The following is a 288358-nucleotide window of genomic DNA, read 5'->3' as shown; positions in this document are numbered from 1 at the left end:
GGCGGTCGCCCGGCGCAGGAGAGCCGAGCGGCGGCAGGAGCGCCCGCGGCGGATGAGCGAACGGCGGAGGTGCCGTCGGTGGAGTCGCGGGCTGAGGCGGCACAAGCCGTGAAGCATCCAATTCTGCCGGAAAAGAACCAGCGGCAGAAAACCGACGGCGGCACAAACGGATCTAGTTCCGGTGTCGCTTGACAGTGCCGAAGGGACCAGAAACTAAAAATAAGACGCGACCGAGCTGGTGAAGAATGCGCCCGTGCTCCCAGCGCTGCCTGCCACAGAAAATACGATACAACACCGAAGCGTGCAGCGCCGAGCCAGAACGAGGCGAAGCAGAGGGAGCTCGCAGCGGAGGGTGCAATAGCTGCAGGAGCGCAGCCGTGTAGCAATTCCACTGGGGAAAGGAAACCACACAGCTGGGAGCGATAGGGAGCAAGAAAAGTCCATAGCGCGCGCTCGCGAGAGTGCGTGGCCTGCCACTTGCTCATCAGCAACTTAAATGTACACACAAAGCGTTCGGCCTCACCGTTCGACTGGGGGTGGAATGCAGCTGAGGTCAGATGGTGAATTCTGTCAGGAGCACAGAACGCTTTAAACTCGGAGCACACAAATTGGGGGCCATTGTCGGAGACAATAACTTCAGGAAGGCCCTCAATGCAAAAAAATAGACGTCAAAGTCCGAATAGTACTGGCAGATGTAGTAGAAGATATAGGCACAACAAAAGGGAAGTTGCTGTACGCATCAATAACTATCAACCAGTGGGCATTCCAGAAAGGACCCTCAAAATCAATACGAATGCGGTGCCGAGGCGCAGTAGGAGTCAGCCACGCAAAGAAGCACTGGTGGGGAGGAGATTGATGCTCTGCGCGAGAGCGACAGTTAGCAAGCAAATTCTCAATTTGTTTATCAATACCAACCCAAGTGCAGTGGCGACGCGCTAATTGCTTTGTCCGCACTATACCCCATTGACCGGCATGCAGTAATCGGAGGATTTCCGTCTCCAACGAACGAGGTACAACCACACGAGACTGATCATTGCCAGTTCGTAACAAAATAACACCGTGGTGTATAGACAAGTTGTGACGTTGCGCAAAGTAACGTCGAGCAAGTGGATCACGAATCGGCGTAGCAGATGGAGGCCATTGAGTACGAATATACTGCAAAAGAATCTGCAAAGAATCATCAGCGATTGTCGTGGAAGCAATGCGACGAAAATCCACCGGAAAACCATCAGCTAAATCCTTATCCTGCGAATCAATAAACATGCATGACAAGTCACAAGAATCAAACTCGTCATCAGGACCGATAGGGAGGCGATACGAAGCCTCAGCATTCCCATGCTGGGTCATAGGGCGAAACAAAATTTCGTAATTGTATTTGGCCAAAAACAAAGACATAAGTTGCAACTTTTGTGCAGTACGGGCTGCCACCGGCTTTGCCGGGTGAAACAACGATGTCAAAGGCTTATAGTCGGTGACCAAATAGAACTTGCGACCGTACAAAAAATCATGAAACTTTGTCACTCCATATACAATAGTTAAAGCTTCTTTCTCGATTTGAGAATAGTTTTGCTGGGCAGAATTGAGCAACTTAGACGCAAAAAGGATCGGGCGATCGACAGAATTAATGCGGTGCGAGAGAACCGCTCCGATGCCGTGAGAAGATGCATCAAAAGCCAAAACAACTGGTTTGGAAGGATCGAAAGGAATCAAACAGCGATCACTCAACAAAGCAGATTTGAGATTGTGGAAAGCAGCTTCACATTCCGAAGACCAAACAAAAGGAATGTTCTTACGCCTAAGGCGATGCAAAGCCGCTGCAATCTGCGCTGCATTTGGGGTAAACCGAACACAATATGTAATTTTGCCCAACACAGACTGAAGTTCTTTCAAGTTCCTGGGTGCTGGCAAGTCTCTAATCACACTGAGATCTGACGGTGAGGGGTGGATACCCTGCCCGTTAATCATACGTCCTAAGTACTGAATCTCAGTTTGAAAAACTTGGCACTTGTCTCTGTTATACTTTAGTCCTGCCTGCAAAAGTGCAGTAAATAAGGCATGCAAATTCTTCAATTGTTCGTCAGGGGTGCGGCCTGATACGACAATATCGTCCAGATAATTGGAACAACCAGGGACAGTGGCACACAACTGCTGCAAGTAAGACTGAAAAATAGCAGGATCCGAAGCACAACCGAACAGAAGGCGGCGAAACTTGAACAATCCAAGGTGGGTGTTGATCGCAAAATAGCGCTGCGACTGTTCGTCGAGCGGAATTTTAAAGTATGCGTCCCGGAAGTCAATCGTGGAAAAGAATTTTTCCGCTCGAAGCTTATCAAAAATGTCTTCAGGACGCGGTAAGGGAAACGTAGCTACCACTGTCTGGGGATTTACTGTAGACTTTTTAGTCAGCACAAATACGGAGACAACCGTTTGGTTTCTTCACACACACTACAGGCAAAGCCCAGTGCGAAGCAGAAACAGTTTCAATGACACCACTGTCTTGCAAATGCTTAAGTTCAGCAGCTACGGTGTAGTGCAGTGCGTGCGGTACCGGGCGTGCGTGCCGGAAAATAGGCATGGCATTGTCTTTAACTACAACATGCGCTGCAAAGTCCGTGGCACAACCTAGGCCATCAGAAAAGAGTTCAGCAAAATCATCGCATAGTGCAGCAACACTGTCTGCGTGGTCGCTAGCGTTGATGCAAAGTACATTGTCTTGAATTGCGAGGCCAAGAAGTTCAAATGCGTCCATGTGAAAAATTTTCGTAGCATCACTAGAGCGGAGCACACGGAAAGACACTGTACGTGTCGTTGCACCATACGTGGCTTGCAAACTACACACGCCGAGCACTGAGATTTCCTGTCCAGTAAATGCAGTCAACGTGGAATGCAAACGACGAAGCGGGGGCGAACCAAGCAAGTCATACGTTGATCTGTTCAGTAAAGAAACAGACGCACCAGTGTCCAGCTGCATCAGACCAAAACGTCCACAAATGTTCAAAGCCACAATAAGTTTCCTCGCATTGTGCTGAATGCGAGAGGAAGTGTCTGGCGAATCTTGTTTATTCACATGACGAGCTGTAGAAGCACGTGAAGCAGAAGACTTTCAATAAATGGCATTAACGTCCATAGGCTGATGCGAATCATGATCACGGCGGTTTCCATTGTGGTGACACCCACGCGCATCACGCGAACGGGAAACAGGCTGTAAATTAGAGTTTCTCTTGCTACACACAGCTTGTATATGTCGTTTCTTATTACAAAAAGAACACTGTGCTTGATGGGATGGCCAACTGTCCCGTGGGTGGGCACGAAAACAGGTCGGACAAGATTTCAGTTTCTTAGTGGGTGCCTGGTTGGAAACTTGTTTACTTGCGCGCGAGTGGCGAGGTGCGGCGCTCTGTGGCGGGTCTGGGCAAGTGTTGTGCCGCGCTAACAGTACACACAACTGCGGTCACGTCAAACGCCGAAGTAGCCATATCTAATGTATCTTATCTGTCTAGCAAGTCCACTACTTCCTGCAAAGACGGGATTTAAAATCATAATATTTGCGGTGGTCTGCCACATTCTGTGCAATAGCATCTCTAATCATGATATCCACATTTGAGCGTCCACAGGAGCAATTAAAGTCACAATCAGATGTTAGTCCCTGAAGGTCCGCTAACCACGATTTATTTGACTGAGTAGGACCACGCCGGAGACGAAAGAATTTGTAGCGTGTAGCTATCACATTTATACTGTCACGGAAGTGGGAGTTCAACGCAGCAATCACTTTGTCGTAAGTGTTAGTCTCTGAGTGGGTGGTGGGAAACAATTTTACGAGCACACGGTATAACACAACACCCACGTTGGCTAAGAAAAAGGCAAGCCGCTCTGTGCCTGGTATGTTGTACGCCGCAAATTGTGCCTCGAGCTGAGCAATGTATTCTGGCCAGCGTTGAAGATCAGGATTGAAGGCACGAAATGGTGGCGCCGGAGGCGTCGTTGGCGGTGGTACAGGCTGAGGCGTCGGAGGCGCCGTAGTAGCTGCAGTTTGTAGTGTGACCAGTCCAGCAAGCAGCTGCGTCATTTGCATTTCCTGAGCCTGAAAACGTACAATGTAGCCTGTTCCTGTGGTGAAGCCATCGTGGACACAAAATAAAGTCTTACAGCGAAGGGTGGAAGCTCTCATACACTGATTCACACAGGGAAATTGACAAAGCTAAAGCAGTACCAAGCAAAAAAAAAAAAAAAAAAAAAAAAAAAAAAAAAAAAAAAGGGAGAGGAAAAAATATTTTTATCCCCTGATCGTTGCCGTTCTTTTGTATCCCACCTGGAAGGCGGAGCGTGGGTCTGCTCCGGAGATCTGTGAAGAGGGCCGAATGAAGGAAGCGATTAGGAGCAGGTGAGGTAAAGCACTTCGATACTGCCTTAAACCTTAAAGTTAAAGGGGTTTACTACAGTCCAAAACAAAGTACACAGCTGAATACGTAACTTGGTACAGATGAGCACCTAGGTGCGACGTCTTAGACCTGTCGTTACTGATACAAAGTCTATATAGCAAGCTAAGCTGAAGCAATATTTTCCGGCAGTCTGCACTTGGTGAAATGGGAAAGTCGAGCCGCCCTCGTAGAGCTGCACAACGGCGGCTAGAGGGCGCTGTGGTCAGCGAAAATCTTCCGCTCTCGTAGTGCCAACATAAGAACGGGCACCTACGCTGTGGCATCTTAGCTATCGATACGACACGGTGTGCGGATGGAACGGTCCAGATGCGAGGGGCGCCGTCAGTCATGTTGCTGCAGATATGGGCGGACACGGACGTGGGCTATTCATCGGCTGCCTGAAGACCTCGGCCGAGCGGCAGACAGTCACACCAGGTAACGCAGCCGGTAAAGCACAGTGGTGTTTAAACGGCCGCTAATGACTTGTCTCCACTGTTGTACTACACGGTGGAGACGAGATAAACCAATTGCACACGTAACGCAGTCAGTTAAGCCTACAGCGGAATTGCTAAGAGCTGTATGGAACTGTGAACTATATTTGCTTTTCTTCTGTGGTCCTCCGCCAGACAGAGGCATAATCCTTAGCAGTCAGTCAACTGGCATTGACTTCTGAGGAATCTGAGTCACACACAACGACTCAACTTCCATGTATAGTGTCACCAAACAACCTACCTGTCCACAATTACTGTATCCTTATTGTATTTACAATAGTTATATCAAGAGAAAGAAGCGACATGAAGAACAGAAGAATAGGAACACAGACATTGTAAAAGAAGAAACACGAAGAACTGAAGACTAAATACAGTTACACTTCTCTTAGCCAACACAGAAGAATTCTAGGTGACCTATACGATCATACCTGACTGTACCTCCCTCATACTGTGTGCAAATTCGACGAAAACTTGGCTGTTTCAAATCACACACCCACTTACCTGGCTGTATAATCCGAGGATCCTTCCACATCATCAATTCTGCGAGAGACTGGTAACCTGACGGGATCAAATATCGGCTGAGGGTCCAAAGACTGACTTGTAAAGGCAACATGTCCCATCTCAAATAATCTTCGCGTCCTAAACTACACAAAAAAAACTGTAGCTTCCATCCTCGTACACAAATGAAGACGAAGGTGTGTTGTGAAATCCGAATCAGTGTGTGACTCTTGATAAAAAAGGTGCATAATGTAGTGAACACTGAACAGTTACACCCACAAACTAACAGTTTCCGATATCTATCATTGTGTAAACATTTTGTACTTATTTTTCAGGGTAGTCTTAAGAAAATATTTGTGTATGTATTTATGTAAAATATTGTTTGACATTGTCTTCCTTAATGACGGGATGTCCTTCACGGTTTTATATATCTTTATATTTCCAGAATTTTATTTGTGTATTTATTTAAGTAAAATTATTTTTTGTCATTTTCTTTGTTAATGATGCTATGGGTTTTAAATGTTTTTATGTATTACATTTCATACACTGTGAAAAAACACATTACTTAAAATTGGTGGTCAATCCGAACTCTTATTGCAAGTATTAATTGACACAGTAAATATAAATGCAGTTTGTCAAAGAACGCTTTAGAACATAAGATTTTTGAAATGTTTAAAGAGTATACATGTTAGGGAAACACTAGACTTGGTAAATCAGTTTGTGAAATGATGTTTATTTTAAAATGTAAGCCAAGAGCATAAATATGACCAAGTGAAATTACATAGGATGTTTCGCAGAACTTTATATAATTGTATAATGTCCAATAGATACTCTTGAATTATGGGCGCAACTGCTTGTTTTGCATATTAATGGATAAATGAAGAACATGTAACTTGTTGGACGGCCACTTTCAAATGATTAGGAAACTTTACTTTAATATTTCTTGCCTCAACATATGTCTTATGGATGGATGAATGACAGACAGCGTGGGCCTTAAGTATACAGAAAGATGGGAACCGCCATTCTTGAAAGAGAATAAAAACTTTGTAATGTTAGTTAAATTTCTTTTGATACTGCATATTCCAATTGTTATGTATCGGAACAATGTTCGAAACATAAGGCGTAGACAGATTATAATAAACATGTAATAAGTAAATTTATGGCACTAAACCCATGAATGAATGCGGAATGACTGCAGAAGAACATATCATGATTCAAGTGTTCCTCTGATCTAGTATTCTTATTAGTTCGCTTGTACAGACAATTGATGGTTATATGATTATGTACTGGATGAGATAATACTATAAGAATTACCGCATCCTAGTACAAAATAGTTCGTTAGGTGGGGGTATTGTAAGGTGGCTATAATTTCGCACCTTACAAGCACTCATCCACATACTTTTCCGTGAACTACAACCACAATTAGATATCAGTTGATAGGTTGCACATCGTATATATGAATATTTAAAGGAGACTGACATTGTCAGGTGCACCTTGTAAATAATTGTTAACGCTTATTGCATGAAAGGTGGCGGAGTGTCTTTATTATAAAACCGGCATAACGCATGAGTGCCTATACTAGTAGATGTTGGAACGCCAGTGGAGATGACATGACAGGCAGAACTCAAGCTCTGGGTGGGAGGCCTGCACAGGTGCTGGTCCTGATTAAACACAGGAAGTATGTAGACGGACGTCGTGACACCTGAGCGCTGGGGTGCAATAGAGTCGCAACCAGCCAGTATTGTAGCCGGATGGGAAGGATTATGCTTCGAAAACTACGAAAATCTTGGACGCAGCTGAGAGGAACGAGGAAGCGTCATCTCGGAAACCATGCAGGCTGTGTTAAAGCGTACCATTGTACGAGTATAGGTATTTGTTCGCAAACTTTCCACGCTGGACAAGAAAAGATTAAAATATGGTTGGTCGGCGTTCGGAAGAATCTGCAGAGAGGGAGAAAATTCCGTGGTTTCGGGAATATGATTCGTTTTCGGAATTACGAGGGTGGGGAGCCGAGTCTTGCTGGGAGGCCAGCGGTGGGGAGACGAGATCTTCCGTTGTGAGCGCCCGTGTGTGACAGTCGCTCGATATCAGCTTTGTTAGTACAGGCGGACTTGATGTCTTTGCTCTCAGGAGAGTTTATAGTTAGAACAGTTCGGCACCGTACTGTTGCGAACCTATAGAGTTCTGGACTTCACCTCCGGGTTGGAAGTCGTCATTGAGTACACAGCAGTCAGTATTTGAGAGCAGTTCCTCTGCCTATACTTACGTTGAGACGTTATCTGATCTCCGTCGTTGTGGCTGCGAGTTCGCGTTTCCCGTCTGTAGAACACAGAGAGGAGAAGACAGTATTAGAGTATATTAGTCAGAGGACCGCCTTCCGCCGCCCTGGTGTGTAAAAGAGTTTATTTGTGGCTGGAGTTCTTCCATCGTCGCAGACGACTACGAGAACCATCACTTCGACGCACCGGACACAGTACATATGGTGATATCGCAAATTGCTTCGGCTTATTAGGGCTATAAAAGCTAAACAGCTGTGATCACGTTAGTTTATTCCCACTGAGGTTCCACACCACCGTAGATCATATTTGAAAGTAGTGTCTTCTAGTGTTTGGTATGTAGATGATGTCAGTCATTTCGCGTTATTGATATTAGACCACATAGTCATAATAAGGGGCAGAGTTGGGCAATTGATTAGTAATTTTACTTAGGAAATGTAAATTTTGTAATCTAAAGGTATTTTTTTTTAAATCTACAATAAATATATAAGCAGGAACAACGTTTATCATCTAGTAGGTTTAGTTGCCTTCATTATTCATTTATGTTTAGACTGTAATTTATAGAATTAAGAGACCCTAAGATCTGCTTCAGGGGGTAGTCAAGCAAGACCAAATCTTCATTTAGCGTTTATTATTTTCCGTTGCGCACATTCATTTTACACCCGCCTGGAGTAGCATCTTGGAATAGAAAGCTTGATTGATGAATCCAGAATTGACGAACACGAACACGAACATGTAAAACGGACAAGCTTGAGGCGACAAGAGGTGATCCTCAGCCCCTAGCACCCTCGTACGGACGATAGCAGCGGCCGCGCTGGCTGGCGCTGTCCCTGTGCCCGTGGTGGCCACTCGGTGTCGCAGTTGCAGCGATGACCGACACAGGCTCTGCGTCGTTGGACTTGCTGACGGGGCGGCTCCTGCTGGTTTACATCCAGTTTCCACGTGCTGAGCGCTGCGAGTGGCAGCGTCGAAATATCTGAAGCGGGCTCGACGGCCTGTGTGGCGTAGTAGATAGGTCGGTCGCTCGTGCGAAGGGACATCCCTCACGCGGGAGCACCGGTTGCGGAAGTCGTGTCTGCTGAGCTGGCAGGGCTTTGGTCAGTAACTGCAGCTCGGTTTCTGTTGCTCAGCTGCGTTCCCGGATGTCGTATTTTGAATCGTTGCATTTCCTCTCTCCTTAGATTGATCCGGTCCTCCGGATTGCTGTTTTGTTCGTCTGACTGTAACAGAGACGCTTTCGCATCTATCAGTATTTCATCACTGCTTGACAAGACTTTGGTGTGCCCTCCTTTTCGTTTCATTTTACACTGCGTACAATACCTCAGTCCTACGATGCTTAAGCACTGAATTTCTGCGCCCATCTTCTCTTTTTTACGCTCCTTTCTCTTTCACAGTTTATTATCGTTCACTGTGGTCGAGTCGCTTCTTCACTGGTACCAGCATGACTACTGTGCAGCGCGCGGGATTAGCCGAGCGGTCTCGGGCGCTGTAGTCGTGGACTGTGCGGCTGGTCCCGGCGGAGGTTCGAGTCCTCCATCGGACATGGGTGTGTGTGTTTGTCCTTAGGATAGTTTAGGTTAAGTAGTGCGTAAGCTTAGGGACTGATGACCTTAGCAGTTAAGTCCCTTAAAATTTCACGCACATACTACTGTGCACCCACAGTTTGAAGGAAGATAAGGACCGGATTTGGGCAACTTTACCTTTGAGATGGCAGTACGCAATGCTTACTGTATTCAAAATTACACAAACGGCTGATGTGCTAGTCCCTACGGTTACAAGTCGGTTGCGTATTTCTCAGAAGTTTTCTTATGTGATCGAGTAGATGTTCCATCGCTATACGACTATTTTGTGCTGCTCTCATCTGGTTCAGTTAGCCAGGAGAGTTCTACATCTACATCTACATTTATACCCCGCAAGCCACCCAACGGTGTGTGGCGGAGGGCACTTTACGTGCCACTGTCATTACCTCCCTTTCCTGTTCCAGTCGCGTATGGTTTGCGGGAAGAACGACTGTCTGAAAGCCTCCGTGCGCGCTCTAATCTCTCTAATTTTACATTCGTGATCTCCTCGGGAGGTATAAGTAGGGGGAAGCAATATATTCGATACCTCATCCAGAAACGCCCTCTCGAAACCTGGCGAGCAAGCTACACCGCGATGCAGAGCGCCTCTCTTGCAGAGTCTGCCACTTGAGTTTATTAAACATCTCCGTAACGCTATCACGGTTACCAAATAACCCTGTGACGAAACGCGCCGCTCTTCTTCGGATCTTCTCTACCTCCTCCGTCAACCCGGTCTGGTACGGATCCCACACTGATGAGCAATAGTCAAGTATAGGTCGAACGAGTGTTTTGTAAGCCACCTCCTTTGTTGATGGACTACATTTTCTAAGCACTCTCCCAATGAATCTCAACCTGGTACCCGCCTTACCAACAATTAATTTTATATGATCATTCCTCTTCAAATCGTTCCGCACGCATACTCCCAGATATTTTACAGAAGTAACTGCTACCAGTGTTTGTTCCGCTATCATATAATCATACAATAAAGGATCCTTCTTTCTATGTATTCGCAATACATTACATTTGTCTATGTTAAGGGACAGTTGCCACTCCCTGCACCAAGTCTCTATCCGCTGCAGATCTTCCTGCATTTCGCTACAATTTTCTAATGCTGCAACTTCTCTGTATACTACAGCATCATCCGCGAAAAGGCGCGTGGAACTTCCGACACTATCTACTAGGTCATTTATATATATTGTGAAAAGCAATGGGCCCATAACACTCCCCTGTGGCACGCCAGAGGTTACTTTAACGTCTGTAGACGTCTCTCCATTGATAACAACATGCTGTGTTCTGTTTGCTAAAAACTCTTCAATCCAGCCACACAGCTGGTCTGATATTCCGTAGGCTCTTACTTTGTTTATCAGGCGACAGTGCGGAACTGTATCGAACGCCTTCCGGAAGTCAAGAAAAATAGCATCTACCTGGGAGCCTGTATCTAATATTTTCTGGGTCTCATGAACAAATAAAGCGAGTTGGGTCTCACACGATCGCTGTTTCCGGAATCCATGTTGATTCCTACATAGTAGATTCTGGGTTTCCAAAAACGACATGATACTCGAGCAAAAAACATGTTCTAAAATTCTACAACAGATCGATGCCAGAGATATAGGTCTATAGTTTTGCGCATCTGCTCGACGACCCTTCTTGAAGACTGGGACTACCTGTGCTTTTTTCCAATCATTTGGAACCCTCCGTTCCTCTAGAGACTTGCGGTACACGGCTGTTAGAAGGGGGACAAGTTCTTTCGCGTACTCTGTGTAGAATCGAATTGGTATCCAGTCAGGTCCAGTGGAGTTTCCTCTGTTGAGTGATTCCAGTTGCTTTTCTATTCCTTGGACACTTATTCGATGTCAGCCATTTTTTCGTTTGTGCGAGGATTTAGAGAAGGAACTGCAGTGCGGTCTTCCTCTGTGAAACAGCTTTGGAAAAAGGTGTTTAGTATTTCAGCTTTACGCGTGTCATCCTCTGTTTCAATGCCATCATCATCCCGGAGTGTCTGGATATGCTGTTTCGAGCCACTTACTGATTTAACGTAAGACCAGAACTTCCTAGGATTTTCTGTCAAGTCGGTACATAGAATTTTACTTTCGAATTCACTGAACGCTTCACGCATAGCCCTCCTTACGCTAACTTTGACATCGTTTCGCTTCTGTTTGTCTGAGAGGTTTTGGCTGCGTTTAAACTTGGAGTGAAGCTCTCTTTGTTTTCGCAGTAGTTTCCTAACTTTGTTGTTGTACCCCGGTGGGTTTTTTCCGTCCCTCACAGTTTTACTCGGCACGTACCTGTCTAAAATGCATTTTACGATTGCCTTGAACTTTTTCCATAAACACTCAACATTGTCAGTGTCGGAACAGAAATTTTCGTTTTGATCTGTTAGGTAGTCTGAAATCTGCCTTCTATTACTCTTGCTAAACAGATAAACCTTCCTCCCTTTTTTTGTATTCCTATTTACTTCCATATTCAGGAATGCTGCAACGGCCTTATGATCACTGATTCCCTGTTCTGCACATACAGAGTCGAAAAGTTCGGGTCTGTTTGTTATCAGTAGGTCCAAGATGTTATCTCCACGAGTCGGTTTTCTGTTTCATTGCTCGAGGTAATTTTCGGATAGTGCACTCAGTATAATGTCACTCGATGCTCTGTCCCTACCACCCGTCCTAAACATCTGAGTGTCCCAGTCTATATCTGGTAAATTGAAATCTCCACCTAAGAGTATAACATGCTGAGAAAATTTATGTGAAATGTATTCCAAATTTTCTCTCAGTTGTTCTGCCACTAATGCTGCTGAGTCGGGAGGTCGGTAAAAGGAGCCAATTATGAACCTAGCTCGGTTGTTGAGTGTAACCTCCACCCATAATAATTCACACGAACTATCCACTTCTACTTCACTACAGGATAAACTACTACTAACAGCGACAAACACGCCACCACCGGTTGCATGCAATCTATCCTTTCTAAACACCGTCTGTACCTTTGTAAAAATTTCGGCAGAATTTATCTCTGGCTTCAGCCAGCTTTCTGTACCTATAACGATTTCAGCTTCGGCGCTTTCTATCAGCGCTTGAAGTTCCGGTACTTTACCAACGCAGCTTCGACAGTTGACAATTACAATACCGATTGCTGCTTGGTCCCCGCATGTCCTGACTTTGCCCCGCACCCGTTGAGGCTGTTGCCCTTTCTGTACTTGCCCAAGGCCATCTAACCTAAAAAACTGCCCAGCCCACGCCACACAACCCCTGCTACCCGTGTAGCCGCTTGTTGCGTGTAGTGGACTCCTGACCTATCCAGCGGAACCCTAAACCCCACCACCCTATGGCGCAAGTCGAGGAATCTGCAGCCCACATGGTCGCAGAACCGTCTCAGCCTCTGATTCAAACCCTGCACTCGGCTCTGTACCAAAGGTCCGCAGTCAGTCCTGTCGACGATGCTGCAGATGGTGAGCTCTGCTTTCATCCCGCTAGCGAGACTGGCAGTCTTCACCAAATCAGATAGCCGCCGGAAGCCAGAGAGGATTTCCTCCGATCCATAGCGACACACATCATTGGTGCTGACATGAGCGACCACCTGCAGATGGGTGCACCCTGTACCCTTCATGGCATCCGGAAGGACCCTTTCCACATCTGGAATGACTCCCCCCGGTATGCACACAGAGTGCACATTGGTTTTCTTCCCCTCTCTTGCTGTCATTTCCCTAAGGGGCCCCATTACGCGCCTGACGTTGGAGCTCCCAACTACCAGTAAGCCCACCCTCTGCAACCGCCCGGATCTTGCAGACTGAGGGACAACCTCTGGAACAGGACAAGGAGCCATGTCAGGCTGAAGATCAGTATCAGCCTGAGACAGAGCCTGAAACCGGTTCGTCAGACAAACTGGAGAGGCCTTCCGTTCAGCCTTCCGGAATGTCTTTCGCCCCCTGCCACACCTTGAGACGACCTCCCACTCTACCACAGGTGAGGGATCAGCCTCAATGCGGGCAGTATCCCGGGCAGCCACAGTCGTAGTCCGATCGGGGGATGCGTGGGACGAGCTGGCCGTCCCCGACAAACCCCCATCTGGACCCCCACAGTGATGCCCATTGGCAACAGCCTCAAGCTGTGTGACCGAAGCCAACACTGCCTGAAGCTGGGAGCGAAGGGATGCCAACTCAGCCTGCATCCGAACACAGCAGTTGCAGTCCCTATCCATGCTAAAAACTGTTGTGCAGAGAACGTCTGAACTAATCTACAGAGAGCGCAAACAAATCGACAAGATTTACACGGTTATTAAAATACAAGATTGCCTAGTAAATGCAGTAATGCTGCTACTTGCGCACTGCTGACACACTGCTCGGCGGCGGAAGGAGACTACGCGATTTTACACTATTCAGGTACTAAAACGCGATGCTACAACTCTCAAATACTACAATACGCCCGAAATTTATGAATTAAACAATGCAAGTACCAAAAACACGCAAAGAAGTTAAGAATTAAACTATGTAACAAATGAGTGAGCTAGGAGTATACGACTTGCTGCTGCAGCTACTTATCCAACGGCGGCAGGGAGCACACTGACTGTGACCAACCGACACTGGCCGTTCGAAACAAAAACAGAAGACAAACGACTTCGCGAATTTACACTATTCAGGTACTAAAACGCGATGCTACAACTCTCAAATACTATAATACGCCCGAAATTTATGAATTAAACAATGCAAGTACCAAAAACACGCAAAGAAATTAAGAATTAAACTATGTAACAAATGAGTGAGCTAGGAGTATGCGACTTGCTGCTGCAGCTGCTTATCCAACGGCGGCAGGGAGCACACTGTTCCGTCTAATGTGGGTTTAAGACACGAAGATTTCCTTGGGCAGCATTTCGTAATGCAGGTCTGGTGGGTAAATTACCGAGTGGATGTTGTTTAGAGTTGTGGTTCCGGTAACGATGGAAGGTAACAGGAAAGTGGGATCTGAAATGTATAGCGTACCATTAATTAGCAGTCCTTGACCTTGTAGCTCTATGCGCTGGACGCTGCCGAAATTACCTCGCTCATAGCGGCTATCAGTGACTACTGTCGGTTTTTAGTACTAAGTACAGACAGTATGACACTATTTTTGGAAAAATTCAATTTCACCTATAATGACCTGCCTGGGGCAGTTAGTTGCAGGCTTCCCGGAGCGAAACAGAGTCTATTCGCATGACTCAGGTGCAGTGTGTAATCGCTTTGTGCGGCAAAAGGTGACTTGCCAGGTTCGGCACTGCCGTGACACCGCGGTGGAGAGTAGCACTTCCTCAAATCCTTCATCATCTTAAATGACTTAATTAACGACATCCGTTATAAAGGATCCCCAACCTTAAAGTTACATGCCAAAGTCTGTCACATATATACTCACTCAATCTCACTTACTAATAACTTACGATCCATCTGTGTATCTACAAAACAACTGATATAAATTAGACATGCTACTGTTCTATTAATAGTTCTATGACCTACTCCCTATACGCAAATGTTCCCCGTGAACCTTTCTCATATAAATAACACAACATAAATATAACCATGACACATTACTGATAAGTAATTACAAAAATTCAACTCGTGCGACCACTTTATGGCCTTAACGTGTATGGAGGTTTTGGAACTAGGATTGTCGATATTTTTCAAAAAACCGGGATCAGATATATCGATATTTAAGGGATCGTCATAAAAGGCTCTCGATACATCGAAAATGAACCGACATATCGACAAACAAAATATCGACGCTCTGGACCGTAAACATATCGGCAGCACATTGTAAATGTATTGCTGGTTTTAGAGCTGTTTAGAGGTGTTATTATTAGATATCCTGTACATCATCAAGCCAGCAGCCTGCCCATCCGCATTAGAGCAAGAACTGAAAGGAAACCGAAGCACATTCACGCTTGGCAATAACCACTTTGCTAACAATGGTAACTGCATGTAAGTGGCCCAACGAAAAGTGTTCGTTGGTCCGGCGTTCGGTTTTCTCACATATCGGATTTGTCCAGAACACTTCATTCGACTTTCCTGTTTTTTCATAACTGCCGATGCCAGCGATCTAGGAGCTGTAGTGTCAAAATTTCATGGTGAAGTTGAACGCTGCAGTTTCTGTTGGTAGCACCAGACGCCGATTTCGTCAGCACTTCCCCCCTCACGTCTCCGCCCACCGCAAAAACCAATCTTGTCATTTGGATTTTTGTTCACCATTTTCAACAACTGTTTTTGAAGAATGCAGATGTAAAGAGTTGGGTTAATTTGGAGGAGGAAACTAAACAGCAAGGTCATCGGTCTCATCGGATTAGGGAAGGATGGGGGAAGGAAGTCGGCTGTGCCCTTTCAAAGGAACCATACCGGCATTTGCCTCAAGCGATTTAGGGAAATCATGGAAAACCTAGACCAGGATGGCCGGACGCGGGATTGAACCGTCATCCCTCGAATGCGAGTCCAGTGTACTAACCACTGCGCCACCTCATTCGGTGGATGTAAAAAAATAGCTCACCAGTGGCATTAAAAATAGTCTTCTAACGCAACTGGTGCGCTATTTATTCCCATCGGGAATCTTGTTATTCTATTCTCACCGTCACTCCCGGTGCAATCGGTCTTCTTCCTTCTGCCACACATACTTGCCTCACACAGTCAAAGAGGAAGATTGGACGTTATGAAAGCTCCAAAAGTAGTAAGACACCTTCACACTGTGAAACTAATAATATAAGATAAAAATATCAGCACTCGATATCGCTATTTCAATATCGATATATCGGTATATAAAGGAAAGAAATGTCGCTTATATAAATCGAGATATTTGGGAAAAATATCGACAGCTCAGTTGGAACAATCTGAGGTACACTCTGCGTCCCTGGCTTGTTTCTGCCTTTCTTTCTTCTGCTTTCTTTATCCAGTTCCCTCCCCTGAAGGAAGGAGCTACCGACAATTGCAGCAGTGCTTCCAGTTCACCTTGAAATTGTCAGATTATACTCATATGGATAACTTTGGTCTGGGTGGGGAGTTTTATTTTAACATTAATTGGGGATATCGGGTCGACTACCTGACACAGCCCATGGTACTGCAAAATGAACTTCTTTGTTTTACTCTTTGGAATGTGAAGGTTAGATAGCATAACTCACTGCCCGACGTGATACTTGAGTAATCCCACTCCTTTATTGTGAGTTTTTCCTGTGTTTCTGGAGCCTTTGTATTCATTTTTTCACCTGACGCCATAACCCTTTTAAACTTTCAATAAAGTGCCGAACAGAGGATACATCCTACCCTGGAGAAATTTGACATAAATCAAAAAGTGAGCAGATTTACACATTGTAAGAGGGCATTTCAATTATCGTGGTTACTATTAACACAAAAGCTTAGCATTTTCCTCAATGTCCTAGGCACTCTCTCTGTTGCATCATTCGATTGCGAGTGGAAGGCCCTAGTTCGTAACTTGTTAATGTGCAATAGTCGACATAGCTGCTTAAACAATTCTGACATAAAACTCATGCGTTACTCTGTTATTGTCGCTTCTGGTCCGCCGAATTTCAATAGCCAATAGTTAACGGAAGCGTGAGCCACTGTGTCAGCCTGTTGGTTTGGAATGGCGATCACGGCGAAGTGACACGAAAAATGATCAGTCATGGTTAGTATATTTCTTTTTTCCCCGCTTGTGTTCGTGCAAAAGGGCCAAGAACGTTGAGGCCAATAAATTGAAAAGGTTTATCTGCCTCAGGCAATCTTTGCAGTGCTAATGATTCAGCTAAGCTCTTTGAGCTCAAAGGATGCAGTTCTTTACGCAACACTCAACATACTGTTTCCTCTGTGGCCACCTGTAATTTTCCACAATGCCGCTATCCATGGCTCGTCGTCTGCTGTGCACAGGAAAGATAGAATCATTGGCTTGCTTGAACTCTTTGTCCTGTAAACATGCTAGCACAACGACATGGCGGCCTCATCACGTTTGCTTGTAAAGCACTCCAACATCACAGCTGAACTACGTATGTTTTGTGTGGCACTGACTATCAGGATCGGCAGCCTGCGTTCTATGCCGCTCTTCTGTACTTGTTCAGACGGCTTCTACGGCATGTACTTTGCTGCTTAATCCCTCAGCATTACCGTGAGAGTTCCCTGGATGATGCATTACCTCAAAATCGAATTCGCTAAGCCCTAAGGCCTAGCAGGTTAGCCTACTGGTCGAATCCTTTAATCCTAGAATCAATTTTAGTGGCGTGTGATCTGTTATGTCCTTAAAACGCCTCCCATACTGATGGCAGTGAAAATACGTGGTACTAAAAATCAGCGCCAGCATTTCTTTTCCATAGCTGAACAGTGTTTTGCTGCTTTATTCAACTGAATGAAAGCACAGGCTACGGGGTGTTCCTCCCCATCCAACTCTTACCCCAGGACACGCCATAGAACATTGTTGCTCGAATCACAGGACGAGATAAACTATTTTGATAGTCTGGAAAAATGAGAACAGGAGTCGTGATTAGTAATTGCTTTAACCGTTGAAATGCTTCTTGATAATGAGGAGCCCAGTTAAATTTTACACCGCTTTGCACCAAATGTGTAAGGGGTTTTCCAATCTCTGGAAATTTTCAAATGTGTTTTCTATAGAAATCCGCAGTCTCAGGATATGATTGTACCTGTTTTATCGTGTTAGGCATTGGAAAATCTACTGCTTGCATAAGCCGACGGTCAGTACATACCCCATCTTGGCCAATAATGTTGCCTAGCTAGCGGACCTCCTACAAAACAAAGTGACACTTTTTTAAGCTGGGGGCAAACGTGCTGCACGCAACAGTTCAAATACTTCCCGCAGACTCACCGTGTGGCCCTGGATGCCTTGGAATGCACTACTACGTCATCTAGATATGCTAGGCATTGCTTTGGTTTCAGGTCTTACTAGGTATTGCTTTGGTTTCAGGCCCTGTAGAACTCTGTCGAATAAGCGTTGGAAAATCGCTTGCGTGTTTTTCAGATCGAAAGGCATCCGACAATTTGGAAGTGTAGAAATAGGACCAAAAATGCTGTCTTAGGCCGATCCTCTGGTACTACTTCTAATTGATGATAGCTGCTGTGTAAATCAAAGGTAAATGAAGTAACGCCATTGCCCCATAGTATCCAATGTCTCTGTGATATTAGACATGGGGTGTGTATCGGTGACAGTTCGCTGATTCAGAAACCCGCAAGTGCAGCAGAACATATAAGCGTTTATCCCATCTAAGGACTTCTTGGGCACGATTACTATTGGGGCTAGTAAAGTCTTCTATGATTCCATCCTGAAGCTGTTAGTCTATGAACTCCTCCACTAAAGGCATCAAATAGAGCGGGACATAGTATGGTTTCTTGTATACTGGCAGCTCGTTCTCTTTTGGAATTCTATGTTGCACCAGAGGTGTATTTGGTAGGTGTCCAGGCGGGTTAAACAATCTTCTTCTAATAGCTTCTCCACATCTGCTCACTCACATCCTTTCAGATGCGACACTTTTCCCCTCAGTGGAATTAAATCGACAGACTGTCCCAGCTTTCGATATTCTGCATTAAAATCCCTTTCTAATTCGTTCTCTAAAACCGCTAAGTTATCTATTAGAGTCCCTCATATCTAAGTTAGCTATCAGAGTTCCTCACCTCATCTGAAACAAAATTATCTATACTGACAGGCACTACTCGGCTACCAGCTAACTCTTGCGTATATTATGTCATACTACGTTGTACAAAACATTGTGCCTGATCCAGCACGCCGTTCTCTAACAGGGGCGCTAACACACACACACACACACACACACACACACACGCACGCACACAAAGACAGAGTATTAACTGGCAGATCAGCTCCTATGTTCATCCAGACCAACCCCCCTGTACCTTTCTACCTTTCAGTATCGTATCCCGCGAGTCAAGTCTAAGAAACAATGTACGAAGTTTAACTGGCGTACCGGACATCTCGGCGGGTCTTTTCGGACATTTCGGCTCGATATGGAACAATGTCCCATCCAGTTGCATCTTGCGCTGCTGCAGATCGTGATATTTACTCGGGAACTCCAGACACAGAATAACGTCGTAGCTAACACCCACGAAAGGCAGAACTTACACACATATTCGGAAGTCTCTCCTCCCTATTCAGAAACCCAACAACTTGGAACCTAGACAATTCACATTTTTATCATTCACATCACTTAACCTACAGGGTGGTGGGTTCCGATTCAGTGCACTCAATGTAGTCTTAGACATAAAAACTGACCGCCGGCCGGCCGCCACAGAGACTAAGTCAGAGTCGTTCACTTAAGATGGCCAATAAAACCGACCGCCCCTGACAACGCTAAGTCCGGCCATCTGCACGATCTGGCAACACTGCTAGATGCATAAGTGCCATGAGAAAGTGTTGTCTGCTTCCAAGATGTCGTGTTGGGTGAGCCTGTGGTCTAGTGAGCCGGCACGGTAGCTCAGCGTGTTTGGTCAGAGGATTGGCAGCCATTTGTAATAAAAAAACTGAGTTAATCGATCAACAACGAACTTGAACGGATGTCTTTCGACGTCCGCCCTGAGCAGCTGCAACGAACATAAGCGAACAAAAATGAGATTTTTAAAAAAAAGTGGTAATCGTCACGAATTCCAAACTTATTGTCGCGTGTTCACGTCCAACTGTATCCCTTTTTAATTTTTTTTTTTTCTCTCCGCATTTCGGCCCTCGTCTAAAGTTATGAGTCTGATTGAACATCGAAGATAATTTCGCTTCACATTCTGCCCACCAGCAATAACAAGTACTTCCAGAAACAATTCCTCACGACAGCTCGTGGATGCGTCGCGATCAGAACAACTTACACTCGAGCGTTTCCTCGCCTGAAATCCGTCGCCGCCAGGGTGAACGCGGCGCGACGCTGTCAGTGTGTGTATCAACTGTCATTTTCGAATTTGAAGTTCTGGTTATCATCTTGCAGTTAAGCGTTGTATTTTACATATTTGAAAATCATGAACTACGCTTAAACGTTGAAAAATTGAGTCGCAAATGGAAAAAGGTGTAACATCTGCAACGCAATATTTACTTTTGGTATAACAGAGGGGTGAATGCAGAGGAGGCAGCTAGAAAGATTTGAACTGTGTGTGGAGCTAGTGCTTTCGGGAAAAATACGCCAAAAAAAGATATTCTTGCTTCAACAAAGATCGTTCTGGTATGAATGATTTTCCACATTAAAGAAGTCTCGACTACTGATATACACTCCTGGAAATTGAAATAAGAACACCGTGAATTCATTGTCCCAGGAAGGGGAAACTTTATTGACACATTCCTGGGGTCAGATACATCACATGATCACACTGACAGAACCACAGGCACATAGACACAGGCAACAGAGCATGCACAATGTCGGCACTAGTACAGTGTATATCCACCTTTCGCAGCAATGCAGGCTGCTATTCTCCCATGGAGACGATCGTAGAGATGCTGGATGTAGTCCTGTGGAACGGCTTGCCATGCCATTTCCACCTGCCGCCTCAGTTGGACCAGCGTTCGTGCTGGACGTGCAGACCGCGTGAGACGACGCTTCATCCAGTCCCAAACATGCTCAATGGGGGACAGATCCGGAGATCTTGCTGGCCAGGGTAGTTGACTTACACCTTCTAGAGCACGTTGGGTGGCACGGGATACATGCGGACGTGCATTGTCCTGTTGGAACAGCAAGTTCCCTTGCCGGTCTAGGAATGGTAGAACGATGGGTTCGATGACGGTTTGGATGTACCGTGCACTATTCAGTGTCCCCTCGACGATCACCAGTGGTGTACGGCCAGTGTAGGAGATCGCTCCCCACACCATGATGCCGGGTGTTGGCCCTGTGTGCCTCGGTCGTATGCAGTCCTGATTGTGGCGCTCACCTGCACGGCGCCAAACACGCATACGACCATCATTGGCACCAAGGCAGAAGCGACTCTCATCGCTGAAGACGACACGTCTCCATTCGTCCCTCCATTCACGCCTGTCGCGACACCACTGGAGGCGGGCTGCACGATGTTGGGGCGTGAGCGGAAGACGGCCTAACGGTGTGCGGGACCGTAGCCCAGCTTCATGGAGACGGTTGCGAATGGTCCTCGCCGATACCCCAGGAGCAACAGTGTCCCTAATTTGCTGGGAAGTGGCGGTGCGGTCCCCTACGGCACTGCGTAGGATCCTACGGTCTTGGCGTGCATCCGTGCGTCGCTGCGGTCCGGTCCCAGGTCGACGGGCACGTGCACCTTCCGCCGACCACTGGCGACAACATCGATGTACTGTGGAGACCTCACGCCCCACGTGTTGAGCAATTCGGCGGTACGTCCACCCGGCCTCCCGCATGCCCACTATACGCCCTCGCTCAAAGTCCGTCAACTGCACATACGGTTCACGTCCACGCTGTCGCGGCATGCTACCAGTGTTAAAGACTGCGTTGGAGCTCCGTAGGCCACGGCAAACTGGCTGACACTGACGGCGGCGGTGCACAAATGCTGCGCAGCTAGCGCCATTCGACGGCCAACACCGCGGTTCCTGGTGTGTCCGCTGTGCCGTGCGTGTGATCATTGCTTGTACAGCCCTCTCGCAGTGTCCGGAGCAAGTATGGTGGGTCTGACACACCGGTGCCAATGTGTTCTTTTTTCCATTTCCAGGAGTGTATGTGATGGATTACCATTTAACCGTCATGCGACATTTGCATTTAACAGGCAAAGTTCAGAAGTCTGGTGTAGGAGTACTGCATGCTCTAATTCGAAACAACAAAAATCAACGGAGTGGCTATTATTTAACGTCTTCAGGTCGCTCATTGACCATTCCTGTGCAGTACTGTTACTGTTGACGAGTTATGATGCCTTTATCGTTTACTTCCTAAGAAGAAATGAAAGTCTGAGCCCCATCAAAAGACGTAAACTCGAGCAAAGAGTTGTGTGAACATAATATTTTACATTTGATAGTTCCAAAAATGTGTTTTGGGCTACGAATTCTGTCCCAAGGAAGTGTGCATCACAGCTGGAATTTGTTGCCAACAACTGAGACACCTTTCGGTCGCAGTGTAAGAAAATCGCCGACAAAACTACATCACGTGTGCTACTGCATGGTAAGGCACTCTGTTGACTTGAGAAACAATACTATCCAGGAGATTTATAGGAAAGTTATCTCTCAGGCACTTGTATTAAAAGTCCTCTCTCACGCACTTGTCCCTCTCATCACGTACTCGTAAAATTTTACCTTTCCCGCTCTTGATTGATCAACGGTCAAGGCAATTCATTTCTAGACGAAAATGCCCTTCAAACTACACTGGTTGAATGACATCGTTAGAACCAGCAGGTTTCTACAGGTGTAGAATTTATAAGCTACTTTAGCATTGTCGGATTGTTTTAGATATCGTGAAATAAAATCCTGCTGCTGATTAATTCCTCTTTGATGATTACTATTGCGTTCAGTAAACTAATGGAAAACGCAATTGATATATTCACTGTACTAATACAAATTAAATTCAGGTTACTACAGAGACATCAACATCGGCAGTCTATCTTAGTAAAGCATTAAGTATCTGTAAGATGATTGAGCCTATTTTAACACGATTTAGTAGGTTAGTACCGACTTTTGACTTCGAAAATGTCAGTATTTACTTCATGTCCTGTATCATTCGTGTGTATTATGAAAATGTGGCAGTTCATAGATAAAATTATGTATTTACAACAACAACAAATATGTCGGAAGAAAACAAAAGTGGCATTATGAATTTTGCAGTACCATTAGGATTTCGCTCTGACACTAAGGGGTACTAAAAGTAGCAAGACGAATTTTGTTCGAGCGTTTCTTACTATTCCCTTATTGAGTTTGTCTCTGTCTGTTTGTAGCTCTGCAAAAAAATTAAATCTTTTGTTTTCAGTAGGTCTCGAAAGGCAAACAAAGGCAGTGGACAGCTGAGAGGCAAGCACGTTACCTAGGAGCCAGCGAATAGGTGCGGTGTACTTGATTTACTTATTTCCACAGTAGGCGCTATGGCCGATAAATCGCAACGTAAGAGACAATAGTAGTTATATTTCCCGTGTGCAACGACTTTCGTTGACTCAAAAGGATTACCCGATATCCTTATGTCACATGTGAAGAGAAAATCACTCACATTATTCAACTGAAATGACACGATAATATCAAGTGAATTTAGCAGGATAGTTTTGTGCCATCAAGGAAGTAACTCATCGATCTCACAGTTGCCAAACATATTCTGCGCTGTTGCCAAGTTTCAGCTATACTTCCAGGAATGATACCAGGTGATGTGTTCTGTCAGTGACCTCGGAAGTGACTATAGCTGCGTCTCAAAGTTGCGGGTGGCAAGGGCTGCAATATCCTCATTATATGTCAATGAGTCTTATTCGCATTTCTGTAACTAGTTATAGGGGCTAGAGTGTAATTACTTGTAATACACGACGCACTGAGTGCAAACTAAATGTCATAAATTAATAATTGCTACAATTATTGGTGTTTTACGGTCTTAATCGGATCGAAAGCTTGAAAGCGTATTTGCCAGACGCGATTCACAATTTTGGAGCTTCTCCAGTGGTTGAGTTGGTAACGTATCTTTGCTGTACAATATTGTTATTGAGATCACTGTCATTGGCACATCCGCCAGAAGACAGGCATGGCCTGGCTTCTTGTTGTCATCTTTGCTGACAGATATTCTGCCTTTGCTCGAAACATGAAGACTTAAGGTGAATTCGAGTATTCCATAGGGCGAAAATCTAATGTTTCTATTCTTCCAGCTCTAACATTCAAAAAACCGTTATAATAAGCGGCATAAAAGCGCCTGTGAACCAACAATTAATAATGCATTCATAATTAGTGGAATCTGACAAATTCCATCTGTCAACTGATAATGGTGAAAAACTACTTTTTTCATCTTCACAGCACCGCAGTATGAACTCAATGGTCTCGTAGGATTCCTATACTTAATTTCGTTGTAATCGTTTTCAATGACAGCAGGGGAGGAGCAAAACCATCTGTCTTGAAACATACTTTTCCAGCGGGATTTGAATCTTTGGCTACAGTTGCAGAAGCACGTTCAGTAAGGTATCAAGAATGTGAGCAATGACTCATTGCTGTAGTATAGGCTGGGGCAGAAAGAAGCAGGGTTCCGATAAAGTAGACGATGAGGGACACTGTCGCTGTCACTTATTACACAGGAATTGTTCAGAAAATTACAACTATATCTAGTGAAATGAGTAGGTTGATGCAGCTCCAGTGTGGCACCATCACCGAGTTGCCAAACATTTTCCGAATAGCACTTAAGATAAAAATGTGTGTGTGTGTGTTTGAAGGAATAGGCACGACACATATATCCATAGACAGGGTGTTTCAGGAGGAATGGCTCTGAGCACTATGAGACTTAACTTCTAAGGTCATCAGTCCCCTAGAACTTAGAACTACTTAAACCTAACTAAGCTAAGGACATCACACACATCCATGCCCGAGGCAGGATTCGAACCTGCAACCGTAGCGGTCGTGCGGTTCCAGACTGTAGCGCCTAGAACCGCTCGGCCACCCCGGCCGGCTCAGGAGGAATAGTAGATATTTTAGCAGGTGGAAGTACAGACGAATTGCATTAAAAAATTCCATATAAATGCGTCCACTTTTTATTGAGTACAGAGATACAGCTGTTAGTACTTAAACCTAACAAACTCAAAGCAAAGGCAAATGAGGACGTTCAAAGCTGATTTTCAAAAATTCCCCCACCAACTTCAATGCACATTTGACTTCTCTTGATAACACCATGTGTAGCTCTTCTGAGGTCGTCTCTGCATTTTTTTATGAGGGCTGCACTATTCATAATCCGAACGATCAAATCGGCTCTTAGGTTTTCTTTTTGTTTGTAGACTTCGCCTTTAACCATCTCATTTCTGTGAGACTATCATAGTCTTTGACTTACTTGTAACCGTTTTGGCGCGAATGCGCACAGAGCAGTCTTTGTTTCACTTTGCGGAAGTTGTTATTTCGCTTTATAAAAGAACAGTCAAGTCTTCTGTTTGGTTAAAGTGGAAATTAAATAAATGAAGATTGATACAAAACTGTTTTCTTGATGATGTGACAATTAAGAAGAAGTATATGTGAATTTACAAAAAGTTTAATAAAAATGTGGATCGTGAACACCAAGTCAAAAATTATTTCTACCATACCATTGTTCTGATCTGGGATTGTTTGATCATTAAGAACTTCCTGAAAAACGCATTTGTTTGGTCTTCAAATATTGCTAAAATACAGATCTGGACCTTCTAGCAGTCAAAGTGAAATCGCCCTAGAATCAACAAGATGAGCCATAACAACTTCGACGAAATCTACGCGGGAATCCATTCAAGATAAGTGCCAAAATTAATGACTTTTTTACAGTGACTTCATTATTTCCATTCTGACAATACCATCCACAGTCAATAACTTTGTTGTTGCCCAATAAAGCGAACATATGCTGCGTGAGCAACATTATTAATCTGATTTCTAACCTACTTTGCAAGTGGTTGTATTGTTAGAATATGCATCACGAAACCTCTGTTCCTCTCGTTAGATCCTGGGGCTAGGAACGCTCCTGTTAATGTAGCACATATAGATGCCAGCCTAGATTACATCAGAAAGTACTATGTCGATTGGAGCTATATAAGACTTCCACCAGCACAAACCAACACTAAAACCGTCTATGGTTATATTACCAGACATCGTCTTCAAAACCCAATTCAGGTAAATTAACCTACTAAAAACTGGATGGACGTCTGGAAAAATATCAACAACAAAATACTACCAACTAGAGTCAGTGCCGCATGGGACGACGTTGTAAACGAAACCATACCCACAGCGGAACGATTCTACATCTACATGGTTACTCTGCAATTCACGCTTAAGTGCCTGGCAGAGGGTTTTTCCTGCCAATAGAGCGCAGTCTTTGTTTCTTCTTCCCCACGATATTATCTATGTGGTCTTTCCAATTTAAATTGCTCGTAATTGTAATTCCTAGGTATTTAGTCGAATTGACAGCCCTTAAATTTGTGCGATTTATCGTATACCCAAAATTTATCGGATTTCTTTTAGTACCCATGTGGATGACCTGGTACTTTTCTTTGTTTAATGCTAATTGCCACTTTTCGCACCATACAGAAATTCTCTTTAAACCATTATGTAATTGGAATTGATCCTCTGATGATTTTACTAGACGGTAAATTACAGCGTCATCTGCAAACAATCTAAAGGGGCTGCTCAGATTATCACCTAGATCATTTATATAAATCATGAACAGCAGAGGGCCTATGACACTACCTTGCGGAACGCCAGATATCACTTCTGTTCTACTCGATGATTTGCCGTCTATCACTGCGAACTGTGACCTCTCTGAGAGGTCAAATTGAGACCATCTCCATACTGCGACAAATGTCGGCTTGTAGAAACTGTGGCGCACATGTTCTTATGTGAAAATAGAATCAGAATTTGAAACTGGACTAGGAAGAAATTAGCACTTATCAACAGAACCGCAGAAAGTCATATACCGATAACTGAAGCTTCACAACCCGACTGGAAATGTTACCCGTCCGCAAAGAATAACAGTTATTCGTGGCTTCTGGGACAGTTTGTGTTTTACGTGTTAACAAACAAAACTTCGAACTTAGAAGAGTACACGCTTTCTATTGCAGAAGAACATTTTAAGTTGAAGAAGAATAACAAATATAAGGAATGGTTTCAAAATTTTTTATCTGTTGCTTTATGTGGGCTACAAGGAGGCGGACAGTTTTATTGGTTAGAAGCAGAATACTATTCTTTCATTTTTTATTCCTGGACTCTTCTTTTATGTTGGTTTAAAAATCAGAACTGTTGTAATTTGGCAAAACCCCTCCGACTCCGAAATTTCTTTCATTTGTTGAAAAATATGTGACTTCATTACAGATCTCATACACATCCAGTGCATAATAACTTAAATTGTTAATATTTTTCTGAATGAATGTTTGTTATGTATTTTTCCGTCACCCTTTTGCCTGTTATGAGTTGTGTTCTACAAGGAACGCACGCCATTGGAAGCGGCAACCTGTAATTTATTTTACCTTAATTATTACTTCAATTTTGTTCTACAATTTAAGGCATATATGGGAACAAATATGGAATACATGGGAATAATGCAACTACTCAGTGACAGGTATGGGGGAGACATTGTGGCCCCTCGGATCTTCGACCCCTGCCCTCTTTGCCTCCGCCTGCATAGTGCTGAAAGTCTTCTCAAACTTAAAACAAATAGTGCAGTGGTCATCACGTCTGCCTAGTAAGCAGGAGGGCCAGGTTTGAAGTCTGGTCGGTCATAAATTTTCATCTGCCATCGTTGCTGTATTTCAACGCGCTGTGACAGTGTGGACGTTGGTCCTCCGATATTTAAGATGCAATTGTTTTTTGAGGCAATAGAGCTTATTTGCGAACATTTGTCTTGCCTTCAATGTAACGGGACTTCAACGGCATCCAACCCTTAGTCATTGCTTTGTGACGGCGCAAACCCATGTCATATATATGCCAATCAGATTGTAGCGCATATTTAGTCAAATAACGAATGGTGAGTATAGAAGTATTTACGAACAGTAGAAGCAGGATTGCAGCGAACTGATCACTTAACCAAGTGCAACATAGAGTACCTGTGTAATGAGTCATTCCAGCTGCTGAGCTGCGGGTAACATTTGTTCAGCAATTCACTGCAGAATTAATGTAAGACCCGCACGATGATCTTGGTTCAAATGGATCTGAGCACTATGAGACTTAACTTCTGAGCTCATCAGTCCCCTAGAACTTAGAACTACTTAAACCTAACTAAGCTAAGGACATCATACACATCCATGCCCAAGGCAGGATTCGAGCCTGCGACCGTAGCAGGTCGCGCGGTTCCAGACTGCAGCGCCTAGAACCGCTCGGCCACCTCGGCCGGCCACGATGATATCTGTAATCATACTGTATCATTGGCAGCTCGCGAATGGAGTACTGTGTTCGTTAAATCGGATTACTTAAGCTGATGCCAAATAAAGAGAAGCGACGACGCCACCACACTAGCTTTACTTAAGTAGGTAGTCAGCGCTAAATTATGTGCGCCACCATTAACGTTACTGTAGACAGTTTGTCAGCGTAACACCACCACATCCACTGACAACCTGTACCATTATCAATACACGCCGGCCGAAGTGGCCGTGCGGTTAAAGGCGCTGCAGTCTGGAACCGCAAGACCGCTACGTTCGCAGGTTCGAATCCTGCCTCGGGCATGGATGTTTGTGATGTCCTTAGGTTAGTTAGGTTTAACTAGTTCTAAGTTCTAGGGGACTAATGACCTCAGCAGTTGAGTCCCATAGTGCTCAGAGCCATTTGAACCATTTTTTATCAATACACAGTTGTAACTCGCAACGATAACAAGTTGCTGATGTTTGTCAAGAATAGTAGAAAGCGCCTCATGAATGTGAAGTTCCATTTGCATTACGCCTAGGACGGAGAGAATCCTAAATAACAGTAATAGGTTACCCATCGAAGGGAAGAGTCCACGTATTGTCTCAAGTTCTTGCAGTTTGATATTAATGCAGTTCCCGAAGGTTTCACACTAACGGGTTCTTTTGGCTGGCGGAATACTCATATGGGAATTATCAAAGTGTAATTCCTAGAACGCTCAACTACCTTAATAGCACCTCATTCTGGATTGAATACGACTCGGAAAGCGACGTTAATTTGACGTTTCCGTCATCTTCTGACGTCTTACTGTATGATGTCTGAAGTGCACTCACAGTTGTGTTGCCTGCCGCATGGATTCTGTTACGTGTTGTGGCAGCTGGCAGTCACTGCTGAATACAGACACGTGCAAATATCCTCACTGCTCTAGGGGAACTCGTCTTTGTTGCATTTTTTCCATACCGTAATTAGCATAATAACACAAGGCTTATTTTGCTGAAGAACTTGATGCCCGCAAGTCCTTAAATAAGAATCTTCTACCGGTAGTAATGCAAGAAAGGAAACAGACTGTTGGACAAAAGAATGGACAGCTCCCTGCATTTGGCGTTTCCGATAGCGCCTACAATAAGAATCTGGTGTCATATTATGCTTCAGAACCCTAAACTGTTTATTTTTTACATCATACTAAAACAAAAGCTATGATATGAGAAGAAGAAATGATTTATATGCTTCTCAGGAACTTTAGTTTTTAGTGTTTATTTTCTCACTTCATACTAAAACAAGGGCGTTGATATGAGAAGAGGAAATGAAATATACGCTCCCAAGACATAATATTTCCTTGTGTGCTGAAGAAACTGCAAAAAGGTGGGAGTTTAAGGAAATGGGACCTGGATAAACTGACTAAACCAGAGGTTGTACAGAGTTTCAGGGAGAGCATAAGGGAACGATTGACAGGAATGAGGGAAATAAATACAGTAGAAGAAGAATGGGTAGCTCTGAGGGATGAAGTATATAAGGCAGCAGAGCATCAAGTAGGTAAAAAGATGAGGGCTAGTAGAAATCCTTGGGTAACAGAAGAAATATTGAATTTAATTGATGAAAGGAGAAAATATAAAAATGTAGTAAATGAAGCAGGCAAAAAGGAATACAAACGTCTCAAAAATGAGATCGACAGGAAGTGTAAAATGGCTAAGCAGGGATGGCTACAGGACAAATGTAAGGATGTAGAGGCTTATCTCACTAGGGTTAAGATAGATATTGCCTACAGGAAAATTAAAGAGGCATTTGGAGATAAGAGAGCCACTTGTATGAATATCAAGAGCTCAGATGGAAACCCAGTTCTAAGCAAAGAAGGGAAAGCAGAAAGGTGGAAGGAGTATATAGAGAGTCTATACAAGGGCGATGGACTTGAGGACAATATTATGGAAAGGGAAGAGGATGTAGATGAAGATGAAATAGGAGATACGGTACTGCGTGAAGAGTTTGACAGAGCACTGAAAGACCTAAGTCGAAACAAGGCCCCAGGAGTAGACAACATTCCGTTAGAACTACTGACGGCCTTGAGACAGCCAGTCCTGACAAAACTCTACCATCTGGTGAGCAAGATGTATGAGACAGGCGAAGTACTCTTAGACTTCAAGAAGAATATAATAATTCCAATCCCAAAGAAAGCAGGTGTTGACAGATGTGAAAATTACCGAACTATCAGTTTAATCAGTCCAGCTGCAAAATACTAACACGAATTCTTTACAGACGAATGGAAAAACTGGTAGAAGCCGACCTCGGCGAAGATCAGTTTGGATTCCGCAGAAATGTTGGAACACGTGAGGCAATACTGACCCTACGACTTATCTTAGAAAATAGATTACGGAAAGGCAAACCTACATTTCTGGCATTTGTAGACTTAGAGAAAGCTTTCGACAATGTTGACTGGAATACTCTCTTTCAAATTCTAAAGGTGGCAGGGGTAAAAAACAGGGAGTGAAAAGCTATTTACAATTTGTACAGAAACCAGATGGCAGTTATAAGAGTCGAGGGGCTTGAAAGGGAAGCAGCGGTCGGGAAGGGAGTGAGACAGGGTTGTAGCCTCTCCCCGATGTTATTCAATCTGTATATTGAGCGAGTAGTAAAGGAAACAAAAGAAAAATACGGAGTAGGTATTAAAGTCCATGGAGAAGAAATAAAAACGTTGAGGTTCGCCGATGACATTGTAATTCTGTCAGAGACAGCAAAGGACTTGGAAGAGCTGTTGAACGCCATGGACAATGTCTTGAAAGGAGGATATAAGATGAACATCAACAAAAGCAAAACGAGGATAATGGAATGTAGTCGAATTAAGTCGGGTGATGCTGAGGGAATTAGATAAGGAAATGAGACACTTAAAGTAGTAAAGGAGTTTTGCTATTTGGGGAGCAAAATAACTGATGATGGTCGAAGTAGAGAGGATATAAAATGTAGACTGGCAATGGCAAGGAAAGCGTTTCTTAAGAAGAGAAATTTGTTAACATCGGGTATAGATTTAAGTGTCAGGAAGTCGTTTCTGAAAGTATTTGTATGGAGTGTAGCCATGTATGGAAGTGAAACATGGACGATAAATAGTTTGGACAAGAAGAGAATAGAAGCTTTCGAAATATGGTGGTATAGAAGAATGCTGAAAATTAGATGGGTAGACCACATAACTAATGTGGAGGTATTGAATAGAATTGGGGAGAAGAGGAGTTTGTGGCACAACTTGACAAGAAGAAGGGACCGGTTGGTAGGACATGTTCTGAGGCATCAAGAAGGGATCACAAATTTAGTACTGGAGGCCAGCGTGGAGGGTAAAAGTCGTAGAGGGAGACCAAGAGATGAATACACTAAGCAGATTCAGAAGGATGTAGGTTGCAGTAAGTACTGGGAGATGAAGAAGCTTTCACAGGATAGAGTAGCATGGAGAGCTGCATCAAACTAGTCTCAGGACTGAAGACAACAACAGCTACTAATGCGTGCGTTAAAGATCTGCAGTTAATTTTTGTATGTTGGATAAATTTTGATATCACCTCACATTCCATTGTGAGAAGGTTCCTATTTTCTTGGGATTCAAATAGAGTGGACAACTCATCACTGGTTAATATTCTGATGACTTATGACATGATATCCGTTCCAATTCCTCCATTACACCTATGAGTAGAGTCCCACGTTTGTTACTATAAGAACATGCAGGCAGTGAAGTCCTCTCACTGCAGTCAGAGCCAGGGTGATTTCTTTCTGTTTATGGCGAAGAGTCTGCTGCAGTGTCCACGCTCAGCCAACATAAACAAATCGCGGCGGCATTGGGCACTGCTAATCGCTGCACTTGTCGCGAGCCGCGACAACTAGAGCGAACTAAAAAAAAATGGTTCAAATGGCTCTGAGCACTATGGGACTTAACATCTGAGGTCATCAGTACGCTAGAACTTAGAACTACTTAAACCTAACTAACCTAAGGACATCACACACATCCATGCCCGAGGCAGGATTCGAACCTTTGACCGTAGCGGTCGCGAGGTTCCAGACTGAAGCGCCTAGAACCGCTCGACCACACCGGCCGGCTACAAGAGCGCACTGTCTCTCGCAACTATATTATGGAGTTAATACATCTTACTTACTTAACGTAATATGCAGGACATGGGTTGGGTAAAAATTTAGTTTGTAACTTCCCATCGCATTAAAATACTTTACAGTTATATTTGATGCAATATTTATTGTTGGTTATCTCTCTAATGTTAATAGTATTGATTCAGATTGTGCGTGAACGCGGAAAAACACACACACACACACACACACACACGCACGCACGCACGCACGCACGCACACACAAACAGTCATTGAATCCAGTGAGGGTGACGACTGCTGTGTGTTGAACAACACATGCACCAATCAATTCCTCAGTTGGCGTCGAGTGCATGAGATTTCTCAATTACCTTGCATTGCAAGAATTGCAAGGAGAAGTCTGAAAAAAATGGACTTGTATGCTAAAGAGCTGCAACAAAGCAAAGCTTGACCGATTATCAGATAACTGTCCACATGGGTTTTGTGGACGAGTATACTTTTAGCAACCAACCCACCCACCATCATTACGTAAGATTTCTCGAAGGCGTAGGGGCATTGATTTCATTAAGTCGTCCATAGTGTAGCGTGATGGTTTACTGCCCACCATACGTTTTCTATACCGTATTTGTCCAAAGGTCGCTTGCGTTTGTAGGCCCACATGGCAATGACCTTGTTACCTCTGCCCACATATTCCATATCTGGTTGATGTTCGGTGACCGTGGAACAAACGGCAAAAGCTTTGTCCTCTCTTGGCCCTGAAACCAATCTTGCACTGCTCTGCTCTGATGGATGGGGCTCTGCTCCTGTAAATAAACTGTTATCTCGTTACTTCATATATTGATATTTAAATAATGTATTTGTAATAAGCACATTGTATTAGTATTTTCCATAGAGTTTAAGAATTCAGGCTCTGTCGTAGATAAGTTCAAATGGTTCAAATGGCTCTGAGCACTATGGGACTTAACATCTATGGTCATCAGTCCCCTAGAACTTAGAACTACTTAAACCTAACTAACCTAAGGACAGCACACAACACCCAGTCATCACGAGGCAGAGAAAATCCCTGACCCCGCCGGGAATCGAACCCGGGCGTGGGAAGCGAGAACGCTACCGCACGACCACGAGCTGCGGACTCGTAGATAAGTGATCTAGATTCAACAGTTCGATTAAGAATGTGGTTTACCGAGTCTATCATATGATGAGAGTCGTAGTCGGATATCCAAGTTAAGACTGACTGGCTGAATCCGATTAGAACGATCTTGTATCGAAATGAAATTACAGAAATAGGATAATTTGAACGTCTGTATTGCAACAATGCTGCGCACATAAATTCCTTCGATGCTGTAGCAGGTAGCAACCGTCTAAGAAAAAGTGAGGAATATGTCTACTAGCAGCAATGTAACGAAATTATAGCCCATATTTATGTGATGGAAATGTTGAATCGAACAATATAAATCTATTTAAGTGGTGGGAAGATACACCACACCGGATTTGCTGATCGTAATAATAATAATAATCCCGTGTGGCGGATAGAGGAAAGCCTCCCGTATATGGATGGTACCGAGGAAATCAAATACTTGGGGTGAACCAAATACTAACACAGTCCTGAACGGCTACTCAACCCGTTGAACCCAAAATCCAGACACGTCTGAATGAAAATCACCGGTAATCTGGTGACCGTCTGTTAGCTCAAAGAGCTTGGCTGAAAATACACTCCTGGAAATGGAAAAAAGAACACATTGACACCGGTGTGTCAGACCCACCATACTTGCTCCGGACACTGCGAGAGGGCTGTACAAGCAATGATCACACGCACGGCACAGCGGACACACCAGGAACCGCGGTGTTGGCCGTCGAATGGCGCTAGCTGCGCAGCATTTGTGCACCGCCGCCGTCAGTGTCAGCCAGTTTGCCGTGGCATACGGAGCTCCATCGCAGTCTTTAACACTGGTAGCATGCCGCGACAGCGTGGACGTGAACCGTATGTGCAGTTGACGGACTTTGAGCGAGGGCGTATAGTGGGCATGCGGGAGGCCGGGTGGACGTACCGCCGAATTGCTCAACACGTGGGGCGTGAGGTCTCCACAGTACATCAATGTTGTCGCCAGTGGTCGGCGGAAGGTGCACGTGCCCGTCGACCTGGGACCGGACCGCAGCGACGCACGGATGCACGCCAAGACCGTAGGATCCTACGCAGTGCCGTAGGGGACCGCACCGCCACTTCCCAGCAAATTAGGGACACTGTTGCTCCTGGGGTATCGGCGAGGACCATTCGCAACCGTCTCCATGAAGCTGGGCTACGGTCCCGCACACCGTTAGGCCGTCTTCCGCTCACGCCCCAACATCGTGCAGCCCGCCTCCAGTGGTGTCGCGACAGGCGTGAATGGAGGGACGAATGGAGACGTGTCGTCTTCAGCGATGAGAGTCGCTTCTGCCTTGGTGCCAATGATGGTCGTATGCGTGTTTAGCGCCGTGCAGGTGAGCGCCACAATCAGGACTGCATACGACCGAGGCACACAGGGCCAACACCCGGCATCATGGTGTGGGGAGCGATCTCCTACACTGGCCGTACACCACTGGTGATCGTTGAGGGGACACTGAATAGTGCACGGTACATCCAAACCGTCATCGAACCCATCGTTCTACCATTCCTAGACCGGCAAGGGAACTTGCTGTTCCAACAGGACAATGCACGTTCGCATGTATCCCGTGCCACCCAACGTGCTCTAGAAGGTGTAAGTCAACTACCCTGGCCAGCAAGATCTCCGGATCTGTCCCCCATTGAGCATGTTTGGGACTGGATGAAGCGTCGTCTCACGCGGTCTGCACGTCCAGCACGAACGCTGGTCCAACTGAGGCGGCAGGTGGAAATGGCATGGCAAGCCGTTCCACAGGACTACATCCAGCATCTCTACGATCGTCTCCATGGGAGAATAGCAGCCTGCATTGCTGCGAAAGGTGGATATACACTGTACTAGTGCCGACATTGTGCATGCTCTGTTGCCTGTGTCTATGTGCCTGTGGTTCTGTCAGTGTGATCATGTGATGTATCTGACCCCAGGAATGTGTCAATAAAGTTTCCCCTTCCTGGGACAATGAATTCACGGTGTTCTTATTTCAATTTCCAGGAGTGTATTTGCTTCCAAAGGCTTCAACACCCTCTGGTCCTGTCCAGTCCCGGTATCACCCAGGCCAAACCAATGAAACACAAGCAAACACGAAGTGTGGAAGCTAAGTCAACTTTACCCCAGGTGGAACACAACCCGCACGTCGACAGGCGGCAGCTGGATTTTCGGAATCTGGGAGTCCAGGCTAGCATGGCAGAGAATATCGGAGATCTCTGGTAAATTTCCCTACAAGCAGAAAACATGCATTTGAAAACTAAACATCGATACATTGATACAAACACGAAAACTAAATAATCTCACATAAGAAATCGACCGACAAAAAATTCTCATTCTTGCTCTTCAAGAACCACGACTTACTGAGAATGAAACCTTGCATTACGAAAACTATCATCTTCAAGAGCAAAACACAACGAAAGGTGGCGAAACGCGCAACAATCTTCGGCATAGCATTTCTCGAACACAGATGTATCATCAACTCAGCAAAGAAATCACACCCATCAACAATAGACTTATGACTATGCACATTCAGAGCCCCAATAAAAAATATACACTCATCAGTGCACATGCCCCCACTAACATCGAAAATAAGAAAAACACCGAAAATATCGGAAAGTTCTGGAACACACTCGAAAAAACCATGAGCAAAATTCATCAAGATGACGTGAAAATACCAATGGGAGACTTCAACTCTCTATTTGGGACAGAAAAACATATAGATAAAACATTGGCACAAATTCAGCACACCGAAACGCTTACCAACAATTCAACCTCAAAATGATGTCTACCCACTTTAGGAGAAATCCAGTTCCCAGGTAACATGCTTGGCTACCAGGTGCAAGCTGCTTTCGTTCGCCTTTAGAGACTCGCTGAAACCCAGATTTTCAATTCTTTTGTAGCAGAGCTTCAAGCAGGCAGATACATACTCAATAAGGGAATCGTAAGACAACGCACGAGCGAAAAGCGTCTTACTACTTTTAGTGGCCCTTAGTGTCAGAGCGAAAACTTTACGGTACTGCAAAATTCATAATGCCACTTTTGTTTTCTTCCGGCATATTTTTTGTTGTTGTAAATACATAATTTTATCTATGAACTGCCACATTTTCATAATACACACGAATGATACAGGACATGAAGTAAATACTGACATTTTCGAAGTCAAAAGTCGGTACTAACCTACTAAATCGTGTTAAAATAGGCTCAATCATCTTACAGATACTTAATGCTTTACTAAGATAGACTGCCGATGTTGATGTCTCTGTAGTAACCTGAATTTAATTTGTATTAGTACAGTGAATATATCAATTGCGTTTTCCATTAGTTTACTGAACGCAATAGTAATCATCAAAGAGGAATTAATCAGCAGCAGGATTTTATTTCACGATATCTAAAACAATCCGACAAAGCTAAAGTAGTTTATAAATTCTACACCTGTGGAAACCTACTGGTTCTAACGACCTCACTAAACCAGTGTAGTTTGAAGAGCATTTTCGTCTAGAAATGAATTGTCTTGACCGTTGATCGATCACGAGCGGGTAAGGTAAAATTTTGCGAGTATATAATGAGAGGGACAAGTGCTTGAGAGAGGACTTTCAATACAAGTGCCTGAGAGATAACTTTCCTATCAATCTCCTTGATAGTATTGTTTCTCAAGTCAACAGAGTGCCTTATCATGCAGCAGCACATGTGATGTAGTTTTGTCGGTCGATTTTCTTACACTACGACCGAAAGGTGTCTCAGTTGTTGGTAACAAATTCCAGCTGTGATTCCCACTCCCTTGGGACAGAATTCGTAGCCCAAAAAAAAAATTTTTTTGGAGCTATCACATGTAAAATATTATGTTCACACAACTCTTTGCTCGAGTTTACGTCTTTTGGTGGGGCTCAACCTTTCATTTCTTCTTAGGAAGTAAGCGATAAAGGCATCATAACTCGTCACCAGTAACAGCACTGCGTAGGAATGGTCAATGAGCGACCTGATGACGTTAAATAATAGTCACTCCGTTGATTTTTGTTGTTTCGAATTAGAGCATGCAGTACTCCTACACCAGACTTCCGAACTTTGCCTGTTAAATGCAAATGTCGCATGATGGTTAAATGGTAATCCATCACATATATCAGTAGTCGAGACTTCTTTAATGTGGAAAATCATTCATACCAGAACCATCTTTGTTGAAACAAGAATATCTTTTTCTGGCGTATTTTTCCCAAAAGCACTCGCTCCACACACAGTTCAAATCTTTCTAGCTGCCTCCTCTGCATTCACCCCTCTGTTATACCAAAAGTAAATATTGTGTTGCAGATGTTACACCTTTTTCCACTTGCGACTCAATTTTACAACGTTTAAGCGTAGTTCATGATTTTCAAGTATGCAAAATCTAATGCTTAACTGCAAGCTGATAACTATAACTTCAAATTTGAAAATGACAATTGATACATAGACTGACAGCGTCGCGCCGCGTTCACCTGGGCGGCGCCGGATTTCAGGCGAGGATACGCTCGAGTGTAAGCTGTTCTGATCGCGACGCATCCACGAGCTGTCGTGAGGAATTGTTTCTGGAAGTACTTGTTATTGCTGGTGGGTAGAATGTGAAGCGAATTATATTCGATGTTCAATCAGACTCATAACTTTAGACGAGGGTCAAATCGTGGTAAAAAAAAATAAGTTTGGAATTCGCGACGATTACCACTTTTTTTTAAAAAACTTAGAACTACTTAAACCTAAGTAACCTATTTTTTTACATTCAAATGGCAGTGTATTCATTCAAAAAACGAAAATATTATCTTTTTTTCCAAAACATTTATTGAATGTAATCAATTAAAATAAAACAAAAGAAGTAATTTCGACAAATACAAAAGGGTGAAATCAGAAAAACATATAGGAAGGAATTTGAACGTACCCACACATTCCTTCTTCCGTCAGTTCTACATCGTGGAACATTTAAATCCATAAAAGTATCTACAAAAATAAAAAAAAGGGGGGGCATGGCAACTCATCCAACGCCTTGTCGATGAAAGACAAGAAACAACATATTAGAAAAAAATTCAGGATAACGGGGCATCCTGAGCCACGTACAATGTGCGGTGGCCATATATTGGGAAAAGGCACACGGATCTGCGTCATATCCACTCACCACGTAGTGGGCATAATGGTATTGTTCTTCGATCGAGGAAAGAAGGTTGAATCGGGACGCACGAGAATCTCCCCCGAAATAGCCTCCTCCGACGTCCTGAGGAGAAAAGCCAGTTCGCGGCGAAGCCATCTCCAATGGTCATGACCGCAGGACATCAACCGATGAGACAATGTATCAGTTTCATGGCAACGATTGCAGCGATCCGTTACACTGAGGCCAATACGAAGAAGTCGCACATTGGTAGGTACAATATCGTGAACAACTTGGTACCACAAGGACGCTACTTCCACCGGGAAAATCGGGAGGCTGATGTTAGACCAAACAATATTCCAGTTCGTTTCTGGCGACAAGGCTTCAAATGTTCAAATGTGCGTGAAATCTTATGGGACTTGACTGCTATGGTCATCAGTCCCTAAGCTTACATACTACTTAACCTAAATTATCCTAAGGACAAACACACACACCTATGCCCGAGGGAGGACTCGAACCTCCGCCGGGACCAGCCGCACAGTCCATGATTGCAGCGCCTAAGACCGCTCGGCTAATCCCGCGCGGCGACAGGGCTTCCACAGAGGGAATACTATAAGGAACTGGCCAGCAGCTTAACAGCATTTTTAGGGAGAGATTCGCTTGGGAAAGGATATTTACTCCTAAATAACTGACCTCAAGAAAAAATTCCTTAACGTGCCGTACCAATATCTACTGGAGGTGTGAAACTAGCCCGTCGGATATAGTCATAAAGGCGAGCTGTAAGTGACTGAGGAGCGCGTTGACACGTTAAAACGGTGCGACGGATGAATAAGGCAGAAGCCTTAACCCGAATGTCAGGGAGGCCCAAACCTCCCTGCAAACGGGGCCGCGCCATGACCCCATAACGCACGCGAAATACAAAGTCGCGCCAGATAAACCTGCCAGTTAAACTTTGCAACTTGCGGGACATCATCGCAGGAAGTGGAAAGATTTGTGCAATTAAATAAGCCTTACTTAACAAATACATTTCCATGGCCCGAACCTTATGAAGAAGTGAGAGAGAGCGACGCTCGTGTTCAGTTATTGCACCCTGAATCTTATCTGTGACAGACTTTCAGTTTATCGTAGCCATCTTCAACGGACAACTGTCAATTATAACACCCAACGATCGATATCGAGTGACCTTCGAAGCCCATGGAATTTTAACAGCGTCAGATCCTTGCAAACTGAGTAAACGACATTTCTGGTCATTAACCCACGCTCCCGTAAGACGACAAAAGGCATCCAAAACTTCCTTCAGCAGTGGTATATCATCATGGGTACGCAGAAGGACCATAACGTGATCAGCTTATGCACGAACGGTAAACCTTTCTCCCAGCAGCGACCAGCCACTCAAACGAGCAGCTATAGTTCGCAATAATGGTTCCAGGAACAGCACATGGAGCGACATTGATAATGGACTCCCTTGAAGGACCCCCTGACACACCGCGATGGGGGAAGTAAGACGGCCATTTAAGTCAATCGACGCCAGAATACCAGTGATTGGAGAGCAGCATCGTTAAAAACCAACAGTCATCAATACTCGCATAAGGAATCCATGATTGACGCGGTCGAACGCTTGGTGAAAATCGATGAAAAGCAAAGCGCTTGGCACGGGAATGGTGGAAGCAATCGAAATTAAATCTCGACATTCAGCAACGGGAGTCAGGAGAGTACGACCCGGAAGACAACTTTGATGGCTCGCGATGATGGTTGTCAACAATACCGATAGTCGGCTATTGACCGCTCGCGCCACTATTTTATAATAATAGTTGAAGAGGGATATGGGGTGGACCTGATCCACAAGCAAACGTCCCGGCTTTCTGGGGACCAGGACTATTTTAGCAACCTTAAAGGCTCTGAGCACTATGGGACTTAACATCTATGGTCATCAGTCCCTTAGAACTTAGAACTACTTAAACCTAACTAACCTAAGGACATCACACAACACCCAGTCATCACGAGGCAGAGAACAACCTTCAAGCTGGGCGGGAGAAGGCCTCCGTGGAACACTTCATTCACCATGGAAGTTATCGTATCTCCTATTAGGGGCCAAAATCGAATATAAAATTCTTTGGGAAGGCCATTGGGGCCAGGTGATTTGTGGGAGGGAGAACGAGCCACAATATCAAGTATATAATCGCGATAGAATACAGAGAAAAACTCTTCCTGGAGAGATGGTGTAACAACACGATCAAGGAGGGAGGTGAAATTAACAGACGGTGGACCGTCTGAATCCACTTCAGCATAAAATGGCTCTGAGCACTATGGGACTTAACAGCTATGGGCATCAGTCACTTCAGCATAAAACTCGGAATAGTACTGGTAAAGTTCACGCATGATATCAGATTGGGAGGACCACTCACGCCCATCTAGAGAACGAATGGTAGAAAGAAACGTCCTTTGAGATCGCTTGTGAAGCCGGAGAAGATGATAGAGAGAGGTCAACTCATCCTGTACGATTGAACGAGGCTGGGAACGCAGTCGGACACCATCCATATGCCTACGTTTGAGTTGGAGAAGTTTTGCCTTCACACGGTGGACGTCGACGACCCTCAAGGGGGCATACCGAGCATTATCGTAAAGATCGCGAAGGATTGCGTAATAAAATTCCCTAGGGCGCCTTATTTCAGCCGCTTTTTCAGCGCTAAAATGCTTGAGTGTGTTTCGAATCCGGGGTTTAGCAAAGGTAACCCACCATTTTAGAAGTGAGGAATACACGCGTCTGGGACTGCGTTGCCGGCCGACATACGTCTGCGATGATGCCTTCCAGAGAGGGGACCGTGAGATGTAGACTGTTTAGCTTCCATAAAGGGCGCGAAAGATGGACCCGCTGCGGGACGTGGTTAAAAGTCATGGAAACAGCACAGTGATCAGTCAAACTGGCAGGAATTACATCAATCGATAGAAGCTGACTACATATGGGGGAAGATAAAAAAAACCCGGTCCAATCGGCTACTTGAAGTAGCCGTAAAAAACGTAAACCGCAACAATGTAGGATACCTGCAAACCCAAGTATGCTGGAGATGCAAGGACGTCACCATATCATTAAGTTCACGACGAAATGTATAACTGAGGGTCTGATCTACACGGCGTAAGACGCAGTTAAAATCGCCCCCTAAGAAAACCTTGCGCGGGTTCCGTCGGAGTAAATAAACTTCTTCCTTATAAAATCGCGCGCGATCGGATGAACGACCGGATCCAGACGGAGCGTAAAGAAAAATTAAGGTGAGGTCATACAAACTGCAGCCTATACCGCGACCATCATCTAGCGTTTCGAAGTCCGTCAGCGTGATTCCATCTCGATAAAGCAAAGCCATACCGGTAGAATTTTCAGACGCGACATTGAAAAACATAGAATATCCAGGAAGACAAAACTCATCAAATAATACCTCTTGTAAACACACGATATCAGCTTGGGAATCGTAAATAAACAGGCGTAACGCAGCAAGCCGTAATTGGGAACGTATCCTATTAACACTGAGGGTTAGAAATGTATACGCCTGCATCCGTTAACACATGTAAGGTCAATAAAACAACATTAAGGAGAAAGCACTATCACATCCGTCTCTTCCCAACGTCCGGAGGCGGGGAAAAGAAGGTATAATGCTAGTCCTCCCCACCTGACGACGAGGAATCCTCGTTTTTCTTTTTACGCGTCGCGGCACGTAGAGGTTGAAAACGCTGTTTCACACCACTCTGTGAAAACATACACTCTTGATGTGGAGGGGTTGAGGGTACGTCGAGCTCCGATTTGATAGAGGAGCCATCGCCACCGCACTTATCGGAAATCGGGGAGCACAACTCAGAACTACCAACAGCAACATCAGGTACATAAGAGACAGGTAATGCAGTGCCGGTGTCGGGTGGCATCTTCTGAACATCAGGAAGAGAACCCCTAAAATCCTGTTGCTCGACCGTCTCAGCGTGGAGGAGGGGCGGTATTGCACTAGAACACTGAAAAAGACTGGCCAGCAGGCGACGTCTCTGCGGGAACAACGGAACCCCCGGGAACCGTCACGTCGACTGGTGAAGTGGGGGACGCAGATTGAACGCACATTTCAACATCAACAGAAGCAGCTACATCCTCTCCGGTAATACTGGAATCACAATTAACATCAGTAAACAACTCATTACCGCCAGAAGGTGCACCCTCTGTCAACGCCGTGTCAGAAGAACGAGACTGGAGTTGGGCGTTCTCGAAATCTGTACCGTCTTCAGTCCGCCGGTGTTTGACGTGTGCTGCAGGAGCCGTAGTCCCCTCGTGGACAGAGGCCGCACTGGGACGCGTCGGTAACGGTGGAAATTCGAGAGGAGTAGGGGATAATGTTGCCCCTACATCGCTTAAAGCTGGAGACTGACTGACAGCTAACTGCGAAGTTACTGTGTCTGCTAACGTTAAAGGAAGACTTTTTTATAAGACGACGTCAGAACAGTAGTACGGCGAGGGCAAACAGATCTGAGATGACCGCTTTCGTTACAGAGAAAACAAGTTCCTTCTTGCCCCGTATACGTAACATGGATTCGGTAACCACAAACAGTTAAGTGGGAAGGAATATTCTTTTTAACGCACATGTCCACAGTCCGGATACCATTATAACACTGGAAGCGACGTTGTGCTGACCAGCGTTCCCATCGGACATGCCGTATGACTCCAAACGGAAGCAACGCTGTTTTAAGAATTGAATCGTCCACTTCAGGAGGAAGGTTATAAATTCTAACCGGAGTATACTCGAGTGCCGCATTTTCAAGGAGGACTTGACTAAAGGAACCATCGCGATGTGTAAACAACACTTTAGAACCAACCCGGGAGAGAAGTTCAAATGGCTCTGAGCACTATAGGACTCAACTGCTGAGGTCATAAGTCCCCTAGAACTTAGAACTACTTAAACCTAACTAACCTAAGGACAACACACACATCCATGCCCGAGGCAGGATTCGAACCTGCGACCGTAGCGGTCGCGCGGTTCCAGACTGTAGCGCCAGAACCGCTCGGCCACCAGCGGCCGGCGGGAGAGAAGTCTTTCTACTTGAACGGGATCATAAAACGTCACAAAGAATGCATACAAATCGGAATCAAAGTAAGCAGTATCTACCCGATCAGGTGTAACACGGATAACATCAGCCAAACAATCGTGAATTTCTAAGCAGCCAGGTTGGACACGACGTGTACTCTTGTCAAAACTGAAACGAACAGTAGCTCGACGAGGAACAGATTTGGGAGACTCGACAGACACCATGGCGCGGACAGAAAACACCGCCGCCAAGAGGAAAACGACAACAAATTCCGCTACGCAACTACGATGTGACTCCGGCCGTTACACCAACAAGACCGAGTAGCTTCGACACAAGCGGCACTGTGGCACAGGCGTAAGTTAACGACGACCTGCTCGGTCGACGCGCAAGGCAACACTGCAGCGCGAGGAAACGCTCGAGTATAAGCTGTTCTGATAGTGACGCATCCTCGAGTTGTCCTGCGCAATTGTTTCTGGAAGTACTTGTTATTGCTGGTGGGTAGAATGTGAAGCGAATTATCTTCGATGTTCAATCAGACTCATAACTTTAGACGAGGTCCAAAACGTGGTTAAAAAAATAAAAATAAAAATTTTAAAAAATGCAGTTGGACGTGAACCAGCGACTTTAAGCTTGGAATTTGCGACGGTTACCACTAGACCACGAGCTCACCCAACACAACGATACCTTGGAAGTAGACAACACTTCCTCCTGCCACTTCCGCAGCTATCAGTGTTGCCAGATCGTACAGATGGCCGGACTTAGCGTTGTCAGGGGCGGTCGGTTTTATTGAGCACATTAAGTTATATGGTTCATATGGCTCTGAGCACTATGGGACTTAACATCTATGGTCATCAGTCCCCTATAACTTAGAACTACTTAAACCTAACTAACCTAAGGACAGCACACAACACCCAGTCATCATGAGGCAGAGAAAATCCCTGACCCCGCCGGGAATCGAACCCGGGAACCCGGGCGCGGGAAGCGAGAACGCTACCGCACGACCACGAGCTGCGGACTGACCACATTAAGTGAACGACTCTGACTTAGTCTCTGTGGTGGCCGGCTGGCGGTCAGTTTTTATGTCTAAGACTGTACCTGGCTAGCCATGCATACCTGTGATCCTGTATCCAATTTCAGTCAAAGCTACCGTGGGTGCCACTGCTCTGTTAAGGGTTCTTGGACACTCTATGAGCACTTCCTGACACATTTCGGATGACAGGATCAGCAAAAACGCATTAAGTGCCTGTTGTTCTGCATCCTGCAAAATGACTTTATTGGCACGATCATCATTCGTTAACTCATACATACTGATATTGATTTGCCTGATACAGTCCTCAAAGCCCGCTACTGATTCTCCCTATTTTTGAGCTTCACCGCTAAGTAGTTCACGATAGTATTGCAACGTATTCTTCTTCCTATAAAGATCCATTAATTCTGCCTGAAAGTCGACGAAGGCCTTAACATTATGCAATTTATCATTGCACATCACGTAAGTTCTGGCGTACTCTACCAACTTAAGACGAGCTAAACTTAACAGTTGTTCACGACTCCAGTTCCCTAATTTTGCGGCTGCAAGCAAACTATCTGTGAATACAAACATTTTCCCCTGATTTACCAAGAAATGGTGCCTCCGATGAGGCCATACCAGCATCGAGGGTAGGTGAAGACGCGCCCAAAGATGACCCCTTCTTTCACCCTTCATACAATTCACTTCTCTAGACAAAATTTCATTGTCAGCTTTAACCTTAGCTAAATAATTTAGTAGATTCTGGATTGTCTAAATGGTTGCTGTTTTCTCAGGACAGCCATTTGGCTCAAAACTACTATCAGAAGCGTATAGTATGCCCAAAATTGAAAGGAAAGGACAGACACAACGAGACAGGCCCAAAATAAAGCACTTGTTGCCGGCATTTACTTGAAAACGCTCGAAGAACGCCATAGCTGTTGCACCTCCTTCTCTTCAGGGCTCCTTTGGACGATCATTTCCAGCTACAGCAAGTACCCTGACACCAATATTGTAACAGTGACGAAGAAGCAGGTGAATTGCTTTATTGAACAGTATTGATGAACACGAACAGACATGGTGCAGCACGTCTCAAACAGGCAGACTGCAGGCAACAGGGGACGATCCTCTGACCCCAGCACGCTGGTACGGGCATACTGACGCACTCATTTCCTTTGCAGTGGCGGCCCAGCTACCGTAGCATGCTGGCGGGTGGCAATTGACGGCTGTGAGGTGACGGTGCGGCAGCAAGGCGACGTCCCTGAACGTGGGGTTGACACTCAGGCAGCGGTTGTTGGTTCGTGGCCTGGTGGAGGCAGCCTCATAGATGCAGCGACAACCGACATGATGACTTTCAATCCTGTTTCCATGTGCTGACAGTTGTAGAAGAACACCCATATCGGGGCCACGTCGAAACATGGAGTGAGATCGATGGCCTGGTGTGGCGTAATAGGAAGGTAGGTCGCTCATGTGACAGGAGTCCACACGACATCCCTCAAGTGGAATTGGCGGTTGCAGAAGATATGTCTGCTGATACGACAGGGTAATGGCCAATAACTGCAACCTGGTTTTGGTTGCTAGGCTGTGGTCTCAGCTGTCGTAATTTGAGCTGTTACAGAACTATTCTAGTTCTTCATTGGTTGAAATCCAGGTAGGTGTGTAGGAACAAACGATTTGAAGGTTAACATTAGCATTCAACTCAAGGATCATGTAGGTCACTCTGTCTGATATTGCCATGGTCTTAGTGACAAAGTGTCCCCCCTGTTGTGATTTAGCAGAGCTATGCTGCCAATACGTGATATGTCCACGTTATTCTGTAATAGGGGGTGTCAAGACTTGAGGACAGTACTAACTTCACTTTTAGCCTCGTCTTACTTATTCAGAGTATGTCTCATTTGAAGTTCTGCAATAAATCTTCCAAACAATCGAGGTTCCTTCCTTTGTGTTTGTTTTGTAAGTTTATCTGATTAGTCGATTGATTCTTCAAGCTTTCCCGGCGGATGTGTTATAAATAGTCTTCACGGGTTTTCCGCCGGATCACGTTGTGCAAATTCCACAATATTTCCTCGGAGCAACTGTCCGACATCTTCGAGTGGTTCAACCTTGCTGGTGGCTGGGTACGACTGACGGTATCCGCACGTCGACGCCCCGTTTCAACAACACGCGCGCGAAGAATGCGAAGGCGCTGAAATCGCGCATGCGCAAAGATCTGCAGATAGACTGCCATATTCAAACTCCCTCTGCCGAAAATCGCAGAGCGGCTCTCCTGGGCGTGCGCTGTACGCTGCCTTTGCCAACAGTGCGGCCAGACGTTAATCACCAACGGCCGTACTAGACCAATGCTACGACGGATCTGTTATCGAAGAATCTTGATTTTCGCGTCGTGATTTAATAGCAGCGAATGCAGGGTTCCAGGCTATGCTCAGTTGAAACCCCGCTGCATCCGTGTTGATGAGATTATCGGCTGTACGAAAATGTATTGCTTCCTTAATGACGCAATCCCAGAAAGATGATTCCGGGGATAAAACTTCCGTCTTTTCATAAATCATGCGATGTCCTGTATTCAGACACTGCTCCACAATAGCCGACTTTTCCGGTTGACGAAGGCGTGTACGGCGCTGATGTTCATCGCTGCGTTCTTGTGGTGTGCGGCGTGTGGCGTGTCTGGCCTATATACGCTACCCCACACTGACAGGAATCTTGTACACACCACATTTCTTCAGGCCAAGGTCATCTTTAACCGAAAGCAACAAGTTTCTCAGTTTTGCAGATGGTTGAAAACACACTTAATTCCATATCTTCCGAAGACTCTTCCTATTCTTGATGACATGGCACCAAAATGAGGTAAAAAGTCGAAGTGGTGGGTGTCTTCGTTATCTTCATTCTGCTCCATAGATTGAACTCGCCTGGGCATTGCGTATCTGTCTCTCAGAATAACCATTTTGTCGGAACACTGTCTTCAAATGTTGTATTTCACTCGACGGGCTATCAGGATCAGATACCACATGTGCTCTTTGAACTAACGTACGTAATGCACTACCGCACTGTGCAGGATGGTGGCAGCTTGTGGCCTGCAGATATAGATCTGTATGCGTTGGCTTGCGGTAGACACTGTGTCCCAAGGTCCCATCTGCTTTCCTTCGTACCAAAACATCAAGAAAAGGTAAAGTACCATCTTTTTCCACTTCCATTGTGAAGTTTATATTCGGATGGAGCGAATTCAGATGCTGAAGACACGTAGATAGAGTATGAGGTCCATGTGGCCACACCACAAATGTATTACCCACATACCGCAGAAAACAAGAGGGTTTGAGAGTGGCTGGCTGTAGTGCTTTTTCTTCAAATCCTCCATAAAATAATTGGCCACCACATGAGACAGATGGCTTCCTATGGCGACACCGTCCACTTGTTCAAAATATTGGTCATGAAATAAGAAGTATGTTGAAGTAAGCACGTCCTCCTCAAACTTGTTGCTAATGAGTTCCAAAGAGTCCTGAAAGGGCACCTTTGTAAATAAAGACACAACATCGAAACTTACTAGAGATCCGACTATTGCAATCTAAGAGTTTTCAGGCGATCTATGAAATCTTCAGAGTTTAGAATGTGAGGGTCGCACTTGCCTACGAGAGGTCCCAATAGTGAAGTCAGATATTTGGCAACAAAATAAGTAGGTGCTCCTACGTTACTTACAGTGGGACGGAGAGGCACCCCATTCTTATGGATCTTGGGTAGGCCATAGAGTCCTGGAGGAACTGCAGCCTTTTGACGCAAACCCTTAGCGACTTGCTCTGGAATCGAGCTCTTCCTGATTAGTTCCACACTCTTTCTCTGGATCCTACCTGTTGGATCACTTTTTAATTTACTATATGCAATATCATCGAGCACTTTGTATATCTTGCTGTTACATTCTGTGCGTGAGCGAAGCATAGTAGCATTTTCTTTGCCAGCAGGTAAGATGACGATGCCTTGGTCTTCTCTCATTTCTCGTAGAGCATTTCTTTCAGCTGAGGCGATGTTAAAGTTGGACCTCTTACATGAAGTTTGAGTCAAGATGCGGCATGTGTCACGCCTAATCTCTTCGTCAGCATCCTTAGGAAGTTTCGAAACAGCCTGCTCTTTCCACTAATCACATCTCGGATGGGAATGGTCCCTTCTGTAGGTGCAAAATTCAGACCCTTCTCTAGCACCGAAACTGCAGAGTTGTCCAAAGTCTTCTCCGTGAGATTAAACACGGTACGTGTTCTTGGCAAGTCTTCTTGCGTTCGAGCTTCGAGTCGATCGTATTCAGTCATCTGATGAACCTTAGCTTGTCGCTCAGTCCAATCAGCCAGTGGCGCTGTCTACCCAGTTCCAGGAGACTTTCTCCACACCTTTCTGAGCCCGATTTTTTTGGTCATGGCTATGATTTCTGCGCACGGAAACTTTTTTGATGTGGAACTTTGTTATTCACAGCTTACGAAGTCTCTCTGTGGATGTTCATGTTTCGTAATCAATGCTGTGTTATCCATTCATTTGTGTTCCTGTGCAATGGGGATAGTGCCAATGACAGCGTTCTTAAGAAAAATATTTTTAAAGTCTATAGTGGTCAAAATTCGTGTAGCCTATTCACAACGTTTACAGTATAACCACTGCAACGCTCCAAAAATGTGACTCCTGTGTGGCGAACGAGCTTTTTAATTTTCAGTGTGCTTAAGACAGAAAAACACAAATAATTGTTACTGGTACTGATTTATGATGTTCATTTTGCAGTGCACCTGAATATTATTCCCAACGCTCTAGTTCCTGAATCCAGTTACAGAAACTTAAACACTGGAGACAAGCTGTAGTCACTTCCTGGCCCACTCAAGGAACTCATCGGCTGGTATTCTTTCAGCTAGTAGTATAACAGAATCTTGGCAGCAACCGAGAATATGTTTGGCAAATCTGTCACTGAAAAGTTATGACTTCCTGGTTAGCACATAATTATCTCACTCCATTCAACTGGTTTTTCGCGATATTCACATTGAATAATCGCAATGGTTTTTACTTACGGTGAGAGATAGGTTGTCAGTTTATGATTTTGAAGCCAGGAAAGCCGATCCATGCAATATTTGCAACTACTCTCGTCTCTGACAGTATGATTTATCTGTTGCAATCACCCTTGGGTCACAGCTCCTCGCTAGTTCTGATAATGTGGTCACCTGTAAAATGAAAGCTGCGCGCCAATTCACCTTCGCTACGGTGGAACACATCTCTTCTAGTGAATAGGTACTCACAGCTCTCAAAGTATGCATCTCAGAGACCATGTTTACTGGAAGTTTTGTTTTAAAGGATCTTTCCTGTTACATCATAGAATATTTACCATTCCTACTGGGACACCATGTATATCCTTTTACTTTACTTAAAATAGTCTGACAATGCTCAGGTAGTTTACTAATTCCATGCCTGTAGAAATCTACTGGTTCTTATTGAAAGATGCCGTCACACCAAAACATCGAACTGATTTTCGCCCTGAAAGGAATTTTCTTCACATTGGTTTGATAAGGAGCAGGAGAGTTAAAATTTGAGGGCATAAGATCAGAAGAAATGTGTGAGGGATGACTTTCTACAAGAACTCCTGCATAATTTTGTTTGTGGCATCAGCAGAGTGCATGATCGTGTAGTTTCAACACATGATGCAGATTTGTTGGTCGTTTTTCTTACACTGCGACCGAAGGTTGTCTCAGTTGTTGATAACTAAAGGTTCGTGGACACACCCATGAGGAGAAGTTCGTAGAGCACAAACTCTTTTAGAACCAACAGATGAAAAATATTACGATGGCACTGCCCTTTGCTCGAGTGTATGTCTATTGTTAGTGCTCAACCGTTAATTTATTCTTGAGAAGTTAACATAAATGCATCATAACTTGTCACCAGTAGCGATATTGCATAGGTTGCTCAATGAGCAAAATGATGACGTTCAGGCAAATACGAAGTAGTATTCATCTGTATAGTTTTCATTGCTTTGAATTAGAGCATTCATTACTCCTAAAACGGAGTTCTGAACCTTGCACAACAATTAAATGATCACAGTTCATCACATATGTCAATTATGGAGACTTCTTGAACTTTGAAAGTCATTTATGCCAGAACAATCTTTCTCGGAACAAGAAAATCCTTATCTGATGCGTCTCGCACGAGAGCACTCGCCCCCCACACACAATACAAACGATTCAATCAGCCATCGCTGCCTTCACCTCTCTGTTAAACCCAAAAGCGAGCAAGAGTTGACTTTACAACAGTTAAAACATGTTCATAAGTTTCAGGTATGCAACATGCAATATGTTACTGCAAGATAAACACTAGAGCTGCAAACAAGAAATTGAGAGTTGACAACTATACTGATAGCAGCACGTGGCCGGACGGCGCTTTTACGTGACACAGCGGCTGGCTTGTAGCTGGTGGAAAATTGAGCGTAAGCTTTTCTTATCTTGACGCAGCCACGAGCTGTTTTGCATAATCGCTTCTGGAAGTTTTTGTTATTACTGGTGTGTTAGAAAGTGAAGCGAATTATTTTTGAGCTTCCGTCAGACTGATAACTTCAACAGAAATGTGGTTTAAAAAAAAAACAGGTGAACGTGTGAGCTCGAACTCGTGACTTCTTGTCTACATTTCGCGACGTTTATCACTAGATCACGACCTCATACACTCCTGGAAATGGAAAAAAGAACACATTGACACCGGTGTGTCAGACCCACCATACTTGCTCCGGACACTGCGAGAGGGCTGTACAAGCAATGAGCACACGCACGGCACAGCGGACACACCAGGAACCGCGGTGTTGGCCGTCGAATGGCACTAGCTGCGCAGCATTTGTGCACCGCCGCCGTCAGTGTCAGCCAGTTTGCCGTGGCCTACGGAGCTCCATCGCAGTCTTTAACACTGGTAGCATGCCGCGACAGCGTGGACGTGAACCGTATGTGCAGTTGACGGACTTTGGGCGAGGGCGTATAGTGGGCATGCGGGAGGCCGGGTGGACGTACCGCCGAATTGCTCAACACGTGGGGCGTGAGGTCTCCACAGTACATCGATGTTGTCGCCAGTGGTCGGCGGAAGGTGCACGTGCCCGTCGACCTGGGACCGGACCGCAGCGACGCACGGATGCACGCCAAGACCGTAGGATCCTACGCAGTGCCGTAGGGGACCGCACCGCCACTTCCCAGCAAATTAGGGACACTGTTGCTCCTGGGGTATCGGCGAGGACCATTCGCAACCGTCTCCATGCAGCTGGGCTACGGTCCCGCACACCGTTAGGCCGTCTTCCGCTCACGCCCCAACATCGTGCAGCCCGCCTCCAGTGGTGTCGCGACAGGCGTGAATGGAGGGACGAATGGAGACGTGTCGTCTTCAGCGATGAGAGTCGCTTCTGCCTTGGTGCCAATGATGGTCGTATGCGTGTTTGGCGCCGTGCAGGTGAGCGCCACAATCAGGACTGCATACGACCGAGGCACACAGGGCCAACACCCGGCATCATGGTGTGGGGAGCGATCTCCTACACTGGCCGTACACCACTGGTGATCGTCGAGGGGACACTGAATAGTGCACGGTACATCCAAACCGTCATCGAACCCATCGTTCTACCATTCCTAGACCGGCAAGGGAACTTGCTGTTCCAACAGGACAATGCACGTCCGCATGTATCCCGTGCCACCCAACGTGCTCTAGAAGGTGTAAGTCAACTACCCTGGCCAGCAAGATCTCCGGATCTCTCCCCCAATGAGCATGTTTGGGACTGGATGAAGCGTCGTCTCACGCGGTCTGCACGTCCAGCACGAACGCTGGTCCAACTGAGGCGCCAGGTGGAAATGGCATGGCAAGCCGTTCCACAGAACTACATCCAGCATCTCTACGATCGTCTCCATGGGAGAATAGCAGCCTGCATTGCTGCGAAAGGTGGATATACACTGTACTAGTGCCGACATTGTGCATGCTCTGTTGCCTGTGTCTATGTGCCTGTGGTTCTGTCAGTGTGATCATGTGATGTATCTGACCCCAGGAATGTGTCAATAAAGTTTCCCCTTCCTGGGACAATGAATTCACGGTGTTCTTATTTCAATTTCCAGGAGTGTACATCACTGTAACAGCTTGAGGAGGAGACCACTTCCTTCAGACACTTCCACATCCTACGGTGTTGCCAAATCGCCCATATTGGCCAGACTTAGAATTCTGAGGGGCAACCGATTTTATTGGGCGCCTAATGTGAACGGTTCGGAGTTAGTCCCTGCAGCGACTGGTGGCCATATTTTGTGTCTAAGATTACACATCACATTCAATGTAGGCTAGATGAAGATATTGTCATTAGGATGTGAGATCTTATGCTGTGTTGTCATTCTGTATAGTGTTCAGATCACTACATTGAAGTGATGAAAAATAAATGCAGGAATGCTATTAATGCAAATAAAAAATATGTAAGTAAAATTAAATGTTGTTCCAGACTCCCAGGTAGCCTGACATGTTTTCCTTCTTGGCTAACGAACTTAAGACTAAAAATAGTCTTTCTGTCCCTTCCAATGGTTGCTTTAGAATCATGATAACCATAAAATTCCTTTGTACGTAAACTTTTACTTGCTTCAGTAATGCAGTTTTTACTAATGCATCTGTTTTCTCAATTGCTTTATTTCTTCAACTCTACAGGCTGAACACTTTTTATTTCACCCTTTTAAGTGAATATTCACGATACCTTGTCAGGTCAAAAAATCAGTATAGAATTAAAAAGCAAGAACTGGGTTTAAAGTCCGGTTGACAGAGTCATTTGAATTTGAAAACAAGTTCAGACTGAGGCAAGGAAATCAGCTCTATCATTTTAAAAGCAAACATCTTGACATTACCCTTAAGCAGTTTACGGTAACCACAGAAAATCTAGATCTGTGTGACTGTACGGGGATTCAAACTACAGTCTCAGATTGTGGGAGTAGTATTTTAACCACTGAGCCACCTCACTTCGTGGAAGTCATGCTGTTCAGACTATGTGAGTTAATGAGATTTGACAAGCGGGCAGATTTGTTGCTTATTGCGTGCGGCCCTTCTTTGTACATGTTCAGTATTCCCAGTTAGTCATATCTGGTGTATTACCGCATCCTCTGCAAAATGGCTTAGGTGTACACTAGAGATGGGCAAACTCGTTCATCCTTGGGAACTAGTTCACTGGTGATCGCTCTTTCTTGGGAACCGTTCATTTTTACTCGTTCACCGTTCATTTGTGCTTGGTATACGGTTCTTGTGAAAAATTGAAAGTTAGTAGCATAGATGACTTAAGGGCGCCAAGAGGGGGCACTTGCCTCCGCCCTGGAGTACAGGGTTTTTATCCATAACAGAATTCTCACACGCACTTTTAAGTGTCGTGATTCCGCAAAACCTCTCGTTTAGCCAACTGTAGCGTTATGTGACTGATCGCAGTGAAATAATATAAGGTTGTGCACGAAAAACCGGCCCCGAGTACAGACTGCTCGTCAATTACACGGGATTTGTTGACCGCTACGAGCAGAATAGATAAACATGTAATAATTAGGCAGTGAAGAAATAACAAATAAGCTAATGCAAACAACAACTTCGAAACCATAGATGACGACTGGTAGGCGCCAAAGAGCAGTCTAGAACTTGGGGCCGATTTTTCGTGCGCCAACCTATACCACTGAAATAATATTGTAGAAGTTATCATATTCTCTTTACAAAATATGACACCAGACACACTATTATGGAACGCGGACTTCATTCGGTTGTAAGTCGGTCTGCCTTCCATAACAATGAACATACTCTTTTACCTTGCATCAAAAAAAGACGGAAAATAGCCACTCGTGTGTGCCGTGCCGACTTCCTTTGCATGTGTAATAAAAAGTCTTGCCTTCTTACAAGTATTTCTTCTGCTGTTTATCGAAATAGTGAAATAAGCTGATACGCCGTTTTGTTATCTGAAAAGATGTGTGTCTTACATACCACGTAATCTCAATGTAATTTACGTAATTATAAAATACATTTTAATTACCGGTCATGGGCGCTGAATAGAATACGAAAAGAACTAGAAGCTCAGAGTTCAAAAAAGGTTTGAAACTGATCTAGAATGGGCGTGCGCCGCAGCGAACGAAACGAACAACTCGATACTGAACTAACTACGAGCAGTCGGCAGTGGAACTGCGACCAGTGGCCACGCGAAGGACGACGAGTCCGGCCGAGCGAGACCGAGACCGAGACAGAGGGGAACGGGAACGAGACCGGCCGACGTGCCGTTGCGGGAACGAGACGTACGGTTTCCAGTTTCCAGGAACTATAAGTAGAAAGCCGCGACTAAGACCGAGACAGAGACGGGAACGGGACGGAGGCTGGAACGAGACCGACCGTTTCCCGTTCCCAGGAACTATAAGTAGAAAGCCGCAACCGAAATGAACTATGGAAGATCGTTCCTTTGAATTCGTTCCTCGTTCGTTCATTTCATCTTGATGAACCGTTCCTTTGGACCCGTTAGTTCGAACGACCCATCTCTAGTGTACACTCAAGCCAATGAGATAGTTGAAAGGCTAACAAATGGGATTCATTAGGTTCCCCAGAGGAGCCATTATACACTGAGGTGACAAAATTCATAGGATAGCAATATGCACATATACAGATAGTGGTAATAACACGTTCACACGGAATAAAAAGGCAGAGCTATCATTTGTTCTCTGGTGATTCATGTGAAAAGTTTCTAACATGATTATGGCCATACGACTGGAACTAACAGACCTCAGACACAAAACAGAAGTTGGAGCTAGGTGCATGGAACATTCCATTTTGGAATCTTGGGAATTCAGTATTCCGAGATCCACAAAATTTCAGGCATTACCTCTCACCACAGACAACACAGTGGCTAATGGCCTTCACTTAACGACTGAGAGCAGTGGCGTTTGTGTAGAGTTGTCAAAGGTAGCAGACAAGCAACACTGCAAGAAATAACAGCAGAAGTCAATGTGGAATGTTTAATTGACATATGCAGTAGGAGAGTGCAGCAAATTTTGACGTTCATGCAGCAGACGACCAATACGAGTGCCTTTGCTAACAGCAGAGTGTCGCTTACAGCACCACTCTTGGGCTTGTGACCCTATTAGTTGGACCTTAGACGACTAGAAAATCATGGATTGGTCAGATGACTCCTGACTATTGGTAAGAGCTGATGGTAGGGTTCGAGTGTGGTGCATTTCCCAAAAAGCCATGGACCCAAGTTGTTAATAAGGCACTGTGCAAGCTGGTGGTGGCTCCAAAATGGTTGGGCCAATTGAACCCATCATTGGATGGAAATTGGTATAGTTGGAGACCATTTGCAGCCATTCATGAACTTCATGTTCCCAAATGAAGATGGAATTTTTGTGGATTACAATGCACCATGCCACAGGGCCACAGTTGTTTAAATTGGTTTGAAGAACATTCTGGACAAATGGAGCAAATGATTTGGCCACTCAAATGCTGAGATGAATCCCACTGACACGTATGGGACATAATCGAGAGGTCAGTTAGTGCACAAAATCCTACACCAGCAAGTATGGATGGCTATAGAGGCAGTATTTGTGCAAGGATCTTCCAGGTACTTGACGAGTCTATTTCAGGCAAAAAGATGTCCGACATGGTATTAGGAGCTATTCCACGACTTTTGTCACCTGAGTGTATTATATGGCTTTTTATTACCCTCAAAATTTGGGTGATTAAAGCAAAAATTCTCCAGTTTCTGAAAGGGCCAACATTCTTTTTTCATGCAGTGGTCTTTAAACATGATATCACTTTTTACAACTCCTCATAAATTATTTTATTTACTTTTTGTAATAACAGACTGGCGGCTGTGACTAATCACCAGTTTGGGAACACCACAGTTATCAAACATTAACCCAGTCATGATTTCCTTAACTGCATCCCATGCTTGCCATTCAGCACTGTCCAGGAAGCAAAAGTAGCTAACAGAAACATACATGCACAGCAGGCATTTAGAAAAATTTGGTGGGGTGAACATAAGCTTACTACAAACATAGAAATGGCATCTTCAGGTACATAGTAGCTTCACCAACACTACTACTGCTAAATGAACAACTTTGTGTTTCATCTATCAAACAGTTCAGCAACTTTATCCAGCTGGGACATTGGTCACTAATTGTTTACATGCAAACTATTTGTAATACTTCTCTTTTCCAAGACACTTAGAATTTCATATAGTAGTCGTCATAAACTTCCAAACCAATGGTAGTCTGTCTTCTTCAGTGAACTCTCACAAGCCTTCATTCAGGCTCATGGTTGTTGCTTAAATTCAGTAGCAAGTTTCATTAATGGTCATTAATTTGAGTAGAAAGTCCTGCAAATTGAGCATAAACAGTGCCAGATTCTCCCTTTAAATAATTTTCTGAATTTCTTTTTGGTCAAAAGTCACGAATTGCAGTAACCAGCGCTTTTTGCAATTATCTCCACATGGCATTTTCAGTGATACTGCATGTGGTAATCTAAATTGTCCCATGGAAGTGGACTTTAAATTCTAAGATCACATTTAATGTCAAACATTGTAATGAAGTCTTAATTACCAGTGCATATGCTATAAGGAACATAACCCAGTTCTGTTTCAAATCAAAATCAATAACAAAAGAATTTATCTCTCTTGATTGTCACACATCACAGCAAACATTGGCAGGCTGGTCTCACTGAAAATGCATATTGCAATCCTGCTGCGTCACTGCTATTCCCTTTGTTTGAAGTATCTTACAACTGATAAGCCACCTTAGCTTCACTTTAAAATGCACCACTTTTACACACAAAGCAAATGTCAGTAAACATTGACTGTGAATACCATTTTGGAATTCAATTGTAAATGTGAACTTTGTTTATTATATTGAGATCTCGTTCATTCCAGCTGCATCACTCTACTTACATACACCTTAAAATTGTGGTTAGGAAGTCTTGTCTTGCACAGAGGGTGCCACCTCAACATATGTCATCTCTATGATATAACTAGCCGATCAGATGCCATCCTCCAGACACAGCAGTGGGAGGAAGAGGCACTTATCAAGAGCTTAGGATTTTATATGAATTTGATGCAGCAAGCTGCCATAAAACTTTTTATCCAATTTATAATTATAGACTATATTCGAAACTTAGCACTACATTACACCCATCCCACACCAAAGCTCTCATTTAATTGGCCCTTAACACCTTTTGCTTTATAAACATATCAGAACAAGTTACTCAACATTAAACAAGTCATTTCATTTATCAAAGAAATAAGTGGGACATTAGTGGGGTGGGGTTTTCCAGCACAATTCTCTGAAGAAGTAGGTGATGCTAAATACATAGCAGCATTTCTTGTGGAAGCAGTCAAATGGACAAGAAGACAACAATCCTCCAATGATAAAATTATTAACTCCATTTACAACACTGCCTCGTCTTTGTTATTAGATATTCAAACAAACCCAATAAGAACCATTTGAAATTAATTTCAGATTTCATCCCAACAAAAACCAAATGCAACTGCTTCATCTACCTCTCATTAGAACTACTATATTACAAGTTACTGTTGCTAGAGAACTTACCACAGTGCTATGAAGCATTAAGTATCGTTTACTACAACTCTGTCCCCATTCATTATTAAACCAAACATGAATGAATAATTTCCTTCCCACATTCATCATGCTTCAATGAAAATAAAGGACATACTATAAGCAATGCTAAACTTTTATGACCAAAATTACAGTTGGTAGTGGATCCTCTAGAATGAGTACCTAAAGGTAAGGATCTACCTTATTGTCACAACTTTCACTTTATAACAACTTAAAATAACAGTAACTGTACAAAGTGAGAGCCTCACTGTATGCATTACAATGTAATCTGTTGACCAAAAAGAGGCCTGCATCCTACTGCTTGCATACATTATTTATGATAGGGAGTGCAATTGCTTCTCTGCCAGTACCACACGGTATACCTAACAAGCACCTTTCACAGGCAGATTGCTCTGTTATTATTGATAAAATTATATTCCACATGACTCAACACTGTCTCAGCTCTTATTGTACAACAAATTCTTCGTTGAAAACATTGGCCAGCTTTCTGTGTCTTGAATGACTCATTTCCTCAAAGTTAATATCCATAGAAATTTCTTAGAATTAGCATGAAACCTTTAGCAAAATTTATTATTTATCTGTCTACTTATTCAACATTCTGGGTGCTACATCCTGTAGCACCATACATGAAATGCATTCAGTGAAAGCTCCAGTAACTTGTACTTCAATAACTAGTCATGAACAGTGATAAACTCTACTGTGGACAGAACACAGGTGATCGTGTATCCTGTTTCAACGCAGTGTCACCAACAATGTTTCACAGAAATGTCTTAATGACACAAAAATTTTTAAACATGTGCCTCATGTACACAGCTCATTCAAACCTATGACCTAAAATATACATCTTCAATCATTGGTTCCTTATCTCAAAACACTACATTTTGAGTCTTCTACCATGTGGGTAACTTTGAAGCTACAGGTTTTGGATGCCATGTTCACATTAAACTTTTTCCATGAAACATTTGTTATGTATGAAAATCTTTTGAAGAACACTCGTCAGTAATATTTAGCAGACAGCAACACACTTAATCAGTAATCTAAGTATGTATAAAAACCTTCTCAACCTGTAAATTGTCATGTATTTGACAATACCCACAGTAAGATCAAGAACAAATAAAACTGTCTTCTAAGCTATTGTTAACACTGACAAAATGGCAAAAATAACATTTAGAAGAATTTTTTCTTACATTTGAACATGAAGTGCACATCCAGAACAATGATATTATCCAGAATGTAACTCACATGTGTACCAGTACCTGTTTCATATGCATAACAGATGGGTCACATTCATAGTAGTCAAATGAACAAACCCTATATGTTCTGCAAATTATAACTGGAAAGGAACCCCCTTATAGACTGCTATAGGTATGACACACAAATTGGGGATTCAAAATACCACTACAATAAAACAAGAGTGCAGAGAAACTGTTTATTAAACTCAAATGTCTTATACTGTCTTTACATAATTAAAAATGTTGAAATTTTTTTAACAATGTTAATCAGTATCAAAAAATATGAGATCTTCATTTCAGATGACAGATGTATTTTGGAGCAAAAGCTAGCACAGGATCTGTAAAACTTCACCATTAACATAGCACCTCACAGAGTCACTGAAAGGCTTTGACTACATCTGACACAACAAAAGGTACATTAGAAAATTTATTCAAGCTAGTTCTACTACCAAAAAATATCTATTGCTTCTTACTAACAGTTATGTGCTGTACAGATACTGAAGCTCACTGATATATGAAATGATCAATTAATAATTACACTCAGAACAAGAATGTTGCAGAATTTTATTCATTACATCTATACGAGTCAACAAAATAATTACAGTTGCTGCATACATATCTAAGTTGATTTTGTGCTTTGTATTTTTCTATGAAATAAATGTAAAATTACAGAACATATAACAACCTGTAAAATGTTGGTAAGAACGTATTTCATAGGTTTTCCACAATGCTAAACTAAATTATCTGCAAAAGCAGTACCAGCCAGAGGGAGTGACTAATATATGTTGATTAAAGCATATACTTACACAATTAAGTCTCTCCAAACATAATCACATAAAAATAGGACCAAAGTATCTTCTCAGATTTATATTCTGTCAGGCCTTTTCATCAGCTCAACAATAATGGAAAGTAAAGCTACATATCTACATACTACAGTAAAATTGCATAAGTGTGAATGAAATTACATAAACATACAGCTCACGTATGTTTAATACATAACTAGGTTCCAAATTTAATCCATATTTGTGTATAAATATGCACACACTTCCACATGCACCAGAAATACAACACAAGTTCCAAGAACAAAAGCCATACTAATTATAACAAACATGACCTATACTATCACCAAAGAAAATATTCATTTACCACACAAACATTTCTGGTTGTCATGTTCCATCAACAAAATAGCCAAATATTTCACTGATGGTATTATAGTAACACATTGTCAACACATACAAACACTTAACAATATGATAAAACAGAAGGTAAAACAAAGTTGAAACTATATTAAAAAGCAGGCATACAAATACTCACAGTAACTCAGTCATTTGGGTATGATTAACATTCATTTCAAATGGAAACAATGCACTGACTTCAACACCCTCTCCCTCAAGCATCAATCCTGATTATATATGTGATAATGTCAAATCTTACATCCACAATAATTCTTTAGAAGTTTTACCCATCAATTTATCGTATTCATTTCCTTTCATGGACAATATTAAAAGTTTCAGAGTCCATTTGGGACTTTCATCAATCATATGCACTATAGAGAATAAAGTAAATGATATATGGAATACTGATGACAACAAATGAGTCTAGTTTGAAAGACTTTTCTGTATTTGCCAAATAGTTTTTGTTTGTGTTTCAAAAACAACAAATGAAATGTAAAAAAAAATACTAATAATTTACCAGTTCCTATACTGGAAGCAAAATATCAAGTGACAGATTGCCACCAGTGACAGCGATATTCCAACTCTTACAGCTCCATTTGGGAATACTCACAAATATCTTACTTCAATGGTTGCCAAATAACTTATAATGATTATGGTTTCATTCATGATGATCTGGCAGCGGTTCTACACATATTTTAGTATAGTGGAAAAAATTTCTCAGCATAAGCAACATTAGGCCAACCTCTTCCTGAATTTCTGCACAATCTGATGATCATTTAAAACTTTTCAATTCCAATATACCTAGGTCACTTACTGAAGTTCCATTCATCAGCATCAGCTCTTTTTGTTTGTTTCCTACAGCTGCCTGTAGACAATTAATCTGAAACGTTCATACAAAGTTCAACATGACAAGATTGCTGATTACCCTCCTTACAAAGTGAAACTTTAATAATTTCCCCACTATATCCTTTGCAAACTAGCCTCCTTTTCCAACTTCTGATGAAATCAAATACATCAATAACCTCCTTGCTGTCTGTTTCCAGATAAATATGCTTTTATTACCTAGTGTATGCCATACAATGCTGTTCCTCCTTTCAATTAACATGATTTCACAAATAAACCTTTTCTCCTACATTACATCTGAATCTGCAGTTGACTGCATGCTATACTGAAACTTCCCAACATATTTAACACTGTGTGGTGGACTAAGATTAACCTAGTGCACACATGACAAAAAAAGGGAGAAGGGGGAGAGGGCAAGGGTTAATGTTTGGATCTTTGACTGGAACATAATTTTCAACTCTCAGGAAGTTTCCTCCCTTTGTTTTATTCCAGAAACAACCTTTCCTACTACCACATATCAATCTATACTTCTCCTATGATTACGTTCCAGTATTTTCTCATTTCTAGTTGTCAAGGAAACTTAAGATTTAGTGTGAAAAAATGTTGTGACACAGGAATACATAATCAGGAATTCTTTATTCATTCTGCATTCATTCTTCAATTAAGGAAGATCTTACATCTTGGGTCCTATTTTTTAATTCCCCCCCCCCCCCCCCCACAGTTCATTATTTTCTAACTAAACTGAATATCTGTTTACTGCCTTAGTTGTATAGCTCTGAAACCAATCAGGAATCAACATTCAGCAGCTATAAAATTTAGCAGATGGGAATAAACAAAACAAGGATACACTATCCTTTATGAGACCTTCAAAATTTTCCAGTTCTGTACAAATCCAACAAAAAACAAATGGAAACACTCAAGTTATGTATTAAACTAACTAACTTACGAGATTAAACTAAGTGATGCTGCAAATTATGTAGAGCACTATGTTCTGAAGGAAAAACATAACTACAGACTGAGGAATGTAAGATTAGTGGTATGTTTCATGACTTTTGAAGCATGCCGAGAAGCCAATACTTTAACCACTGGCATGAATGATGCAGTTTCCAGCACATTAATCACTTAGTTCATTGCATTCTAACAACTGCCGCTCCATTACTGAATTAAGTACAGGTGTTTACTATTCACTTGTTAAAAACAATACTTTATCTGATGTACGTACAGAATAAAATCAGCTGAACTAATTTTAGTTTTCCAAACACCTTTATTTTGTTACAATATGCTGGAACATAATGTGGTTTTATCAGTCAATCCATCTTTTTTTTAAATCAAAGTAGTATGTGTAATATTACTGTTATGTTTCTGGAAGCCATATCTTTGCCTTGAAGACTTTTCATGTGACATTATAATGCATTTCAATTTTGTGTTACTCAAGATTCACAAAAATATTAATTTTTTTAAGAGCATCATTGTGTACCTATGCTGCAAAAGAATACTTTTAATACTGGAACGAAGTGTGTGCCATCCTGTGGGCTACAGCTTCACGAACGAGATGTTTGGCAAACACACAGTGCTGATTCTGCACCAGTGAACTATGTACAAGATGAAATAACAATATGTCTGTTACATTACACCATACTCTCAACATTACTCTAGACATCCGTCTGAACCGTCTTACATGTTCTAACTGCTGTTCCACGAGGCTGACAACACACAACAGCTAAGATAAGGTAATGACTATTTCATGGCAGTGAAAAGAATCTTTACCTATCATGAAAACTTTCAACTTAACAAGACGGGTGGTCACACAAAATAAAAAATATTAAAATGTGACAAGATGTCTCACATTGAAGGAATGATAACCAACAAACTCCCACTCCATTGGTTCAGCTTTAATTGGGGGGCTGGGGGGAGAGCATGATTATATGACAGCAAAAAATAGGACAGTTTTTCTATAGAAACATTTTAATAATATTGGAAAGAATTCTTTTAATGTTGGTTAATTAGAAAACAATGCATACAATATGTTCTCATAACAAAATTATCAGTACAAGGTATCTGCACACTGTTTTAACAAATGTAGCCACCACAAGTTTAGGATTTAGAGGAGAGGCCACTACTGACACAGAAGCATTCATTACAGTTTCCACTATTAATTTTCTGCATTGGATACCCAGTCAGTCAATGAAGCTTGCATAAATGGATTTTTGTAAAACTCAAATATTCTCTGTAATAGATTATTTACCTTGTCCATATGAGATATGCCACTCCTTATAATTTGAGATTCCACATTACATTCCATTCCATGTCTAATTGCTGGCAGAACCACAGTTCCAATTATATATGGATGAATATTAACATATCAGTTAAGCCACACCTAGTTTCTGCTTCCGCACAATAATTACATGTGTAACTCCCCTTATCCAGAAACACAGCCCAACAAAATGGACAAAGAAGTAATCAGCCAAGCTCAATTTTCAATTTGTTGTTCAATATTCCCTTAACTGGAGACTTAAATTACTTCTTGAGAAGGAAGAACACACATACCAAATGTTCCTAAAGGAAACAAAAAACAAAAATAATATTTTCTAATCAGCTCTAAGACGAAATTTACACTCCATGATTTTACAATTCAATTCTTAAAAAGGCATCTATATCACTCTACACAAAATGTGTGTATATATATATATATACACACACGCACACACACACACACTTATTAAATTACAGAATATTATCAAGTTTGTTGCACAATATTCCAATTTCCCAAGTATTTCTTGGAAAATACTAATTAGTTATAATCAGCCTTTAACACAGATTAATAAACTTTAATCACAATAAAATATACATGAACAAATTTATGGCCAAATCAGGCACTGAGGAGGAGGGTGTACAACGACTAGTAGCAACATTCTGTGTGTCAGTCACCTTGCTCCAATTTTTACCAAGTGGCACTAGCGTATTCCTGACTTCGAGTGAGCAATGAGCCACTGCAGAGTTATATCAATGTTGTCTTTCTCCTTACAAGATATTGAGTAACAGCAAATTTCACGGTCTTGGATCGCCGACAAGTTCCTTTAAAACAGAGAAGTTACAAATAAATGACAAAATATAGCAAAAAAATTGTGGCTATCAAACTACTACATCTCCCATTCACTCAAGTGGAGCCCCAAACATTTCTTCACTTGGTAAAAGTATTATTATTCAAATTATGGTAACACTGCAAAGCTGTACTTTGGTAATGGAACAAAGGGATATTTCAATTGAGACACTACTGTACAGCTAATTGGCTTGATGGTCTTTGATCATCCTTTACAGATAATTTGCATGCGAAATTGCTCCATTCTTAACCATAACTTATTACATGTCACATACCATGCATCATTTGTACCGAATCCTAGAATAACCAAGGTTTATTCCATTGGAACAGTTGTGGATAGCAACTGTAGTACATTTCAAAAAGGAAAAGGAATTCGGCAATCAGTTGCAAATCCAAACTGCACTTTTAATAGCAGCATTAAAATTATTGGGATTAATGTAAGTGATGAGAACAGGTTTTCTGGACAAGAAATTAAAGAGTTTATCAGTATGTTGTTGCTAATCCTGAAGTATAACTGTTTTAAATTTAATGATTAAAACATACCTCCAAAATGACGGACTTAGCATGGGAAGCTACATTTCTGGTGTGCTGGCCAATATTTTTATCAGTTATATTGAAAATAAGTTTTTCACGGAAAATCCCAGTTTAACAAAAAAGATAGTATATTACTTCAGATATGTTGACAATAAGCTATTGTTAGCCAAAGGTAACAATAATGTTGTTAATACCGGCCGGAGTGGCCGTGCAGTTCTAGGCGCTACAGTCTGGAACCGCGTGACCGCTACGGTCACAGGTTCAAATCCTGCCTCAGGCATGGATGTGTGTGATGTCCTTAGGTTAGTTAGGTTTAAGTAGTTCTACGTTCTAGGGGACTGATGACCACAGCAGTTAAGTCCCATAGTGCTCACAGCCATTTGAACCAATGTTGTTAATGAAATCGTCACCGAGTTCAATGATTTACATGATAAAATCAAGTTTACATGTGAAGTTGAAACCAATGTTTCCATAAATTTTTTAGATTTGAATATCTGGAGTGAAAATAGGAAACATAGTTCTGGGATCTTCAGGAAAAATACTTTTTTTCAATTTTGCTATTAATTGCCTATTCAAGGTCCCACTTTCACATGCTGAGCAAGAAATAAGAGTTAAATACCAGTAAATACATAGCCAAAGTGAATGAATATCCTCCACATTATGTAAATAAAATTTATAGAAAAATTGCAACAAAAAACCAAAAAGATGTAAGATCTGGTACTAGCAATAGACCATAAGACAGATACAGTAAATACATTTGTTTAATGTATTACAGAAAAATTAGTACAAGAGTAGCATCAGTATTTAGGAAACATAAAATAGTGGCTACAGTCTCAACTACAAATAACTTTGGGCATATTTTAATGAACAGTGTTGCTACAAAATGTATTTATCATGAATCAGGTGTGCAAAAAAATAAAATGTTTAGACTATGTTGCACATTATATTGGGCACGATGTAGTTGGGTGGAGAAGGGACCAAACTACACGGTCATCAGTCCCTCCAACCTTGGATTAACTAAAGCTGATAAAATCCCATATTAGAAGAGGGAACTAAAATGTCCATAAAATGATAAACTAATGACATGAAAGGAAGGAAAAGGGCAGAAGAAGAGGTGAGGGAAAGAAAGTGACTAATGACAGGGGTGTGAAGGAAGAAGCGCAGGAGACAAGAGAGAGACGCCCAAGACATAACAGACCCCATAAGGAAAGGAGTGGGAAGAGAGAGGGCAAAGGTGAACCACCACACCCAGTTGAAGCCAATCCAGTTGGGGCGAATGGGGGAGCAAGAGGGCCTGCCATCCCCTCCACTCACCAATAAGGTGGACGATTCCTCCCTTAAGTAAAGCGATAAAAACCCCCATCACGAATAAAACGTAAAACGAGATCTGTTGCTGAGGTAGTGTCAACCAACACCAGGGGTAGTGAGCCTGGAAAGCTAAACGTCCATCACAGTGTGACTAAGTTGGGGCAGTCCAATAAGATGTGAGCCACAGTCAACACTGATCCACAACGACAGAGAGGGGGGGTCCTCACGGCAGAGGAGATAACTGCGAGTCAGCCAAGTATGGCTGATGCGGAGCCGGCATAGGATGACAGAGGCCTTACGAGAGGCCCGCAAGGAGGACTGCCACGGAGTTGTAGAATCCTTAATCGCCCTGAGCTTGTTCGGCAAAGAAAGTGTGCCATTCTGCATCCCAAAGGCCCAAAACCTGACAACGTAATGCCGAGCGAAGGTCTATTTCCAGAATGCCAATAGCAAGCTAGGTAGTAGCTAATTTAGCCAGTTGATCAACAAATTCATTGCCAGGAATCCCAACATGGGCTGGGGTCCAAATGAAAACCACCAAGCATTCACGTTGAGCAAGAAGAGAAAGGGAGTCCTGGATAGCGATGACCAATGGGTGGTGAGAGAAGCACTGACCGATAGCGTGCAAACCGCGCAATGAGTCACTACAGATAGTGAAGGATAGTCCTGAGCAGGAGTGGACATGGTCCAGTGCTGGCAAGATGGCTACCAATTCTGCAGTAAAAACACTAAAGCCATCTGGCAAGGAACAAAATTCCGTGTGTCGCGCATAGGTGTAAGCAAAACTGGTGCGGCCAGCAGCCATGGAGCCAACAGTATAGATCACTTCTGAACCCAGAATGGAACTGAGGAGACAGGAAAACTGGCAGTGAAGAGCCAACAGAGGGACAGAATCCTTTGAATCGATTGAGAGATCAAGACAGAGCTGCGGCCAAGAGATGCACCATGGAGGGGTATGTGCGGAGAAAACAGGCGGTAAAGGGAATTGCTGAGCTCAGGAAAGAGCGACTGAATGCGGACAGCCATGGTAAGCCCACATTGTTGCCGCCGCTGTGGCAGGGTGATCTCCGTGTCTGGATAAAGGAGACCATAATTTGAGTGCTTTGGGGTGCACGGAATGTGGAGTGTGTAAGATATCAGCTCGCGCAAAACTCGCAGTGGTGGAATCCCCACCTCTGTGACAAGGCTAAGTACAGGGCTAGTACAGAAGGCACCAGTTGCAACTCTGACCCCACAGTGGTGGATGGGGTCTAGTATCTGCAAAATCGAAGGTGACACAGAACCATAGACAGGACTTCTATAGTCTAAACGAGACAGGACCAGTGCTTGATACAATCGCAGGAGAACAGAGCGGTCTCCACCCCAACTGGTATTGCACAGACACCTAAGAACATTGAGATGGGACCAGCACATCCTCTTCAGCTGGTGAAGATGAGGGAGTCATGTCAACCAGGCATTGAAGACTAGACCCAAGAAGCGATGGGTGTCCACCACCTCGAACGGCTGGCCATCGAGGAACAGGTCTGGATGGGGATGGACTGTACGGCGACGGCAGAAATGCACGACACATGACTTGGCCGCCGAAAACTGAAAGCAATGGGGGAGAGCCCACGAGTGCACCCGGCAGATCGCCCCCTGTAGATGGCGTTCTGCAGCACCTATTATGAAGGAAGCGACGTAGAGACAAAAATCGTCAGTATACAAAGAGGGAGCCACTGTCGGTCCAACAGCTGCCACCAGACCATTAATGGCTACATCTACATGATTACTCTGCAATTCACATTTAAGTGCTTGGCAGAGGGTTCATCCAACCACAATCATACTATCTCCCTACCATTCCACTCCCGAACAGCGCGCGGGAAAAACGAGCTTTGGTTTCTCTTATTTTATTTTGATGATCATTCCTACCTATGTAGGTTGGGCTCAACAAAATATTTTCGCATTCGGAAGAGAAAGTTGGTGACTGAAATTTCGTAAATAGATCTCGCCGCAACGAAAAACGTCTCTGCTTTAATGACTTCCATCCCAACTCGCGGATCATATCTGCCACACACTCTCCCCTACTACGTGATAATACAAAACGAGCTGCCCTTTTTTGCACCCTTCCGATGTCCTCCGTCAATCCCACCTGGTAAGGATCCCACACCGCGCAGCAATATTCTAACAGAGGACGAACGAGTGTAGTGTAAGCTGTCTCTTTAGTGGACTTGTTGCATCTTCTAAGTGTCCTGCCAATGAAACGCAACCTTTGGCTCGCCTTCCCATGTGGTCTTTCCAACTGAAGTTGTTTGTAGTTTTTACACCCAGGTACTTAGTTGAATTGACAACCTTGAGAATTGTACTATTTATCGAGTAATTGAATTCCAACGGATTTCTTTTGGAACTCATGTGGGTTACCTTACATTTTTCGTTATTTAGCGTCAACTGCCACCTGCTACACCATACAGCAATCTTTTCTAAATCGCTTTGCAACTGATACTGATCTTCGGATGACCTTACTAGACGGTAAATTACAGCATCATCTGCGAACAACCTAAGAGAACTGCTCAGATTGTCACCCAGGTCTATTTATATAGATCAGGAACAGCAGAGGTCCCAGGACGCTTCCCTGGGGAACACCTGATATCACTTCAGTTTTACTTGATGATTTGCCATCTATTACTACGAACTGTGACCTTCCCGACAGGAAATCACGAATCCAGTCGCACAACTGAGATGATACCCCATAGGCCCGCAGCTTGATTAGAAGTCGCTTGTGAGGAACGGTGTCAAAAGCTTTCCGAAAATCTAGAAATACGGAATCAACTATAGATCCCCTGTCGATAGCGGCCATTACTTCATGTGAATAAAGAGCTAGCTGCGTTGCACAAGAACAATGTTTTCTGAAATGATGCCGATTACATATCAATAGATCGTTCCCTTCGAGGTGATTCATAATGTTTGAATACAGTATATGCTCCAAAACCCTACTGCAAACCGACGTCCATGATATAGACCTGCAGTTCGATGGATTACTCCTACTACCCTTCTTAAACACTGGTGCGACCTGCGCAGTTTTCCAATCTGTAGGTACAGATCTATCGGTGAGCGAGCGGTTGTGTATGACTGATAAGTAGGGAGCTATTGTATCAGCGTAATCTGAAAGGAACCTAATTGGTATACAATCTGGACCTGAAGACTTGCCCGTATCAAGCGATTTCAGTTGCTTCGCAACCCTTAAGGTTTCTACTTCTAAGAAACTCATGCTAGCAGCTGTTCGTGTTTCGAATTCTGGAATATTCCATTCGTCTTCCCTGGTGAAGGAATTTCGGAAAACTGCGTTCAATAACTCCGCTTTAGCGGCACAGTCGTCGGTAACAGTACCATCGGCACTGCGCAGCGAAGGTATTGACTGCGTCTTGCCGCTTGTGTACTTTACATACGACCAGAATTTCTTCGGATTTTCTACCAAATTTCGAGACAAAAAGAGGGGCGCTCAGGACGGAACCCTGTGGAACCCAATTTTCTTGCCAATGGGAAGTGCTATAGGAGGAGCCAACTTGGACCCAAAAAGAGCAACAAGAAAGGAAGTTACAGATAAAAACTGGCTAAGCATCACAAAGGCCCCATTCGTGAAGGGTGGCGAGGATGTGGTAGTGCCAGGTGGTGTCACAGGCTTTATGCAGATCAAAGAAGACTGGAAGGAGGTGTTGCTTATGGGCAAAAGCCAAGCAGATAGCAGACTCCAGGTGGACCAAGTTATGCACCGTAGAGCGGCCACAGCAAAAACCACTGAGTCGATGACAAAAGGTTGCGGGATTCAAGGATCAAATACCACCACCGACTCGTGTTCAAGGAGCTTGCAGAGGGTGTTGGTGAGGCTAATTGGACAGTAGCTATCCACCTGTAGAGGTGGCTTCCCTGGCTTCAAAACAGGAACAATGCTTTCCTGCCACAGGGTAGGAAAGACTCCATCACTCCACAGACTGTTGAAGAGGGTCTGTATACGATGGTGGCCGTAAGTGTTGGAGCATTTGGTTATGTATCCAATCCGGTCCAGGAGCCGTGTCAGGACAGAGGATGAGGGCGCTGGCGAATTCCCACTCGCTGAATGGGACATTATAGGGCTCCAAGCAGTGAGAAACAAAAGACAAAGGCAGTCATTCTGAGTGCTCTTTCAGGAGAAGGAATGTGGGCGGATACTGAGTCAATGCAGAAGCTTGAGTAAATTTTCTGCTACAATGTTCGGATTGGTAAGGACAACACCATGCACAGAAATTCCTGCAACCCCAGTGGGAGGACAGTTGCCAAAAATTCACCCGAGTTTCGCCCAGACTTGTGAAGAGGGGGTGTAGTCCTATGGCAGCTACATATCGTTCCCAGCAAATGCATTTCTGAAATTTGATTTGGTAGTGGGCCCGGGTGCGGAGTCATTTAAAGACCAAAAGAAGAGCAGTAGAAGGGTGCCGCTTGAAGTGTTGAAGAGCATGGCGGCAGTCTTTTATGGCTGAAGCAATTTCCGGAGTCCACCAAGGGACCATTTTCTGATGGGGAGAACCTGAGGAAGAAGGGACTGCTGAAACAGCTGCTGAAAGGATGGCGGCAGTCAAAGTCTGTGTAGATTCACCAACACTGTCGTGTGGGAATACAGGGGGGATGGGAGCAGAGGAGAAGGCACCCCAATCAGCCTTATATATGGCCCACCGGGGAGGGTGGCGGAGCAAGAGAGACTGAAGGAAGGTCAAAACAATTGGGTAATGGTCGCTGTCACATAAGTCATCGTGGACACCCCACTGAATGGAGGGAAAAAGGTCAGGACTACAGATGGAGAGGTCAATGGTAGAGAAAGTGCCGTGTGCCACACTAAAGTGTGTGGGAGCACCTGTGTTTAGTAAACAGAGGTCAAGCAATGACAGAACTGCTTCAACTGTCCTGCCCAGGGCAGTAGTCGTATGACTACCCCAAAGAGGTTTGTGGGCATTAAAGTCCACTAGTAGCAAGAAGGGAGAAGGGAGTTGTTGAAGAAGTGTGGTTAAAGCAAGGGATGTGGGCAGCCTGTCAGGTGAGAGGTAGAGATTACAGATTGTGATTGGAGTGGCCAGATGGACCCTGACAGCAATGGCTTCCAGAGTGGTATGGAGGGGAACCCATTTACTAACAATGTCCTTGCGGACGAAGGTACAAATACCACCAGAAGCCTGCAAGGGGCCAATTCGGTTCTGACAAAGTGTGGAACCCACGAAGGGCAGATGAGTAAGAATTGACAAAATGCATCCCCTGGAGTGCAATACAAGCAGCAGACTACAAGGAAAGAAGGGGACTCAAATCTGGAAGGTGACTCAAATATCCATTACAATTCCACTGAAGGATTCTCAAGCCGGAGTCCAAATGGGAAGCTAATGGGCCGGAGTCTGTCACGCCGCTAAGTCGCCATCCGTCACCGATAAGGATTGGGTAATATCCATATAGGTGGGGTCAGACTCTGTTGGTTCATTGACTGGAGGAGGGGAAGGCCGCACCTCAGGGGGTACCAGAGGGGCCTTGCCCGTGTTCTTGTGTTTCTGCTTCTGCTTCTTCTTGGGAAGGAAGAGAAGAGCACACTTCAGTGAGGGTGGGCACAGAATTACATCAGGTAATCTTGGCGCCCACCGCCCACAGATCGCGCAGCCGATGTGGAGCAGCAGATTGCTTTTCAGGGGTGTGCTGAGAAGAAGAGTCCAGGGAGGGAGCTTCAGTACCGGTGGCAACCGAAGGAGGGGAGCACTTTTCCAGCAGGGGAGGGAGAGCAGCTCCCGAAGGGCTGTGTATGGGTACCCACAGGGAGGGGTGTGGGACAGGGAGGAGGAGGCTAAAGGTATGGGGCGAATGGGGTGGGGCTGGGAAGAGGAGGGGGAATGGACATAACTGAAGCAAAAGTAGAAGTCATAGACACAGGATGGAGCCAGTCATACTTCTGACGAGCATCAGTGTAGGTGAGCCGATCTAAGGCTTTGTACTCCTGAATGCTTCTTTCTTTCACAAACACCAGGCATGCAGGCAAGCATGGTGAATGCTGTCCATGACAATTCACACACACTGGCGGGGGAGCACAGGCACTCCCCTCATGGAGGGGGTGCCCACAGTCACCGCAGAGGGGATCAGTGGTGCAGCAGGAAAATGTGTCCAAACCATAAGCATTTAAAGCACCTGATCGGTGGTGGAATATAAGGTTTTACATCACACCGATACACCATTACCTTGACCACCTCTGGGAGGTCGCCTGTAGCGGTGCGATTGTTTGGAGGGCCTCGCTGCACATGCAGGATAAAACGAACCCCTCGACGCTTGAGGTTAGCACAGAGCTCCTCATCAGTTTGGAGAAGAAGATCCCAGTGGAAAATAATGCCCTGTACCGAGTTCGAAGAGTGATGGGGCAAGATGGAAACTGGGACGTCACCGAGACGGTCAAAAGCATTCAGGGCATTAGATTGGGCAGCAGAAGATGTCTTTATGAGCAAAGCACCGAACCGCAATTTACTCATCGATTGCACTTCGTCATACTTATCTTCAATCGCCTCCATGAAAAACAAAGGCCTGGTCATGACAAAACTTCCATCATCCATCCTGGTACAAACCAGGTACCAATGGAAAGGTTTCAAACCAAGCCGGCGAGCTTGACCTTCCTCCCAGGGGGTGGCCAGGGAGGGGAAGGCCGAAGGATCAGAAGGAGTGTCACGTCTGCTACCACTCTTAGATACGGCCACAGAATGGCCAGGATGGTGAAGCTTTTGTCACTTCAGGTGCAAGGCGTCCACCCTAGTACCATCCACTCCAACCAGGGGCTCGCCCCATGGGCGCCACCCAGCCACAGCAAGGGCCGTCACACTGCGACCATTGCCGGGAGTTCTGGTTCCCCAAAGTGATGAGCATCGACTCCTGGGCATACAAGGTACTAGCAGTGTGATCCCTGTGGTTTCAGGGGGCTCAGCCAAGTAGATACTTAACAAGCCACACCACACAGATTGGCTACCGTGCTGGTGACCTAGCAGGAGGGGGCCAGGGCGCAAAGGGAAAGGGGAGGGGGAGAGGAACCTGCACCATGGAAGCTAGGTAGAGTGTTCATCCCCAAATGGCTCACACTGAATGGGAAATTTGGGAAATGGAGGTCAAACCCCAAAGGGACTAAAAACTCCGAATACGAGATGGAAACAACAAACCAAACAATAGCACAGACCAAAAACAAAGCCAGGAGGATAGCCAGGTCAACGTAAAGAAGTCCACTAAGAGGGGAAAAAGAGGGGGCGGGGACAAAGGAGCAAGGATAGGGACGGAGAGGAACAGGGATGGTAATGCAGCCTGGAAAGGAAAGGAGGCTGCAACGGCTCGGGGCCCCATGCACACCACACATGTACCCACAAAAGGACTGTGGGCCCCCTGGGGGGTTTTGGGATGAGGGAGAACACTAAACTCAGTTTGGTGAACATGTGGCATTGGATAGACGAGATATAGTTGAAAAATATAACTGTCCACATAACAGAGTGGACTTAGTGTTCTGTTCTTAAGGTCATACATGGCATTGCTCCACCGAGCTGAAAAAGGCAGATTTGTGGACCTCCTGGAGGAAATAGAGAATTTCTTCAGTCTGCAGTCTTCTCGTATCAACTACTCAATGCTGTGGTGATGAGAAACAGCCTTTTTTGCAAGCCTTTCAATTGCCATCTACTTGGTGGCAGACGATGTCACTACCCAGTAGGATGTAATATGCCTAACAGTTCCCTTTATATGACAACACCTGGCAATTCACCATGTGAGAAAAAAATTTGTTATTACTTGTGGGTGTTGTTCGTCTTCTAACTTTTGCTATTATCTTGCTTGTTAGTGTTCTTTAGCAGCAACTGCACCAAATACATTTGAATTGAGCTATTAGTTGAAATCTTTTTTCTCTACAGCTAAAGCACTGCAATTCAAACGATGTTTTAGTGAGTTAATTTTCCACTAACTCAATGCTCCAGCTTTTTAACACTTAATAATCTTTATGATAACACTGTTTATATTGATAGTGGTCATTTGGTTTTTGTTTTTTTAATTTTAATATCCAAGTAATACAAAAAAATTTACTGGTAACTGTGTCAGGGTTATAGAGGGCGTTACTCTACCCATATGACAAGCTGTGGCTGCTTGCACTGATCTGTGAACCATAGCCTCAGTTTGGCCATGTAAATCAAAGTCTTACAGCAACGTATTGTCACAAGCCTGATGAGTCTCTACGACTTGGTTTAAACAGTATGTTGCCTAATTTTGTTATTACAATTGTACAATGTGAATTTAATTTACATCTTTTAATTACTGATTCTTGTATATTTTCTTGTATCACTTAAGACTGCTACCCAATAGCTAAAATCTAGATCTGCAATATAAATACAGATTGTATTTGTGACTGATTGCTGAATTCCTTTTTATTTTTTGTAATCCTAGATTACACTCAGAGTTGGAATATAACGAAATACCTGGAACAAAATTATCTTCTCCACACAAACCAGCCTGGACTGTGAGAACACCAACCATACAAGACAGCTCACACTCTTGGCAAAAGAGCAATGGCCTAAAGATAATAGTAATCACGTCCATTATGTGTTTCCAGATATCTGGAAAGCTATCAATTTGGCATGAAAGCAAATGTATACTAAAGAAAATTGACTGGATGTGACTGGACTGGAAAATTTGTTGACTGGTAAAATGTAACTTGTTACCTTGGATTTTATGTCTCTAAGTGACACTGACATGACTTTAGATGTTAACACAGTACATATTAATACATTTTATATTGACCTCAAAAACCCTAGACTGGTTTCAACATATTTTAAAAATAATAGCCACATCACAATGACTACTTAAAATGTGACCAAGAAATTATATGAACTATGTAAAATGAGGTTTATCAATTCTAAAGACACATTGTTTTAGTATACATGATAAACGAAAAAAATGCTGCAATTGGGATCAGCATATGATTCCTCATAGCAATTCAAGACAAAAGTGCATCTAGCAAAACCTAGCACCACCAATAGGTTTAACAGAAACCAGATTTTAAATAATGAGGCTATGGCAACACTAACTGCATGCTGTGTGATCAAGAACAAGTAACATGAACTCCGCACTGTGCTCCACCTGTACCATTTGCTCAGTGAGACAAGGGAATGCCGTTTGGAAAAGATATGCAGATCTGCCAATGTTCGAGTCTTGTTCATGCCAATGCACACAACTGTACCCATTTTACACCTCCACAATATGGGATCTAGTGTGTTTCTTTCTGTTACTGTTACTTTTATTTAAACAATAAGACATAACATGAACTTTTTACAGACATAAATGACCACTTTGTTCCATACATGACAAATAAAGCCAACAAAAAATACTAGTGGCTACAGTATCATCTGTGTTCATGAGGTACAAAAAACACAATTAGGCAACACTAGATTACACTTTATACTGCACACACAATAATTCCTTTCTGTACATTTACTACCCAAGCGTATCTTCACAGAGCCAGTATAAACACGTACGAGGAACAGTCACTGTAGAGAGGACATTCAATGCGACCACCTTGCATTTGCTAAAATTTCCCCGTTACTGGATCACACTTTCTGACCATAAAAAATACACCTGCAGCCACCACTGCCAAAGCTGCGTGCACATAAGCTATCAGGTCATGTACATCCATGGATGGAGCACTATAAATTTGTTCCTTCAAGTTTCCCCCAAATAAAAATCTAGTGGTTTAAGGTCCAGGGAATGTCAAGGCTAGAACACTGGACCTCCACAATCAATCCATGTCCCTGGAAACACTTCATTTAAATAGTTATTTGCATTCCTTTCAAAGTGTGAAGGGGCACCATCATGTTGAAACCATAACTGTCACTGAATACCATGTGGAACATTTTCCAGGCATCAGGCAAAGTATTGCAAAGAAATGTACAATAGAGCCCATAAGCATTCCTCCCACATTTACAGCCCACAGATTTATGCCAAAGTGTGCCACATTCACGGGTAACACGTGGGTCGTGTTCTGAGTAATAATGGCTGTTGTGGAGGTTGAAAATGCCTTCACGAGTGAAGCTACATTCATTAGTTGGTATCACATGATTTATTGACTGTTCGCTACCTTCCACTTGGTGCAGAAGCCATTCACAAAACTGTATTCATCAAATGCAGTCTTCTGGCTGCTGGTGTTGAGTTAATGTGTAATGATACGCAAATACTTCTTCATTGTACAACAAACACTTCAATAACCATTGGCTCTGAGCACTATGGGACTTAACATCTATGGTCATCAGTCCCCTAGAACTTAGAACTACTTAAACCTAACTTAACCTAAGGACATCACACAACACCCAGTCATCACGAGGCAGAGAAAATCCCTGACCCCGCCGGGAATCGAACCTGGGAACCTGGGAGCGGGAAGCGAGAACGCTACTGCACGACCACGAGCTGTGGACTCAATAACCATTCTTTGAGACATCTGGAACTGCACTGCTATATCACAGGTACTTCGCCGAGATGATTGGTGAAGGTTATCAAGAATTACATCCTCTGATGAGTACGCCTAGTCCTCTGGTGACTTATGTCCATTACTTTTGGGCAAAGATAACCGTTTCCTGAGGGTGTTGCTCAGGGTGATGAAAAACATTCTTTTCATGAAGGGAACCTGATGAGGATTCAAACCATAGCTCCATGGTGGATGTGAGTTTGCTGTCACAGCAGTCTCTACTCAGTAAGCTACAATGACTGGTACAGTAGTTCGGGATGATACACCTTCCTCTGTACATTTCAATGTGCTTCACAATGTGACAGTGTTGCCAGCTCTCTTTTCATACCTGTCTTTTCAAAATGCACCCGATCCAATTTTGTAAGATAAACTTTTGTCTTAATCTGGATGAGGAAACATACACTGACCTCCAAGTGCCGCATTTTTTCCTTTGTCCTTACGATTCTGCAGAGATCTGGGGTGCAAATTTCTCGCTCGACCTCTGCTATTGAGTGGGGAAATGTAGGGTCCCCCCAAATAGGTCAGGTGTGCACTACACACAGGAAGCGGCTGCAAGGGTAGCAGAGTACATGTGGAGTGCACATATGGGTTTTTTAGGTTAGAGAATTCCCTCCATAGGCCCAACAAGACAGCTCCTGAGACGCGACAAGGTAGTAGTAGGCAAAACACAATAGGGAATAACAATTTTAATGTGGTAATAGTAAACTGCAGGAGCATCTATAGAAAGGTCCCAGAACTACTCTCATTAACAAACGGTCACAATGCTCATAGTACTAGGGACAGAAAGTTGGCTGAAACCAGGTGTAAACAGTAATGAAATTCTAAACTCAGATTGGAATGTATACCGCAGAGACAGGCTGGACAGTGAAGGGGGAGGCATGTTTATAGCGATAAAAAGTACAATAGTATCGAAGGAAATTGACGGAGATCCAAAATGTGAAATAATTTGGGTGAAGGTCACGGTTAAAGCAGGCTCAAACATGGTAATTTGATGTCTCTAATGGGCCCCCTGGCTCAGCAGCTGTTGTGGCAGAGCACCTGAAGGAAAATTTGGAAAATATTTCGAGTAAACTTCCCAACCATATTATAGTTCTGTGTGCAGATTTTAATTTGCCGGATATAGACTGGGAGACTCAAATGTTTATAACGGGTGGCAGGGACAAAGAATCCAGTGAAATTTTTTTAAGTGCATTATCTGAAAACTACCTTGAGCAGTTAAACAGAGAATCGACTCGTAGCGATAACATATTAGACCTTCTGGTGACAAACAGGCCCGAACTATTTGAAACAGTTAATGCAGAACAGGGAATCAGCGATCATAAACCTGTTCCTGCATCGATGATTTCAGCTGTAAATAGAAATATTAAAAAAGGTAGGAAGATTTTTCTGTTAAGCAAAAGTGACAAAAAGCAGATTTCTTGATGGCTTGAAAGCAGAGTACTTGATGGCTCAACACAAAAGTTTTGTCTCAAGTACAGATAGTGTTGAGGATCAGTGGACAAAGTTCAAAACCATCGTACAACATGCATTAGATGAGTATGTGCCAAACAAGATCGTAAGAGATGGAAAAGAGCCACCGTGGTACAACAACAGAGTTAGAAAACTGCTACGGAAGCAAAGGGAACTTCACAGCAAACAAACATAGCCACAGCCTTGCAGACAAACAAATATTACACAAAGCGAAATGTAGGGTGAAGAGGGCTATGCGAGAGGCATTCAACGAATTCGAAAGTAAAGTTCTATGTAGCCTACTGACTTGGCAGAAAATCCTACGAAATTTTGGTCTTATGTCAAAGCGGTAGGTGGATCAAAACAAAATGTCCAGACACACTGTGACCAAAATGGTACTGAAACAGAGGATGACAGATTAAAGGCCGAAATACTAAATGTCTTTTTCCAAAGTGGTTTCACAGAGGAAGACAGCACTGTAGTTCCTTCTCTAGATTGTCGCACAGATGACAAAATGGTAGATATCTAAATAGATGACAGAGGGATAAAGAAACAATTAAAATCGCTCAAAAGAGGAAAGGCCGCTGGACCTGTTGGATACCAGTTCGATTTTACACAGAGTACGCAAAGGAACTTGCCCCCTTCTTGCAGCGGTGTACCGTAGGTCTCTAGAAGAGCGTAGCGTTCCAAGGATTAGAAAAGGGCACAGGTAATCCCTGTTTTCAAGAAGGGACATCAAACAGATGTGCAGAACTATAGACCTATACCTCCAACATCGATCAGTTGTAGAATTTTGGAACACGTATTATGTTCGACTATAATGACTTTTCTGGAGACTAGAAATCTACTCTGTAGGAATGAGCATGGGTTTTGAAAAAGACTATCGTGTGAAACCCAGCTCGCACTATTCGTCCACGAGACTCAGAGGGCCATAGACACGGGTTCCCAGGAAGATGCCGTGTTTCTTGACTTCCGCAAGGCGTTCGATACAGTTCCCCACAGTCGTTTAATGAACAAAGTAAGAGCATATGGACTATCAGACCAATTGTGTGATTGGATTGAAGAGTTCCTAGATAACAGAATGCAGCATGTCATTCTCAATGGAGATAAGTCTTCCGAAGTGAGAGTGATTTCAGGTGCGCCACAGGGGAGTGTCGTAGGACCGTTGCTATTCACAATATGCATAAATGACCTTGTGGATAACATCGGAAGTTCACTGAGGCTTTTTGCGAATGATGCTGTGGTATATCGAGAGGTTGTAACAATGGAAGGTTGTACTGAAGTGCAGGAGGATCTGCAACGAATTGATGCATGGTGCAGGAAATGGCAATTGAATCTCAATGTAGACAAGTGTAATGTGCTGCGAATACACAGAAAGAAAGATACTTTATCATTTAGCTACAATATAGCAGGTCAGCAACTAGAAGCAGTTAATTCCATAAATTATCTGGGAGTACGCATTAGGTGTGATTTAAAATGGAATGATCATATAAAGTTGATCGTCGGTTAAGTGGATGCCAGACTGAGATTCATTGGAAGAATCCTAAGGAAATGCAATCGGAAAACAAAGGAAGTAGGTTACAGTACACTTGTTCGCCCACTGCTTGAATGTTTCTCACCAGTGTGGGATCCGTACCATATAGGGTTGATAGAAGACAGAAGATCCAATGGAGAGCACTGCGCTTCGTTACAGGATCATTTAGTCATCGCGAAAGCATTACGGAGGTGATAGATAAACTCCAGTGGAAGACTCTGCAGGAGAGACACTCAGTAGCTCGGTATGGGTTTTGTTGAAGTTTCAAGAACATACCTTCACCGAGGAGTCAAGCAGTATATTGCTCCTTCCTACATACATCTCGCGAAGAGACCATGAGGACAAAATCAGAGAGATTAGAGCCCGCACAGAGGCATACCGAGAATCTTTCTTTCCACGAACAATACGAGACTGGAATAGAAGGGAGAACCAATAGAGGTACTCAAAGTACCCTCTGCCACACACCGTCAGGTGGCTTGCGGAGTATGAATGTAGATGTAGGTATTGTAAATAGCATGCACACAAGTTATTTTACTAGGACCTATGTAAAGTTTTTTGCTCAGGGGGGCCAAAAAAACAGAACACACAGTTCTTTTAAAATAATTTCCCACATTGTGTAATGTTTCCCTACATTTGGGCATATAAAGAACATCATAAATGGTACAATTACAAGATCTCCTGGTAAACATTTTCCTTCTGGCTGTTACTGACCCTGGTATACTCATCACAGAGTCGACTGCAACATTTCAGCAAAATGTGTTTGCCACGAAGTGTGCGCCTGGTCCATGACATGGAGATGAAACGGGTTCTTCTGCTACAATAAAATTTCTTAACTGAGAGAAGGTACAATTTTGTTTCTGTTGTCTCCTGATGAACCAGGAATGCATTAGTGGTGCCCATCACAAACAATTGAAAGCACATTTCTTTCTCCAACTGGACTATGATTTGTTGTAAAGATGATTAGCAATCATTTGATCTGATTTATCAATCTGTACTTCACTGTCATTAAAGTTCACAATCACAAAGCTGCACATTCCACAAACAGAACTGTCAGACAGAGGGAAGCAAATTATTGTTTGTGGGGATTTCAATGTAGATTTTCTGAAAGAGTCTGATAGAAAGCTGGACCTTGAAATATTACTTGTTTTTTCCATTTGACGCCAGTTACTGATTTTCCTACTCTGGTTGTGCAGGAAAGCAGCACAACAACAGATAATGTTTTTATAGCCCCAGATAGATTTATTCAAATAATATTTTTCCTGTTAGGAATGGTCTGTCTGATCATGATGCACAGCTAGTTGCAGCGTATGACATAGCTCCATACATAATGCAAAACAGTCTTTCAAAATAGGGCATTCGATTAATGATTTAATAGTTGCAAATTTTAGAAAAAGCTTGCACAGAGTGGGATCAGGTGACGCTAATTTGAAATTTAATCTCTTTCATGATGCCTTTGTGAGTATATTTGAAAACAGTTTCCCTAAGAAAATGGTGAAACATAATTGTAAAAAAACCATCAAATAATATAAAAACTAGTGCACTGTATTAAGAAAAGTTATTAACAAGTCCAGATGTATGAGCACTATGTCTGAGATTAACATCTCTGCTAATAAAATTGAAACAATTTGGAATATGGTTAAAAGGGAAACAGGGCAACTGAGAGAACACAAAGACTGTATTTCTATCAAACTCAATGAAAAGTTTATTAACAAAAAGTTAGAAGTAGAAAATATTTTTAATAATTATTTTTTAAATGTTGCAGAGAAAATGCAAGGCTGCATACGGAAGACGCAATACTTATTTAATTTGATAAAACTGAAATTCGAAGCGACATCTCCTACTGAAAGTAGGAAAAATAGTAAATTCACTCAAATGTAAAGGCTCAAATTGAATTTATGTTATTTCCAACAGCGTACTAAAAGCTTGTTCCCAATAGATAAATAGGATTCTCAGCCACACATGTAGCTCACTGAAACTGGTCATTTTTCTGGACAGACTGAAATATGTTGTTATTAAACCATTGCATAAAAAGAATGATAGGTCTGATGCTGACAACTACCGCCCAATCTCACTTCTGACAGCTTTATCCAAAATTCTTGAAAAGTAATGCATTCAAGAGTAGCTTCACATACTTGTAAAAATGAAGTACTAACAAAATGCCAATTTGGTTTTCAGTAAGGCTTTTCAACAGAAAATGTTATACATGCCTTCACTGATAAAAATATTGAATGTTCTGAATAACTGAAAATCACCCATTGGGATATTCTGTGATCTCTCAAAGGCTTTCAACTGTGTGAATTGTGAAATTCTTCTACATAAGCTTAAGTATTGTGGTATGAGTGGGACAGTGCACAAATTGTTTAATTCACATTTAACTGGAAGGATGCAGAAGGTTGAAACTGACAGTACAAATAGTCTGTAAAAAATCAAGCGTGTCCTCTAAATGGGTAAGTAACAAGAATGGTGGCGCATAAGGTTCCGCCTTGGGTCCCTTGCCACTCTATATTCATAGAGATGCAAAGCTAGTTCTTTTTGCTGATGATACAAGTATAATAATCACACCTAACAAACAAGAATTATCTAAGGAAATTGTAAATAGTGTCTTTCAGAAAACTATTAAGCAGTTACTTTCAATAAATTTCGAGAAAACACAGTATATACAAGTCTATACAGTAAATGGCATAACATCAAGGATACATATAGACTTTGAACAGAAGTCTGTTGCTAAGGCAGAATATTCAAAATCTCTGGATGTGTGCACTGATGAGAAATTGAATTGGAGGAAACACAGTTATGATCTGCTGAAACGATTAGGTTCAACTACTTATGCTATTAGGGTCATTGCAAATTTTGGTGATAAATATATCAGTTAATTTGCCTACTATGCTCATTTTCATTCACTGCTGTCATATGGCATCATATTTAGGGGCAATTCATCAGTATTACAAAAAGTATTCATTGCACAAAAGTGTGTAATCTGAGTAACAGCTGGAGCCAACCTAAAATCGCCTTGCAGACATTTATTTAAGGAACTCGGGGTATTCGCAGTACCTTTGCAATATGTATATTCACTTATGAAATTTGTTATTAATAACCCATTTCAGTTCAAAAACAACAGCAAAGTGCATAGCTATAACACTAAAAGGAAGGATGTTCTTCACTCTTCTGGGTTGAATCTGACATTGGCACAGAAAGGGGGTGAAAATGCTGCCACAAAAATTGGTCATTTGCCAAATAGGATTAAAAGTCTGACTGATACCCAATCAGCATTTAAAAACAAGTTAAAAGAATTTCTGAATGACAACCCCCTCCTACACAACAGATGAATTTTTACATATGAAGTAGTAACTAAAAACGAAAGAAACAAAAAGAAAATTATATTGCATAAAGGAAAGTTATCTTCCACATCATTACAAAATGTCATTCTCATGATCTATGGGACAAGTATTAATGTAGTGTAATGTAATACAAGTGATGATATGAACAAAAGATCATTCAGAATCCAAAAACAAGGTGGTATCTCTTTGCAAATGACACTTCCTTATACAATCTAGCAAATTCCCAACAGAGTTTCGAAAGCACAAAGCCAAGACAGAACACAAGACAGACCCAGGTGTTGCCTGTTGCAATGAGTGCACAGCAGTTATTCGCAGGCACTATCCACAATGTGTTGGTGACTTAGTGAATAGTACTATTTACAATCTCTTACATCTTGCAGAGGACTGTTTACCCATTAAGGAAACTGGAAGATCAGGGTGTAAAGTTCTGTTGATTTTGAGATCATCAGAATTGGAGCTGATTCTCCAACTGAATTAGGAGGAGGGGAAGTGGCACCCTCTCCTGTTCGAGCGAAACATTGCAATAAAAATTTTAGAAGTATCAAATCAGATGTAGGCAATATATTAATCTTGTGCCAAAAACTCAAAGATTTCTTGTTCTTGAGAAATGTAAAGTTGTGCAGGTCATAGACTGCCAACCAGCATATTAACTGCCTACATGATTAGTGAGATATAATGGAAGTCTGGCAACTCTCACAAATACGTATGTAGATATGAAATGTAACAATCACATAGCTTTAGTTGTATTTAAAGTGAATTGTGTTCTTTGATACACTAATAATATACTGTAACATTAGTTTGCTTATGAAGCTGGGAACATCATGCCTATGCTGGGAATATCATGCACATACTGTGAAGTGCGAAGTGAACCATTTCAGCCTTGTTTGTATCACGGGAATTCTCATACTCCATGTGAATGAAATGTGAAGAAACACTAATAAGTGTTACATAAAACATTTTCTGCCATACTTTTCTAAGTGACAAAGATAGTAAATATAACAAAGGGAAAAAGAATTCTAAGCAACATGAGGTACATGCACCAGACACTGTTAGACAAGTAAGGTAAACTGCATCAAAGACCTATAATTTAGAATGGCTCATTTGAGATGTCCTGCACAATTATTGTGATAGACCAAGATAAAACTGACAGCTGGACACATGTTAATATACCATTAAAACCTCCTGGCAATCTTGAAAACAGAAATTTTACAATGAAAAACTATAAACTGAAGACTTCCAGGTACTCCATACTGCCCTTTTACACCTCCCACAAGCCAATGATTTGTGTTTGCTACAGAACATGCAGTAATTGCCAAATGGAATATGGAAAGTATCAAATAAGATTGGTAGCTACACTAAAGCAAGTTACAGGCAAATACCATTAAAGTCATCTTAAAAGATGAGTGTCTCCTGATGAGTAGCAACTGTTAGTAAAGAAGGAGACCATTTGCTATAAGAACAGCATCTACATCACAGTATCTTATTTTTGCGTGCAATATTCAGCCTTCACAGTGTCACATCAAATAGAATCTAAGTGAAAATCGTATCAGAAGGTCTAATTGAGGCTTAAAATATACCTAAAACTGCCGGTTGTTAGAACTTACTACATTCAACATTAAGACAATGAACAGGCGAAGAAAAATGTCAATGATGTAAGCATAATTCTGGGATTTTTCTGTTATTCCCATTCTTGCAGGGCACATATAGGACTGAACAGAAAACTTATTTGTATGTTTCATTTATGTGACTAATTTCATCATTTTGGGATTGTTTTTGTTTAACTTTTTGGTGCCGCAAATAGATTCCCTGCACAAAATCTAGTAAAATCACATATATTTAGAGTTACCTGTGTACTCTAAATGCCCCAATAACAATGTGGTATGGCATGTATAAGTAACTGACTATAAAATCAGTTCCCACATAACCTCTAGAACCACATAAATAGCAGTGACTAAGATGAATGATATGACCCTAGATTTGCTACCAGTTTTTAACATCTAGCATTACGAAAAAAAATTTTAGCAATGAAGCAAAGTTTCTTGATATGTTTCAAATGAAACAGTATTTTAATAAATTCTTCTTTCTGTATCATAGAGATCCACATCATTTTCATGATGACTGTGCACTTCAAAGTGAAGCTAGTCTAGCAATGGCTGTCATGTACTGCAGAAGGGAACACACATTTTATGAAACAATATTCAATATATCCTCATCTGAAACCATGCCACTTTTCCATCAGCTTTTGTACACATTTACCACAACTCACTGACAGAATATGAAAAGAGGTTCTTCAGAGATGAGAATGTTATTCTTGGAAAGGTAGAGCAAGACTCCCACTGTGTGTATATTTTTTAATTTGACATTACTGTCAACGAGGAAACGTTAAATATTCAAAGCTCCTCTTTATATTCATAGAATCTGTAGTTCTCGTGCAATAAACCATTTACAATATTCCTAGTAGTTACGTGAACCTGGTAGCAGACATGATGAATTCAATAAAAATCACATCACTTTCATTTACAAAAAGCCAATAATGGTCCAACATTACAGAGTTTGTAGATTAACATGCAAAAATGAATCTCATTCTAATATAATCCAGTTTTCTATTTCATGTTTGAACCTCCATAATTAAACAGTTAACAACATTTACCACAATATTTACACCAAACCACATACCCCTTTGACATACTTTAGCACTGTTTGCTCATATTATTCTGGAAACTTTACTTTCATACTACAATGCAGTAATAAAGCTGACATTTATTTAATTTTTGTCCAGTTGTGGCACATCAATGACAAAGATAATATCGTCTTTGCCTGTGCTTCACAGACACCTAACTTGATTTGATGTCAGAGCAACTGCAGAGGGAGGCAGGGAGAATAAAATACATCAACAATTGCTTCATACCAATGAAAGTCTGTCTCCAATGGAGTGCAAAACACGTAATAAATATTCGAGTTTTCAGTGAGCTTTCACAGTCTGCAAAAATGTAATAATAATAGTAGTAGTAGTAGTAGTAGTAGTAGTTGGAGACAGGGTTCACCGGATTAAGTGGTTCAAAAAGGAACCCTGTTACACCAGTATAAGACGACTTAATATCAGTACATACTACCATTTATGACACATACTTCTGTTTCTGACACAAAATTTAATATTTTCCTATCACACATTTGTCAGAGCAAGCAGCAACTGTAGGTGCTGACGCATCATTTGGTTCAAACACCCCCTTTTTTTAGTGTTTTGTTTAATGGTGTGACTGGTTCCATTAGCAAGGTCCACTTTTCCTCTAAAATTTAGACAAAATGCAACCTATGTTTTTTCCGTTTTGTTTGAAGGTGCAAAAACAACTAAGGCCATACGCACCCATGCAACTCAATTCATTACACTGAAGCTTTCCAGGTAATATTTTATTTGCACAACTGAAAGTCTTACAAAGCCCATACACCTGGGCTGGACAGAAATTCTGCCCATGTGCACAGCTGCTGCACATGTGCACCTTCCTAGTCAGAGTGTGCACATTTACCAAACGTGTAAACAGGGAAACTGAACTGTCATTTAGTGTACTTCCGTAAGCACTGATGTTGCCACTTCACTTTACCCACTAGCTAGGATACACTATACCTGGGGAAACCTACTGCTCCTTTCACAGTGTTCAATACAATTATGGGAAGGTATCGTGTTATTCTATCACTCTGTTAAAATGGCACAGAGTTAAAACAAAACATACAAACAAATGGTGTCTAAATATGCTGGATTGGTTTTATGCCCATGTTAGTTATCTAAATACCCTTAATGGCAAGTGTATCAAACATGTCTCTCAATAATTAAAGGATAATTTTTGAGCATGTAAGTGTATCTTTAACAACTGGTTTAATACCAAATTTATCAGATAACAATGTTTGTCTATGTAACATGGAGCAGGACCAGGCATGGTAAGAAAATAACAATTTTAAATTAGAAAAAGAAAGAAATCCGAAATTTGTTACCATTGGTGATGAGACCACACAAAAGTGCGGCACACTGATAAATGCAAGCACTTGTGAATATTTTCATCGTTAATACTCTATCAAAACCTAGATTTATTCATTTTCATTATGGAGAAAAATCTTTCACACACTCTCACAGCTTCATGTTGCAGTCGTGGAAATTCTTGCTGTGGAAAGTTTTCGTAGAAATCTTTGCCCTTCGTACTGCAAAGAACTTGTCCTCCAGCCATGTACTGCACTGCAAGTCAGTAAGATCTATTTGAAGATGATTCGAGGCATCTTCAACTGATGCTAAAAATGGCTGAGCAAAGCAATGAATGATAGACACACTGGTAACATCTACAAATTGTGCTCGAAATTGCTGCTAAGTTTTTACATTTACTGACATGTATCTTTGAAATCTAGCACTTTCATAGACCAAACCAAGAGTAAGGAAATTTGCAGCGTTTTCAGACAATACTTGGCTCTCCCATAGAGCAAGCTTCCTTTCAAAACATTTACTATTTCCAACTTGTCAAAAAATAAATCATTTTCATGTTGCAAACTGATGTGCAGGCTATTCATCTTAGATGTAATAGCCAGGGGGAAACACGAAGTCCGATAGCCAGCCAGGGTCTTCTAATTCATCTTTTCAGCATTTTACCTCGATTGAGCCTGTGTACTTCGGTATAGTAAGGTATGTCACTTTGCTCCTCTCCTAATTCCTCCAAGAACTGCTGAAACTGGCGATGCACAAGCCCATATGTTTTCAGTATGCCCAACAATTTGCAGGATGTTTTCTAACATTGCTAATCTCGCACAAAGTGTCTCAATGTAGAATGCAGTGAATTCCATACAATGTCTCTTATATGCATTCTAGCTTTTTGCACATCAGTGCCATGAGTCCTCTTTGGTGGCCTCACATTAACGGTGTTCCATTCGATGTCACTGAGAATAACCAAATCCGACCCATATCAACACCATCACCAGCTTGCTAGACAGCTTGGAGGAAGTCTACGTCTGTCATGATCCTTTCAAAGGCACTAATTCTTACTGACATCTCATATGTATAACACTAACTGAGCTGTATCTGTATAATCTGTTGCTTCATCCCCTGCAACAGAGGAAGCAGCAAAGTCTTTAGCCTTATTAACTGCCTGTGTACATTGCTGACCATAACTCTTATACATTGTGTCATTTCTTTGGAAAGGCCAATTTCTTGAAACCTGCTGACATTAATGGGACACAGAAATTCTGCAGCATTGGTAAGACAATCTTTTACAGACTCCCCTTTGGAAAAATTTTCCCAGATCTTGCTATCCTTGATGCAGTTTTGAAACTTGCTCGCAGTACAGATGCACTGCAATTGTTGGTCTGGAAAATTGAAAACAGTATGTTGTAATACAAGAAACTAAGAGTTCAAGAGGTATCAGTTGTTATGACACGTTAAAAACCTGTTTATGTGCCTCATCCATTTTCTTAAGTGCACTTTATTTGGCTTGCTGTTCTTCGCAGTTTAGTACACTAAACTCGTCTTTATGGAGTGAGCTGTTTTGTTTTTCAATCGTGAACTTGGGCTGCTCACCCATTATTCAGCAGCAGAGCAAATACTGTGAGTTTTCACCTACTGCTGTACAGAAGACTTGCAGTTCCCAGTCGTTTCAGTGACTGAGAACACAGATTCCCATTCTTTGCTTTTCTTGCAATACTCGTCATTTCTCAGCACATCTTGCTTAAGGCTACAGTCGCCAGAGGGAAGCAAGACTGGACGTGCTTTGGTCCTCCTGGTACCACATAAACAAGGATAGGAAACTGTCACTGCTCATTTGGTATATTTGGTATACGTGTCTAGTCACAGATGTCACTATTCTGCTTTGTCAACTGGCTGAGGTGTGAGCACCTCTGTCACACTTCTGCACTTTTACATAGTGTGCAGCATTTGGCTGGCCCTGCCATACACAATACTGTTAGATCGTTTTTTTATTTACCTTTCAAAGCTTCATCACACATTAATGAACAGATAAGTGTCCCAAAAGCTGTAAATGACAGTGATTATATCTGTTGAGATGCTACAGACCAAAGTAACAATTATGTACACATTTCACGAGTTATTAAGTTAGTGAGAGGAGGTTTTAGAGTTTAACATCTTTGTGGCGCTGTAATATCAAGATCTGGAGCACGAGGCCAGTTACAACAGATTGTGAAGGGACTGAGATGTGGTTGCCTTAAAAGAACAATGCAGACAAGGATGTGCACATCACTTCTAAAGAGTGAGTTTCAACTCCTAACTAACCCACTACTTGCTAAATATTATTCTTAGGCCGGGTACGAACAGTGTGGACGATGCTCTAGGTAGAAAGTGACTAAGTGTAGGAAGGCTGGTGATAAGATGATTGGAGGAAGTACAAAGACAGATGGCAATAAAAAAGGGTTCTGTAAATTTGGGAATAATTCATACATGCACCTCGACTAACCAACCATGAAGAATGTCTCCAGTTTCCATCAGTACCACCTAAGAAAGCACCATGGATGATTAAAATACTACAAATTTATTTAGGAGCAGCAACATAAAATTATGTCCTGCTTTCTTGATACAGATTGACCTTTCCTTCCAACAATCATTTCACCTGAACGACAGGATGATTTGTTCAAATCTTGAATGAAACTTGAAAACAATCAAATACGTATTTAACCAACTCTAAACCTTGACCTTACATTGCAACCTCCCCTTCCCCCCATAGGCCCCAACAGCACAACTAAACCATCTAACAAAACTTTTAGTTCCTTTCATCCTTAAGTGACAAATTCATGAGGTCCTTCCCACAACCCTCACAGAGTATTACACTGTCCAAACAAATCTCACAACATCCTAGATAGTAACTTTATCACTAACTCCAAATCCTACACAGCATGAATTTTACCCATGAGAATGAGTCTGATTCAAGAACTGTTTTACAAGATCCATCTTCCTCCTCACACATTAGTCCTGATTCAATCATGTCACATCACAACATAGGAGCTAATAGTGAATGCATTTAAACAGTTCATGAACTTTACTGCAGCCACTCCAGTATTGCTGAATATTAAAGAATTATACACTTGTGAATATGCCTCCACTACCACCCTGCAGTCAGTTTGCTAGGTCTGCCACCCAGTGGCTGTATACGTACATGCTGCAGAGCCCACCTACAAACCTTATCCCCACAGCTCTGTATTTGAATACTTTCTTTGAACACTATCTCCTTCAAACTGCACTCATGAGAACCAGTGCAGTCCCTGGTTCCATAATCCTTTTTGACCTCTCAATGCTTTCTGCCTTAGACCCTCTATTTTACACTTTCCTTAACTGTAATTTCTCACTTTATTCTCATTCTTCAATTTTACTTTACCCCATTAATTTTATTTTCCGGATTTTTTAACCTGCCACTACTTATCCCATACTCCTACTGCTTTGTATTTGACCTTACATTTACCAACATTTTCAGATTTATTGGGTCTTTTCACATAATCACAGTATTATATTCCATAGAGAACTATTCACTATCAGAATCAATAAACTTAGATACGAGAACTTGTCTACACTCAATAACAGCAGCAAATACTTTACAACTAACCTACAGATAAATGAAAATTTAAAAATCTATTAACTGTAAAAAAGTTTCTGGGGTTTGACTGAACAGCTATGTACACAAGAAATCCACACAGAATACGCAAAGATAAAGTTTGGCTCAAATGGCTCTGAGCACTATGAGATTTATAAAATACGAAATTTTAACTAGCTGTAATATTTTGCAATCTATACAAATCGTATATGTGCACAATGTCCAAAGCTAAAAACCTTAAAAAAATAAGCAGTATAATGAGATAAAAATGTAGGCTTATTCCAACTGATATCACAAACCATTACTACTTTCTTCTAGTCTGTAATGCAGCAAATTCTAGCTGAAAGTCACTAATCTTGTACACAAGGGTTATTAAACATTTACATTTGATTATGCGTGGTATATTACACTACTACGAAATTAAATATGGTTGTCAAGGTTTTGACATTGTTCACCTAACTTAAGTTCTGAACACGTATCTATGCAGCTCTCCACTGAAAGCAAAGTCAAATGTCTCACCCGAGAACTAATATCAATGACCAAGCAACCATAGAAGATCCTTTCTTGTGTAATGGCAGAATTGTACAGCCATAGCGGACAGTGGGAGAGCCGCCGCGCTGTGCGCTTATCACGCGGAATGCTGACGGAAAATGCAATCTGAGTCGCGCACCGTGGCGTGTACACAGCGACCGGCTACGAAGAGCAGTCTGAGACCGGCCAGTTGCGAACATGTATCACTCTCGACACAGTGAAGGCGGGTTACCAGACGCGCATAATGCAGTGTCACATTTCCATTTATTAATAAATGGTAAAACTAAGTTTTCCGTGTTCCACATTCCGCACTACCCGGAACTACTGCCCACGCATCCCATCCTAACAGCAAATGGATGCAATAACATTTTACTCGGCCGTCCAAAAGACCCCATTGGAAAAGTGGTGCCAGGAGTGGGATTATTTTCGGAAAACATACAGTCCTGAAAAGTGCAGCGATGTGTTAACTTTAAACTTCCTGGCAGATTAAAACTGTGTGCCCGACCGAGACTCGAACTCGGGACCTTTGCCTTTCGCGGGCAAGTGCTCTACCATCTGAGCTACCGAAGCACGACTCACGCCCGGTACTCACAGCTTTACTTCTGCCAGTACCTCGTCTCCTACCTTCCAAACTTTACAGAAGCTCTCCTGCGAACCATGCAGAACTGGCACTCCTGAAAGATGTGTAAACTTAACATCGGAGCATCTTTACGACAACACAGCAAGCAGCAGCAGCCGCCGCCGCCAAGGACATCGTCCGACAACACGGGGACATCCAGTGCTGGAATTCAGGTTAGTCTACTCAGATTGGCTTAAAACTGAAGGTAGGATTTTAAATTTTTCTGTATTGAGTGACTGGTATAGACTGCATTCAAAATGGTAGACGCAAAACGCGAGTAACACGGTCGATCTCCAAACCGTTATAGAACTATGAAGAGAGATTCAACAATTAAAAGCAGATAAAAGCGAGGATAGAATCCCGGTTGATTTGTCACATGACTGCACTTCTGTTCCAATAAAGAATTTTTCACTGTTGCCATCTGTACCAGTGTTCAGTGGAAAACCTGAGGAAGATGTGAAAGTATTTTTTCGGAAACTCGAAGACGCAGCTCTGTTTGGTTCGAGGACTGATTCAGATAAGCTAGCAGTTGCTAAATTGAAAATCCAAGGAGCCGCACAAGATTTCATTAGCGTGGAGCCTAATTCCGTGAAAACAGAAGTTTACAATGATTTTAAAACAGTAGTGGTTCAGAGGTTCAAACGCAAAAGTGCAATCAGATTCTACCGTGAGCAACTTCATAGTATGCACATGCAGCGTGACGGATCTATCGCGCAATTCGCTGATAGAATCAAAAACATAAATGCTCAGACTTACGAGCTTGTAGAGGACGAAAATGAGAACTGGTTCCAGCTTTTCGAAGCCGATCAGAGAGCACTTGACACATTCATCCATGAGCCGTATGGGGAAGAAGTAAACAAAGCAGTCAAACTCGCACGCTGTAAAACATTTCAAGAAGCAGTAGAGGCAGCTGTTGGTTTTGTCGAAGCATTGAGACGCCCAAATGACATGCGAGAAGAAGAACGTCACGTGTTCAACCCAAATGTGGAATGTTACCGATGCAATAGGCCCGGTCACGAGGGCAAGGACTGTAAGGAGAACAAGACCTGTCACAACTGTGGGATACAGGGTCACTTAGCGAGGAACTGCCACAACAAAAAGAAACCAAATGTGAGCAGCAGACAACTCGGCAGATCTCTAAAAGAGTGCGGGGATGTACGTGCCACCACAGCGTCCTCCCCTTGCCCGAGGCAGTGATTCCTGTTAGTGTAGCTGAAAATCAATTCAATAATGACTTTGTGATAGGTGCTGTTTATTGTGAAAAAAATATTAAATTATTGATCAACACGGGAGCACAGACCTCACTGATGTGATGTTCTATAGACGAAAGGGACAAGCTGAGACCACCAATGTTTAATGTAGCTATGGAGAAGTTGATGTAGAATTGTGCCTAGGCCAGGACAAATACACAGCAACGGTGCAATTGGTTTCTAACAATGAAACGCGCTACGATGGTGTACTTGGATTTGATTTCTTATCTGCTAACGGGGCAGAGATATTTGTCACAGCAGGAAGGATCGGACTAGGTCATAACAATTACAACCTGGAAAATCATTCTTCATGTCGCACTCAAAGGAGCCGACATTCTGACTTCGATGGACCGATCACCCTGACCGACACATCAGTTGGAACCCTCCGAGTCGAAGTACAAATTACTCAGCCACAGCAAGTTTCTCACGGAACAGGAAAGACAATCCATGTTGAAGTAAAGTCGCCACTGATCATAAAAGGAGCGCTGTTGTTGACCGAACAGTTGGAAAATTGTGAATTATTGGACACAATGCATTGTTATGTTGCCCGAAGTATAGGCATAGCTACAATGGTGAGGCCGAACGTAGCGAGAGTCCCAATATCAATAACTAATATGAGCAATACAGATGTCGTTTTGCCACGAGGAACGAAGGTTGCTGAAGTGTCGAGCATAAGTAAAGATGATGTAATACCGATTCCAAACGAATCAGCAAATGTAGCAGTCATGGAAACAGATTCTTGTAGTGATACTCAAACATTGAAACAAGGAGCTGAAAATGAAATCGAATTAAAGAACAAAATTTGGAAGAAGACTGAACATTTGTCAGCTGATGATTAGAAGATTTTAGCACCTGTTCTGTTAAGAGTATTCAGATCTTTTCAGAGAATGTTCAAATTTACCTGTTACTCATTTAGTTCAGCATCACATACACACTGGAAACGCAGCACCAGTCACGCAGAAGCCTTACCGAATTCCATTCAGTCAAAGAGAATTGGTAGAAGACGTGGTCAAGGAACAACTAGAGGTCATCACCAGTGGTCCCAGTAAAGAAGAAATCTGTTTCAGGTGAACCACAGTTCCGATTTTGCGTTGATTACCAAGCTTTAAATGCCGTCACCACACCAGACATTTACGCGTTACCAAACTTGGTAGAAACCCTGGACTATTTGGGCAGATGTCGCATATTCTCAGTCTGTGATCTAATTAGCAGATATCACCAATTAATAGTGCATCCAGATGATCAAGCAAAAACTTTATTTGTAACTGCAACAGGAGTTTACAAATACCCCCGTATGCCCTTTGGACTACGTAACGCCTCAGCTACCTTCCAACGCCTAATGGATTCTGTTTTACGCGGGCTCACCCCAACACAAGCTCTTTTATACCTTGACGATGTGATAATTTTTGGTGAAAACATGAGGCAACACACTAAGAGACTTCAAGCAGTATTTGAGCGTATCAGAAGCGCGAACTTGTCTTTATCAATAGATAAATGTCACTTCGCACAAAGTGAAGTACCTTGGACATGTTATAACCAGTGAAGGTGTCCGCCCTGATCCAAAATTAGTCGAGGCTGTCAAAACTTTTCCTGCACCACAAACAGTCAAAGAACTACAATCATTTTTGGGTTTATCGAATTTCTATTGTCGCTTCATAGCCCACTATGCAGATATCACAAGGCCAATGACACAGTTACTTAAAAAAGGAGCCACATTCAACTGGTCAACAGAATGCAAAAATGCAATGGAAAAACTGAAAACTGCTCTAACCACAGCTCCAGTTTTGGCATATCCGGATTTCAGTAAGCCCTTCATCCTCTCCACAGATGCTTCAAATTTTGCAGTTGGTGCTATTTTGTCCCAAAAATTTGATGGTCAAGAACGTCCAGTATCATTTGCTTTCCGGCAATTAAATAAGACTGAATGTAACTACACTACCACTGAAAAGGAACTTTGTGGTCTGGTCTTTGGTATCTCTTAACAGGAAGAGAATTCACTGTAATCACAGACCATGCCGCACTTAAATGGCTGTTGAGCTTAAAGGATCCCAGTTCTAGAGTAACAAGATGAGCATTAGAACTGAGCGCTTACCAATTCACAGTTATTCATCGTCCTGGGAAACAACATGTGAATGCTGATGCGATGAGTCGTAAGGTCCGTGTTTGTGTCACCATAAGCCGTGAGGAGGAATTAAAAGCAGCCCAAGAAGAAAATTCACAATGCAAAATATGGAAGAATGATCAACGGTTCATTGAAATAGAGGGATTGCTGTACGATGTTACTAACAAAGGGAATCGCCTAGTTATTCCAGCAAGCTTGAGAGAGCAAATCCCAACTGAACAACATGATTCCTTACTATCAGGACACTGCGGTAAAAAGGCAATGAATATCAAAGTAGCTGAAAAGTATTGGTGGCCAAGTCCTTACGACTTTGAGTTTGTCTCACAATGTGATTCCTGCAACAGACAGAATAATTCAGGAAGAACTAAGGCACCATTACAAGAACTGCCAGAGACTAGTGAAACTTTTGAAAGAATTGGGTTACACGTCATCGGTCCCCTGTCGAAGACTAAGGATGGAAACAAGTACATATTGACGATATTAGATCATTTCTCCAGATATCTTATGATAGTACCAGTACCTGAGCAAAGTGCTGAAACCATAGCTAAAGTTTTTGTGAAGGAATGGATTCTAAAGTTTGGATCTCCATTAAGCATTATCAGTGACCAAGGGACGAATTTTATGAGTGATTTACAAACATGTAAGCTGATGCAAATAACACAGTTGAGAACCACACCAGCACACCCTGAAGGCAATGGTCACATCGAGAGAGTACACAGAACCATCATTAAAATGCTTAGCCACTATGTAAGCAGCAAACACGATAATTGGGACGTCTGTCTTCCATGTGTTGTAAATGCCTACAACACTAAAATGCACTTATCAACGGGCCTCAGTCCCTATGAAATTGTATATGGATGGGAGATGCGTTCACCCTTGGACTTTGCACGATCGACAGCTGGAATCAGCAATGAACACCTAAGGGAGTTAGCTCGCAAACTGAGAGACATATGGAGGGGAGTGAAACAGCGGAATCATCAGTCCTTCCTTCAGCAAGCCAAGCAACATGATTGCCAAGCACTTGCACCACAGTATTGAGTGGGAGACTTTGTCTACCTGAGCAATGTAGTGCTAAAGAAGTCAGAGGTCAAAAAGTTTAAGAAGTTTTGGAGGGGACCATACTCGATATTAGAGGTGGTGTCACCTGTTACCCTAAAGCTCCAAGTGCCTTTTCGTTCGGTTCTCGTCCATGTCAACCATGTAAAGCCCTACCTGGGTAGATTCCCTGTAGCAACGCAGGACGACGACGAGGACCGACCGAGGGGCAGACCAGCTGCTCCAAAATGCAGGAGCCAAGCACAGCGAGTTCACAGTCCAGACTTCGAGCCCGAGGCGTCGCCGCCGCCAACCCACCAAGGCACACTGACAACCTCTAAGTGTGTGTAGTGTGAGTGAATGCAAGGTGTGTTGCGTTTAGCCGAGTGCATATGTGAATGTGCTGTGCAACATAAAATCACAGCTATTGCTTAAGGTGCTCAAGTGTATATAACATCTGTTCCACAGGTCGCCGAAGACGCATATTTCTTCATATTCATTGTTTAATTCTAGTGTGTAGAACTCATTAACCATGTGAACTGTAATTCCATTCTTTGTTATGTTAGTGTGTTCCATTAATGCTGTAGACGTAGTATAACAGAATGCAGGTGTGTTGTTTGAACCACAATCAGACATGGCAGTCTCAACGCACAGTGCTACAATTGTGCTTAAATATAATTTGTCTGAGATTCACCAACAATTTGATTCTGTTAAAAAACAAATTGATTTGATCCGTTCAATTAAGAATAATGATACAGTCTTGGAAACTGGAACCTCTTGGTATAACAACTGGATTACTGTAAAAATGCAAGTAGAATCCACTTTCGCTAGCTATGAACAAGAGATTAAATGTTTCTTAAAACTCTTGCCATATAAAAGCTTGATTAGGCGCATACGTGCCTGGTTTGATTTTGGAGGTAAAGTTCTTCGTACTGTATTTGGTACCTTAACTAGCCAAGATCTATTGGACATAAAGGATAAAATACTAGCTCTAGAGCAGCAGTCTAACACAAATTCAATTAACCTTTCTAATGAAATAATTGTGTCAAGAAATATGCAAAAGACCGTTACTAACCACAAATTGTTTATTGAACAAATTGTGAAAGTTCATTACACATTTTAACACAATTCGTGGTGAAATGAATGCAACCATCCGTGAATTATATGCAATTCTTCAAGCTGTGAGTGCACATTTAGATTTAAACACCCTACTGTTAAGAATTACTGACAGGTTATCAAACGCTAAATTTGACGCTCTCAATTTAAGAATAGCCTTAGACAGTAGTTCAAATGATTGCTTGAATAGCGTTTTATTGCATCCAGACCAATTTTTACAAATGTTGCTGTTGATCGAAGGTAAGCTAGATGCAAAAAATGGTTCAAATGGCTCTGAGCACTATGGGACTTAACATCTTCCTACCTAACCTAAGAACATCACACACATCCATGCCCGAGGCAGGATTCGAACCTGCGACCGTAGCGGTCTTGCGGTTCCAGACTGAAGTGCCTAGAACCGCTCGGCCATCAGTGGCTGGTGGCTAGATGCGTCATCTACCATGATTTACCCTGTCAATTACTACAATTTATATGTTTATTACACATTAACTACCACATATTCTTTAATGATTGAAGATCAATTAACTGTAATTGTTTCTATACTGATTGCCAGATCCAAGCATAATTTTGAAATGTATAAAATTCATACTTACCCTGTGAAATGGAACGAAGTAGATATTCACACAATGTATCAGCTAAAGGATTATTTATTGATCAGTAAAGATAGAAGATATTTTGTATCCCTGAACGAACATGATGTTCGTAAGTGTAAATGTAATCATAAGCTAATTTGCCCAGAGACGGCAGTATTCTTAGATACTAGAGTGTACAGTTGTGAGAAAGATTTGTTTATGAACAATCCGCCTCACGGTGATTGCCCTAGGATTTTAATGCATCTTCATCAACCATTCCTTAAAAAATATTCTGAAGGTATAATATATTCGTTTAACTCTACTCTCGAAATCACATTTACCTGTAAAATGTTCGACACACCTGAACTACCTTTCACATCCAAATTAACTAGTAGTTGATCAATTCTGAATGTTACGCACTGTGATTTATCATGTGATCTGTTTGAAATGCGATCTGTATTACCAACCACCTTTCATGCAGATGCAAAATCCCCTTTAACAAGGATGTTACCTGTTAATTACAATGAATCATACTTACTGACCATTGCAAATAATTCTCTGCCCAGCTTACCCAAGGATGACAATTTAATTGTGTATATCCATGAAAGTGTAATAAATAGTAATAATGAGTTAAATTTCTTAGAAGTAGCAACTAAAATTAAGTCTATTGAATCTTCCAATAATGCTAATCCATATTTGATTGTCAGTGTTGTGTTCTTAGTGCTTTTATTGATGTCTCTTGTATGGACAGCCACTGTAATGTGTGAAATTGTCGTCCTGAAAAACCGCTCGTCAGTGCCCATCGTCACTGTGTCTGCAAACAAAATAAATGTTCAAGTGTCCCCCCCAACGCTGCCATTGGCGAGATAAATGCACGACACCCAGGAGGTCGTCTCGAGCAACCTTCGGTAGCTCGTTTTCATAAGGGAGGGTGATTGTAACGACAGAATTGTATGGCCGTAGCGGACAGCAGGAGAGCCGCCGAGCTGTGCACTTATCATGCGGAATGCTGACGGGAAATGCAATCAGAGTCGCGCACCGTGGTGTGTACACAGACACCGGCAACGAAGAGCAGTCTGAGACCAGCCAGTTGCGAACATGTATCGCTCCCGACACAGTGAAGACGGGTTACCAGATGCGCGTAATGCATTGTTGCACTGTCTTTATTAATAAACGGTAAAACTAAGTTTAGCGTGTTCCACATTCTGCACTACCCGGAGCTACCGCCCACGATTCCCATCCTAACAGTAAATGGACACAACAACATTTTACTCGGCCATCCAAAAGACCCCGTTAGACTTGTCATAAACCCCACAAGTAATTCCATATGAAGAATATTCCATTTGAAAAATCAAATTTGAGGATAATTATTCCTGCTCTTGTATCCCACAGCCATGAAGAAAGTTACTCCGTTAAACGTAACTCGTTACACCGAAATGTTTAATGTCACCAACAGGGTGATCGTTTTAGAGGTGATTTCAGAGCATCTTCTACTTATGAGGACTATGAAATAGATATACATTTTGAAAATCTGGATTGATACAGAGCACGAATGAGAGAGAGAGAGAAAGAGAAAGAGAGAGAGAGAGAGAGAGAGAGAGAGAGAGAGAGAGAGAGGGGGGGGGGGGGGTAGGTTTTGTCATTAGCCTGTCGAGGTCTGGATACATAATTAATGGCCACAATGTCTGTGTTTATACAAGATGGAAGGAAGGAAGATTAGGGTTTAACATCCTGTCGACACTGAGGTCATTAGATATAGATAACATGCTTGGAATGTTTCCTGGATGGGGAAAGAAATTGGCCTTGCCCTTTTGTTGGAACCACATCCTTGCATTTACCTGGAGCAATTTAGGGAAATCGTGGGAACCTAACTCATGCTGGCAGACACAAATTTGAACTGTCGCCCTCCTGAATTAAAGACATTGTAATGTGAAGATACAGAGACAGTGTAAACACAGACACTGCAATCATCAATGATTTATAAGGATTAATTTTCTGCTGAAACAAATGGCAGATTATGATTTTGGCTTCCTTATTCTGCAGTCTGTTTCAGTCATGTCCTCAATAAGCAAGTTAATATGTGTGTGAAGACGCAATGAAAAAACATCACGCATTGCTGTTTAGTGAGAACTACATATTTCCAACTAATCATTGTTCATCTGTGAATGTATGAAATGTTTTACACTTACTGTAATTTGGCACTCTACTGTTTTATTGATTGTATGTTAGAACTGGCCACTGGCCATTACACAAAACTGGATCCCTGTCTTTAATCAGAAGTGCACACCCAATGACACAATCTCTCAGGCTGACTCAAAGCAGATAACGTAACTGTTAAGAGCACTGTCTGAAAAGGGCATAGATCCAAGTTCAAATCTAAGCCCAGCACAAAGTTTTTCTTTGTCACACACAATCACCACATTATAGATTTTGATTTGAATGAAAGAATCGATTTCCTTTAATCCTTTTTTTTTTTCTCCCAGGAAGCATCTCAACCATATTTACCAAGCCAACTATGTACACCCTTTTCTACATTTTTGTCAACTATCTGATCCTTAATCATATTTTCCTTTTGTGGGCTATGTAACATCTATGCTGAACACACTAGGCTCCCTTCAGATGCAGCCCGAATTTAGTGAAAAGGAAGTCCAGCAGCTATTCATCTTGCAGTTGAATCTCTTTTTGCCCAGGTTCACTTCCAAATGTATAATTATGGAAATATGATTCCACCTTGAGCAAACAGAAACACTTCATTTTTAAACAAGTCTTTTAAGTTCAGAGCTGTTTAAAATTACTGTTGTTGCAGTTGCATGCAGCTCATTGAATCCAGTCAGAAGGTGATTATCACCAAGTTCTACTGACTCACTGCCACTGACAGTAATACATACTCAGCACAAGCAGTCTCTATAAACTTATATGCCATCAACTCTCTAGAGAATGCATGTAGAAGTGTTTCACAAGCAGTTTTGTGAGGATTATCATCTACAAACATTGAGTTTTTTAACCACTCGACTGCATACTTTTAGAATTTAAATCTTTCCACTTCCCACAACTCTATGGTGCTGGGAGGAGCATGCTTCCTGTGCTTCCCAAATAAACTTTTTGAAAAGGGCAAGGGAGAAGTGCATGGATTATATGTACCACAGAGCCATGCTAACTTACTTATGTCACAAAGAAGACTTCCACCATATACTCCTAATTCTCCTTAAAAGTTCATCCCAATTCATTCTGATACACCATCCTTCTATTAAGACCCATGATATTTCCATTATCAGAACAGCATCACTTAACAACCACTGAAGCAAAGTGCTCTCAAACATTTTGAGAGAAGACAAAAGGCAAGCTAAGAAAACAGAAGTAGTAGACAACATTATAAAGCAGGTTTGTTTTCCATTTAGTTCAATTCTAAAAATAAAGGAAAAAAGGGAACATTAAATTATGGCAGCAAGCAAAGTAAGACAGCTTTAAAATGCAAAGTTGTTCATCTGTACACACCACACATTCAATCTATAGGACATAGCTACAAGCTTTAAGTGCAGCCTACAGTCACTATCTTCACAATTGGCAACATTATAACTTTTAGGAACAGTAAGTACTCAAACGAACAGCTATGGGTTCATTCCCAGTTAACATATACATCATATAAGAACAGATTACCTACTACATAAAGTTGAATACACACAATTTTAGGAGTAATACTTACATTCTTTCAATAAGTCCGTTCTCATCTAGGGCGTTAGGAAGATCACGTTTGTTTCCTAAAACCAAAACTGGTATACCAGCAAGTTGCGGCTTATCCAGCAAACTATGAAGTTCATTTCGAGATGCATCAATTTTTTCTTGATCTGCTGCATCTACCATATATCTGTAATGGTTGAAATAATTTAGTATATTAGATTCCAAAGTGTAAGGAGTGAGACAAGATCACCAAAGACAGCAGCCTATAGCACTAAATATATAATAGCAAGTAGAAGAAGAGTAGTTGGTAGCACATGCTAGAACGAAAAGTAGCTTCACAGAAACTGAAATTTGAAAAACCGTTATAGCCTCCAATGTATATAATAGTGTACAATATACTGCAAGGCAATGAGCAACTGAAGTGTTTTTAATGACACCAGGAAAATCGAACACTGACAGACAAACTGCTTGTGATAATCTTCGGACTGATTTGGAAAATAATAGATGGAAAACTTAAGTCTGATACAAAAAGCAATTTTACTGCCAGGACCATCACCACGCAATTTTACATATATACTTATCTCTTAACACTGTGAGAGTAAGATTAACTGCTGCCATTTAACTGATGTTCTGTAGATAATAAAGCATTACAAATTTAAGTTTAGTTATTTTATTTACATGTCAAGTTCTGTAGGACCAAATTGAGGATCAAATCTCCAAGGTGATAGAATGTGTCAGTACATGAAATCACAAAATAAAAGTAACAGATAAAAATAAATGTTCATGAACCTGAAAAAAGTCAGTTCATAAGTTTAAGTAAACACTATCAGCAATACAATAAGAATCAGCTTAATTTTCCAAGGAACTCCTCAACAGAATAGAAGGAGTGACCCATAAGGAAACTCTTCAGTTTCGATTTGAAAGCTCGTGGATTACTGCTAAGATCTTTGAATTCGAGTGGCAGCTTATTGAAAATGGATGCAGCTGTATACTGCACACCTTCTTGCACAAGAGTTAAGGAAGTCCAAACCAAATGCAGGTTTGATTTCTGCAGAGTATTAACCGAGTGAAAGCTGCTTATTCTTGGGAATAAACTAATATTGGTAACGCCCAGACTCGTGAACAGAGGTCGACAAGAGGTTCGTGAACTCACACCACTTATTGCCCAAACCGCCCGTTTCCGAGCCAAAAATATCCTTGTAGAATGGGAAGAGTTACTCTCAAATATAATACCATACGACATAAGCGAATGAAAATAAGCAAATTAGACTAATTTTCGTGTCGAAGTATCACTCACTTTTGATACCATTCGAATAGTAGAAATGGCAGTATTAAGTTTTTGAACAAGATCCTGAACGTGGGCTTTCCACGACAGCTTACTATCTATATGGACACCTAGAAATTTGAACTATTCAGTTTCACTAATCATATGACCATTCTGTGAAATTAAATGTAAAATTAAAATGTCAGGTTTTGTTGAATTGTGTGTTAGGAACTGTAAAAACTGAGTCTTACTGTGATTTAATGTTAGTTTATTTTCTAAAAGCCATGAACTGAGGCCATGTGCTGCACTATTTGAAATCAAGTCAATGTTTCACACAACATCCTTTACTACCAAGCTAGTGTCATCAGCAAACAGAAATATTTTAGAGTTACCCGTAATACTAGAGAGCATATTATTTATATAAATAAAGAACAGGAGCGGCCCCAACACTGATCCCTGGGGGTACCCCCGACAGTACCCCACTCAGATCCCACATGACAGCCGTTATTAACATTGTGGATAATGACCTGTTGCTAAATTAAGAGGTGAACCAGTTGTGAGCTACTCCCCGTATTCCGTAATTGTCCAACTTCTGGAGCAATATTTTGTGATCAACACAATCAAATGCCTTAGTTAAATCAAAAAATACGCCAAGTGTTTGAAACTTTTTGTTTAGCCCATCCAGTACCTCACAGAGAAAAGAGAATATTGCTTTTTCAGTTGTTAGACAACTTCTAAAGCCGAACTGTACATTTGATAGCAAATCTTACGATATAAAATGATCAATTATCCTTACATACACAGCCTTTTAAATAACTTTTGCAAACACTGATGGCATAGAAATAGGTCTAAAATTATCTACATTATCCCTTTCTCCGTTTTTATAAAGTGGCTTTACTACTGAGTATTTTAATCACTCAGGAAACCGACCATCCCTAAAGGAAAAAATTACAAATATGGCTAAATACAGTGCTAACATGTGCAGCATGCTAGGCACTCCATCATAACCATGAGATTCCTTACTCTTTAGTGATTTAATTATTGACTCACTCTCCCTCTTGTCTGTATCACAAAGGAGTATTTCAGACATCAATCTTGGAAAGGCGTTTGCCAAGAAAGTTATATGATTCTGTGTAGAAACTAAATTTTTATTTAATTCACCAGCAATGCCCAGAAAATGATTGTTAAATACTGTTCATATATCTGGTTTACCAATAACAGAAATATTTTTACCATGAATTGACTTTATATCGTCGACCTAGTGCTGCTGACTAGACACTTCTTTCACAACTGACCATATGGTTTTAATTTTATCCTGTGAATTAGCTATTCTATTTGCATGAAACTTACTAATTGCTTTTCTTATAACATTTTTAAGCACCTCACAATACTGTTTGTAATGGGCTACTGTAGCTTGATTGTTATTGCTTCTAACATTTTGATATAATTATTGCTTTTTGTACTTGATATCCTTATCCCACTAGTCAGCCACCCGGGCTGTCCATTATTGCTAGAACCCCGTTTAGAATGTTCTTTCCTACATAGTTTGTAATTAAATATGACATTGGTTTGAGTACAAAAGCCTTTTAGTGTTAAAATTTGTGCATCATGGTCTGAAAGGCCATTGACACTTTTACTAACAGAATGCCCATCTAGTAATGAAGAATGAATAAAAATATTGTCTTTGACTGTGCTACTGTTCCCCTGCACCCTAGTTGGAAAAACACAGTCTGCATCAGATCATATGAATTTAGGAGATCTACCAACATCATTTTTCTTGCACAATCATATACAAAATTAATATTAAAGTCACCACATATAACTAATTTTTGGTGCTTCCTATAAAGTGAACAAAGAACCATCTCTAGCTAGAGCAAAAATGCTCTGAAGTCTGAGTTAGGGGGATCTATAAACAACAACAATTAGAAGTTTAGTTTTGTTAAATTCAACTAACCCTGCACAACTTTCAAATATCTGTTCAGTGCAGTGTCGTGATATGTCTATGGACTCAAATGGAATCCCTTTTTTTTTTTTTTGTTAACTTACAGAATGACTCCCCAACCCCACAAGGAACTCCTTGAGAAACAGCCAGCTAATTTGTAGCCTGGTAAATAAAGCCTATGAATTATCAAATTATTTAAGTGATGCTCTGATATACCAATAATTTCAGAGTCAACATCTATTAGCAGTTCACTAACTTATATTTTGATGAAATATGCTAATTCCTTCTCTACTTGGAAACTTTACATCCTCTGAAAGTGAGCCCTTAGTTAGAGGGACTTCCTTTAAGCATGTATACCTATCAGCTAACTTCAATCTAAAAACGGTGTAGCTCTAACACCAACTACTACAGGAATTTTTCCATGAGTGACACCACCACCACCACCACCACCACCACCACCACCACCAATAAGCTTAGCAAGCCTCCCCTTCCCATACCTATTGAGGTGCAGGCCATGCCTAGTGAAACCCAATCTACAGATAGACCCAACTGGCACCACTAAGATGTGATCCATGCCCTCTGCCATCAGTGCCCTCCCCAGCCCCACATTAACACGCCTAACAGCTGCATTAAGGTGAGGCCGATCATGACAAACAGTTGCACAAAATGCACATCAGTGCCATCAGTTTGAGTAGCTATCTTAACCAAGTCACCACCAACATATTCCCCATCCCTATCGAGACTATTCCCTGCTCCACCCACTATCACTAACTGATCCTCCTCCGTAAAATTCTTACATAACTCCCCTATGCTTCCAGTCACCTGAGCCAACCCTGCACTATGCTTCACAATGCTGGTGACCTGGCACTCACCAACACTTTCCACAACTGCTGGCCCACACCTCAACCATAAGAACTACCTAGCAGCAGAACCTTCTTTCTGCTAGACTTTGCAACTAACCTAGGCCTCCCAATAGCTGAGGACTGCTGCAAGTTCCCTCCATGTACAGTATACTATGTATCATAAATAGTGATGAAAGTTTTAGCATATTACTTTGAATTTATAATTCTCAAGGCACCTACAGCGAGGCCTTTCAGCTGAAAAGAAGTAAAATGACAGAGCAATAAATAGCCTCCGCCTAGGGAAGTATTCCTCTGCACACTGTTAGCTACCTTATGATATGTGGCAAAGAGTACTTTGGGTACCATTATCATTTGCCTCACTTTTCCGTTCCATTTGCCGATGGTGAACGGGAAGAATGGCTGATAGCAAACCTCTGTATGTGTTCAAATTTATCCAACTTTATCATTATGGTTACTTCACCAGATTTAGCTGGGAGACCTAAATGTCGCTAGGCTTGTTAATAGGCACACACATGGAATTTTAACTCCAAACCCCATGGATACACACCTTTCTAGCAGTGTTATTGGAGCTGGATAAGCATGCTACCTCCTTAATGCTCTAGCACTTCCTAAACATACTTGTTGTGAAATATGGTGCTATTCTCCAACTCATCTGCTCAGTCTGTGTGGTAATAAATCCATGTCACTGAATAATATTTCAGTCAGTTGTAGGAGGATTTTGTGAACTACTTATTTTGTACGTGAATTACAAGTCCTTAAGATTCTTCCCATGAATCTTAACCCACCACTTGGTTTTTTTTTTTTTTTTTTTCCTCTTAACTACTACTACGTGGTGGTTCCATTTTAGATCACCCCAGATACGTACTTTTAGATCCAACTGCATATCATTTAGTAAACACAAAGGAAATTTTCGTGTAAATTATGAAAGAAACAAGTGGAAAAGTGGAAACGGCAGAAAAAAATATGGTCAACTGGAATAAAAACATGTACGTCCCCCTACTGGTTTGATTCCATCCTACTGACCCTAGTGATGACTATTTGTCCAGTAACTAAATGTGAATCTAAATGAATTAAGTAATTACATTAAATTCCTCATAGCTTGGCAAAGATATCTAAAGGTACAGTCCTGTCAATAACTGTGTCATTAATTCCTAATAATTAGGAAGGATATGACACTGCAGTTTTAGGCACAGGGTTATTGCTTTTAAAATATCAAAAATTTCAACAGAATAAACACTCATATTGCTCTGAACAGCTACATTTACTGACTGTTCATCTTTAAGCACTGGGTTCTGTATTTTTGATGCACTCATCACAGCAATTTTGCGACTTGCTTGACTGACACTTAGGCCCTAATATGTTGCAAGTCTTAGTATTATGGCTGTTGATTTCATGTCTCTTAGTAAATATTTCTCGATTCATTTTCACATGAACTGGACCGCAGCTCACATACTACCTGAAATCTGTCGTTCCTATTATTTTAAGAAAGTGTGTTGCAAAAATCAACTCTTCTGTTAAGTTTTCACTCTTAATCTTATTGTATCGTTCTTGCACTAAACAGTCTTTCAGCCTATTTGGGGGAAAAAAAATGAACTGTGTTTTTAGTGGTACAGGTTTGTCACTGAAGTTGGTAATAACTCAGTTTCTGAGAGATACTGTCATTTTTCTGAGAATTTCTCAGTCTCTGCAGTATACATGAACCGATTTCTGTGTCAAATATACAACAAAATTTATTTATAAACAGCATTGGGATAGAAATGATACCGAGGCTTTTGAAATAGTCGCTAACAAATATATCATAACACCACCACCACCACCACCACCACCACCACCACCACCACCACCACCACCACCACCCCCCCCCTGTATAAATTCTGATCCTATCATAAACCATGATTCACCATACTTTTAATAAATTCAGTGTTCATTCAGTATACTGAACAGAGATTTCCTGCATATGTATTGTCACAATTAATGCATTATCAATTTAGCTGTGATTAATTTATACAACACACACTTAATGTTATCCACAGAAGCTGCAGTCGACCGTGTGGATGAAGCTTCTTACTAAGTTTCATCTACAATTGCGTCCCTCTGTTTTCTCCAGTCTTTGTTGCTGAACACTGTGTGCTACATCTGTATCAGGTATATAACCAAAAACACTTGTGAGCAACAGTTTTAGTATTTGCCAATATGAGTTCACTCGAAAGGAATGAAGCAAGAATACGGGTTAGCAGCCTATTAACAATGAAGTCATTTGGTACCAAGTTCAGACATAACATGAAAAAGAATGGGAAGGAAGTTCGCTACATCCACTTGAAAGACTCAGTCTAGCATTCACATCAAACAATTTGGTGAAACTGCGGAAAACCTAAATCTGGATGACCAGATAAGAACTCTGACTCCTCGAATGTGTGTACTAACTTACCACTGCACCACATTGTTTTTTTGTTCTCTAAGCTGTTCCACTGGTAGCTCTTCCTTTAGCACCTGCAAGCCACTAGTTTACTTTTCTCCTCTCGCAACTCTCCCCCACTCTTTTCTCCAAACATTTATTTACAAACAGATGTCAAGGGTCAACCCTATATTATGGCTTTAGTTTCCTATTTCCACATGTTCACTGCTGAGTCTTATTTCTTACTGCAGTTACATAACTTCAGCCATCACACTGTTTTCACGAAGTGAGATAGGACAATGGTTAGCACACTGGACTTTCAATCAGGAGGACCAGAGTTCAAATACACATGTGGCAATCCTGATTTAGATTTTCCATGATTTTCCTACTTAGCGCAGTTCATTTTTGGAATGGCTATTTGACAATTTTTCACCAGTTGTCCGTACACATTCTGCTGCCTCTTTCAACTGACATTACTTTATTTTCAATATTTAAACAATTTTATCTCCACTTTTAGCATGGGATATACTCGGCAAGCTTTCTTATTCTACGGATTTTTTCTAATAGTGTTTGCTGATATCACTCATTTCCTTAATTCATTTTATATAAATTGCATCACAGTTATTTACTTTTCTCAGTATCTTCCAATTTTATCAATTTTCCTAATTATCTACTTGTGCAGTTAAATGATATAATATCACAAACAGTTATCTTTACTGTGCAATCCATACACTCATTTCAGACAGTGTACTGTCAAAATCCAAAATTCTGAGATGCCAGTCCTTAACCCTAGGAAGCATATACAGGGCCTCCAAGGCCCTTGTATGTCTTCATTTTTTAAAAATTCTACAATTTTTTGTTTGATTTCAAACTGCTTTCCAGTACTCTTTCCGTAACACTGACATTCCTCCTATCAAGTCTGAACGAGATACGTTTTTAAGTTTTTTGTATAATTCAATACGTTTACCCATACACTGTGAATGCATAAGCAGGGCTTCAGAAGCCCTCACAAATTTATAAATGTTCTTTAGCCTATATTGTCTTCAACATTTGTCTGGGAGCAGTTATTGATTCAACAATAACTGTAGTGGTATTTCCAGCAACAGGGGTGCCAACAGCAACAGTAGCTGTAGTGGTAATAATACAACTAAAAAACAATACACACTACTTTCACATATTGGCGATGTCTGTGTATTATTGATATTTTTGCTATCAAATGTTTTATTATTGCGTAGTATTATTATCCTGTGCTGCTCTTGTCAGCCTAATTGTTACTGTAGTTAGTTTGTTGCTGCAAGGCCCATATTGTTACGAGTATCACTCGTTTAGTGCTGCACAAGCTGCTGTTCGAGGAACGCGCCTTTTGCTATGGCTTCGCTCAGCAAAGCAAGAGAGTCAGTATGTGCAAATGCAGCTAATTTTGAAAGGGTTGTGGCTCAGTGGTTTGAAGATGATGATTCTTGCAAGTAGTGAAGAATCAGCCAATGAACCTGCAGATGTGAATATTGAGGCAGATGACAGTCCTTCCGATAATATTACTTCATCAGAGTCTGAAAATGAAGAACCACTACAAAAAGGTATAGTAGACCACACATCCATTAGTCGGAATGGAAAGATTTGGAAATTAGATCCTCCTGCAACTTTTCGTATGCCTGTTCATAATATCGTAAAGAAGGCACCTGGTCCAGCCCATGGTTTGAAAACCTGTAAACCTAAGGATGCCTGGGACTTTTTTATCTCCAAGGAAATACTAGAGGAAATCATCAACTGCACCAATATTGAAGGCAGAAGAGTGGCTGCTTTACGTGGTAAAACGTGGAAAAACGTTTCGCTTGCTGAAATGGAGGGTTTTCTTGGTCTTTTACTGCTTTCTGGTGTTGAGAAGAGTTGGCATGTCCCTATTAGAGAATTATTCTTGGATGAAAAGGCAAATCCTACATATAAGGCCACCACGTCAGTATATAGATTCGAGGATATAAGGAGAATGATTAGATTTGATGACAGGTGTACCCGTGAAGCTCTATCTGCTGATGACAAACTGGCAGCTGTTTGTTATGCATGGTAACTATTTCTTGACAAGTGTAGAAATAGAATGATTCCCAATGACTCAGTTACAGTTGATGAGCAGCTAGTCCCATTCCGTGGAAGATGCAGCTTCACCCAGTACATGCCCTCTAAACCAGCCAAGTATGGCATAAAAATATTTTGGTTATGTGAAGCTACATCTGCATATGCTTTAGATGGAATTGTATACACGGTAAGGAAGCCCCATGAACCTATTCATAAAAATCTTGGATTGAATGCGGTGAAAAATCTTGCTAAAAGCATTGAAGAATCATCAAAAAATATTACTGTTGACAACCTCTTTACTAGTGTGGAGCTGGCAGAATAGATGCTTCAGAAGCAAATTACAGTGGTGGGAACACTCAAACAAAATAAACCAAAAATTCCTAATGAGATGAAACCATCTGCCTCAAGAGCGATTCATTCCTCTTTGTTTGCATTTAGAGGTAACATTACAATGGTGAGTTATGTTCCCAAAAAGAAAAAGTCTGTAGTTCTCATTAGCACAATGCATCAAGACAGAAACATTGATGAAACTCATGCAAAAAAGAAACCAGATATAATAAAGTTCTATAACTCTACGAAGGGTGGAGTAGATCAAATGGACTAGAAAATTCGTTATTACATTTGCAAGAGACAAACAAGAAGATGGCCATTTGCATTACGGATGAATATGATAGACGTCACAGCAATGAACAGTGAAATTTTATTTTCCGCCCAACATCTGACATACCATAGTGGAAGAAGTGATAAAAGGCGTTTGTTCCTAAGAGATTTAGCAGAGGAAATGGTAAGACCACTAATAGAACTTCGTATTCTGATCCCTAATCTTCCAAAGAAAATCGTTTATACCATGCAAAGATGTGGTGTTCAAAAAGATGTCATATTGCCAGACCAACTACCTGTTTCAGGAAAAAGAAGAAGATGCAATTATTGTCCATATAATAAACACAGGAAAAGTGCTATTACATGCATCAAGTGTAAAACCAACATTTGTAAGGAACATAGTGGCGTTCTTTGTGCTTCTTGTTTGTCACATGTTGAAAAACTAAGAAAAGTGCTATTTTATGTGAACAATGAATAATAACTTTTTGTCAAAATATTGCCTATATACATAATATTGTGAATAATGAATATGTTTTAATTGAAGAAATTTGTTGTAATAAACGTTATAAAATGTAAACTGCAACTTATAAGTGAATTAATAAACTTATTTGTATATGTTGTATGTAAATGAATGTAACTAATAAATATTCACTCAGAGTTTTTTAAAAAATTAATAAAATGTTGATCAGGCCCACCAGATCCTGTTACTGTATCTTAGGAATCTTTCAATGTGACAATAAATTTGACAGAAATAAATTTAACTCCAAAGAATGATTATATGAAAAGGGGAAAATTTTAAATTAGGGCAGGGCCTTTGAGGCCCTGCATATGCATTCATGTGTGTTTTCGGCACCATGCATCTTAGGGTTAAGCAAATGACATACATGGTTTGACACTTTTTTCCTCCCTTAGTCAGTGAGAAAAAGATTTCGTCACGAGTGTGTCTTAAGTGGCTGCAAAAGGACAATGTCGACATTAATTACCAACTGTTTCAGTTGATTGGTCCAAAAAATTTTCGAAATATTTTCTCAAGAATTCCGTCAGCAGATAGAAATCTTGCCCCTTTTTATTTTAAGAGGTCAAGATAACACACCAGGATGTTCTTAAGATGTAATGATATGTTACACTACAAAACAAAATGGTATGAAAACTTACACAATGGCATTTACTCCGCGACAATATCGCTCCCACATCGATCTAAATCTGGGCTGTCCTCCTATGTCCCATACTTTTATCGTTACGTTTCCTTTTGTTATCTTCCTCATATTGAAACCTACCGTCGGTATCATATCTTCACTGAATTGACCAGACTGCAAACATATGAAAGAACCATCATCACACTAAAGCAAAAACCGGAGACATATGGGCAACATAAGGTACACAATAAAGCAAAACTTCGTAGTGCCAAACTTGCTGTTTGAAAGATCAATATAAAAAACTGCACAAAAATCACTTTCACGAAATTCACTGGTAATTAACGATTGAACAAGAGTATGCCAGTCGTCCAAAAGAAATGAATCATCATCAAAATAAAGTTTTAATATATCAATATTTATTTTCTTACCGCTATGACGTTTACGAACGTAGTTTTACCAGAGTACTGCAAGCCTACCAATGTCAGTTCCATTTCTTCTTTCCAAAACAAACTTTTAAACCAATCTAGAATACGATTTATTAAAGCCAACATGTTGTCTGCTGCTCTGAAATCTGCCCACAGCAGTTAAAATAAAGTGGTCCACTTGGAATATCAGAATATTGCCGAAGACACCAACAATTACAATATTTGACTTCACATCAACATCTGGCCGTCAAAAGTCCTATGACTATTCGTGTTACTGCAAGGTTCAAAATCCACACTGAATGCGCTGTCACCCAAAAATTATATAAACCCTTAGTGCGTAATAGGGCGATGACACTATTGTCATAGTGATGTTCCGTTACATTTGACAGCCATGTTTATTATACATAAAAAATATTTCTAATTTTTAGGTAAATAAATTTAACTCTGGTAGGTGGTGTTATTGTTTTCTGTCTTCAAAATACCTATAAACCTAGTTACATAATTCGTATACCTATTTTACTGTAGCTTTTCCAGGCGTATAAAATTTATAGAACTACGAAAATATTACTTCTGTACTTTTTCCAGTACGTTTTTCTGAACTTTATTATCGATTTTTTTAACATTCGATGTCAAAGAGTTCCACTATGATATGCAGTCGTGTGTAATATCTTTGTATTTCAAAACATTGTGTTGTTTATTTTAATGAAGGATAATGAGATTTGTGACACAATGTGATTTTTTTCACAGCGTGTAGCGTGTCAAGCATTATTTCAGCATGAAATCGCTAACACGCTTGGTAATATTGCTGCTAGCTGTTTGCATCTGTTTTGTATTCGTTGGCGTGAATCTTTTGTACCTCAAACCAAAACTGTATAATGGATTTGGAAGTCAAACTAGTGCCATGAACTTAGTGTATGTGAAGCATAAGCCGTCCACACAGTTTGAAACCAGGGGTGACATTATCTCTAGAAGCACAGAAACCAAAATTGAAGCAGATGCCAGTGTACCACATCTTTACAGAGGTTCACTTCGCAATCCTTGGAGTAGTAGGTACGTGTATTCGTTGTTATTTAAAGAAAAATTTGATTTATGGGACAGTTTGAGAGAGAGGGAGGGTTATTATTTTGTGTATTTATTATGGTAAATTATTGATTTTTGTTTCCATAGAACTCAGATTCATCTGTTTGGAAGCGTCTGGAAGACATGTAATATGGAAAAACTATTTAGACTGCGAAGAAGAGAATAACATTGTTTACTGTGGAAAATATAATGTAGCTGAAAGTGTTTTGACTCTTTTAATTATATCCTCATACTTTACTGGCTCTAAATAGATTTTAGTTGTATAGACGTGTGTTTCAGATTGACAATAACCAAATTGACAAGCGCAGGTGTTAGGGATGAGGGGAAGTGACAGGAGAGGAAAATAGAGAACATATTGAAAACAATTCTTAAACTCCCAGATACTTTTAACTTTGAGGGCTACTGGGTGCATTCTATGTATAGTAAAGAAAGTGGCTTTTTATGACTAGATGTTATGTTACGTGGAATCTCTGCACCAAAATTTAACTGACAAGTGTCCTTTTTGTATGACGTATGTTTCTTTTCTGTTCGCCTTCCACATAAACATTTTTTATTGTTATTCAGGAAGTGTAATGGGATAAATCGATCATTGTGCTGTTGAACTTAATTTACTCACACTATTGCTCTTATAATAATTTTTGGCAGTAAGATAAACACAACATTATTTAAGCTGATATTATTCTTTATTAACTACAAATGTAGCTCTATACACTTTGTTGGATAATGCATTAGAGCTGCATGCCAGACTTGAACAGCGTGTACATCTAAACCTGCATTTTGCGGGTATAGAACTACCTAGGAATATTTCATGGACCAACTCAAAATCTTCAGTAACAGATATATGGGATTGATTCTAGGTTTTTATCTCTAAATCCTACATAAGTCCACCAAAAAGAACATTAATGCCCCCTTAAAGAAGCTATGTTTAATTTGTCTTCTAAGTACATATTTTTCTAGAGCTTCATGTGCTATTCACCTGAACTCAAGACATTGTACATATTCCTTGTGTGAATTGAATTTTGAATATAACATGACTGTCTTCTTCCTCAGGCTGAACATGTAGACTTTAACACTAGACTCTATAGACATTCATTCCTTGGCATAATATTATAGAAAGTACTTTGACATCTTGTAAATGGCACATGACTGGAGTTTGTGGTTGTCATTATAATGATGGTCAATGTTACTCCCCCCCCCCCCCCCCCACACACACACACACACAAACAACGGATATTCAAAATTATTAAATACATATAACCATCACCTTTGTAACAAAGTTACTGTCATCAGTATGTTAACAGATTGCAATCATCATAATCAGCAGCACATACAATTTTACAGCCACTGCTGTATAAAGGCTTCCTCTAGACTTTACCATGCATTACATTTTTAAGATATCTGCACCCATGTTGCTCGTTTGTGTTTTCTAACTTCCCACTCTGTTGCATCATCATCATCTCAGTCTTTTCTCATCACTTGGTTATTTAGCAAAATGTTTCCTTGATCCTTCTACAATCTGTTCACTTGGCCAGAGGCTTCTCTCACCACCATTTTTTTAAGATCATAATTATGTCTTCCACCCAGGCCTATTACCTGATCCATTTGTTTGCTTTCCTGTCTCTCCTAGTAATTTTCCACATGCATTTCTCCATTGCTCACTGAGCAACCAACTTCGAATGGGCTTCACATTAAAAGTTTATTTCTCACTGCCACAAGATGCAAGAGGTAATACACACTGATTGCATACAGTTCAGAAGCTTCTTAATTCAGAAAACTCTATTTATTGATTGTGTGAACCATGACATTATGTTACAGAAATTACAATTCTGTGGTATAAATGGAATAGCATATGAGTGGTTTAAGTAATACCTACAGAAAAGGAAACAAAAAAGTTTCTTTATATGGGTCAAGTGATTTAAATAAATTTGCCACTTCATCTAACTGGGATGAAATTACATTAGGTGTTCCACAGGGTTTAATCATGTGGGTCCACTTCTGTTCTTGATGTATATGAACGATCTTTCTTCTTATCTGAAACAAGAAGCTGAACTGACACTGTTTGCTGATGATAGAAGCATCATTATTAATCCAATTAAAGAAACTCCAATTGAAAATGACACAAATAAGGTCTTAGGAAAAGTTATTAATTGGTCTTCTGCAAATGGGCTTGCTTTAAACTTTGAAAATGTACATCCAGTTTTCTGCTGCAAAAAGTACTGTTCCTTCAATAAATATAACACATCAACAGAAGTCAGTAGACAGGGTGTACATACAGATGAGAATCTTAAGTGGAAATTTTATATTTTGGATCTTCTAAAGCAACTAAGTTCAGCAACTTTTGTAATCAGAATAATTGCTAATTTTGAGGATATAGGAATTAGTAAGCTAACATACTTTGCATACTTTCACTCTCTAATGTCATACGGTATATTTTGGGGTAACTCAACACTTAGACAAAAAGTATTCACTCCTCAAAAGAAAGTGGTTAGAATAATGTGTGGGGTTCATAGTCGCACATCTTGTAGCATATTAAAAAGATTGGGAATTCTTACAACAGCCTCACAGTACTTTTACTCACTAATGAAATTTGTTCTCAACAACATGGACCAGTTTAAAAACAACTGTTACATTCATGATTATAAGACCAGAAGAAAGAAAGACTGACACTATCAGTTACTCAACCTACCTTTGGCACAGAAAGGGGTAAAATAAAAATATTTGACAAATTACCAGATGAAATAAAATGTCTGACTGACAGCAGTAATAGCTTCAAAAATAAATTGAAATCATATATTTAAAAAAATCTTGTTTCACATGTGCATTTCTTGTGCACTTGACACGTTCCACATAACAGCGGCTACCATACCGTGTGATTGATCAGTGGAACATGCAACTGATTAACTCAGCCATTTTTTACTCACTTGTTTTACAGTCCAGTCAGTTGTCATCATTATTAATTTGTCCTATTTTCTTGTCTGTATTTTGGGTAAACATTATTTTAGTTATATTCTCACTGATTTTCAGGTTCACTCCCAAACATCCTCTACTCAACTCTTCCATTAGTTTTTGAAGTTACCACATTAGATGCAAATAATACAGTGCCATCGGCAACATTTAGGTGATTCATGTGTTTTTCCCATTTAAGAAGTGAATCAGAGTAACATAATAGTAATTATTTTTTCTGATTTTATATGCAAAGTAAAATGTTTAATTTATTTAAAAATTGCAGTTTGAAATGGAAGCAAGAAAACAGAAAATTATGTCTAAAATTTATTTTATTGTTTCCCAGTAGAGTTCCTGTTTACCCAGTAAATCTTCATCAATGTCATGGTTCCATTTTTAGCCATAACCCTGTTGTAGCAAACAATGAGAGGGCAGTCAGTTGAACTAGCTTTGTAGTTAAAAAAAATTGTCTGTACATCTGATTCCCCACTCCCCTCATTTTAAAGGCTTTAATTACAGATATGTATACATTTTGACCTAATTATGTTTATAGTCTTATTTTAGTACTTTCATTTTTAGAAATTTGGGAAGTATCCTTTCCTGATTTGATTTGATTTATTCATTCAGGAATCATCTTCCAGTGATGAAGACTTTGTCATCATAATGCAGTGAAATAAAGTGTTCAAAATATATGAGTACATAGAGTATGTAGGTACATTTTTGCGAAGATAAGATCAGTGGCCGCCCATGGCCTTGCTGAAGGAACCATTACAGCATTTGTGTCAAATGATTTAGGAAGACCTGAATCTGCGTGGTTGGACAATGCAAAGTCTGCCCTCCTGAAAATTAGATCAGTGTATTGACAAATACACTGCCTCATTAAGTTGGACACTGGACTCGCATTCGGGAGGACGACGGTTCAATCCCGCGTCCGGCCGTCCAGATTTAGGTTTTCCGTGATTTCCCTAAATCACTCCAGGTAAATGCCGGGATGGTTCCTCCGAAAGGGCACGGCCGACTTCCTTCCCCGTCCTTCCCTAATCCGATGAGACCGATGACCACGCTGTCTGGGTCTCCTTCCCCAAACCAACCAACCGATCATTAAGTTGGTCTCCATTGTACAATGTCGTTTTACACACTGTTTGTCCCATACAACTTAAGAGACACATTGACGACCAACTGAAAACCTCAGCTGCCGCCAGGTGTTGTCGATATACTTCGACGCGGACAGCTGAAAATGTGTGCCCCGACCGGACCCGGGATATCCCGCTTACACGGCAGACGCTCTATCTGTCCGAGCCACCGAGGACACAGATGAATAGCGTGACTGCAGGGACTTATCCCTTGCACGCTTCCCGTGAGACTCACATTCCCAACTGTCCCGGGTTCGAGTCCTGGTCGGGGCACACATTTTCAGCTGTCCACATCGAGGTATATCGACAACACCTGTCGGCAGCTGAGGTTTTCAGTTGGTCGTCAATTATTCCAGGCAAAGCTGCACGGTCATCGACAGTAACTGTTCTTTCGAGAACAAGTTACTGTCTTCGTATATTAAGAGACACAGTTTTTCATTGCAGTAAGAACACTTGCTGGTGACTCCTGGACCGTGAACCTGCTGCTAGGTTCCTTGCACTAACTCCAGTCTGTTTGAAAAACTGACTCCAGGTTGATAAACAATGAACTATATCCCCTGCACATTTTCATATCCTACTCTCAGTCCACCTGAGAAACTGAGTTATGATGAGTGAGACGTTGAACTCAGGATAATGACAAGATATGACGATCATGCATGTCAGATCTTAAACCATGATTTTTCCGTAAAAAGCCTCTCATTGTGGTGAAGTATAGTGATGTGTAGCTGTCTCCTTTCATTATTAACTGTTGTTTAAATCCTTCCAGGTAATGTGTAAAATGCATTAGTTATGAAGTATGTTTTAGCTGTGTTTTTTTAAACAAATTTGTTTTAGTAATCCTTAATCTCCTTGGGCAGTTTATTGCACAGTTTTATTCTCTATTAGAAAATGGTGGTGTTGCATTTTTTTCCACTTGGTGAATGAAAGTTCAAACTGGCCCATTTTCCGTGATTATATGTGGAACTGTTAGTGAAATATTTAGTGATATCTTCATTGATATGTACAACAGATTAGTCAATATATTCACTTGATGCAGTAAGGATACCCAGTTTTTTAAGTAGGCCCTAGTTCTTTACACTGAGCCTAACTACAACTTCTATTTATTATTCTTACAGCCCTTCTTCACAGTTCGAAGATTGTGTCCATGTTTTGTGCCTTTGATCACCAGAAAAGAATCCTACAGCTAAGAATTGTGTTATCGTGGGAATAGCATGCACCGCAAGGCATTGGCTGTTACAAACTGATATACAACCCTAACATTATTTTTGCCAGTATTTGTGTGTTCATTCGCTGTTAGTTGACCGTGTTAATGACTTGCCACTCTGTCCTCGTGAAGATGCAGAGCTAGTTCTTTATGCTGATGATATAAGTATAGTAATCACACCCAACAAACAAGAATTAGCTGAGGACATTATAAATAATAGCTGTCAGCAAATTATTGAGTAGTTCTCTGCAAATGGACTCTCACTAAATTTTGAGAAAACACAGGATATGCAGTTCTGTACAATAAATGGCAGAACACCATTGATAAATATAGACTTCAAACAGAAGTCTGTTTGCTGAGGCAGAATATTTAAAGTTTCTGAGTGTGTGCATTGGTGAGAAATTGAATAGGAAGAAATACATTTATGAACTGCTGAAATAATTAGGTTCAGCTACATATGCTATTAGGGTTATTGCAAATATTGGTGATAAAAATATCAGTAAATTAGCCTACTATACATATTTTCATTCACTGCTGTCATATGGCATCAGTTTTGGGGTAATTCATCAATAAGAGAAAAGTATCCAGAATGAGATTTTCACTCTGCAGCAGTGTGTGCGCTGATATGAAACTTCCTGGCAGATTAAAACTTTCTTTCAGGAGTGCTAGTTCTGCAAGGTTCGCAGGAGAGCTTCTGTAAAGTTTGGAAGGTAGGAGACGAGGTACTGGCAGGAGTGAAGCTGTGAGGACGGGGCGTGAGTCGTGCTTGGGTAGCTCAGTTGGTAGAGCACTTGCCTGCAAAAGGCAAAGGTCCCGAGTTCTAGTCTCGGCCCGGCACACAGTTTTAATCTGCCAGGAAGTTTCAAGAGAAAAGTATTCATTGCACAAAAGCACGTAATCTGAATAATAGGTAGAGCCCACCTATGATCACCTTGGAGACCTTTATTTAAGGAACTCAGGATATTCACAGTACCTGTGCAATACATATATTCACCAATGAAATTTGTTATTAATGACCCATCCCAGTTAAAAAATAATAGCAAAGTGCGTAGCTGCAACACTAGAAGAAAGGATGATCTGGGTTAAATTTGACATTGGCACAGAAAGGACTGACTTACGCTGCCATAAAAAAGTTTGTTCATTTGCTAAATAGCATTAAAAGTCTGATAGGTAACCAACCAATGTTTAAAAACAATTTAAAAGAATTTCTGAGTGACAGCTCCTTCTGCTCAATGGATGAGTTTTTAGAGATGAATGTTCCACATCATTACGAAATGTCGTATTCATGATCTATGGATCAAGTATTAATGTAATGTACCTAAAAACTTTGTGTTCATTACACAGTCTATAAATTTATCATCAGTGATTACTGTGACAGAGCTGTTTGCTCTCTTTTTGCTGAAGTGCACACTGTTTTCGTTAAGTTCCATGTTAATTCATTACATATTGCCCAGTCGTAAACATGCTTGAGGCTTTGATTTGCTTTCGCTAATAGGAGTCTGGTGTTCTATCACTGACTATGATGTTGCTTTCATCAGCAGAGAGAGAGAGAGAGAGAGAGAGAGAGAGAGAGAGAGAGAGAGGTTTTTCTCCATGTCTCATGCTGTCTGGAAAATCATTGTTATGTGGTAAAAACATAATTGGATCAAACACTCTTCCCTGAGTGATGCCTGTGTTTATGTAAATATTTTCTGACAATTGTTTTACAAAATTTTTGTCATCAGCAGACATGAGAACTGTCTCTACCTTTTGCACCCTGTTTTCCATGTGAAACTGGAACTACTCACTTACTATTCCATGTACAAGTAGTGCTTCTAGCTTGTTTAGTGATATTTTATGGCCTACCAAGTCAAAAGTGTTGGTCAAGTCTCAGAATATACCCGTAACACACTCATCCTTGTCAGGAGCTTGAAGTACTTTTGTGAAGACTGTAATGTCTAACATTGTACTACTCCTACATCGGAAACCAAACTGTGCTTCATTAGAAAAGGCTGTATCTTCCATTGTAATTTGCCAGGGATTTCCTTGACACTCCTGTGCTATCTAAACAAATTCTTGACAAACAGCACAGCTATTCTCTGAATTGCTATTGTTCCACTTATTGAATCCCTTAAGAACTCTAGACTGATTTGAATTTCAAAAATATAGTCTCAAGAATTCATTCAGCAGATAGAAGTCTTTGAAATGGTCAAGGTAACACACCAGGATGTGCTGTTAATAATGTTTTCATTTCCAGTAAATTTGAGCAGTGAGTATGCCATCTTCAAACCCACACGACACACAACAGGTGTAACATTTTGGAAGCAAATGATGATCATGGTCTGAATATCTTATCTTCTCTTGATAGAAGATTATTTTATTTGTCATTGGGAGTTTTGCAGATTTTTAAGTGTCTCTGCCTTACTTTGGTTTGTCAACACTATCATCTTTACAGCTGCCAGTGTTGACATCACAGGAATGTGAAATACATTAAACATTTTTTTGTTTTGTTTGACAATATAACAAAAACTAACTGCTATGTATGCAGGCCTTAGCTCAGTGTGAATGCTATCGAGCACCGATAGTCAAAATGCACATTCTCACTTTAGTTAGTGTAAGGTGAGAGTAGAGAAAAAGTGAGAGTTCAGTGCAATTTGATTTAACACCCCCTTTGCCAACTTTCACCTCGAAGGAAGGGAAATCCCCTCCCCCTTCTCTTTATGCCAGTTGTCAGACAATTGTCCTTTTGTTTGAGGCAGAATGACAGCCACATGTCCAATCAGGGGCTATTGTCCTCCCCGTCTAGGTTACTGGGGTAGTGATGTTAGTTGTAAACAATTACAGCATTTTCATTATAAAACATTTAGAGTCGGAATGTCTGGCCTTCCCTCACTCTCTGCCATCCCACACAGAGTTGCATTTTGAGATCACAACACGGGCTGCACAGATGCCCACAAGCCCATTATTATTATTTGCTTACAGTTGGGGAAGCATCAACAGACCACAGTGTCCATGCATGAGCTGTCGCGAGATTGCGTTGCACTCGTAGTACAGCTGCCACTGGCTGAGGCTGACACCACACTGCCTAGTCTCTGTGCTCCCACCACAAGGGCCGTGGCCATACATGCTGTCGCGCGCGTGTGTGTGCGTGTGTGTGCGTGTGTGTGTGTGTGTGTGTGTGCGTGTGTGTGCGTGTGTGTGTGTGTGTGTGTGTGTGTGTGTGTGTCTGAAACAATCTTTCAGGCATGGGTGTGTGCTATCCCCGCAACAACTGTGTCTCTAAAGCACAGCACATTGTCACTTCAAGTACTTGTCAGTCCTCAGGTGACCGTATCCAGTACAAGCAATTGTTGTCGCTTCAGCTGTGTAGATGTTGTTATAAACAATAGTGAGCCTTGTCACGCCAACCACTGACAGTCGTGCACCTGTCTTCTGCCGCTGTATTGTAGACATTTAGAGTCACACCAGGCCTGCTCCTCGGCTGCTTTTATCATTGACAATAAATACAAAGAAGTTATATTCTCAAATTCCATGCATATATATATTCCCCCCCCCCCCTCCTGTGAACTATCTGTCTTATCTCCTTTAGTAATAGCTTCATTCCTTCTTACAGCTCTTCTAGCTGGGAACATTTGGGGATTTTAACTTTGTCTTGTATTTCCTGGATTACACTACTGTTAAAATGTTCCAAAACTGTGAGTGTACCATATGTTACCAACTCTCCTCCTATACATTCTTGATGAATTTTCATGTATAACTTTAATTTTACAACTTCAGCAGATCCATTAAATGTAGTTATGCTGTGAGTTTTAAACTCTGCAGACAGCTTTTCTGTTGGTAGATGCCCATTGTCAAGTCCAGCACATTTAGGTACATTGCAACCACCCTTTTTAAGCAGATCCAAATAGGAATGGATGTTTATAGATTCCTCATATGCCCTTTAATATAGTAAACATCCACCACAAATGCATCATTTTCTGTGAGTACTCCAGTGTATGGCCACTTTCCATTGCTATTTGCAGTAAATGCTGACATCTTTTATTCCCCAGTCACATCTAGATTTTCAGATATAGGCCTATCGGGTTTAAAGTGATTTCTAAGTCTTGCTTGCACATGTACAATCTCCTCCCCTACACCCTCGTTCCCCCATTCCCTGTAGCAGTTTGTAGGGACTCTTTTTCTTTTCCCCAGATGCTCTACTTTTCATTTTCTGCCTTCGGTCTTGTCCATATCAGTTTTCTTTTTCATAATAATGTTATTTGTGCAAACCATTCCTATTTCAGTAATATCTGTATTTGGCAGTATTGCGGAGAACAATGTCCTGGATTGAGAAAAATGTTTCTCCAGCTTTAATATAACACTTGGGTATAATATTTACACATATTTATTGGAGTCTATGTTAACAATTTCCACATAGTTTACAAGCAAATACACAAAACTAGAGGCAGACAGGCTTTCCTGAGTTGGGATTCTCTGGAAGGTTTACTTGTGCACCAGTCAACTTTCATGTTTTATTACTTCCCCAGTACACTAACTGTAGAACACTGTTATACACAACACATCAGTTGTTATGTAACTATCTGATAATTTACACTACATAGAGGATGTTACTACAGTCATTAGAGTAAAAATCCAATATAATTTGTAGAAAGTCTTGTATCTAATGACGAGTGTAGATGTGTTGCTTATTTTTTCACTTCATCGTACTGCATACATAGAAGATTTACTTCTCTCAGAGCCCATTTATCGTATATTCTGTCATCCCTAAGGGGATCTTTTAATACACTTTTCAACATCATACTTCTGCGGTGGTAGGGGGAGTCTATGAGACACTTGGGTGTTAGTAGGATAGGATTTCCAATAGGGTTGCAAATAGATGTTTGAAATTCTTAAAAATCGGCTATTTTGATATCCTCCTATCCTGTAGGGATCTGTACAGTGCAGCAGTACCCAGATAACTGGCAAGCATAGTAGATGTAGTCTCTTCAGTAGGTTTGCTGCCTCTTCTAAGTGTTCTGTGAATAAAGTGCACAAAACACACAGTCTTTTGACATTGCTGTTTTGGTATAGCTGATCATAGTGTGTTGAAAATGTAAATGATGGGTCATCGTATCCATCTAGCCAGTCGCTAGAGGATGTGTTGCGCTAAATAAAGTGGCAACTTTGCACTCAAAATTGTTTGCTGAGGTAGTGTGCTGTGATATCTAACTGTTTAACATTTTCTGCACATAAGGTTTGTTGAAGGGGGAGGGGGGGGAAAGAAAGATGAATTTTAAGAGAATTACACATGACAGCGACAGAAGCCATAACCACATTAGTTGATTGCAGTGCAATGCAATTGATAGTCAGCATTACACACTCATAGTTTCATTTTAATAATATGTAAGGTAGAAACTTTACAACCCTTAGCTGCAGGAGTTGTCAGATCGTTTAGTGCATGTGGCCGCTGCAAGATGAAGTGCTACCCTGCGGCGCAGTGAGTGATAGGCAGCCACCCAGTACCATGGCACTGCCAGAAATCGTGTGACCAAATTAAATAGTGCTGTGGATCAGTGCAACGCACGAGAGACAGGCCTGACATTCACAGAGGCATAATAAAAACAATGGATATGCGACTGCTCGCTGTCAGTGTGGACTCGCATTCGGGAGAGCAACGGTTCAAAGCCATGTCTGGCCATCCAGATTCAGATTTTCCGTGATTTCCCTAAAACACTTACGGCAAATGTCGAGATGGTTCCTTTGAAAGTGCACGGCCGCTTTTCCCCTGTGTCCTTCCCTAGTCCGAGCTTGTGTTCCATCTCTAATGATCTTGATTTCGACGAGACATTAAACACTAATCTCCTCCTCCATTTCACTCCCTGTTGCTCCTGCACGACCTACTTCGGGAGCAACACCCCCAGGTACGTCTGTTCCCACTTCTAAGCCGGAGAAACGTAAGTCATCTTCGGCTTCTCTCACTAGGAAGGGGTCCCTTGGGTCACTCCCTTCCCAGGTTTCTGCTAGTGGGAAAGACGACACCCGCCAGTGGCTGTAGAGCCCAAAAGCAGCTGGTCATAGGGCTTCGCACTCATCCTCAGTCCCAGAGACTGAGCCAGTGAAGTCCTCCCAGCCCGGGAAACCAAAGGAGCAGTGAGAGAAATCCAAAAAGAAAACCTATAAGACCAAGGAAATTGTGGTGGCATCCATGCCACCGTTACCTACAACCTCTGTGTCTGAGGATGGGGTGGAGATTTTGGTGTCTGCTGAGGACCTGGATCTCTCCAGACCCTCAGACAAAATGGATATAGACTGCTCAGGAAAACAGTTGGGTGCGGCAGGTGACCCTGAGGCGTAAACTGCCTCATTGAATGTTCCATGCCTTCCCAGTCTCATGATGATGTCATCCTCCAGTGGAATTGTGGCGGTTTTTTCTACTGCCTGGCTGAGCTACGGCAAATATTAAGCTTTACACCAGCTATCTGCATTGCCCTCCAGGAAACCTGGTTCCCAGCAATGCAGACCCCTGCCCTCTGCAGCTATAAGGGATGTTACAGGAACCGTAGCGACTATAATAGTGTGTCAGGTGTAGTTTGCATTCATGTCCTCAAGTCAGTCTGTAGTGAACATGTGCCCCTTCAAACCCCTCTTGAAGCTGTGGCTGTCAGAATAAGGACGACACAGGAAATAACTGTCTGCAATGTATATCTTCCTCCAGATGGTGCCATACCCCTGAATGTATTAGCTGCACTGATTGATCAACTCCCTAAACCTTTCTTACTTTTGGGAGATTTTAATTTCCAAAACCCTTTGTGGGGTGGTACCATGCTCTCTGGCCAAGGCAGAGATGTCGAAACCTTCTGTCTCAGTTCAACCTCTGCCTCGTAAATACTGGGGCCTCCACAAATTTCAGTGTGGCTCATGGTAGTTACTCGACCATTGATTTATCAATTTGTAGTCCAGGACTTCTCCCATCTATCCACTGTAGAGCACATGATGACCTGTGTGGTAATGACCACTTCCTCATCTTCCTGTCACTGCCCCGGCATCAGGCCCATGGACGTCTGCCCTGTTGGTCTTTAAACAAGGCGGACTGGGAAACTTTCACCTCTGCTGTCACTGTTGAATCTGCCCCACGCGGTAACGTCAATGCGATTGTTGAGCAGGTGACTACAAAAATTGTTTCTGCGGCAGAAAACACGATCTCTCGCTCTTCAGGGTGCCCCTGGCGTTAGGTAGTCCCTTGGTCGCCGGAAGTTGCTGAAGCAATTAAGGAGCACCGGTGTGCTCTACAGTGGCATAAGTGACACCCTTCACTGGAGCACCTCATAGCCTATAAATGGCTCCGTGCCCATGTTCGCTACCTTATCAAACAACGGAAGCAGGAGTGTTGGGAGAGATAAGTCTCAACCATTGGGTGCCATACGTCACCTTCCCAACTCGGGGCCAAGATCAAAAGGAAATCGCGGTGGCACCCACTCCACTGCTACCTACAAGCTCTGCATCTGAGGATGCGGTGGAGATTCTGGTGTCCGCTGAGGACCTAGATCTCGCCGGTCCCTCATACATGATGGGTGTTGCTCCCGTTGGTACTCAATCGGTGGCAGCAGGTGACCCAGTGGTGTAATCTGCCTCCTCAGTCCCTTCACGCCTTTCTCGGCCATGGACAATGTCATACTCCAGTGGAAATGCAGCGGTTTTTTCCACCATCTTGCTGAGCTCCGACAACTTCTCAGCCTTCACCCTTTCCTCCGCATTGCTCTTCAGGAAACTTGGTTTCCGGCGATGTGAACCCCCACCCTCCATGGCTATTGGGGTTATTATAAGAACCAGGCAACTTATGAGAGGGTATCTGGTGGCGTCTGCATTTACGTCCTTCACTCTCTTTACAGCGAGTCTGTCCCTCTACAAACACCTTTAGAGGCTGTCGCTGTTTGGTTGTGGACCCCTCAGGCTGTTACTGTCTGCAGTCTCTATCTTCCACCGGATGTTGATGTACCGCAGCGTGTCCTGGCTGCGCTGATAGCCCAATTGTCGCCACCTTTTCTATTACTGGGCGACTTCAATGCCCGTAACAATCTGTGGGGTGGATCAGTGGCAACAGGCCAAGGCAGCATCATTGAGCAAGTATTGACACAGCTAGACCTTTCTCTTTTAAATAGTGGTGCCTTCACACATTTCAGTGTGGCGCGTGGCATGTACTTGGCCATCGACCTTTCGATGTGCAGCCCTAGCCTATTACCATCTGTCCAACGGAGTGTGCATGACAACTTGGGCGGTAGTGACCACTTTTCGATCTCTCTGTCACTGTCACAGTCACAGTGTAGCTCTTCTGGGCGCTACTGCAGATGGGCTATGAATAAGGTCGACTGGGACTTGTTCACCTCCGTTGCCACTACTGAGCCTCTTTCCAATGACGCCATTGATGCGGTGGTTCACTCGGTCACCACCGGCATTGTTACTGCTGCAGAATCTGCCATTCCCTGTTCTTCTGGGTCCCCTCGGCAGAGGACTGTGCCTTGGTGGTCGCCCAAGTTCGCTGAGGCGATTGAAGATCGCAGGCGGGCACTCCAGCATCACAAGCGGCATCCCTCATTGGCACACCTCATAGCCTTTAAATGGCTCCTTGCACGAACCCGCCGCCTCATTTGCCAACGCAAACAGGAGTGCTGGGAAAGGTATGTCACCACCCTTGGCCTCCGTACCTCTCCATCGCAGGCTTGGGCCAAGATTAGATGACTCTATGGCCATCAGAGCCCTGTCAGCGTACCTGCGCTTTCACTGAATGGAGCAGTCTGTACTGACTCCGACACAATTTCAAACGGCTTAGGGAAGCATTTTGCTCAGAGTTCCACTTCTGCGAATTACCCACTGGCTTTCCGCTCCCTGAAAGAGCGATTGGAACATCGGAGCATTTCATTTCACATGCGCCACCCTGAATTGTACAATGCTCCGTTCAGTGAGTTGGAATTCCAAAGTGCCCTAGATGCTTGCCCTGATACGGCTCCCTGGCCAGATCGCATCCACTGTCAGATGCTCAAATACCTCTCAGTGGACTGCCAGAAATGCATCCTAGACCTTTTCAACCGTATCTGGGTTGTGGGTGAGTTCCCATCGCAATGGTGGGAAAGCATCGTAATCCCTGTGTTGAAACCTGCCAAGAACCCACTGGAGGTGGACAGCTACTGCCCCATTAGCCTCACCAACATTCTTCGCAAGTTGCTCAAATGCATGGTGAGCTGGAGGTTGAGTTGGCTACTTGAGTCTCAGGGCCTTCTCGCTCCGTCTCAAGGTGGGTTCCGTAAGGACTGCTGTGCTGCCGATAATGTGGTGTGCCTAGAGTTTGCCATCCGTATGGTCTTTGCCCGCCATCAGCATCTGTTTGCCATTTTTTTTACATGCGGAAGGCATACGATACGACATGGCGACATCACATCCTCTCTGTGCTTCATGGTTGGTGTCTTCAGGGTCTGCTCCTGATTTTCATACAAAATTTTCTGTCGCTTCTTTCCTTCCGCATGCAAGTTACGGCCTCCCATAGTTCCTCCCGAGTTCAGGAGAGTGGGGTACTGCAAGGATCTGTCTTAAGTGTTTGCCGAACGGCAGCTGTAGGGCGCTATCCACAAGGCGTTGTCTTGGGCTGTAGTGCATGGCTTCCAGTTTTCGGCTGCCAAGACCTGCGTTATGCATTTCTGCCGGCGACACAGTGTTCACCCTGAGCCATGGTTTTATCTTGACGGCAAACGTCTTGCTGTGGTGGAGATGCATCAGTTTTGGGATTGGTTATTGATACCCGGTTGACTTGGCTCCCTCATATTCGGCAGATTAAACAGACGTGCTGGCGGCTTCTTAACGCTCTTCGTTGCTTCAGTCACTCCAGCTGAGGTGTCGATCGGTCTACCCTTCTACAGCTGTACCAGGCATTAATTCAGTCCCATCTAGATTATGGGAGCCTGGCTTACAGTTCAGCATCACCTTCCACATTGCAGTTGCTTGACACCATCCTTCACAGCGGGATCCGACTCACCACTGGAGCTTTCCGGACAAGCCCTGTCAACAGCATACTTGTGGAGTCAGGTGTCGCTCCATTGCGGTTCTGGCGCCACCGATTACTGGCCGCTTATGCTACACACGTTTGTAGCTTGCGCCGGCATCCCAATTATCGTCTCCTGTTCCCTCAGTCGGTCGTCCATCTTCCTGAACGGCGGACCCGGTCAGGGTGTACGATCACAGTTCGCGTCAGAGCTCATCTCTCCGGGCTTGAGGTTTTTCCCTCTTCCACCTCTTTTCCGAGCCCCTCTGCATATACCCCCGTGGTGTGTGCCCCGCCCATGCCTTCGGCTCGATATGGCACAGGGCCCGAAGGACTCTGTCCCTCCTGAGGCCCTCAGCCACCGCTTCCTTTCAATCCTTGCCGCATTTTGAGGCTCTGACATTGTCTATACTGATGGTTTGATGGTTGCTGGTCATGTCGGTTATGCTCTTACTCTAGGGGATTATTGTGAAAAACACTGACTGCTGGCTGGCTGCAGTGTTCTCACTGCCAAGCTGGTCGCCATCTCTTGCGCCCTAGAGTATGTCCACTCCTGCTCAGGTGAGTCCTCCGTTATCTGTAGTGACTCCCTGAGCGGTTTACGAGCTACAGTGTTTCCCCTGCTCTCGTCTGGTGATGGCTGTCCAGGAGTCCTTCCATACTCTTGCCTGTTGCGGCCACTCTGTGGTCTTTGTGTGGACCCCGCGTCATGTAGGCATCCCGGGTAATGAATGTGTCGATACGCTGGCCAAACGGGCTGTCGGTGCACCAGCCTCAGAGATTGGTCTTTTGGAGAGTGACCTCAGGTCAGTTTTGTGGCAGAAGGTACATTGTACCTGGGGTGAAGAATGGCGCACCCTTCCTTCACCCGACAAACTTCGGGCCTTCAAGGAGGCTACCGGTGCGTGGCACTCCTCCTTGCGGGTCTCTCGCAAGGACTCTGTTGTCCTCTGCCGACTGCACATTGGCCACACGTGGACAACACACGGCTATTTCTGGCACCGCGAGGACCCACCTTTGTGTCGCTGTGGGTCAACTTTGACGGTGGTCCACATCTTGTTGGACTGCCTGCTTTTAACTCTGCTCACGCAGACGTTTGCACTGCCTGATACGCTTCCTGCACTTTTATCAGATGACGTTGCGATGGCAGATTTAGGTTTGGATTTTATTCGTGCAGGGGGTTTTTATCGTTTGATCTAAGTGTTTGTCCTTTTTTGTGTTGAGTCTGGCCTTTGACCTATGATTTTAGACTGGGGTTTTTAGTGCGTTTCTTGGTAGTTGGCTTTTTCTTTTTTGTTTCTGTGGTTGGCCAACCACTGTCACACGTGGTGTGATTTTAATTCCTTTTTTCTGTTCTCTGTCTCTCTTGTCCTATGTCGTCTCTTGTCATCTCCATTGTTTGTGCTTATTCTTTGTGGGTGTTTAAAGTTCGTGGAAAAAGGGACCGACAGCCCTAGTGGTCTGATCCCTTCGATACCACAAACCGACCGACCAGTGACCGACCTGCGCTCGTTATTACGCCGCAAGGTTTTTCAGCTGATGGAGACGGAATGGCAAAATCTCAGTACGCACAATAAACTGCGAGCCATTAAGGGGACCACGAACGTGTGGAAGTCCTCGATGAGGGCGTCTCACAGGGACTCTGTGGTTCTCTGCCAGCTCCACATTGGACACGCACGGGCAACCTACGGCTACCTCCTGTGCCTCAGTGTCGGTGCGGCGCCCAGTTGACAGTGGCCCGTATTCTTCTGCTGTGTCCTCCTTCGGCTGCCGTGCAACTTCATCTTCGGTTGTCGTACTCGTTATCGTCGATTTTCACAGACAACGCCTCATCGGCTGATTTGGTTTACGTTCCGTTTCATTCGTGAGGGTGGGTTTTATCATTCGATCTGAGTTTTAGCGCCTGTCCTTTGTCTCTCTGTGTCCTCCACCGTAGTGCTTTTAGTGTGAAGGTTTTAACGTGTTGCAGGGTGGCTGGCTTTTCGTTTTTATTTTCGTGGTCAGCCAGCCACTGTAATCTGCTTCCTTGTTTTACTCTCTTCTAACTGTTCCTTGCATCTCTCTGTTGTTCTCTTGCCCTCTTTTGTTCCTTTTAGTGTTCGTTGTCTTTCCTTCGTTCTTGTGGTCTTTCCTTTCTTTCTGTTTTGTGTCGTATGTCTCGTCTATTTTATTCTCACACTTGTGGCATTGTTTTATTAGGAACAAGGAACCGACGGCCTCGTAGTTTGATCCCTTTCCCCATATTTTAAACCGAACGACGAAATGGCACAACCTCAGCACGCACATCAAACTGCGTGCAATTAAGGAGACTACGAATTTGTGGCAGTCCTCCACGGGGGCCACTCGCAGGGACTCTGTGGTACTCTGCCGGCTCCGCATTGGCCGTGCTCGGGTGACACGGCTACCTCCTTCGCCGTGATGACCCACCTCAGTGTCGGTGCTGCGCCCGGCTGACAGTGGCCCATATCTTGGTGAGCTGACCTTCTTTGACTGCCCTGCGACGGACTCCTCAGTTACCGGACTCGTTGCCATTAATTTTAGCAGACAACGCCTCATCGGCTATTTTAGTTTTACGTTTTATACGTGACGGTGGGTTTTATCATTCTATATAAGTTTTAGTGCATGTCCTTTGTGTTCCCCACTCTAATGCTTTTAGGGTGGATGTTTTACTGTGTCGCCGAGTGGCTGGCTTTTCCTTTTTATTCTCGTGGTCGGCCAGCCACGGTCATCTGCTCTCTTGTTTTTACCCCTTCTACTTGTTTCTTGCTTCTCTCTGTGGTTTTCTTTTCCTGTTTTGCCCATAGTAGCGTTCGTTGTCCTTCTGCCCTTCTTCTGGTTCTTCCTTTCTCCTGTTACTGTGCTGTACGTCTCCTCTTCTTTTTTTTCCTTATGTAATTATTTTACTGTGAGCAAGGGACTGATGACCTCGCAGTTTGGTCCTCCCCCCCCCCCCCCCACTTTCTAAACAAACAAACTAACTAACTAACCAATCGACCAATCCTCCTCCTGCTATTGATTATACTAGTGACTCCATGGTTGACATGATCATAGTTCCTTATCCAGACACAGTATCCTGAGGACGGGCGTACTACTTGAGATGGCTATATGCATCGTGCTTTACAGCCATGGCTTTTGCCAGAGTTGCGCACACCCATATACACTCACTGGACAAACCAGCCTTCTTCTTCTTATAATAATAATAATAATAATAATAATAATAATAATAATAATAATAATAATAATAATAATAATAATAATAATAATAATGTGCAATAAGAAGAAGAAAATACAGTAATGGACTCAAACATCCCAGAGCAAACAAACAAAGAACAACACGCATCTATTAAACAATCAGAGGAAAACGAAATCTTAAGACAGCCACCAGAACAAGTACAAATAGAACACGAAGTGACACAAAATTTAGATATAGAAGAAAAATTTCAGCTGACATATATAGAATACAAAGACACAAATACAGACATAAGACTATTCTTGCATACACCGCCAAATAACCCACAAGTCAAAACAACAATAAAAACTATCAACACAATCATACACAACAAAATAAATGAAAACACAACTATGGAAAAGTTACAACTACTGGTTTATATAGGAACACTAACTACACTAAATATGCACACTAGGCAGAGATCAGAACCAACCAACACACAGAAGAAACCCACAAAACCAGCATGGCAACACAGGCTACAGATCAGAATAGAAAAACTGAGAAAAGACATCGGACAGCTAACACAATTTATAAGAAATGAAATGTCAGAAAAAAAAACGAAAAATGTTAGGTAAAATCTCACAACAAGAAGCGATCGAGCAATTAGATGAAAAGAAGCAGAAATTACAAGCATTGGCCAAACGACTTAGAAGATACAAAAAAAGTGAAAATAGAAGGAAACAAAACCAAACATTCAATACAAACCAAAAGAAATTTTACCAGACAATAGATAACACACACATTAAAATAGACAATCCACCAAACATATCAGAAATGGAACACTTCTGGAGTAACATATGGTCAAACCCGGTACAACATAACAGGCATACACGGTGGATACAAGCAGAAACAGGCACATACAAGTTGATACCAGAAATGCCTGAAGTAAACATTTTGCAACATGAAGTCACCCAAGCAATTAATTCTACTCACAATTGGAAAGCCCCTGGAAAAGATAAAATAGCAAATTTCTGGCTAAAGAAGTTCACCTCAACACATTCACATCTAACTAAATTATTTAACAGTTACATTGCAGACCCATACACATTCCCTGATACACTTACACATGGAATAACTTATCTGAAACCTAAAGATCAAGCAGACACAGCAAACCCAGCTAAATATCGCCCCATAACATGCCTACCAACAATGTACAAAATATTAACTTCAGTCATTACACAGAAATTATTGACACATACAACACAGAACAAAATTATAAATGAAGAACAAAAAGCCTGTTGCAAAGGAGCACGAGGATGTAAAGAGCAACTGATAATAGATGCAGAGGTGACATATCAAGCTAAAACTAAACAAAGGTCGCTATCCGGCCGAAGTGGCCGTGCGGTTAAAGGCGCTGCAGTCTGGAACCGCAAGGCCGCTACGGTCGCAGGTTCGAATCCTGCCTCGGGCATGGATGTTTGTGATGTCCTTAGGTTAGTTAGGTTTAACTAGTTCTAAGTTCTAGGGGACTAATGACCTCAGCAGTTGAGTCCCATAGTGCTCAGAGCCATTTGAACCATTTGAGCCAAAGGTCGCTACACTACGCATACATTGATTACCAAAAAGCTTTTGATAGTGTACCCCACTCATGGTTACTACAAATATTGGAAATATACAAAGTAGATCCTAAATTGATAAGTTCCTAAACATAGTAATGAAAAATTTGAAAACCACACTTAATATACAAATAAATTCAAATATCATCACATCACAGCCAATACAGATTAAGCGTGGAATATACCAAGGAGACTCATTAAGTCCTTTCTGGTTCTGCCTTGCTCTGAACCCACTATCCAACATGCTAAATAATACAAATTATGGATACAATATTACTGGAACATACCCACACAAAATCACACATTTGCTATACATGGATGATCTAAAACTACTGGCAGCAACAAATCAACAACTCAACCAATTACTAAAGATAACAGAAGTATTCAGCAATGATATAAATATGGCTTTTGGAACAGACAAATGTAAGAAAAATAGCATAGTCAAGGGAAAACACACTAAACAAGAAGATTACATAATGGATAACCACAGCGACTGCATAGAAGCAATGGAAAAAACAGATGCCTATAAATATCTAGGATACAGACAAAAAAATAGGAATAGATAATACAAATATTAAAGAAGAACGAAAAGAAAAATATAGACAAAGACTAACAAAAATACTGAAAACAGAATTGACAGCAAGAAACAAGACAAAAGCTATAAATACTTATGCTATACCAATATTGACCTACTCATTTGGAGTAGTGAAATGGAGTAACACAGACCTAGAAGCACTCAATACACTTACACGATCACAATGCCACAAATATAGAATACATCACATACATTCAGCAACAGAAAGATTCACATTAAGCAGAAAGGAAGGAGGAAGGGGATTTATCGACATAAAAAACCTACATTATGGACAGGTAGACAATTTAAGAAAATTCTTTCTAGAACGCACAGAAACTAGCAAAATACACATAGCAATCACTCGTATAAATACATCGGCTATACCACTGCAATTTCATAACCACTTCTACAACCCTGTAGATCACATAACATCAACAGATACGAAGAAAGTAAATTGGAAAAAGAAAACAGTACACGGCAAGCACCCGTATCATCTAACACAGCCACACATCGATCAAGACGCATCCGACACGTGGCTAAGAAAAGGAAATATATACAGTGAGATGGAAGGATTCATGATTGCAATACAGGATCAAACAATAAACACCAGATATTACAGAAAGCATATTATTAAAGATCCCAATACCACAACAGATAAATGCAGACTTTGCAAACAACAAATAGAAACAGTAGATCACATCACAAGCCGATGTACAATACTAGAAAATACAGAATACCCCAGAAGACATGACAATGTAGCAAAAATAATACATCAACAGCTTGCCTTACAACATAAACTTAGAAAACACTTTCCCACATACAAGTATGCACCACAAAATGTACTGGAGAATGATGAATACAAATTATACTGGAACAGAACCATTATAACAGATAAAACAACACCACATAACAAACCTGATATCATACTCGCCAATAAAAAGAAGATATTAACACAACTAATCGAAATATCCATACCCAATACAACAAATATACAAAAGAAAACAGGAGAAAAAATTGAAAAATACATCCAACTGGCTGAGGAAGTCAAGGACATGTGGCATCAGGATAAAGTTGACATTATACCAATTATACTATCAACTACAGGAGTCATACCTCACAATATGCACCAGTACATCAATGCAATACAGCTACATTCAAACTTATATATACAACTACAGAAATCTGTAATTATTGATACATGTTCAATTACCCGAAAGTTCCTAAATGCAATATAACATATACCGTACAGTTAAACGGAAGTGACGCTTGATCAAGGTCCGCGTCACTTTCCATTTTTAACCAGACTTAACGTCTGAGAAAGTAAAGAAATAATAATAATAAATTAATAATATCTGCAGATGACATTCCATGCTGGGCGGAGTGACGCAGGATTGTGGCTATCATGTGCAACTGTGACCCTCCTAATGTGAGCACAGAGGCTGGGCAGTGTGGCGGCAGCTTCAGCCAGCGGTGGTGGTAATATGAGGGGCGTGCAATACATAATGCAACACTTTTTTTTTTTTTTTTTTTTGAAACTTCCTGGCAGATTAAAACTGTGTGCCCGACCGAGACTCGAACTCGGGACCTTTGCCTTTCGCGGGCAAGTGCTCTACCATCTGAGCTACCGAAGCACGACTCACGCCCGGTCCTCAGAGCTTTACTTCTGCCAGTTTCAGCTGGAAAAGACGAGTAATTTGTTTCTCGGCCAATTTCGGGTGGAACAAATGTGGAATTTGTTCTGGGATATCGTGGAATATTCCTGCTTCAGCTCTTACAGCTTCAGGAAGTTCCAGTAAGTGATGACATTATACGTAGCTTTGAAAATGGCGTTTGTAATTGATATGTGTTCCAAGCAGAGAGTTGTCTTTGAATTTCTTTCGGTAGAAGACCAGAGCATAGCAGATATTCACATTAGTCTGTACACCCGAGAGGAATTAGCAAAACTTCATAGGCTCGTTCTTCCACATCCACCCTACAGCCCAGATCTCGCATATGTTTGGCCCAATGAAGGATGCACTCCACAGGACGCAGTATGTCGATGATGGGAAGATTGGTGGTGCAGCAAGATATTGGCTCCAACGTCGACCAGGAGAGTGTTGCCATGCAGGCCCTCTCAATGAAATCATCGTCTTACTTACCTTAATATCGTTTTACCACAGTTACGGAAAACTTGACTCTTCAGACTGAATAGGGATTTAAATCGCCGTCTTCCCAAATGTGTGACCAGTGTCTTACTACTGCGCCACCTTGCACATTATTTTCGTGCTCACACGGGAACGTATAACCAAAACGTTAAATGTATAATCTGAACAATGAAGCAAAACACTCTTTCATTACAATAGTGCCTAATATCTGTTCTGTTACTATACGGAACTAGGTGTTAGTAACAGTTCGAAACCTCTAACCCATACGATCATGACAATCTCTCCAACCAAGCCTCTTTGATTTGTACACCCAAGAAGACACATAGACCAGATTCTGCCACAGTCCTAGTAACAAAGTCCATGTGGATGTTCCGTGTGAATGTCTCATAGAATCATATTGGCTTAAGGCTGGGGTTCCCAAACTTTTCCTCTGGCGGAACACACTGAGGCTCCTGGTACTTTGATGAAACACCTTGTTTATTTTATTTTGAAGGTTAATAAAATTTTTAATAAGTGAAACGTTTGTTTTATTCAATGGTGACTTCAATTTCAACTCATAACGAATAACATAGAAAATCGTAATAAAATTTAAAAAAATAATTATAATCTTCAAAATGTTGAGAAAAAAAGCGCCATGCTATTAATAGTTTTTCGTAGAGCAGTTGTTCACTTCCCGTAGTGTGCCAGTGTTCCGCGGAACACAGTTTGGGAAACCGTGGCTTAAGGTAGGCACATAATCGTGAAACCGGTAGGCCACCGGCGTCGTACCAAAGCAACCAACTCGCCATTACCCAAGCAGTATGTTTAGTTTGTGCGTAACATAGCGGTTCTTCATCGTGAAACGACGTAGACATACAAAATGTCAGACACGTCTTTCTGGCCCCCCAGGGGGTCCACAACTCTTTTGTGGATACGTGCGTAGCGAGCACGGGACCCCGAGCTAATGTGGCCCTCCTTCCTTTCCGGGCTGCATACCCTCCCTTTCCGCATCCTTCCCCGTCCCCCGTCTTCACCCCCCCCTCACCCCTCCCCCTGGCTCTCTCCTTCCCTTTCTCCCCCTCAGGGAGTATGGTTTGTGCCTACGTCCGGAGACGGACGCTCGAAACTGTTACAAATTCCTTGCTTTCTACACTTGCAAGTCTTCGTCCTTCCTCTGTCCTTCTTTTCCTTCCCTCTTCTCTTTTCCCTTTTCTCCGCCGCGGCGTTTGAGACCCCTCTTCTTTCCTTTCCCTTTCTCTTTTTTTCCTCCCTGTGCGTGTCTGAAGGCCGACCCACGCACTTCCATGCGTAGCCGGTGACGGGGTATCGGGTAATTCCCCGCCCCGGGTAGACAGGTAGGACACGTATGTACCCCCTGGTAACGGCCAGGCCCAGGGAGGGGTGATTACCCGAGCTGATACCTTCCGAAAGTGCCGATTGGTCCCTCCGTCCGTTTGTCGGGAGGTGTGACCTGAGGTGTGAACAATCACCTAAGGCGGGAGTGCCCTCAGAGAGGGCCCCCACAAGGGAGGAGCGCGCCATCGGAGACGCCGGTAATCATGGGGGATTCTTCCGCAATGGTTTCCTCACCTTCCACTATGTCTGCTCACAAGCGTAAGTTCACTGAGTCTCAGCCACAGACAGTTCTTCCATCGTTGCCACAGTTCCTTGTTGTTTCTCGGTCTGACGAAGGTCACGACTTCTCCACGGTCAACCCTTTCATTATTCAGAAAGGTGTCGACGCAATTGCAGGTCCTGTAAAGTCTTGTTCCAGATTACGGAATGGCACCCTGTTGTTAGAAACAGTCAGTGCCCTCCAGGCACAAAAATTGCTGCGTACCTCACTACTACACACCTTCCCTGTCCGGGTGGAACCGCACCGTACTTTAAATTCCTCACGTGGAGTCGTTTATACACGCTCCCTCGATGGATTGTCTGACGAAGAAATTCAGCACTACCTGTCTGACCAGGGCGTAACGGCTGTTCATATGGTTATGAAAAGGGTTGACACGAACATCATTTCAACCTGCACTGTCTTCTTGACATTTGACAAAGTTCAACTCCCATCGAAAATCAAAGCAGGCTATGAGATAATTTCCGTTCGCCCTTACGTCCCAAACCCTACGTGTTGCTATCGGTGTCAGCGGTTCAATCACACCAGCCAGTCCTGTTCCAATCCGGCCAAATGTGTTACGTGTGGCAAGGATGCCCATGAGGGTGCTTGTCCACCTCCATCCCCTCGCTGCATCAACTGTATGGGTGACCACGCTGCTTCCTCTCGAGATTGTCCCGTTTTTAAGGACGAAAAGCTCATCCACGAAATTTGAGTAAAGGAAAAGGTGTCGACCTTTGCTGCTCGAAAATTATTCGCCAGTCGACGGCCCACCGTGCCTCAGACAGGAAAATACAGCACTGTCCTTGCTTCTCCTCGGCCAACAAAGGAGGCGGCCACGCAGACTTGCGACCTCACCTTTAGTGCCACGGTCGTTAGATCGGCCAGCGCAAAGATCGCCCGTTCAACCTCACCACTTTCGCCTGCCCACTCTCTGGCTCACCCTTCGTCGAGTTCTGCTAAATCTCGAGCCCAAAAGTCAGACACCAAGACTTCGAAAAAAGAGCTTACTCGTGAAGAGTTTTTACGTACCGCAACTTCCCAACCATCGGTTCCTCCTTCCTCTAAACATCATACTTCCAAGAAGGCTACAAAGAAACCCAGTTCCTCTCCCTCTCCGCCAAGGCGTGTCCCATCTACAGCACCACCTGGCGGAAATCGCCCTCGGCCGTCTTCTGTGTCGCCGAGGCGCACTGCTGGCGGCCGATCAACCGGCCGATCGCTGGTGGCAGGAGCTGCTCCTGACCAACCTATGGATCAGGGTCTTCTGCCTTCGGCTGAATGCCATTCCATGCCGTCGGTCGCAAGCTCTGAGCAGTCGTTGAGTTGACAGCGACCTTGGTCACATTACTCCATTTTCTGTTCACCCTATGTCCATTATCCACTGGAATATTCGCGGTATTCGAGCCAATCGGGATGAATTGTCGATCCTCTTACGATCCTACTCGCCAGTCATCTTCTGTCTTCAGGAAACAAAGCTGCGTCCCCATGACCGCTTTGTTCTCCCTCATTTTCAGTCCGTCCGATATGATCTCCCCTCTGTTGAAGGCACTCCAGCACATGGAGGACTCATGATTCTTCTCCATGAAACTCTTCATTATCACCCAATCCATTTCAACACTTCCTTCCAAGCTGTCGCCGTCCGTCTTTCCCTTTCCGGATACACGTTCTCTCTTTGTACTGTATACATTCCATCGTCCACACCAATGGCACGAGCTGATCTCCTTCATCTTCTTGGTCAGCTTCCACCCCCATATTTGCTGGTTGGGGACTTCAATGCCCACCACCCGCTTTGGGGATCTCCACATCCTTGTCCACGTGGCTCACTATTGCTAGACGTCTTCCACCAAGCAGATCTAGTTTGCCTCAACACTGGAGTCCCTACATTTTTGCCTGCCTCCACGACAAGTTTATCTCATTTGGACCTTGCGGTCGGTACTGTTCCGCTAGCTCGGCGCTTCGAATGGTTCGCCCTTGATGATACACACTCGAGTGACCACTTTCCGTGTGTCCTTAGACTGCAGCCTCAACTGCCCTACATGCGCCCGCGACGCTGGAAGTTTGCCCAAGCTGATTGGACACTTTTTTCGTCTCTAGCGACATTCGATGACCGTCACTTTCCCAGCGTCGACGATGAGGTCACACATATTACCGACGTTATTCTTACAGCTGCGGAACATTCAATACCACGCACCTCCGAATTGCCCCGGCGCCCCCCCCCCCCCCCCCCCCAGTTCCTTGGTGGAACGAGGCATGCCGTGATGCAATACGTGAGCGGCGACGTGCTCTCCGCGTTTTCCGCCACCATCCTACTTTGGCCAACTGTATCCGCTATAAGCAGTTCAGAGCGCGATGCCGTCGTGTCGTCCGCGATAGCAAGAAGGCAAGCTGGAAATTCTTTATTTGCTCATTTAACACCTTCACTCCCTCCTCGGAAGTTTGGAGTCGGCTTCGACGGTTCTCAGGCGCGCCTAGTTTCTCCCCGGTCTCTGGGCTCACTGTCGCGCATGACACATTAGTGGACCCCGTCGCAATTTCTAACTCGTTGGGTCGGCACTTTGCTGAGATTTCGAGCTCTTCAAATTACCCGCCAGCGTTTCTCCCGAAGAAACGTGCAGCGGAAGTGCGACCTCTTGCTTTCTCCTCTCAAAATCGCGAAAGCTACAATACTGTTTTCTCCATGCGGGAACTCCAACATGCACTCTCTTCTTCTCGCTCCTCCGCCCCAGGATCGGATGGTATCCACGTCCAAATGTTGCTGCATTTATCAACTCATAGTCTGCGTTACCTCCTTCGCCTTTATAATCGAATTTGGACCGACAGTACTTTTCCCAGACGATGGCGAGAAGCTATCGTCGTTCCTGTTCCGAAACCTGGAAAGGACAAACATCTCCCCTCTAGCTATCGCCCCATTTCTCTCACGAGTAGTGCCTGTAAGGTTTTGGAGCGTATGGTGAATTACCGTTTAGCGTGGTGGCTGGAATCCCGCAGTCTTTTAACACCTGCCCAATGCGGATTCCGAAAGCATCGTTCTGCAGTTGACCATCTTGTTGCTCTCTCCAATTTTCTCCGGAAACGCCAAACAGTAGCAATATTTTTTGATCTGGAGAGAGCATACGATACCTGTTGGAGGACAGGCATCCTCCGCACACTGTTCTCTTGGGGCTTTCGAGGTCGGCTGCCCCTTTTTCTTCGCGAATTTATGGCAGAGCGCACATTTAGGGTACGGGTGAACACTACTCTCTCCCGTACTTTCTCCCAAGAAAACGGGGTACCCCAGGGCTCCGTGCTGAGTGTTGTACTGTTTGCCATTGCCATCAATCCAATTATGGATTGTCTCCTTCCTGATGTCTCGGGCTCCCTCTTTGTGGACGATTTTGCGATCTACTACAGCTCTCAACGGACCAGCCTTCTTGAACGACGTCTTCAAGGATGTCTCGATCGCCTCCACTCTTGGAGCATCGAAACCGGCTTCCGTTTTTCTCCCAGTAAGACCGTTTGTGTTAATTTTTGGCGACGTAAGGAGTTTCTTCCGCCCTCCTTACATCTAGGTCCTGTCAACCTTCCGTTTTCAAACGTCGCTAAATTCTTGGGTCTTATGTTTGACAGAAAACTGTGCTGGTCCTCCCACGTTTCCTATCTTTCGGCTCGCTGTCTTAACACCCTCCGTGTCCTGAATGGTACCTCCCGGGGAGCGGACCGAGTGGTGGTTCTCCGCCTCTATCGCACCTTAGTGCGCTCGAAATTGGGCTATGGAAGCATAGTTTACTCCTCTGCTCGGCCGTCTATTCTTCGTCGTCTCGACTCAGTCCACCACCGTGGATTACGTTTAGTGTCTGGAGCTTTTTACACCAGCCCTGTGGAAAGCCTTTATGCTGATACTGCTGAACCTCCGCTGTCCAATCGGCGAGCAGTCCTTCTGAGTCGTTATGCTAGCCGTCTGTCTTCCATGCCTGCTAATCCAGCCCATGACTTTTTTTTTCGACGCCTCCTATGATGTAAGGTACGCAGGCCGCCCCTCCTCCCTACTACCACCGGGAGTCCGCTTCCGTCAACTGCTCCATTCTCTTTCCATCCGCTTTCCTAAAACCTTCTTGACAACATGGGGTACAGCACCGCCTTGGCTCCGTCCCCGGATCTGCCTGCTCCGTGACCTTTGTCGATTTCCCAAGGATGGTACCCCTTCACTTGTTTATCGTCGGGCATTTGCTGCTCTATGTGCACAAATGACGGACGCCACATTTATTTACACAGACGGCTCGAAAACATTGTTAGGTATAGGGAGTGCCTATATTGTTGGCGACGCCCAGAATCCCTTTCGGCTTCCCGACCAGTGTTCGGTTTATACTGCGGAGCTTTACGCTGTTCTCCAGGCTGTCCACTACATCCGCCGCCATCAGCGGATACAGTACGTTATCTGCTCAGATTCTCTCAGCTCTCTCCTCAGTCTCCAAGCTCTTTACCCTGTGCACCCTCTGGTCCACCGGATTCAGGACTGTCTGCGCTTGCTCCACCTGGGGTGCGTCTCGGTGGCGTTCCTCTGGCTCCCGGGACACGTTGGTATCTGTGGAAATGAGGCGGCCGATATTGCAGCCAAGGCTGCAGTCTCTCTTCCTCGGCCAGCTGTTCAATCGATTCCCTTCGCCGATCTACGGAGCGTTTTATGTCGACGTGTTGTTCATTTATGGCACACGCATTGGTTGACACTTACCCATAATAAATTGCGGGACGTGAAAGCTCTTCCTTGTGCTTGAACCTCTTCCTCCCGAACGCGTCGTCGGGAGGAGGTTATTTTAACTAGACTCCGGATAGGGCACTGTCTTTTTAGCCATCGACATCTTTTAAGCGGCGATCCTCCCCCACTCTGTCCTCACTGCTCTCAGCTGTGGACGGTAAGACACCTTTTAATTGAGTGTCCCTATTTTAATCCGTTACGCTCCCGTCTACAGCTATCGCCTGATATATCGTCGATTTTAGCAGATGACACGCGCTCAGCTGAACGCGTTCTCAAGTTTATTAGTGCCAGTGAAATGACGTCAGTCATCTGAAGCTTTTTTTGGGGACAACCAACCCCTTTCTGTAGTGGATTTTTAAGCCTTCCTTCTGCTTTTAGTTTCTCCAATTTTATGACTTTCGTTCCCATTGCTGCCGGTTTTCAATTTCGGTTTTTTTCCTAAGTCACGGACCGGGCGCTAATGACCATAGCAGTTTTGCGCCCTAAAACCAAAACAAAAAAAGTCTTTCTGGAATTTTGGGAGGAGGGGGCCGTAAGTCTCCATTTGGTGTAACGGGCAATGCAGTTGCTCGGTAAGGGGCCCCTCACGATTATAGGATCTTCACCTAAAATTACGTGGGAAATACATGTGAATAATACTGCAATGGTAGTTGCCGTATCCGTGCCGTAGATTAAATAAGCACAACAACAAATGTGTTGCCAGGAGCCTGAGTGCCTGCTGAAATCTTTCAGCGTACCATACAGTGATCAACCAAAAAGCATACATTATCACACTTTAATTCAGTTTTTAATACAAATGAAAGTACCGGTCCGAAAAGTGAACATAGAATTTAGAACACTGCGTTTCATAGATCGTTCTGGATGACTAGGGTACTTGATCCAAGATGCTATGAGAGGATATAATGAAATTATAACAAGAGACAAAATTAAAGAAAAAGAGCTTGAAGGAATCAAAGAACAAACCTAAATTTCATCACTGGTGATTTCATATGTCTCAGTAACTGACAACAGAGAGAATTTTAGAAGCATCCAAAGATTCTTTTAAATGTTTCTTATGCTTGGGAGATAAATCCGAAACACACACAATAATAAAAATGACAACATTCTGGAAGTAATGCCGTATTGTATTGTTCAAGCAGTGAATCATAAACACACATGTTGATGATAATAAAAATAAGATTGGCATTATGGAAGTAATGCCATTTGAGTTCTGAAGAAAGGCAGAGTGTCTGGAAAGGGTGTTTCAATAGAAATGGTTGAAACTGAAGGGAAAGCAATCTGAAAATAAACTGCAAAATTGTTTACAATATTTCTACAGGGAAAGAAAACCCCTCAGAACTGAAAGACTGTTGTAAAGAAACAAAAGATCAAAAATGTATGTGGTCAGCTCTGTAATGTACCAAATATTCACTAAAAATCTAACTTTATAAGTAAATGTAGCATAATAGATCATTTGCATTTGATGAATAAATGCATACGATTCATTAACGCCAGAAAGCTTTTCACTCAGTGTCGACAGAATCTTTTTCTTGAGAGACAAAGAATTGATCCAAGTTACGTTAATATGCAGAAGAAAATATACTGAAGAGCGAAAACATTATGATCACTGCCCACCGTGAAACTGGAAGGAATCGGAGCGATACGAACTGTAAATGGCGGTGAGGGTGGGGGGGGAGGGGGGGGGGACAGTGACGAAAGCGACTTTGACAAAAGATAGATTGTTATGGCCCAACGCCTGGGAACAGGCATCTCGGAAATTGCGAAGCTGGTAACCTGTTCGGATTCTTCCGTCGTTGAGCATCCATAGAAAAGTGTTGGTAAATCCACAAGTAAGTGACAAGGTGGTCAGAGTGTGGAGATCGGAGGCTTGCCATCGCTGTTAAGCCGGATATGCAGCAATCTGTGGCAGATTTGACGACAGGGTACAGTGCTGGTGCAGGTACAAATGTTTCGGAGCACACAGTTCAGCGCACATTGTTGAATATGGAGCTCCGCAGCAAACAACTCACGTGGTTCCCGTTACGAAGTTGATCGAACGATGTAGTCAGCTACGATTGCAGTGGGCAAGAGGTAATCGAGATTGGACCGTGGATCAATGGAAACGTGTTGCCTGGTCGGGGACATTACGTTTCCTTTTACAACAGGTCTATTTCGGTAATAAACTCCGCACAATCAAGGAGACTATTGCAGTTTGGAGCTCTTCCTTCCGCTCCTCTCGAAAGGAATCCGCTGTCTTATGCCGGCTACGCCTCGGTCGTACTAGGCTCACCCATTATTTTCTCTTGCGCAACGAACCACCTCCACAATGTGATTGTGGAGCCAGACTGACGGTATCCCATATATTGGTAAAATGTCCACTCCTTTTGGCCCTTCATACTTTCCAAATTCCTTGTCTGTAATATTTGCGCAAGATTCACGGATGGCTGATTTGGTCCTCAGTTTCCTTCGTGAAAGTGGTGTTTATTTTCAGTTATAAAGTTTTGCTTTCGTCCTGGAGCAGGGGCAGGCTTGTTGTGGTTGGGGCCTCTCTTCGTGTTTTCTGGGTCTGGGACCAATGACCACTCCCCTGTGCAAAAACCGCTCTTTTATCCCTCTGTTTTCCCGTTTTTAGATTTGACCGCACCTTTTATGCCTTTTACTGTCTGCGTTTTTAGCTTCCTGGCTTTGTAGTTTGACCCCTCTGACTGGATCCATCCACTTTTCCCGGGCGCCTCTGTCTTGTGCACGTAGCTGTTGAATTGCGGGACTGATGACCTATAACGGACATTCACCTGAGCTTCAATGGGACCTGTGGTAGTAATCGAAGGCATCTCGACAGCTGTGGATTGCGTGGACATTACTGCGGACCACGAGCATCCCTTCGTAACTGCTGGCTTCCCTGACGACCACGGCATCTTCCAGCGGGATAACTGTCTGTCTCGCAATGTCACACTCGCTCTACATTGGCTTGAGGAGCCTGATAGTGGACTCTCTCTGACGTCTTGGCCTCCAAATTAACCTGATCTGAAGCCGATGGAACATATCCGACACGCTATCGGGCTACAGCTCCTCGCCCAAAAACCACCAGCCCGTGATTACGGACATTGCGCGGCCAGTACGTAGACATGTGGTGCCTCCCACCTCAGGAATACCGAGGACTTGACAAATCTGTGCCGCACATAATCGTTGGCATATTGCGTTCTAACGGTGAACATGCTGTTAAGCAGTTCGGCATAACGTGTGCGCGTCATGCTACAGATTCGTATACTTCATCAGAGTATTGAGAAATTCAGATTTGAAAAGGAAGTCAGGCAAGGTGATCTCATATCGTCGTAAGTATTTTCAGTAGCCCTAGAGAAAATGAATATGAATTAACGGAATATAGTTGGACCACCTACGTTTTGCAGATAAACGTCAACAACGAATGGAAAAGTAAGTTTGAAAGTAGGCCCAAAATTTATTAAGACCAAAATAATGTGTAATAAACACGGGAAAAAATGTACAGATTAACAGTAACGTAGCAGAATACGTTAATGAGGTTTTTCTTTATTTAGAGAAGTTGACGACAGTGACAGGATGCACACTAAAAGAAATGGACAGAGGAGTAAATATGCCTCGGACTACATTTAGTAAATTGAGTATTCAAACCGGTACCTCAGATTTATTTCAAAAGTAAAGTTTATCGTCAGTATGTGATGCCAATTTAGACGTACAGTAGTGCGAATGGACATTCAGTGCAAAAAATCATTCAAAAACTGGAGATTGCTCAGCGAGAAAAGGAGAGAAGAATGTTGGGAATTACCTGGAGGGACAGGAAAACAAATGAATCTGGGAGGAGTCGGGGTGGAAGACGTAATTATGACAAGAATGGAAATCGAATGTAGGGCACGTGTTATCAAAGGTGGTCCTAATCCTGGGGGGCCTATACCTGGACCAGGCGTGCCAAAGTCGTCTGGTGCTACTAAAGACATTCACTATTTAATGTCGTCACTGTTAGCTGTACACTGTACATACAACATACTAGATACATTCACCTGACTCATTAGTTTATCATTGATGCTGTTCAGAATTATCCTCTTTGAGGTTTTCCTAGACATTTTTCTGTAAGGAAATCGGTAAGACATATATCAGCATGCAAAGCATCTAAACTATATCGTGCATTTATAGCTATGATCTGAAAATGAAGCTTATTGAATGTTGGTGTTACATTGTCATAAATGCGTCGATTTCATAGTAATAGACCATTCGATTCTTATTACTTGCTGGCCGCGGTGGCCGAGCGGTTCTAGGCGTTTCAGTCTGGAAGCGCGCGACCGCTCCGGTCGCAGGTTCGAATCCTGCCTCGGGCATGGATGTGTGTGATGTCCTTAGGTTAGTTAGGTTTAAGTAGTTCTAAGTTCTAGGGGACTGATGACATCAGATGTTAAGTCCCATAGTGATCAGATCCATTTGAACCATTTTTTCTTATTACTTTTCTCAGAAATAATACATTTTAAATTTTGTTTATTAATTCATTTTGTGGCGTTATAAAGTTACATTATATGATCCAGGTATCACTTAAACATATACTAAGTATTAATAGCTTTCATTGATATTGTCACATTGTTCTTCTATGGAAATAGAGAATGAACGCTGTTTCAAAGTCGCAGTAATATGAAGTCAATCTTCAGGATATTTCTACACACAACTAATTTTATGCTGTCTCTTTATTCGTCTATTTATGTGAGCTTTCTTCACATTAATCGTTTAATCAAACCACCTATAAACACACAGATTTCTCAGCTTGTAGACCAGATAAGGATGTATGCACACTATAAATACGCTGTAGAGTCTACTAGCTCCAGTAGCACTTACCACAGTAATCGGGTTATTACTGTATGTAGAGGATGCCAAAGAGAGACGCGTCGCCTTGTCGGTGCTAGTAGCTGGAGACAAGGGACAACTTTCATCGATAGAGCGTCCTGCTAGCAAGGAACGACTCGTAGAGTCCCTCTCCAGATTATTTAGAAGAAGCACAATGTTTAGCTACAGTGCCGTTCTCTGGCTTGAGGTATTCAAAAATATTACCAAGGGCCGTCTCCAAAGTGGCCAACTATTCAAGGACAACTGGGCGTAAACACAGTTGGATCGTGTGGTCACCCAGCTGTCTTCGTTCTGGGGTTAGAAATTTCAGGAGTAACCTCCAGGAAAGACACTTCCTGTGGATACCATTAACTGTGAGGATAACTATAGACTATAGCACACTTACTGGATTGTCGTGCTCTACAACTTGTACAGAAGAAGATCTAATGCTGGAAATTCCATGTGCAGGGTTTGGTCAACAGACCTGTAACTCGATTGTTCTTTCTTTCATTTGCTTTTAATGATAATTACCTTGTATTGTATTTGTTCCTGACCCGAATCAACAAAAAAAGTTACTAGACGGGATATAGACTGTTGAAGGGAAATTTGCGTGATTATGCAAATGACGTCTTAGTAATGTCTGCAGACATGAGCAACGGACGAATGCTGTGCTTACGTAGATGTAACAGCGATACACAGGGAAAGACTGTCTATAGCTAGCCACAGAACCACATACATACATATCTAGGGCAGGCGCACTCTTGCCAAAAGTTATGCCCTGAATCTTGGTGGAATCCCTATAACTCGTAGCAGTGTTTGCTGGTACCCAGTCATTCTTCCAGAAGAAGAGAGAAGCATCTTGGCACATGTAAACTCTGTTACTCAAAGAGCAGTCATAATCATTCAACAGTATTATCCTTGCCGAGCAAAGTTATTGCTACGTGTTGTATGTGCGTTCATATCACCAATCTTCCGTCAGTAGTATTGTGAGCTTCAGTTCCTTCGTATCTGGAAAAATTTGGAAGATTTATTGAACGTAATAGATAACGTTAGAATGAATTATCAGAGTGGTTGTTAGTGGAAACCAATAAGACTGTTGAGATTTTGAGGGAATTAAAAGAACGTTCTACAGGTAGAAAGTTTCGAACACACGCGGCGGGATCTGGGAAAGGTGTCTGTAAGAAGACTAGGATAGAAGCTTGAAATGATCTTCGTAAAGCAGTGCATATTAAAACGTGATGTCATGGCTTTTGGTACGTGGGAGATTGACAACTGCTAATAGACGTCTGAGGGAGCGCTTATCACAAACGTTACTATGAGAGATAGGTAAGAAAGAATTGCAAAATGTTTAAATGGCATACCGCAAGATATTACCATAATACTAGGGCTACCTACGTCTCGGTCTCTGCTAAAGCTGTACCGTGTGAGCCAAAAGCATCATAACAAGTGAAATATCAATAACTCCAACTACAGGGTGTTTGTAAATGAATATCGGGGTTTTAACGCTTTATAATATTTATTATATTTAACTTACAGTTATAAATATGTCAAATGGAAGAGCAACTCACAGTTTTACCAAGAACCTTATAAATGTTCAATGTGAGCAACATTTGTCACACTGCACACATAAAGTCCATAGCCGAGCGCTGGATAGGCCGCAAGGGGCCCAATGACAGGGCTTGCTTTGCATGGCCTCCACGTTCACCCGACCTAACGCCATGCGATTTTTTTCTTTGGGGCTTCATCAAGGATTGTGTGTACGTGCCTCCGCTATCAGCAGACCTCCCTGAATTATGAAATCTGATTGAAGCAGCTGTTGCTACAGTCACTGAAGACACACTTATCAACGTTTGGGAAGAACTCGGCTATAGACTTGATGTGTGCCGTGTGACAAAATGGAACTCACATTGAATATTTATAAGGTTCATGGTAAAACTGGTCTCTTTCAATTGACATATCATTTATAACGGTAAGTTTAATATAAACACCCTGTATTTGGAGGCAGGGGTCAATGCAAGACGCACTTATGGCATTCGATAAAGCTACAGGTGTATAACATGGCGAGCAAGGGCAATGTTTGTGTGTCCTTCATCACCATTTTCATCAATTCGCCGCAGAGGTGTCAACTAAAATGACTTGCAATACGGCCGCCGAACCCCGAAGGGAATATCCTAGCCAATAAATGCCATACGATCATTTCATTTTACCTGGGAGAACTTAGACGGTTTCGTCTGGGTACAGGTGGTGTAAAATAGCGAAAGCAGCTCAATTTATTCCCCAAGCAAGTAGTGACTGTCACTGGTTCTATCTTTTATCAATTTGTTGTGCGCCGGTATGTTACTATAGATGAAGCATGAGTCTACCGCTTCATGGCAGAAACTAAGCAGCAATAAAAGCAGTAGATAGAGGTCAGATTCACTTAAAACGGAGAAGTCGATTTCATCTACAAGAAAGGTGGTGGCCAGTGTTGTCTGGGGGCTGCAAAGGGGCTACCTCTTATTCGTTACCGTGGGAGAATAGAATTAATAGCTAGTAGTTCTTCTGTGTTGTATTGAAGGAAAAATATTAGAGGAGGAACCTAGGTCTTAAAGAAGGAAAAAAAATCACATTTGCTTAAGACAGTGAAAGGTGCTTGGCTGTGGACACCCTGCGTGCTGTTTGCCACCTTTTAAATTCCTCTGCTCCCATATTTATATTTGTTGACTGGTAACAGTTCTGAGTTTAATGAAGAGGTTTTGGCCGCTGTTGAATAGCATTCTATAAACGTCTTGCAGTTGTATTTGAGTGAAGGAATTTACTCGCTGGAGAAACGCTGTATAAAGTGCAGTGACGTTAAATGGTTGGTACATATAAAAGTGATTTTTAGCTAAAAATATTAAGAATTCCACTCCTAGACAATGAATCGTGCCCTCTTAATGTTTCTTTCCAGAATTTTCAGAATGCATGAACGCCGACACAAACAGAGAGCCCTTTACAAATATCGTGTGTGAGGCTTTTTTTTCCGCCATCGTCCATATAGGACAGACATCCATTTTCCTGAATGAGATTTTCACTCTGCAGCGGAGTGTGCGCTGATATGAAACTTCCTGGCAGATTAAAACTGTGTGCCCGACCGAGACTCGAACTCGGGACCTTTGCCTTTCGCGGGCAAGTGCTCTACCAACTGAGTACTTGCCCGCGAAAGGCAAAGGTCCCGAGTTCGAGTCTCGGTCGGGCACACAGTTTTAATCTGCCAGGAAGTTTCATCCATTTTCATGATTGAGTGGTGATACATTATTTGCAAAATTGTTCGAGCGATGAGGAATAGTGTTACGATACTACTTGGGTACGCAGTTAAGATCACACGTAAAGCATTGTCGTTGTAGTTGATTTGCCCTTATGGGTCACATCAGATAGAGGGGTTTATCATTTGCACAGGGTTTGTTTTTGCGTATTCCTCTGTGCCGTACAGATTTCTGCCTCGTGCCTGCAGAGTGAGTAAAAGGACTCCTTTTGTGAGTCGATTATCTAATCCCCGTCTCGTCTCGTTTGTGTACTTCTACTACCCAGTCCGGTCTGGCTGGTATATAACGCATACAATCCAACAAACTCTACCAGAAATATTTGAAGGCTCCTGAAGGAAACACACCTTTAAATATTCGAATAAAATTGCTAGTCGATGCGCGTCACAACCCATGTATGAGTGTGTTTGGATTCCACATAAATTGGAGTACTTTGATCCGTATCTCTTTGGCATCTACTGCCCAGAGGTCAGCGTCATTGGTTCATCAGTATAAAGTCCAAATTATAAGCAAATTATGTAGTCGGCGATAGTTGACGTGGAAGTCTCCGGTACCACGTGAGCGAATTGCGCATATGGCACTGGCTGTTTCGGCCAATCTTGATCATTGTTATGAACAGAAGGACATCAGACATAGAGTGGGTATTATACTAAATGTTGGGTGGAAAACTAGTGCTACGTGAATCAGTGATGCTCTACGTTTTTGTTACATTCCTCCATTGTTTTTAAGTTCTTTGCGAACCCAGAAAAAATTGGCAGAGAGGAATATTTTAGAGAACAACTGGCGCATTTACTTAAAAAGTGAACAGTACTGCAGGTTTTTCATCCTATCCGGCATTCAAATTATTCCTTATCCCATATTATTATCTATAAAGACGATATATAAATACAAATTTACAGTGAGCTGTATGATGACAAAGGCACTGGAGTGGAGTGCATATTGCCATCGTACCTTTCAGATTTAGGTTCTCCTTGCTTACCCTAAATCACTAGGAGTAATCATCCTTGGCATATTTCCACCTCAACAATGTCCCGACCGATTGCTTGCCCGGCTTAGCTATTTAGTCGAGTCAGCGAAGGAAAACCAGTCGAAAATTCTTGTTGTCGCAAATTTTTGTAGAGTGGTAAGGGGGAGGGCCATGAGCAAATATTAAAACTCCACACATGTGAAGTGTGGGCGGTGGGGTGGAGATGGGGGGGGGGGGGGGGTAATGGGCGTCTAAAGGTCACTTTTAATGTTTTTCTTGAAAACCCGAAAACCTCTGCCTCTACCGGAAATGTTTTCCAGTACAAAATTAAACTACGTTAAATTTCGTTCAAAAAAGTTCGTGTTTATTTTTTCTCGAGGACTAATAGTTTTCGCATTGTAGAGGATGGAAAAAATTCGAAGATAATTACAAATAGTGTTAATGATGTAAAATTAATGTCTATTGTTAAGTAAAATTGGTTAAGAACAAATATTAAATGAGTGTACTGCACCTAAGTGTAATATAGCCATATTAAGGGGTAAACTGTGCTCTGTGGGTGTAACAGGATATAGGGGAGAGGCTTGGAGGGTAGAAGTGCAGGGGAAAGTAGGTCACCGGAATGTGGTCATGCAGTTCCCTCCGTAATGTGTGTGCAAGTGATTCCCCACTCTATCTGCCCCACCGCATTACAGGAAGAAACTACAGGATGTTTCACAAAGTTACACTGACCCTCGGCAGCGCGGTTTATGTATCCCTGGCTGCGCAGTGCGTAGATATGGCGGGGTGTCCATTGTCCGCAAAGTACGGTAACGCTGCATCGGATACGGATATGAGTTACTAATTATGCTGATGAAAGAAATGCATATGGACAGAATCTATGTAAAACTCTGCACACGGCTTTACATAGCTATAGGGAAATTGTTTCTTAGTAATCCTGTACGGCAGCTGTAGCGTTCTTCCGGGAAAGGCTACCTTCACCACCACGAGCGCTGGTCGCTTTTCAGATCAGACTCCACCTCCTTAACATTTCCTGTTTAGTTCTCTTATGTGAGCAGCCAGTTACCTCACTGGGCTCGTGTTTATATGGTGGAGTTATTTTCAGTTTATTAAATGGATAGTTATTGGCAGTTGTTAAGTGAGCTCTTACGTAAAATACTCGACAGCTGGAGCTGTCAAATGTCTATCACACTGAAGAGACTGTCCCAAGTGTAACATGCTGTCAGTGTGCATTTGACGATACTTTTCACAGCATGAGGGGTATTTAATGTTTCTCCCCAGCCTGAACTCTCCCAACATCTGAAGAGACCCAGATGCTTAAAATTGTCCCTCTCTGCAACACAAGTAGGGTACATGGGAGTTATGGAACTTCAGATGTCTCAACACAAATGAAGCGGTGCATTACAGCAGACCACTCTTCTACGTTTGTTTCGCACCCACCTAGGAATGCCTCCACTCGCTCGGTGACGGAGCATGTGGGTCCCTGGTCATGTCGGAGTGAAGCTGCCGATGCTGCTGCCAAGGCAACAGTCAGACTACCTAGGCCTTTTAGCTGTATGATCTCTGTGTTGGCGCACATAAGAACACAGTGTCACCGTGGTCTGATCACTGGTCGCCTCTATATGGCAACAAACTCCGGGAAATCAAACACCTCGCAACGGCTTTGTTGACTTCCTCTCGCACCTCTCATCGTGTGTAGATACTTTCAGCTGGGCTGCGTATTGTTCGCTCTCGTTTCAGTCACCGTCATTTGTTAAGTGGAGACCCCGCATCTCTATGCGCTTACTGTACCCAACGATTAACAGTACGCCATTTTCTGACCCTAAGCCGATTTTATATCCATTTACGTATTAATGTATGTTTGCCATCTGAATTATCAGATATTTTAGCAGATACCCCGCGAGCTGTAGATCGCGTTCTACTTTTTAGTCGTCGTAGTAAAATGGGGAAGAAAATGTAATTTCCAACCGTTTGAGCTACCTCAAAGGGGAAGAGGTCGTTTGTAGCTATCCCTCTTCTCCAGTCGATTAGGCTCTCAGTATTACCAACTTCAAATTCATTCGATAATTGACCATTTTAAGTTTTGACATGGGCGCTTATGACCTCAGCTGTTTTGCGCCCTGAAGCAACAAATAACAACAACAACGACTCATCGTGGATGATATACTGTGAATGTTTGACAAGTGGTCCCGCTAAAGTAAGTCGTATGCTGTGAATGGCTGGGAGACCCCGAAGGGCGGGTTTCGCCGCCTAATTGGAAAGGTTGTCCCTATCCTCTGCATCCGTAGGCACCTTTTCTTTGCGAAGTATGAGAGCTGTGTGTGTAAGAGTGTCTGTTAAGTATAGTTGACTAATGGTATATGTGTGACTTGTAGTGTAGTAAAGTGTCGCGTTCGAGATATGAGAAGGGAGAGAGTGAAACCTGGTACCGGCACAGAGTCTACTCCATCGCGCCAGATGGGGCTTCACTTAGGTGATCTAACAGGAACTGGTGTATCCACCTTGGCATGGCCGTTGGTAGTGACTCAACTCAATGCACCCTACTCTGCAAGTAACAGCAATTCCTGAATCTAAGAGGTTTATACGTCCACCAGTAACAGAATGAAGGGTGAGAGAAGTGCAGTAACTTTCTGGTCATTCATATATTCACCCACCCAGTGGTTAGAACACTATTACACGGCTTTACAATATGCTATCAACGATAGACAGCAGCAAGGTTCTACATTCGCCAATCCAGTCACTTTCCCACCAACACTACAAAGGTCACTGCAAAATCACACTTACAAATTATACACTTCTCAGCCTGTGTTTATAGGAACGTATTTTACATGAAAGCTTACTTAACAACTGCAGATAAGTACTCATTTGGCAAACTGAATAAAGCCCACTGTATAAACACTTTCGAAGTTCCTCGCCCGAAATAGACTGCGCTGCCGGAGCTTCGTCGAAACCCTCATAAGAGGAACAGGAAAAAAGTAAAATCATATAAACACGATCTCAATGAAGAAATTTTGTTAACTTACATGAGAGAACTGGGCAGGAAATGCTGGTGAGGTATAATCTGTCTGCAAAATGAAAAGTGATCTACTCTTCTGGGGGAGGAGGGGGGAGTTCGAAGTTGCGTTTACCGAAGGAACGCTACAGCTGCCGTACGGTATGACAGTATAGAGCGGTATGCAGAGATTTAGGTAATCTGTCAATTTGCGTTTCTAGCGTTAGTATTATATTAGTAATACAGATCTGTATTTTAGGGGGGGGGGGGGGAACTGGGCACGAGCATCAAACAGGTACCTAAAATTTAAATCTCCCACTCACCGGGAAATATTAATTGGCGCACACGCAGAAGTGTGTTACGTAGTGTGGTTTGTTGTGGAGACCATTAAGAAAGGTAAGAAAAAGCGTGATATTGTGATGTTAATTAGTTGTTTCCGTAACTTGCGAGAGAGCGTTCTTACATGTTTAATTTTTGATTGACGGTTGTATTACAACGCGGTTAAAGTGGCGTTATAAAAGTACGTCCACGCCAGCGTGGTTTTGTTAACTTTGTTAACACATGCACACTTTGTCCTATTCATAAACAAAACTGCGTACACTGAAGGAAAAAAACGCAACACCAAAAAATAATTAATGTAGAGCTATGAAATTCCTGGAATACATTTGTCTAGGTAACATATTTGATTAACACTGCAAAATCACAGTTCATTGTAGGCGGGAGATAAGCCATTGCAAATGTGCAATGCTGATACGTTAATAATTAGTGTAACTGTCAGAATGTTGAATGCCAGCTGCATTCTTTGTGCTGTACAGGTGCCGGATGTCAGTTTGTGGGATGGAGTTCCGTGCCTGTTGCACTTGGTCGGTCAATAAGGTGACGGTTAATGCTGCTTGTGGATGACGCTGCAATTGTCGTCCGATGATGTCCTATAGGTGCTCGATTGAAGACAGATCTGATGGAGCAGGCCAAGGCAACATGTGGACATTCTGTAGAACAACAATGGTATGAGAGCGAGCGTCATCCTGTTGGGAAACACCCCCTGGAATGGCAGCACAACAGATTGACGTACGGACTGACAGCCACGGTGCGTGGAATAACCGCGAGAGTGCTGCTGCTGCACCCCAGACAACAACTCCAGTGTCTCTAGCACGCAGTCAGATTGGTTGAAAACCCTCGCCTGACCTCCTCCTAACCAACACGTGGCAATCACTAGCACCGAGACAAAACCAGCTTTCATCAGGAAACGCAACAGACCCCACACTGCCCTCCAAGGAGCGCTCGCTTGACACCACTGAAGTCGCAAATAGCGGAGGTTTGGGATTAGTGGAATGCATGCTACAAGGCGTCTGGTTCGGAGCTGTTCTCGAGTGACCGATTTGTCACATTTAGTTGTCACTATGGTGTCAACTGGTACTCAAATTGCTGCTGCAGATGGAGTACGATGCGCCATAGCCATACACCGAACACGATGGTCTTCCTTCTCGGTAGTGCGACGTGGCCATCCAGGGTCCGGTCTTCTTGCGACTGAACATTCTCGTGACCGCCACTGCCAGCAACTATGTACAGTGGCTACATTCCTGCCAAGTCTTTCCGTAATATCGCAGAAGGAAATCCAGCTCCTCGCTGCCCTATTACTCGCCCTCGTACAAACTCAGTGCAGTGTTGATAATGACTAACATCAACTCACCACGCCCATTCTCAAAGGTAACACGCTCACGACCGTTACAGCTTATATTTAAAGCAAACGTGATCTGCATCCTCATAGTGGCGCTACTAGCGCCACTCTTATGCGACTGGTGCGAAACTGGAACATACATCATCTTTCAGATGTAGAAACACGCCTACCAATTTTAGTTTATGTTGCACAACTCCTTGATATTGCGATTTTTTGCCGTGTGCTTTCGAACTTTCCGGGCGTGTTTGATAAACAGAACTTTTCAACTTCTGTGGGTCATATTGTGAATTAATTTATCGTCACGTTTTTTTTCCCCATTGCGAATTTACCTATAGTAGCAGAGAGTAGCAGATACAAGCATATACACTCAGTATGTTTTTCACGCGGACGACTGAATAGTTTGCTCCAGTTTGTTAAATCAAATGGCAAGTGGCTGTTAATGTGATTCCTACTTTGTCGTTAATGGACGCTGCTATATTTCGATTATCACTGACTGGCAGAAAGCGGTAGAGAAGAAACACTCTCCCCAAAAGAAATTGTAGAAGATCAAGAAGAAACACTTATCCCAGATAAACCCAAAGACGATGAAAAATACACTTTCATCATATGAAAATGTAATTGAACGCTCAGTGCTAATCCCTTTTTTCTTTTTTGTGAAAAACTGATAAAACTCAGGACTCCGTCGCAGTGAACGAGATAAAACAAAGTTCTTTTGAAACATCAGAACATCAATTTAGGGATGGTACTACAAGACGCTGTACTAGTGGGAAGAGAGTAGTTGAAGTAGTGGCAGAAATTATTGCAGCTAAATATTATTCTGCCTTTGTTAACTCGAAACGTGCTACTGCACACAATAATCGGGCAAAAAACATGTCCACGTGTTAAGCTGCGGTCACAGTGGCACCGATATTGGTGGATTCCGCCGAAGACCGACATCAGCCGGCGGTGGCCGAGCTTTCCCATCAGTGCACCACTGCGACCGCACTGTAGCCGATCTCATCGTCCGAACGCATAGACTTCGAACGACATTCGGTGACATTCAAATCTGTGTGTTTTCTTCGATCAAATCGATCGACGTATTCACACACGATGTATGGGGCTGTGAGAAACTGGTAAGTTTAATTCGAGAAAGAGAGAGTTTGTTGCATCCCGAGGACAAAAATATCATCGGGATATAGTTCGGAATGTGCTAACTGAAATCGCAGGTTTATTGGAAACAACAAGTAGGCAAAATCTTTATGGAAATTTTAGGTGTAAATCATAACCTCAAAAGATAATTTGTTCAAGTGAGAAGGATGGCGTATATTATGCTACAGTTACTGTAGTCGATATTTTTTGGGTTGTGGTAGGTGAACTTAGCTGTCTACAAATTATTACTATCGCTTGCTTGCTGGCGATTTTAAGTCAGTTGGTTGGTGATTTTGTTACATGAAGTGGTTTGCAGATGTGGTATCATGTTTCCACTTCTCAGTGCTTTAGTTGTTCTTATTGTTTACTTCACCATTGTCTTCCACACGCACGCTGAATGACAGTCATTGAAGGTTGATTGACGTATGTCTGCACAACTTCAAATAAATTCAGCAAAACAGTGTTCATAGTCTCCCTTTTCAGGGCACCTCTAATAATCTCGAATATGTAAAGCTGGAGACTCAAACGTGGGACACTTTCGGATAACGAAAGCTAATTTCGAGTACTTGTAGAGGCGTGATTCGAGCTCTGTTAAAAAATCCGACACTCCCATTAAAGGTGTAGTTCTGGCTCAAGGAAGATTAGAAATGACACTTTGATATTTGCTATATGGTGATTACATCTTCCCAATATGTAAGCCTATACCATGTTCTGAAAATTATAATTTGCAAGTTGTTGTGTCGTATGTTGGATGCTATTTACGATGTCCTTAAGACTAATTTAAAAGCGAATATTTTCAATCTTGCACAACAAATACTAGGAAATAATAAATTTATTCTGTACCGAATTTTGGAGGTATGCTTTGTGTAAGTACACTAAAAGACACCGTGATATAGTTGACTTCCTTAATAAAACCTGCCGGCCTCGTGGGCCGAGCGGTTTTAGGCGCTTCAGTCCGGAACCGCGCGACTGCTACGGTCGCAGGTTCGAATCCTGCCTCGGGCATGGATGTGTGTGATGGTCTTAGATTAGTTAGGTTTAATTAGTTCCAAGTCCTAGGGGACGGATTACCTCAGACGTTAAGTCCCATAGTACTCAGAGTTAAAAAAAAGCTACACCCAATCTGAAATACTCGTGTCACCATAAACCTTGTTACTACTATTCGCAAATCCACTGGACAAGTGTTTAAAGGGCATTGCAGTTTCCAGTACTAGAATGTAATTATCTGAATATACTGCCCGTACTGCATTAATTTTCACCATTGTTGGAATAAAATGAGCTACTGTGAAACAACAAATCTATCTTAGATTAATTAAATAGTACTTGCTTACTCACACACAAATTCTATCCGTGCATCATAAAACAGAAGCATCGTCTACTTCCACCACGTAACTTAACCATAATGTGCTCATAATATCATTGACAAAATGCTTAGCCGCTTGGTCTGAGGCGCCTTGCACGGTCCTCGCGGCTCTCCCCGTCAGAGCTTCGAGTCCTCCTTCGGGCGTGGTAAGTTAGTGTAACTTAGATTAAGTATTGTGTATGCTTAGGGACCCATGACCTCAGCAGTTTGGTCCCATAGGATCTTACCACACATTTAAATTTTAAACAAAACGTTTATACGCCGAAGTCGCACATCCTATCACTGTAGCATAAAAGTAATACTCGGAACAACGTGTTTCGGAGAGATTCGCAATGCGGTACGTCATTGAAACTACGTTTTTCGTATTAATACGTGTTTATTACAAAAATGTTAGATTCAAAGTTGGTGACCGTTTCTGACGCTAATAGGCGGTGGGAGAAGGAAAGTGGCATTCAAAGTATTCAGTAATCGCAAGATAAATCTCATTAAATGCATTTCGGCATCTTTTTAATATCAAACGCATAATTGCAACGATCGTCTCCAAGCACATAGCTGTCGTGGTATCCATCTCATCCATCGAGGTTAAAATCTGACCTACTTCGTACATAGAATAGATTCAAGCCTAACAGAGTGTGACCAAAGTTTCCGCCATTTGGCTGTACAAACTTCTATATTTTATATTACTATCATGATTTCGGCCTTAAGCCATTATAAAGTACAACAGTGCTGGGTAAAATTATACTTTAAGTGATATCATTGTCAGTACCTATTAACCTGGGTGTCCCACCGTGTAGATAAGTACTTATCTACACGTTGGGACGCCTATATCAATAGATCTTGACGATGACTTCACTTACCAAAGTCTAAATATACCCAACATTGTTGTTACTGATAATAACTTAAGGCCGAAATGATGATAGTAATATAAAATAAATTTTGTTCTGTCAAGTGGCGCAAATATCATTCAGACAGTATTACATGACTGTTAGGTTAGGATAATCTTTTCATATTTTCCGTTACAACCTTCATGACCCCGTCAAAAACCGACGGAGATTGGGCGCACCGTGACAAAGCTGTCAAACGATGTTATCGACGGCGTCATGCGACCGTTGTGAAGCCAACCATTATATTTAAAGCCTGCGGAGAAAGGTTGGGGGTCATGAGTTCCAAATACGGGCCAGTCTGTACTTGTTGTAGTGTTACTGCGCTTTGTGAAAAGTAAACGCGCCTTGGGCATGTATGCGCACCGCGTTGCTAATGATTGTTAATGCGCGCTGCGAAGGGTCGAAATAACTTTCTGTAACACCCTGTAGTTGCTTCTTGTAACGTGATGACGTAGGTAGAGTAGGGAACTACCTCACTCTTCGAGGGAAGTGCATGGCCACAATCCGGCGATCTGCCGTCCCTCGCACTTCTACCCTCCACGTCCGCCCCCTCCACCCTTCTACATCCCCAGAACACATTTTATCCCTTAACACGGCTCTACTGCACTTAGACATGTTGCACACATTTAATATTTGGTTTTAACCCACTTCATTTAACAGTAAACATCAATCTTCTGCCATTAACAGTATTATTAATAATCTGCGATTTCTCTTATCTCCCGCAACGCGGGAACTACATTGGAGAACCAAAAAAACTGGTACACCTGCCTGATATCGTGACGGGCCCTCGCGAGCAAGTAGAACTGCGGCAGCACGACGTACCGTGGACTCGACTAATGTATGAAGTAGTGCTGGAGGGAACGGACACCGTGAATCCTGCAGGGCTGTCCATAAATCTGGAAGAGTACGACGGGATGGAGATCTCATCTGAACAGCACGTTGCAATACGAAGATATGCTCACTAATGTTCATGTCTGGGGAGTTTGGCGGCCAGCGGAAGTGTTTACACTCACGAGAGTATTCCTGGAGTCACTCTGTAGCAATTCTGGACGTGTGGGGTGTCGCATTGTCCTGCTGGTATCGCCCAAGTCGGCCGGAATGAATAATGGACATGAATGGATGCAGGTGATCAGACAGGATGCTTACGTACGTGTCACTCGTCAGAACCGTATCTAGACGTATCAGGGGTCCCATATCACTCCAACTGCACACGCCCCACACCATTACAGAGTCTGCACCAACTTGAACAGTCCCCTGCTGACATGCAGGGTCCACGGATTAATGTGGTTGTCTCCATATCCGTACACGTCCATCCGCTCGATTCAATTTGAAGAGAGAGTCATCCGACGAGGCAACATGTTTTCAGTCATCAACTGTCCAGTGTCAGTGCTGACGCACCCAGGCGAGGCGTAAAGCTTTGTGTTCTGCAGTCATAAAGGGTACACGTGTGGGTCTTCGCCTCCGAAAGCCCATATGGATGATGTTTCTTTGAATGGTTCGCTCGCTGATATTGGTTGATGTCCCAGCATTGAAATCTGCAGCAATTTGCGGAAGGCTTGCACTTCCGTCACGTTGAACGATTCTCTTCACGAAGTGGCCGTGCGGTTAAAGGCGCTGCGGTCTGGAACCGCAAGACCGCTACGGTCGCAGGTTCGAATCCTGCCTCGGGCATGGATGTTTGTGATGTCCTTAGGTTAGTTAGGTTTAACTAGTTCTAAGTTCTGGGGGACTAATGACCTCAGCAGTTGAGTCCCATAGTGCTCAGAGCCATTTGAACTATTTGATTCTCTTCAGGCGTCGTTGGCTCCGTTCTTGCAGGTTCTTTCTCCGGCCACAGCGATGTCGGTGATTTGATTTTTATCCCATTCCTGATATTCACGGTACACTCGTGAAATGGTCGTATGGGAAAATCCCCAATTCATCGCTACTTCGTAGATGCTATGTCCCATCGCTCGTGCGCCGACTATAACACCACGTTGAAACTCGCTTAAATCTTGATAACCTACCATTCTAGCAGCAGTAACCGATCTAAAAACTGCGCCAGATACTTGTCTTATATAGGCGTTACCGACCTCAGCGCAGTATCCTGCCTGTTTACATATTTCCGTATTCTGTATTTGAATACGCATGCCTATAACAGTTTCTTTGACGCTTCAGTGTATCAGTCCTAGAGAAAAAATTATTATGGCATTTTTTTTAGGAAATGTAACGTAGTTGGATGTTGTACTGGGAAAGATTTTTGCTAGAAGCCGTGGTTTTAGAATTATTCAAGAAAAACTTTAAAAAGTGAATTTTAAACAGCTCTCCAATCCCAAAACTCACACCCCAAGGGTGGGGATTTTTAGTATTTGTTCATTGCCCTCTCTCACTCACTACAAAAATTTGGGGCTACATAAATTTTTTCCTCTATTCGCCCTTTTTTTTTGTCTTCGTTGACTGTGTTAATTGCTTTGACTGTCTTGATATCGAAATGTTGCTACTCTTTTTATTTTCGTATTCTTTGCTTTTGTTGTTGAAATACGGATACAAATCTGACACAAGGGCCTGATGGTTTTATTGATAAGACACTTTTCCTGAGTCGGTCTCAGGCGAGTCTTCCCAACTGCTACACTAACATGCCCTTCTCAGCGCCACTTCGCATTCCGTCATATTCTTTGACAATCATGCACTGCCCCTGAACTTGCGTGTCACAGTTCTGTATCTTCTGTTCCGACTGCGGTGATGCAATCTCCAGCATAGCTTTGCGCAGCAACGTTACGTGCTTGCACATTCCTGCACCAGAACGCTTGACGCAGGTAACTGTTGTGAGTGATCTTACAGTATTTCCCTATCTTGCTTACAAAACATAATAAGAGCAATGTAATGAAAATATCAAAAAACGTTGTGTGTCACTAGTGACGTAAAATGCCTGTTAATTTATAACTTGGGCAAATGCCCAGGATAAATGCATGGGCAAATGCCCAAAATTCAAAAATGCTCTGACATATATGCATTTTAAAGATTAATTGATAAGCAGAACGTATAAAAAATTTTGAACTCATATTTTGTATTGAAAAAGATGTTTGACAACACTGTGTTTGTAGTGGTTGGGTAACAAAGTGGAAAAAGCTGCTCGCGAGTTAGGGATGCGTTATTAGGGGAAATAAATTGGACTGTAAACATAATTATAAATTTTAATGAGGTCAATTCTTGCGCTAGTACATAATAAAAAAAGAAAACTAAAGTTTAAAATTAATTCCTTCAAATTAAGTATAGTTTACGTTATGTAGGTAGCCTGTAGGTAGTATTTTTATTTGTACTATACTGTTGCCAAAATATTAGAATAGTAAATGTTTATCCATAATTAGTTTAATTAGGGATGAGTTATGTGCCGATTGCGATTCAACGAGTCCAAGAATCGCCGATTCTCTAGGAATCGGTTAGTATCGGAATCGAACGTTTCCAGTGTTTTCGACATCGATTCTTTGTTATTAAATCTTTTTTGTGTTAGTGTTCTCATTTTAGCTTTACAGCAGTCCGTTCATACGAAATTAGATAAAGAAAGGAGAAAAAGAGTACATTTATTGTCAAGAAACACATGCCAGCTGTGTAATACATTCAGTAAAATTTGTTATCAATAATCATTTTTCAATAATATTCAGAGATTTGACACGGACTATATATTGTGTTTCAACGCGGCGTGTGCGTGTGCGTGTGCGCGTGCGCACAAGCAACTGTCAGTAACAGGCGCCTTTTCTTGGTACAGCAAGCTGGAATGCTAGTAAAAAAAAAAGTTCTCTCTTCTTTCCTTTCGTTCTTAAATATAAAGGCAATGAATGACATACATATGATTAAATATAAACATTTACTAACTGCTAATATCGGGAGTATCGCCCCATACCATATTTTTATTTGTAAATTATACATTCTTGCAGCAAAACTTGAAAAAGCACTTTTTTTATAAATGGCCCAGATTTTGGGCGTTTGAAATGCTTTGAGCAAATTACGGGGCAAATGCCCATTTATCTCGCGCTAATGGCTCTTCTGTAAAGCGCTGCTTCCTGCCAGGATCCATAGTGGTCTCATAGTAACGTTGGAAATATGAGGTGTCAAGGGGAAATCACCCGATATGGAGCGAGTCTGATATGCTTCGACCACTACTCGATGAATGAGGTGGGCAAAGACCAGTCCATTATCTCAAAGGTGGAGAAAACCTCTTTGTTCGGTGTATACAAGTAGCCGCTGTAACGAGCAAACATTCGGAGCCCATAAATGATATTATGCTAGTTCTAATGCAGGGGACGTTAGGGCAGATTCAAGGTCGAACGGTACCATCTAAGAAATTTTTGATTTAGTCTCTCCCTTTATTTCTTTCTTTTTTGTTTTCAAGACCAAGGGCTCTAAACTGCATACCTTAAGAGCTATTTGGACTTTTTCATCTTCACTACTGTAAAACTTTTCGTCTACTGAAGAAATGCTCATAACTCTCAAGGGACACATTGTAGAGCCTACGTTTACTGAACTTTTTTGCTTAGAATGATCATTCCTGTCATACGCCCGAATACTGACCATTCTTCCTGGGACACTCCATATATCCATTCTACGGCCAGACGCTTGTACTCGGTTCTCCCACTGATTGTTACGTCAGTAAAACTACAGGATGAGGAGGGAGAGGGAACGTGATGCCAGAGAAGGGGTGCCTACTGACGTGGTATATGTAGTATTTGAGGGAGGTCCAACGGTTTACTAATTTAATAAATAGTTAATAGAGTTTGAACAGAGGAGTGTTAGCTGTAACTTTTGCGAAATTGAAGATCATATCAACTGGATGAAGCTGTTTGCATATGTATTTGGACTAAAAAGTTGGAGAGGCGATCCAAAGATTTATATTCATGTGTCTTCCTGTCCTTTTTAAAACTCAGCCAAACTTGTGACCTGGGAAAGTCATCAGGACAGTTTGTGCACACTGTAGGTTGTTCACAACAGCGGTCGTCGTACGGAATTCTGACAGTTACTGCAGACGGATTGTGAAATATAATTAGATGACTGAAATGGTAACTTCCGTAAGAGTGTCCTTCAAACGTCAATAAGAACCCACCTCTGTCAAGTCAGTTTGCCTTTGTGTGTTCCATACAAAATGAACACTGCGAATTGTCGGGTTCCGAGTTCTTCATCAGACCTCTCTTAAAGACAAGTCACAAATGTTTTATTTTTTTTATGTGGTGTGATAATGACAGGGATGTCTCTTAACATGGTACAACACCTGAGTGCTTGGGAGTGCCAAAGCTTGTTTGTTATAAGTATCAGCATTAGATTTTCTTTTTCCGATTACAGATTTATGCGTACTTTGATCTTCGATTTTAATGGCATAGTGCACCACGAGTTCATACCACAAAGTGAGACTATCAATAACGAGTACTACTTAAAAGATCAACGCCGTTTGCGTGGAGCAAAACAAACAAAAAGAAGTCGATTGGATTTGTGACCAAACAATTCACAGCCTTTGTACCACGATAATGCACGGACTCGAGTGATTGGGCCAGGCAAATGCCCAGCGGGCAGGACATTTATAAATGAGCATTTGCCCAAAGTAGTTTTAAATGCCCAAAACTCTGGGCTGTTTATAAAAAGTACTTTTTGAAGTTTTTGGTGCTGGAATGAATAATTTACGAATAAAAATAATGGATGGTACAGTGCGCCCGATATTAGCAGTTAGTAAATGTTTACATTTAACAAATACTAAAAATTAAAGGAAAGAAGAGTGAAGGTTTTTTTCCCCTAGCATTCCAGCTTAACAACAGCACCTTGTCATTTACAATGTTCCTTTTTATTTTTACCATTTGTAGCGCGCGCGCGCGCGCGCGCGCGCACACACACACACACACACACACACACACACACACACACACACACACACTGATGTGTCGTGATAAGCCGGTACTAAAAAACATAATCCGTACGTCATCGCTTTGTTGTGTAACACACTTTATAATCTGTGTCAAATATTACTGAAGAATGATTATTGATAACAAAATTTTACGGAATGTATTACATAGCTGGCATGTGTTTCTTGACATTAAATGTATTCTAAATGTTAAACTGTTTTCAGTGAAAATAATGACTTTATTGTCAGACATAGTGACATTTCAGACTGACTATAGTCTTCTGTTCTGCTCCTGTCTTTATCTACTTTCTCATGACTGCACTGCTCTGAAGATAAAATGGGAACACTAACATAAAAAAAATTAATAACAAAGAATGGAAACGATCGATTCCGATACTAGTCTATTCCTAGATAATCGGTGATTCTTGGACTCGTGGATTCGGAATCGGCACGCGACTCATCCCTAATTAAAATCATTATGGATAAACTTTCCTTACTCTCATATTTTGGTAGTAGTATAGCACAAGCAAAAATACTAGCTACTGGGTACCTACTTAAACTATACTATATTTCAAGTATTACTTTTAAATTTGAGTTTTCTTTTATTTTTAACTATAAACTACCCCAAGAACTGCGACGCTCAAAACGTATAATTACGTTTACAGCCCAATGTATTGCCGCTAGTATCTCTTCCCTTACTCTCAAGCAGCTTTTTCAACTTGGTTATCCAACTGCTACAGAATCGATGTTGCAATACGCCTTTTATAGTACAAAATATCAGTTTAAATTTTTTTTATAAGTGCCGCCTATCAGTTAGTGCTTAGAACGCATAAATGCCCGAGCATTTATGAATTTTGGATATTTATCCTGGGCATTTGCCAGAACTTAAACACTGAAGAGCCGAAGAACCTGGTACACCTGCCTAATATCGTGTAGGGCCCTCGCGAGCACGCAGAAGTGCCGCTACAGGACGTGGCGTGGGCTCGACTAATGTCTGAAGTAGTGCTGTAGGGAAACTGACACCATGAATCCTGCAGGGCCGTCCACAAATCCGTGAGGGGGTGGAAATCTCTTCTGAACAGCAAGTTGCAAGGTATGCCAGATACGCTCACTAATGTTCATGTATGGGGAGTTTAGTGGCCAACGGAAGTTTTTAAACTCAGAAGAGTGTTCCTGAAGCCTCTCGTAGCAATTCCGGACGTGTGAGATGTCGCATTGTCCTGCTGGAATTGCCCAAGTACACCTCCCTGCTGACATGCAGGGTCAGTTGATTCATTAGGTGCTCTCCATACCCGTACACGTCCATCCGCTTAATACGATTTGAAAGGAGACTCGTCCAACCAGGCAACATGTTTCCAGTCAACAGTCCATTGTCGGTGTTGAAGGGCCCAGGCGAGGCGTAAAGCTTTGTGTCGTGCAGTCATCAAGAGTACACGAATGGGCCTTTGGCTCCGAAAGCCCGTATCGATGATGTTTCGTTGAATGGTCTGCTCGCTGCACTTGTTGGCTCTGTTGATTGAAATCTGCAGCAATATGCGGAAGGGTTGCACTTCTTTCACGTTGAATGAATCTCTTCAGGCGTCGTTGGCCTCATTTTTGCAAGATCTTTTTCCGACCGCAGCGATGTTGGGTATTTGATGTGTTACCGGATTCCTGATATTCAGGGTACACTCGTGAAATCCCTACTGCATCGCTGCCCCTGAAATGCTGTATCCCATTGTTCGTGCGCCGACTGTAACACCACGTTCAAACTCAATTAAATCTTGATAACCTGCCATTGTAGCAGCAGTAACCGATCTAACAACTGCGCCAGACACTTGCTGTTTTATATTGGCGTTGCCGACCGCAACGCCGTATTCTGTTTGTTTACATATCTCTGTATTTGAATAAGAATGCCTAATCCAGTTTCTTTGGCGCTTCAGTGTAAATACCCAGGCATTTTACATCACTATGTACATGTACAGACAAAATGATAACAGTTTCAGAAATATTGGATGATTTATTGAAGAGAAAGAACTTCACAAACTGAACACGTCAGTAATCCATTGGTTTGCCTCTGCCTGTATGGAAGCAGTTTTTCAGCTTGGCATTGATTGATATAGTTCGTGGATGTTCCTGAGGGCTATCATGCCAAATTCTGTCCAATTGGTGCTTCAGCTCTTCAATATCCCAAAATGGTTGGAGGGCTCTATCCACAATTTTTCAAACGTTGTGAATTGGGGAGGGATCCTGCGACCTTGCTGGCCAAGATGAGTTGGGCCAACTCAAAGACAAGCAGTGGAAACTCTCGCTGTATGCATTGGCTTATGGAAATGTAAGCCCAGGTTGGCTTGCCATCAATGACAACAAAACAGGGCGGAGAATATCGTCTATGTATTACTGTGCTGTAAGGATGCTGTGGATGACAAGCAAAGAACTACTGCTGTGAAAAGAATGGCACCCCAAACCATCACTTCTGGCTGTTGGGCTGTATGTGGGGTGACAGATTGGTATCCCATTGCGGTCTGTAGGGGGTGGTGGAAGGTGTCTGTGTACATTGTTTGCGTGTCTGTTGCATTATTTTGTGAGCAGGTCTGTAGGCTGCACTATGCATTATTTGGGCAGTTTACAAGTTGATTTTGCGTCTGCACATCAGTGTACTGCATTATTTAGGTGGAGTTTGTATGTCTGTCCTGACATTATTTGGGTAAATTAAGAGTTGTTTGCGTGTCTGGAGAGCGTTATTTAGAAGTAGTTTACTGGTCTGCAGACTGTGTGTTGTGACCCCAAGCATGTGTTTTGTATCAGTGTGATAAATATACTCCATTCCAAAATAAATAACATACACTCCTTCCTTACTCTATCCAGCAGCCCAGTACAGGCTGAGTCATTTTCATGCCGTTTTCCCCTCCAGACCACCATCTTGGACTGCATCACAGGAGTGATGACAGCACCCTCTGGTGGCAGTAGTGTGTACTAGGTCAGATGGACTACAGATCTCATGGTGGGGAGGCTGCCTGCAAAATAAAAACTTATGTCCAGCACAGGCAGAGGCCTTTTCCCGCCATTTCCCCCCACCATCTTGGATTTCATCACAAAACGGACGACAGCACTCTGTTGGTGGTACTGAGTACTAGGTCCAGACCTTATGGTGAACACAGTTTGCAGCCATCTTGGATAATGGTACATACGTCATCAGCTCACGTCATGGCTGTCATCTTTAATTACGTCACGGAACAGACGACAGCGCCCTCTGGTGGTGGTACTGTGTACTAGGTCAGTTGGAGTGCAGACCTCTTGGCAAACACACTGGATGGGGGTGCTGTCTCGAATTGTTTAAATAAAGACTGGTGCATGATTTTGACAGTTGACGATTAGCAAGCATGATTGCAGAGTCTTTTAGATGGATTATTATTCTGACAATTTACGAGATGTTTGGCTCTGTGGACATTAATATATTGCATTATTTACGAGTGGTTTGCAAGTTTGTAGGCTGTGCAATGTGTTATGACAGTTTACAATTAGCAAGTGTGTGTGCAAAGCATTATAAATGAGTTATTTAGGAGTAGTTTGCAGGTCTGTATGCTGTGCGGCGTGTGTTCTGTATCACGGTGATAATAAATTGTTCCAAAATAAATAAAGTACACTCCTTCCTCTCTCCACCAGCCCAGTGCAGGCTGAGTCCTTTTCCCAGCAATCCCTAGGAAGAGGTGGTGGCTGGGTGACTTGGGTTAGTGGAGGCAGCCCAAGTGACCTATCTTCCCACGATTTTCTTAGGTTATTAGAGGTGTGTTGCCTTGTTCTGTTGAAATTTGACCTTCCCACCATTTTCTGGGGGATGGGAAGGGGGTTAGGTTAGTGGAGGTAGCCCATTTGACCTGTATTCCCGCCAAAATCCGCCATTTTGGATGACGGCATCTCCGCCATCATGGATACATCTGGAAACAATGGAAAGTGATGTGACGACATTTTATTCCACTACTCTTCGCTGGTCATCAGGGCTCAGTTCGAAGCAGGACTCATCACCAAAGACAGTTCTACTCTATTGTCTGAGATTCGGGGCTGAATGTGCCCAACACCGCTGCAAGTGGGTTTCTTGGTGTACAAATGGGATTTGAGCAAGGGGCCCCATGAGCTCAGCCCACGTTCTGTCTGTTGCTTATTAATGGTCCTTGTGGTCATTGAAACACCAGTTACATGATGGATCGGTGGTGGTGGTGGTGGTGGTGGTGGTGGTGGTGGTGGTGGTGGTGGTGAATACATGTTTCTGAGTGCCTCTTTGACGATTGCTCGGTCCTCCCGTTCTGTCGTCTCTATGTCGACTGCTTCGTTCTTGCCGCTGTAATAGGCCGTCATTCACCGATTCCTGCCAACATCGACGAATAATGGCGTCGCTGCTACTCAGTTTCGAGCGATTCGCCGATTACGCCCACCGGCTTCTTTGCGATCAACTTTACACCCTCTTTCAAATGCTGACATCTGCGTATATTCTTCACGCGCCTGTCTGCGAGGCATAGTTACTGTTGAGCCGAGTACACGGAGTGAAATTCGCGAAGTCTATACTGTGGTATCGATGTGTCCCTTGTCTACTAGCGTTGCCAGCTGCACGGTGAAATTTGTGCTGCAGCGTCACACATTCATCCATCAGCCGCACAAAGTTTACAATTGTGCATTTTCCGTAGATACCTCTATGAATATCAACTTGTGACCAGTGTTATTACTCCATCCTAGCGCGTTGGTGGAACAGTTTGAGCTCACGAAGTCGAGCCATTGTCCTGCAGCCCTCGTGGGGGTTGAGGTTGTGTTTCGTTGTGTTTTTCTTAAGTCGGGAATACGTGATCCTCCGTGTTCAACTACGAAGTCTGTTCAAAAAATTCCAGAACTTTGTCCACAAAATTTTTCTACGCCCATCTTTTACTTATTGTACATGGTCTACTTCGAAATACTCTGCTCCACAATTGATGCACTGCATCCAACGCCGTTTCCACTTCCGGAAGAAGTCTTGGTACAACTCTTGCTGGATCGCGCGAAGCGCCGTCTGCGAATTTTCTTTAATTTCATCTGTCGTGGCAAATCTTCGTCCTTACAATGGGGATTTCAACTTTGTAAATAATAAAAAAAATCCGGTGGGGCCAGGTATGGAGAGTACGGAGGATGGGACAGCACCGTGATTTCGTTTTTTGTGCAATAGTCACGCACAAACAGGGATGAATGTGCCGGTGCGTTAGCGTGAAGCAAGAGGCTTGAATTGTCTTGCCACTTTCAGGCTATTTCCTCACATGATCGTACTTAAATATTACATTCTTCTGCGACAGTGAGTATACGATTGGCACGCACAGTTTCGTTCACGTCCCCGACATGAGCGTCGTCGGTATACGTCGAAGGGCGTCCTGGACGATTGTCATCTTTAATTTCCATCCGGCCATTTTTAAACCGTGTGAACCATTCTTAACACGGAGTACCACGTAAGCACTCACCACCGTATCACCGTAGGCTTCCTGCATCATTTGGTGTGATACTGTATTCGTTTTCTTGAGCTTCACACTAAATTTAATGCAGACGCGTTGCCCTAACTCTGCCATCTCGAAATTCGCAAACTGTGCGACGCAATGTTCTACTCAATACAACACTTAACAATAACATACAAACTTACGGCAGTTACACATTAAACACAGGCGTGTGTAGGGATGCGAACCGCATTTCGCTCCAACTCACAATTGGCGCGTTATTACGAATGTTTCGGGATATTTTGAACAGACCTCGGAAGTTGTAAGTTACGTATTGAAGTATGGAAGATTGAGAGAATTCGTAGTGAGTTCTCGGACCCGGAGTTCTGCTTGGATACTTTCGTGCTCCTTTTCTCAAGGGGGGGGGGGGGGGGGAGAGAGAGAGAGAGAGAGAGAGAGAGAGAGAGAGAGATATGCAGAGCGTGGACCCATTAACTAACAGGAGGTGGAGCTCGTTGAGAAAAGTAACGTACAGTAGAGCGTCGATTATCCGAACGTCGGTCAACCGAACGACCGCTTAACCGAACTGTGTACTCGCTCGCACCTGTTACTCTCCCACCCTACCGTCCATCATCCCCCTCACTCCCAAACCAAGCTTCCGACAGTAGTCGCCGCACTGGGACACTGCTGGCGGAACATTGCTTCTAATGGGGCCTTCACAAGGCGCTGCTGACCGGCCAAGCCGGCGCCAGCTTAGAGTTGAGGCTTGCCGCTCCGCAATACTAAAAGAGATGCCTGTTTTTATGAATAAATTTACTGTACAGTACTTCTTTTTGGCAAATAAACATGTAAAGTTAGATTATCCGAACAAACCAGTTTTCCGAACACCAATGTCCCCCAATTACTTTGGATAATCGACGCTCTACTGTATTTGGCTTGGGTTAATTCGTGTCACTAAATTTCATTTGTTTCCGTACAGATTTGTGAGGGATGGGTTTCTGTGATTGCCCCCTCCTCCCCCCTCCCCACCTGTTGACTTCCAACTGTGTTCCTATTTTGATGTTGTGGGGAATACTGGCGAGAGTTGGTAGTTGCCATTAGGGGCAGTGTCTGAACTGCTAGCGTTGAACATATTCCAGTCCAGTGGTCGGGTCTCTGAATCTTTCAGCTACAGGTCTGTTTCAGTCGTTGACTTTGGAGTTGTGAGAAGTTGAACCCTGTGTGGTGGGGTCAAAGCGAGGCTAGCAACTCTTATTTAGAGTGATTAGCAGGACAACAGAGGGTACGTCTATAAAAGCTTCCGATTAACCTTCACAATACCAAAAGTGGGAAAGGGGGGGGGGGAGGTGATACCAGCTACCCACCTTTTGAAAATATTGTAAGCTAGTCATATAATTTATATTTCAGAATTTTGAAAAATATTTGTTTTTAATGATTTGTTATATCAGATTCCGTAATCGTTTTAAAATTTTCATTAAAACTTAACCCAAAAATTTTTGTTTTAGTACACTACTGGCCATTAAAATTGCTACACCACGAAGATGACGTGCTACAGACGCGAAATTTAACCGATAGGAAGAAGATGCTGTGATATGCAAATGATTAGCTTTTCAGAGCATTCATACAAGGTTGGCGCCGGTGGTGACACCTACAAGTGCTGACATGAAGAAATTTTCCAGCCGATTTCTCATACACAAACAGCCAGAGGTGGTAGTTCTGGGTACTGATTTCTCAGGATCTATGCACCCAAATTGCGTGAAAATGTGATCACATGTCAGTTCTAGTGTAATATATTTGTCCAATGAATACCCGTTTATCATCTGCATTTCTTCTTTGTGTAGTAATTTTAATGGCCAGTAGTGTAGTTAATGTGAGTTTCCGCAACAAATGTCTTTTTCAGGTTCAGGACGCTTCATACACATCTATATATCTTTAAAAAGCACGTCGTTGAATAAAAGTCAACGACAGTTACCGAAATTGTACTTTTTAAATTTTTTTTCGCCATGAAGTACCCTTCAGCTCAGTGTACGTATTACGGAAAATGCTTCGTTATCGCTAAGTGTGTGCTAAAATATATTTTCAGGATCTCAACCCTACTTACACATATGTACCCATTTAAAAAGTACGTTGTTAATAAAAGTTTACACGAATTAACGAAATGTGCTTTTCAATTTGTTTAGCGCTGACTGCAGCCATGAATGGATTTCGCTCGACACTACAGAAGCTCCAATGCACGGACGAAACGTACGTTTCACTGCCTGTAAATCAGGATATTACACCAGTCAAAGAGGAAACCGAGAAAGAACCTTTCAGCTTAGTTGACTGAAACTACGACTCGTTTAACGCTCATACAATGGAACTTGAACGGCTATTACCGCCACCTGGCTGAACTTACGCAAATTATGTCCCACCTATCCATCGCGTGTGTTGCAATGCATTAGTCTCGGATACTGGAAGACAAACTTCCTATAGTCCAAAAATATCACGTTGTTAGTCAAACTAATGCGATGGATGCTTCAGGATGCGTTTGTACATTAGTACATTCGCTTACTTTTAGCGAGCTCGAGGTCATAGCTGCTATAATCCTTCTGCCTTGGTAATTAGTAACGATCTCAAAATCATACCTCCAACCCCTCCCCAGATAGAGGTATGTACTGTCAGCAGATAGAAGTACTACTACAAACTACTCCTCCCCATTATTCTTTTGCCCAGGGCTATGCTAGTCAGCGAGAATACAATTACTAAAGTCCACCAGTCTAGCGGGATTTTAACTTTTGCACTACGAATACAGGCTGCGTCCTGGTCTTTAATCTGTGCTACGACTTGTCCACCGCGTTCTGTGTGACAGCGACCTTCACCCAATCAATTTATTGGTACCACTTTAGAGAGGCAGTGACGCTCCGCTGCGGTGGCCTCTACTAAATGCCATTGAGGACGTACACTGCTCCAGTCACGATATCGTAAGAAAAGGGTATTGATGAGATACTGCGAGAAACAACGAATGCGATACCCTATTCTTCCGGGAGATCTCGACGCAAGCGGTACGAAGACCATCATAAATAGACGAAGTCCATTACAACGACAGTAACCTAATTTTATATAAAAGACTACGAGCAAAAACGCATTTCTAAATCAAACAATGCAGGCAGGTTTGTTAAGAACAAATAGTCGCTTCAAGGAATGCACATGTAACAGATTCCCAGATACGGGCATAACTGGGACGTTCCAGCACACATTTTCCCGAGCACGAAGACTGAAGAGCTCGACATGCCAATCCTTTTTAACATAGCCGAATTGCGACACAGGGTCAGCTTCAATCAAGATTTCACTCTGCATCGAATTTTAAGAGAACTCAGTATTACTTCTTTTAACGTTTGACAGATACAGCCCTATAATTCGCCTTTTGAATACGTAATTCAGCGGAGCACGCGGACATAGAAAACACACCTCCCACGTCTGAAATACCTTATACAGTCAAATGCTCCACCACCTTACGCACTACAGCAAACCAAGTACCATCCTGATTATGTTGGACAAGATTTGGGAAGAGGCAGAAAGTGTCATAGTACTGACATTGAAACCTTTTACGATGTAAATCCACTATTAGGAACCACCCTGCGGGTCCAGGGATTAGCATACGCCCAAGTTATTCCTGCCTGTCGTAAGAGGCGACTAAAAGGAGTCTCACGTTTCGGCCTTCATGTGATGATCCCCTGTAGAGTTTGGCCTCCATTTTTCAAAATTTTCCCAAAGAGTGAGCCAATTGGGGAAGGGCGCCTTACATGGTGTAACGTGTCCATCGTGTATTGAGATCTTCAGCCCATTTTCTCGTCGTCGCATTGCAGTTCCACCCGTTCTCCATCTCTTGGTTGTGGACACCTTTCTTGGTGCGTTTTCCACTGTGCACTATGCAGTGTCGCTTTCTGCGTCGACGATGAGCGTGGACTTCTTTGCACCTGATATCCAGCACGGTAGCCAGTCCGTTGTGGTTGGGCTGCCATGTACCCTGTTGGTTGTAGCCCCCTGACCACACAGGGATCGCTCTGCTGATGCCTGCGCCATTAACTCACCACGTATGCCAAGGGTAGATGACCATCCCCCTGGGGCATTGGGACTCCCGGCAATGGCCATCCTGCCAGGTGGCCTTTGCTGTGGCTGGGTGGCGCCCGTGGGAAGGGCCCCTGGTCAGAGTGGGTGGCATCAGGGCAGATGACACGCAATGAAGCGTAGTCCACCATCTCTTGCTGTTGGTGAAACACCAGCAGTTTCTAAACGTTCACAAGCTCAATTCAACGCACAGAAGTACGACCCCAAATCATTCCCCTCCCTGGCCACTCCATGGGAGGAACGTCAGGCTAAGGATGCCAGCGGATCTTATTCGCACCGGTACCTTGTATGTTGGAGAACTGATGGAGAATCTTTCGTGACGATGAAGCCTCAGTTTTTTGTTGAGCATTTAGAGGACAAGTTTGGAAAGGTGGAGGGATTGTCCAAAATGAGATCTGGGTCAGTCTTGATCAAAACAGCATCCTCTGCCCAGTCACGGGCATTACTCGCTTGTGACAAGCTGGGGGATGTTTCTGTAACCATCATGCCCCATAAGAGCTTAAATATGGCCCAGGGTATCATATTTCACAGGGACCTTCTTTTGCAGTCTGACCATGAGCTGCCAATTTTAAGCGGCTAGGTGTACTTTGTGTCCGGCATGTCAACCGGGGTCTGAGGGATAATCAGGTTGCCATCGGTGCCTTCGTCGTGGCCTTAGAGGGTGATACATTGCCCGAGAAGATCGAGGTGATGGTGTACTGCTGTCATGAAAAGCCCTATACCCCTCCCCTGATGCGGTGCTTTAAGTGCTGGAAGTTTGGCCATATGTATTCCCATTGTATTTCAGCGTCACATGATCAGATTGGTCACGCCCATCACATCCCAATACTCCATGTGCCCTGCCTCCCATCTGTGTCAACTTCGGAAAGCACCATTCTCCTTGCTTGCCAGACTGCAGGTTTCTCCAGAAAGATAGGAAAATCAACTGACTGACCTACACTGAGACTAAGAGAAAATTTGAACACCTGCTTCCGGTACGTATGACATTGTCTTACGCCACCCCTACAACAGTTATGGCACCAACATTTCTGCCAACCCCAGTCACCTCTCAGAGCCAGAACACTACACCTGCCCCTTTGATGGTGGGTGGCATTTCCCTACCTGTTGCTCCCGCACCACCTACTTTGGGAGCAACACCCCCCCTCCCCAATCAATGGGGACGTTCGTCCCCACTTCTAAGCTGGAGAAGCGTAAGTCTTCTTCGGCTTCTTTCACTAGAAAGGGGTCCCTTGGGTCACTCCCTTCCCTGGTTTCGCCTTGTGGGAAAAATAACACACAACAGTGGCTGAAGAACTCAAAATTAGCTGGTCTTAGGGCTTCACACTCATCCTCAGTCCCGGAGACTGAATGAGTGAAGTCTTCCCAGCCAGTTAAACCCAAGGAGCAGCGAGAGAAACCCAAAAAGAAGACCCCTAAGACCAAGGAAATTGCCTCACATTACCACTATGTACTAGCTCTGCATCTGTGGATGGGATGGAGGTTCTGGCATCCTCTGAGGATCTGCATCTCGCCAGACCCTCACACAATGGATATAGACTGCTCAGGCAGTAAGTCGGTGGCAGCAGGTGACTCTGAGACGTAAACTGCCTCCTTGAATGTTCCATGCCTTCCCAGTCGTACGATGACGTCATCCTCCAGTGAAATTGCGGCGTTTTTTCCGCCGCCTGCCTGAGCTAAGGTAACTATTAAGCTCAACGTATTGGCTGCACTGATGCATCAACTCCCTAAACCTTTCTTTCTTTTGGGAGATTTTAACGCCCATAACCCCTTGTGGGGTGGCACCGTGCGTACTGTCCGAGGCAGAGATGTCGTAACTTTACTGTCTCAGTTTGACCTCCGCCTCTCAAATACAGCGGCCGCCACACATTTCAGTGTGGCTTATGCTATTTACTGAGCCATTGATTTATCAGTTTGCAGCCCAGGACTTCTCCCATGTATCCACTGGAGAGCATATGACGACCTGTGTGGTAGTGACCATTTCCCCATCTTCCTGTTACTGCCCCGGCGTCAGGCCCATGGACGCCTGCCTCGATGGGCTTTAAACCAGGCAGTCTGGGAAACTTTCACCTGTGCTATCACCGTTGAATCTCCCCCACACGGTAACTTTGATGTGATAGTTGAGCAGATGACAACAACAATTGTTTTTGCGGCAGAAAACGCGGTCCCTCGCTCTTGAGGGTGTCCCTGGCGTAAGGCAGTCCCCTCTGCATCAGACCATCCCCTCCTCTGGTTTTAGTTTATGCATCCCAACCTGGGATGTAAAACTTTAAATGTAATTTAAATTTATGGAGCCGAACACTGAAAGTTTTTAATAAGTCTTACTATTCATACTATTTATATGTTTCAGTTTTCTATCATCAGAATAAGTACAGCTTTTCACAAATGCGCCTCTACTTTTTGAATTCCCCTCGTATACCTGTATATAGATGATTTTGTAAATAAGCTTTACCTATAATGTACTTTTAAAGATATAACAAGGGATGGCTTTTCTGATTGTGCATACGCGTGAATAGTGAGTTTCGGCATTAACATCTATAAGTAGCTGTTTATGCGTAACGCCACGGTCCAAGCTAGTAACATATATAATTCTACTAACCCCCTAAGATATCCCCCCCCCCCCCCCACTGGTAAAAGCACAAATCGCACCCTGGTACTGGTGGAGGGTGGGGTCGCTCCATTGCAGGTCAATCGTGGACATCTGCTTGCGAGTTACGCCGCACACATTCGTAGTTCTCCTGAGCATCCGAATTATCATCTCCTTTTCCCGCCCTCGGCGGTCCATTTCCCGCATCGGCGGCGCAGGTCGGGGCTAACTATTGCGGTTCGCGTGCGGTCCCTTCTCTCCGAACTGGAGTCTTTCCCTTTATCACGTCTACTTGCGGTACGTTCACTTACGTCTCCATGGTGTACGCCTCAGCCGCAGTTTCGTCTGGACGTTTTTCATGGCCCTAAGGACTCCGTTAACCCCGCCGCTCTCTGCTGTCACTTCCTCTCGATTCTTGACGTTTTCTGCGGCTCTGACGTGGTTTACAGCGACGGCTCGATGGCTGATGGGCACGTAGGCTTTGCGTCTGTTCACGGAGGAGATATTGAACAACACTCCTTGCCATATGGCTGCAGTGCTTTCACTGCAGAGCTGGCGGCCATATCTCGTGCTCTTGAACACATCCGCTCATGCTCTGGCGCGTCATTTCTCATGTGTACTGACTCATTGAGTAGCCTACAAGCTATCGACCAGTGCTACCCTCGCCATCTCTGGTACCGTCCATCCAGGAGTCCATCAATGCCCTCTAATGGTTCCGTCGTTCAGTGGTGTTTGTGTGGACCCCAGGACACGTCGGTATCCCAGGCAACGAACTTGTCGACAGGCTGGCCAAACAGGCGACGCGGAAACCGCTTCTGCAGATGGGCATCTCCGAAGCTGACCTGCGTTCTGACTTACGCCGTGGGTTTTTCCGGCTTTGGGAGACGGAATGGCATAGCAGTACGAACACCAAGCTACGTGTCATTAAGGAGACTATGAATGTGCGGAAGTCATCCATGCGGTCTTCTCGCAGGGAATCAGTTCTCTGCCGGTTCCGCATTGGCCATACATGGCTAACGCGTGGTTACCTACTCCGTCGCGAGGACCCACCTCTGGGTCGCTGTGGTTCCCAAATTACAGTCGTCCACCTGTTGCTCGACTGCCCACTTTTATCCGCTCTTCGGCGGACTTTTAACCTTCCCAGCTCCCTACCTTCGGTGTTGGGCGACGATGCCTCAGTAGCGGCTTTAGTTTTACGTTTTATCCATGTGAGTGGGTTTTATAGTTCTATAAAGGTTTTAGCGCATGTCCTTTGTCCCTCTGTGTCCTCCACCCTAGTGCTTTTAGGGTGGAAGTTTTAATGTGTTGCAGACTGGCTGGCTTTTCCTTTTTATTCTCGTGGTCGGCCAGCAACTGTAATGTGCTTTGTTTTACTCTCTTCTGTTTCTAGCGTCTCTCTGTTTTCTTGTCCTCTTCTATTCCTTTTAGTGTTCGTTGGCTTTCCTTCGTTCTTGTGGTTTTTCCTTCCCTTCCGTTTTGTGTTATATGTCTAGTTCGTTTTATTCTCACACTTGTGGCATTGTGTTATTAGGAACAAGGGACCGATGACCTCGTAGTTTGGTCCCTTCCCCCCTATTTTAAACCAACCAACCACTATTAGGGCGACTTTTACCCTTAGTTGACAGCAGTTAGCGGTCTTATTCGATTTGCGAAAGACGTATTATACACAACATATTAACACCACACCTTACTAAGTTACATGAGTAATCCCCCAACTTTTATTGCAATTTATTAGCCCCTCAGCATTCCGAATTGGTGCAACGGTTAGTTCACGGTATTCCAGAGAGTTCAGACTCCAGCACTATCCTCTTCGTAATTGCTGTAACAGGAACTGCCGCCGTTGCCGTCCAAATTTATTGTCGCCCTTGTATGCTGACACTTCCGTGTGCACTGCACTTCTACAACACTGTGCTCAGAAGAGGGTCATTTTCGTATGACACGGATATGCAGCCCATAAACGTGGCTGGTGTTTCCCGCCTACAAAATGCTGCATCATACACTTATGCAAAATCCGATCCTCCCACCCCCATCTGAATTATATCTGGATGAAAAACAATTTGAAGTGGCAGGCGACTTGAGCTTTACAGGGTTGCTATTCAACCGCAGTCTGACATGGTTATCGCACACAAAGAAGCCCGAGACAGCAGGTATACAGAAATTTAACGCCCTACACTGTAAAATTGATTTATTTATTTATCACACAATGTACGATATGCTATATAATAAAAGGCAGCAGGTCGTTACTTGAGAAGTAAATAAATAAATAAATCCTCTGTAATGGTGCAAAAGCGTGGCACCATGCTACATCACTGTCGGACCCGGCTACGCTACAAATACATGCGAAAGAAGGCCACAGCTCAGAAGTGTATATGAGGTATAAAATAGGTTAATGATGGCTGATTGGCGCCAAATTTTATCTCAATTCTGCCCAACTCCACCGTGGACGTATCACACGGTGGGAAGGTCATCACATCCCTTCTTATCCACATTTCACCCCCTTCTTTTGACGCCTCTGCGATAGAGGTCACAACTGCGACGCCTAGCTTTGAAATCACACTGTTTTCTTATGGCCGAGAAAAACATTTCAGACACACTGCCGTTCTGTACCGAAACGAAAAGGCCACAGGGTTGGCGTAAAGGACGCTAATGAAATTGCCTCTTCTCTTGCGGCGTTAATTCCCACACATCTTTCGGTGGAAAACGACAGTTCGCATTGCGATGAGCAATACGACGACGTTCCCTTCTCCAACGACATCGTGGGCTTGCAATCCCATTGAAAGTGATCGTACTCCTTTTATGTATAGCGCGACCGCATTTTCGCTCTGGTGGACAGGATTAAACCACTAAAGACCGTTCAAAATCATTCAACGTATTTGAACGTGATCCAAAGCAGCAAAGGGTGTTCATGCTTTTTCAGCCCTCCTGTGGCATGTTTACGAGATGGACTGCGACATTGACACATCCGTGAATAAAACGGCAGAGGCTCCCTCTAAGACCCCTTTTGTTGATCACGTTAAAAATGTTGCTGTACAAAACAGCCAATTATTTGTCTCCTAGGCGCCGGCATGACAGGCATCTCTTTCGACACTCCTCAGATTTCGCATGCGGCCAGCCGGCGCTAGTGCAGCGAAGAAGTGCCGAGCCGGGTGTAACTAGCAGGACACTTAAGACCCTTCTACACGATCGACTTCATTGTCTCAATTGACTACTCGAGACAAGTGCGTCTACTGCAGCGCCCCAGACGTTTTATTTCCGTGCTGAGTCTCGTCTGTTCTGAAGTGGTCATTTTCGTTTACACGTCAGTTGTGTGAGCTCTCTGCTGTGCAGTTTGGCATTTGATGAAAGCGAGATAATGAGGGACTATCCTTTTTATGGAAAACTCGAAATATAGTAATATAATGTAGGAAGAGGCAATGACAGTAGAGTTTATTAGTGACCAAAGCAGAATTCATAGTGGAAGCTCTTGTCAGAGATCGCGTCGTAAGTTTTCGGCACTCCTGAGAACTGTAAGAACAGGAAAGGTGTCGTCCAAACATTTCAGAACATATACATTTATTTACTCGAGAAAATCTATACTTGCAAACACATCAGACAATACGTAGAACGCAGTAAATTGCGCCTTTTTGCTGTAGCCTTTGTATTTTGTGTTCTTGCTAAGTGCTAAATAACAACGAAAATTATTTTTCTCCTCCAGTAATTCTTTTTCACTGTTGAAATTATTTTCGTCAAAACACGTTTATTTATTTACGTTCTTATGTATACATAGTGTAGATTTTTTTTGTCTGTTAAACGTAAATACTTTTTCGCTTTCAGTTGTTTTGTTTCTCTTGTAGGCGGACACTAGTAAGAAAAAAAATACGAGGACCTTGTGTAACTTTTCAGTGTGCCACGAAAACAGAGTAAACAAGATAATAAAGATTAAGAAGACATGAAATACATTTCTGTAATAGGTATGAGCTCGACTAGAATTGGTTATAACTGCCGACGTTAGCAGACGCCGCTGTAGTCCCTTGTCTCTGCGCATGCACAACGTGCAGCATACTCAGAAATTTAGAACTCCGCTCTCGGCACAATCCATAGATCGTTGACGTCATAGACACACTCGCGTCGAGGTTGGGTGCTGACTTAACACGCAGGCACGAAAGGCGCACGTACTAGAATAGTCGATTTTGACCACAAAGTCACTCGTGTAAAACGGGCTTCAGGCGCATTCGCCGCGAATGTGAAGCGCGAGCTGGATGTCCTTGGTCATGACGGTGACACGCTTGACGCGAATGGCGCACAGGTTGGCGACGAGGTACACTATGTGGTCAAAACTATCCGGACACCCCCAAAAACATACGTTTTTCATATTAGGTGCATTTTGCTGCCACCTACTGCGAGGTACTCCATATCAGCGACCTCGGTTGTCATTAGACATCGTGAGAGAACAGAATGGGGCGCTCCACGGAATTCACGGACGTGGTCAGGTGATTGCGTGTTACTTGTGTCATACGTCTGTACGCGAGATTTCCACACTCCTGAACATACCTAGGTCCACTGTTTCCGATGTGATAGTGAAGTGGAAACGTGAAGGGGCACGTGCAGCACAAAAGCGTACAGGCCGACCTCGTCTGTTGACTGACAGAGACCGCCGACAGTTGAAGAGGGTCGTAATGTGTAATAGGCCATCACACAGGAATTCCAAACTGCATCAGGATCCACTGCAAGTACTATGACAGTTGGGCGGTTGGTGTGAGAACTTTGATTTCATGGTCGAGCGGCTGCTCATAAGCCACACATCACGCCGGTAAATGCCAAACGACGCCTCGCTTGGTGTAAGGAACGTAAACATTGGACGATTGACCAGTGGAAAAACGTTGTGTTGAGTGACGAATCACGGTACACAATGTGGCGATCCGATGGCAGGGTGTGGGTATGGCGAATGCCCGGTGAACGTCATCTGCCAGCGTGTGTAGTGCGAACGGTAAAATTCGGAGGCTGTGGTGTTATGATGCGCTCGTGTTTTTCATGGAGGGGGCTTGCGCCCCTTGTTGTTCGTGGCACTATCGCAGCACAGGCCTACATTGATGTTTTAAGCACTTTCCTGCTTCCCACTGTTGAAAAGCAACCCGGGGATGACGATTGCATCTTTCAACACGATCGAGCACTTGTTCATAATGTACGGCCTGTGGCGGAGTGCTTACACGACAATAACATCCTTGTAATGGACTGGCCTGCACAGAGTCCTGACATGAATCCTATAGAAAACTTTTGGGATGTTTTGGAACGCCGACTTCGTGGCAGGCCTCATCGACCGACATCGGTACCTCTCCTCAGTGCAGCACTCCGCGAAGAATGGGCTGCGATTCCCCAAGAAACCTTCCAGCATCTGATTGAACGTATGCCTGCGGAAGCTGTCATCAAGGCCAAGGGTGGGCAAACACCATATTGAATTCCAGCATTACCGATGGAGGGCGCCACGAACTTACAAATCATTTTCAGCCAGGTTTCCGGGTACTTTTGATCACATAGTGTAAGTCTCGCTGGCTTCCTGCAACGCCATGGTGGCAGAGCTCTGGAAGAGCGGTTTGTTTTGCAGTCCTGGGCTGTCTATCTCGCGCACTAGGCACTGTAAGGGCATGTTGCTAAGGTTGTTTCGACTACGCTTCGGAAATTTCGGTGGGAAGCCCTTACACATCCTGCACACAGTCACGATCTCTCCTCATGCACAGACAGCATCCCCAGTACAGTCACGGGCATTGCTTGCTTGTGACAAGCACGGTGATGTTGCAGTCTCCATTACGCCTCAATATGGTTCAGGGACTTATTTTCATCGTGACCTGTTGTTGCAGTTTGACTACGAGCTCCGTGCAAATCTGGAACGCCGCGGTGTCCACTTTGTACGAGGTGTCTTCAGTGGACCTAAAGATAGTAGGGTCGCCACCGGCTCCTTCATCTTGTCTTTCGAGGGTGACACCGAGCCCGAGAAGGTCGAGGTGATGATATATCGATGTGATGTTAAGCCTTATGTCCCTCCTCCCCTGCGCTGCTTTAAGTGCTGGAGATTTGGGCACATGTCATCGAGATGTGACGCCAACCCTACCTGTCGGGATTTTGGACGTGCCTCCCACCCCGTACCATGTTCGCCGCCCCTTTTTTGTGTCAACTGCGGACAGAAACATTCACCTTGCTCGTCAGACTAAGCGGTTTATCAAAAAGAACAGAAGATTATGGAGTATAAGACCTTGGACAGGCTCACTTACACAGAGGCTAAATGCAAGTATGATCGACTTCACCCTGTGCGCATTTCATCGCCGTATACTGCAGCAGCTTCGATGTCGCCATCCCTGGCGATGAGCCCCCAAGCTCAGCCACTTTTGTGGGCCCTCCAGCCCGGCCGTCTATTCCTGCCCCCCCACCCCTGGTAGTTGGGGGAACACCCTCTTCCGTTGCTCACCTGTTTTCAACATCAGGAGTAACAACCTCTCCTTCTTTGGGGACTTCAGTCCCCACCTCTGCGCCGGAGAAGTGCCCGCCTCCTCCAGCTCCCCTCGCGCGGAAGAGATCGCTTTGTGCCCTCCCTTCCATGGTTACTGGCCCTCCAGATGTCAGCGAGTGGCTGAAAAAGCCACCACCTGAGGGCCGTAGGGCTTCCAGGTCTTCCTCGGTCCATGAGACTGGGTCGGAAAAGCCCACCCAGCCTGATAAACCGAAGGACAAACGGGACCCTTCCAAAAAGAAGAAAAAACAAAAGGAGAAGGACATATAGAGACAGAAAAGGAGTTCACCACTGCACCTGAAGATGATGTGGAGCATCTAGCGTCCACTCAGGATCTAAATGTTGCTCGACCCGCAGCTCCTAGGGAAGTTGATTAGGCTACTTCGCAATCGGTGGCGGCGAGCGCTTCTAAGGCGTGACCTATCCCCCCAGGTTCTTTCATGTCTTCACAGTCTGATACCATTATCCTTCAATGGAATTGCCGTGGTTTTTTCCACCACCTTGCTGAGTTGAAACAGCTTCTGTGCCGCTTCCCTGCCATTTGTCTGGCCCTACAGGAAACCTGGTTTCCTGTTCGGCGGATCCCCTCCCTCTGTGGCTACTGGGGTTACTATAGGAACCGCGTAGAATACGACAGGGTGTCTGGCGGTGTCTGTGTTTATGTTCTTGCCACTGTTCCTAGTGCCCCAGTGCCACTTCACACGACTCTCAAGGCTGTGGCTGTTAGACTCCGGACAGGAATGGAGCTTACCATCTGTTCCCTCTACCTTCCCCCAGATGAGGTTGTCCCTCTTGCTGACCTAGCTGCCTTGTTCGCCCAGCTCCCCCCGCCATTCCTCCTTTTGGGGGACTTTAATGCCCACCACCCTTTATGGGGTGGGACCCAGATCTCAGGCCAGGGTAGGAACGTTGAGGCTCTGTTGGCACAGCAGGACATTTGCCTCCTTGACACTGGTGCTCCCACATATTTTAGCTTGACTCATGGCACATACTCGGCCAGTGACCTCTCTCTTAGTAGCCCAGGTCTTCTTCCATACCTCAGTTTGAGTGTCCACGACGATCTCTGTGGTAACGACCACTTTCCTATCCTGGTTTCTCTTCTTCAATCCCAACCCACTGACCAGCTGCCACGATGGTCTCTTCGTGGAGCTGATTGGGCAGCCTACACCTCAGCTACTATGGCCATTGCTCTGCTTTCTGGTGACACTGATTTGGCAGTGGACGAGGTCACTATCGCCATTGTTTCTGCTGCCGAGGCAACTGTCCCCTGTTCTTAAAGTACCCTAAGGCCTAAGTCAGTCCCAGGGATTGCAGGGGCTATCCGGGACCGCCAGCGAGCCCTGCAACGACACAAGCGTCATCTTTCCCTAGAGAATCTGGTTGCTTTTAAACGGCTGCGGGCCTGGGCTCGGCGGTTAATCCGGCGGAGCAAATAGGCCTGCTGGGAACGATATGTTGCCACAATAGATTCTCGCACCTCCCCATCTCAGGTGTGGTCGCGGTTTCGGCGCATTTTTGGCTTTCGCCCTCATACGTCTGTCCCTTGCCTTTCTCTTCGGGGCACACTTTGTACTGACCCATCGCCGAACATCTGACAGAGTACTTCGCTCGCAGTTCCGTGACAGCAGGCTACAGCGCAGAATTCCGTGCCATTAAAGAGCAGGCTGAGCGTATGCAGTTGTCGTTTTGCACGCACCATTGGGAACGATACAACGCCCCGTTTAGTGAATGGGAGTTCCAAATGGACCTTACAGCTTGCCCCGATACCTCTCATACCTCTCCAGGTCTAGACCGAATTCACAGCCAGTTTCTTCGCCATCTCTCGGCGCACTGTCAGGGTGAATTACTCGCCCTGTTTAACCGCATCTGGACAGAGGGCGTTTTCCCAACTCATTGGCAGGATAGCGTTACCATCCCGGTGCTGAATCCTGGTGCAGATCCGCTGGTGGTTGATAGCCATCGCCCTATCAGCCTTGCCAAAGTTATGTCCTGGAACGGATGGTGAGTCAGCGGCTCATGTGGATCCTCGAAACTTGGGGCCTCCTGGCCCAGCAACAGGGGGGCTTCCATCAGGGCCGCTCAGCGATCGACAATTTAGTCGGCTATTAGCTCATATTCAGGAGAACGGTGTCCCCCAGGGCTTAGTTCTCAGTGTTCCCCTCTTTTTGGTGGCGATTAATGGTCTTGTGGCTGTGGTGGGCTCATCGGTCTGTTCCTCTCTATATGCTGATGACTTTTGTCTTTATTACAGTTCCCCAAGCATCAGTGTCGCTGAACGGCGGCTGCAGGGAGCTATCCGTAAGGCACATTTTTGGGCATCCAACCATGTATTTCAGTTCTCAGCCTCTAAGACCCGAGTGATGCATTTCTGTCGTCGTCAAATGGTCCACCTCCATCCAGAGCTCTACCTTGCCAATGAACTCCTTCGTATTGAGGAGACGCATAGCTTTCTTGGCATGCTGTTTGATGCTCAGCTCACTTGGACACCTCATCTTTGCGAGCTTAAACAATGGTGCTGGCGGCACCTCAACATCATTCGCTGCCTCAGCCACACCGTTTGGGGGGGCTGCACGAACAACCCTCCTACAGCTCTATAAGGCCTTGTCCAGTCCTGTCTCGACTACGGGAGTGTGGTGTACGACTCAGCAGCACCTTCAACGTTGCAGATCCTCGACCCGATTCTCCATTGTGGCGTCAGACTGGCGACAGGTGCCTTCCGCACTAGTCCGGTGACCAGCGTTCTTGTGGAAGCTGGAATCCCTCCCCTACGATCCGCCGACAACAGTTGCTTGCGTCATACATCGCCCGCGTCCATGCCTCGCCCGACCACCCAAACCGCAGGCTCCTTTTTCCATCCTCTGCACTCCCCTCCCCACGACGGCGGCCTAGGTCGGGTCTCACAATCGCCGTCCGCGTTCGTTCCCTTCTCTCGTCACTTGAGTCCTTTCCCCTTCCTCCATCCTTCCGGCCCTCTTGTTCTACCCCTCGTTGGTCCCTCCCTCGCTTGCGGCTTTGTTTGGAGTTGTCCTGTGACTCCAAGTCCTCCATTCCACCTGCCAGTCTTCGTCAACAATTCCTGGCTCTTCTTGCCTCGTTTTGCGATGCAGATGTAGTCTACACTGATGGTTCTGTGGTCGATGGACGCACTGGGTTTGCTTTCATCCACGGCGACTACGTTGAGCAACATTCCCTGCCTTGTGGGAGCAGTGTTTTCACTGCGGAGCTGGTTGCTCTTTATCGTGCACTCGCTCACCATTCCTCCTGCCCTGGGGAGTCATTTGTCATATGCAGTGACTCTCTGAGTGGATTGCAAGCACTTTACCAGTGTTTTTCTCGGGACCCTTTGGTGCGCGGTATTCAAGATGCTGTTTTTGCTCTCGCCGAGTGTGGTCGTTCAGTGACGTTTGTGTGGATCCCGGGCCACATCGGCAATCCAGGAAACGAACGTGTCGATCAGTTGGCCAAGCAGGCCACCACTTCGCCACCCCTGGAGCTCGGTCTCGTGGAAAGAGACCTCCGGTCAGCCCTACATCGCAAGGTCCGCAATGTCTGGAGCTCTGAATGGTCTGTCTTGAACAGACCAAATAAGCTCCGCATGGTAAAGTCGTCCACAGCCGTATGGAACTCATCCTTCAGGATCACGCGTAGACACTCGGTTGTTCTCTGCTGTCTCAGAATTGGTTGACCCACAGCTATCTCCTTTGTCGTGAGAACCCGCCCAAGTGTCGCTGTGATGCAGGGCTGACAGTGGTCCATCTTCTGATGGACTGCCCCCTTTTAGCCCCCTTGTGGCAGTCCTTCAATTTACCAGCTGCACTTCCTTTAATTCTAGGTGACGATGCCTCTATAGCTGACTCAGTTTTACATTTTATCCGTGCAGCTGGGTTTTATCACTCACTCTAGTGTGGGTGCTCTCGCATAATTTCTCAGGCTACACCCACTCCAGCGACTTTTAATTGTGACGTGGATACCAAAATAGTGTCTTTTATGGTAACAAATTGTGTTGGTACCTCTATCAACGCTTTCCAGCTGGAGGTTCTTCGTTTGTAGTTGAGTGGTTGACCTTTTCCCTGCTCCATCAACCACTGTAGTCTGTTTTAGTCTAGTCAACTATTTGCTCTGCTCCTTTTAAGTGTCCTCTATTTTGTGTTATTGCGGTTTTCATTTTAGCTCTGTACCCCTTGGTGTTCCCTCCCTCTGGGTTCAGAGGTTACGCTTTTACTGTATAGGCCTTTTACAAGTATATCTGTTTGGAACAGGGGACTGATGACGTCGATGTTTAGCCCCCATCAAACCCCAAAACCAACCAACCAACTAACTCTACTCATGCGATTTCCAGATTTTAGAAGCCCTGAAGACAGGCATTCGTGACCGCCGACTTGCTGCAGACAAAGAGGTCCACGCCTGGGTACAATCATGGCTCTGTAGGCAACCACAAACAATTTTCCATGACTGCAGTGACCGTCTTGTCTCGCATTAGGATAAATGTATTAACAGTTGAGGCGCCTTACCTGTTAATACTTTTAACCTACTATGAGACAAGACGGTCACTGCCATCGTGGAAAGATGTTTGCTGTTGAGTTACTTTTTTCCCCATCTTTCTCGTTTTCATTAGACTTTCCCTTATAGATACAGGGTGAGGGAGCGATGCCGTGAACTGTGCTGAGTACAGTGTGGCGTAGTGGTTAGCGTCACTGGCTGGCAAGTTGCGGTTCGCCAGTTCAAAACCGACCTCTAACAATTGTTTTATATTGATTTCTGGAAGGTTCTTGAAATATCTTACGCTTGTATATTCTGGAGTATTCCATGTTTGAATAAATACCAGCACTGTGGAATTTTGATGTTTGTGTAAATAGCTGCACTACCCTTCCAGAAGTTCAGCTCTGTTCTGGCTGTGCATTGGTATCCGCAATAAACGTACTTTCAGTGCTGAGTGTTGTGTTGCATTGACGACCCTGCTTTCGGATTTGGACTTAAGTGTGGTTACAACTTGAAATAGAAAAAGAACCCTCTCTCGCATTTCCGCAGAGCGGCCTCTTGACAGTCCGCCATCGTAGATCTTACCTCGAACAGGCCTTGCCACAGATCCTCGCTGACAATGCAGCTAAAGCAGCCCGTCTGTGGGAAAGTCAGTATTGCCATATGAAGTGATTCTACACACACTCTTTAGTTTTGGACTCGTGATATGAATACTGGGAGGGACACCACCTGCCTCATCAGGCTCCTTACCCAGCTCCACCCCTGCCGAAATATAAACGCCACATCTTACCTCCCTGTATTTGATATCCCTCTACCCGTTATTTGTCCTCTCTGCTGCACCTGTGCAGGTGACACACCTTTTACCGACACTCTGTTCACTGTTCTCCCGAAGTTATTTGATGTGATACCATCATTCTATCCTATATTACCCATAAAATTCTACTGTTGGCTAATTGCTTACGAAGATAGACTAATTCCCACTATGTTTTGTCCCTCAGAAACATCTTTCCACATCCTCATTTATTTCCAGTTTGATCCTTACGCATTGAGGCATAAAATCGCATAGGTACTCTAGCAAGTCCTATATACGGAGCGGGATTTTGCATGTACATTGCAATTGGCTTTAAAGATTGTTTAGCATAGGGAGGCGTCAGATTTACGCAGTTCTTCCTGAGCCCTCGGCTCTCTCGGTTAAAAGGCAATAAGCTGGGTCTGTATAAATTGGCGTAGTCCGGAAACAAGGCTGTGCCTCGCCTCCTACGCTTCTGTACTCGCAGAAAAGCTGCCTGTATGTATTAGCACCGTACCTGTGTCCTGCCTGTTACAGCAGAGTATTCTGCAGTTTTCCTCGTGTCAGTCTCCTCTGCCCAAAGTTCTGTAATACACAGAGACTCGTGTGAAAGATTTATACTGGAGTCTTGTGTTGTGTCATTGCCAGACACCACACTTGCTAGGTGGTAGCCTTTAAGTCGGCCGCGGTCCGTTAGTATACGTCGGACTCGCGTGTCGCCACTATCAGTGATTGCAGACCGAGCGCCGCCACACGGCAGGTCTAGAGAGACTTCCTAGAACTCGCCCCAGTTGTACAGCCGACTTTGCTAGCGATGGTTCACTGACAAAATACGCTCTCATTTGCCGAGACGATAGTTAGCATAGCCTTCAGCTACGTCATTTGCTACGACCTAGCAAGGCGCCATTATCAGTTGCTATTGATATTGTAAAGAATGTACAGACAAGAGCTACGTTCAACATTAATGGATTAAAGTTAAGTATTCCACCAAGTACCACCTTTTTTCTGAAGTCTAAATTCCTTGTCCTGTTCCAGATATCACGCCAGCCTGCGTGAGCTTAAACGCGTGCCTTTCGGCTTCCTCCAAACTCCGTGGGTTGGCTCCTGCCAATCCACATAATCTTCCATTAATGCACGGTTTGAGGTACCTTCCAATCAAGATATATGGCGCCAAGCATGGATCCAGGGTTCGATTTTTGGGGAGAGATGGAGGAGGAGGGGGGGGGGGGAGGAAATCAGAGTTTGTAACTCTCTCCCCCCTCGTTCACAAAATACACTGAGGTGACAAAAGTCATGGGATATCTCTTATTATCGTGTCGGACCTCCTTTGCCTGGCGTAGTGCAGAAACTCCACATGGCATGGACTCGGCAAGTGGTCGGAAGTCCCCAGCATAAAGATTGAGCCGCGGTGCCGCTATAGCCGTCTGTAATTGTGAAAGTGTTGCCAGTGCAGGATGTTTTGCACAAACTGACCTCTCAATATTGTCCTATAACTGGTCGATGTAATTCATGTCAGGCAATCTGGATGGACAAATCATTCACTCACGAACAGTTGTGGCCCGGTGACCTGTTTGGGAACATGAAGTCCATGAATGGCTGCAAATGGTCTCAAATAGCCGAACATAACCATTTCTAGTCAATGAAGCTTCAGTTGGAGCAGAGGACTCAGTCCATTCTGTCTGTGTAAACACAGCCCAGACCATTATGGAGCCACCACCTGCTTGTGCAGTACCTTCTTGATAACTTTGATCCTTACCTTCATGGTATCTGCACCACACTCGAAGCGTGCCATCAGCTCTTACCAACTGAAATCGCGGCACATATGGCCAGACCATGGTTTTCCAGTCGTCTAGGGTCCAACTGATATGGTCACGACCCCAGGACACATGCTGCGGGCTATGTCGTGCTGTTAGCAGAGATACTAGAATTGGTCGTCTGCAGCCATAGCCCATTAACGCCACATTTCGGTGCACTGTCCTAACGGATACACCGCACATCGATTTCTACGATTATTTCAGGCAGTGTTGCTTGTCTACCAACACTGACAACTCTACGCAAATGCCGCTGCTCTTGGACGTTAAGTGAAGGCAGTCGACCACTGCGATGTCTGTGGTGAGATGCAAGGCCTGAAATTTGGTATTCTTGGCACACTCTTGACACTGTTGGTCTCTGATTACTGAAATCCCTAACGATTTCCGAAACGGAATGTTGTATGCGTCTAGCTCCAGCTACCAATCAGTGTTCAAAGTCTGTTAATTCCTGCCGTGTGGTGTTAATCACATCGGAAACGTTTTCATATCCCGAGTGCAAATTACAGCTCCGTTATGATCTCGAAGATTCTTGCGTCGGTGGAATGTTTGTTAACTACCCTGTTCTGCTGTTCGTATTGCTGCCTATGGTATTTGTTACTTCTTGGTTTGGATGTTCGTCTCAGTGTCACTGTTTCTTCACTTCGTTAGCTGCTGTTGCACGGTCGCTACTCCCGCAGCAGGTCTGGCGAGTGTGTGGTCGGTTGCCAGTACATCTGGTTGCCCAGACCACTGACGAATTGATTTTCTGACACCAGCGTTATCGTATAGAATCGCATTGCTATTTGCCAGAAGCACTGTTTTAGCGTCAATATTCCAGAAAGTTTGGCAGTTCCCTGGTGGGGAAATCTCGTGGCTGGTGCAGTGCCATCCAGAGGGCTTTGCTCTGCACAGTTCGGAGTATCTTCAGCGACTTGTCGGCCACGTTTCCCCATACTACGGCGGTGTACTCCAACACAGGCCTAATGAGTGTTAGATACAGCATACTGCCTAAGTCAGGGGGTAGTGTTTTCTCTGGATGGAGCAGCGGGTACAGTAGGTTCATCCTGTCCAGCGCCTTCGTACACACCTCCCGGATGTGCACCTTCCACATCAGACGCCTGTCCAGTGTAATGCTGAGGTACCAACCAGTGTGTGACCATGGGATGGGGCCTCTCATGATATGCACCGACTAGATGTCTGCTGGCACCTCCTTCCATGTGAATATCATCGCCTGGCTCTTACCCGCGTTGAATTTGAGCTGCTATTTGGTGGCCCAAGCTCCGAGATCGTTGCACCCGGCGACGCAGCAGTTGCGTGTTCACGATTTTTGCGAACAGCTCGGTGTCAGCCACGTAAAGCGCCAGATAGACCCTCGGTGTCTTTTGGACGTCAGCTGTATAGAGGCAGTACAGTTGGGGGCCGAGGACAGACCCCTGTGCTACTCCCGCTTGGATGGGTTATGCTGTTGATGCACCGTCGTCAGCTCTCGTGTTGAGGGTGTGTTCCATTAGATATAATCGGAACAGGTGGACATGCGACACTGGCAACCCCTGCAAAAGCAACTTGTACAGAAGGCGAATGTGCCACACGCAGTAAAAAGCTCTGGCGACATCCGGTAGCACTGCCCCTAGCTTCCCGCGACTCTCGGTCGCCCACATCGACTGTTCCACAACCTACAGCAGCTGCTATTGTGTGGAGTGCCCTCTGCAGAACCCGAACTGCTAGTCAGGAAGCAGGCCTTCTTCCCTGACATTGCGGCGAAGCCTTATCGCGTGAAGACACCCAAAAATCCTCTATATAGACAGCGGCAGGCTGCCTGGTGTCTTTCCCTGCCTTTGGTATGGCCACCACCTCAACATGTTTCCACCCCAAGGGGTAGTTGCAGCTCTTAAACATGGAGTTGAAAAGTGCTGTCAAGATGCGCACTTTGTCAGCTGGTAGTTGTTTCAGCAGCGTGTTGTTGACATCGTCGCAGCCTCCTGCAGCCCTGGTTGGCGGGAGGTTGCCGTGCATTGCCAGCAACACCTCAAAGTCTACAGGTTGTAGTGTCCCTCTTGGTGGCTGGTATGCTGCAACGAACGCCATTTTCCCCTCTGACATGCTGATGGGCTACATCAGTCGCCTCCGTGGTCACCAGCTCCAAAGTTGTGCGGAGTGGCGTTGCAGCGATGCCTTAATGTACATTGCCATCCCACCACCCGCAGTTTCTCAGTCTGTGCAGTAGCAATGATAATTGGCAATCATCTGTGGGATTTGTTGCTCGAGGAGTTTTACCTCCTGCATCAGCGCCTGCAGTTCCTCTGCGTCAGTTGCAGCAGGCGTTTCTTCCCGGCGTGGTGTGTTTGCTCTCCTCTGGGATCGAACAGATGGGTGTGGAGTGGTAGGCCCTCGAATTGGACGCTGCCCCTGCCATCGACACTGTCGGCCAGCCGTGGCTGCCCCTGGGTGCTCCGTCAGTGGCTCGCCCCTGCATTGTGGGTAAACTCCCGGTACAATTCGCATACAGACCCTTTCACTGCGGTTTTGATTTTCTCCTGGAAGTCCTTAAAGGTGGTGGCGGCCCTTTGTTCTTCTGTTGGTCCTCCTGGGCCTCTGACATTGTCGTTGACGTTGGAGAACTGGTTCCCCATTGACACCTTGGCTAGGGCATCAAGCACAACTGTCCCGACAGTGTGTTTGTGTCTTGGCTGTGTGAAGCTGCCTTCATCTGTCAGTGGCTGTGGCGGCTGCTGCTGCTGCTGCTGCTGCTGCTGCTGCTGCTGCTGCTTCTGCATCTTGGTGCCTTTCTGTGATGCCTTCTGCATTGTGTGCACTGTGGGTGCACTGCTGGTTGTGCTGTTGGCAGTTCGCTTGATGGTTGGTGTCATCGTGCGTGTTAGCTGGGTGCTTCCATGAAGCTTGCTCCACCACAAAGGCCAGCAGACAGTCGTCATTGCGTGCAAAGCTGAAACTTCGTCCCCGGCACTGCTTGTAGTTGTGGGGCAGGAGGCAGGTGGTTCTCCTACATTCATTGCATGTGCTATGACAGTCAGGGGAAAGCTTCCCTCCACGGGATGCGCATGCACCATCTCTGCTGTGTAGCACTTTTCTTTGTGGGTCGTAACGTCATTGGTGGTGGGCAAAATTCCGGACCACTCGCTTCCACAGCCGAGGCTGCATCCACGTGATGATGATTCCAGCCAGTAGTGCACTTTTTGTCATTCTCTGAGGCTACGTGTCAGTCCATCGTAGGTCGCGGGAAGAGTGAGGCCTCCGACAGAGAAAGCCCTGTTGTGCACTGATCCACCACACTACTCGCTCCCGCAACCAGAGCTGCAGCCACATAATGACTTCTCGAGTGCAAATCAGTATTTCACTTCGTGGTGCTATTTCTCCTGCTGCTTCGTCATTGGTGGGGGGCCAGATGGGGCCACTGGTGGAGCGGGCTCTGACGAGTGGCAATTACGCCACCTCCTTTGCTTCTTCGCTATGGTCCACAGAGGAACGCATCTCGGCATCAAATGATGAGAGCTCCACCAATGCACTACTGTTTTGTGCTTCGTGTATGCAATACTTTTGCCATCTGTATATGTGTGTATCAGTATCCCATGACTTTCGTCACCTCAGTGTATAACTTATAATCATCCCCATTTGCAGTGTGCCACAGATAGTTACAATTTTAATAATAATTGCAATAAAATAGATCTGTGATTAGTATGTCGCAGTTCAGAGGTACACAGCATTTGAAAAACATTTGTTAGAATATTTGAGATGTACATATGTAGTGCACCTAATTCAATAAATATACTAGCAATAACCTCTTAACAGCTTTGACATTTTCTTTGTTTACAGAATAGCTAAATATATTCTAAAATCGAACTGTACTCACCACAGTCAATATTTTATGAAGCAGTGTGACTGTGAACACAGGTCTCTTAGACTACGCCTATGCCAGCAGATAAGTTGTTCCCTTCCACGTTCAAGAACTCAGTCTTTGTTATATTTTTGCAGTGAAGTCTGCTTTTCTGTCCAACTTGATTTCCTGAGTTTTGCTGGTTCTGCATGTGGACTCGCAAAATGTGTCGGATTTGTTAATAACGGCAGGTACAGTCATTCTGTGGATGTGCACCTTTACCTGCCTGGTACCTCACCGGCCAGGTCTTCATGCAAGCAACTGGAAAGTATCATGTGTTAATAGTAACTTTTAATTTCTCTAATCCCTTTACCTAGTTTTTGTGCTAATTTGCCCTCCAAAATTTGTTAAATTTGGAAATCAGGATCTGCGTCGGAAGGACACCGAGGTAATCCATCTCTAGGGACCCCTTACTGGATGGTGCGTAATTTAACGAACTAGTGTCGTGACAATCAATTTATTATATGGATAATTAAATGTCCTCGTGTACTGATCCTTTAAAAATGTGATTGGAGCAAGCATTTCACTTTAATTGTCAGAAAAATGGTCAACACCACTCAAATAACACACACAAAATGATAGAGAGGGATAGTATGTTCGCGATTAAATACTGTAGGTGAGAAGTTTCCTAGGTTCCGGTCCAGGTGGGGCTTCTTACAAACCAGTAGGAAATAACTTTAGAAACTGCTATAGATAAAAAGTATCAAGTACACAGATTGTTTTACGTGTACACTACTGTTTCGTGATGTAGTTCAGTATAAAATACGCCGCTGTAAAGAAACCTCGACGATCTGATGCCACACCTGATAGAGTCCAGCATCCAGCACTGACGTCAGCACAGCAGTGAGCGCTGAAAGGTAGACTGAGGGCCTACACCGACACGACTCTGGTCCACGGCAGGAGCTGCCCTAAACCCCAGCATTGCACGGGTCGGAAAGCCTACTGCACTGTGCGGTCCACCTGAGGTGACAACGCGCAGGAAGTGATCTGGGGGAGGAGGGGAAGGGGGGTGGCTGAGAATGCCACAAAACAGCGTGCGAATCAAAAACACAGATGTCGTGGTCACCGCCATCTCCAAAAAGCAGAGCTACCGATGGGGCGTGCCTATCCCGACAGCGGGCATCGAAACCGCCGCATCGGGGAGTCGTAGTCTTCCTCTCGAAACTGATAGAGCACCCTCGGCACCCGAGAGTCCACTACTGGGGTCGAGAGGTTCCTTTCCAGGTTATATAGCCACCAGCCATTGCAGAGGACGTGGCAACTATTTGCATTTTCAATATTAAATGGCATAATTTTGAAAATTGTTTTATGGCATCTAACAATGCCACACAGGACCTCTGTCTGCATCCTCATAATACCAAATCGTTCAGTTTAGCAACTAAAAGATCCGAGAGAACTAATATTTTAGGAATTGATAGACTTTTATAGTAGACTTTATATTTTCTATAAATTAAGTGATCATATGGAAACCAACAATGCTGTAATAGGGCTGAGTAATGTGTTCACAGCCGACAACTGTACTCTTTACCGTTCGTTTACACATCGGTGCCAACATTGGCCATCAGTAGTGGGGCAGCTCCCACACAGTGAAGCCGAGGAGAGGCTCTGCTCTGCAACATCATTTGTAATTACAGGATTGATTCTCCTCTTCACAAGTCGTTAGGGGTATTCAGTTACACTAAATTTGCTTAACAAACTTGTTACAGGGTCTTTATGCATAGTCAAACTCTCACTATTCGCTGTTGCATTCTACCGAGTGTGTTTTGTGTAATGTTACAGGAGTAACGAAGACAGTTCGGTCTGCTTTTGGCACTATCAGTATGATCAATGGTAATCTTTTCATTTGCATTGGTTCTCTGGTTATGGTATGGTAACATCTTGTTTGACAGATTGTTCCACTCTTTGTCTTGCAGTTGCTGGCCTAGGAGGTGATCAACAGTCTGCACTGTTGTAAACATTTTCCACTGAGTTGCTCACACTCCCTCTTAAGAGTGGCAAAGCAACTGTTTTGCCTGACCCTGTATTGGTATTGAAATGTGTACACTTCCCATCTAGCGAATGGTGACACTTTCGTGTGGTTGAGCAATGCTGGCTGACAGTAGAAAGAAAATTTTTTTACTCTCACATTCCCTTACTATTTTAGTCACATAACAGCACGAAACATCTGTCCTGTTTGGTGCATCACAAGGACTAGCCATGTTTCAGACTTGCACAAATATCAGAACTGAACACACATTGGACACCGGGTGTATGCGTGATTAAGGCTACAGCGGTAATAAGTGTTGCCAGAACTCTAAAAGTTTGGAGTTTAAGTGAGCAATCGATCCAGCCTAGCTGGTGCATACTACCGAACAAGTGGTATTACTGTATTTCTTTCATTTTATATTTTTCCTAGTATCAAAACTGAGGTTGGTAAAACATTCTTGTAAGGAGTGAACTAAACAGGAAATGACCTGTTCGCTCAGCTGGAGCCGGACCTGTGCTGGCTTTCCCAAGAAGCAAATAATGTTTCCAAAGAAGTGAAGGCTGTAACAAGAGTACCACTCAGCGACAAATACTCCACATATTTGGATTAAATTATGTTTGGCATCCACACCTGGTTTAGACATCCACCTTTTCAAAAGAAATAGATAAATCGATAAAAAAAAAATTATAAGATCTTACGAGCCACTTAGGGAAGTTTGCTCAATACCCAGCGTGGTAGCCAGGGGTTTGTCAGGTACCTTCACAGTGGTAGCCCCCTGACAACACAGGTATCACATTGGTGATGCTCGAGCTGTCACCTCCATGTGTATGCTGAGGAGTAGGTGCCTGTCTGGGCGTACCAGGACTGAAGGCACTGGCCATCTAGCCAGGTGACCTATGCTTTAGCTGAGTGCTACTCGTGGGGAGATTGCACATTAGGTCGCCCCCCCCCCCCCCCCCAGCCAGTGGCCACAAGTGCCTGGCAGTCTCATCAAGCTCTTGTTCAGTACAGATCATAATGACCCTAGGAACTTTCCTTCCTTGGCAGCTCCATTGGAGGTACACTAAAAAAAGCGACTTGCAGACATTTGCAACCCTCAGTTATTGGCTTGCACCTCAACAGTTGGAGAGTCCTTTCTCTCTTCTAGACCGTTGTTATTGTGGATAATAATGAAAACATGCTTCGCAAACTCTTTTCCCTTACTAAATTATAAAGTGGTTCCATTTTAATTAAGACAATAAATTGTACCCAGCTCTGGGCATTACACTCTTGTAAACAACTTGTTGAGATACCTGTTATTTAAAGCCCCATAAGAACCTAAACATGTTGCGGAGTTTAATTTTTCACTGGGACCTCACACTGCAGATGATGAATTATGCGAACACTGAGATAAGCAAGGAATCCACTTGGTGCATCGTGTACATTGGTGCCCACCAGACAACAAGGTTGACACAGTGATTCACCCTCAATTTTGAGGGGTATTTGCTTCCAGACATGGTCAAACTCAAGGTGAAGCTGTACTTTACATCCCCAATGCAGTACTTTAAATGCCAGTGATCTGAGTCAGTTGGTTGGTCGATTTGGGTGAGGGGACCAAACAGCGAGGTCATTGGCTTAGGAAAGGAAGTCGGCCGTGCCCTTTCGAAGGAAACACCCTGGCATTTGCCTGGAGCGATTTAGGGAAATTGCAGAAAACCTAAATCGGGATGGCCGGATGCTTGTTTGAACTGACATTGTCCTGAATGTGAGTTGTGTGCTAACCACTGTGGGATGACCACCATCCCTGAACCCCAGTGTGCTGCCCTAATTAAGGAATGCAAAATACATGAACTGAAGGTCTGTGATCATCTCTCATATACTGAAGCTCAGAAGAAAATGCAGTCATTTATATCCTGTCTCAATATTGACTTTTGCCAGTACTGTGGCAATGTCATCGACAGTGCCCTCAATGTTGGCCTGAAGTAGTCTTACAAATAAGCTTGACTGTGGAGGCAATAGACACTGCCCTTTTATTGTTCCTGCATCACTATCTTCAGGAACCACTCCCTACACCTGGGTGCAGAAGTGGCACCCTCCAGCGTGTAACAACATTTAGAGCACTGCATTGGTGATGGGTAGTAAAGCTTCACATTGCAGCACTAAACCTTGAGTTGGACATTGTCTGGAATCGAATCCCCCTCAAAAGAGAGGATGAATGCTCCAGTGTTAACCTTGTATCTTCCTTTTGGGAACCCTATTCCTTGAAATCAACAGACCAGTGGCCCATCGCGAGCCAGTGGCTGAAAAAGCCACTGATCCTGGGTCCCAGGGCTGCATGCTCCTCTTCCACTTACCCACAGCAGACAAGCCCTCACAAGATTCTCAGTTGCCAAAAGCAGTGAAAGAGAGAAGGAAGAAATTTTGAGAGATGACTACTCCACTGACCCCAGAGGTTCCAGATCCCCCTCCCCCTCATACTGTCAGACTCCAAACTAATGTTAGTTGGATGTTGCTTACACCAGAATGTCACAAATAAAATACCACACAATTAAAACATACAAAATGTTGTGCTGATGTCCCAGCATACACAAAGATTAGTGTATGCCGGGACATCAGCACCATGTGTTGTATGTTTTAATTGTGTGGTATTTTATTTGTGACGTGCTGGTGTTCTATCCAAATTTTTTTGTTAGAATTTGACACAACATCTCTGTGTAACTTTCAGTATTGTAAAAAACTTGTACATCTAATAATGTTAAAAGATCTGATGATGACAGCATAGATTTGCCAAACCTTGATAGTAATAAAAATAATTACTAACAATTATGGCAAACTTGAGTCTTCAAGAATAGTATGTCCTTCAGATTGCCATCAATGATTAGTGCAGTGTCAAACATATAAAACCCTTTACTTTGCCTTCCATCCTTTTTGTTGGGAAGAAAAAGACTGTGAAAGTTCACCAGTCTTCATACTTCGTGTGAATAACCTTCTAAATTAAATTGGAGAGTAGTAGTTAGTGGAGTGCACCTCATGGGGAGACAGGAAAAATAGTGATAAAGTTTCAGCAAGTTTATTGATGGCAAAAATATGTCTACTTCGACAGTAAAAACAAAAGACAGAAAAATACAATGTCTTGCGAGGTACTGGTACAGAAGCTTGGCATACTAGACTGTTTCTACTATGTAGTAATGTCACTAGGAGCTTTGTAGGAAACTGCATTTGCAGGGAAGTAATCCAATTTCTGAGGATGTTGTCCTGGTTAGGTCCAACACAGGCACAGAAAAGTCTATCGCGAATCAGCCTAAGTCCTCAAACGAAACAACGATGAAAGCGGAGAACAGCAGCAGTGGTCCCTGCAATGGGCATTGAGACTGTCCTGAGATAATGAGGTGAGCAGCACTGCCCGGAGGCCAGGAGAGGCTCTCATAGCCAGAAGAACTGGCTTGTGTAGTCCATGCGCTGGCCTTTGTAGGTGTCAGTTGTGGAATTCTCGTCATACTATTTTCTTGTTACGTGTTGTACAGACACAAATAGATTCCTTGGAAATGGCAGCCTCTGCCAGCACTGGTATTGTTGCCTGGTGTCCGGTTGTGACTGCGACATGGAGAGCTCGTGATGCTGAGACATACAGGGGCCGTGTAAACTGCATGTGTGCCTGAGCAGTTGGTGCTACTTTTTTCATATATCTCCAATATAACCGTTAACATACTTTTAAATTACAGTAAGCCCCTCTTCTGGGAAATTTTGTAGAGCTCTTCACTTGAGGACTTCCATGTGTGCAGTATCTTTATTTCACAATCTTTACAGAAATTTTTAATAAATTTCTACACTCATTAGTTCACTATAGATTCTATAGACTTGTCATTCCTTGACTATAGAGCAGTTGCTCAGATAACACTCCAAATAAGAAAACTCAAGAGGTAATAGTTGAAAAGTATGGATATGCACTGATCTCTGTTTCAGTATTAAAGTAAACTTGTGTTCATGTATGTATTTCATTATGACCGTATTACAGTATTCTTGTGAGCAATAAAGTCATCTTACAATTAATGTTTTTTTTACTCCTTTTCTTTCAGATTTCACGAAATTGTGTTAGCTGTTGTCGCATGTGGAGATCGTCTAGCTGAAACTCTAGTGGTGATAAAATCAGCAATACTATTCACTAAATCACCATTGAAATTCATTGTGGTTGCAGATGATCATCTTATTCCTAGTTTCAGAGAGAAAGTAAGTAAACTTAATAAATAAACTTACAAAATACAAATAAATAAGACATGAGTAGTAATATATGAAAAAAACTAGTGTTATCAGAAAGAAGAAATTTGTGACTTGTAAAAGATACACTGTGAAATAGTCACAGAAGTTGAAGCTTTTGAAGTGTAAAGATATTTCTCTGGCAACAGAGAGGTGAAGGAGAAAAGAAGGTAAAGCTAGGGGAAGTAGAAGATGGAGGCTATGCAGAACCTATACATAGAGACACACTACATAAAGTAGGAGAGTCTTATTATCAGCCATATGACATACATTGCTGAATGAAACCCTGCTCTAGACTTTTCCATACACATTCAGTTATACACATGCATTATTGTGCCTACATTTTTCTAACATCCTTTATTCACCTTCCATTAGGTAATTAATGTTCTTACTCTTTCATTAATGCCAGGACTCCAACAAAGAGTGTTCCTTGGTCCATCAATTCACCTGGATAAATGTCATGTCCCCTGCCATGCTATTTTCATTATGTAGTTTTGTCTTCTACTACATTCTGTTGCCAGATCCATTTGTTTGTTTCCCCTGTGTCTCCTAATTATTTATTATGTGCATCTTTCCATTACTTATTGAGCAATCCTTTGCTTTAGATGTCTGTCTCGCTCCATCAGTAAAAAGCAGGCAATACACATTGCTTGTAAAGTTTCTGTTGCAGACACTACAGAAGCTTCATTTTAAAGACTTGTTTTACTTCATCACACACACTCCTGGCCATAATCTTCTGGTTTTACTTTTGCTGTCCATCCAGTCATTGTCTGCAGCTGCTCTAAATATAACACAAGAGTTGGCTCTGTGGCTTCATTGTCAGCTTGTACTATTTTACTTTCCACCTGTTGATTATATATTTTATTTGTCTTAATTATAATGATTTTGTCTTAATGATAATGCATACTTGTTCCATTTAGTCTGTCCATTTGTTGTTGAAGCTTATATGTACATGAGGCAAACTGTAAAATGTCTTCATCATTGTTTGTGTTTGTGCAAGCTTTGTCCTCCAGCTCTACACCTCCACAAATCAATTAGTCATTGCTTGCTACCAATTCCGACTTCATGAACTCTCGGTGTAATTCACAAGCAAAATTCGTAGCCTTAACAGCATAAGATGTATAACTGGGCATTGCTACCAAAGTTTAAATGCTATCAACTTCATTTATCCCTCCTTCATATATGATCTAAAATGTCTCTCTTCCACTGATGCCACAGATATTGCCAGATGTAGGCTGAAATAATTGTTGTTGAATGGATTGACGGATGGGCGGAAGAATATAGCAGATTGGGTCGTGCGTTTGTGAAATAGTACACCCAGAGTGAGGAAGAGCAGTAGTGTCTGATGTTTCTGTGGGATCCATACAAGTTCAGCAAAAATGGGATGAGGGTTAAGATCAAAATTAATAACAGATAATGGTAATATAAAATAATTTCTCTCATCTAGATAGAACAGTTTTGCAGTTATTCCAGCTACACTGTAATAATGTCCAGTGAATTTTGTTGTTCAACTTCAAATCACTGCAGTTGGTGTGTTATGAACAGGATATAAATCACTAGAGTTTCCACAAAAAAGAAGCTTAGGAATAGGTACCTCATGGAAGACATAGCATCTTGCAGGGCTTTTTAGAGGATTGGGAATATGTACCAGCCTAAAATTAATCACACAGTTGTGATATGGGGCAGTATTACCCGCACTTGTGGGAATGACTTGGGAAGCTATGTTCTTGCAAATTTAATCAGTTTCCATGTGATAGATGAAGATGTTGTTAACTCACAGAAGACTTATTCTACAGGAGTTTAGAGTGCAAAGAAAAAGAGTATTCAATAAACATGCTTTTGAAATTGCTGGTATTATATCACAAAATAATGGAAAGTCCAGAGTGGGATAACAATAATACAAAAAGGATAGACTTTTACTCACCACATAGAGGAGGTATTGAGTTATAGAAGGCACAATGAAAAAGATTGCATAACATTAAGCTTTCAAGCTTTCAGACAAAAAAGCCTTTCTTGCAAAATAGAATTACACACATTCACACAAGTACAACTTGCACACACATTGCCACTGTCTTTAATGTCAGGCGCCAGTGCCCAGAGACGTGTGTGTGTGTGTGTGTGTGTGTGTGTGTGTGTGTGTGTGTGTGTGTGTGTTTTGGCAAAAAGTGGACTTCTTTCTTCAAAAGCTCAAATGTTTAGCAGTCTTCTTCATTGTGCTTGTCTGCAACTCAGGACCTTCTCTATTTTGTGAGTAGCAATCTTTCTTTTTCAAATTGTTGTTAAGACACTACTTAAATTATTCATGAGTTTTCTAATACACTTCACATGTGGATGTATTTACTCATCATGAAAATTTAGATTCTGTGGCATGGAAGTAAAAAAACGGTAAAAGCATTTTGAATATTTCCATCAGTTCCGTGGCAAAGATACTAAAGTGCAGAACCAAAATCTATCAACATAGGTAAAAAAACAGTATTCATCCCAACCAAGACAAAACTGTACTTATGAGTTAAATAGCACATTGTGTTGCAGTACTTCATTGCAGTAAAGCCTGTACTTTAATGTGACAAACACCATTACAAATAAAATGACCAGACCCCATGGTTCATCATACATAGCATCAGGGCTTAGAAATTCACACACAATTTATTATTACTTTCACCACACATTTTTGTGTAAGTGGGTAAATTTCATAAAGTTGCATCCATCTTTCGCCTCTTGGCTCAGATTACCCTAAATCACTTCGTTTTTATTAACTTTGTATTAAGTTTTTCTCTTTGATAGGTGTTCATTTTCTTGTATTCACTTTCCCTGTTTCTCTTCATTTTCTCTAACAGTGGAAAGTCCAGTTTGGAATATCAACAATAGTATGAAAAGGATAGACTGCCACACACTGTAAAGATGATCCATTGAGTTGCAGACAGGCATAATGGAAAGACTGTTGCACATGGGCTTTTGACCAAAGCCTTCTTCAGAAAGGAGAGCTCATAACACACATTCACACAAGCAAGCACACCATGTGCACACATGATCACTATTCCAATTGTTTCAGCCAGAATGCAACTGTATTGCATCAATGGACGTAGCAATCCAGAGTGGGGTGGGGAAGGGATAGCAGGATAAGAGTGGGGAGGGGGGGGGGGGGAGAGAGAAGAGTCAGTGCATCCCAGTGGAGTGCACAGGGACTAGATAGTGGCAAGAAAAGGCTACCAGGCATAGCATTGGAAGGCTGTAGGGGTGGAGGGGGGAATGGGGGGGGGGGGGCCGTGAAAAGGAGCAGAGAAGGGGATCTGCACATTTCGGGAAAGCTGGTGGTGAAGTTGATGATCCAGATGGCACGGATTGTGACGCAGCCATTGAAATCCAGCATGTCATATTCAGCTGCATGTTGTAGCACAAGATGGTCAATTCTGCTCTTGGCCACAGTTTGACAGTGGCCATTCGTCCTGCTGGACAGTTGAATGGTACTTGTACCAATACAAAAAGCTATACAATGATTGCAGCAGAGCTGGCATATGACATGGCTGCTTTCACAGGTGGCCTGGTCACTGCTGGGGTAGGATAAGCCTGTGGCAGAGCTGGAATAGAAGTGATGTGTTGGCAGATTGGACAGGTCTTGCACGTGAGTCTTTCAAAGGGATTTGATCTATGTGCCAAGGAGTTGGGATTGTGAGTGGCATAGAGATGGATTACGTTGTTGTGGAGCTTGGTTGGGCCACGCTACACCACTTTGGGAGGGATGGGAAGGATCCTGGGTAGGATGTCACTCATCTCAGGGTGTGATGAGAGATAACCAAAGCTCTGATGAAGTATGTGGTTCAGTTGTTCCAATCTGGGGTAATATTGGATGTCAAAAAGGGTGCTGCTTTGTAGCTGATTCTTGGGGGGGGGGGGGGCAGTGATGGGAGAGGAGGATAGGGGTTGTGTGAGGGTATCGCACAGGAAATCAGTTTGTGGACTAGGTCTGGGGGAACTGCCTGTCAACATACGTAGCAAGAGAGCTCTTATCAGTGCCCATACACCGTCCCCGGATTGGTGTGCTTTATGGGAAGGACTTTTTTATGTGGAAGGGATAGCAACTATCAAAATGCAGGAACTGTTAGTGGTTGGTGGGTTTAATGCGGACAGGGATGGTCACCATCCAGGAAGGTGATATGCTGAGTTGAGGAGGACCAGGCAAAGCAGATAGGAGACGAGGTGTTGAGGTTATGATTTATTTATTTAACCTGGCAAGATTAGGGCCATCAGGCCCTCTCTTACATCTAACCAGACATTCTACTTATTTTACATTCATATGTTGTAGTAGGCATGTTAAACTACATCTAGTACAGAAAGTGAAATAAACAATTACAAAGGCACACCTGGAAAAATACATACATATAAAGTTTATATTCGTAGATCATAAGTACTGTTATAATTAGACATTATTGAAGAGACAGATTTTTGATAGGAGTGCTAGCAGCAGGGAGTATGAGGGAGACTGATGGTGAAGGGAGGGTAAGAATAGAGAGACATGATGAAACTTAATTAAGGAAATATAAAAGAAAGAAGATTGCATAGCTAATAGATACAGATGAAGAGGAAGGCATCTCAGGAGCAAGATAGGAGATGCTAGCTTTGCTATTTGACAGATGAGAGGATTGGCCTTGTACATTAATTTTGTGGAGAACGTTATGAGGATGATAGTAGGAAATGCTTCAACTTGTTCTTAAAAGCAGCGGGAGATTGAATTTTGCACAAGGTGGACAGCGGCAAATGAGGAGTTTGCAAAAGTTTTTGTTTTGTGAGTGGGCACAGTTAGGATACCAAATAAGAGTGACCTCGTGTTTCGATTATGATGGCATGACAGGTTTTTAATCTCTGAAGCAAGGTACTGGGGTGCTTGCGCGACGAGGAGTCGGTGAAGTAGACATAGTGTGGTAGTCACGCAATTTGTCCGGCCGCAGCCACCCTAGCTCGGAGTATGAAGCACTAACATGATCATATCGGCGAATGTTGCAGGGGTAACGCACATAGGCATTCATGGTTAGTTCTAGCCGTCTTTTGTTTTCACTACTCATGCCTTGTTGAATTACATCACAATAGTGGAGGTTCGGTAGAACGAGTGCTTGCACGAGCTGGCGTTTCAAGTCCTGTGGAAATATATTCCGAAACTTTTTGAGAGCATAGAGACAAGCAGACGTCTTTCGTCACACTGCGACTGTATTCTCCGCCCAGTTGAGATGCTCATCCAAAGTTACACCAAAGTTCTTAACAGTTTTCTGATATGGTATTGGAGTACCGTCAAGCAGAATAGGAGGTAGCCGTTCGCGGAAATCTGAACTTCTTAATTTCTGATGGGCTATTAAGATTACTTGTGTCTTTTTTGCATTTAGTTTAAGCCCCAGGTTTTTCGCCCAAGTCACTACTGAAGACAGATCATCATTCATCTGAGCGATTGCAGTGTTTACATCTTCAGGTCTGACGCTTAGGTAGAGCTGGATGTCGTCGGCATAGAAATGATATTTACAGGAGGACAGAACCGACGAAATATCGTTGTCATATAAAGAAAACAAAAGTGGTCCCAAGACTGATCCTTGTGGTACTCCCAAGGAAACATGTTTTCAGGAAGATTTTTCATTTGCGCAGACAACATATTGCTGTCTGTCTTTTAAGTAGCTTTCAAACCATCTCATTGCACTATCTGAGAAATTAAGCTGTTGCATTTTTCTGACCAATATGTCAAAGTTAACAGTGTCAAAAGCTTTGCTGAAGTCCAGTAGCGTCAATATTGTTGCCTTTCGATTGTGGATGGCAAATTTCAGGTCATCAGTTACTTCAATTAGAGCAGCGTTTGTGCTGTGATGGTTACGGAAACCGGATTGAAATTTGTCATATAGGCTGAATTCATGCAAGTGTTCAGTGATGTGGTCATGAACAATATATTCAAGTGCTTTGGAAACAGCAGGCAGTATGCTAATTGGTCGGTAATCACTAGGCAGTTGCGGGTTTTCGATCTTAGGGAAGGGTCGAATTATGCTTCTTTTCCATGCAGTGGGGTATATTCCGTTCACAAGGGAAAAATTAAATATGTCAGTTAAGACAGGTACTAAGATATCGGCAACATTCTTAATCATGGTTATACCGATACTGTTGTTGCCTATTGCATCAGAAGAGATTCTCATTATTGCTTTTCTTGCCGTATTTGTTGTTACATGTTTTTGATGGAAGATATCATTGTTAGTTATCCTGTTTCGGGATTCTTGTGGATGGTAATTATCAGCCGTGCAGGTATTCAGAGGTGCAGAGAAGAATTCATTTAATTCGTTAGCTGACACATGAAAAGTAGTTTCCGATTTTGCCTTTCCGACCCCCAAGCTACGGAGATTTTTCCATAGAGTCGTGGGCGTCAGATTGCTGCATACAAGGGAGCGAGCGTGCCCGATTTTAGCATTGCGAATGCATTGTTTCACTCTGTTCCATAGCTTTCTATATTCTTCGAAACGCTCGGGTTTCGGATCTGCCTTGAAACGCCTGTGGGCAGCATCCCTATTAGTCATCATTTGACGTAACTCAGCTGTCAGCCATGGAGCAGGAGATTTTCTTACACGGATTGTGCGTACAGGTGCATGTTTGTCATAGAGGGCAGTGAGTTTATCACCAAGTTCGTTAATTTTGCCGTCGATTGTAGGTTCTCTGATTATTTGATGCCATGAGATTTCTGAGCAATCGGCTGTTAGAGCGTCAAGGTCAATACGTTTCATGTTCCTACAAGTTATGTAACGCGATTTGATCCTTGGGGGCTGCACAGAGTAGGCCAGGAATACTACATCGTGTGCTGAGAGGCCAGGGGCCGATGCTTGACCAACATCTCTTACTTTGTCAGTCTGTTTCGTTGCGATTACGTCTATAAGAGTATGACTGTGCGCCGTATGGTGTGTAGGTTGTAATGGAAGAATGTTCATGCTATTGCAACTATTGCAGTTTATTAGGTTTATTGCGGAGGGAGTGTCTCTTAGCAGGTCTATGTTCAAGTCACCCATTACGATGACAGGTTCGTATTGACACTGAAGTGAATGTAATTCCGACTGAAAGGAACTCATTGAGCTTATTTTTGGCGGCTTGTACACAACACCAGTCAAGAACTTCTGACTTTGTATATTTATTTCAATGAACATGAATTCAGCCTCTTTTTCTTCAGCAGGGTTTGACGTTCATAAGACTTTCGCTTTGAGATCTGTTCGTATATACGCGCCGACCCCGCCACCTCGCTTTTTTGATCTGTCTGCCCTAAGAAATGTGTACCCTGGAAGATGAATAGATGCAGAGGATATGTGTGGTTTCAACCATGTTTCAGATTGGAGGATTAAGTGGTAGTTTAGTTGGTTGAAGAGGAGGCTAAGTTCTTCGTAATGTGCAGGTAAAGACTGGATGTTGCAGTGAGCTGCTTAAAGCTCTGACGCGTTCCACTGAGCAGCCTGGAGTAGGGTGGCAGACTGGTTTGTCCCTTTGTAGGCACTACCTGCCGCGAGGGGCACTGGCCGCTGCTTCCGCCAAGTGATATAACGCAGAGGTGTCGGAGATTTTGCGCGCCCTGTTTGTGACTCCGCGAGTGCCGAAAGAAAGGCGACTGCAAGAGATTTCCTGAGGTTGCGGGAGTATAGAAAATGGATTAGTGGTATTCGGTGCAAGGAGAATATGACCAAAATAGTGACAGCTGTGTGTCACTGTGTATCCTATGTCGTAAGAGGAGAAATGTAATTAGCGTATTTGAAGCAGCTTAGGGTGGAAATAAGGGAAAGGGGGGTGATTTAAGAGGCCGATGCTGCCAGCAGAGAGAAGTAAGCTTAATAATTAATAGATTATCGTTGGAAGCTAGAATTAAATTGAAATTTACTAAAGTGATACTGGTAGTGATTATCGTAGGAAGCTACAATTAGATTGAAATTTGCTAAAGTGATACTGATAGTGATTTTTGTTATGAACAATTTAAACTGAAGAGATAGGTGATTAACAAACTAAAGGAGAGACTAATAATTGCAATAGAACTATTACAGAATGGAAGAGAATAAACTGAGAAAATGAAAAAAGTATTAGCAGTAACTAAAATTAAGTAAAGGTTAGAGCTACAGGTACAAAAAAATAGTAAAAAGTTAATACAGTTTCAAAAACAATTAGTTGAAGGTAAAAATATGGGTATAATTAAAAAGTTAATACAATTACAAGACCCTAGCTTCACTTAATACTATTCAGTTCTGTCATGTTTGTGACTGTGTTCTTTCCAACTGCTGTCTTGATCCTGAGTCCACACATTCTGAAGACCGAAATGGGATATGACACTGTTTAAAATCTTTAGCCGTTCGTGTGTCAGATCTTCCCTTATTGTAAGCCCTGTCCTTGCTAACTTCTTCTGGGTAAAGATCTCTGCCCTTTTTCGGTAAGAGACAAATTTAATTATTATTGGACGAGGTTTGGTAGCACCTGGCAGTTTTCGTCCCACCCGATGGCTCCTGTCAATGTCTGCTTTAGTCACTTCAACGCCTAATTTTTCACGCGCAAAGCAGGTTGTCTGTGTCTTCTTCCTTATTTTCTGCTACTCCAAACAGTCGTAGACTATTTCGCCTTTGGTACTGTTCTAGCCCGTCTGTTGCGGCAGATAGTTTCACTTCCTACTCTCGTGCCTTTTTCTTGTATTCAGACACAGACTTTTTTAGTGCTGTAATTTTGGCAGTATTGGCCTCAACAGTTTCACGCATTTTGGCCAATACTGCTGCCGTTACAGTATCTGATATAGTGCCTGCTATCAGATCGAGATTGTTTTTTTCGCGAAGCGCAGCGTTTACCTCAGAGCGGACCAGCTCCGCTATGACTCTTCTGTTTACCATTTTCTCGAAGCTATTGGCGGAGCACAGAAAAAAATAGCACTACTGCACAGAACACTGTTGTTTACACAATGTCCACTGGTACTAGACAACACCACCTGCGAGAACACCTTCGAATTCAACTAAATTTCACGAGCCGAACTAAACACTTGTTACACTGCAGCCGCCATGACACGCGATGGAATGTGAATAGGGTGTCTTGGCCCCGAGTCCAGAACATGAAGATATCATCAATGAACCTGAACCAGACCAGGAGTTTGTTGTTTTGGGAGGCTACAAAGCTTTCCTGTAGAGGGCCCATAATGAGGTTGGCATAGGAGGGTACCATGTGGGTTACACCAGGCTCTGCCATAGATTTGTGTGTATAACTTTCCTTGTGTTGTTGTGTGTTAGGATAAAGTTAGTTAGGTGTATGAGGAATGAGGTAGTGGGTTTGCAATCGACAGTGGCAAGTAGGGATTCTGGAGGTAAAGGGGTTGGGGATGATGGAGAGCTGCTGAAGGAAGTGGTTAGTATCTTTGATGTTGGAAGCTAGATTTTGGGCAGTTGTGTGGAGGTCTTGCTCAGTGAGGGCCACAATTTTTTTAGTGGGAGCACAATAACCAGCTACAACAGGGTGTCCAATATTGTCAGGTTTGTGGATTTTGGGGAGCGTATAGAATGGGATGCAGAGTGTCATAGGGGTGAGGAGGAAAATTGATTCAGGGGATAGCTTCTGGGAAGGACCTAAGGCTTAAAGAGAGATGGGAGGTTTATGTTGGACTTATGAGGTGGGATCACTCTACCACAGTTTATAGGAGGAGTCATCAGTCAGTTGGCAAAGACCAGGTGCTGTACAGACTCCTCTCCACCCCCTCCCCCACTCACATCTGTGCGTGTGCGCGCGGGGGGGGGGGGGGGGGGTCTTCCCGAAGAAGGCTGTGGCCAAAATCTCATGTGTAACAGTTTTTTTGTTATGTCTGTCTGCAACTCGATGTGTCATCTTGCAGTGAGCAGCACTCTACCCTTTCCACAATATTGTTGCCCTTCCTTTTCTCTCTTACTTTAGAATAGTGCAGCTGCTTTACCTACCACCCTGATTTACAGATAAAAGCAAACGCAGATTTAATTTTTATTAATGCGTGCTTTAGTGATTTTAGCGTTCATTAAGCCATCCTGTTTGTTTTACTTCTCCCTTATTTAGTTTCCTAGTCCTGTTCTAGGTTATCGCCCTTTTGCTGGCATTTTGTCTGTCTGCAATTTTGTACAATATAGCAATTTTGTTTTATTTTATTCTACTATCTTCAGTCTTTCTATTACCGAGTTAGCATGTTAGCCTTGCATTTGGAAGGGTGACAGCTCAATTCCCTATCCAGTCATCCAGATTTAGATTTTCTGTGATTTCCCTAAATGGTACCAGGCATATTCCTGGATGGTTCCTTTGAAAAGGGCATTGCCAGTTTCCTTTCCCATCCTTTTATAATCTAAGCTTGTACTCCACCTCTAATCACTGCACTGTTGACGAGACATTAAACTTTAATCTCGCTTCCTTCAGTCCTACTATTAATCTCCATTAATATCTTTGCATGTGCCTTGACCCTTACATGTTTAGTCTTGTATTGGCATCTAATACATGGTCTAAAGTGAGTATATGACCTCTTAATTCTACATAGCATTATTTCTTCCATTTTTGCTATACTCACCCCTTATCTCCTATTGGTCACCTATAATAGAAATGCAGACTTTTTCACCTCCCTCCTGTTGTGTCCCTAGTTTCAGAAGTAAGAATTTTAGTTCCCAGCATTAATAAAGTTTGCCAGTCTGCAGATCTGGAGATACGGCTACCAAATCAAAACGTTCAAGATGGCCGTGAGTGTAGAAGTGTGTAACTGTAATACGAGAAAAAGTTACAGTTATGTGCTAAAAAGGGTGTTTGCGAGAATTGTAACATCGAAATAACAAATTTAAGAGAGCGAGTTTCAGGCCTACAATTCTTAGTCAACACTTTAAGAAGTGAAATCGTCACACTCGAGAATGAAAATGGGGAACTACGGTCGAAGAACAAATCAAGTGAAGTGGCATCTGACGAAAGGTACAAATCGTCCGAGTGGAAAGAAGTGAGATACAAAGGTAGGACTTTAGCTGGAAAAATAACAACGAACTTTGCAACAGCAGTTACATTTATGGATAAAAACAAATACGGTGTTCAACAGCCCAGTGACGGTGTTAAAGAGAGTGTAAATCATCCAGACCTCGCAAAAGACAATGCGCTGAAAACGAATAATCACTCTGAGAAAAACGATGATTAATGGGGAATATCAGGTAAAAAGAACAGTGTGTTTTTCTAACAGACAGCCATGGCAGGAGTATATCTAGTATGTTTCGAGAAATAAATCGAATCATAGCAGTGACCAATGTTGTCAAACCTGGAGCAGGAACTAAACACATTTTAGACACTCGCATTCAAACAAAATCTATGCAAGAAAATGACTTTGTCGTATGCATAATGGGATCAAATGATATTGCGAAAAATGAAGCAGATGTTTGTGTAAAAGTGCTTCAGAACTTTTCTAGAAAAAAATAAGTCAAGGAATACAGTTGTTGCTACAGTGCCTCATAGGCACGATCTATAGTTCGTGTGTTAATAAAGAAATTCGAAGAACAAATATTAAAATAAAGAAACTGTGCTCTGAATACGCAAATCGTGCTGTGATCGACATAAGTAAACTGCAGTGTAGCCTTCACACCAGACATGGGTGCCACCTAAACTATGAAGGGAAAAACTTTGTGTGCGAACGTGTCAAAGAAACTAATTAGAGAAAGACTCACATGGAGTAAAACAATCTACAAAAGTAGCGGTTTGAGTAATACCTGGAATGTACCTCATTTTTTAGTATAAAAGTTAGTGAATTGGCGGGTAATAAACCTCCTGTACTTGAACTAGGTGCTAAAAGCAACATTCAAATGAGAGTGTGTTCACAGACAATAAACAATAAACATAAATCTGTTACTGTGATTCAAACAAATATTAGGAACAAAGTATTACAATTAGAACATTTTTGTAGTATTGAAAACGTTGATGTTGTTTGTGTCTCACAACATTGGCTGACAGAAGGTCAAGTACCTAGTTCTTCAAGGATATGCTGTTGGAGACATTATGTGTAGAAGTGAAAGAAAGAATAGAGGTGTTCTAATATTTGTTAAAGATACTATAATGTTTACCAAAATAGATGTTAGCTCTTACTGTGCAGAGCTAGATGGAGAATTTAGCTGTATAAGACTAAATGGAGAGAATACTATAATTGTTAGGTGATATAGATCACCAGGTGGAGATGTAAGTACATTTTTCGAAAGATTTGAGCTGCTTATGAGGAAAATACTAAAATCTCTTCCGCCCCCCCCCTCCTCCACCCTACCCCCCCCCCCTCCCCACCCCATGAACCATGGACCTTGCCGTTGATGGGGAGGCTTGCGTGCAACCACAATCGAGGGGTATCTGTTGAGAGGCCAGACAAACGCGTGGTTCCTGAAGAGGGGCAGCAGCCTTTCCAGTAGTTGCAGGGGCAACAGTCTGGATGATTGACTGATCTGGCCTTGTAACACTAACCAAACAGCCTCGCTGTGCTGGTACTGCAAACGGTTGAAAGCAAGGGGAAACTACAGCCGTTATTTTTCCCGAGGGCATGCAGCTTTACTGTATGGTTAATGATGATGGCGTCCTCTTGGGTAAAATATTCCGGAGGTAAAATAGTCCCCCATTCGGATCTCCGGGGAGGGACTACTCAAGAGGGCGTCGTTATCAGGAGAAAGAAAACTGGCGTTCTACGGATCGGAACGTTGAATGTCAGATCCCTTAATCAGGCAGGTAGGTTAGAAAATTTAAAAAGCGAAATGGATAGGTTAAAGTTAGATATAGTGGGAATTAGTGAAGTTCGGTGTCAGGAGGAACAAGACTTTTGGTCAGGCGAATACAGAGTTATAAATACAAAGTCAAGTAGGGGTAATGCAGGAGTAGGTTTAATAATGAATAAAAAAATAGGAATACGGGTAAGCTACTACCAACAGCATAGTGAACGCATTATTGTGGCAAAGATACACGAAGCTCACGCCTACTGCAGTAGTAAAAGTTTATATGCCAACTAGCTCTGCAGATGACGAAGAAATTCAAGAAATGTATGATGAAATAAAAGAAATTATTCAGATAGTGAAGGGAGCCGAAAATTTAATAGTCATGGGTGACTGGAATTCAGTAGTAGGAAAATGGAGAGAAGGAAACGTAGTAGGTGAATATGGATTGGGGCTAAGAAATGAAAGAGGAAGCCGCCTGGTAGAATTTTGCGCAGAGCACAACTTAATCATAGCTAACACTTGGTTCAAGAATCATAAAAGATGGTTGTATACATCGAAGAAGCCTGGAGATACTGACAGATTTCAGATAGATTATATAATGGTAAGACAGAGATTTAGGAACCAGGTTTTAAATTGTAAGACATTTCCAGTGGCAGATGTGGACTCTGACCACAATCTATTGGTTATGAAATGTAGATTAAAACTGAAGAAACTGCAAAAAGGTCAGAATTTAAGGAGATGGGTCCTGGATAAACCGACTAAACCAGAGGTTGTACAGAGTTTCAGGGAGAGCGTAAGGGAACAAATGGCAGGAATGGGGGAAAGAAATACAGTACAAGAAGAATGGGTAGCTTTGAGGGATGAAGTAGTGAAGGCTGCAGAGGATCAAGTAGGTAAAAAGACGAGGGCTAGTAGAAATCCTTGGGTAACAGAAGAAATATTGAATTTAATTGATGAAAGGAGAAAATATAAAAATGCAGTAAATGAAGCAGGCAAAAACTAATACAAACGTCTCAAAAATGAGATCGACAGGAAGTGAAAAATGGCTAAGCAGGGATGGCTAGAGGATAAATGTAAGGATATAGAGCCTTATCTCACTAAGGGTAAGATAGATACTGTCTACAGGAAAATTAAAGAGACCTTTGGAGAAAAGAGAACCACTTGTATGAATATTAAGAGCTCAGATGGAAACCCAGTTCTAAGCAAGGAAGGGAAAGCAGAAAGGTGGAAGGAGTATATAGAGGGTCTATACAAGGGCGATGTACTTGAGGACAATATTATGGAAAGGGAAGAGGATGTAGATGAAGATGAAATGGGAGATAAGATACTGCGTGAAGAGTTTGACAGAGCACTGAAAGACCTTAGTCGAAACAAGGCCCCGGGAGTAGACAACATTCCATTAGAACTACTGACGGCCTTGGGAGAGCCAGTCCTGACAAAACTACCATCTGGTGAGCAAGATGTATGAGACAGGCGAAATACCCTCAGACTTCAAGAAGAATATAATAATTCCAATCCCAAAGAAAGCAGGTGTTGACAGATGCGAAAATTACCAAACTATCAGTTTAATAAGTCACAGCTGCAAAATACTAACGCGAATTCTTTACAGACGAATGGAAAAACTAGTAGAAGCCGACCTAGGGGAAGATCAGTTTGGATTCCGTAGAAATATTGGAACACGTGAGGCAATACTGAACCTACGACTTATCTTGGAAGCTAGATTAAGGAAAGGCAAACCAATGTTTCTAGCATTTGTAGACTTGGAGAAAGCTTTTGACAATGTTGACTGGAATACTCTCTTTCAAATTCTGAATGTGGTAGGGGTAAAATACAGGGAGCGAAAGGCTATTTACAATTTGTGTAGAAACCAAATGGCAGTTATAAGAGTCGAGGGACACGATAGGGAAGCAGTGGTTGGGAAGGGAGTGAGACAGGGTTGTAGCCTCTGCCCGGTGTTATTCAATCTGTATATTGAGCAAGCAGTGAACGAAACAAAAGAAAAATTCGGAGTAGGTATTAAAATCCATGGAGAAGAAATAAAAACGTTGAGGTTGGCCGATGACATTGTAATTCTGTCAGAGACAGCAAAGGACTTGGAAGAGCAGTTGAACGGAGTGGATAGTGTCTTGAAAGGATGATATAAGATTAACATCAACAAAAGCAAAACGAGGATAGTGGAATGTAGTCGAATCAAGTCGGGTGATGCTGAGGGAATTAGATTAGGAAATGAGACACTTAAAGTAGTAAAGGAGTTTTGCTATTTGGTGAGCAAAATAACTGATGATGGTCGAAGTAGAGAGGATATAAAATGTAGACTGGCAATGGCAAGGAAAGCGTTTCTGAAGAAGAGAAATTTGTTAACATTGAGTATGGATTTAAGTGTCAGCAAGTCGTTTCTGAAAGTATTTGTATGGAAGTGAAACATGGACAGTAAATAGTTTAGACAAGATGAGAATAGAAGCTTTCGAAATGTGGTGTTACGGAAGAATGCTGAAGATTAGATGGGTAGATCACATAACGAATGAGGTTGTTTTGAATAGGATTGGGGAGAAGAGAAGTTTGTGGCACAACTTGACTAGAAGAAGGGATTGGTTGGTAGGACATGTTCTGAGGCATCAAGGGATCACCAATTTAGTATTGGAGGGCAGCGTGGAGGGTAAAAATCGTAGAGGGAGACAAAGAGATGAATACACTAAACAGATTCAGAAGGATGTAGGTTGCAGTAGGTACGGGGAGATGAAGAAACTTGCACAGGATAGAGTAGCATGGAGAGCTTCATCAAACCAGTCTCAGGACTGAAGGCCACAACAACAACAACAACAACAACAACAACACTAAAATCTAAAACAAAACTAATTATCTTTAGCAATTTCAACATTGAAATGGCCAACAGTGATGAACATGTTACTAGAACATTTTTTAATGTCTTATAGATCACTAAATTTACAATGTACAAATTACACACCAACACGTGATAGTGCGTGCTTAGATAATATTATAGTACATTTTTCTAGAGATATGTAGGACGTCAGACTTGCCAGTGGAGCCATAGCTGATCATGAACTGTTGATTTTAACATTCTGCTGTGATCAGTTGCCTAAATCACACACATCAGTCAGAATCAAGTCTAATGCTATGTGGATAAGAGGGCAGAAAGATGAATATATTAATTTATTTATTGACAGATTATCTGATATTAACTCGGACTTTGTATACAACACACTACCTGGGAAGGGTGCTGGTGAAATGGTGTTTAACAACTTCCTGAAAATACTTGAAAGTTATGGTACTCCTGCTCACCATTAGTCAAAAGTAGCCCTAAGCATAAACAGAAAAACAAACAGCCAAAAGGGTATATAGATGAGCTAGCTCTCACTAGGGAGGAGATGCTCAGTCTGTACAGAATACATAGAAATTCTTTTAAACAAGGACCTGAGCTAGGTAATACTTCTTATAGAGCTTATCTGAAATTAAAAAAAAAAAAACTCCAAAGACAAACTGTCATTGGCCAAAAAACATGCATGTGAACATTACATTGAAAGTGCTCCCAACAAATGTAAATCAGCATGGGACATCATCAACCAATATAATTCACAAACCCACACACAAGATGCAATGCTGGTCCCAGATGAAGTAAATAATTACTTCCTAACCTCAGTGAGTGAGCTGAAAAACAAAATCAAGCAAAATGGCTCTTGTGCACTAGATCATCTTGGTGCTGTGCCCCATAGGAGGCATACTTTCCACTGGAATGTTGTCACCCCAGAGGATATTGTAATAGCTATGGCAAAGTTCACCAACTCCAAAAGTATGGACTGTTATTGGTTCTGTAACTATGTAATGAAAAAAAAATACACTTTATCTGTCAAACTTTTTCTTTCATTTTTAATGTGTGTTTAGAATCGGGAGTTTTCCAAGATGCACTCAAAATTGCTGAAGTGATACCAGTCTTTAAAAATGGAGATAAGCATCTGCCCCAAAACTATCGACCAGTTTTTATTGTCCCAATTTTCTCTAAAGTTTTTGAATATCTAATGTACAGCCAACTAAATAACTGTTTTGAAAAGCATTAACTCCTCTCCAACAGACAGTTTGCATATCAACATGGTAAAAATACCACTACTGCTGTCACTGAAGTTGTTAACCAGTTGTTAACTGCATTCGAAAAGATCTAGTATCAGTTATACATTGTGATCTTAGCAAAGCATACCATTTAACACCCTACTTGCAAAACTGGAATTTTATGGCATACTCAAACCATCTTTAGATGTAACCTAATCATACTTAAGTAACAGGAGACAGTTTGTATTAATTAAAAATAGATGCTCCTCGCTGAAGGAAGTTCAGACTGGAGTGCCTCAGGGCTCGGTCCTACGTCCTTTTCTGTTCATCATTGCAATTAATGACTTACCTTACTGTGAAGGAGCAAATTCAATTGTGTGTTATGCAGATGACACAACACTGCTCAATACACACCATGACACAACAGAACTGCATCAGGCAACACTGGAAAAACTAGAACTAGTAATGATTGGTTTTCTTCTAATGAACTCCTATGTAATACTGATAAAACACAAGAACTAATTCTGAGTTTAACTACAGCTGTTGAAAGGAACTCAGTAAAATTGTTAGGATTCTACGTTGATTCAAAATTAAACTGGGAGGAACATATTAGCCATATCTGCAAGAGAATAGCAAGAGTGTGTTATCTCATCTGGAGACTGACAGATGTAGTCACTGATGAGTATCTAAAGGTGGTATATTTTGGCCTGTTTCAATCACACATTTCCTATGGCATATTTTTATGTGGACATTCTTGCTTTGTCAGTGAAATTCTGAGAATTCAAACAAAAGTAATCAGAATAATGAGCAAAGTTAAGCCTAAGGAACACTGCTGCCCCCTCTTTATCAAGCACATGATATTAACTGTTGTGAATCCATACATCTACACAACACTGCTTTATGTCAAAAGCAACTTAAATGAATTCGAGACCAGAGAGAACATACAGTCCCACAACACCAGAGGCAAACTGGACTTCGACATACCAAGGCACAGACCCACAAAGACTGCAAACTCTCACAAAAAAATGAATTTAAAACTCTTCAATAAACTTTCAGCATCTGCTTGGTCACTGACCAGTAATATTTTCAAACGTAAGATTTATGACTGGTTACTCACACCCATTTTATAAGATAACATAATATTTTGAAATAATCACTGACATTAGTATATAAGAATATTCCTAAAAGAAGTGGAATTAAAATCTGAAAACTTTACTGTAAAGTTATTGTTAATTGTATATTTAATGTTCAGACCTATTCCACTGTAATTGGTCGATGGTAAATAAACTGAATACTATTATTTTTTTGTTGAGCATAGCTTTTATTATCTATATTTTTGCATGAAAAGTGTTTCTTATCTTGGGATCTGCATATTTCATATTACAGTACCTTTCCTCAAGGACAGGGCTTCCACCTAGCCACCAACTGGTTACTCACCCAACGGCAAGAGATTATCACTTCTGAGTCACCAGCTTCATGGACTTGCCATTAATCTACTAACCAAAAGCCAAGGCTTATACCAGAGACTGGAAGCTGATCCAGCTATTTTTTTACAGCTCAGTCTGTGACAGGTCTCAGCCAAAGACATGATTTAGATTTAAACTTTTCCCCTGTTCAGTTTTGTGGTTGAGAACTGCCCGGTAAGGGCTCATTGTGAAGAGGATGAACACAGTCATTTATGAATTTGAGCATACAATGGTTGAATATTACAGAGTAACAGGAAACTCTGAAGGGAGAGTTAGATAGACCGAATTTTATGTAAGAGAGATTAGTGAGCTGAAATTGAAAGGGAAAAGACTTGTTTTTGAGGCAAGAATTCACTACTGAAAATAACATCAGCAAATGATGTGACTTTTGTTGACAATAATGAGTAATGCTTTGAAGGAAACAGCCGGCCGCTGTGTCCGAGCAGGTCTACGAGCTTCAGTCCAGAACCGCGCTGCTGCTACGGTCGCAGGTTCGAATCCTGCCTTGGCCCTGGATGTGTGTGATGTCCTTAGGTTGGTTAGGGAACTGATGATATCAGATGTTAAGTCCCATAGTGCGTAATGCTCAGAGCCATTTGAATATTTTTTAAAAAAAGGAAACAAAGATAACACATGACACAAATATGCCAACCTCTACAGTGAAAATTTGGTGATTCTGAAATAGATATATAAGGAAACAGAGGAATTGATAAAACATGTGAAAAGAATCGGAACCTAATAGCTGTACATGACTGGGTTGCTATAGTTGGATAGAGAAAGGAAGCTAGAATTATTGAAGAATAGGCTGGTGGAAAGAATTGGAGAGGACAAAGATTTCTGAAGTTGGGTTGTAGGTTTTAACTGGTTGCAGTGTACACCTGTTGCCAAAATATGAGGTTTATTCGAAAAGTAATGTCCGATTGATCACAAAATGGAAACCACAATGAAAATCCAATGAAGCTTTGCACAGATGTGTTGGGCATGTCTCTAGCATGCCTGTCAATAACATCATGTTGCTCTTTTCAGCTCTGAGTGCACAGTGAGCACATAAAGGTGCCTAGATAATAGTATCTTCCGCCAATAGTGTGCGCCTGCTGAGATATTTTGCCTGATTTTGTGCAACCCTACATAATGTAACTGTCATACATTTCATTTTAAGTGACAATTTTTGGCCGCACACTGCGGGGGCATGAAGGCAACAGACAACATTTTGCTGCAGCAAATGAGCTGCAGACCAGTGTACAGAATTGGCAGGAAGCACAGATGGCTGTCTTGTATGAGGAGCGTATTGGAAAGTTGGTACAACACTATAACAAATGTCTTGGTGTGGCGACTATGTAGAGAAGTAGCTGGAGGTTGTAGCTAACTGTTCTGAATAAAACATTTTTGAATTTCGCTGTGGTTTCCATTTCGCAACTGATCAGACCTTACTTGCCAAATAACCCTTGTCATTAGAAAAGAAGATATACATTGACAAGTAAGATCTCAGTTTGACGAACTTTCACATGTGTGAGATGCGTACACTGAATCTGGGCTGCCCCTCCTTTTCTTTTTAAGGTCATACCAATAGAAGAACTGAACAGTACTATAGCAGCCTCTTTCTGCCTTACATTATACCGTTTTTCAGTTACTTGCTGAGTCCACGATTCTTTCAGATGCCTCATCATTTTAGTAACAGTAAAATGTATTAAGGGCAATTATGAAACTTCTTGGCAGATTAAAATTGTGTACCGGACCAAGACGAACTCGGGACCTTCGCTTTTGACAGGCAAATGCTCTACTGACTCAGCTACCCAAGCTCAACTCATGACCCATTCTCACGGCTTTGCCTCCATAAGCACCTCATCTCCTACCCTCCAAACTCACAGAAACTCTTCTGTGGAACTTGCAAGACTAGCACTCCTGGAAGAAAGGATATTATGGAGACATGGCTTAGCCACAGCCTGGGGGAATTTTTACAGAATGAAATTTTCACTCTGCAGTGGAGTGTGTGCTGATATGAAACTTCCTGGTAGGTTAAAACTGTGTGTCAAACTGAGACTCAAACTTGGAACCTTAGCCATTGGCAGCCAAGTGCTCTGCCAACTGAGTTACCGAAGCACAAATCACAACTAGTCTCGGTCCAGCACACAGTTCTAATCTGCGAGGAAGTTTTATGTTGGTGAACTCCTCTGCGACGTGAAAATATCATTCTGAATGACAGGTTATATTCATACTTCCTTATTTTCTTTTTGAGTCTTGATATCACATTGCAAACTTTTTAAATAATACCTGTTCTGTATTGTTCCAGCTCAATGAATGGCAAAATCTGGTCAATAACTCATTTTCATATGAATTACACCATATCACATTCCCCCTGAAGGGAGATACTAGTGAGTGGAGACGTTTATTCAAACCTTGTGCAGCTCAAAGATTATTTCTGCCTGTGAGTAACTGCAGATAACTATAATACTCAATCAAATGATGTCAGTATGATACATAATGTTTCCATTTATTATTTACAGACAGTTCTGAGCCACATTGATGCTCTTTTGTATGTGGATACAGATACCTTATTTCTTGGACCATTAGAGGATGTGTGGAGACACTTTGAACTTATGAATTCATCTCAGATAGCAGCTTTAACTCCTGAACATGAAGATCCAAATACTGGCTGGTACAACAGATTTGCCAGGCATCCATATTATGGAAAACTAGGTATGTTAGTTTGGGTTGCTCATATGCCTTTGATAATTCTCTAGTGATATAATCTGTAGTTCCAGGAAACTGTTTATATGAATCTTCTGTAAACTTTGTTTACTATTAACAAGTAATTTATATCATCATGCATCTGACTGGTTCATGCAGTTCGTAGGCAAAAGTCTTGGGGATACAATACATTGAATGTCGGGTTATTCATCTCAGGGTGTATAAGTGCAGGCATTGTATATAAACACGTTTCTTGTGAAGAACGAGTCTTCGAAGTAAACAGAGTTGAAATGAAGCCTGATTGTAGGTGACTCCACGAATTAGGTTTGTCAATGGAGTTGTGTACAGTCAATTCCATTGTGCAGTTGGGTTACTCTAAAGATGAAATTTAATACTTGCACCAAGAGCGTCACACTTGTAAGCATAAAAATAACTGATTAGTAATGCTGAACTCTAAAGAATACTGTGTGAATCAATTGTTAGACATGGTTAACTAGACAATTTCCATTATTGCTCAGGTAGGGAGGTCAGTGAAGTGTTGCACAAAAAATTAGTAAGGAAATGGGAGAGTAAAATTTACTAAGTGCAAACAGCCACCATTACAAAATAATGGTGAAGTTTTGAAAGCTGTTCAATCCGAGAAGAGTTAACATTTTAACACTGTTACTTGGTCACGAAGGTAGCAACTTCGACATTCTTCAGTGAGATTGCAAATTAGCTAAGCAGAAAATCGTTAGAAAAGTGCAGAGTGGACTACCTTCAAAATGTTACCTAGCAGGGGTTTAACAAAGCAGTAAAGGCTCAGTAATAAATTTTGTTACACATACGTAGCAGATCTGAACATCGTTGACAACTCTAGAACAGCAGAAATGATTTGGTCATTATGGATGACATCGTAGAGCAGAGCCTGTCCTCAGTGACATAAATACTCCATCCCCACTAGCCTAGACCACTCAGTAAGTAGGATCAATGGCATTCATGTTCTTTGCACCCTATTTTCCGATTATGGTATGGTAACATCTTGTGTGAGAGTGTTCTAATGTTGGTCGTACGCTTGCTACCTTATGAGAGGGTCAGTAATTCATAGCCATGAATAATGAAATTCTAGCACTCAATACTGAAGTCAGCACAGCAGCCACCACTGATATCTATCTATCTATCTATCTCTCTCTCTCTCTCTCTCTCTCTCTCTCTCTCACACACACACACACACACACACACACACACACACACACACACACACCATGGTGGTCACCGCCCCTGCAGGGCTATTGACGGGGCAGCGGACAGCAAACCACCGCACAAGGGTGTTGTAGACTTCTATTGTGAGCTGGAGCAGCATCCTCGGCAATCTAGAGTCCATTGGTGGATTCAGCAGATTCCTCTCTGGATTACATAGCCATTGGCCATTGCACAAGTCGTGGCAATGATTTGTATTCTGAGTAATAAATGAAATAATCTTGAATACTGTTTCATTGCATTTAACAATGCCATGCAGGTCCTTTGTCGCATCCTGACAAAACTTGTAGGGGTTTCCAGCCTGGCAGTCGGTGACCATAACAAATTGGTTTCGGAAGTGCTTCAGCCCAGTGTTGGTAAGTGTTGTAGGGCAACACCAGCAGCAAGTCACAGAGAGTGGGTCAAGGAGAAGACATTGTCGTGTGTTCTCAAAAGAAGGAAATATATTCTTTGCTATGTCCAGGTTAAGACTTAGACCTTGAAGGTACCTTATATAGACAGAGAGAACTGGCAGATTTGTTGCAGTTAAAGGGTAATATATAGCAAGGGTATTTTGTTCCGGCACTTTGTAAAACTTAACAGGACATAGTGCGCCATTTGATACATTTGTTCCAGCAATATGTACTACATGTAGAAAATACAGTCACATGGTAGAAAATTGTTCAGATTGTCATTGGTTAATGATTAGGTGTAGGAATTAGATGTGATTATTTTGTTTTTGTATTTGTGACAATTGAGTTAATGTCAGAAGTAATACTAGTTTGATTCGTATGAAACAGAGAAAGGTAAATTGCACAAAAATGTCACAGACACAGACAGTTAGTACTAAACAGGGATCATATAGAATAAGTTTCCAAATAGTTAGAGGATAATGAACTACAGAACACACTTAATGTACAACTAAGTCAGCAGTTACAAGCTTTATTGACAGAACAGCAACTATAATCAGGTTTGATCGAAGTTAAAACTGTAGTAAATGTTCACCCCTTCATCTGGTGATCCTTCAGCCATAAATCTCATAACCCCCTTCTCTCCAGAAAAACAACAGAGGACATTACTGTGTTTTTAGATGATGTGTTAGCCACATTAAGTAGCTGGTCAGATGAAACCTGCTCGTGGATGGCCAAGTTACGTATCGTGGGTCAGGCTAAAAACCTATATCTTGTATCATGAAGTGCTTAATACGTTGCCCACATTCAGTGACTTAGCAGAGGGTTTGCATCAGATGTATAGAAAACTGAACAGTACACAGGTTTTTAGGGAGAAACTAAATAGTTTAAGACAGAAGATGAATGAAACAGTGACATTATTTTCTGACAGAATATGCAAAATTGATGCACAGACTTAAGAGTTGACACACAAGCCAGGTGCATGCAGAGTCTTGCTGAAAATACAACACTGGACATGTTTCCCAGATGGGTCTACCCAAATTTTTCACGATAAGTGTGAGTGGGAGACCCTGAGGAATTAGGCTTATATTGCTATGAATTTGCAATAAGTGGATAGTGCAGCTATGATGCATACTGAATGGAAGATATTCAGATCTGGTAAAGAACGTTATGGTTGTGGGCAGCAGGGGCATTAAGATGCAGGGTTTCCAACCACAATTCTATAATTGCCAACAGTTTGGGCATAAGGTTTGGGATTGTGAATTTAGAAAACAGGGAGAGTGCAGTGCGAAAAAGAAACAGTTAAACACCAATGGAGAATGTTCCTTCCATTGGGAAACATTCCCAGTAAATCGCAGTACTGTAGAAATATCTGCAGAGACAGATTGTCGTTTGTAATGTGGATAAATAAAAGGAAGTATAAGTTTTTAGTAGATACTGGGGCACAAACATCAGTTGTGAACCTGGATCTTATGGACAAATGGAGACTAAAAATACCGAGATATAGATTGTGCTCAATAGGGGTAAAAAAAATAGATTCAGTGAGGTCAACACAGCTTAAATTTGGTTAGGAACCACATGGTTTCAGGAGCAAATGGAAGTGTTCCCAACTGTGGGGCAGGGACTTCCTGCAATATTTGAAGTAGACTTGTTGCTTAGGCACCATGCTAGAATCAACCTTTTGCACTGAACTGTTGAACTCGACGGGGATTCATTTTTGATGGGTGCAATAGTTGCAGATGTTTCTGTGTCACAAGGTACACTATCGCTAAGGCAGTACCAACTAAACTATGTGCAAGTACATTAAAAGTTTATATGCAGACTGAAGTGACAAATAAAAATTTATACCTGGTCCTGGATTCAAACCCATGTCTCCTGCTCACTGGGCAGATATGCCAACCTCTGTGCCTGGGTGGCTTAGTGGTTAGCACATCTGCCTACTGAGCTTGAGACCTGGGTCCAAATCCTGTTGTTGCTACAAAGTTTAATTTGTCACTTCAATCTACATTTATACATCACAGGTGTATGAGACTTCAAAAGGTCTCTATCACCATATTGTTTAATTTTACATTAAAAGTTGTTTCGTATGACTAACTACCAGCAGGTACAAGAAATTAATTTGGGTTAAGATAGATGTCAATGTTCCACAACAAGCATTATGTTTAATAGGACCTTTGTTGAGTAATGACATTTTGGATGAACAGCATTGTTTGATACGAAGAAATATAGCACATGCTACTGAAATAAATCGCCAGATTATGGTGCCAGTAAGCCTGGATGATTTCGGAATGAATGCAACTGATCAGTCATGGAGTCGTCATTAGTTCAGTACAGAGGTTTGTTCAGTTCAAAATGTCCTTTACCAGCCACGCTTGTAGCACATCGCTGTATTCCATCGGGTAGTCGTGCACCACTGCATCGTAAGCAGTATAGATTACCAAAAGATCTCCAAGTGTTATTAGTTTTTATTAATGCAGTCTACTTTTGTCTCATAAAGAGCATAAATAGTGGAAAGGGAACAACCATCCATGACATTACTGTGGAATGGATTCATCCTAGTAAGAGTGTTTAGAGTAAATGGTAAAAACAGCAAGCTAGAAAAATAATATTTTCCTAGGGTAAGATGTTCTAAAGGAACAAACAGTTCAGAGTAGTCAGTATGTAAGATAGTTAACCAAGCGGATAGAAAGAGGTAAAATTCAGCCTAAATTTTATTCAAGTGGAGGGGAATGTTACACTACAAATTATTAAAGAAACAGAAGAGTAAAATTTTGTAAATGCGAACAGCTGACATTACTCAGTCACATGGAAGTATCAACAGCCGCCAGCTGGGAATCGTAAACATTTCAACACTGTTACTCAGGCAGGAAGACAGGAACCTCAACACTCTTGAACAAGACCGTGAGCAAGCCCAGAAAAAAATCATTAGAAGAGTGCAGATCGGACTGCAGTCGTAATATTATGTAAGAGACACTAGTTAGGTTGCAGCGTTGCTTTGCAGGGTTTTGACTAAGCAGTAAAGACACAGTAACAAATTAATTAAGCAAATATAGTGGAACTGAAGACCACTGACAACTTGAAAAGCAAAACCGATAAGGTCACTATGAATGACATCATAGAGTGGAGCCTCTCCTCGATGACATGAATACTCCACCCCCACTATTGAAGAGCACTCAGTCAGTAGGATTGTGTTCATATCATTCAGACTCTATTCTCTGGTTATGATATAGTAACATATTGTGTGTGTGTGTGTGTGTGTGTGTGTGTGTGTGTGTGTGTGTGTGTGTGTGTGTCCTAGTGTTGGTGTTACACTTGCCGCCTCACGAGAAGATCACCAATGTGTAGCTGAAGATAATGAAATCCAGCATCCGTTACTGAAGTCAGCACATCAGCCAGTAGGAACAGGTAACCCAGGGGTCTACCAATACAATTCCAGTCCAGCACAGAATTTGCCCTAACACTTCAGTGTCGCACGAGACTGGCAGCCTACTAAACTGGTGAGCCAGGTTCAGATTTCAGCACAACATCACAACATCCGACATTGCGGTCCACCTGATAGGACAATGTGAGCAATGATCTGAGAGGGATTTCATGCTCCCCAAAATGGCATGTGGAGAGAGAAAACACACACACACACACACACACACACACACACACACACACACACACACACACACACACACCTTTATAACATAACAAATGATGAAGCAAAGTAAGCAGCAGATACCAATAATTAAAAATTTATTGCAAAAGTATAAGAAATGCCACTTTCAATAAATAAATTTTATATCCAGCTGAGTGGGAAATTAATGTCTATCAGTAAGAGAACTGCTGAAATTGGAACTGTAGAATCGATAATAAATGACATTGTGATAGTGTAGGTAGTTTTTAAAAGTTACCTAGTGATACCCATGAGTCTTTCTATTTTAGTTTAATATGTTTTTAATAGTATCAATGTGCAAATTGAGTAGAGAATGATGCAAATAAACCCATGAAAGACAGAAAAATGCATAGAGATGTAGCCTATCATACGGTTAACCTTTCATTAATGTTCAACACAGTCATTGCTTTGCTACTTGCTTAAGAAGATGTAATCTCAAAATTAGGCTGTCATTACAACTGCTGTGTGTTAAGGTTTGTGTACTCTAATACTTACTGTGTGGCGTACAGAAACACACACATTGTGTCATTCTCTTGAAACAAACACAGATAGCTAAACAGACATTGTTTTTCAAGAAGTTATATCCATTAAATTTACAGTGAAAATTATCCGAAGAGTGTCAACTTTGTAAGGAATTTATACTGGGTGCAAAGTTGATTTAAATCTTTCTCAGTGAACTACATTTAATAGTAAAACACTGCAAATATGTTTATTTCATTTTACTAGTCTGTTGACCTACTAATATTTTATAAGAAATTTCATGTGACAAAATTACAAAAAGTGAATCACTGGGAAAATCCTGTTATTGACAAAGAAACAATAATCAGTTCCCAAAAGTATCGACATTGAAAATTAGTGACCAAAGGTGGAAAATGATACTGCAGTCATTCTGACTTGAAGTCTACTCTGTTTTAGATGTGGGTCATCTAAACCGTAAAGTCCCGTAATATAATTTCTTGGTTGTGTGGTAGTTGACGTACATTGCATCAGTGCTGAACTACAAAAATCTGTAGAATATGTGAAAAGATCTAATAATTTTTTTCCCATTATTTACCAGTCTGTCAAAATTAATATTACGCTACAGCAACAATAAAATATGTTTCATGGAATATTACTATGCAATGCACTGACTTTCTTGAATGGTGTGAAGAAAAAACTAACAAGTAAGAGAGGGTCATATAAAGAGACTTGAACTGTATGAAAAGATTGACATGTATCGCTTTGTAGTCGTCAAAGTGCACAAACATTTCAGATTGCAGTGTCGTAATACTTTCTCATCTCACTTCATTTTTTTGGAAGCACTTCTGTCACAAAAAGTACATTTACTGAAGAACATTTATCATATGTGAAACTGATACAACATAATAAGTACTTCATTCTTCAGTACTTCAGTACTTCATTGTCATGAAGTTAATCATCTTTTAGTTTCAGGGAGGTTGTGTTGATAACACTAAAAAAACTGTGAAATTTACACATTTAATCAGCAATACTGATTTGTATTCACATGTTATGGCATTGTTTTGTCATATGATCACTGTTGTAATGATAACAGAAACTTCGTTGATACTATGCTATGCAAGAGTATGTATCAATAAATTTAATCACAAGTAACTAAAAAACTTGGGAGTACTGAACATATCACTATTGTTGTCATACCTTAGTGTCAGCTTGGTATGCTGCCATTGGTATTTCTGACTATTGTCATTTTCTTTGTTAAGGACTAGCGTCAAAGACTTATCTTACAAGCCAGCACTAAATATTTCAGTTCTTAGCTGTACATAGATTCCATGTGGGTCTCCTGTCAGCCTGAAAATATTTTAAAATATTTTGTTTGTAATTATTGTTAACAAGCTCCTTCTCAGTTGCAGTATATTTTCATTATCCCGTTTGCTACAGTATTATTGATTGCTGCTCAGTGATTGCTTAGAAGGCTGAAAATTTATTACACATGTATTTTTTGTCTGCGTAGGAGTCAACTCTGGTGTTATGTTAATGAATCTTACCAGGATGCGCACTTTCCGGTGGACAGACTATGTTGTACCAATATATAAAGAATACAAACTGAAGATAACATGGGGAGATCAAGACATTATAAACATAATATTCCACTTTCACCCAGGTATGCACAACATGCTTTGGATATGATATATTATGTTTTGGAAAAAGAGAGAGAGAGAGAGAGAGAGAGAGAGAGAGAGAGAGAGAGAGAGAGAGGCAGAACTTGTTGGAGGTATTTAGCTTTTGTATTTTAAATTTGTTCACAGATATTACTAAACATGTTTAAGTGTACTATTGTCTCATGATCTAATACTCATAAAGCCTATAGCAACATGGAAGATTTAAGAATCTGGTGTTGCAGAAATAATGCTCATGGTACTTTGTTTTCTTTAGTTAAAAGAAAACTTTGATTAAAAGATAGGTTCAAGACAGTAGTAAGTTGCTCAGTGGTTTTGTTCTAGATTAAATTACATCTGATAGACAGTACTGGTGCAACCTATGGATCATAAATTTTCAATTATTACCTTAAAAAATCAAATTGCAGCTGGGAAACATGGTGGTAGTGGTGATAGTCCTCTACATATCAGCACTCAATGTAATAGATTTTTCCCATCAACAGATTATTTAGAGGGGACCACAGTTGTGGAAGACTGCATTTTGGCTGTTCATGAAACAGTTTACATAGAAAATTACCTCATAATTCTAGAAATGACTGCCTCATAATGTTTTATTCATCTGAGGAAAGTGAAAAAACTCACTCACAGGTGAGGCAAAATTCAATAGCCCAAAGAAACAGTATCTTAGTCTGTGTACTGTGCAGAATCAGTAGGCATGTCTTCATGGAGCAAAAACCATCCCCGTAGACAGCTCTCCTGTAATGTTTTTTCATGACAGCTAGCCCTCCCTCACAAAAAAAAACGCACCCTCGTCATCTTACTTGTCTGATAATGATTGGGCCATGGTCTTTCTTGGCACTGGTCAATCCAGATTTTGACTTCTCCTTTGTCTAGGAGTCATAGTGATGTATCCAGCACTGAGCTAAAAAGGTAACAGGGATTGGTCTGACACAGCTGCAACATTTCTGCTGCTGCCTCAATTTGGAGGACTTTCTTGAACCTGTGTGAGCACTGGTGGAACCCAGTTGGGGGTGACCTCTATTTTGTTCAAAATGTTGTGTGATATGTTAAAAATTGAGCCACAACTGATCTTGACTTGTTTCACAGTCACCTCAATCGTGGTATGGCAGTCTTGGAGTACCAGGGCACCCACTTCCATTAAGAATCCTGGTTCTTTGCAGAGAAATAGTGTGCCACTCCATTCATCATCATTCAGATTTACTTGACTACACTTGAAGGGCCTATAACACCCATAGTGTCATGTTGATGCATTGTTGCTGTACACTTCGACCCCCTCAGCATGAGAAAATGAATTGTTGTGTGTTGCTTCGTTTTCTCAATGGGCTGTATCATTTTGTTTTGGTTGCTCTTGTGACATGCTGTTGTACTGTGGCACAGAGATTTCAGTTTATATCAGGACTGCAGATATGTACTTGCAAGTAAAAAATTTTTGAGGTGGTAATTAAAACTTTGACTGCCCCTCATATTTGCCAAGAGCAAGTGGTCCAACAACTTTGGTGCGCACACTGAGGAAAGGATACTAGTTATCTTCATGAATGTTTTAAATCAGTCCCATGCATTTTCATCTTTGCCTCTGTCAGCCAGTTTTGTTTCACAGTAGCAGTTAAAAATTCGTTGAAGTTGGTGGGTTGCTGACACTTTCAAAAGAAAGTCTGCGTGGACAGTAAGAGATTACGACAAAGTTCTTAAATGTGTAAAATTGTGTACACTGGCTGAAGTAGCCCCATTTTTAAGTGAAGGGTAACAGTTGGCTTTAAAAGTAGGTATTCTCCTTCTTCACTAAAAAAAAAAAAGTTGTTTAAGGCTTGTCAGAATGATAAATCAAAGAAAAAGGAAGAAAAAACATGAAATGGACTAGATCAGTACAGATCAGGGAAACTCATATTTCCCGCCAAGAAATTATGGAAATCTAACTTGACTTCAGTTCTGTTGTCACACTGTTAATTTCATTATTGAATTTGTAGTGTACACATAGAATTATTGCCAGAAGTTGCATGTCCAGAGAAAAAGTAAGTATTGAGCTGGAGAAAGCAGCTGCATTTAACCTGTAGGTGTTGCAGTATGTGTTAAATACTTAACTCTGTTTTGTATATACGGCTGTCTGTAAGTAGTTTAACCACACTTCAGCAATGTTGGTTATAATGGTGTCATAAATGCCAGCTGACTAAAAAAAAAGTGTACAGAAAACATTTAATCAACCATAAAACTATGTTTACCAATCGACCTGAATCAGTTTACCACCCACCATACACTAACAGACTGCTGTTATCATTGCGGGAAACAGAATACCAGAATTGGAAAAATCTGAGATTTATGGGAACTAAATGCGTTTAAAGTGCTGTTTCTGTCAGCCCTTACAAAAACTAGCAGAGTACTATATTTTGGCTGTTTAGGAAACATTTCACCTTAAAAAAAACCTCGTAATTCTGGAAATGCCTGTCTCAGAATGTAAATGGTTTCTTCATGTGAGGAAAGTGGAGGATAGTGAGTTTCTTTAGGTAAGCCAATTTTAAAAAAATAAACTTACCATAAGGCAGCTTCAAGTTGATATGATTTCTCCATTTTCTGTTCCACTTCTAGTCTCATATCTTCATCTCATCAGTTACAGTTGATACTTACGTGACTGGAAGAATAGTCTGCTCAGACAGGTTTTAATTTCTTCCTAGAGAAAATGGTTTGTATTGATTTTAAATGTAATTGTTCTCTTTTTACACCTCCAGAACTAAGGCTGTGGAATACTGTTATACATTTTAAGTATACGGTGTGGTTTTTAGGTATCTTATTTGATAGCAAACTTACTTGGCTGCCACATCTCAATGAGTTAAAACAAGAACCCTTAAAGCTCTGGATATCATGAAGTGCTTGAATGGTAAGAACTGGGGTGCAGATAGATCCTGTTTGCTGCAGTTCTTTAAGGATTTTGTGCAATCATGTCATGATTATGGTTGTACAGTCTATGGCTGGGCATGACCAATGTATTTCAAGATGCTGGACTCTGTACACCACAAGGGCATCAGATTGCCCACAGGAGACTATAGGATGAGCCCTATACTGAGATTTTGTGCAGAGGCAGAGGAGCTGCCATTAGCTGCTTAGCAGCACTTCCTTGTTGTGAAACAGACGCTCAAGCTCCAGTCATTTTTGACTTTGTTGGCTTTCCCTGCAGCTATTAATATCTGTGAATCTTTAGAATGACTCTGTTGCAACCATCCACAAGGGACGAAACCGGTCGGTATATGGGCAAAGCAGCTTTTATTGGGTCTGGGAGTGTGTCCGCCAAACATACAGACGGAGGGTTGGTGCAAACCTCCACCCTGGTTGTTATTGAAACCTAGAATAATTTTAGGTTTGACAGAGTGCAACAAATTGTTCACTCCAGACTACGTTATTAAGAATAAATTTATTACCATTTTAAATGAGTACTAGGACTCTACCATGATATGCACTGATGGGTCCAAGGAGGGGGATGTTGTCGGTTGTTCTGTCATTTTTCTTGCCTCTGTCTTTAGGTTCCACCTGCCTAGTGCATCTACTGTCTTTGACACTGAATTCTATGTGGTTTTTAATGCTGTGGATCAGATGAAACGTGAATGTGGATTCAAATTCATCATATGCTCTGACTCCCTTAGTGTGCTGCAGACAATCCGGCCTATGTATCCAGCAGATAGAACTGTACAGAACATCCATGATGCCATTCTGCACTTTGAAAAGACAGAGGAAGGAGGTCTCATTCTGCTGGGTACTAGGACACACGGATATCTGTGGGAATGAGATGGCCGACACCACAACCAAGGAGGCATGTACCCTTCACAACATAACTGACTCCGTGCCCTGCATTGTCATTGCTGTGATGGCCTGTCATGCATCTTTGGGAGAAAGAGTTGCTGATCATGCCAGAAAATAAGTTGTGATCGATAAGAGACTGTGTGGCCATGGCGCACCTCTTTTCAGCCAGTTAAAAGTGATGCAGTCTGTTTAATTTATTTATTTCTCCATCAGTCTTCTGGCTGGTTTGATGTGGCCCACCACGACTTCCTCTCCTGTGCTAACCTCTTCATCTCAGAGTAGCACTTGCAACCTACATCCTCAATTATTTGCTGGATGTATTCCAGTCTTTGTCTTCCTCTACAGTTTTTACCTCTACAGCTCCCTCTAGTACCATGGAAGTCATTCCGTCATGTCGTACGAGATATCCTGTCATACTGTCCCTTCTCTTTATCAATGTGTTTCACATATTCCTTTCCTCTCCGATTCTGCAAGAACCTCCTCATTCCTTACCTTATCAGTCCAACTAATTTTCAACATTCGTCTGTAGCACCACATCTCAAATGCTTCGATTCTGTTCTGTTCCAGTTTTCCCACAGTCCATGTTTCACTACCATACAATGCTGTACTCCAGACATATATTCTCAGAAAATTCTTCCTCAGACTAAGGCCGATATTTGATATTGTATTGTATGGAACTGGGGACCTAGAGACGCCAGAGAGACTTATCCCCGCCATAGCCCGCAGTGGTACACAACAGGCTACAGCAGTCCACTCACCCCACTGCCGCCCCACACCGAACTCAGGGTTATTGTGTGGTTCGGCCCCCAGTGGAACACCCCCTCCCCCCCCTCTTTCCCCCGGGAACGTCTTACACCAGACGAGTGTAACCCCAATGTTTGCATGGTAGAGCATTTATGGTGTACACGTATGTGGAGAAAGTATTTGCGCCGCAATCTCCAACATAGTGTAACTGAGGTGGAATAAGGGGAACCAGCCTGCATTTGCTGAGCCATATGCAAAACCGCCTTAAAAACCATCCATAGACTTGCCAGCACACTGGACCTCATCACTAACCTGCGGGGCGGATTTGTGCCAGGAACCGGCACGCCTTCCCACCCAGAAAGCAGTGCATTAGACCGCATGGCTAACCGGGCAGGCTATATTTGATATTAGTAGACTTCTCTTGGCCTGGAATGCCCTTTTTGCCATTGCCAGTCTGCTTTTGATGTCCTCCTTGCTCTGTCCATCATTGGTTACTTTACTACCTAGGTAGCAGAATTCTTTAACTTCATCTACTTCGTGACTATGAATCCTGATGTTAAGTTTCTCGCTGTTCTCATATCTACTACTTCTCATTACCTTCGTATTTCTTCGGTTTACTCTCAGTCCATACTCTGTACTCATTACTGTTCATTCTGTTCAGTGAATCATATAATTCTTCTTCACTTTCACTCAGGATAGCAATGTCATCAGTGAATCGTATCATTGATATCCTTTCACCGTGAATTTTAATTCCACTCCTGAACCTTTCTTTTATTTCAATCACTGCTTCCTCGATGAACAGATTGAACAGTAGGGGTGAAAGGCTACATCCTTGTCTTACACCCTTTTTAATATGAGCACTTCGTACTTGGTTGTCCACTCTTATTATTTCCTCTTGGCTGTTGTACGTATTGTATATGGCCCATCTCTCCCTATAGCTTACCCTGCTTTTTTCAGAATTTCAAACATCTTGCACCATTTTACACTTTCGAATGGTTATTCCAGGTCGACAAATCCTATGAACATGTCTTGATTTTTCTTTAGTCTTCCTTCCATTATTAACCGTAATGTCAGAATTGCCTCTCTCCTGCCTTTACCTTTCCTAAAGCCAAGCTGATTGTCATCTAGCGCATCCTCAATTTTCTTTTCCATTCTTCTGTATATTATTCTTGTAAGCAACTTGGATGCTTCAGCTGTTAAGCTGATTGTGCGATAATTCTTGCACTTCTCAGCCCTTGCCGTCTTCAGAATTGTGCAGATGATGTTTTTCTGAAAGTCAGATGGTATGTCACTAGTCACACATTCTACACACCAACGTCAATAGTCGTTTTATTGCCACTTCCCCCAATGATTTTACAAATTCTGATGGAATGTTACCTATTTCTTCTGCCAGATTTGATCTTAAGTCCTCCAAAGCTCTTTTAAATTCTTATTTTCATACTGGATCCACTATCTCTTCTAAATTGACTCCTGTTTCTTCCTCTATCACATCAGACAAATCTTCCCCCTCATAGAGGCTTTCAATGTAATCTTTCCACCTATCCGCTCTCTCTCCTCACCATTTAACAGTGGAATTCCCATTGCACTCTTAATGTTATGACCCTTGCTTTTAATGTCACTGAAGGTTGTTTTGACTTTCCTGTATGCCGAGTCTGTCCTTCCGACAATCATTTCTTTTTCGATGTCTTCACATTTTTCCTGCAGCCATTTCATCTTAGCTTCCCTGCACTTCCTATTTATTTCGTACCTCAGCGACTTGTATTTCTGTATTCCTGAGTTTCCCAGAACATTTTTGTACTTCCTTCTATCATCGATCAATTGAAGTATCGCTTCTGTTACTCGTGGTTTCTTCACTGTTACCTTCTATGTACCTACATTTTCCTTCCCAACTTCTGTGATGGCCCTTTTTAGAGAAGTCCATTCCGCTGCCTACTGAGCTATTCCTTATTGCTGTGTCTATAGCCTTAGAGAACTTCAACTCTATCTCGTCATTCCTTAGTACTTCTGTATCCCACTTCTTTGCGTATTGATTCTTCCTGACTAATGTCTTAAACTTCAACCTACTCTTCATGACTACTAATATCTTCTCCTGGGTACACCTTACAATCCAGTATCCAATTTCAGAATCTCTGTCTGACCATGATGTAATCTAACTGAAATCTTCCCATATCACCCAGCCTTTTCCAAGTATACCTCCTCCTTTTGTGACTCTTGAACAGGGTATTCACTATTACTGGCTGAAATTTGTTGCAGAACTCAGTTAGTCTTTCTCCTCTTTCATTCCTTGTCCCAAGTCCATATTCTCCTGTAACCTTTTCTTCTGCTCATTCCCCTACAATTGCATTCCAGTCCCCCATGACTATTAGATTTTCATCCCCCTTTACATACTGTATTACGCTTTCAATATCCTCATACACTTTCTCTATCTCATAATCTTCAGCTTGCGATGTCAGCATGTATACCTGAACTGTCGCTGTCGGTGTTGGTTTGCTGTTGATTCTGATAAGAACAACCCTATCACTGAACTGTTCATAGAAACACTCTCTCTGCCCTATCTTCCTATTCATAACAAATCCTATTCCAATTATACCAATTTCTGCTGCTGTTGATGTTACTCTATACTCATCTGACCAGAAATCTTTGTTATCTTTCCATTTCACTTCACTGATCCCTACTATACCTAGATTGAGTCATTGCATTTCCCTTTTCATATTTTCTAGTTTCCCTACCACATTCAAGCTTCTGACATTCCACGCCCCGACTCATAACCTCCACCTTGGCAGCCCCCAATCCCCGAAGATCCGAATGGGGGACTGTTCCAGAATCTTTTGCCAATGGAGAGATCATCATGACACTTTTTCAATTGCAGGCCACATGTCCTGTGGATACACATTACGTGTCTTTAATGCAGTGGTTTCCATTGAATTTTGCATCCTCATGCCGTTGATCATAGCTGATTCTTCTGCCTTTAGGGGCAGTTTCCAACCCTAGGATAAGTGAGTGCCCCTGAATCTCTGTCCGCTCCTGCGCCCTCTTTGACAAGGCCATTGGCAGAATGAGAGTGACTTCTTATGCTGCCAATGCTGATTATTAATCAGAATTTAAGCATCAGCGGGATTCAAACCCAGGACCAAATACTTTTGATTATGAATCAAAGATGCTACCCCCTAGACCATGAGTACGAATACATCACTTTATATGACTTTGAATAGGACAGAGCTCCCTGACCCATGGCTTTCTTGAGAGACATGAAGAACTGCCTGTTTATGATGCATATGGTGTGCTGATTACAGTTTGCCACATTTTGACTGTATTTCATATAGTGACAAGACAGTTCAAGCTGGTTTATCTGGTTCACCAACAGACCTGCTTTTGATTTTAGGTGATAATGAGCTGAAGGTGGCACGTTTTACGATTTTGTTTTTTGTCTTTCCTTCTACCTAAGCTCATTGGTAGAAGCATTTAGTATGTTAGATTCTGGACTTGCCTCTTAGTGGCTGTCCAGACCAGATATCATTGTTTGTAATTGTGTACATTGACTAGCTCGCTCCAGTGTACTGTTCAGGGGAGTAGACTGTGTTCATGTAAAAAACAGTACAGGGTCTCATGTTGTATCCTCATTTATTTATTTATTTAGACATCCAGTTCTGTAGGACCAAATTGAGGAGCAAATCTCAGAGGTCATGGAATGTGTCAATACATGAAATTACAACATGAAAGTAATAATAAACAAAATAAAATGTTTAATGAACCCAAAAAAGTCAAGCCATAAGTTTAAGTAAGCACAATCAGCAATGTAACATAAGAATCAGCTTAATTTTTCAAGGAACTCTTCAACAGAATAGAAGGACTGACCCATGAGCAAACTCTTCGGTTTTGATTTGAAAGCACATGGATTACTGCTAAGGTTTTTCAATTTTTGTGGTAGCTTATTGAAAATGGATGCAGCATTATACTGCGCACCTTTCTGCACAAAAGTTACGGAAGTGCGATCCAAAAACAGATTGGATTTCTGCCGATTATTAACTGAGTGAAAGCTGCTAAGTATTGGGAATAAGCTGATGTTGTACACAAGAAACGACGTCAAAGAATATGTATATTGAGAGGCCAATATCAAAATACCCAGACTAATGAACAGGGGTTGACAAGAGGCTCACAAACTTACACCACTTATTGCCTGAACTGCCTGTTTCTGAGCCAAAAATATCCTTTTAGAATGGGAAGAGTTACCCCAAAATATAATACCATATGTCATATGTTAATGAAAATAAGCAAAGTAGTCTAATTTGCACGTCGAGCGATCACTTACTTCAGATACCGTTCAAATAGCAAAAATGGCAGCATTAAGTCTTTCAACTAGATCCTGAATGTGGCCTTCATGTGAATGCCTAGATATCTGAACTGTTCAGTTTCACTAATCATATGCCCATTCTGCAAAATTAAAAAATCGGTTTTGTTGAATTATGTGTTGGAAACAGTAAAAACTGAGTCTTACCGTGATTTAGTGTTAGTTTATTTTCTATAACCCATGAACTTGTCATGAACTGAACTGCCCTCTTTGAAACTGAGCCAATGTTGCACACAACATCCTTTACTACCAAGCTAGTGTCATCAGCAAACAGAAATATTTTAGATTTACCTGTAATACTAGAGGGCTTATCATTTATATAAATAAGGAACAGGAGTGGCCCCAACACTGATCCCTGGGGCACCACCCACTTGATCCTACCTCACTCAGACCCCACATCACAACCATTCTCAACACTATGAATAAAGACCTTTTGCTGTCTGTTGTTAAAATAAGAGCTGAACCAGTTGTGAGCTACTCCCCGAATACCGTAATGGTCCAACTTCTGGAGCAAAATTTTGTGATCAACACAATAAAACACCTTAGTTACATCAAAAAATATGGCTAGCATTTGAAACCTTTTGTTTAATCCATCCAGTACCTTACAGAGAAAAGAGAATATTGCGTTTTCAGTTGTTAGACAGCTTCTAAAGCCGAACTGTACATTTGATAGCAAATCTTACGATATAAAATGATCAATTATCCTTACATACACAGCCTTTGAAATAACTTTTGCAAACACTGATGGCATAGAAATAGGTCTAAAATTATCTACATTATCCCTTTCTCCGTTTTTATAAAGTGGCTTTACTACTGAGTACTTTAATCACTCAGGAAACCGACCATCCCTAAAGGAAAAAATTACAAATATGGCTAAATACAGTGCTAACATGTGCAGCATGCTATGCACTCCATCATAACCATGAGATTCCTTACTCTTTAGTGATTTAATTATTGACTCACTCTCCCTCTTGTCTGTATCACAAAGGAGTATTTCAGACATCAATCTTGGAAAGGCGTTTGCCAAGAAAGTTATATGATTCTGTGTAGAAACTAAATTTTTATTTAATTCACCAGCAATGCCCAGAAAATGATTGTTAAATACTGTTCATATATCTGATTTACCAATAACAAATATTTTTACCATGAATTGACTTTATATCGTCAACCTAGTGCTGCTGACCAGACACTTCTTTCACAACTGACCATATGGTTTTAATTTTATCCTGTGAATTAGCTATTCTATTTGCATGAAACTTACTAATTGCTTTTCTTATAACATTTTTAAGCACCTCACAATACTGTTTGTAATGGGCTACTGTAGCTTGATTGTTACTGCTTCTAACATTTTGATATAATTCTTGCTTTTTTGTACTGGATATCCTTATCCCACTAGTCAGCCGCCCAGTCTGCCTTTTACTGCTAGTACCCCATTTAGAACATTGTAATGGAAAGCAACTCTCAAAGAGCATGAGAAATTTGTTAAGGAAAGTGTTATATTTGTCATCTATGTTATCAGCACTCTAGACATCCCGCCACTTTTGTTCCTTAATGAGGTTTAAAAATAACTATATTGCCATTGCATTATATTTTCTTCATAGTTTGTAATTATATGTGACATTTGTGTGAGTAAAAAAGCCTTTTAGTGTTAAAATTTGTGCATCATGGTCTGAAAGGTCATCCACCCTTTTACTAACAGAATGTCCATCTAATAATGAAGACTGAATAAAAATATTGTCAGTGGCTGTGCTACTGTTCTCCTGCACCCTAGTTGGAAAAACTACAGTCTGCATCAAATCATATGAGTTTAGGAGATCTACCAACGTCCTTTTTCTTGCACTATCATATACAAAATTAATATTGAAGTCACCACATATAACTAATTTTTAGGTGCTTCCAATAAAGTGAACAAAGAACCCTCTCTAGCTTGAGCAGAAATGATCTGAAATCAGAGTTAGGGAACCTATATATAAACATTAATTAGAAGTTTAGTTTCCCTAAATTCAATTGCCCCAGCACAACATTCAAATATCAGTTCAGTGCAGTGCCATTATACATCTATGGACTCAAATGGAATACAATTTCTTTACATACATGGCCACTCCCCCATTCCACAAGGAACTCCTTGTAAAACAGCCAGCTTTTCTATATCATGGTAAAGGAAGCCTCTGAGTTGTCAAATTACTTAAGTGGTCCTCCAGTATACCAGTAATGTCAGAGTCAACATCTCTAAGCAGTTCACTAACTTTATCTCTGATATCTCTTATATTTTGATGAAATATACTAATTCCTGCCCTACTTGGATACCCAACCTCCTCTGAAGGTGATTCTGTAGTTAGAGGGACTTCCTTTAAGCAGGTATAAGTATCAGCTGTCTTCTATCTAAAAAACGTGCAACTCTAAAACCAAGTACTACAGGATTTTTTTTTCCATGAGTGATCCCACCATCTTCCCTACACTATCACCTATAAGCTTTGCCAGCCTTCCCTTCCAATACCTATTGAGGTGCAGGCCATTCGTGGTGAAAACCGATCTACTGATAGACTCAGCTGGCACCACTGCAATGGGACCCATGTGCTCAGCCATCAGTGCTTTCTTCAGCCCAGTGTTAACACACCTAATAGGTACATTAAGATGAAGCTGAAACAGTTGCACGAAATGCACATTAGTGCCACCAGTTTGAGTAGCTATCTTTACCAGGTCACCACCTACATCATATTCCCCATCCCTATCCAGACTATTCCCTGCTCCACCCATAATCACTATCTGATCTTCTTTCATAAAATTCCTACATAACTCCCCTATGCTTTCAGTCATGTGAACCAACCCTGCACTAGGCTTCATAATGCTGGTGACCTGGTACTCACTCCCCAACACTTCTGCACTGCTGGTCCACACCTCTAGCATGCGAACTACCTAGCAGCAGAACCTTCTTCTTTCTGTTAGACTTTGCAACCAACTCTGGCCTCCTTACTGCATGTTTCCTACACCTACGCAGGAGGCTCCTCTCCACTCAACTCTGACAGTTGGTAAAATCTATTGGATATATACAAGGTAAAACCGTCTGAATACCTCCTCCTCCTCCTCCTCCTCCTCCTCCTCCTCCTCGCTGCCTTCTTGCCAACTTCCAGTTCCCATTACCCAGCATCCTTCACCTTCCTCAACCTATCTAGTCATTGTTTTGTGCTCTAGCCCCATGTAGCTCACACAGTTGGCGTATGGGCGGAGATGACCACTGTGTTGATTGCCCTTCAGATGCAGCGACAGCAACAACCAGATTACAAGAAAATAAAGCACACCTTGTGATGCCGTTTTATAGGTCTGTAAGTTCTTTCTCTACCAAACTCTTAATGTCCTGTTAAACTATATAATTTTTTTGCAGCTTTCCTGTTTAACCTAAAATGCACAAATTTAGAAACTTGTCATTTAATAAAATACAATCCTAGATTTTTATTTCATCCTGTCACATTTTGACCCATTGTTTTTAGTGGCATGTTATTTTCTCTTCTCTTTCTTCATTATATTCTGAAGAGGAAAGAAACATTCCAAAAATTTAAAAAAAATTCATTTTATAGCTGGCTTTACTGACATATCATATCAAGTTCATTGTTTGATTGTTCGTATATTGTTTGTTCAAATAAGCCTTTTGGAGGTTAAGATAAATCAACTTTCTTCTTTGTATTTAATTTTCATTGCTCCCAGACTTCATTCATGCTTTGAGTGTGACATTCTTTTTTTCCTGTATTCACTTCCTTCCATGTGCATACCTCTATCTTTCCTGAAATCCTGCTCTTTGTACTGCTTCTCTAAAAGTGTGTTCTTAACTATTATGTCCGTAGTAATTCCAATGTTTTTTGTCTCTCTGTCAATTTCAGTGAACCATGTGGGTTTGGATTTGCAGCTGTTTATGAAGTTTAAGATCAGCTCGATTAGGCTGTTTCGTTCATTCATTACGTGTATCCATAAAAATACTGTCTTCCTTTCCACAATACGTCACTTAGCGTTTCCATTTTCAAACAGAGCTCTCTGTTTGATCTTAATTTGTATTCAGTATTACTGTTACTTTTGGGTCCTAGTATATTCCTTGTAATTCTTCTTCCAAAATGTTTCCAGTGTTTCAGGATCCTCAAACCTTGTTTGTTTAAGTGTTTTTGTTGCGCAAACTGTTTAAAGCCTTACCACTGTTTGATAGTGTGTTAGTTTTTGGAATGTCCTTTCCATTTTATTCACTGTGTTTTCTATTGTTATCCTTTCTTTTATATTGCTTGTATTCATTCTAGTAGATATTGAAAACAGCTTGTTTTAGATACTGTGGTGTTGTGATTTTTAAGGCTTTCGGGGGCATCATTGATATTTGTCGTGAACTGCATTTTTTTCAAATGATATTTGTTGTCCTAAATTGTCTGCTTGTTTCTGTTGTTTAGCGATTTGCTCTTTGGCAGTGTCTAATGAGTCAGTAGTTAATGTAGCATCGTTTGCAAAAGCTAGACAGTCTATGGTGATTTTATGTTGGTTTCTTTCTACTTGAATACACTTAATATTGATGGATTTTCTCCATTCTGTCAAAGTAAAGGTCACAAATCCTCTTCTTGTCTTACTGCTGATTTTATTTCAAAAGGTTTTGACAGTTCCCCCAAAAATTTTACATTGGATGCTGTGTTTGTTAAGTTCCTTTAATTATTTCTGTTGTTTCATTATCAAGTCCAAATTCCTTTATAATGTTGTTTACGGCATTTCTATCAGTTGAGTAATAGGACTTTTTTACAATCTACAAAAGTTATCACATATTTTAAGTTTCTGATTTTCCTCATTTCTACTATGTTCTTTAGATTTAGTATTTACTCTGCACGAGACCTATCTTCCTAAACCCTGCTTCATATTCTCATAGTTGTGGGATGAGTATTCCTTTAGCTTTCTTTGAAAGTGCTGTGGACAAGATATCATAGGTCACTGGCAAGAGGGAAATTCCTCTATAATTGTTTGAATGTTGAAATGTACTTTGCTGTGTCAGTGTAAAATTCAGTGCACATCCACAAAACATAGAAGGTCCCTCTTAAACAACCTGAGTCCTAACATTATTGCTAGTATTAATTTCTATGTCATCAGTTGCCTTATAGACCATCTGGCGAGAATGCCTAAACCACCTCCTGTAGCGTGGCATCTCCGTGAGTGGTCCTATGCTGTTGCTCGTGCAGCTACTCCGCGGCCAGTCCACCGAAGTCCCTTATTGCAGTCGATAATTTGATCGGATATTGCATAAAATCCCGTGTGTTTCCAAGTAAAACTAGAGAGGCACGCGAGTGGCAAAGATATTCCATTCACACAAATGACATCACAGACGTGTACTGCACGCTGCAGTGGCTAAGTCCAGTTCGAGGTCACACTCACAGAGATGCAGTCACGTGACCCACACACAGACCAGCACACTGATCAAAGTCTTAAATGGTAATTTTTTTTCCCTTCCATAGGATAGAAGGAAGGGACCAGGAATCATAGAAAAATTAATGAACATGAAGCTATCTCGGTATGGATTAAAGGAAGCTGCAGCTGTTCCAAAATAAAGTTCACGGAGATCTTACTTTTTACTACAGAAAATGAATCAGTAAAGATACTGATCCCTTCCTTCTATCCCATGAATTTTTGTTTTCTCCTTGTTTAAAAAAAATCCATTTAAGACACTGATCAGTGTGTTGGTCTGTGTGTGGGTCATGTGAGCGCATCTCCGTGAGTGTGACCTTGAACTGGTGCTAGCCACTGCAGTGCTGCCGCGCATGCGCAGTACACATCTGTGATGTCATTCAGGTAAGTGGAATATCTTTGCCACTCACATGCCTCTCTAGTTTTACTAGGAGGCACGCGGTATCCTATGCTACATCCAGACATGTTATCAGCTGCAATAAGGGACTTCCGGTGAACTGGGCATGTCTGAGATGGGGCTCTCTAGTTTCCTTTTTCAAGAAATGGATGTATTAATGGTGTTGTTCATTCTGATGCTAAGGTGTTCATTGTCGAAATTTCATTAATGATTTCTGTTAGACGTAGAATAATGTTGTCACTGGAGTGTTTCCGTAATTCAGCAACAATATTGTCTTCTCCTAATGCTTTGCTATTTTTGAATTGTTTTATGATTTCCTCCATTGCTGGTGGCTTTGAATCTGGCTGTATTTGGTTTATCTTATCAAAATTAAATTATTCTTTTGGTAGATTACAGTTGTGTAGTTCTTTGAAGTAGTCGTCGAGTATTCTGCTCTTAGTTTTATTATATACTTAGTGTTATGTTCCTCTTTAAACTATTTTTAAATGTTTTATAAAAGTTCCTTGTGTTGTTCTGTGTGAAATATGACTTCGTTAGTTAATCTTTTATGGGTTGTACACTGATCTTTTTGAAATCCTTTGAGCCAGGTTTCCTGACTTCTACAAACTTTTTCTTGTTCTTATCATTTTCATTTGCTATGATAATGACTGAAGCAGAATAAATGAATTAAAATTTGTGCTGCAGCTGGGACTCAAACCCAGGTCTTCTCGTTTGCTAGGCAGAAATGCTAACCATTACACCACCACAGTACAATGATCAACATTGCTGCACGAACTACCCAAGTTGAGTGCCCTCCTCAACACAAACTTCAGTTCGTATCGTGCAGCAGTGTTGACCATTGTACTGCGGCGGTGTAACGGTTAGCATTTCTGCCTAGCAAGCAAGATGACCTGGGTTTGCGTCCCGGCCACAGCACAAATTTTAATTCATTTCTTCTGCTTACTTAAGAGACTTACTTAAGAGACTTACTTAAGAGACTTACTTAAGAGACTTACTTAAGAGACTTACTTAAGAGACTTACTTAAGAGACTTACTTAAGAGACTTACTTAAGAGACTTACTTAAGAGACTTACTTAAGAGACAAATGTCTCAGGGAAACATTTAATTTAGAGATTTATTTTCATTTGCATTCCAGATATTCTAAGCTCATTGCCTCTTTGTAATTAACTCATCTCAGTCATCATTCCACCAGGCATGTTTCCATTTCTTTTTAGGAGCAAGTTCTGGAAATGGAGGACTATCAAGAAACTTCAAATGTATCAGGGAAATTTGAATAAAAAAATCTCATTTTTGTCTCAGTAGATGAAACGGTTTGTTTAGCGAGATGTTGTGCATCGTTGCTGGCTTGGCGCAACTGTGTACGTGTGTCGCTTCCCTACACCCTCATTCTTACTTCTTCTCCCGTTCCTGCCATTCCCCTCAGCTTGGTGTCAGTGCTGCCACCACTTTTTGGCACTAGCCTAGCAGTTGCCAATGAGAGGCAGGAAGGTGTGAGAAGTGGCTTGTTTGGATTTGATTATCGGAGATTGTTGACACAGCGGCTGGAGACAGTGGTCATCTGTGCACAAGTTATGTATGAGTGACTGTGTGAATGTGTGTGTATGCTCTTGTTTTCTGACAAAGGCCATGGCCAAAAATATAGCTGAGAGTGTGTAATTGTCTTTTTTACGTGCCTATCTGCGGCTCAGCGATTATCTTTGCAATGTTTTATAGACATTTTATATATTCTGGTACATTTTGACACTTCAAAAATAATTTATATATTAGAAAGTATTAACGATAAGAGGAAGGAAATTGTGGCAGTCACTGGCAGTTTGTACGCTATGTACTCGTATATTTCTCGAAAGAAAAATCACGCAATACCTGTAAAAAAATAATAGACGTGACACAGGGACATAACATTTTACTGGTGGTCACCTATAGTGTTGATTTACACAACTGTTCCCTGCCTTAGACACTTCTTTCAACAGGCCTACTTTTTTTCTGGCGTTATTTCTGAAATGAGTGAAGGTATTTTAAATCTGTTATGCAATTCCATGGAAATGCGTATTTTTGTCACCAAATGTGTTTTGTTTTACTGAAATAAAATAACAACAGTGGTCTTAATGAAACACACCATTTGGCTTGCTCTCTACACATGAAAACAGTTCATTACAAAAGATGTTGATGTTAGTACTGAAGATTTTTGCTCACACAAGGAAGAAATACAAAGTCCTTACATTTTTTGTCAACTTATGTCTTTACCTACCCTAGAGATCTCAAAATGTGTCAGGGGAAAATGCTAAAACTTATCTGTAAATAAGGAAAATACCAGGGAATTTCATCTGAATAATGTCTTTTTGAAGTTGACCATAACATTTAGGTATTAGTTATAAATTCTTTAGCATAGAACCACTAATATTGGGAAAAGGAACCTATATTTCGTCTCGCACAATGCACGGTTTTATATTGGGCAACTGCAGCAGATTGGTGGTTACCAAGTATATGCATGACAGTAGTCACACCCTGAAAGGCATAGGAGAGAACTTACATGTAGATAAGAAAGGAAAGGAACTTGACTTCTTGAGAAACTTGAAATAGCAATCTATCGGGTTAAAGTTGATAATGTACTTAATATACAAACTGGCAAGAATGGTAACACCTTTTCCAGTGGCTTCTGAACCTTTTCAAGATTGATGTTTGCACAGTGAATGTGAATGACTTTGCATAGATAACCATTGGTGTGGTCTCTCTCCATGTCCTTCGTAACATCTTTGGAATGTTATGGAATGGCTGATAACTCAATGCAGTCTCTCAGAGCTGTCCACATGTTTATGAACTAGTGGTGCATGGAGAGGCAGCGTATGTGACATATGCTTATCACTCTGCAGAAGGAACGTTTTGGTGGATGGGCAGGAATGTGGATAAGAGGAGCAGAGAATCTGGTGTTGCCATTTTTAAAGTAAGACAAAGACTTCATGTACATTTAATTTTATTTGTTTTTATATTTTGACCTAGTTTGTTTTTGAAGGGCTCGTCCATGTAGGATTAACTTAGACAGATAATGATGGGAGCTTGACTCAAGAAACTCATCGTTGAGGATTATGTTCTTAATATTAATGGCTGTATGCTAAAATATTTATAACAGTTATCTTAACAACTCCTACCTCCAGTCCTTAAAATGGACAATATTACACTTTAGGTATGCTGTAGACAATTTCTGTATGTCAAACTTTTTTGGTTGGTATTGGTTCTTTTTTCTAAATACTTATCTTACTTTGAATTTAATGATAGGTAGATAGTGGCCTGAATCTAAATTGGTACTCTCAGCAATTTTTACATTGAGTACCTCCATTGCACAGTGTCTATTGATAGCAACGTGATTAAATTTTTTCCCCTACAAATTTGGATTTGGTGGGTGAGTTAGTTTTGTTACTTACTTTGTTTCATGTTCAATGGATAATTTGCATGATAAATGATGTGGGATGTGTCATTTTACATTTACATCGTAAATTAATTTGTAAATGTGGCTACATGCTGAACATCTATGAATTTTTGTTTATTATTGTTATTATTATTATTAAATCTACAGATGTTAGTAATTCGTACCCACTTCCTTTTATACATTACAATGATAGAAATTCTTCTACGGAATAGGAATTGTCAAGGAGAAGCTTGTTTGGTTTTGTTTCCAAATTTTACTTTGCTGTAGTCAGACGTTTTATATCATTGGGTAAGTGGTCAAATATTTTAGTTGTGACATTGTGCACCCCTTTTTGTACTAAAGACAACATAAGTGTGAAGTAATGAATGGCATTTTTCCTTCTGGTATTGTAGTTACGTACATCATTGTCCATTGCGAACTGCAAGGGATTATTTACAACGAACTTGGTGAGGGAATAAACATACAGTGAAGCAGTAGTCAGAATGTCCAACTCCTTAAACAGATGTCTGCAAGATGATCATGGATGAACACCACATATTACTCTTATAGCATGTTGTTGAGCAACGAAGACATTCTTTCATTATTCCATATGACATTATTATTGAATGAAAGTTTGCAAAATATGTCAACTTGCTGATCTGTCTTACCCCAATGTTTTCAATGCTTCTAAGCACAAATATGGCTGAACTACATTGTTTTAGGAGTTCTAAAACATACTTTTTTCAGGTTACATCCTCATCAGCATGGACACACAAAAATTTGGAAGATTCCACTCTGTTTATTATTTCCTAATGTGTGTTACTCTTGCCACTGGTGTAGTACTTCTAGATGTGCAGAACTGAGTATGGTGCTCTTTTTAAAACTGAGAGTGAGAATGCAAAAAAACCAGTCAATGAAATTTTTAAGCACTTTGTTTGCCGTATCTTCTGTTGCTGTACATATGCTTGGATTGATTACACCAACAGTGTCATCCACAAAAAGAACTAATTCTGCTTGTTGTATGTCAGATGGAAGATAGTCTACATACACGAGGAACAATGGTAGACCAAAGGCTGAGCCTCAGGAAATTCCATATGTAATTACTCCCCAGATTACATTGCTTGAACAACTACGTAAAATGTCTTGCATTCTTTTAGTTAGGTATGATATTATCCATTGGTTGGCTTTATCATCATTTCCATAAAACCTCAGTTTATCTAGGATGATATTGTGGTTCACACAGTCAAATGGCTTAAATAGGGCACAGAAAATACCAGCTGGCGTCATCTTGTTATTTAATATTTGGGTGATACCTATGTAGTAAGTTTTCTAGGAAGTTCTTAAAAGAATGTAGATGTAAGTACTATGTTATGGGGTCTGCACAGACGTTGGTCTTTTTCCATATGTGCATGGAGTTTTCCTGCTAAGGATTTGTGCTCGTTCTTTGCCAAATTGTGCTTTAAAATCTACAAGTAGTATTACTGTGTTTTTCAATGAAATATTATCTAAGGTATGTGACACAATTTGCCAAAAAAATTTCTGTGTGGTCTTTCTGAGTTGTATTTTTATCTTTTGTTGGTGCATATGTATATAAAAATATGTGAAATTCACAACAGTATCTAAAAGATTTTTGTATATTTTACTAAAATTATTTATCCTCGTATTGTTAATTAATTATCGCTTTGCATATGTATTTTCCAGATAAACTGTACGTATACCCATGTCGGTATAATTATCGTCCAGATCACTGTATGTACATGAGTGTGTGCCATAGTGCTGATAAGGAAGGTGTTGCTGTACTGCATGGAAGTCGAGGGAGCTTTCACTCTGAGAAACAACCACCTTTCCATGCACTCTATACTGCAATGGAAGAAGTAAGTTCCAAATATTTATAACAATAAAACCAAGTATTCAGAAATATGGAGTAATAGTGAAATGACAAAAACAACAAAACAAAGTGTAAATCTGAATCAACCAAGCCGCCAATATGTAATGACAAAGGTAAATCAAATTTAAATTGGAATTTTCATGTAGGTAGGAGATCAGTAAATGCTTGTGAATAGCTGCTGTTGTACAAGGTGGAAGCGGTGATTTTCCATAACATTATGAAGAGTGCAATAAATGCCCAGATAGTGCAACATATTATTAAGTTAAATTTTGAGCTTGACAGCGGCAAAAGTAAGGTAAAGCAGAAATTAAGATGTTGCCCCACACTAAAAAATACTGCAAATTTTAACTAAAGTAATATAGTTCTTAGCTTGTAAGCAAGGACACTTTCAAAAAAGATGACATGAAACTTAACAAAGACAAATATCTTGAAAAAATAGGTGTGTGTGTGTTTGTGTTTGTGTGTTTGTTGTTTCCCGGTGAGTCTCTAAAAGAAGGTACACAAAGTAGACAGACACGCAACCAACCAAATGCTATTCTATAGCACAGTCTTGAAGATAGAAAAAAACCTGGTCATTTACCGGCCATTGCAGTAATTAACTTAGTCAGCCACATAATGTGATAGTAAATATTGCTAAGTCCAGCAATATGTACAAACTGCCAACTCTGAAGGCTGTAACAGTTTGTAGAAGTAGAGCCATTTTTCCACTCGTGCAGTCCTGTGCTGTAAGTGGTTATGGTCTAATGGTAAGTTTAAACATGAGGTCCAGCATTCAGGCCTTTCATTACATAATTTTTACACTTACTTTCATCTATACATTTTGATTCTGCGGGTGCTGGCTGCTGACTGCTGCCACCATGGGGTATCTTATATGTGATTGTCTAACATACTACAGATGCCCCAGGGTGACATTACAAAAGGCTGTCCAGTGGCCTGTGAACCACTGATTTGTGCCTCTCTTGGTGCATCCTTCTCCGAAAACTACTCCAAGGATGGCAGCCTACTTTACTTTACTACCCTGGCAGCCTGGGTGCTTCTGCAACAACTTAAATGTTCTTTCAAAATACTATGATTTATATGAGGCATGCAAATCAGAATCAAAGAGTAAATGAAGAGTAATGTTAAATTAATCAGTTACTGACAATCACTTGTACCGTTACATATCATATTACTTGGCATTGATTAAGTATTCTGATTAAATGGGTCTTTCATTATTATTTTACTTATGCTATGCGACCATTTCTGAAAAAGTGGTCCCGTAACACAACCCAGTGACCAAGTTTGTTGATAGAGACTGCATACCAGAATGGTCCATAGGTACAGGTAATTTTCCAAAAAGTAAAATGTTGCTGGGGTCTTATCCCTTAATATTTTCCATTCAACAACAGAAAACAGCACAAAATATGTACTCGGTAAGAAATGCCTAGAAGTTTGAAAATAGTCTAGCCCTACATATAACTGTTCAAAAGTTGTATATTCCTTCCATCTCCACAATTTCTTTTTTTACTCAAAGAGAAATTTGTGGGGACACACAATGCACTTGTTAAAATCATTATTGTAAATCAAAGTTCCCAAAAAATATTTTACAGAATTTCCTGAAAAGTGTTAAAATTTTAAGAATTTTTTTTCTTGTAATAATGCACACAAATTCAGTAAAATGACTATCTTATGTTGAATCAAAACATGATGTAAGGGAATAGAATTGGCACATAATTTTGTCATAAGAAAGGTTTTAGTAGCCATTGAGTATTTTTATATTCACCAGCAATGATCTGCAAAATAAGTTGTTTCTCAGTTTCTTTGCTTGTGAGAATGATCCATGATAGGTTTGATGTGTCGTGCTACACACAACTAACATTTTCTGGACATTTTTCAATTTTTGTATTGTAACCAGGATTGTCCATGTGTGTCATAGGGACTTTGTTGAGGAATTTACTGTCGATATGTTATCTGAAGAAATTTTTTCATACTAAGAGTTACAAAAATTAGGACTCATGTTTGTAAGGGAATGAAAATATCTTTCATGCTCAGTTTATCACACTGATTTTTCTTCTTCCTCTTCTTCCTCTCTGTCTGCTTGCATAAAAACTTTCATCGTATTTGCCTTAACTACTATTCAAACAAAATAAAATAAGGATAGAGTCAGTTTCAGGAATTAAGTAGAGATGGCTGAAAACATTTTTGCAGCAGTGTTACTGATTTCAAATCAAGATTCAAGATGACCAGTTATTGTGGAATTATTTCAAGGGGGCTTGAATTGCTTATAGTGACAGAAGTCAGATTTGTACATACTTTCAAGCAAGAAAAATGCATATTCCTCTTAAAACCTAACATGATTGTGGATGTGAAAACTGCCTTTGTCATCTATCTTATACGAGTTACAGCTCCTGGCATGCAAAACAATCTCCTGTTCTTTGGAATGCCCCAAGTTAACTCTAAGAATTCTCGGCAATCACCTCACTTCTCTTTCTTTCTAGAAATATGATGTCCTAGAAATTCATGAATGGTAGAGTGCACCTCATAGCTACCACTCATGTAAACATTCTTGTTGAGTTTGATCAAAGCTTTTTTTTATCTTTTTAGGAAAAACTTGGTGTCTGGACTAGAAGTTGAATTATCAATATTTCGAAACAGCTTCTCAAAACTAATCCAAAAATTTAATTCTACCCAGTCATGGTTTAAAAGCTTTCCCGGATTTGTATGGTCACCATTTTGTCAAATTGTGTTGCTTACTGTGTTTTGCATGGAACAGTGTCCAACACTGAACTTGCTCTTCCTCTCTTCATATTGCCTTTATGTCTCACCATAACCTTCTGGCACATTTTTTTCGCTAAGATTATCTATGAGGAAGCTTGTGATTGTAAAAACTTAGGCACCATAAACTATTTTATTATTTTCATAGTGATTAGATTTCAGCTTTCACTGATAGTATAAGTTACTTTTGAAACTTATTCGTGTGTGTGCAAATTTAATTTTACAATTTTCGAGTTTGTGTATACTTTATCTATATGATTAATATGAATAGTTTGAAAGGAGTACCACACATTTTAATAGACAACTGAAATGCAGGTTTCATTACTGCTGTTTGAATGAGATCAAGCTTAGTCAAGATCATGAAAAAATTAGACAGACACACTGATATTTCTGTATTTTTATTTTTCAGTATCAGCTGGGGACAGATCCTCACACAAATCTTTATTTACCCATTAAGAACTACTTGGAACTAGCGTCATCATCAAACTGTGGTAAAGTGAAACACATATTCACAAAATCTCTGCAGAGATATTTTCAGAAAATTGATTTAAGATAACAGACGATGATTATCTAGATGAAACATTTAAAACTAATTTTATGTTTTTAATCTAGAATTGTTACCTCTTTTCTGAACAGATGTTTGATTCTGTCAGTTGATGAAGTTCCTTTAGTTGCAATATTGTATTAATGTCTTTAATGTGTTTTCGTGTATAGTTTAAATTTTTATGTGATTGTAAATGTGCAAAAATTACGACAGAAAATTAACCGTTGGTGACAGAGGACTGTGGATAGTCATAACTTGTCTGACAACCATTGACCAATGATGGTGCTAGATTTTGTTGGCATGAAAATGTGAGTGTTGAAGGTGGGGGAGGGCTGTAAATGAATTCTGTTTCAAAACAAGGACACCAGATGAAAAACTAGCATAAATAATGTATAGTTGTAAGACAACTAACACCAAAACATTACATACTAATACACATGCTATACAGTACTATTGCTAGAGAGAGTTCTGAGATGCTATACTGAACCCTGTAGACTGTACTTTCAGCTCTCAAAACATGACTTCTCCATTTTCAAATCGCACATTTAGTTCCCAGCGATGCTACTAATAATGATTCGTCAGACAAGTTGCATGTTATTGCAATAATGAAAATCTCAACTTGTTACTTTTTTGCATTTATCATGACTTGAGTAGAAGATAACCCTGTAGGAGGTGCACATTTTCTCTGCTACTCCTCCTTGTGAAGTTGATTACAATTTGCAGCAGTATTTAGCAGTTTTATAAAGATTTCTAGCTAGTTATATGGTGTGTGATAGGACTTAATGATGTGCCTAATCCAAAATTTCTTAGTTCCTATAAGGTTAACGAGGGAAAAAAATGTGTTCAGAACTAATTTTGTTGTACAATTGGAATATTTCTCCAGCGTTTTGTAAAGACTAGTTAAATCTACTGTGCTTCTGAGAAGACACCAGATGATAAATTTTGTAACATGCTGCAAAATATTGTTGTAAAAAGATTAGAGTTTGTATGACTTAAAACAAACATGTGAGCAATGAATAGAACACACTGAATAGAGTATTGGATTACTTTAAATTTTAAATTGATGAGCTGTATTTTGTGGTTACAAATTCAGTTATTCTGTTGTAAAAGTGACAAGATAACGTTGAAATTTGCCATTGGCATTCATCATAATTTAATGCACAGTATCTATTTCATTAATATTGCAGTCATGGTTGTTGTCCGGGGGGAGGGGGGGGGGGGTGCAATTTTCTGCAGTTGCCTTTGTTTGTTAGGAAAGTATTTTTGCAAGAGTTGATTGATTATGTTAAAGGTACTGCAGTAACAAATGTTAGTTATAATATGCAGATGTAGCATTACTCTTTGCTCTTGTGTTTTCAGTTTCCCTCCTGGATATATGTCAAGTCTTTGTTTTTATTGGTTAATTCATGTTCATTGTATGATATGGTGCACGAGAGTGAGTCAGGTCACCCAAATTTAAGTTGTCAACACTCTCCTTAAATCATTTAAGGCCAGTGCCAAGATGAGTTCTGTTTCCATCCTTTGTAACCACAGCTTGTGATTGATCCCTAATGATCATTATCAGTGGAGCATTCTACCATAATAAGTTTTTTAACTTTGCTTCTCAAAAATTTCAGTTTCAATTAGAAACTGAGCATTTTAAAAGTACCAAACCATGTAATTGAATAAGACAAGAAAGCTGCACTACATTAAAAAAATAAGTGTATTGAATTATAATATGTTGTTTTGTGACTATAATAACTGATAGCCGTGTAGATGGAAAGTTATTGGAAATTCTACACAGTCTAGAAATAATCACTGTATTGGAACTACTATGAAAGAATTGTCAAGCCCAAAAACAGTCGCAATATACTATCTAATCAAAAATGTTTCCTCCACCTGCTCCCCACTCTAACTCACTTTCATGTGTCCTAACTAATGATAGCACTTTTTTTAAAGGCATGTCATGACTTTGTCATGTGATGCATGAAATTAGCGTTTTCTGTCTTAAATTTGCTCCACTTCCATCCTCATATTGTCATTCAGACAGTGATTATGCTTGGACATGTCTTACAGAAAAAGTAAAATAATACCATTTATGGGCTCTCAGCAATACCTTAAAAGTACAAAACGTATAATAGAGTTAGGTTTCTACATTTTCAGTCAATAAATTCCTATAATAGTAACAGACTGCCTCAATACTGAGGTACAGTATTTGGAAGCTAAGATATTCAATGGACGAAATTATTCATATTGTATTGCCCCATCAAACATACAATGAGATGAATAAACCATGCAATTTCTCAATTATTATTAAGTTATCACTCGATGTAGCAAATGTCACAGTGCCATATTATTGTCATTAATATCATCAATATTACCTTTTTCTCAACATGTTGTAGTTATGTCCACTTTCCTGTATATTAATTTCTGTGATAAAATGAACTTTTGTGTAAACATACTACAGAAAAATATTTTGGCCTTTCTGAAATGGCAATATAGATTTTAGAGAGATTTATGTCATTGAAAATAGGGTAATATGCTGAATGATGTGGCTTGGATGGTCATAGATCTTGCTCAGAGAAATAGTCCCCGGACATCAGTTGAATTATTTTGATTTGAAAATGAAATAAGGCACAGATCACCTGACATAAGTAGTAATAGGAAACATTTCCAGTACCTCAGCTAAATCTCTCTCATCCACCCCCTCCTCTCTCTCTCTCTCTCTCTCTCTCTCTCTCTCTCTCTCTCTCCCTCCCTCTCTCTCCCTCCCCCTCCCCCTCTCTCCCCCTCTCTCCCCCTCCCCCCCCTCTCTCTCTCTCTCTCTCTCTCTCTCTCTCTCTCTCTGTGTGTGTGTGTGTGTGTGTGTGTGTGTGTGTGTGTGTGTGTGTGAGAGAGAGAGAGAGAGAGAGAGAGAGAGAGAGAGAGAGAGAGAGAGAGAGAGAGAGAGAGGGGGGGGGGGGGTGGGGGGGAGGCCAAAATTGTGTCCTGAACTAACACCAAATGTGGACTCAATCTAACATTCATGATTCATTGCCTTTAAATTAAAAATTGTAGTTGTGTGGGTGGGGTTTTCCACATTTACCAGTTGGCTATGAATGGAGAGGAAATCTGAATTTCATTACAATCATGAAAAGTATTCCCATATTTGAGAACAACTGATGACTTAAGTTGTCAGTCAGAAACCTGTGCATAATTTGTACATAATCACAGAAATAAGGTCTCATTAGCTTCCAGAAATGTGAATTCCTAACCCCAAGGACTGCAGACTTACGTCAAACGTTTGTGTGTGTGGCTATCAGTGCCCATTGATGATGGCTGCTGCTGTGTGTTCTCTTTGTTAATTCCATCTCTCCATGTTCATCTGCCAACTCTACCATTGTGCAGTGTCTGAAGACGGTATTAGTAACCTAACAGGTTCTGTCTGTACATCATGTCTGTGACAGTGTGACATAATGAGCATGTTGTTATGTGAGGTCTCCAGATATTGTTTCACAATTTCTGTTCATCTTGTGTGTTTCTTCTTGCAAATCTAATGGTGTGGTGGACCTAAGACTTTGAGGCCTTTTAGATGAGCATTATAATATGAATCTTGAATCTCAAAAATACTCAATAGAAGGCCCTTATAACTGTGCACAGTTAATGTGCCAGTGATTGTAATAATTATTGCTATGAACTAACCCATTGAATTCTAATGACCCCATGTCAATTTGACATACAATCAGATGCTTAACTTGAAGTCTCAGTCGATACACAATTATAACCTGCTACAAAAGCGTCGTAACACTGCATGGTGAATAACTGAAGAGAAGATTTGTTTCAGAAAAAGTGTGTGTGTGTGTGTGTGTGTGTGTGTGTGTGTGTGTGTTTGTGTGTTTGTTTACAGAGCACCATATTTTTAAGAGAGAATTGTTAAAGAAAATATTTTGAAAAGTTTTAAACTTAGGTGCATGTAAAAACCAAAAATTGCAGGTTTTTCCCGTAGATATTAGATTTTATTGATCACCACCATGGACACCATCAAATAGTCATAGTAGTATTAGTAATAGCAATACTAGTAATAGTTTCTTTATCATTAATATAAGCACATATTAGTGCACTGCTCATAAATAATGTACCTGATGGTTAATGGAAACAAAGTGTTTGCATAGTGATCAGTATCCAGGCACTGGCTCAGTTTTGAAAAAACATACTTAAAAGTATTTATATTCACCTGAAGTAATGCGTGAAATTAGCAGAATACTGTAAAACTCAAATAACAAAATATAATTAGCAGATTAATAACAAAGTGCTGTCATATATTTTGGCAATCTTTCTCCTATGGAGAGTTTTAATTTATGGCCTGCTATAATTGCATAAAGAACTTCAGTTCAGCTAATCAGTTTAAAAGTGAATCCCTTTCTAAATTGTTCAGGTCTTCAAGCATTTTTCTGGTTGAACATTCTAGTTTTTCATGGATTTTTAAACTGTTTCTGGTAGACACAAAAATGAAAACAGAAAAAGTAAGTTTCCTTAAACTGATTTTGCCCATTCCTGCTCCTATTTTCTTCCTAATGGTCTCTAATGACATATATAAGACATTGAACTGTGTTGTAGTTTGCATTTTGCAATTCATCTGGCAGTTAAAAATAAGAGCAAACAAATATATTTGCATGCCAGCACTTTAAGATACTATAAAGGATTTGATAGTATAGTGAATACTAAACCAAGTGACAAGACATTGTGCAACATCAGTTCCCAACTTTTAAGCAGTGAAAAGTAATGAGTTAGCCTATAGTTGACTTTTTGGAAATGACTGTCAGAACCAAAATTATAGACTGTTATTAAGAGAATTACAAAACATGTGGCTTACCAAGATAACTTCATGGAATCAAAAGCATTTTTAAAATTCTCATTAAAAATTGTGAACATTCAGAATCTGAAGTTCTTGAAGTTTCACCACTGACCACTCGTAGCTGCAGTCATATGTGATAAATTCTCATCTCATCAGAGCTAGTACTATCAGAGTTCAAAATCCATTAACCAGTTCATTCACGAAGGCTTTAGTCTACAATTCTCTTACTTTATGTTGAGCAACTTTATACCTGATCTAACGCCTTGTCAGGCCTTCGTGCACCGTTTATTACACCCACTGACTCATGTGACTAGCACATAACCTACCCCATGTAAGCTCTGGCTTCATTGACTAATACAGCTTCTCTATTGGAAGGGATGAATTTTCAGTTGTATGTAACTTTTTTTTTACCTAACATTCTGAAATATTTACTACATCCTTCACCTTTGCATACTTTCTCCTTGATATACTTTTTTCCACAACTGTAGCAGAAACTGATAATGAAGAAAGCTGCCTAGATGAAGTTTTAGTAACTGTTACGAGTGGCTTCGACCAAATTTGGGCCATCCTCAAATGTAACACTAAAATACAGGACTGTTACTACCAGTGATATCATCTGATGTGTGGTGTAGCAGTAGACCTATGTTCTGGTGTTACATATGAAGATGACCCATATAACGTGATTTCAACTGTATTCTTCGCTAAGCAATAAAACGAGATCACTTATTTCTTATGTGATAAAATGCTGCCTTTCTACAGCAGACATATTGCTGTTTCCAGCAATTAAAGATGCAATGACTACCTTCTGAGGTATTATCTTCAGTTTTTATTTTAAAACACCAACTATGTTTTCAGTATTGTTAGTAATGGTAAATTTGGAAGTGTGTCATTCATAACTATTCTTAAATAAATCTTCTATTGCAGATACCTCTGTTGATCTCATCTGTATCAAATTAAACCACAGCCCAAAATATAAACTATTTAGTAAAAGAGTAGGTATTGTTCTATTTTCATGTAGGCTGTGCAAATTGGAGTCTGCTCTATTATTATAGTAGAATTTGTGTGATTTTATATTTACTTGCAATGATTGCTGCCACTGGACAAGGAATGTGTCACAGTGTGGATACAAATTTGAAGTAAAGTGATTTTGTGAAATAATAATCTGCAACAAGTTTGCAATCACTCATATAACCTGTTGGTGAGTTGATGCTTCCAGAATATGAACTAAGACAGAAATAGCAGAACACAACAGTAGCAATGGTCAATTATTTTGGATGTTTTGGCTATGTTGTAGCACTGAGCACAACCTTCAGACAATATTATTCTACTTAACTCTGTATTCAATTCAATTGTTTCAGCACAGCTGTTTTTAAAATTTTCTGGCGTGTTATTGGGATTTCAAGCCTTTCCTTTAGATAAGCATTTAGTACGGATATTGTGTGTGCATATTCATAATTACATCAAACAAATTTATGACTGTACAGACAGGTTCTTATTGCAGGTGAAGTGAGGATCTGTTTTCAAATTGAGTACTAGTGTATATTTCTATAATTTATTTGGCTTTGATATGGACATTGTAACTGACTTGTTGCTCAACAAACTAAACATGTTATGAATATAAGTTGCTGCAGAAGTTAGTCGTATTGTATATGCCACAAGTGACCATTTAATATTCCAGGAAAGAGCAGTTTGATAAGTTTTTCATTGCTTGATATTGTCTTGATGTTGTTTATCAGTACTAGAAAATGAAACACAACACAGACCAATAATAAAAATGACATAAAATAGAAAGAGAGCCACTATTAGAAATGAATTCAGTCATGGATCGAAAGAGGGATGAAGAGTAAATTTGACAGCAAAAAATTTGTGCAGAGCTGAAATATCAGCTACTCCCCTTGTCACACATGAGCCACACATATTAGAGAGTGTGCAGTACTACCTATAAAAGTAAAAATGACTTGTAATTATATGCATAATTGAAGGAGATTTACTTTCTTTATATGCCACAAAAAGGTCTGTCTGCCTGTCCGTCCCCATTTCTCAACACCAACCGCAACCTGTACATCTGCTTCCAAGAATTATAGATGTGGGAAAGATGTAAGAGAGTAGCAAGAAATTGATGACCATGGGAGTGGCCAATACAGTGTCTTCATAACTTAGTGGTTCATATGACAGGTTGGCTTTTAATAACAGATTGTAATTACCACCTCAGATAAAACTTTTTTTTTTCTTAGTATAATAATTTGTTTAATTTGAAAAGAAATTAAAAGTGGTCACTGCCTTTGAATAGTTTGAATGCTCGAGGCCACAACATGTGACATTTGGTTATATCATAAGCCCTGCAATGGGAAGTTAATGTATGTTCTAAAAACTGGGGGATATGTTTAAATTTTTATAGTAGGGACGTGTCTAGGCATGGGTCGTTCACTTGCAGAGGCCCTCCAATACACCCACTTCTATTTATTCAGTTATTTCTAGAAAATAACATTGTATTCCGTTTACTTGATAAGGTTTATAATAATTCCAAGGAAATTTTTTGCCACATATGTTAAATGTAAATTGGAAAACTGTTATGTTTCATCTCATTTCTTTCAATGCTGTACAAGATTTTAACTCTGGCTGTGATTTATCCTGGCCAGTTTTTTTGCTGTTAAGTATATATAAAAGCCCTTTCACATGTATAGGGGAAGATAAGGGATACTGTGCCCTGTTCTGGAATGAACTACATCTATATTGGAAATTACTACACTCATAACTGTCACATTGTTAATCACCATGGCCTCTAAACTGTGTAGACTTTTGTCCATATCCTCACCAAATTCACTACAGCTGCTTGTCGAAAGTGGCTTATAAATATTTCGTATCTATTATTGGAGGACAAGAAAACATGAGATCTGTAGCACTAGTAATCATCCTAATGAAAGACTGTTTTCTCAATGCTCTGGAAAGATGATATGTACTTCATGCTTGGATAAATTGTGACTCAAAATTTGATTGCCTGTCTTCAGTTCAGTGCAACTCATAACATGGTTCACCTTCTTCCCTCTATCAGTAAGTTACTGGATTATGTCAGTTGTTTAATCTTTTTTCCTAATCTGTTTAGTACTTCAGAAAATGCTATTTCAATGTCTAACCAATTACACCTTTCAAATTGAAAGCAGTCTGTGCCTGAAGTCAGTGCTATATATTCTGAAAAGTGTGGCAATGAAAGATGTGAATTAGTTGCTTAAATTATTAGTGTTCAGAAAAAAAATCCTTTCACTGTGCCTTCCTTTTGCTCTTCCAAACACCTGTATAGTAAATATTACGTATCAAATATATGCAGGGATCACTAACACAGTTTTTACTGACTGAGAAACTTGAAGCAACAAATTACATTTTAGTGAATATCATACAAAACTGTCTCTGTGTATTGATGAAGAGATTGTTGAAGCACAAATCTGTTTGCTATTTGTACATGTTGATGTATCTGTCTGTAACATACTCTGTTTCAAGGAATGTCAAAGGTAATATATTTCAAATAAAAGATAAATTAGCACAATACAAAACAATTTTGTGCATTTTATATGCTTTTTTAATAAAATAATCTTTGTATATATCTGACTTTGCAGTTATAATTATTAATTTCAGGATCTTTTATGATGTTGAATTGACTGTGTCATGCAGTTTGAAAAATTATGTATCAGAACTTGTATTAAAGTTTTCAGCTTCGTCTCATAATGTTTGTGAAATGTCAGCCCAATCAGGCATAATGATACTTTCATTTATCCTAGTCATTAATCATTTTTGTTGTTAAGAATAATGTATTATTGGACAATATTGTGATATTTAGATTAAGGTGTGTGTGTGTGTGTGTGTGTGTGTGTGTGTGTGTGTGTGTGTGTGTGTGTGTGTGTGTGAGCGCGCGCGTGCGCACCCTTTTTGTGATTGGCGGCAGAAACTCATGCTTGTTAATGACTGCATCTTGTAAAGTGTCGATGATTCTTTGCACCTGATGGTTCTTCATATGCTGTTACAGGTCTTGCATTTTCATTACTGAATGTTAAAAGTGTATCATCAGTGATTTGATGGATATTATTTAGTGAGTCACTGTAATTTTATGAATGTTAAGTCTTTTATGCTTGTCTTATTAAAATAAATTTAGGGAGTATGCCTTCCTCATTAGCATGTCTGTCCTTCCTGGTTTGTTTTGCTTTAAATGCACTGCATAGATGTGTGTGAGAATTTGCATCTCATATCTTTCATTACATTTGTTTATATGAAATTTGTATGAATACTTGCATGAAAATTTAAACAATTTTTGGACTTATAAAAGTGAAATAATATATTATTACACTTTTGGTGATACATTTTTGTATTTTTTCCTAAGATCTTTGCATCCCATAACCCATAATCCTTGCAGAAGTTAGTTTTTCAGTATGAGTTGAACATTATTGGCTGCTAAGCATGTAGATTTCAACTAACGTGCATAGTTACTAATTATTTAAAAATTTCAAAAACTCTGATCTTAGTGTTATGCAGGCCCTGAATTTTAGTTAAATAAAAGAAAGAGAAATTATTTCTCAAAGTAGCTAGTCACTTAACACTCTAATTTACACGTAGTTAGTAGAGTGTTCGTAAAGGTGGTGTGGGATGGCAGGGGACGTGTATAAAAGGAAAAAAGTCGAGCATTAGTGAAAAGTCACACTGATACGACATGTACTCCCCGTGTGTGAAAATGGCCTCTGTCAGTGGGAATTAACGTAACCAATATATTTTTTGAGTAGAATTGGAGATGAGTACGGTGCAGGAATAATAACACTGAATATACTAGAAATTGTGATAACAGACTGGAAAACTAAATTGAAGGCATAAAATGAGAATGAAATATATGACAAGTACAAAACTAGTGAAACGGGGAATAGGTTCAAATCTTTGTTTCAGAAAGGATGTTATCATAGCAATTGTCTGTTGTAGTAAAGCAAGATATTTTTTAGAGTGGAACATTTTTAATATTAAGTTTTTTAACTGAATAAAAGTCATTTCCCTTCTACGTTACACATTACTCCTTCTTGTATTTTGTAGCATCATCATTGGCCTTAAATATATTGACAAGGGACCTCTTTTTTACAACTTTTCAATCAGGTATTCAAATATCAAAAAGAGCTCAAGATTTCCTGGTTTTGTTGTGTACTTGTTTAATATCATGTTCTCATTTTCTACAGAGATGCTGCCTTGCGCAGTAGTGCATACACTTCATAAGCTTTCATCGTGTGTGCAGTGAGGTTTAACACAAGTGCAGTGTTAAAATGATGTACCTGAAATGTATAAATTGACTTAAATCACAACTCGATCAAACTTGCGTAATTCTTTGGTAGCTTCTCTATTTTAATTGCCTATTACATACTTCCTGTAAGCTTTATTGTTGACTTGCATACAATATACTGATGGGAAAGTCCATAGTGATTATGGTCAGTTGATTATTGTATCCAACCGTAACTTGTAGTTTTCAGTTGGAACAGCTAGTACCTGGCATACCATTCTGATGCGGAGGTGGCTCCTAGAGCACCTAATCTGACTGGACAGCAGATTATGATATCACATACCACAAAGTGGAATTTGAATGTTTTTGCTGTTAATTTGCCCACTCTTATCTTAGAAATGGCTGTGTCACACATTTCAGAGGCTGAAAGGTCTTTTGAGTCTGAATTTGATTATTATTGTTACTATTATTATTGTTGTCGTCATGATGTGGTGATGCTTCATGTGAGCAACAGCTTTGTGCTATCCTTCAGCCACTTGTGTGGTGAATATCTTAGTCTCGCTCTTAGTTCTGATGAATCCATGTGAAATATAGTGTTGTAAGGGGAAGAGAGAGGAAACCAGAAACCAGTACATAGTCTGCTACTCTTGAATAGGGGAGGCAACCTGTAAATATCCATTTAAAGGCTAGGTCATCACCAACAGTGTTGTTTGCCCTGACTACATGAAACACAATGTAGAAGTTTGCAATGTAACCTACCATTAAGACAAAATATACTACCACTTATACTCCCTTTGCTGAACAAGTGCTGATGATTAAAATCTATTCAAATAGCAGGATTCAAACTGGCTGTCAGTACGTAAAATGCCAGTTCGTGAGTAGCCTCACAGCTGGGTTAGGGGCTGGACTAAAATAAAGAATAGTTCAGTATGATGATGATGATGATGATGAAAGATTTTACATCGTGTAAGTGGAGTAGAGGCTGCGACAGTAGCTACTGAATCTTCAGGGTGTTATTAGCTGCAACTCGTCGCAGATATTGGAATTGTTGAAGCTTTTTACAGGAATTTGGATTTTATACTTGGTTCCTGCTGATGACTGAGTAACTAGTCAATTATTGCTTCTTTTTTTCACCATTTGGTGCATCATACCCATGACCAATCAGAAATATGGAATCAATCAGTTAAGACAATCGTTCCACAATATACTTTTGATCATTGTCAGTGTGTGGGGGGATTGCTCTCGTAGATTAGATACAGTGAAAGAAAATGTCACAGCTTTGTAAATTAGATACAGTTAACAAAAAGCAGGATTTGAACCCAGATATTTCCCTTTAGCAATACTCTTCCAGTAATTGGTTTAGAGTTCACATTGTTGAAGGTGAAAGTAATCAAAGTAGTATTTGGAAGGTGCTATTGTGACAAAATGTACCATCCTCATGCATGCAATCACCTTGTACTTGATGAGAGTGTCAGATAATTAGAAGCTACTTAGTTGGAGATGTATAACAGAAAAATCAAGACAAATGAAACTGACTTGTCTGCCCATATAATGCATTCTATCAGCCATTTGTATGGGAAAAAGGCACCCCTAGAAGAGAGAAAATAAGGCACTGTCCCTAATACGTGACTATCGTACGGTGAGAGAACTCGCCAGTTTGGAGTTCTCATAGCATACCAGTCTCAGGGCACTACATTTTAATGAACTAATTGTTATATACTGGACAGAAACATCCAGTGACTAGCAAGGACTTGTCCAGTGTTTCAGATGATAGTGAAATGACTGTGTTGAAAATTTTCAAGTTTTGCATAAAATCAGGATACCTTCCTGAGCTAACAGGAAGGACATATGTCAGTTGGTGTGGCTGATTCTAGCAGTTTTACTTAGCGATCAGCCAGTCCAGTCTTCTTCAACTAGCAAGTTGGAATGTCATTTTGGCAACCTTACACCTATTGCGTTTCATTGGCCAGTTTTTTGTGGACAGATTGATCTGGGAACTTAGCACATAGGTAATAAAATGATATGGAATCAACATTATTTGAATAGAGTGAACTTTAGCTTCACAGAGTTCATTGCTCTTAATTCTCAGTCTCCCTTCAGCTGAAGATCTTATTGATTTCTCATACTTGGACATATCTTCACATGTAAACACTGATACATTGCTTTCAGAATGCACGCAACCAAACTCGGATATAAATAGAGTTTAATTGGAGCTGGAAACCTATGAAAAATGTGTAGAAAGACCAAAATACAAACAAAAGATGTTTCCATAACTGGAACCAACCTTTTCCCCTTAAAAAAATATTCGCCTCATATATTCTGCAACTTAAACACACTCGAGTAAATATTTTTTACCAGCCTCACATCTTTCTCAATAAATCACTTTGTGCAGCCTTGTGTGTTACGGAGGTAAAAGTAAATCTGTATTATCAGTGTGATTTAGTAGAACACTTTTTGTCTCCAGTTGCGATTGGCACAGTTCAGTTTGCATGCATTGTTAAGTCTGACAACATGCCACAAAGCATCATTTTGAGCTTAGATTGTGTGTGCATTGTCACTTACAGCAAAAACAATTGTCAGCATGGGAAATTGCCCACCATACTGGCATCAACCACAGTGACATCATTCTAACATTCAATCAAAATTGTTAGACACAAAATATCTAAGGTCTGTCTCTTCTTTTTTTTTTTCTCACAGACAGTACCACCAGCTAATTGCTACTTCAAAATTATGGATCGCAGGTACCTTAAGGAGAATGCAACAGAATTGCACTCTGCATTTTTTGAGGCAGCTGGAAAGGTTTTGCCAACCATTATCCAAGCACCACCCCAAGATTCATTTGACCTCTAAGTGTCAGTTATGAACAACAGTTCAAACATAACGTGTTACAAAGTGTACATCGTGTGTCTTAGACAGGATGTGGAAACCAGCCCAGTATTTTCATAGGTGGATGTGAAAAACTGCCTAAAAGCTACATCCAAGCCATCAGGCACACCGGCCCCCATTGTTAATTCACAAGGCAGAACTGATCCTGGACTGGTGCACTGTGCCTCCCTGTCTCATGGAAGCAAGTGCTTTAATGTGGTTGCTGTGTGGATATGAAATCTTCTGTTGCGATGTAAACACTGCCTGGCAGGGCTCTCATGCTAGGCTGCACCATTATATGAAATATTATCAGTCATGAGGCCTACATATATTTGCAATAGTTTTACTAATCCCCTTCTGATATCCAGAATGAGGTATTCAATGTGCAGTGGAGTGTGCAGTGATATGAAACTCCCTGGCAGATAAAAACTGTGTGCTGGACCGAGACTCAATTTGGGTCCTTTGCCTTTTGAAGTTTGCCAGTTGTGAAGTTTGGAAGGTAGGCAGTGAGGTACTGGCAGAAGTAGAGCAGTGAGCACAGGTTGTGAGTTGTACTTGGGTAGCTCGATCGGTAGAGCGTGAAGGCAAAGATCCTGAGTTCAAGTCTTGGGTTGGCACACAGTGTTAACCTGCCAGGAACTTCCCTTGTGATATGTCACCATAAGGTTCCATTTACAGATGTAGCTGACTGTGTTTCTCTGTGGTATAAAGTAGTGCCAAAAGGAGACACGTTTTTATCTCGGTAGCCTCAACCTATCTGACTGTTGCATATATAAACAGAGCCTGGCATGAGGACCCCGGTTCTAATTGTTTACTACCACTCACTGGGTTCCGTATGCCTCGCCTCTCACGTTTAGCACGTGTCTCCATTACTTTCATAAGAGGTTTTTCGCTAACCTTAACGAACTGTATTCATCTTAACAAAAGTTTTCAAATTCTGTTAAAAACATGTTATTCCAGTTTAAAAATATACCTCAATACTTGGTTGATGAGACTTAACAGCATTAACTATGTAAGAAAATTGTATGTTCCTCTGGATACAATCAGCTAATGAAAACCTTAATTTTGTATCTTGAATTGTTCAGAAAATAATTGCAGTACTACATCTTGGGCAACTCAGCAGAAATAATTAATATCTGTTCATATCTGTATACCAGTTTAGGTAATTTTGCTGTTTATGTAACAGTATTCAGTGTTGTTAAATACACAAAATTTAAATATCATAGTTAATTCTACTTACCGGAGCAGTCACATGAGAGTACCAGGTGGTTACAATTAAACTTTCGCTGCTTGAGTTAGTGTAGACTGAAAACTGTTTACTGTATTGGTACTCAACTTTATAGGAATGACATTCAGACTGTGTCCTGCAGGACTTGCATTGTTCGTGGTGATATTGTCATAATTTGCCATAAGGCTCCGTTACTGGTCCGGAGACATAGGGTTGAAACGCAAGTATCAGTGTGCATTAAGTTGCAGACAGTCAAAATGGGTTTGTCAAGGTGATCGGGGCTTTATTCGTAATGCTGTTTTATCAAAAGAACAACAACAGTGCTGCTGCTCTTTGCGAGTATCGATGCTTTAAAGTAATATGAAGAGGTCCTCTTTCCACACTGTGGATTGAAGTGCATGATTTGGAAGTGGGAATCATCTGGTAATTTGGGAACTGATCCAGTGAGATACCTACAGCCAGTTGCACAAGTTGTTGCTGAAGTTACTGATGCCATGGCAGAGAGTGCAGGACACAATGTGCAATCTTCAAGCAGTGCACCAAGGTCCACTGTTCGAAAAGTATTGCGAACAATCTTTAGTGCAGTTCCGGGTTGTCGAGCAATTTTTGTAACCTGGAATGTTAACATTGTATGCGATTAACAAATGTTAGCCTCTCGTGTGGATGTTAACGTACGTTTATTTCAATGGTTTATTTAATATTTCTCTTCCGTGTGTCCTTACGAACATTTCCAGAAAGCTGCTTTGTACTGTGATCACTCATTTTTTTCCTGAGGGCCCTCGCAAGTAGCAAAAGCTTAATTATAACCACTCTGTTCAATGCTCAGGGAATAAAAGGAAAAAGCCAGCTTAAGTGTGATGGAAATGACCTTAGGGGAATTGTGGAGGAACAGTTTTGAGTGATTTATCTAAATGTAAATATACTGGCAGTGTAATTCTTTTTAAGAAATGTATGTATCTATGAAGAGACTTCAGAAAATAAGTTAGACATGTTATACCATATTAAGACTATTGCACAACAAGAGTGACACATTGTCAGAAGAGAGTACATTTTATGGGTTTCCTGCAAACAGAGAATGGTGCATCACAGTGTGAGATTGAAATAATGTGGGAACTGAAAATATACTCCAAAGTTGAAGTAAGTGTGGCAGTAAGATTCATTTGGGCAAAAGTATAAATTTCGCACAGATTCACCATGAAATTGTGGTGATATGTGGACCAAATGCAATCTTGCATCCAGTCGTAGTGAAATGGTGCTAATAATTAGACAAAGGCTGCAGACATGGCTGGTACTGATCAAGCAGGAAGCCCATCAACAATGACCATAGACAACAACGTCTAGGCAATCCAGGAAGAAAGTCTGGATGGAAAGAAATTTTCTGATGGTAAAGGATTTTCACGTGGCATTTGTCGAATGGCTGATTGGCCAAGGAGCAGATTCCTACTAAGGAACTAAGGAACTGAACAATTGCTCGAACGGTACAGTCATTATTTACATAGACTTGATCACTATATTGGAAAATAGTGTTGTGCCTCTGTGTTACTTCGAAATGTAGTGCAGCATTCAGTAGAAGGTCCTTGGTCTGCCATAATTATACAGGGTGATTCAAAAAGAATACCACAACTTTAGGAATTTAAAACTCTGCAACGACAAAAGGCAGAGCTAAGCACTATCTGTCGGCGAATTAAGGGAGCTATAAAGTTTCATTTAGTTGTACATTTGTTCGCTTGAGGCGCTGTTGACTAGGCGTCAGCGTCAGTTGATGCTAAGATGGCGACCGCTCAACAGAAAGCTTTTTGTGTTATTGAGTACGGCAGAAGTGAATCGACGACAGTTGTTCAGCGTGCATTTCAAACGAAGTATGGTGTTAAACCTCCTGATAGGTGGTGTATTAAACATTGGTATAAACAGTTTACAGAGAATGGGTGTTTGTGCTAAGGGAAAAGTTCTGGATGGCCGAGAACGAGTGATGAAAATGTAGCACGCATCCAGCAAGCAGTAACCGGACTACAGTATCTGGAGATGTTAGAGAATTGGCTGTTCCCTCAGCTCGAACAAGAAGCACAACAATTCATATTTCAGCAGGCTGGAGCGCCACCACATTGGCACTTATCTGTCCGTAACTACCTGAACGTCAACTACCCGAGGCGATGGATCGGCCGCCAGGCAGCCCGTGACAGAGCACTTCATCACTGGCCTCCAAGAAGCCCTGATCTTACCCCCTGCGATTTTTTCTTATGGGGGTATGTTAAGGATATGGTGTTTCGGCCACGTCTCCCAGCCACCATTGATGATTTGAAACGAGAAATAACAGCAGCTATCCAAACTGTTGCGCCTGATATGCTACAGAGAGTGTGGAACGAGTTGGAGTATCGGGTTGATATTGCTCGTGTGTCTGGAGGGGGCCATATTGAACATCTCTGAACTTGTTTTTGAGTGAAAAAAAAACCTTTTTAAATACTCTTTGTAATGATGTATAACAGAAGGTTATATTATGTTTCTTTCATTAAATACACATTTTTAAAGTTGTGGTATTCTTTTTGAATCACCCTGTATTTAACTTAGTTTCTCAGGGCCCCTCTTAATTAGCATTTCTTATATTATCTCTGAAAACATTTTCACATTTCCCATTGTTCATATTTGTTTGTTAAACACAGTTAGACACGTTTTTTATTAAATGAATTAAAGATACTACACAGTGTAATCAAAAAAAGAAAAATAGCCATAAACTCACTCAATTGGGGAAAAAACACAAGCCCACTTTACAGCAATATATCAGTCAAAATACAGTAGAAAGGATGTCATATTTAAATGTTAAAATTCTTTACAGGATGCATTTATTATATTGTTATTACTTCAAAACAAACCCAACTCTAGACAAGTAACAAGTTTTCTTTTCTATATTTTTATTTCTGCAACTGTCATTCCTAGACTTAGTGTAATGTGAGAAAGATTATTTGTTGATTAAAGCAACATCATGCTAAGTGTACTAAAATATAAAGTACGAGACTAATGCAAACATTATTATTTTGCGCAGTCTTTTCCACATTTGCAACACACAGGAGATTTTTGTTTCTTGTGCTGTAAAGTGTTCAGGTTGTGGGCTAATCAATATCTGGTGTTCTTTATAAGCGTATATAACCCTACCATATTTTACAAACCAAAAGGTGCTCCTAAATTTTTAAGCAATTTTAATAAAAAGAACATATTTACCAATTTTATTATTAGATTGCAAAGCCAGACTAAAAAAACGAAATGCGTAGTTGATAAAACTGAACTGACCTTTAAAATCACCGAAAATCATCATCTGCACTTTCTTTTTCCTCCTCCTCCTCCTCCTCCTCCTCTTCATAGTCATTGTTGTCCTCTTCAAATATAAGATCACCCTCACAGCCATCGAGAACATTACTTATGCCGCACTTGAAAGATTTAACCATAATGTCCTCTTGCACTCTAGACCATGACTGTTTTATCCACTGACACCCTTGTTTGTAGGTCATTTCAAAGCTCCCTTCAGCGTGAATTTATGTTGGGTTTCATCCATTTGTTGCAGTCCTTTCCCATATACACCTTAAATGGTTTATTTATCAAGACATCAAGAGGTTGCAGTTGTGAAGTTAGTTCTCCCAGAATAACAGCAAGCTCTGTATTTTCCTGACTCAGTTTCTCTTCCACAGAATTTTTCGAACGACTCCCAAACTGATCTAGCACAAGACGAGAATTCTTCTTCAATAAAGCACCATTCCTTCTCTCCCACACTCAATTAATCCATAATTTCATACCAGCATCAGCCATCCAATCCTTGTCACATACATGAACACCACCACCTATCGATATTTCAGAAGATTTTGACATTGTTCTGCACTTGAAAATGATCATTGGAATAAGCTTAGTATCATCAGCACAACATGAAAGGACAACAGTGTAGTGACTTTTTTCATATCCACGTGTTTTTATAGTTACACTTTTAGCACCTTTCATGGCAGCAGTTCTGTTACTCGGTACATCAAATGTCGGAGTGGTTTCCTCCATATTCTGTATTTGGCTAGTTCCACACTGATTTTCTTTCATTGTTGAATAATAAAGTGATGGAAAGATAGTACTTTCTCTTCAACTCTGTGGCATTTTCTGAGATATTTTGGTTTTGGTTCACATGCCAAGTCTGACACTTCATTTACCTGTAGCACCAACCGACTCCAACCTTAAAGACTATTAATTTCCAGTATAATGATAGCTTATGAGTGTGTGTTTCAATCATTTTTGTATTAATTCAAATGCCATTTTGACAGTGTCCTTGAATCCATTTCAATTTGCCATTTTCTAGTTTTCACCATTTGCATTCAGTCCTCTGTTTGCACATTTGTTATGGCAGGCCATGAAGGAGACGACTTTAGCAATCCTATGAATACGTGCAACTCGTCTTTGTCACATCAGTGCACTGCTGTTGCCAGTTGAATCCAGTGTTGCCATGTAGAGATAGGCTTCCCATGGCATCGATTATATGGCCATTTTCAAGACTGGTGGAAATTGTAAATCAAACGCTGGACATTTTTGTATTAATTTTGAGTGCAAGGCACACCTGAATTTTGAGGCAATTCCTAGAAGGAAAAAGTTCATCTTATAGTCCATACAATATGGGGGGAGGGGGGTGGTCTGGGGCAGTGACAGCAGAGTTGGGCATTATGAGACAGGTGACTTGTTGACCACCAATTTTGTATTCCCTTCCTCGTGCATAGATTGGAAGCTTATAGGGCCTCCTTGGAATATTGATGAGTTTACATTCTTCACTACGCCATGTGTTTTATATGAATTTAATAACATATTCAAAATCTACTCCTAGAGGAGATCGTGTTTTGCAGCCCAAGCCATACTTGGTTTACAAAGGTAATCATGTCACACCGGAATAGAAAGAAATAGATAGTACTATTTTGGAACTCAGGGGGGATCTCATTTTTACCAGGAGGGGAGTAGTCCTGGCGGAGAAACAATATTGTATCTTTCTCCTCGCCAGCATGTTACGGTGCCTGCCATGACCACCAGCGGCGTATGTCGCCCACACATAATGCCACCCCAAAACAGCAGGAAACCTCCACCTTGCCGCACTTGCTGGACAGTGTGTCTGTGGTGTTCAGCCTGACCGGGGTGCCTCCAAACACGTCTCCGACGATTGTCTGGTTGAAGGCATATGTGACACTCATCGGTGAAGAGAACGTGATGCCAATCCTGAGAGGTCCATTCGGCATGTTGTTGTCCCATCTGTACCGCACTTCATGGTGTCATGGTTGCAAAGATGGACCTCGCCATGGACATCGGGAGTGAAGTTGCGCATCATGCAGCCTATTGCGCACAGTTTGAGTCTAACACGATGTCCTGTGGCTGCACGAAAAGCATTATTCAACATGGTGGCGTTGCTGTCAGGGTTCCTCCGAGCCATAATCCGTAGGTAGTGGCATCCACTGCAGTAGTAGCACTTGGGTTGCCTGAGCGAGGCATGTCTTCGACGACAGTTCCTGTCTCTTTGGTTTACTCGGAGACGCCTGGACACATCCCTCATTGAGAGCCCTTCCTGGCACAAAGTAACAATGCGGATGTGATTGATTCACAGTATTGACCATGTAGGCATGGTTAAAGTACAGACAACATGAGCCGTGTACTTCCTTCCTGGTAGAGTGACTGGAATTGATCAGTTGTCAGACCCACTCCATCTAATAGGTGCTGCTCCTGCTTGGTTGTTTACGTCTTTGGGTGGGTTTAGTGACATCTCTGAACAGTCAAAAGAACTGTGTCTGTGATACAATATCCACAGTCAACGTCTATGTTCAAGAGTTCTGGGGACCGGGCTGATGCAAAACATTTTTTCATGGGTGTATATGCATGAACAGTCTGCACTTTGTCCACTAAAATTGTTATCTTCATGAAGATCCCAATTAAAATTCACAATAGGCTTCATATTTTATTGACCTTTTTGGAAGGTAAACATATTCACAATTTGATTAAAAATACAGGTTAACAAGTAATGAGACAAATACATGATGGTTTATCCCAAATTGTGAAATAGATAGGTAAATGGCAATGTGTGGTTAACTGGGAGTATTATGGGGACATGAAACATCTTAAAGGACAGAAAGAACTTTCATTCTAGTAATACTACACAATCTTGGTTATTGCTTGTCTTATCAAATTAGAACTATTGAAAAAGCTGGAACTGTCTAAAAATAGTTGATTTTATTTGATTGGCACAAAAGTGTAATGTAGATGCTCAACAAACTACAGTGAGATATGTTACAAGGAATACGAATTAAGTGTAGGGCTGCTCATAAAATTCTGAAAGACTGTTTTTAAATAGGAGTCTAAGAACATTTTTGTCTACGTAGAACAACATAAAAATAGAGAGGTTAAAAATGTGTAGCTGTGTAGTGGTAGCTATTTTCCTGTACGGCATTTATGAGATACACTGTTTGTTGACCTGCTTTGCTTTAAAATTCTTGCATTTTGTCCTCATTTTCATTTAAGCATGTAAGTCATTATATCATCTATTCTTTGCTTTTGCGTGTGCAGTGAGTATTATTGTGCTCTGTTTGTATGCTCTCTTGTTCTTGTCTGTGTGTGGGTGTTTTGTTTACAACTTTTTTTTTTAGTCTCAATCTTTTACTTGAATCTATGTGTGGCTCTCATATCCATTGCTCTTCACTATTTTAGTTTCTTCCATATTTTTTCATAATTTATTCTCACTATCATGTTCCTTGGTACAGTTCCTTTTTATTTTTGAGGATAGTTAGATATGGAGTGTAATGTGTGAACCAGTTGGTTTTTCTATTTGTGCTGAAAGGGCTTTATTTTCCCTTTTTGTATTTATTTTTAGGACCCCATTCATTTTTCTGTTTAATTTTGCATTGTGCTATTATAGTACAATGGTAATGTCTGTGGTAGAAACCATTTCTTGTATTTTATTTTGTAAGCCTTCTCCCAAAATAAATTTTAGTTGTGATTTAAAAAAATATTGGGTAATGCCCTTGAGATATGAAATCCCATTTGTAGGCCATCTTGTCACTTTGTAGATTATTCATGTCCCCATCAAGATAGAAATAAAATTGATCTGTAGTCATCGTTACTTTAGATGCTTCTCGTGTTGTAACTTCTGTAAAGAGTTTGTAAGTGCCATTTAATTGATGTATTTATATCGAAAGATTTCTCTTCATGTGCGTAGTGGTTTTAATGTAATATGGTTTCTGCCATATTCCTTGTGTTTCTCTTTATAGTGACATTTCTAGTTAAATAGCATTTTATTTTTGCTGGTATAGACAGATTCATTTTATAGCATGTGTTGTTGTGTGAGAAGCTGTAGCTGTAGTGTGCTATGCTGGGGTCTCTGTTGTCTCTCCTCTTAAAGAGTCTGAATTAATACAGATTATCAAAAGATGGAACAAATATCCTTCTGAGGTTTACCAACTATCATTTTTCCATAGCAAATCACTCACCTGCTGATCTTCCGTCCCAGGCATTGGATTTCATTTTTTACAGCAGGTGTTTCATGACCTAATAAAGAATTAATAACTAAAAGGGACTGCGGGGAAGCTACAGGCCAATGAGAGTCAGTGTAGTCTGGCAATGCATATATTTAGAAATGCTCACATAAATGAGAGGCAGCCCTGTCACAAATTTCCAATACTATCACTCTCAATAAAGCAGCTTCTGACCAAGCAATGGACTTGCTAGAGGACAAGTCATTAGAACAAAAGTTCGCTCAAACAATTCTGTCTTTAGAATAAAGACCAGTCCCTAAAGAGAGCACTGAAATGAATTAACATGGCCACGAACCATGAATATGATCACGATAACAGGGGTTGGACAATAGGGCTTACTGTGTTGCATGTCAATTTGCAGCTCTGGTATCTTGCAGTGCAAACATAGTAACAGCACAGTCACAAACATTGTAGTTGTGGCTTGCCTTGTAATTCTAAACATCACAAACAGCTCGTGGGTGGCTAAGACCAGGCTGCTCCCATTGACATCTTCAGAAACAGCAACGGAATAGGCAGGAAAGCTGCTCTCTGGGCTACGTAAAGACTTGGTCAATAGATTACTGTGCACCCCCAGTATACAAATAGGTCTTTGTAGTCATCCTAACAGAGGCTGGATGTGTAGCTATTCCTGGTGTTCCAGCAAACTGGACGGGCCAAGTTCCTTCCTTCAAAATGAAGTGACATGGATTCCCAGAATGTGGGATGCTATGTATGTCTCTGCTGCCAGGTGGCTTCAACGACTGTTCAAAATAACTGCTAGGAAACCAAGCTACATTTTGCCATCTTCAGAGTCATGTGTACTATATAAATGGGGAATGGTAAAATTATACTGCTCCTTCCAGCCGATAATTCTCTATGTAGACAAGATCTCGATAGCGTCTATGGACCTGAGAAAATTAGTTTGATGGTATTAAATTTATAATTAGGATTGATGACTTGTCAATTAATTAACTTGCCAGTCTGAGTAGGTATCAGTTTAGTTGGAATTTTATTGGAGTTCTAATCTGTGATCAGAATTAAGGGATTCATGTTATTATTCTGGTCTGGACAGATGATGTGACCTCGCTGTGTGCGTTATGTGCTTGACAAAGTCACTGCGTTATTATTTGTTTCTGCCATGTAATGCAATTTTTTAGTGATTATGACAGTGTTCCTCTTTGTTGTTGCCTCTCTCTTCATAATGTTATAGGCTTCTATCTTGTTTCTTTTCTTCAGGGTAGCAATATCTGTGTAGATTGTATTATTTTACTTCAGATTTAGTTTCTTCATTACATATTGTAGTCCTTTTTTAACTAAGACCATTCTAAGTTCTAAATTCCCTGCTGTTGTCATTCCTTTCATATGTTTGGATGCTGAGCATTTTTGAAGTAAGCCTCTATAGCATAGTATATTTAATGTGCTATTAGTACATGTAAAATGCCACTTGTGTTTTTATGTCTTGCTCCCTCACACTAAATGAAACTGAAACAATTACTGTTCCCTACAGTTTTTTTTAAGTGGAGAGTTTCACTTTGAAGTGTTTGTTTTGTAGTGTATTCCTTGATTTTGTTCTTCATCAGCCACAGAAAATAAAATGGTTGACAAATATATTGGTACTAGTTCTAGATGCTTCTAACAAAAGCTTGTGTGGTGACAGATTTTGGGAAAAGGTCAAATTCTGCATTTTTGTGACACCTTAGATCTGTTTTGAAACTTCATGTTTATGTGTTATTGAAAGACCAATTGAATTTTATGTACTCAGTTAATTAACTTACCAGTCTGAATAGGTATCAATGTAGTTGGAATTTTATTGGGAGTTCAACTTTTTGCCTAGACTGAAAAAAGTCACTGAAAAGACGCATAAATATTTTGGTGTTTGTGCTCTTCTGAATTGTTGAAGTTAATCTTTATTTATTTATTTGTTTATTTATTTTCTCCCCTCTGTGGAAATGCTGTTCCTGTTCTAAAGTATGGCTGTAGACCAAGGAAATGAACACTGTTTTTGTGTTAAGTTACTGCACCCAATTGTCAGTCTGGTTTTCATGGTGACTGTTGTGAAGTGTCACAGAAGAAAAGTTTGTACAAAAAATGAGGCACTAAAGCAAATATAAAAATGAGAAGATCCTTCTTGTGTTCATTCACATTGATGTAAATGTTTTTTTGCCTTTGATTATGAAGTTGACAAAGTTATTATGATGAGTGAACTAAATATGGGCCACATGATGTGGTTCAAGGAGAGAATTATATATTGGGGACTAGTAGTAAACCTCTTCTTCTCCACTGAAGTCTGTAAAGCAAGTGAGTGATTACTTAAGATACAGATTTTGAGAAGCAGTTATTCGTAATGCAAAGTCGTGTATAGATAAAAGCTTGCTGCTTTTCAGAGTCACCTGTGTTTCGAGAGGATACATTAAAAAAAATTAAACTGATTTGGTATAAAGCTCTTAATCTTGTGGGACTTTGAAATTGGCTTTTACTAGGATTTTATTGTGTACATAAAACTCTGAAACATTCAGAACAGAGTAAAATTGGTGATGATGTAACCAGTCTATTGAGCCCATTTCTCAAGAATTGTCACACAATCTTATCAAAGAGCAGTATACAAACCTGTAACTTTTCTTATGACTTGTCATAGAATTACCAATGCCGTTGGAACAAAACAGAATAGAAATATCATTGAAAATGGACAAAAATTCTAAAAGGGGTGAATTTACTTTTTGTAGCTCTGAGAATTTGCTGGTTCTTTGATGGCAGGCCAATCACCTTACAACTGTCCAATTATTGTGTCCCAGTGGTAATAAAGAAAGAGAACTATACGTCAGAATCACCAATACTAAAATGTAAAACCGAGGTGGGTTATAACATTTCAATGGGTATTTTGACTCGGAAGAAAGGCTTCTGAGTTTCATTGAAATAATGAGAGATAATTAAATTATATAAGACAGTGGAACCTGCAGGTTGGAATATCAACACCATTAGGAAAAGGATAGATTGCTACTCACCGTAAGGATGACACATTGAGTTGCAGATAGGTATGATGATTCTGGTCCGAGCTGCTGGAGATGACAATGTGGGGCGGGGGGGGGGGGGGGGGGGGGACGACTTGTTTGCAGCTCAATGTGTTATCTTTATGGTGAGTAGCATAGTGATATATCCTTTTTCTAATACTGCAAATTATATAAGATGTTTTTGACATACAAATGCCCAGCTTGAATTTTCAGCAATAAAGTCTCTAAAAAGTCACCAGAAACAAAATGGCATGTCCAAAAATCACATGGAGCTCATCTGATGGTTGAGGAGCTTCATGAAGCTGTACTGTACGAAGTTAAGGAACAGGGTCATCAGATCATCATATGGTATCCTAAAAAAACTTGAGCATCAAGACAGGTCCTACCCAAAGTCCACTACCTACTAGAGAAACAAAATTATTGAACTTTGTGTAAAAGCAATAAGAAACCGTCAAAGAGAAGGCCTGTGTGTGAAGAATTTCATGATCCATTGTCATTGACTCTTGTTTCAGACAGTATTACACAAAGAAACATTACTAACAGCTGTGTACGTGCATTTTATGGATACCTATTCTGAAGTCGTGGAAACTGAGGCCTATGCTGTATATAATTGTACACAGTGTGTGACCTATGAGAATGATATATCCACATTTATTGTGCACTTCAGAATGAACACTGAAAACTAGCTAGTAGTGCTAAATAAAGTACTAATTTAAAATAACAGCCTGCTGAAAAGTCTGTTCATTACATAAATTTTATTTTTATGTAATGTCTGTTCACCTCACTATATTGCTTCACTTTTTTCAATAAAGTGATTTTGTGGTTTCTTCTAATAAATTTAATTCATTTCAAGACTTATTCATTCTCCTTTCTGCCCAACAAATAAATTACATTAATACATATGTTGCATTCACTAACATATAGCTAGTAACATAAAACTGTAGTAAATACATAATAAGCTTTCCAGCAAATAGAGAGCATTAAATGGGATGTATTTGTGAAACATTTTAATCCAATAATAAGTGAGCATGTGCACAAAACAGGGTGGCATATGGACTATACTCCCATTTCACATTTTAGATTTTGGGCTGGTGGTGCACTCCCAAGAGGTGGACAGTGAAAGGGTTGAAATATGTCTTCAGATATTGTCATGGATTAAGGAGAGGACCAGATTAGTGAGAATACAGAGAACTGGTGTACAAGGAAGAAAAAGTAGACAGATGTGGTCAATGATAGGAGTTGTATCAGGTTGTGATGATGCTAATGCTATATGATTATGATGTCTGTACACATATTTGTCCTTTCACTTCTGTTGTTGTATGTTAGCATAATGATACCTTTATTTACACTGTTCCTTGCATATTACCAGAATTAACAAATGATTTTGATATTTTGTTATTGAATAAATTTTCTATTGTGATAGTGTTGTTTCACTGCCATACTCAGAAATGATCAGTTTTCATGCCATGTTCCCTTACAGGTTTTCTTATGACAGTTTAGATAATACAGAAGTAAATATGTAATTCCTTCAGAGCATAGTACTGTCTGTTCAGATGAAGCACTGCAGCTGTGAACACAGTTTAAACTGAATTTGATATACTACATTAAATATAGTGTTTAAACCTCACTGAAAAACAGGGATATTTTGGGTTTTCTGTACAAATTTTTTTCCTTGTGTTCTGCAACAAGCAACACTTACATTTTTCTTGTAGAGCATACAATTTTTAAAGGTTAAATGTCTTTACACTCAATGCTTTCTAAGATACTGAACTTCAAAAAATGGCTATTTTCTGAAATCATCCAAAAGTTCACGTTTCAGGATTATAACTTTTTTTTTTTTTTTTTTTTTTTTTTTTTTTTTTTTTGTCCTCGCAACTTAGCGCTGGCCTCTCGAAGTTGAAAACTTTGATTCTGTGCTACCCACCTGTGTCAGTAGCTGGTAACTTCTACAGTACAGGGGTTAATTAACTTAGAATTGTTGCAACACTCAGTGATGAATTACTTCCAAACTGAAAATTTCACAACAACATATTGGCATCCTATCATCTTTGTAGGGCACGCCTTATATGGAAATTGACAGCCTCTAAATTGTCACCAATGGCAAAAACTGTGGAATTAGTTGTTACTGTTAGTAATTGCTGTGTCTATATCGATTTTTGGGAATAGGAAACATTTGAAGGGTGAAAAAACTATTGAGGAAGCTTAAAGTGACTGATTATATATGATGCTGCCATATCAATACACACTTCACACACAGTCATGGACAATTAAGGAATCTGGAACTGGCTGAAGTACAGCATAAAATCCAGCCTGGATACTGTGTGAACTTGGTAGTTTTTTAAGTGAAAGATGACTTACGTGAACATCAGTTTAATACCAAATAGCCATGATGATTTACTTAAGAAAAGAGAAGACAGAATTATCCTATGATACCATCATTAAACACACAATACCCATGAATGCATTATTTACCATTCTTTGATATTTACCAGATAAATAACACAGCTTTAAGTGGGGCCTCCTGAAACATAAAGTAACAATGCAGAAACATGGTTGCAAAACACTTATTATAGTCATTAGCTTTCACAAGCCAATGAATAGAAAGTCCAGTAAGTATGAATAACTGTGAATTAATTAGAAAATGTTTATTGTACAGCAGCATACTGCACTATCAAATATAAATTGAAATAGTTTTAATTGTTGAAATGCAAAACATGACATGTCAACTTCACGTTGGCTGTTCTGCTATCCTTGTCACTCAGTACCTAGTTGCAGTACCCATGAATCTTGGTGGCTCTGTGGAAAAAGATGTGTTAAAGTGCCAGACTACAAATCCAGAGTTCACAGTTTTGGTCTCCAGGCACTCCTAGTATCTTAATCTGTCACCTACCACTTCTTTCATCTCTGGCAATGTTTGTTGATGTGAAAAATGCCGACTTTAACATGAATTCTGAACCACGGCACAAGTGTAAGCCAGTCACTCTTCTACATTTTATTTTTCCACTTGGTTCTATGCAATTACAAAGTTACCATCCTTTTATGACTACATACCTGTAGTTGTGCAGTCAGTAGTCTATTCTTCCATTCATTAGCTACGTGCTGTACACACTGTTCAAAACTGTATGTTGTTGCAAAACATAATTTACCACGTTTCTTTTGATTCACAGATATTTGTATCTTCTACATTATTTGCCTTCAAGCTACTCACATCAGCTGATATACCTTCTATAGCTGAAGAATGTCTTGGATTACAGTAGTGACTATGTAAAGTGTTTTACTTACCAAAAATCTTTATCATAATGCAGACCATGATTGAATGAGGATTTTATATAACAGCAGAGAAAGCGACAATTTAAGTCTAGTATTTACTGTCAAAATTGTGGATAGGAAGTATTATGGTTTTGGTTGCCTCCACTGTGATCATAAACCATCACTCATAATGCTGAAAGATTTGTAATGCAACAGTAGCGTAATGAGTACCCAAAATTCTTTTTCAGAATGCCCTATGCTGTTCTAATGAAAGATATATGTGAATATATTATTACATCCCCTAATAGGCTCTTGGGTGCTCATTCAATTGCCCTGCCTTCAGAACATCTTGTTTGTGATTTTGTGGGTTGTGGTATCACACATTCTCCATGAAAGTTTCTTTCAGTTCTAGAAAAGTTGTGTACACAACTGCAGGAAAATTAATATAATCTGCTAACATAATGCATCCACAACTTGTTTATAGGGTAGACTGCATCATCCCATTGCTTAATCTGTGTTTGTGAAGTGTGTTGTTCCCTCATGTTTGTCTCAGATTTTGTGGCTGTAGAACAAGGTTTACAGTATAACTAGATATGGACTACTTGTGCCCTTGAATTTGTCAGCCTTCCCTCTCCCCCGTCCCCCTCCTCTGTGACCCCCCTCTCACTCCCCCCCCCTCTCTCTCTCTCTTTCTTTTTCTTTCTCTCTTTCTCCCCCTCCGCCCCTCTCTATCCATCACTTCCTAACACACACACACACACACACACACACACACACTCTCTGTGTGTGTGTGTGTGTGTGTGTGTGTGTGTGCAAAAGACATTCACAGGAGTTCGAGATTATACTAGGTCATTGCAACACATTCATTCAATTTTCCTAACGCCACAAAGCAATGTTTCTTGCTTTCTGGAAATGAACATTAGTATTCAGACTGAGAAAAGGTGTGATTGTTCATTGTTGCCAAAGTGTGAGAATCATAATATTGTTGAGAATGTGTGTATATGGACACCTGCAAAATAGAAGGTATAATTAGCGTAAACTGGAAAAAAAATCACACACTATCTAAATCAATTTTCATTTTTGCCAAAGCACACTGAAATAAATACTTTGTGCGACATCGACACATGCTCACCCAAATGCCATGTCATGTAAAATCACTCATCACTTCAGAAAACTGTTCATTGCTTGTTATCTGTAGCTTCACAGCAGCAGTAGAGTCTTCTCGTTTTGCCAATTGATTTCTCTGTAATCAACTTCTGTAGGTGAACTACAACACAAATCTCTGCAATTATGAATGCAGTAGATGTTTTATTAAAACTTTTATCCACGAAGATCATAATTTATAAAACAATGATTACACGTTTCAACCACTTAAATAGTCATCTTTAGATCTGGAAGTTGGTATAAAAGGTCACTAGTTAGAAATACTTCAGAATACAACAGCATTAGCAAGAATAATTTTGCGTTATCTGTTGAGAGTACATACCAGGATATAAACATGTGGAGTCTACATCAGGAGAATAGGTAAGACACTTAGTCATTTCAGTGTGAACATCCATAAGAAAAGGTCAGTTACAAAATAGAATAAAATTATAGGGATATGATCCAAAGTCAATGGCATAAATCTATATGTAATAAAATCCCCGTAAAACCATACCTTACAATTGTATTTACAATATATGTATATGAAACATAAACAAACATTGTTATAGCAAGGTAAGTCATTCTGACTGGCACTGTGTACATGAGATCACAAGTTAGTGAAGATAACACCAGCTGGCAGTACAGCATAGTGAAATTGAAATACAATGTATTACAATAATTAAAAGGGGGAAAATACTACACAGTAATTATTGATGAAGATACATGGCAACATACTTTCCTGACATTACACTTCACAATAAAAATTATTAAGAGTGACTCCAGATATAGATAACTGGTAATTCCCAGTATAACTCGCATAGGAGAAAGTGGCCTGTTGCCAGGCCAGCACCCAAAAGGATCACTGACTTTGTAACAAGAAACAAGATGACCTCATTGCTATAGGCACAAGTAGCATACACAGAAACAGCCACGATAGAAGTATCATATATCATGCAGGATACACACATTTTTTGAATTTTACGTTTTTTTAAATATACTTTCAGCTGTCCTGGCACTCCAAAGTCTTCCTAATTGGTTCTACAATTCCCTTTTCACCAACAGGCATAACATAATAACTGAAGAAAAACCAGGTGAGCCACAACAAATAAAATTTGGTTGGCTTGCTGCTTTCCTGAGACAAGTCAAGGAAGGCGTGACTTCTACAACTAGGTGAGGTAGAGCTCTCGTAGAAGGAACTGAATCTGTTACTTATAAAAGTAACCTTCATCTAGTTAATCAACGATCTTAAATTGTACTCATCAGTTTCAGCACAGCACACACTTGATGTCAAGGACCTTGTAGTGTCCTGTGTTTGGAAGAACAAATTTTTTGCTAGCTGAAGTGGTGGTACCAGATATCAGATCTCTCTCTCTCTCTCTCTCTCTCTCTCTCTCTCTCTCTCTCTCTCTCTGAGAGAGATATGCATAATTTACACAAGCATTAATTTGTTTTGGTTTAATGTTCATTCTACAGATCTTAAATTAAATTAATTGGCCTCAGGGGCATGGAACATGTCAAATATGCTAGACAACACTGTTCTCTGAAAAAAGTAAAGTTCTTTCACAAAACAGATCTTTCTTTGTAAAAGTAGGGTAAATTTCAAATATCTGCTGATGTAACATGTGTTTCTTGTATTAAAGTAACACATGCAAATAACTATACAAATAACAGATTTAAGTCAATTTCTTTGTAGAAAGTCATAAGATCAAATTAATGTGTATTAAAATGTCATCATTATGAAGAAACTATCACAAATGCAACACATTTATGACTTGCATGACTAATAAAGTATCACTACCATAAGATTATGATCTTATGAAGATATAATGAACTGTAGTAAGGACTTATTGTGGTATGCAATTGTAGAGGTTTTGGTTGCATTTATGGGGCATTATCTGCCTAAGTGCTTCAACTTCCCTGAAATTGTGCCTGTTGTGGAGGCCATGCCAACTATAGACCATTGACTGCAACAGGCTGTTCCATTGCTGCCCCATAGGCACAGGCACTGCTGGGTGCTCCTAAGCTTGCTCCCGGACAGCCACAGCTAATATAGGTTACTCACCAGGTGGTCCCGTTACAAGCATTCTGCACATGTGTCAACCACTTGTCCAAACCTGCCTGCATGCATTTGGCCAGCACAGAACTGTTTTGTACAGTGTGGCCCAGCAACCTTACTTCCAGCACATCAGCCATTTGCCCACCTTTGCCTGTGGACACCAGACTGCCTGCTGGCAGGCATGTGAGCTGGAACAGCCTAGACTAGACAATCGCCCACTGGTTGTAGCATTACAGTGATATGTCTGCTGAATGTACAGTGGTTTCTACTGCACAGTGAAACAAAGACCTGAGAATTCAGGGGGCCTTGTGTAGCCAGGAGCTGACTTGTTGAATCAATGTTGAGAGAATTCACATCAGCAGGCAGCTAAGATTGCAGAGGATACTAAAGTCATTTCCCACACAATTATACTGTGCTCCGGTGAAGCATGTACCTCACGTTAACATTAGTGCAGTATCATGCCGACAGAAGGGACGCAAAAGAATAAGAACTAAAGATATCTCAGCATACTGCAGCTCGTGCAGTATCAAAATGTTCTGCTTCTTCAAGGCACATGATCTGCATACCCATATTGTGTGTTTCATTCATCCACTTACTTCATTAAGTCCCCCATTAAATGACTTTCACATGAATACTGAAAAATATCAAGAAAGTTAAAACACAATTGTTATACAGTAGTTGAAGACAAAATCCTGTGAAAATCTTCATTATACAAAACCACATACAGCAGAAAAAAAATCTCAAGTTTGATGATGAAGAGACTAAACTATAGCAATTTTTCAAGTCATCTGCATCATTTAACTGTCCATAAGATGCTTATGTGAGAAAGCAATGAAGCAATTGCCACCTCCTAGTACAATCTTCAAATCATGACGTTTGTATCTAAGATCCAACTGCAGCGAGATGTCAATGAAGGGTCTTTACAATACTCAAATGTGGACACCTGCCGTGAATGGGAATATGCAAAATACAAGTTATGACGGATCTTTATCATATGAGCCAAATGTCACACCAGAAAGAGCCAATCAGTCTTCAACCCCATAGCTAGGTACTTTCTACAAATCAAGCAGCAAAATAACACTGAGGAAATTGAAAAATAACAACAGGTTGGAGTAATTTATGTGACATGATAATATAACAGTGCTGCATAAACAACTCAGATCTGCCACTCAAAGTGTTGCTTCTTTATCCTATTGTGATGGTCACGCAATCTCTCCCTGGGACACGTAACTGTCATACCGACTAGAAGTTTGCAATGGCTGTGGAGTTGAAATCACCCTCTGCGGCTGCATGTGTCCACTGTCTCTGGTACCTTTGTGACTTTATAATTGTAGTTTGTCTGTAATGCAGTATTATTGTCCCCAAAGGGGACATTTGGTGGAAACAGCTGGATATGTGTCATCTTCTGTGGGGAAGGATAAAAGAGTGACAAAAGAATCCTGGCTGAATGTGAGCTGTCTGTGAGACCTGTATGTACCCTATCTTCCACATTGTAACCAAGACTTAAGTGATGCGGAACCAGGTGAGAAGGCAACCTGTAAGATGTCTTCTGTGACTGCCAGTATTGGCACAGGGCCCAGGATGGCCCCAATGTAGGGATGAGACCAGGTCCAAGGAAATGAGTATTGTAGACTGATGGTGGCCTGGTGACAGGTGGTGCTGGAGCTGGTGTTGGTACTGCAGTTAGCTGTCTGCTACAGTCGTAGAAGCGGTCACTGGGGTGCAGCTGTTTTAGAGGATGGCAGAGTCAGGAACTCTCAGCCAAGACCACATACGTGTGGTGACCACGATACTGGGGTTCCTCACTGTTTTGTGTCTGAAAGTATAGGTGTAGCAGGTGAAAAGTTGACTGCCTCAGAAGCCGTAAATAAATGCCAACCCTCACTCCGAATCAAGGTGGTGGGAGTCAACCCCATTTTATACTCTAAATTGGAGACAAGTATCGGGGGAAGTGGAGGAATTTGGTGCACCTGAGGTATTTTGACTGTAACCTTTATTCTGTAATACCTACAGGCTCTAATTTTTGTACAGTGTTAGCTGCATGTGTTTACTGGGACACGTCTTAAAACCATAAATATGCAGCTACACATTTTAGAAATAAAGTGATAATTATGTCATCATTGCATTGCTTCATTTTACGTGACATACTGGATGAAATGACACAGTGAGTGGGGTAAACTGGTGCAAGGAATGGTGTAAAGTGTTTCATTCCACACATATTATAATACAAAATAAATGTATTCAATATTACGTTTATTAAACAAAATGCTGAATGACATAGTTTACAAAAAGAAAATAGCAAAAGCATCACATTAATTAGTGACAAAACTGAAGAAGGCTCAAGTACAAATGTATTCACTAATTGGTGTCTTCCATATCTGCTAAACAACTTGCATATCTGCTTATTCAGACACGAGTCACAGTTATAGTTTTCAGGACTGTCTCACTCAGGGCATTCAGAACAAAACCAAAAAGCACAAGAAACACACCGGTACCATTTCTTGTCATCTTTGCCGAATTTACCACAGACTACACACAGATCTTTGCCTCTGGTATGTTGTGTTGGATGGTGCTCTGTCTAATAGAAGTCACATTATGGACAGCAGTGATAGCATGTCTTAATTCACCTGCTATCCAAGCAGCTCTCTCTGTTCTGCAGGTGTATGTCCTCAGCATCTGAACAGAGGAACCTGATGTTATAAAAACTATGCACTACGTTATTTTGACTTTCATTAAATATACATTAATGTATATCATTTAAGCTACCTACATTCATTAGTGTGAAACTGAAGTGGAGTAAAACAACACACTTGGCTTCTGTGCATCAGATTACCCTAACAAGCATGGCTTATATAAAACTAAAGTTCCACACTTACACTTTGCATAAGACAAATAATAAGTATATAATCTTCAGTGTTAACATGCAGACATAGGGATAACAACAAAAACCTGTAAAAAAAGTGAGCATATGGCGTTGCTGGCCAGTAGGTCCCGGCCGGGGAAGTTCGGCTGCCAAGTGAAAGTCTCATTTCAGTCAACGCCACACTGGGCAACATGCGTGCTGGTGATGAGAATGAAATGATGATGAGGACAACGCAACACCCAGTCCACAAGCAGAGAAAATGTCCAACCCGGTCGGGAATCGAACCCAGGCCTGCTGCATGGGAGGCAAGCACATTACCGCTCAGCTAAGCAGGCAGACACAAAACCTTTTACTTTATCATAACAGAAAATGGCTTACGTCTTAGAAACTGGAGATCAAATATTGGAAGAAACAAAGACAAAACTCACTCTTGCTTCTTGTGCCTGTGGTCTGTATGCTATTTGTATAACTAAGCACCATGTGGCAGCACCAAACAGCTAAGATTAGCTCTTCCTTTGAAATACATATTGGTAGGCATCATTTTACTCACTGTGCAAAATTCCCGCACTCTCCCCCCAATAAGTATGTACCCCATGTCCTAGTGGTGGCCACAGTTGATGGAGGATGGTGTGATGGTACTGCCTGTGGATAATTTATGCTGAGTTACTGTCTCCCACCAGCGTCATCCTAAATGTGCTCACAAGCTACATAAGGTGGTACTTCATATGATACTTTGCAGTGGCTAAAGCATGTATATCTGGAAACATCCTTACCATCATCTCAGCCCCAAGTGCTCAACTGTTAGTGCAGACAAAACAGATACGACTCAGAGGCAAAGCAGCTGGTGCTACTAAAGAAACAAGATGTAGGCTGGTATGGAAAATCATGAAGACGGTCATATTGCCATCTTTAGCCTTCAGAGATGGCAACCAAGGCATCTACCCTTAAGAAGACACTGTGCATTGAAGCCAATACAGTGGCACTGCTTCCCAAATAGATGATAACAGTGACTTAAAACAATAATAATAATAATAATAATTGTGATAAATCACATATGATGCAAATAGAGGAAAATAGTAACTTTTAATAATAATAATAATAATAATAATAACAACAACTGTGGATAGCCACAATTATGAAACTCCCTGACAAATTAAAATTGTGTGCCAGACTGAGACTAGAAACTCAGGACCTTTGCCTTTCTCAGGTAAGTGCTCTACCAGCACTCAAGCACGACTCATGACCCATGCTCACAGCTTTACTTTCTTCAGTACCTCATCTCCTACCTTCCAAACTTCACAGAAGTTCTCCTGTAAGGAAGGATATTGCAAAGACAGCCTGGTGGATGTTTCCAGAATGAAATCTTCACTCAGCAATGGCATGTGCATTGATATGAAACTTTCTGGCAGATTAAAATGTGCCAGATTGAGTGGACTTTGGAAGGTAGCAGATGAAGTACTGGTGGAAGTAAAGTTATGAGGATGGTTTGTGAGTTGTGCATGGGTAACTCTGTTGTAGAGCAATTGTCTGCAAAAGGCAAAGGTCATGAGTTCAAGTCTCCTTTCTTACAGGACTGTTAATCCTGCAAGTTTCACAGG

General features: G+C 41.7%; 2 protein-coding genes across 9 annotated transcripts; one reads left to right on the top strand and one right to left on the bottom strand.

The window, feature by feature from the left end:
* Positions 1-59493: 59493 nt before the first annotated feature.
* Positions 59494-112665, bottom strand: LOC126248042 (ADP-ribosylation factor-like protein 8B-A). Its single transcript, XM_049948670.1, has 4 exons — positions 112285-112665; positions 111876-112030; positions 101612-101773; positions 59494-64403 (listed from the first exon to the last, which is right to left on the bottom strand). The coding sequence occupies exons 1-4, from the start codon at positions 112405-112407 to the stop codon at positions 64283-64285; spliced, it is 561 nt and encodes a 186-aa protein (XP_049804627.1). The 5' UTR covers positions 112408-112665; the 3' UTR covers positions 59494-64282.
* Positions 112666-112979: 314 nt separating this feature from the next.
* LOC126248040 (glucoside xylosyltransferase 2) lies at positions 112980-283032 on the top strand. Of its 8 annotated transcripts, none has more exons than XM_049948664.1 (9): positions 112980-113331; positions 201003-201153; positions 221688-221822; positions 221902-222094; positions 229344-229493; positions 249307-249479; positions 252657-252738; positions 261623-261685; positions 278530-278655. In XM_049948664.1, exons 1-8 carry the CDS (start codon positions 113057-113059, stop codon positions 261670-261672), a joined length of 1209 nt encoding a protein of 402 aa, XP_049804621.1. In that variant the 5' UTR covers positions 112980-113056; the 3' UTR covers positions 261673-261685; positions 278530-278655. The 8 variants fall into 8 exon arrangements, with proteins under 8 accessions (XP_049804621.1, XP_049804622.1, XP_049804624.1 ...); XM_049948665.1 differs by lacking the exon at positions 278530-278655 and adding an exon at positions 277962-278082; XM_049948667.1 differs by lacking the exons at positions 261623-261685; positions 278530-278655 and adding an exon at positions 282904-283032.
* Positions 283033-288358: the final 5326 nt, after the last annotated feature.

The sequence above is a fragment of the Schistocerca nitens genome, chromosome 3 (genome assembly GCF_023898315.1).
Source record: "Schistocerca nitens isolate TAMUIC-IGC-003100 chromosome 3, iqSchNite1.1, whole genome shotgun sequence".
NCBI lineage: Eukaryota > Metazoa > Arthropoda > Insecta > Orthoptera > Acrididae > Schistocerca > Schistocerca nitens.
The sequence above is the reverse complement of the archived record's forward strand: the minus strand, read 5'-3'. Positions and strand labels throughout refer to the sequence as shown.

What these genes read in the sequence shown, in the direction of transcription:
- LOC126248042 (XM_049948670.1), bottom strand. Translation starts at nt 112,407, where the DNA reads ATGTTGGCTTTAATAAATCGTATTCTAGATTGGTTTAAAAGTTTGTTT. An exon ending in CGTTCGTAAACGTCATAGCG is followed by an intron (nt 112,031 to 112,284) that starts GTAAGAAAATAA and finishes ATATGTTTGCAG; the next exon opens with TCTGGTCAATTCAGTGAAGA. An exon ending in CGCGGAGTAAATGCCATTGT is followed by an intron (nt 101,774 to 111,875) that starts GTAAGTTTTCAT and finishes CAACCATTACAG; the next exon opens with ATATATGGTAGATGCAGCAG.
- LOC126248040 (XM_049948661.1), top strand. Translation starts at nt 113,057, where the DNA reads ATGAAATCGCTAACACGCTTGGTAATATTGCTGCTAGCTGTTTGCATC. An exon ending in TCCATATTATGGAAAACTAG is followed by an intron (nt 222,095 to 229,343) that starts GTATGTTAGTTT and finishes TTGTCTGCGTAG; the next exon opens with GAGTCAACTCTGGTGTTATG. An exon ending in AATATTCCACTTTCACCCAG is followed by an intron (nt 229,494 to 249,306) that starts GTATGCACAACA and finishes TGTATTTTCCAG; the next exon opens with ATAAACTGTACGTATACCCA.